At 39.5% G+C, this 242,308-nt stretch overlaps 4 protein-coding genes across 5 annotated transcripts in view; 1 reads left to right on the top strand and 3 right to left on the bottom strand.

The window, feature by feature from the left end:
• Positions 1-1,938, bottom strand: part of TUBB1 (tubulin beta 1 class VI) — a 5,834-nt gene extending 3,896 nt beyond the window's left edge. The window contains exon 1 of the mRNA XM_062589608.1: positions 1,810-1,938. Coding sequence (XP_062445592.1) covers positions 1,810-1,866 — 57 coding nt within the window. The 5' untranslated portion in view covers positions 1,867-1,938. The remainder of the gene's footprint in view (positions 1-1,809) is intronic.
• Positions 1,939-7,294: 5,356 nt separating this feature from the next.
• CTSZ (cathepsin Z) lies at positions 7,295-12,348 on the top strand. Its single transcript, XM_062589118.1, has 6 exons — positions 7,295-7,488; positions 7,818-7,981; positions 9,530-9,709; positions 10,313-10,463; positions 10,736-10,898; positions 11,394-12,348. Exons 1-6 carry the CDS (start codon positions 7,331-7,333, stop codon positions 11,505-11,507), a joined length of 930 nt encoding a protein of 309 aa, XP_062445102.1. The 5' UTR covers positions 7,295-7,330; the 3' UTR covers positions 11,508-12,348.
• On the bottom strand, positions 12,056-23,668 carry NELFCD (negative elongation factor complex member C/D). The gene is made up of 15 exons (XM_062589117.1): positions 23,598-23,668; positions 23,138-23,253; positions 22,906-23,015; positions 21,658-21,767; positions 21,236-21,343; positions 19,938-20,090; positions 19,099-19,229; positions 18,479-18,644; positions 17,744-17,878; positions 17,087-17,226; positions 16,312-16,426; positions 15,872-15,967; positions 15,490-15,630; positions 15,011-15,140; positions 12,056-14,615 (listed from the first exon to the last, which is right to left on the bottom strand). The coding sequence occupies exons 1-15, from the start codon at positions 23,661-23,663 to the stop codon at positions 14,581-14,583; spliced, it is 1,752 nt and encodes a 583-aa protein (XP_062445101.1). The 5' UTR covers positions 23,664-23,668; the 3' UTR covers positions 12,056-14,580.
• A 9,247-nt stretch (positions 23,669-32,915) lies between these two features.
• On the bottom strand, positions 32,916-199,669 carry GNAS (GNAS complex locus). 2 transcript variants are annotated; one of them, XM_062589525.1, is made up of 12 exons: positions 199,423-199,669; positions 130,193-130,265; positions 92,990-93,044; positions 92,789-92,908; positions 73,121-73,218; positions 44,227-44,281; positions 41,525-41,598; positions 41,146-41,204; positions 39,153-39,273; positions 38,508-38,638; positions 37,650-37,717; positions 32,916-36,792 (listed from the first exon to the last, which is right to left on the bottom strand). In XM_062589525.1, the coding sequence occupies exons 1-12, from the start codon at positions 199,652-199,654 to the stop codon at positions 36,646-36,648; spliced, it is 1,233 nt and encodes a 410-aa protein (XP_062445509.1). In that variant the 5' UTR covers positions 199,655-199,669; the 3' UTR covers positions 32,916-36,645. The 2 variants fall into 2 exon arrangements, with proteins under 2 accessions (XP_062445509.1, XP_062445510.1); XM_062589526.1 differs by lacking the exon at positions 199,423-199,669 and adding an exon at positions 133,910-135,074.
• Positions 199,670-242,308: the final 42,639 nt, after the last annotated feature.

Raw genomic sequence — 242,308 nt, 5'->3', positions numbered from 1 at the left:
GACTACACACAGAGGGTATTGTGCCTGAAGTTGAGAGGGGTTGCTTTGCTACTTACACTTTAGTCTGTAAAGGACAGAAGAACAATTTGAGTAAAAATAGCTGCATGAAATGTAATCATCATGCTAGTCAGTGCAACCCCCCCCCCCGACCCTTCTCTATGTTCCAGAGAAGAGCTCAGTCAGCCTTTTATGTCAGCAGGCAAGTGCCTGTGCACTAATAGGTCCCTTTACAGTAAAGGAAAATTGGTTTTAGTTTAAATAACACAGGTACTAGTTAGCATAGACTTAAATAGTATGGGTCAAGCAGCCTTTTTTGTTTTGGGAGGAGGAGTGGTTTGTTTGGAGGGAGGACATTTGTTTTGAGGCCTATCATGCACAAGTGGGACTGCTATATCAAATCTGGTTCAGCCAATTTATGTGAATAAAGTTTTTCCACAAAGATACTGGTCCTTTTAATTGCATTTGCATTTACATTCTTATTTTTTAGATCTATTCCTCATCATCAACCCGTCTAATTTTTGGTGACCAAGAGTTAATAGTGTAATTCTGAACATCTGAGAAACTCTATACCTACTGTTTTGCTTTTGACCTCTTATTTTATTGGTTTTTATATATCTGTATGTAATTAAAACATATAGATATTATAACAAAATAATAAAACATAGAGATTTTTTTATGTATTATATACACACAGGACTTTCTTGGCAGAGGCAAAATCCGGAGGCAACACACTCAGCTTGTCTTGTACTTGAGTGAGTACTCTGCCAGGGGAAGGGAAGAAAACCCAAATGTCCTATCTTGACGTTCATATGGTTGTCTTGTTCTGGGACTCTCTTATCTGGACAGCTACCACAGCAGCATTAATGCATACACACCCACTCGCTATAATGTCCAGGCTATTTTAAATTCTAAAGGTCTTTTGGTTTTAGCATCCAGGCTCATTTTAACTTCACAAACACAACATTGTCAACAATGCCCCCCCCCCTTTTACTATCCTGTCCTCAAAGAACTTCCCAACTCCAACCAACAGACACACATGTCTTCAAATTAATCCAATACTTTTTTTTTTTTTTTTTTTTTGGGGGGGGGGGTGGACAATGTCCTACCAATGAACAATAACAAATTTTATGGCCATCACACAGCAGAACAATATATATTTTTTTCTCCATAGCATATGCACACTGTCAGCAATGACTGACTTCCCTCTAAGCAACAGCATGCAGTTGTTCAAACTGAACAAAAATACCGTAAATGACATGGCTATCTGTCACAAGAGGCCAATTAGGCAGGAATCCTTAACTGCACTTTGTGCTGGTCTTAAAAAACATTAATTGCTCAGTGTCAGTACAGGTCAGCCTGTTGGCTAATAAAACTATCTAAATGGTTCCCATGTGGGGGAGTTAGTGATGTAGAACTGAACTAACACACTAGTATGCTAACTCTGCAACCCTGGAATCGCTGACTTCTTCTTCATTCGTCCCAATATTTTATAACCCAGACTAATGCCCCTTGGAATATGAGGCCCAGCAGGAATCCTCTGGAGCATGTATAATCACAATGCCATAGAGCCACTGCAAAGAAGTTTCCTTTTTGCCAGTCTTAACATCAACTTTTGCATGAGGAGCAAGCTCATCCTACCACTCTGACATCAAAACACCCCTATTCACTGCTAACACACCATACATCCTCTCATTAAGATTGCAAAGTATGCATCCCGCCACCCGCAAAGCTCCAGCCTGTTAACAATATTTGACCTGTTGGTTTTGATAGCATTTACTACTAATGACCAATATTGAAAAGAAGCCTCACCTTAGCTCCAATTTGGTTTCCGCACTGACCAATCTGAAGATGCACAATTTCACGCATTTTTGTATAGCTTGGATTTGTTAGTAGCTACAGTCTAACACAGGCTTTCTAGTTGCAGTCCCTAAAACAAGCCCTCTTTCTGCTGCAGTATCATCAGCCACATCCAGCAGAGCCTGGCCCCAAGGGGCCTTTTTATACTGGTGGGGCTGTCACTCACCCACAAGGGGAGTAGCCAGCTCCTCACAAGGTGTTCATCAAAATTGTTCACAAGGAGTCAAAGTGCCTCTTCACTGCCTACATACAAAAGTGTAATAGCACACTGCAGAGAGAGTGTGGGAAAAAATGGCTCCCCCTCCCCAGTTAATTCCAATTTTCTGTGCAGCAAATACTGTCATTCATGAATATCTGTGCACGTATTGTATTTATTTCATTATTTTATACATATACACACACACACAGAGCTATCGTATAGAGCTATTTCTCACCAAAAATGAGCAATGTTAATTTATTAAGCACATGCATTTCTGCCGCATAATTTAAATTTTATGCATCACAAAAAGTAATACAAGACAACATCTATGATCAAACCAATAACAGCTTTTGAGCATTAGCTTTCTATGATCACAACATTCAGCGCACTGCCTGACAGACCTGCAATTTGCTAACAAGCATCAGTCTCAGTGTCTAACTGCATGAAGTGGCTGGGGCAGTGTGTGTGTGTGTGTGGGGGGGGGATTAAAACCCATCTGTATGTGTGGTTACAGAATACTTATCCAGCATACTTAGGTTACAGAGGTAAATCCCTCTCTCTCTCTCTTTCCCCCCCTGCCATCTTCCCTCCTCCTCCTCAGTTATAGCTAGTAAGTTGCATCAAATGCTGCAAGGCAGAAACAACTGATTTATGATTAAAAAAATGGCTAACTGACTTAGGTGAGATGCAGAAAACATCAGGCTGAAACCTATTCACTAATCTACCAAAGCAAGAAGCTGGCACCTACAAAATGATTGTCTTTACAGCTAAGAACGTGGCTAAAAGGAAACCACACCTATTTTCTGATCAGACCTCAAATTCTCATCCTAGTTGTCTTCAGTGCAAAATAAATAAATAAATAAATAAAAAGCACTGAAAAATACAGTTCTGAGAGCATATAAGAGGTCAGGGTCCTAGCCTGAAAAGTCGACTGAGGTGTATGTGTGAGCTAAGACTTAAGCAGAGCAGTGTGTGCTTATTCGCTAGTCGAGTGGCTGAAACAGATGCCTTGAGGACTTATCAGTGATAATTTAGGTGCTGGGAACACATAGATAATAGCTGCGGTAGATGGGTGGGGTTAAGGGCTGTTTGGAGCCTAAGCAATTGCACTACCTTAAATGCCAGTTAGCTATTTATCTTCTACCTACCTAGGCTGCTTAGGTATTTTTAGAAATTCTGCTACATGCACAGCTATACAATCAAGGTACTAAAACAGCTACCGGGGGTGGGGGGGGGAGAGAAATCTCTGATCCATATTTCCTCAATGCCCAATGTTACCTCCATTTATTCTCACAATAATTCAAAAAACATCTTCTTTCTACTGTGCTTTTCATTCATTCCTGTCTCCTCTTTGCAGCCTGAGAGGGTATCATCTTCTTAACTCTGATATTCACACTATGGTACATATTAGGTAACAACCGGAAGCAGTAATTGTGGCCTTTTATTGATTATTAATTCATTATAAATTATATTACACTGCTAGAGTGTATTTAACATATGGTCAAATTTATTGTTATAGCCATCATACAACACAGTTAGACTGTATTTAGTATATAGTATTTACTACAGTAATAGTTTACATAGTATTTCAGAATTTTATAGAAAAATTCTAGAGGTGAATCCCAGTTGCACTCAAGTTAACTGTAGTGTGCATTGTGTGAAATGCTTCACTACGTTACAGGAAACGATGTAAGCCCAAGCAAAACATGACCCAGTCATGTTGCCTGTTGATAAACAGGACTAGTATCACTGAACAACAGAAACCCAGAATGGTGTCTCATCTGGAAGTTTATGGTGGCTTTATTATATGTCAGATGATTATGAGTGCTTTTAAAATGCTTCTTCTAGGGACAGGAGAAGGAATGAGAAACTAGCATTTTAAAATAGTTTGAATACAAAGATGACAGTGAGACAGAGACTTAACTCATTAAACTACTTGTACCACTTCATGGGTTACTAGAGACAAGAAATCTATAAGCTTCCATACTGTTCCGAAAGAAAAATCAGCTTATTCCAGACTTCCGTACCACAAGCAACTTCCATCTTTTCCATCACCTAATAAAAAGATAGATAACTGCTCCTAAGACAAAACTTAGCAGCACAACAGCATCTCAAAAAGTAGCTAGCAAACTTATTGTCATCCTCAGACAAGTCATTAACCATCCTCAACAGTGAAAAATAAAAGCAAGCTTTAGAATTCAGGTATATTCATTTTGTTTCACTAAAACACAATAGTTTTATCATTTTCTAAAAAAATAAAGATTCTCTAAACAGCTTAGTTTCGTTAACAAGACAATGGAACAGTTATTATGTTTAATTGCTGCATTGTAGGTATTCTCTAAGATAAGTTTCTGGAAAGGTTATTTGGAGATTTTTCCTTTGACTTTTTGAAGGAAAATTTCATTCTATTTATGTACAATTTTTATTTGTTTTCTGCAACTATGCTAAAAGAAACAACTAATTTTGAATTGTATATGCAATTGCTGCATTCTGAATGGGAACTGTACAATGTGTCCAACAGCTACTGAGAATAAATGAATGCTACTTTTTAAAATATGAAATATATTAATCTAAAGTAGCCAAAACTTTTGAACAAAAGTCCAGTAACCAAAAAAAGTCAGCAAACACATTCACTGAGAACAGTTCACAAGCAAGCAAGCAAACAAACAAAAAAAAAAAAAAAAAAAAGGAAGTGAGAAAAAGATGCCATCACTTAACATTTGTTTTTCTCTTGCTAAAAATATTTTCCTGGAATCATATGGCTCCTATATAGCATTTGTAATAGAGTCACAAAGTACCTGAGTGTTTTCTGAAGGGGAGGTAGTTTTGTGCCTCCTTTCCTTCTCCTCCTCTAAGCACATTTCTGTGAATTGCCATGTCCTTTTTTTATCCCAGACTTGGTATATTAAAAGCATGTTTCTTTGTAGATTTTGTTTGTTTGCAGGCCTGTTCTTCAGCTCTTAAAAACCTCAAGCCTGTTAAGAGCATTAACGCGCTTCCCAGGCACAGCCATTGAACATGTGCTATTGTAGATTAGCAGTATACATGTCACATGAAAAAGTGAGGTGATCGTGGTGGAAGGGTTGGCTTTGAGTGACTTTTGGCACAGTGACGATTAGGAACAGCCTGGCACTGGACAGAGCTATTAACAGCTTGTCCCATGGTTTCTATCAGCCTGCCCACTGCTTCCACCACCTGCAGAGCGTGTGCTAGATACTCAAGCCCTGGGGATGAGTGAAAGCCAAAACCACAGACAACCCCCCTTAAAAAAAAAATAAATAAAACACCACAACAAACATATGCATGTGGGTGGCATTCTAAGATAGTTCTTCTTTTTTTTTTCTTTTTTTTTTCTTCTTTTTTTGCTTGAAAGGAACCAGCTTTCACAATAGCAGAGAATACATTTTGCTTTATAGCCACAAGCCACACACACCGCTTTCAGTGCTGTTACGGTCTCATCCTTGGCACCACTTCCTGGGGCAGGGGAGGCAAGAGCCTTTTCCTAATGCTCCTTGAGACCTTGCTCTTGTTTCCTGAGACTGCTGAGAGAAAAACCACTCGCTATTCAGTTTGAGCTGAACTGACTACAGGCCATCAAATAATTTCACAGAGGTCTGTGAATGACTACTAGACCAGCTGGTGCTAATCACAGCTAAACCAGGCCATAGCATCCACAGCATCCTTAGGATCCTCAGGAACCTACCAAAAGAAAGTTGCATTCAGCAGGCACTGAAGATTACCTGCTTCACATTTTCATTTCAGTTAGTAACAAATACTGTTTAAAGACTGGTTCCCTCCGAAGGAGGGAAAGCAGTCTCTTTCTGCTCCTGTAATAACTTACAGCCCACTGTAAGATTATTAACAGGTTAATGAGTCTGTATTTTTTAAACTAATAGCTTTTGTTATAATCAAAGTGGACAACTGAGCTGTTACTTCCCCTACACTGCAGGACTGTGACTGGTCAAACCCCTGTGTCTTACAGCAGAGTGAATTTACTTGCTGCGTAGTGCAGCTTCTTGGGCCCTACTAGCACAACGTATATTGTTGAGCTTGAATCGTTTAATGAATTGCTGAAAAAGGCCACCGCACATTAGTCAGCCTCAGTTCCTGGCTCTGTTGTTGGTTTTGGGACTTTCCTTCTCACTGTTTCAGTTTCTCCATGAGTAAAGTGGAGTTGATAAACCTCATGCTCTTTATAAAAAGTGATGAAGCTAATGAAGAAAAGCTATGCGGTGAGGACTAGCTATGGTCAACTAAACATGTTTACAAAGCATGAAAGCTGTAGGTAGGGAAAAGACAGCTTGGGAGTCCTCCCACGGAGGTACTTTAAAACTTCAACAGGAAAATTAAACTATTTTTACCATTGAATACATCTTGTAGCAAGTTCTGAGAATGCAGAATCTTCAGATGACCTGAATGCTAAAGAATAGTTCAAAAAATGACATAATTCTGCATTTCTCTGTAAGCTGTAGAACAGGAGGACTTCAGAAATGAAAAGCTTGAGTAGCAAAATAAATAAACTGCTCTGTTCAGCGTGATCACAGGCCGCGGGCTCGGAAGGCCGCCGCGCTAGGCCGCAGGAAACCCGTATCCTTTGTAGGGTGGCACGTACAAGCGCCCCAGGAGCGGGTCTTTAGCCTGGGCCATGTGCTGGATAGCCCGCGCGGAGCGGGAGGGCGACGCTGCGGCGCCCGCAGCCCCACACAGCTCCCCGCGTCCCCCGGGCCCGTCGTGCGCCCGGCGCTCAGGGCAGCGCAGCAGCGTGTCGGCGGCTCATTTCGTCCCGAACAGCTGGGTGTTTCGAAAGCGCGACGCTGTGGCTTTGCCAGACGGCGCCAAGGGGAAGCGCATGCTGGCTCCAGGCCGCCGCAGCTGGCTGCGGGTTACCGCCACAGCTGCGGTGACGCTGAGCGGGGAGGGCCCTGCCTGCGGTGGGGGAGAGGGTGCGTGTGTCGAAGGCTTTATTTTTTTGTTTATCTGCTGTTCCAAATTAGCCCGAAACGACGCGCTAACTTAGCGACTTGCACGTTGTACTTGGCACTCCTCAGCCCAGCTTCTAGTAGACAGCTGCTGCTAAAAAAGTAATGGAAAGGTACAAAGATGCTCCGGCCGCTCTGAGGGAGCCCAAGGCGGGAGCGGCGCGGGCGCCCTCGCGCGGCACCAGGCGCCGCGGCCGGGGCGGGGGGCGGGCGCGAACCCGCGGTGCCGCCCCCGCCGCCCTTAAATGCCGGCGCCGCGCGGCGCAGGGGGGTGCTGCTGCCGGCTCGCCGCAGCATGGCCGGGCTGCCCCGCCGCCGCCTGTCCCCCGCGCTGCTGCTGCTGCTCTGCGGCTGCCTCGGCCCCTGCCCCTGCCCGCCCGCCGAGGCCGGCCTCCACTTCAGGGAAGGGCAGCACTGCTATAAGCCGGCGCGGCGGCAGGCTGCCGGGCTGAGGTGAGGTCTCCTCCCGCCGGCGGCAGGGCGAGGAGCCGGCCTGGCTCCTGGGCGCGGGGGTGGCGGGAGCCCCGGGGCCGCGGCCGGGGGAAGGGGACGTGCGGCCCCGCGGCGGCGCAGCTCAGCGGCGGCGCTCGCCAGGCCGCGCTCAGCCGCTCGCCGTCATGTGAGCCGCGCTGCCGCGGGGCCCTCGCACGCCTTACTGCGAAACTCGGGGGGGTGGGAGGGGTGTTATTTCCCCCCCCTTTTTTAAAAACTGTACTTATTTGCCCCAAAACGCAGGAATCGGCAGAGAGGGAATTAGTTTGTCCCTTTTTGTCCCAATACAGAACCTACCCCCGTCCTCACGAGTACCTGGATATCTCCAAGCTGCCCGAAAGCTGGGACTGGAGAAATGTTAATGGAGTCAATTATGTGAGCACCACCCGGAACCAGCACATCCCCCAGTACTGCGGCTCCTGCTGGGCCCACGGCAGCACCAGCGCTTTAGCAGGTACGCTGTGCGAGCAGTGCTCTGCTAGCTTCTTACCACAGCAGCTGTTGCCCCCAGTGATTTAAACCTTTTCGGTGAGCAAAGGGAGTGTGTTTTCAGCTTACCAAGATATGAAGAGGTGCAAAGGGCAAACTGCAATGACTTAACAAAAGATTGAGGCTACAGGAATGATGGTAATTCCCAATCTGGCAGCTCAAGGCAAGGAGCTTTGGTTTCAGTAGCAGAAGCAAGCAGAGTAAGGCTATCTCCACCCTCTCCAAACTATGTAGGAGGTGTGTGTGGGGGGGTATTCTAGAGCAGTTAACCTGTTTTAGAAGGAATGCATTTATTACCCCTGCCAAACTGCTAATAAGGGCCAAGAGTAAAAACTCTCGAGGCGGAGGTTTCTGCCCCTCTTCTTGGAGGTGTTGTGATGGTAAGGGCAGAGATAAAGATGCTTGGCATGTTTCCTTCGTTTTTTTTGGTACCTCACTCTGCTGCACAGCATCTAAAGCAGCAAGGGACTCCTGCTCTGCAACATGAGTGATACTTAGAATATGGGAAAATGAAAGGAGCTGCTTCTTGTGAGAAGGCCTGTGGACCATTAGCTTGCAGAGCCCTGATATTCAAAAGAACTATCACAGTACACAGGCAAATTTTAGCAGGTGGCTTTCTGTTTTTCTTTTTTTCTTTTTTTTTTGGGGGGGGGCAGAGGAAGGTAGAGATTTGTTTCAATTGGAAAGGTATTTTTTTTCTAGAGAAAATACAGTGATTTGCACATAACTGCTTTCGCTCAGTAACATCCTGCGGATTCCCTGTTTGATTAGTGAAGTGGTTAAAAGGATTAAATGTGAAGGAGGAATGGAGGAAACAGTGAAGGGGACAAGACCTTAAAGGTGTGTGTGTGTGTGAGGAGATGGCAGGATTCATGAAGGATCCATTCTTAAGCATACAACAGTACAGACATGTATGAAGCCTGCCATGATGTAATGAGTATGAGACAGATACATACTTAACCTGCTAAGTTTTATCTAGCTTTAGTTAAAATGTAAATGGTTGTATGTGTATGTATATACTTTTTAAAATATAGGTTGATTTAAAAATGCAGGTGGTTTTATCTGCAAGGAATAGCTAGAGCATCCATTCTTGCTGAAAGATTAGACCAGGATAATGCACAGTTAATTCATATGGAGCATTTTCCCAGTTCTCTGTCAAGTACAGTTGAATATTCTTAGTACTAACAGGATTAAAAGTTATCAAAAGTCATTGCTTGAATGAAGAGTACTGGGGCACTTGAAGGGTTTAAATGGATCTCACTCAGCTGCATAATTTTGCTGAGGTTTTTAGTGGAAAAAATCTTCTAATGGAAATGCACAACACAGTCAGCTTGCGCATTTGAGTAAAGTCATGGTGTGTGCCTCACTATCTATATTAGAGGCTTCTACAACCACAAATACTGTCACCTGCAAACAGTTACAGAAGTAATCAAGTGGACAGTTTTAACACTAGTTGCTATGAATAATAGCACAAATACTTCAACTAACAAGCCCCAATTGCTTATTGTTACAGATCGAATCAACATAAAGAGGAAAGGTGCATGGCCTTCTGCCTACCTCTCTGTCCAGAATGTTATTGATTGTGCTAATGCAGGGTCTTGTGAAGGTGGAGACCATACGGGTGTTTGGATGTATGCCCATGACCATGGCATTCCAGATGAGACCTGCAACAACTACCAAGCAAAGGATCAAAGTATGATAACCTACTTGCTTTGCTGTAGGGCTTCAGACCAAGTTTGCCAGATCATAATGTAGAGAAGTAGTAATTCCTTGGGTTTTGAGTTTATTGGTTCCTGCCTTTCAGCATAGTAGCTGTTGTTTGACTGACAGAACAGGTTTGCTTACAGGCCTGTCTTTTTTTAAACTCTAGCCAGACAGCATAACATTAAATCATGTCCAAACAGGCTTGCACCTGCAAAGTTGCTTAAATTTAATCTCTTATGTCTCTGATATATAATCTCTGATGTTTTAAAATATTCAAAAGCATCACCTCAAGCTTAAAAAAAAGCAGAAACATAACCTTTGTATGTTCATGTGCAACTGGAATAGTTTATGGAGAAGCAAACTTGAGAATTATTTCTTCATCAAGGCACTTGTGCCTATGAAGTAAGGAACAATAATTTGTGATTCTATTGACCTCCAATGTGATTTTGAAAGAGAGATTCAGTTCGCTAGAGAAAATATGTATTAGTAATTCTTAAGTTAATATCTGCCTCAAATGAATTTTAAGAAAAATCATGCAATACTACTCAAAGAAAAGCCTTCTCTTGTGGTGATAATCTCACTTGCTTTATAGAATGTAAGAAGTTTAACCAGTGTGGAACTTGTGTGACCTTTGGAGAATGCCATGTGATACGGAACTATACTCTCTGGAAAGTTGCTGACTATGGCTCTGTCAGTGGAAGGGAAAAAATGATGGCAGAAATCTACACTAACGGACCAATTAGGTAAAAGGAAAAACTTAAATGGCTGTAAAAAAAAGAAAAAAAGTATCTACTGCTAGTATTTGAATTGAAACACTTGAATATTTGAAACTCAGTCTTTAACTGAGGTGTATTTCTCCAGTCTGGCAGATGCTTGATGCTGTGGGCTAATATGTGGATTTTGGCTTGTTTGCAGTTATAATAACTCAAGTTAAAATGCAAGAAAAATGTTGTTTTAGCTATGCTCTCCCTTGACTCCCCTGTATAAAGATGCTTGCTCTTTTTTTTTATTACAGCTGTGGTATAATGGCTACTGAAAAGTTAGATGCTTACACTGGAGGACTTTATACTGAGTACAACCCCTCACCCACAGTGAATCACATAGTATCTGTGGCTGGCTGGGGTGTGGAAAATGGAACAGAATACTGGATTGTTCGCAACTCATGGGGTGAACCCTGGGTAAGGAAAGAATGGAAGAAACATGCTTGCAAAATGACTTTAAAGAAAATGTGTAGGTTTCCTATGCAGCAAACAGGAGGCTGCAAAGGTGGCCTGTGGATAGGAAAAGGGTTTTCCTTGAAAGACTTATCAATTAGGAAATGAAACCTAACTAAGCCAAAGTCACTTGGCTAATGCCAACTCAATCCCAAATGCTGGCCTTCCATGAACATACAGCTGCTGCTACAGGCAGCTGTAAATTGCTGTTAGATATAGGCAAAAATAAAGTCATCTAACTGGAATAGAGGGAGGGGATGTAAATTCATCACAGCAAACTGCCCTTCAAACAAGGTTGCAGTGTGTACTCAGTATTGCACTTTTCAGTGAATTCTTAGATTGTTACGTCTGCCAGATATGGATGATTAGAAATCAGATGCAATAGCACACTTAACTATAGTTACCTTATAAATGGATACTGAATTAGAAAACATATTAAAGCAAATTATTCCTTTACAGGGTGAAAGGGGGTGGCTGAGAATTGTGACAAGTACATACAAAGGTGGAAGAGGAGCAGAATACAATCTTGCTATTGAAGAGGACTGTGCATATGGAGATGCTGTACTTCCTTGATTCTACATTGAACATCATTCTGTTTAGGAACTACTTGGTTTGAAAGCATTCCAACACAATCTTTTTAAATAGCCTAAAACTCTTTCACAGGTCAGCATAACCAAGTGATAATGCAACATTAGCCTTGATAGCAACACAATGTCTTGGAGGTAAAACAAATCTAGAGCCAAGACCACCTGCCAGCTGCCTTTGGTAACTTAAAAAATGTTCAAGCAATTATCCATCAAAAAAGTTTGTCTGCTTTGAAGCACAATATTTAAACTATGTCACCTTACTCAAACAGTACAGATTAAATTATATTTTAAATACATATATACAGATTTCATAGGTGTACTAGGTAGGAAAAATGAACTCCTTATTACTTTTGTCTAAAGCTTATACTAAACTGTAAAATTATGATAATACCAAGGAAGTATTTCACAATGATGAGATATATTCAAAAACTAAATTCCATGTTTCCTTGGCTTCCTGGTGAAACACAGTATTGTTGCTAGTCTTGTATAATGCAGTCACTTTTACCCAACCAGAAATGATGCAACAGGAACAACTTTGATCAAAAATTTTTTTTAAAGGAACACTTACTGTAGTTACTCACCAATCTTTGTTTTAATTCTTGAATGGCTATGCTATCTTTTTCTTACAAAGTATAAATTATGTCTGCCCTCAGAGCTCTTCCCATACTAGTTAACATGAAGAAAGGTAGCAAGTTCTCTTGCTTATATCTGAGCCCACAATCAGTGCCATAACAAGTGTCATTAACTAGCATAGTTACATTAATAAAATGACATTTTAATTCTACATGATTGTAATTATGTGGATTATAAACTCTTACAAACAGGTACTTTCAGTTGTCTTTTACTGTTGCTGGTACCAAACATGCTGCCTCATGTGGAACAGTTGCCATCTAAAGCTTACCTGGAATTATACTCCTTTTACTTGACTTTGTTGTCTACCAGCCCTTTCACAAGATAGTCTATCCAGCAGTTATTGTGTGTCTCAAATACAATAATTCAAATGATATTACGTTACTTCTACCTACACTGAAGACTGAAATGCAAAAGATAAAATTTTAAACTCTAAATATTGAGTTAACAAAAGGAAAAAAGATGTTTGGATATTGTAAAACACTACTTTTCAGTGTTGATCTCCAGTACCTACTGTAATAAATTGAACCAACCTATGAGTTACACCTCATTAAAAAGTAAGTAAGTTAAAGCTCTTTGGGGTGCAGAAAAGGGAAAAAATAGACCTTGCCCAAGACTGATTCTTCCTTGCTACCCTCTACTCTTTACAATTTATCATGCTTTTATCTCTGAAAGGGGAGAAATTGGCTTTTACCCTCAGAAAGGTAAGTGGTGAAGATCCACAAAAGAATAACACTTCCAGTGTCCAGGATGAGGCTGAGGTGGCTGTGCTACATGTTCCATGTGTCTGTTCCTGCTTTCAACTATTTGGGTATCAGACAGAACAGTTTTCTTGTTTACAAAGAGAATGTGTTTTATACTGGACTTAGGCCATGCTCTGGTAGGCTGGGAGACTTTGGATCTTGTGTCTTTTGTAGTTGACTTGGACCTAATGCTCTGACTTCCTACAAGAATTATGCTCAAATTGTTACATGTTCTCTGTCTCATCTACCATTCACCCCTCCAGCCTGAAAGAGCAAGATAAAGTAGATATTTGTGTAGGTAGGTAAGAGGTAGGATTTCAATGGAGAATCTTGAATGTTATTTAGTTCCATCTTTCTCCTTGAAAAGGAGAAAGGAGTCCAAAGTACCAATGATTAATTCTTCCAAGTTGCAGTGGCTGCTGAACTTAAGTCCCATTCAGAATGACTATGAACAGGGAAGCATAAGGATCTTAAAATACCAGTAATATTAACTAGCTATAATGACTCACAAGAAAGAGCACTGAGGAACTCAAATGTTTAAAGTAAACCATACCACGCTTGAACATACAGGAAAGCAGAAGTGGTTTGTTTCAACAGGAAGCTCAATCACAGTGGAGTATGTGAGAGACTGATGGAAAGGAAAATATACTCCTTTTTAAAAGGAGTGAAAAGCTGTCTTATACTGCTGTCTCAATAGCTGGCACAGTAGCTTGAAGAGTTCACATTCACAATCAGCTTACATTGAATCAGACTTGACAATATCATTCCTTATTTATAAGTACATTTTTTCTTCCTTTAGAAAGGAGGTTTTTAGAAAAATGGATATGCTTAGAAAAAAAAAATAATGGGTTTCTCTATACTCCTTTTATAGAGACAGTATTTAAATATACAAAAGAGAAATCTCACCTAATACACAACAAAAAGTGGTCTTTGAAACTTCAAAAGCAAGCTCTGGAAAAAAGAAAAAGCCTTTAAAGTTATGATCTAGGGCATATTCCCTACTGTTTAGCATCAATCATGATAAAGCAGAAAAATATGAAGACAAAACACATCAAGAAATTATTTTTTTTGCATACATTCACATTTTTGGACAATAATATGCTTGACATGGTAATGAAACTTACCAGTAATGTTTCATGCAACAATTTAACAACAAAAATAAAAAGAGATTGAAAGGTATCACACTCACACAGTAAGAGTGAAAAAGAGGCATTCTAGATTTTCCATATCACAGAGCCAATCAAACTCCCTTATGCAACTCTCAAGATCAAAGCCTAGAGCATTCAAGATTTAAGTCTTCAGTGAACTATCTGCAAAATGGGTTTAGTAAGAACTACTTTCCATTCTTCAGGTTGTATATTACACAAAGAATCAGTGGAAAAAAGTCTATCTGTAACCAAAAATAACAATCTTTCTTTGAAACAAATCTAATTCTCTTCTGCTACCCACTTCAGAATATTTAGATTTATACTGAGTTGTATAACAGAAGATCCTGAACTATTACTCCATTTTCCCAAAGTATGAGTCCTCTGACGTAAAGCTCAAGGTTCCTGTGCAAATGAATTAAATGCCCTTCAATCCTTTCTTCCTCGTTTTTTCTTTTCGCTGTTGTGTTGCCCACAGAACCTTACCAGTGGAGTGACACAAAGTAGCAATCGTGCTCTGCATTCTTGATTTTTCCACTGCTTAGTTCATCATAATAAAGTTAGATTTGCAGTGAGCTTAAAAGAAAAAAAGGACAGAAAGTGTTCAGTATTTCACCCCAATTTACCTGTTTGCATCTGAATTTCTGCATTATATAACTTACTAGGAATTTAGGCATTAGGTATGTCTATTTGTTCTCAGATAGGAATGTATTATGAAACTTGCTTTCTTTACTTTCCTTACTACAGCGCAAGTTCTCCAAAAGCAGTACTTCTCTCAAAGTTCCTCACTACTACCCAGCCATTCTTGATTAAATAAGAATTGCTAAAAACAGATCCCTAAAAGGAAGAAGGGAAATAATCCAAGAAGAGATCTGCCAGGCATCCCTATTTTTTACAATCCTCCTAAACATTATTTGAAAATTGTAACAAATGCATAAGGAAGTGGTATGCAACAGATAATCATGACTTACCTATAAACTCAGTGACAGGATCATGTTCACCTTCTGTTTTAATTGTACCTGCAATACTTTCATTCTCCAAGATTGGAAGAAAAAGCTGTACGAAGTCTGAGGTGTATGGAGGAGCAATCACATCCAGCACCTGAAACAGCATGCAAAGCTGGATTAACCTTCCAGTTGGATAGGTGGCAGAGGCAATATCTAATTCATAATATCCTTTTTGAAGGCATGCAAGTAGTTGCACTTTTCTTTTAAGAGTTCCTGTTCTCCCAGTAATCAGTTTTGTATCCTTGTGTTGCTCTACCCAATATCTTAATACTCTCAGAATCCAGTAGGATCAAGTCATGTCCTTATGAATACCAGTATTATATACATTGCTCAAAACTTGACCAGGTATCTTGAAATACATTTTAATCTGAGATAAGCTGACTTAATATCCAAACAGATATAACTGATATTAAAGCTTAGTCAACAAAAATTTGGCTGCTAACCTCTGTGACAAAGTATCTGATGAGAGAAATATCTGTATCTAGCTTCTCCAGGCATTTCCGGATATAGCTGACAACAGGCAGGACATATCCTCGACTGAGTAAGTGCACCATTCTATCCAAGAGAGTTTTCTTCAATTCCAGCTAAAAAAAATGGGGGGAGGGGAGAAATGGAAGGAAGAAAAAAAAAAGTCATAAATTAGAACTCTCTTTCAATACTGCTCATCCCTATTGATTCTGCATCTGTCATGTTACTTTTTTTTTTTTTTTAATGACAGCATTTCTAAATTAAACTCTGTAAAACTGCTGTGACAGCAAAAGCAGTTATCTTCCGTGAGAATAACTAGTAGCAAGGAACACAAACACTGAATCCTTTGAGAATCACCTGTTCCATTACATCAAGCTGAGAATGTTCTGTTTCAAAGAGCTTGACAAGAAGCTGCAGAACTTGGGGATGGAGCAGCTGATGGCATGTACTGATCTGCAAACAAGACGGGAAAGCGAGAACATCAAAACTTCAACTTAAAAACCAGCATATCCAATCTTTATTAGACAAGCTGACATTCAGTGCCAGACGTGATTTTTTTTATTATTATTTTTAAAGAAAAGTATTCTACCATTGCCTTCTTTGATGCTTAAGCTTCCCTAGCATAAATGCTGCTGAGCTGGCAACACAAAATAACTAACTACGGACTGAAACAGATTCAGCTCTGGGTGTTTACTGAATTACAGCAAATCACAAGCATTTAGTGAACTGGATGTAATTCAGGTACAAGCACAAAAAACTGTTTTTGCTCTCCAGCAGGATTTTCTATATGGTCTTACCTCATCCAGTAATGCCAGATGCACTGGAGTGTGATCAGTCTGCAGCTGAAAATATCGTGGCTCTGACACTGTCCAGTCCACCCACTTTAATACACCCATTGCCACCACTGGAAACCTACAAAAGAAGAGATAATTTTAGTATCCAGGGAGGGAATAGTACATTTTAAACATCATCTTTCAGTATATAAAACTCTCGGCAACCATCAGGATAATTAATCTAATCTATGTTACACTTGAAAAGCTTGCAGCAAATACCTTCAGAGTAGTCTTCATTAGGAAGGAAAAACAAACAAAAAAAAAGAATACAGGCTGGAAGAATATTCTTTCTACAAGGATACGCCCTCACACAACAGAAAATGCAAAAAGCAGACAATGAGATTCATGAATGCTCCAATGTTCATGCCCAACGTGTTTCTAGCCAGTTTATTCAACATCTGCTATTTCATACTTTTAAGAGGACAAATCTATTCCTAAAAAAGCTTACTGAGAAAGGCAAAGTTCTTTGTCATCTTTTTCCAGCGGCACAAAGCAGCATGTTCTGTGGCACTAGAAGGTAAGCTGCTAGTGAAAGCCAGAGCTGACCTACTCATCAGAGAGACTCCAAGGAGTCAAATGTACAATTTTGAAAGCTATTTTCAGACCACGTTTTTACCCATTCTATAACAAGGATTTTCTCACAGAATTCCCGTCAAAAAGACTTTCCTTTAACAACACTTCCCCTCTTAAATAATACTTTCCTGCCCACAAGCAGCTTCAGACCAGTGTTTCTGCTCACCTTATGCACTGATACAGAGTGCTCAGTTCTGCAACCAACTCTGATGCACCTTTGTTCTCATTACAACATAAGTTGTGAACAGTTTCAATGGCTTTTGAAGTTGATTTAAGTTCATCTTTGTTTATGCTGACTCTCTTATTCTGAAAAAAGAAATGAAAAGTTTGATCACACAAGGAATGAATAAACAGGATATCCTTGGCCACTTAGGGAGAGGAATAGGACTAAAAATCACACCGCATTTCTTAAAATGCAGGCTCATAGGCAAGTTTTAGAACCAAGTATCAATGACTTGAAGTGCATGAACATTTCCCTTACCTAATTCCCTAAGAACTATTTTAACTATTTTAGTTTATAGAATTCAATTCATCTTCCTCTGAAAAGCACGTACAATTTTAATAGCACAGGACAGAAGAATGACAAAAACATCCAGCGCATTCTAACTTCCATAGTATGGTTTGATCTTCAGAGGTATTCAAAAGTAACACTTCCAGCTATTTCAGTTGAAGCTGAAAGCATCTCTCATTAAAATAAATAAATCAAACTGAGCACATTATTTTAAACTAAGAAATTTCAGTGATACGTGTTCTTCAGCACAGTTGGAACACTTTTAAAAGTTTAAGTTAAAAAGAACACACTATTCACAGAACTGAACATTACCTTTTTCCACATTTCTACTACACTGGCTGCATATGCCAGTATGTGAATATATTTATGTTTGTGGTCCTGATTGATCTTAGCACCTGGCTTAAACAATGACTGCATGAAGAGATCTAGAAAGGCAGGTACTCGAATCTGTGAAGAAAAAGAATGGTTTATGAGAGCCTGAGAATTATGAGAAATTATTTAAAATATGATATTTACATCTGATGTACCTTCCATAGAATTAAGACATTAATAACAAATTTTCCCCTTAGGAATACATTATATAGTTTTCCAAAGAGGCTCAAGAACTTTTTGGCACTAAAAAGGAAAGGTAAGAGGTACAACACAGACTACATCACTTACATATTTAAATTCTACCATTTATTACCAGAACTCATGTTGGAGCAAGGCAGTGAAAAAGTCTAAAACACATAACCTATCCCTACTTACAAACTGCAAAATCAAGATAATCTTCTTTTAAAAGAAGTTAGTTAATTAGTTCCTTTCCACCTTTATCTCCTAACAGGAGCTTCTTTAAAGTAAGTAATTATAGGTAAAAAACAAACAAACAAAAAACACCCCCCCCAACTTAGAATAGGGGAAAAAAAAAATCAATTAACCAGCTAATGCAAAAAAAAAAAAAAAAAAAAAAAAAAGAAGTATGTTCACATTTATACATCATTTAAAGCTACATATGGATGAAATTCAGGATGAAATAAGTTTCGGGGCTGATAAAAAGATACTACTAACCAGTTCTACTGGAGGTGGGTCCATGCTTGTAAACATTTTGAATAGGACAGTGATATCTGCTGGATTCAGAGCTCCTTTGGACAACATTGCACCAAGTGCTTGACATGCTCGAGGATAGGAGGCAGCAGTACCCAATGCTAAAGTGATCTGACTAGCATCATGGCCTCTTGATAAAGAGCATAAACATACATAAGAATTTTTCTTAATTCAGACATGTTAGTTTCAGTCTCACTAGGTCAATAAGGCACACTGTCCAGGGTAATGGGTTCTGTCCTTAAGGCGTTACACATCATGCAATTACAGAAATATGCCTGTATTTCTCTTGTTCGTTTCTAAAATATGCAAATAATATATACATTTTTACTAGATAGAAGCTTTCTTCAATTTGTGTTCTTGCTACTTCAGGTCTCCCAGTACAGGATATTGAATCTTTCGGTTGCTTTAAGGATTACAGCCTACAGCAAAAACTGCTCCCTTACAAATGATTTCATTCTACCACAGAATTTACAAAAAGTTAAGAATTCTCCTCCTGATGGTACAGGGTAATCAAGAACGAGCAAAAGACAACAGTTGAAATTACAATGACTTATATTTCACCAATAAATATAGCAAGCACTTACTTTTCATGAGCATATCGCTGAACCTCCTGAGCAATCCGTCTGACAGCTGACCCTCCTTGCTCTTCTTGGGCTAATATGGACATCATAGATTGAGCAAAGAGATATGTGTGTTCTCCATGGCACACCATCTTCTGTGAATGCATGCATCAAAATCTTACTAGTCAACAAGAAATATGCTAGCATTCTTCTATGCTAACTTTGCCTTAATAATAAAGATTACATTGAAATGTACTACTACAAAGTAAAAGCAACAGCCAGTAAGAAAGTAGAGAAAAACACAGTATCACTACACATTGATACCACACAAGAACAAAATATTAAATCTAGGACTTCTGGTTTTTAGATGCCAGAGTTGAGAGGGAGTTCCAGCCTACTTGTTGTTCAGCACTTTCTCTACAACATTTAAGAAATAAGCCAAGTAAAATGCCACCCAAAACTCATTAAACTATTTCACAAAAAAAGAACACACACACTATTGATTCAGATGACACTTTTCACATCACTGACATAGACGAAAACAGAATTATTTTGTCAGAGGACTGACTAGACTGGTCTTTAAATATTGCATTAAATGTGAAAGAAGAGAGTTTTACTTTGTCTTCATACAATCCAATTAATAAATATAAGGAAGTGTCAGTTAAGCAGCCCAAAAAATTCGTGGTGACTGAGTAACCAAGTTGTAAAAATTTCTGGTTTTGAATACAGATATACCTTTTCTTCATGATATTCTGTAAGATTTCATAGGATTTCAAGATTTTCTACAATCATGCAAAGATTTGTATACCCTATCTGGAAAGGAAACCATTTTTTCCCCACAGGAAAAGGAACAAAGTACTTACAGCAAACTCAGGGAGGTTTTTCTCAAGGTTCTCTTCTCCGCCATCTAAAATTGTTGCCAGAGACGTACGCAAGACTCTAGAAAAAACTTCCAGTTGCTGACATGCTGTTGAAACGCTCGTTATTTCCCCTTGATATCCAGCATCAGATATAAGCTACAACAACAAAAATCAGAGAATATATTAAGTTTTTATTTCAGTTACCCCAACAAGTCTGGAAGAACATACAGGACGTAAGACTATCCTCTATATACACAAACATCTTTTAGATAACAGAGAAGAAAACCAATAGAGATATAACCAAAACCAAGTAAATCAGAATCATATAGAAATACTTCAGAACATAGGAAGATATACTAGATATAGAATTAGATAGCCCATTTTCTTTCCCTGTCAGAGAAGCATACACAACTAAACGATGAATTGTTAGAAACGAGAGGTTCACATAAGGAACAAGAACTACTGACATGAATGAAGCTTCTCATTTAAGACTTACCTCCTTACATGAAATTAAACGTGCATTTATTTTATGTGTGCTGACAAAATACACCAGGCAAGTTTAAGAATTAGTCTCTTTTCTATTTATATATATGCAGACACATACATGTGTGTGTGTTTTCACATACACATATGTAATATAGCATATAATATCATACTTCTGTGCACATGTGTGCACACACAAAGCCCAAGAGAATAACATTATTTGGAGGAAAAAAACATAAGAAACATAATGGGTAGACTATTTAATAGCATTTGCAAGATAAATCTGTGCCTGTAGCACAGAAGTAAGGCAATTCAAATAACTCCACAAGTAATTAAGAGAAACATCCAAGTCTTTTTCCATCGTCAATGGTCTTCAGAAACAGAGTAAGAATTACGAGAAGGCAATACAACGAAATCTATAGATACAGACATAGACATCCTCACTATTCTCTTAAATAGCACACCAGTTTTCAGTGACATTGTTTAGAGAACAGAGGCTTACTTGAAAGAAACCTCACAATACAGATACCCTAAACATATTATTTATGATTTAAATAGATAACACAGGTTTTCAAATACAGATTAAAAAGAAAAAAAAAAAGAATCTCCAAAAATAGTATTTCAAAATGGAAAACTACATTTACTTCTCGCAACTTGTAACATAATTTCTCCCACAGATATGTTATTGTATTGTTCTGAATTCTGAAAATGACTGTTAACAAGAACACATAAGAGATGCAGGCAAGACTACAGCTGATATTTGATGCTAGAAGAATTAGGAAGCAGTATTTTCCACTTATTAGACTTGAATATACTACCTTCACAGTAAAATTAAGCATTAAGCAGTCTGGATGTGCTTCTGCCAACTTGTAAAAGAGATCTCTCCACGTAGTATGTGCTATCATTTGCTCAAGCCAGGCTGGAGTCTGAAAAAAAATTAGAGGAAGGGAGAAGTAAGAATACCTAATTGTCAAGATAATTTAAAGTAAGATTTCTAGCTTTCAGGAGTCCTCTAAGTTGCTATATAGAACTTTAATACAAGCTAAATTGTATTCAGAATTTAATTAGTCTCTGAGAACTCTTGAGAAAGAGATATAGCTGATTTTAAGAAACAATTGCTTTCACAACTACTGAATTTTGAAGACAGTTTCCTCTCTCCCACCAGCTACTACTCCATCAGATGGAGGCATCTATACAGAATCCACTCATGTAAAGACTGCAACATGGATTCCATGCATACCTCTCCTTCCTCTGTAAAGATGGAATCTGCTTTTCGAGGATCAAAATGCTTGATAAGTAAGCTCTTTAAATGGTTTTCTACAGTCTCCTGAACTTGCACTGGCTCAACACCTGTACAGAAGGAACAAAAAAAGTCAGTAGATGCAATTCAATCAAGCATGGCAGCAACATCTTAAATTTTCCCACAATGATGTGTTAGGGAAAAAAAAAGTAGAAGCTACTCAGATATTTATCAACATGCAGAAAGCAAAGAGAAAAGCACTCAGTCCCGAAGAAGTACTACTAAGCCATGCTGACCCAGACGTGCACAGATTTAGAGATTCTCTATCTTTTTTTCCATAAATGTAGACCTATGAACTGTGTTTGGGAGCATAGGCAGGTTACAGCAGTCCTTTTCTCCAGCTCTCTTCATCAGTCGTGTAAACAGCAATGCCAGTCATCTGACAAGACATTTACTGGGTGATACTGAAATATGCTTATTACATTACACACAAAGGAATTACCAGGTTCAGAGTATACATCCACCTTACCACAGATCAAAATTCACTGGATATCAAGTCAGGACATATACTTCAAAATGCTGTACAAAGAGCTATTACGTAGTTCTACATTTCTAAGCATTTATGACAATTTGTACATAAAAGTTCATACTAGCTAAGGGATGATATCACAAAATAACACTGAACTTGTCTTGCAAAACACAGTTATAGAACTTATGATCAGATTGGTGATACAGAAATCTTGTCTCAAGAGCACAGTATCCATATGAGAACTATTCATGTAACTACTGCTTCACTGAAAGGAAACGGTAACTAGTAATACTGTAATTATTTTTTCAATATTAATTATACCATGTTATTATAAAACATGAACTATTGCTACATGATCTACAGGCAGCATCCCTATCCTTAAGTATGCAAATAAAAGAAGAAAAAAAAAAATCCCAGAAACTATAGTTGATACAGTTGCTTCTACTATATATACCTTTATAATACAGTTTGCAGACATTTAAAATAATGTTTATCACCAGATTATTAACTTACTCTCTGAACAGAAATGTTGTATTACACAAGAACAAGAAGAAATTGCAATATGTATTCTGAACACCTTTTCACAATGTAAATAATGTAGTCATGTATAGGTGACATCTTTCATACAAGAATACAATCAAAAGTGCCACCAATTCAGGTATTTCTGATGAAAGTATTTCTGATACAGCCACAAGATAATACCATGTCACCTGTCATACCTGTCTGGATGAGCCACTCTGCCAGCAGATTCACAGTCTGTGCCACTGCAGTATAGTTTTCAGAGAGGAGCTGGATCACATTTTCGGGAGAACCTCCTGCTTGGAAATATCTAATGAGCAGATTAGAAAGTAATTATTTGAACAGTGTATTAAACAAGCAAGCAAGCTTTAAGGGGAAAACAATAGCATTATTTATCCTTTTTCCACACACTGCACAGCAGGCTGCGCTCACCTTTTCAGCGTGTTAAATATAGACGGCTCCATGATATAGTCCCGGGTGGAAAACTTCTGCAAGCATTCCTGCTGGACGCCAGCATCGTCCTCTCCCTCTCCATCCTCATCGTCCTGCTGCTTGCGACCACAGCCAAGTCAGCCGCCTCTCTCCCGCTCCGCCCCCGCGCCGCTGCACTTACACCGCGCTTCAGCCAGGCTTGCGCCGTCCTGCCGCCGCTTCCGCGCTTTTAAGCCCCGGCGAAGCGCCGGGGCACCTCCCCGCTCAGCCCGCCCCGGGCACGGCTCCCCGCCGCCCCCCGCGCGGCCGGCAAGGCCAGCAGCTCCCCGCGGGCCCGGCCGCGCCGCAGCGGCCGCCCCTCAGCGCCGGGAGAAACGGCCAGCGCGGAGGGAGCGGAGCTGGGGCGAGCGCCGCTCCTCCACACGGGCCGCCCGCGCCGCCGCCGCCCGCGAGCGCTCACCGCCCCTCCGTCCGCCTCGTCTCCCCACTCCGCCGTGCTGCACGCGAAGTAATCCGCGTCCTCCATGGCTCCTCCCGGCCCGCCCCCGAGGTGTTCCCGGCCCAGGCGGCGCCGGCGGGAAGCAGGCCGCGGCCGCCCCCCCTGGGCGGAGCGGCGCGAAATGGCGGGCGCCCAGGGGGCGGGGCATGCGCCATGGCCGCGGCGGCGGAGAGCTGGGCCGCCTCGGAAGGGGCGAGGGCGACAGAGCAGGCGGCCGCGCCGCGCCGCGGTGCTTCCCCGGGAGGCGCAGGTTTGGCCTGCCCCGCTCTAAACGGTTCATCCCCGTTTAGTCCGCGGTGGCAGACGGTCCGCTACAGCCACAAAAAATAAAAATAGAATAAAATTCCCCACCGTGGACCTTTCCCCGGTCACAGTAACACAGCAGCAACTAGAGGGGGATTGCAAGAGAGGAGAAGAGAGGAAAATGTTGTTCTGACTGGAATCTCACCAGGAGCAGTTTCCTGGCACCTATCAAAGCATGAAGAGAATATGGAAAAAAAAACCGGTAACAAATTAGTAGTAATTATTAACTGTTACAGTAGGATTTAAACAACCTAGCAAGCAGAAAAAGTAGTAGTTCTTGTAAAGACTAGAGAAGGTAAGTTTGGTGGAGCAGTAAGGTTGTCCATGTTTTAGGTCCAGCGCCACGGTAACTCTTATGTCCCCAAACTTCCCAGAGAATAACATTAAAAATAATAAAAAGCATTTCTGGCCTTCCTGGCCCTAATCAAAACTTTAAAACTTTTTTTCATCCTTTTAAGCCTAAAAGAAAGCTCTGAAATCTTTGATCTAAAAAAGCAACCCTCAACAAACCCACCGTAGTGCCTATAAATAGCATTATTGGCTTTGCAGCTGTGAACGGCTTCATCTCCAGGCAGCGGAGAGGAGATGTGTGACATGAGTGCCTGTTCCCCTTTTTCTGAGGTTCTTTCGGCCTCCTGTAACTGCCCAGTCCATCGTGGGGTAGGCAGGAAACCCCATCTGCACCCCAGCCCCTGGAGCTGGATCCCCAGATCTCACCGATCAGCACAGGTTGTCCTAACTTTGCGACTTGGGAGCCCCTTCTTGGGGGCTGCCTACAGAGTTAAGCCCGAAGCTGCAAAAATGAACCAAAATGAAAAGCGATTTTACAATCTGACCTTGGGCAAGGAGATGGGAATGACTGGAATTGAGAGCATGTGAGAGAAACAGAGTCCCTTTGTTTCTGTTTGACTCCCCTTCTTAAATTGCATAAGCGCTTTCAGGTGAGAAAGAGGAGGATGACGGTGTGTTCTGGGATTTGGAGGGCAGCCAAGGTCTTTGCTGATTAATTGTTTAAAAAGATTTTATTCTTGTTCAAATTTTAATTAAAAATAGTAGAAATTACACAATTTTCAAAGCCATCCATCAAATCTTGGGAGGAGCTAAAAAACCCTGTTTATAAATAAATTCTTGTAGGATCTTCAAGAAATGCAGTCCTTGTTTAAGTTTGGCCACTGTACTAGTTAAAGGATTTATCGCACTTGAAATTTCAGTATTACCACCACCTGAATTGTGGCACAGAGTTGTGATGTCACACACTACCCTACAGTGGAGAAGTAATGCTTTCTGAAAAATTTCTTCAAAAACAGTTTTTGCATGCTCAGGATAATATTCCTTTTGCCCTATAAACAGGATGGAAAAGAGACTCAGAGAAAAAAAAAAAAAAGGCAGGGATTGAAGTAAAGAGGCACAGCGGACACATTCTCTACATCTCCTGGAATATTGCTTGATTATCTGCAGTCAGGAGGATAGCAAGGTAATATTTCAATGCTTATGGGAAACACAATTTTTATGAAGAAAGAACTGGAAATAAACAGGCTGAGGTTGGAGGCCAATGGAAATAACCTTGAGAAAAATCTTTGGCTTGTCTTCATTTAGTTAGCAGATAATTTCCGCCTCATAGAAGTGAGAAAATAATAGCATACTCAGACAGTGTGATTAATGAGCCAGAACTTCTACGTTTTTTTGGAGTGGTGCAAGAAGGGAATGGAGGATATTTGGCATCTTAGGTGACATTATCTATTAATTCAACATTAGACCTGTTCTCAAAAGATATACATGGAAGTGAGGCTACCTGTGCTGGTAACTGTAGCAGCATTAGTTTATCTGAGCATACTGTGACAAGTATCTGTGCTGAACACATCTGTCAGGTTGGTTAGAGCATCACAATTAATCTGTACTGTTAAAAAAAAAGACAAAAAGCAAATATTGAAATATTTGTCGTACATGGTGAATTTGAGTATTTGAGCCAAATTTATTTACATCTTTGGTTAGGTACGACTTTCCAGAGTCATAAGAAAATTGGCCCTGACTTTAACTTACCCCAGGCCAAGAAGAAGAAGAAAAAAAAATAAAATAAAAAAGAAACATCCATATACCTCCTTTGCTTCATCAGCTCCTTTTGGTTATGATTCAGAGTGGTGTGCAGTGTTATAAGATATAGGATAAGTTCTCTAAAGGTAATTTCAGGGTAATTGTCATATTACCCTATTTAACAATGTTCAGAAAATTTTAAATTTCCTTAGAGAAAATTCAATGAAACTGTATAGGAAATCCACAAAACTGAGACCAGTTCTTGCAGAGAATAGTGCTGGTGACTGCTTGGAGCTCTGTTCCCTAATCCCTAAGCATATTTTGTGCATTTCTGTAGGTATCGACAGATGCAAAGTTAACATATTATATACTTACATACTCACGTTAGACAAAATGATAGAAAATAACTGTTGGAGCACTTGTTCACTTTCAAAAATAAGTATCTAAGGTACATTTTGTGTTGTTGAATATAAACCGAACAAGTTCAAATAGAACATACCTTGCCACAGAATAGGTTTTCTAGTTTTACCATAGAGTAGCACTAGCAGTGCACAACATTGCACTACATACATAATTACAAACTATTGTAAAAGTCTTGGAAATAAGTGTTAAAAATTCAGTGCAATCTAAAAACATTTATGCAAAAATAGGAGATTGGCAGAGAGAGGGATGGGAAGTGCTCAGATTCTTTCCTCAAAGAAATAAACAGATCTGGAGCAGTAATGGTAAAATGTTCATACTAGGAACAGAATTATGGAAGGTCTCTATCTAAATAGACAAGGAAATGAAAGAACAAATTGAAACTGTGGATCGTGTTCCCAGTTTATGTGTATTTAAAATAGAAGATAGGTTAGTGGAAGTGTTCAGAATAGGAGTTATGCTTTCCTGGAACAGCTGAGTGAAGGCTATCAAAAATTTCTTACCAAGTCTAAAAGGAATAGGGCAGTGAATAGGGACATTAACCAGCTTCTAACTAGTTAAGGAGTTTAAAAAGTTAAAACACCCTCCATCCAGTAAATTTTAAGCCACATGCTGCCCTGTTACTCTTGTGCATCGTTACTATCTACAGGAGGAAAAAGTAGTTGTTGTGTCATAGCAGTATTAATGAATATATTAGTAACGTGCAAACTAGAGCAAAAATGTAACTTCCCTAATTGCTCCCACAGTGCTACATTGGTCTGTCTTACAGATTCAGATCTCGTTGTCATCTATGTAATATTTGAGTGTCACATTATGAGATGTGTTTAACATCTACCAAATGTTTTGTTTCATCTAATTCTCAGAATAGTGTGGGTGATAGAGTGGGGTTCTGGATTCTAACAGCATTACTGTGAATTTCCACTACAATCAGGTTAATGTGAGTAGTATATGTGGAGAAAAAAATATCCTTGGCTCTGAAAGAACAGCACTGAAGTCTGTGCAACAGATATATGACTCCAGTCCCAAAGAGCTTACAGCCTATTTGGTGTGGTAAATGAGTATAAGAAAACAACAAGGACTCGGTTTAGGAAGAGGGTCAGAAGATGCATCAGTCAAGGCTACATCAATGTAATAAACTTCATAAAGGATATTGATGGCTTCTTCTGTGTAAGCATGAATAGTGTACATTGATTATCTACATGTGATCTATAGGCCTAGGAAGAGATCTGCCTTCTTTATAGAAGGCATAAGTAAATATGCCTTCCACAACAGACCTCTTTATGTAAGTAGGAGAGGCTTCTTTCCCAAGATTGAAAGTTCTTATGCATCTCCTACGTGGGATATTTGGATCAGTCAGCCTAGACAATTTTATTATGTCTAGAGCTTACAGCTCAAAATAGTATGTGTTATCTTCAATAAAGCATTTTCAGAGCAGGTAGAAATTTCATCCAGTAGCAAAAGTTGGGACTGTCATCATTTGTGAAACTGCCAATGATAATCATGCTACAGAACTTACTGCCCAGTTGAGCAGAAAAATTAAACAGGCCCCAGCACCAACTGTCACTGAAGGACTTAGTAGTATTAGAAAATAATGCTACTAGTAATTGCAGTGTCTTAATCTCAAAACTAAAAGAAGTTCTTTTTGTCTTTATATATTTGCATCTCTTTATTTGGATTGCAGTAACAGAAAATTAATTTTCAGTTTTTTAAATATATAAAGAATGAACAATATTCAAAGCATTTACTTTCAGCTTTCCTAGAGAAGAAAACTAGGGACTGCACCAGAGCCAGACATTAGCTGGATGGCCCTTTGCAGAAAAAGTGCAATATCCAAGCTTTCCCCATCCCAAGTCAATAAACAAGAGCCAAAGTCAAATAAAAAACAACAGTTTCAAGGTATCATTTAAACTGTGATGAAACACTAAGTGTACCAGAAATTGATTTCGCAAACTAAACTTTTACAACTCTGAATGGAAACAATGTTGGTGTCCTCTTGGGCTTAACTGTTCCCCCATATGCATTAGTGTTTTTTTGAAGTTTTAGCAAATGTTCACCACTGCATATAATAAAAGCACTTATCATTTACCTGAATGTCCCTGAAAGGTTTTATTATCCAGCAAATGAGCACAACAGATTTCTGCCTAAATGCATAATTATTTGATTACATTTTATGTGTAAAATATTCTTGAGTCAGAATTCCCAAATAATGAGATCTTGATGAGGCAGTGAGCACACTACAGATAAAGGTCTGAGCCCAATAAATATTTTATGAAAGCCAGCCCAGATGTCTCTGCAGCACGCTTTGAAGAAGCAGCAGAGGCAACCTGGAAAGTAGATGTGGATGAGGAAGACCAAACTAGAAAATGTGGAACACTGCCATTTTTTTTTTTTTTAACTGAAATGAAGCTTACCTACATAAAGGTTGGCAACAGATCCTGCAGAGGAGTAAAGAATAAACCAAGTATCAAATGCTCATATTTTAATTCCATTCAGCTATTGATATTAGCTTCTTGGTTTTTGAGCAAATTACTTAACATCTCTGCTTAAGATTTCCTACCTAAAGAAGTGATGAATATAGGAGATAGCTGATGAAATCACCAAACTCCATTTGGTTTCTTCCTAGAACAAAAGAGAAATCCCAAACAGAAGAGCTGATTTCCTACAAAAATACTTGCCTTTTATTCATGTTCTTTAAACATATCTACCTTGGAATACTCTGTATGCTAATTGCCTCTTTGCTGCTCACCCCCTACAAATTCTTTTAGCATAAATTTGTATTTCATAATTGTTAGCCCTTTACAAACCAGCCAATACATTCAGCTAGAGATAAGGTAGTAACTTTCAAATTAAGCAGGAGAATACAGCAGCATCAAGTTAGGCTAATGAGCTTTGGCCGAAAAGTTCTTCCTTTTAAAGCAGAACCTCAAGATGAAACATATATACATATATATATACATACATACATACATACACACACACACACACACACACACATATATATATATATATATATATATATAGTACTTTAAGGTTCACAGTTACTGGTAACAGTGTGAATTCTAGATACCAAACATGATAACATTTTGCTAGGTAACTGAGAAGTACTCAGAGACAAAACAAGAATGTTTTTAGGAACGAGGAAAAAATAGCTAGCTACCACATTGCAGAAAAATTCCATTCTAAAGTGTCCTTCAAACATCAGCTTAGATATTGGAACTATATTTATATACTGTGGATTGTTTAAGAGCATAGCCTTACAATGTGCTTCAGATGAGCCTATAATGGAAACATTTTATTGTTTCAAAGCAAGTTCCAGTTGATTGGCATACAGATAACTGGACCCATTAAGCTTGCACTTTGCTTAAATATTCCCGAGTTTCTTCCATAATATAGGTAGTAGGTGTATGTTTCACCATTCCTCAGTTAGGGGTGTCTTGGCCTTTTAGATAAATACAATCGCTGACACTGAAAATTTGTATAAGGATTTCAAACTGGGTCACTTACCTGGGGAATGAAGAGCTTTCCCTATAAGTATTTAGGTTTTAACTTCCAAGGGGAAGAGTTTAACTGTCTGTTTACCTGGCTTTCTTTGGTTCCTTTTAACTTTCGACTTAGTTGTCTCATAACTTTTTTCATAGCTGCTCTATTCTCTTATCAATCATATAAATTGTAAGAGCAATTTTGGGGCCATGGTATTGGACAAAGCAATTAGTTTTAGGCTCCCCAGTTTTCAATCACGAACAGGTTAACAACAACCACTGCTTTTGTAGCACTGGGCTTCCAGATTCTTACACAGATGAAACTTTGTGCCCAGCACAGTTTTGCCCTGTGGGAAACAGAACTCAAGATTAGTACCAAAACTTTCATAAAATTTGTTACTTAGACTTCATTTTGGATATCGTGCCTTCAAGCAAACAGACAACAGATTAAAAATACTGAGATACAGATGAATCATCATACACACTTCAGCAAAGTCACATTGCCTCCTATGGTTGTAGGTGAATAGAAGTTTAAAATACCTTTCAAGAATACTTTGAGGTCTTAAATGGGCATGTATCTGTTTTTATTACCTTACCCCTCCTTATGGCCTTTTTATGGAAGCTTTCCTAATATTGCCAAAACAAAACTGGTAATTTAATGAAAATGAACTGTAATGGAAACCCTTTCCAAAAATATCCTTATATTCACAAGCCTGATGTGGTGATTCATAGTCTTTATATAGCAGCTCCTTTCTCTACCTGAACTCCACCTGCACTCTAGCATTTTACTTGCAAGAATAATACAATTCCAGAGTTGTATCAAATACAGGAAAACTACAAAGAGAAACACTGTATTTCACTATTAATAAATCATATAAAATTCACAGCCTAAAAACAGTACTTAATTTGCATAACAGAACAACAAAACCAAGAGAATTCCCAACATTATCACCTCTGTCCTAAGCCTGCTCTTTCTCCAGACTTGAGTAGTAGCTGTACATTTTAAACAAAAGTATTATTCATCTCATTTAATAAAACAAATGGGTAAATTAAAGTGAGGAGATACATTCACATTTTAATTTTGAATTTGCTTACATCATCTACTGGTATCCCCAGTCTTACAAAGGAAGTTATATTACATAAAAGAAACCTAAGATTGGTAGCTTCTCCCTCAAAGGTTTATCATTCTGTCTGCATTGGGGGTCATGTTTAAAAGCTTTATTTTTCCCTGTTATTAAAATACAGATTTTTTCAGGCAGACTAAACTGAAAAAAAGTAGATTCTATGTTTTTTGAAGTTAAAATTATTTATTACCTATTTGTTCAGTTACCCCTTGTTGCATAGATATCAGTGAGAACTTCTTGTTGTTAACCTGGAGAAGTCTGTATTTTATTCCACAGAATCAGATTGAGTTTAGAACCCAGTAGTTAGAAAAAAATCTTACTATTTTTCTGTTTAATGCAGTGAGAGATTATTAGTGCCTCCTCATCCCTCCTCAGTTGCTTTTCTGAGTAGACCTGTGCTTTAAACTGCACCCATTTTGCTCAGCTCAGTACATTAAAGGCAGACAGGGTAAAAAGCAGTTTTGACTTTTAATAACATGAAAATCTGAATTGAAAACAATTAATTATCAAGCCAGTACTCCATGGCTGAAATTTCAGTAATCTGTGCAATGTGGTAAGGTACTCTAAAACAGTTTGCCTACCTAGTAACTGAAACACACCGCTCAGTATTTTAGCTAACTGGTCATCAACAGGATTAAAATAGGTTCAGTCTGTTAAGCTGTAATGTCTGTCTTGTCAGTCACCAGTGAGGTGATTTTTTCAATATAATGATTTTCAGCAGCACAGGTTCAGAAATCTCCTTTGTAGCTTATTTGATTTACAAAGACACTTCAAAGTTTGTTATAGTAGAGAAAGACTTTTTCCTAGTGGATGAATTTTTAGAAATATCAAGCTGTGGAAGAGGGGAACAGTTTTGTTCTAGGAGTAGAAATGGAAATTTGCTTGTAGATATTTTTACTGTGATAGAAACTCAACCTGTATTTTAGGGATGAGGATCTGCTCCTGTGCTAGATTTCCACTGCTGACATTCCATGGCCCTGATCCTACTTCTTCAGTTAGGAATTTTATCATCAGCTTCAATGGAAGAGGTGTTAGGAGTGCCAGTTTTTTTAGAAACACACATATCATATTAGATAAGACTTGGGGAAAGAAGGGAACTTACTCTCCTCCAGAATAAGTTACATCATTTTATGTCTTATAATTAATTTTTCAGTCTTAGGCATTTGTATAGCACCAATCACCAACAGTATTATCACTAAGGCACTGGACTGGTACTCGGATGACAGGAGATCTATCTCTCTATCTGTGGTTAACTTTGCATGTAATTGTATTTACATCTTTCGTTTTTCTTGGTACACCATTTTCTGCATTTGAAAATAGGTTATAATACAAAACGCCCTACATATATAATGTAAGAATTATTATAAGAATATTGCGCCGCTACTAATTACAAGGTGCTCAGATTCAAAAGTGATGAACACTAGTATTTCTGTGCATAGATTTACTGGTAAAAGAAAGTTATGCTGCAGGTATCAATTATGTGCAACATCCTGGAGCAGAATTAGCTCAAGTTCCTCAAATTAATTCCCCGTCACATACTCTGGGTTAAATCCTATCCTCAATGCCAATGATTCAGGAGAAAATTTAGATAAATGAAGATAAGCCTGTGGGCTCCTACTTATGACAGCTGATCCAGCATGCCTTCATATGCTTTACATCAAAGTCTATTCCTAACCATGTACATAGAACTCCAAGTTTCAGCTTCTCTTTGAAGAGAGCAGTCTTTATGCTTTCAGAAGCAGCTGAACCTTTTTTAGTCTCAAATTAATTTACCTCCCCACACTATTAAAAAAAAAAAACCAACAAAAATTCAGGAGATATCACTAATCTGACTCAGCAGCCAGTGTAATGCATATGTGCACTGACGTACAAATTGCTAGAAGTCCTTGGGTTGAAATAAGTTACTGCAAATGCACAGTAGCTGATTTTGAAACCACAACATCTCTACAATTTATTATTATTTTTACAAAATACCCAAAGTGATCAGACCATATAGGTTACTGGCTTGCCAAAGGTTATGTTTTTAAATCAAAACCATTTCTGAGTTACAGAAGTGCCAAAAACAATCTTGAACCAGTATTTTTTTTTTAACCAACCCCCATCCAACAAAACAGTTGTATAACTTAAACCAGAAACAAGAGTTTATGTTGGAAAGTGTTTAAAAACCAACCCACCAAATCATGCTTGAGCAGAAGCCTTGTATGGCAAAGATTTAGCTTAGGGTAATTTAGTGCCAAGATATAGGCCCTCTATGGGTTTATAATGGAAATACTGACACAACCTCAACTATAGTGATGCAAATGTGCCCTAAAACACTGTATTTGTTTTTATTAATAAAAGTGGTAGTGTTTACATTTGCAAGTATCTTACACTTCAGCATCATGATGAATACTGAATAGAATGAGTAAAGTTTTGGCTGTAAGGTCAGAAGTTTCCAAACAGATGAATGTGAAGACAGACAGAAGTGAAAGTCCTCAATCATGACAAAAAGAAGTTCAAATAAATAAATAAAACAAAACTAGGAAAATATGGGTAAGCATTAGGTTGGAATGGTTCAATTAACTGCAAATTATGGCCACTAAATTAGAGACAGAAGAAAACACAGTTACTTATTAAATAGCAAGCATTAAAGCTTTATGTTTTTGTATTAAAAAAAAAAGAAAGCTGTTAAAAATAAGACTTGCATTTACCAGGCCACCAAACTGCATGGACTAATAAAGAGACTAACAAAGGCAATACTGAGACATTAAGACACACACACATTCCATACTTGTGCAACTCAACCATATTCAATACATTGCCTTTTCCCCTCACTTAAAAAAAATAAAAAAGCATCCCCCAAACATTTCTGTTCATATAAAGCTTTATAGAAAGGTTTCTTAAAATGTTACTGTCTTATATAGTTCATTGTTATTATGTATCCTTCTCATTATTTGAGGAAGAAGCTGAACTTGTTATTTTAGTCTCTTTTTTAATGGAGGTGCTTTGTTTCTCTCAGATGAGAGATTACATTCCTTACACCACTATAGGTTTTCCCCATTAATAAATCTGGTGTTGACACCAACTCCCTCCAGGCTTAAAAAGAGTTGGCACTAAATTAAAGATTTTGGCTCCTGTAACTAAAATTAAGGCTCACAATGCATTTCATTTCCACTATTTATGTCCCATTTTTACCTATGGAAAACACCAGCCCTTAACCCACAGGCACTGGATACATTCTTAAATCGTAGAGGGCTATTTTGGATCATGTTCCCCTATCATTCTATGTGGTTCAGAGGGCAACTTTCCAAACCTGTGAACAGGAAAAATAGCTTTTTAAAACTGAGTAGCAACCGCAGCTATAATTTTTAGATGATTAAATGTCTTCTGAAAAATCACTAGTAATTTTGAATCAAGAGAAACTGGGACATTAACTTCATCAAATCCTTGCTCTTTACATTTGTGAAAATGGACTAGGTGATTAATTTTAATTAAGAAGTTTAGCCACAAAAGCCATGAAAACTTCAAAATTCTGAACAGTTGCAGTTCTTAATATTAAAAAGACATCCGATAACTGAAGCAAATCTAACTGCACAGACATCACTGACCACACCCTAACTTTATTTTAAACTGGACCTCTTCCCAAAAAAGAAACTTAACACAATATCTTGAGTGGAGGGAAGCTAGTGTGAAAGGCAAAGAGGCAAGTATTTTTTGTTTGTTTGTTTTCCTTGTAAAGTCACTGCATTAAGATCCAGATCAGTTTAGGGGTGTAAATGGAGGGGGAAACAGGAGGTTTGAGTAATATAGGCTAACACTGTTCTAGATGTGTTATTATAGCTGTAATTTCTGACTCTGTACAAATTGTACATGTAGGTTTAGACACATGAAAAAGTAACACACTCACAGAGACATAAAACACCTAGGTATAAAATATAAAGCAGTGTAGTAGTTACTAAAATTACATGCTCTCTTATTGCTACAGTGATTTTTGCTCTTTTTCTTTTTACTGTACCACATGTTGTTCTAAGCATATAATTTGCATAAATTATTCAAGTTTAAGAAAAATCCACACATCTTCACTTTAAGCTACTTATATAGTTAATATAAAACAAAAAGGTTCTAAGGTATCTCTTTATTAAAAGAGAAATAAAAATGTCATTTGAAACTGGAATTCAGTGGCCAAATCCAAGGGCAGTGCACACTTTGTCATTCTGGTAGTATTATGCCCACGCAGTATAAGTGGAGGTTGGTGGGGTATTTGGCCCAGTCTGGAGATGGTTACCAGACCTGCATGATGCCCTACGTGTCTGTTACTGTTCTGTTTGTCTTTAGTAAAAGGACTATGAATGACCAAAGACTAACATTTATAATTTGTAGCAAAATTTGGTTTATGTAGAAACAAGCCATGTTTTGCATTTGGATAGAGATTTAAATGAATTAAAGCTAAAAATTAAAAAGCATGATGCTGCAACATCTGGTCACTTGTTGAAGACCTCACTTTTAAAGTGGTTAAGTTTGCACAATTTGTACTTTTTTTTCCTTTTTTCTTTTTTTTTTTACTTTTTTTTTTTTTTTTTTTTTTTTTTTTTACTAAACAGTATTTTTCCTTCTTTTATAAACCAGAAAAACTAAACTACAGATAAATTTTCCCTACCTTGAGCTACTGCTGCAGATAGGGTTGACAAAGCTGTACAGCGCAATCAAACATACTTACATCTTAGCTCATTGTACAGGTACAGCCATAATCAAGGCACAAAGATCTTCTACAAGTTATTTTTTTCAATAAAGTTGTACAAAATAATACATTTTACAGTCTGTACAAGAATAATAATCCAGCAGTAAAATAAAAAATGAGGGGAGGGAAGAAGAAAAAGAAGGGAAAGACTGTGAGGACTACAGTCCAGATAATGATTTTTATAGCAGACGGGATCATCAGTGGACAAACTGAAAACAGTGTGTGGTTAACTCTTTCTGCAATCACAGGCTATACGCAGTTCAATTCGTAAATGTCCATGGTTGTCTTAAGACCACCAAGACTGGATTTAAAAATACCCTTCTGAAAGGTAGCAGTTGGTTTTTGCACTGTCTAGGTCTGTTGTAGAATTGTCAGTATTTCCGTTCAAAGCCACATTACAGTCAGAGAACCAAACTCAAGTGTTTATCTTCAAACTTGGTCTGTGACTTGGCACCTTCTTTTCTCTGATGCAGTGAATGATATAAAGTGGAGATCACGTGTTATATGATTATGCCCACAACAGTGCTAAATTACCTAAAGTTTTCTCTCCCCAATTTTTGTTTATGTTTTAAATTTTTATTCCCAATTCTTTCAGGTGCTCCACATTCAGGGCTTTTAATTAATTAGTTTTTATTTCTTTTTTTCTTTCTTTTTTTTTTTTTGTTTTTTTTTTGTTTTTTTTTTTTTTGTTAATAACAGTGTTAAGGAATCCTCATGGAAACGGCCTTTAAGTGTTAGGGGCCATCTCAAACTGTCCGAGGGGTACAGAAGCAAGCTTAGAAGTGCTGCTATTGTCCAGCAAGGAGAAAAAGTTGAGGGGTGCAAATCAATGGGAGATTCAAACAGTTCTCTTCCACCCTATGTGGGCAAGGGTGTTTTTTTTTCTTTTTTAATATGGAATAAGGAGTCCAAAACACAGAAAAAAGTGCTCTCCATCACAACAACTCGTATTGGCGAAGGTGCATGCGCTGAATAATGTCCCGACAGTCATTGAAAACCCTCCGGATGTTCTCTGTATCCACTGCACATGTGAAGTGAGGATAGCAATAGTGCCTTCCATCTCCACTTGCTGTGCTGATTCTCTGTTAAAAGTAATAGCGAGATAATGTGTTAAAATAAAACTAACTGGAGGAAAAAACAAACAAAAAAAATCTAACATTCTCAAACCTCAGATGAATGACAGTTAACACAATTAAGTGCCAAAAATGCCCATGACTTCTCACAGTCTCTTCCTGAATCATTAAATTTAAAAGGAACAGAATTATGCAGTGAGGTCATGAGTACTAGGGAATTTCAGAGCTGAAAGAGAATCATGGAAGTGCTATTATTTATATGCAAGTTTGGGGAATTTAGCCACACGACTGGTACTCAGTTTAGCCATACAGAAGGTGGAACTTTGCTTCAATTATACAAGCTTTTTAGGCCTGCTTTATGCTTAACACAGTGCCTCCCTCAAAATTTTATTTTGTTCCAATTTAAACCAGTCCCCAATTTGACTGTCATACTATTACAATAAATTGTAATAATATTTTAAACATGTCTATTATAGCTTCAGCTGAGCAGCAATGGGAAAGACAGTATGAACAGAGCATTGCTATTTTGCAGATGACACATCTTTTGATTAATCTTTAAATTATCTTTAGAACTGATGCATAGAATAAAATCTGGCCCCATTAATAACAGCAAGATTTCACTCACTATTTCTTGTTTGAGGTTTATTAATTCTCACCAATTCTTTTGTTATATAACTCATGTACTTTGTCAACAAACAAATACAGAGTAGCTAACAAACAGCTGCAAAGCTTTTAAATCTAACTTAGTGCAGACATTAAAAGTAAGCAAACTAGGAAGTAACAGCAGTTTTGATATATTAGAAGGTGTTTAAGGTTATATTTGAGAAAACTGACACATAAAACACTGAAGGAAATGAAATACTTACAAGAAACTCATCTCTAATAAAATACTTGGCCCTTGTAACTCTGGGATCCTCACCAGGCTCTGGTGTTGCTGATTAATAATAAAATGAATATCTCATTAAAACAGATGCTCCTAAAAATTGTAACTTGTTCTGTGGTCTGCTCACACGCGATAGAAGCATTCTTTGCAACACTGACTATGAGATACAGCAAACATATTATTTAAACCAGCAAGATTTCAGGAGAACAAAAGAATATTACAGTGTCCAAAATATCACACTTTTGGCAGATTACAAAAATGACTGCCAACATGGCTATCTACAGGGGAGACCAGAGGACATCTTTGTGCCTATTGGGTGTCACACTGCAATTACTTGGAAACAATAGTAGTGACGTTAAACTATCATAATAAATAAATAGATATATTTATTTTATTTACTACTGAGCCATTTATAACTGTATGTATGTATTTGCATAGTCCTGTGAGGCAGATGCTTCATTACAGACTTCATATTTAAAAAAAGGATCACTTTGTTGACTTTGCAGCAACATCCTGTGACATACACCAACAGAACCAACCTTGAATCTCATGTCTCAAAGATCACTGCTGCATCTCCACAGTAGTATTGGTATGAGTTGTATGTGGTCTACCAGTATAATAACAGGATCTTGTCATGATGAAATTATTAATATATTCAATGTACAAAAGACAGAATTTTCCCATTATTAATACATATTATCTAACATTACGGTTTTGCTGAAAGGCACTTAAAATTATGCAAGAGATCTCAAATCTTAGCTGAGATGGCCAAAAACATTACAAATATGATTAACAAGGAAACGACAAATTTGCTGATAAAAACAAACCAAAAACACCTTACCATCATCTGGTGTAGTGTAGCGAGCAAATTCTGGAAAGTAGTCTTCAATTTTAGATTTCCCTGCCAAAACTTTCTCTGCTAGCAAATCTTGTTTATTCAGGAAAAGAATTACTGAAATGGTCCGTAGCCACCTATAGAAAATTGAAGCCAAACACTGTGAGAAGACATAGCTAGGATTAAATAGTAAAAAGAAACATAATCTAGTACTGGAAACAGCATATTCAGACGACACACTGTAACAAATTTGAATAGTTCTTTTCCTACTTAAATCCAGTGGCATAATTCAGGGCATACACACCCTGGATCCTATCTGCGTGTTTCTAATTTGAGGAATGAAATTTACTCACTCTCTACTGTTTATCCACATGTATCAAATGTGTGAGCTTACCACTTTTTCATTTACCACTACATCACTGCCTTAATTACCTCATCCTCGATATGGCAATTATTATTTTGTAACTTTCAAGAATTTTCTTCAGTCAAATGAGTTTATTATATGTTAACGTAACAAGTACGCAGTTGTGAATAAACACTATTTTTGACTGTGCTGTGATAAGCAAATAAAATAGGCTACTCTGTAACAAGGCTTTACTATAATTTAGGTTACTAATTTAGATATGAACAATGAAACTTCAATTCACAGACCTGTTGTTCCAGATACTCTTGAAGAGGTTTAGTGCTTCTTGAAGCCGATTGGTCTGATTATCCTCTCTTATGACCATGTTGTAGCTACTGCTGGCCACCACAAATATGATAGCAGTCACATCTACACCAATAAATACCCACCAGTTAGAACCAAATTTCAGAAGAAATATCCAAGAATTCCAGAGTTCAACAAAAAGCTGTCAAACTTTCAGCTTCATTGGGAGAACAGTCTGGAATGCTATTGCTTCTTGCTTTCCATGCACCAAAAATAAGGAGAGTGAAGAAATCATTAAAGATAGAAAAGAAGCAAGCCAGAGAACAGCAGCTGATACAATGAAAGTATCTATAGAAAGGAATAGAAGGCACAGAGAGAAACTGAAGAAAAGAAACAAAAACGTTGAGAAGATTTTAGAAGCATTAAGAAGTTTAGAAATCAAAAAAAGACATAACGGTCTATGCTGGCGGACTCCAGAACAGCAGCAGTTTTCATCCATGTTAATAGTAGTAATAAAAATAGTAAATCACTATGGATTCATGTTAAATTGTCCTAGTCCTCCTAGTGTGCGCTATACTTCTTAGAGGCCCTTATCTTTCCACAGAGATATTCACAGGATCACAGACTCCAGGATGCTGTGATTCTGTGTGGCTCTGCTGCTCCAGACCCCTCATACTGATTTCCAAACTCATCTGCCTCAGACATCAACAGCAGAAGAAATACATCAGATCATGAGGTAACAAGAAGAGGAGGGAGCAGAGTGAAAAATCAAATAAATTTGTTATTAGTAATGTAGCAGAAAATATTGCAGAGTTCCACATATATCTGAAGTGTTCAGAGGATGCTCTACAACAGCAACTGTAGTGAAATAACAGAATTCAAGTTATGTTCTGTCTTTTCTATAGGATTTCATTATAAATTGTCTACAGAAAGGTAGAATTTTTCATAATTTCATAAATATTTTGGACCTCCTCAAAATAAAAAAAAGATAAAAATATGTTAATCAGCTCTAGCTTTATGAGAACTTGTGTGGAGAAAGATTTCATGCACTACTTTGCAGAGTAACAGAGTAAAATTTACAGCTCTAGGAAAAGTACATGCAACATTTCAGGATACAAACAAAACTACCTAATTTAAATCACATAGGGAGTTAAGAATATAATCATATAAACTAAACTTTGACTACAGCATCATTGTTAACATTCCAGATCGTACAAAATGCATTTTGACCTTTCCCTCTTATGCACATTCAGTTTGGTGCTGTGTTAGCATTCTAAGGAAACTAGCTTACATGCAGGTATTTAGTGTATTTGTATCTTTATATATTCAGGAATGACCTTCTCCTTAATGCTGTTTCTCAAGAAATGACATAAATACGCATGATTCTTTAGAAAGGTGCAGATTTATAAACTTTAGTGTAAAATCTTATGATAAGCATTTGGGGGTTACTGTACTATATACTACAGACTAAGCTTTATCTGACAAGATAGATGTTTCCTACTGTCTCGTACAAGAATAGTAAGTTGATGCTGATTTGGAAAGAAGTACCCAAGAGATAGCAATGTGGCTGCAATTACACATAATAATATGACATTCAGATTTTATACTAGTTTTATTGTAATTATATATATTATAAACGCATAAATGCATGTATATCTTCACCTGGAAAAAAGAATGCAACTTGGAAATTAACACTCACATAGTTGGCAAATAATGCACAAACACACACATAAACAAAAAAATAATAATAAAGGGAGGGAAGCTTAGGCAGATGGACAAACTATGTTAATTTATCAGACTTGATTTTGTTTCCACCTGCATTCTCCCTAAGGATGTTGTGTGCAGTTACAGAAGTTTACATGACAAGAAAGATTTCAGCCAGTATGACTGTTCAGAGAATCCCTCAAAGAACCTGCTCTTACATGGTCGGAGAATTAAGAATGGGCATTAAAACTTTGCAAAGAACTATGCAGAAACAAACATAAATTCTAGTCTTACCATTAAAACACTGGATCCATTTTCGGCGTTCATCTCGTTGCCCTCCAACATCAAACATACTAAGAACAAAAATCACAAATCTGAGTCAGAATGCATTTTGGCATTTTGTGCATTTTTTTTTCCCAAATGCAAACAGAACTTATCAGAAGTTTTAGGACTTCTGTGTCCTAGAAGCTAAAAAGATAAAAGAGTAAGACATTCTGGTGCATGCATTGCGTTCTACTAAATATCAGTTTAAGAAATACAAAAGTAGTCTCAAGGATTACTGGGTAGTCTTTCCTCTAGCGTGCAGAATTTATTTCGTTCAGGCATTTTTCTGTGTTATATATATACATACATACATGTGTGTGTATGTGTTTAAGAAAAGGAGGATACTTACTGAAAATTTACTTTGTCCACCTGAAACTTGGTTTCAAAAATTCCTGATGTCAAAACTCTGCATCTGAGAAGATCCTAAGCATAAAAGAAAAGTCACTGATTCAACACAGGTTCTTTGGAATTCTTCAGATATCCACCAACAGAAAGAAAAAGCTTTTACCAAGTGCCACCAGAGTATGCCGTACTAAAAAACAGGCCTTATATCATTATGAAGCTGCATTTAAGACAACCACCAATTCCCAACCCTAGAAGATAGATCTCTCCCCCAGCTGTTCAATTCTTCGCTATTAAAAGAAGTGGCTGGATTGCAGAATTTTTCTTTTTTTTCTTGAAAGAACTGGGAGCTCAAACATTTAAATTTTCTAAGAAACAGGCTTTTCAAAGTTTAATTTTGAAATTTCCTGTAGAAAGAAAAATTATCATCAGATCTTCAGAGCTGCAAACAATTGAAATGGTTACAAATTTGTTACAAAATCCAATCAAAACTCAACTGTATTGGCTTTTATTTACTGTGTGCTGTAAAGCAATGACAGCCATATATAATGCCTACCTCGTACAGGCTTCCCATTCCAAGTATAATCTACTACAAAATACCTCTTTGAATTCAACTAAAAATTTTATAATTTAGGACTTAAAAGTTTCGGTGTTGTTCACAATGGATCCAAATAGCTAAATTGTAATATTTGCAGCACAGAGACAAGACCATGTAAGCGGAGTAGGCTGTAAAAAAAATTTATATGCACAATAAAAGCTCTGTTCTTACTACATAGGTACCAAACTGGTTAGTCAAAGTCAAAACCACACAAAATCCAAAGGTTATACAACACTGTTAAATCATTAAACAAAATGGCTACATTTTAACATTAGTTTTCTGATAGTAAATTATTGTCATCTGGCTATTTTAATCCTCTTATATTGAAATACAGACAAAACATTGTTCTAATGTGATCCACTTGTTTGAAATAGTTTTAAAATTCAAATGCCCAAATAAGCAGAAATAAATCTGGAAAACTGGATTCTCTGGAGCTCTGCATGTCTAGAAATCAATACAAGTATGATGATGAAGAAAAGCGATCACCCACCTCAAGAAAAAAAAATGAAGCAAAAATATTCAATTATTACACTCATCATTTTTTAGGACAAACACATACTCTCCCAGAGGATGGTACGCATGGGCCTCAGTTTTGCAATACGCCTGTGTGGAGCTTGAACGCATTCAAGGGTCCTAAACATGTTCATGAGCAAGTTAAACTCTTGACAGCCCTAGCATCTAATATAAAACTGAGACACTCACTTTACAGTTTCACATTTGCAGCTTAATTCTTCCACATTTCAAATACAATAACCTATATTTAATTTTGTTGCTTCTTGAAAATACAATGATTTCAGTGATAATGACTCATTTCACTCTTAAGAAATTTGGATATTAAAAAGACGAATGTTTAAGTTGTTCTCAAATGACTTCATCAAAAGGATGCTAAATTCTCATCAATATTACCTATGAAAATTTTTTAGAAGTTAATGTTCTTTTGGTTATTTATTTGACAGAAGTATGCTAAAGGCTTATTGCATTATTTATGGGCAGAAAGTTAGGACTACATATGTGATTTTGGATTAGCAATTTGGATTTAAAGAAAGTTCTCAGATCATCTGTAACAAAAAGATTTCCCATTTCCTACTACTATTCTGATAAAAAAATAAAATCTTCTGACAAGGTGATCTTTAAAATATCCCTCTTCTGTTAAACCTTGTGGAGTCATTTAACTGTCAGATGAAATTTGCAGAGTTCCACAAGGGTAAAAATATTCACAATGCTTCTGCAAATGACAGTTAGATAACACTAAGAAAGAATTAAAATTCAGATCACTATAATCTGCATTCAGAAAAGCCTATTTTTATGTATGTTATTTAGTAACTTGAGAAGCTGTTCTCCCCTGAAGGTAAACAGAATCTTGCAAAATGTGCTTGCCCTTTTCACTGTAGATCAAAGATGGACATTTCTATTCCTTGAGCCATAATTCTGGAGTCTGCAATCCACCCGCAAGGCCAGATCTGTGTGTTTTGAACACACAGTATTTAGTTATGGCTAACAGTGAGTATACTGATCCTGACTGGAAAAATGAGTGTCATTTGTAAAGAAAGTTTAAGTTACTCTTAATGACAATTGCCTTTAATTGTCAAGATTCACCATTCTTGAGAAGAATCTATCCTGCAGAAGAAGATGCAGTGACAGACTTGTACCTGGTGAAGTATACTGCTATTTATTTTGCTAGTCCTTTTATTTACCAGAAAGCATACGTGAAAAGGGATGCACAGTTATTTTTGTGAATAATGTGCCTTTGTAGAAATCTGGTTTACAGTGGGAGCCAGTGTGGTTCAGAAAATACCAACCAACTTTGCATTAAAGAAAATGAATGACAATTATTCAGCAAGACAGACAAAACCTTAGAAATTACTAATTCAAATTAATATTTAATTTGTGCTGTTGCAGAAATATGACGTAAGTCTTAAATCTGGACAGATTTTAATTTCACAGTACATTGTCACTTGGGATCATGCTTATACTAGTAAAAGTTAATTTTTACTGGAATATTAAATATGTACAGTACATAATACCTTCATTTGGTGCTACAAATGGCAATTGGAAAACGAAGACAGAAGGTGCAGATAAGTTGTGTAATTTCTTAGTGAAGCTTTACTTACCTGGTCAGATGGTGTATACTCATTTTGTTTGACTATGTCAATCTTGTCTAGAAAACTGGGTAGAGAAAAGAAAAAGCAACTTTTTCATTTTCAAATTAGACAAATTATCTAAACTTTTATTAACTGACAAGTTTAGTTTAGTAACTGACAAATTCCCAGACAGTGGTTGGGAAATTTTAATACACTTAGCTTCAAAAAATGCTAAATACACTAAAGTTATTTAACATACGTACTCTAGTATTTAAAACATGCATTCTTGGTGCTTCCTCACACCATCCAGCAGAGGGCCAGATTCACAGTTTTATCTATCAAGCCTGCTAATCTCATTACAACACCCCCCCCACCCTGATAGCAGACATACAAGTAGTTGGACTTGGATAATATTTTCATATAAATTGTAGAACATAATCTGCTACTGCTAACAGTAAAACAATGACTCAGATTGCCTATATGTAATTTTCATGAAAGATTATGTTTTTTTAAACTTATCTTTGCTACAGTTCTTTTAACAGATGAAATCTCTGCACCAATTTCATTGCAAGTTTAGTTAAGTGAGAAGGGACACAGATTTATCTGTCAATTGAGACCAGTTTTTCAGTTTACTTTATGGAGGAGTAGTAGTAGTGGGCCAAGTAAGTTAAAAAAGATCTATTTTACTCAAATTGATTAGCATAGCTAAAGATGGTACCTTGGGATCTTTGAAAAGATTTTAGAGATTAAAGATAACCTTCCAATTATCTTTAATTTTTAACTTGCAAAACAAAAAAATATGAGGAACCTATTTATTAACTCTGTTCTCTTATGGTGTTACAATGAGATTCAAAGACATGGCAAAACAAGAGTTTCAGAATCCAGATTTTATGCAATGAGCCCCCTCAGTCTTGTATTGTTCCATACCAAGCATGCAGCAGGGTTACACACTACTCAGACCCCTTCCATTTTAGCATTATTAAGAAACCTGGCAATGCTTCTGCAGTCAGTTTTACTGGTAACATTAATGATTAATCACAGTCCTAACACCAATACACTTTAAGTTTCCTTGTAAATTCCTTTGCCTGAATTCTTTTCTTCATAAAGCAGAAATCGATGAAAAGATGAATTTTCCCTTCCCATCCCTACACACGAATAGGTTTGCTTTGAAAGTACATAAGCTATGGACTTGGGCAACAATTTAGAGGGTGTGTTGGGGGTGTGTGTGGGGGGTAAAGGTAGCCAGGATTCAGCCAAGACTTCGCAATTCAAAAACCCAAATCCCATTGAAATCAGCAGGGTCTTGGCCCTTGGTTTTTACTCCTACTTCCCAAATGATTTCCTAAAACCTCTAATGAAAAGCTGGGGAAGAAGAAAAAATATTCATATATTTCTATAATAGCTTGAGAGTCAATTTTCATTAGGAAATAGATAATCATCTTTTTCCACAGACAAATGAGAAGTGTTTTTTTCAGTTTCAGACTTGCAGAATTTCTAACTCATTAAAATGCATCTTAATAAACATGCTATTAAAAACATATAAAAAAGCCTAAAGATCAATTTCCATCATGGAAGCTGACATGGAGACAGATAAACAATGATAGATTTACAAAGACAAATCGATGACAAAGTTTGTACTGCAATTAGCATACTGGATGTTTTTCAACATCTCTTCCAGACTGCTAAGTAATATTTCTTTTCTTTTTTCTTTTTTTTCTTTTTTTTTTTTAATCTGAAGGGAAAAAAAGAAAAGCTTTTTGTTCAGTACACAGGGAATACTAAATGTGTATGATAATCATGAACTGCAACCAGCACAAATTTTTCCACATTGTTACAAAGTATTCTCTCTTAAAATCAGTTTCAGAATCATGTGGCAATAACATACATTTCAGCGCTGAAGGATGCTTTTTCAGAACATAACATGTTCATAAAGATTCAAAGGTGATTACCGTAATGCCCCAGACTTTCTGTACTAAATTTATCTAAGCATAACATTTTATGCAAGGTTCCATAAGAGGTTTTTTTTTTTTTTTTTTTTTTTTTTTTTTGTGTGTGTGTGTGTGTGTGTGTGTGTGTGTGTGTGTGTGTGTGTGTTTAAACACACTGCTAATCAGTTTAATGGATTTTGGAAACTGACAATTAGAAAATAACAACAAGATATTGCTAAAACCTGGAACTGAAAGTACAAACCTCTTACTGTTGTTTATGTAGACTATTTTTAGGCCAATGATTTCCTTGAAAAACATCAGCCACATAGGAGAAGCAGTACTGTATTTGAGATGAATTCCAATAGCAACATTTCATGCCAGGTAAAACAAATTCGAATGGAATAAACATTTCTTCTTCCCCCCCAAAATAAGTCCTAACATTCAGTAACATCTGATACTCCTAATAATACTAGTTCAAAAAGAAAGTCTGTCACTGCATGAGAGTTAAAATCTATGCTGCTTCCAGTTACATTTTAGGGAAAAGGGAGCAAAGCAAAATGTTGAATGAAGATTTCCTCCTGTGTATATCCCTCCTCATAAAATCTGCCCTAACCACTTTAAAAAGGGCTAGAGACATACTAAAAACAGTTTTACTTTTTGCACAAACATACAGAAAGGGCTTCATTCTTTCAACTGATCAACTACAAAATTACTTGTGGTGTTTGAAAGGAAAAATAATTGTAGAAACACCATCTAGTCTGATGCATCTAAAATAAGGTGCAATAGTGGGAAGAATGAGAGTTCAGAGAAGATCAATACAGAATGTTCAGAAACTTCTAAATCAGCATCAGTCAAGACTGAAATCTTTTTAAGTATATGATTTATCAAGTTAATGAAACTAACAATCAAATGAAATCAGAACAAAGGCAAATTGAAAATAAATACAAATTCTTCATCAGTAATTTTTATTTTTAGATATGCTGTACCCAAAACATAAGTTAGGCCATTTAAGTACTACTCTGCCTGCTGAATTCACTGCTGGTTTAGATTGTTCTAAGTCTACTGGAGATATGCCCACCTATGTCAACAATGAATTTCACAGGGAGAAAGAAAAGTCACCTTGCTAAAATAATTCAAATAAAACTGTCAAACCACAAAAACAAATTTTATATTGAGAACAAGTCTTGCACCAAGTTACAAAGTCAGTTAACGTCTTCTGTAAAAATTTCCCAGAGATTATGAGAGAAAGCTATTTTCCAGAAAGCAAACCATTCATTCAGCATCACTGCCAATTCTCACGTAGGGCCAGTTCTGGACATGACTAAATAACAGGAGCAGTTACTGCTCTGCAAAATACTGTCACTTAGTATAAGGCACTTTTGCCTGTGTTATAAAAAAAAAAGGGCACTACTAGGATGCACGTTTGAAAGAAAACGTTTTTAGGTCATTTGTAGTCAGCAAAACTTGAGAAGCAGCAGCCCTAGGACAGTAGCACGTGTGTCCTTTGGATATTAAAATACAAGGTATGAAAAAGAAAATTAAGATCTGAAATAAAATCATACTTTATTTTCAGGGCCTATTCCTCAACTCAGGGAAAGAAGAACATACGGGAAATGTTTTAAACAGATCTTCATGAAAGATCAAGTGTCTTTTAGGGGGTGCATTTAGAAGGCACATTGCATATAGACACATACACAAAAGCTCTCTTTTACTCTTGTGAGGACAAAGGAATTAAGTCATACACATATCCCCCGTCCTTCCCAAATTTTTAAGACGACTATTATGCCAAATCCATGCCCCAATTTTCAGATGAAGACATATGCAAATTACCAATTCTTTCTGGAGTTTAAGAGTTCAGAGCGAATTAAACTCTTATATTGCTAAATTCACATTTGAGGGGAGTTTGGTGAATCAACAGTGATGCTCCAAGATTAAGAACTACATTCTCCACTCATTTTTTTCCCCACTGAAAAGGTATGTAATGCATGACAACCTCCACCTCAGGGAACACAACTTCACAATTTTGAGAAGAACTGGACAAGACCACTACCACCAGCCAAAAAAGCCTGTATTTCCATTATTATTTTCCCTGCTAAAGAAATGAGGTAACTTGCTAGTCTTTTTAACTGTAGTCATTGTGATCTGAGGAAATGGTTGACAGGCATGAAAAATTTTTGCCATCTCTTAAGAGCAACTTGTATTTCAAATTTGGGATAACACTGGAAAGGTTTCTTCAAACAGACAACACATCTATACTTGAAGAGTTCTACTTCCATCATTTTTTTCCCCTGTCAAGTCATAACTTGAATTTGTATGCAAAATGTCTTTCATATGACATATTAAGACCTCATCTTTAGTATCAGTAAGATGCTGCACATCAAGCAATTAACATTTTCAGTCCCAATTCTAAATAAAATATTTATTAAGGTTTCCCTCACCAGTAGTGTTTGAACTCTGTATTGGTGAAGTTTTTTTCCCTCTGAAAGCCTCAAGGTATTTTACAGACAGTAAATCATGCTCACAGCTCCTGCCTCCCTTCATTCATGCTGCATTTCCTGTCTCTACCATCACGTCCTAAAATATACACCTCACTTTAACCCTATTTTAAAGGTAGGAAAATCAAGGCACACAAGGAGTAAATTAATTGCCCAATGTCCCTTGAGTCAGTGGAAATGGAATTTTCATTTCCTCTGAGTCATGTGCTTTATCAAGATATTACTAAGAATTCACCATGGCTGTATTTACCCTGATCACCTTTAAAGTAGTCCTCACAATTCATGTTATTATGTCTGAAAATAAATTCATTATTTGTTTACTGATCTTCCTAGAGAACAAACTGTGCAAATGTCCAGCAGATTTATTTATTTATTTATTTATTTATACACGATCAGAGACTACAAAACTGGGCTCAAAGCTCCCTAAAGTAGTTTTAAGCTGAAATTTAAGTCAGCATTAATGCTGTTTATAAACAAGAGTGCAATTCTTTTATTTCTCAGAACAAATCATGCTTTCCTTCTACTTTATTCCCTTTTTAGTCTGTGCCAGAATCTTTAGTGTTATTCAGAAACAGCTCTCTAAAAAACAGAAGAGTTAACCATTTGCTACAGTCACAGGTAGAGTGCAGAAATATAATAGTCTCTTTAAAAGAGTATTCAAGCTGAGAAATACATGATGCATGCACTGTAACTTTAATGCAATTAAAAAAAAAAAAGTAATACAGAAGAGTTTTCCAAATCCTGAAAAGTCAGGTCTGTTATGTAGTGTCCAAACCATGGCTTCCCATGCAGGTCAATATGCTGACAACAAATCCAGGGCACCGGGTTTATTTTCACAGTTGCGAGCATGCACGTACATGTCCACCGTCACTCAATTCTGCCTGTTTCTGCTATTCTTGGGAGCAAGCAGAAGACTGAGGAGAGACAGAATCCTTCTCTTTAAACTGCTGATAAAGATTTCTTTTGTATTTCAACTAGTTTATTTTGTAAGGGAAGCAGAAAAGCAGGCAAAGTTACAGGAACGATGCAGACAAAATAAGCAAACATTCGATCTACTAGTATTTATGGCATGCTGCAAACAAAGCAGTATATGAATCCAAACTTGTCATGTATTTTCTCAAAATGCAGTAAAACAAGAAAAGGATGTGAGTTTTTGATTTAAAAGATATGCTTATATTTTCTATCATTTGCAAAGCTGGGATTTTTACTGTTAAGATAGATAATATGCTACAAATGTTACCGGATAATTTAAAAATATTCAGAACACAGCTCTTTTTTTTCCCTAAACAAAGCTAAAAAAGGAAAGGAAGAAAAAAGTCAAAAATTTTGCAATTACTTTAATTATTTCACAAAGAAGTTATGATAGAAAATACCTTTAGAGAAAGGCACGTACAGACAGTATGTAACAAATATTCTTGGTATAAGTATGAGCACTGTATTGCACATAAAAACATCTCACATATGTTGTTCCTGTAATGGAATCCTGCATGTCAGTTCTCAGACATATAAGAACACCATTCAAAAACAGAGTTATGTTGGAAATGAACTTTAATAAGTAGTATAAGACTCAAACAGAAATAACCCAAAAGACAACTATTCAGAAAACCTCCCCAAGAAGTTGGAAATATTTCTTAATTTCCAGTTTCGAGTCAACTGGCTATTACGATTTCCTTCTATAGGGAAAGTCACACAAAAAGAGAGTTTTAAAAACCTAAAGCTCGTAATTTAATTATATATAATATCAATGGGTACCTATCACATAAAGTGATTTTGAGAGCGGCCTCAGCTTTAATTACAGGAGAACCTCGGAGCATTCCAGCCACTTGGAGGCGGAGGGGCACCATTGGTCTAATTTTGAAGCAAATAATGAGAAAGCTGAAAAGTATGACTCCATATATTTGGAATCATCTTGTGGTAATCAAGGTTACAGTTCCTTATATGGTGTGGAGCACATGAAGCACACACACAAAAAATTACAATATTAAAACTACCGGGTATAAAGAACTGCAGCTCTTGCAAAAACCCCTAAACGTAATCAACCAACTGCCCAGAAAAGCCCCTTCCTTTCTGTGTTGCCGTGAAATACAAACCTTGCTCTAAAAACAGGGCTGGTTATGCACATTGCTGCCTAAACTGCATAATTAAAAAGTGCAATCCTACAGGAGGCCATGAGACCTGAACAAATTTTAAGCAAAGACAAAACACCGTAACACAGCCTTTCACAAAACTGCCAGCAATCAAAAAGAGCAAAGGGGGAAAATGTAGGAGAAAAGGGAAAAAAAAAAATCTATTTAAAGGAATCATAGTTGTCTCTTTTTTTCTCTCTGCCTGTCTAAAGTTAGTCTGGCTTAGAGGATGCACTAACTTTCCCAATCAGTTTTACATTACAGCACAAGTCCAGAAATAGCTCCCAGCCGCCTTGGCCTCTAGCACGGTTGCCATGACAATGGAACCACAGTTCTATAAATAGCTCATCAGCACCAAATCTTGTGAGACACATCTGGAATGGGGCCAGCCCAGCCCCAGCTTGACAAATAAAAATAGGCACAGGCCGTTTCAAAGGCTGGAAAGGTACAATGCATCTCCGCTCCGCCGCAGAAACGAGCAGCAGGCAGAGAAACGAGCCCGGCTGCTCGTTAGTACGAGATTTATTTGATAGGGGGTGCAGAAAAGCAGAAAAGTTACTTTACTGTGTACTAAACGTTCAGTCCTTCTCTACTGCCTATTTTTTTATTCTCTTCCCCTCATCCGCGGCAAAACTGTACCACTTTGGAAACTGTAACAACACAGTTTCTTGCCCATGAGACCATTAAAACAAGGAAAAAGAAAAGAAAAACAATCTTCAAAATTCCCCCCAACTATTTCTGTAGATTTTTGGCTTCAACACATTAAAGTGTTTATGCGAGCCTGCGCGACGCCCTGGGTCGGATCCTGAAAGCCCTGGAGCACTTTGCTCCAGTTAGAAATCATTCCCGGACTACCCGGTGCCTTCGAGGGTTGGGTGCCGCGCGAGGCTCGGCGCCCGCCTCTGCCCCGGCCCTCGCGGCTGAGCCCCCCCGCTCCCGGCGCCGCTCCACGGACCCCCGCGCGGGACGGAAACGGGGCTGCGGACGACGCAAGTTACAATTACAAATGGGCCGCAGCTGCAGCTCGCTGCAAACCTGAACCGAGCCTTCGGAGGCGAAAGGCAAAATCAGTAAGTCACCGCGTAACCCAGCCCACTTCTCAACGGCTCTGCCTGACAAAACCGCCTTGTAAGCGAGCGTTTTCTTGCACTTAGTGGGTGAGAAAATGTTGTATTTTTAGCACAGGCTCTTGATCAACCCATTCAATTACATCCAAATTATCTGTGTGGGAACAGTATGTTATGTCAAAAATGTTATTCAGTATATTTGTCAATATTACCCAACAGTAGGCATTTGTATAACCAGGATGTTCAGTGTTTTCAACAGCACATGAAAGCAACAGTTTAGGAATACGGCTGAAGTTGTAAGACTTAGCTATTTCACAGACACTGGAAATACTAGTCAATGTGATTATAACACAACTGACAACTCTCTGAACAAAAAATCTTAGGAACTATCAAAAACCAATATAGAGACTACAGACGGTAATCAAAACACTGCAACTATAATAAGCATTTAAGCCACAGAAAAATATCTTCCGTATGCCATACAGACACTAGTACATGTATTCAACCCAAACTGCACCATCAGCCCACAGGATTCCTTTAGGTCCCTACATGGATATTTTCATTTCTAAAGATTGTAGAGTAAGTTCCATCCAGGCTTAAACCTATACGTAAACTTCCCTGCCCTTCCCCATCCCTTTTACCACATACAGTTTTGCTCACTGGCCCTTGGAACAATGTATATTTTAGAAAACAGCAATTTTCATAGAAATCTTTTGGAAACTGTACTTTATAAACATGTAATGTAATGTAACTCAGATTTGGTTTTGTAAAAATACTCCAAGTTAGTTTAAGAGCCCATAACCAACTGCAAGCTTTAATTAGGTTATATTAAAAAAAAGAAATACTTATTTCCTTCTAAAAGAGAAATTAATAAGAGGCATTTCTCACTTATACAATGTACAAATTTTCTGGCTTTGTACAGGAGAAATGCGAGTGGGAGGGGGCTATAAACGTGAGAAAACAGGAGCGGGCAGCCCAGGCGTAGCTGCTGCTCGGCCCCGACGTGAGCCCTCCGACGGCGCCGCGGGATCTTTCCTACTCGAGTGGCTCTGGAAGGACGCCTCCCCGAGCAGGGCGTTCGCTGCTCCCTTCTGCTTTCCGCTAACCTGGGGCACGCTTTATCCCAGGCATTGTAGCCAGCTGTCTATGACTGCCCTTGATCACTAGTTTTCAAATTAAACCCGTTCCACATGGCTTTCCCCCCTGCCCATAAACTAAACAAGCCCCCAACACTTAAGGCTTTTCCAGCTGCCTCCACTCATACCTTTCAAACTTGTAAAAAAGGTATTTTCACACTCTCACAGCAACCAAAACAGAGTGATTAAAAACACCTTACTACTGCATGCCTCCAAGGCTCACTCCACCATACAAGCCTGTATATGTCAAATAACTCCAAACAGCCCCTCACTCCACCCCAGAAAATTACTTCACTCTGCCAGTAGGAAACTTAAGCTGATCCAAGGCCAAGGCTGGGTAGAGAAATGAGAGGTAACGGTATGAATGAGATCACTATGTCGTGATTCGACTCCAGGGCAAGCCTGGGGCGGGAATGCTGCGCTAGTGAGCGGGCAGGAACATGGCGCAATCCCTATTTCACTTTTTACTTATTTCATTTTTTTTTAAACAGGCAGCAAAAGAAGAAGAAAAAGTGAAAAAAGAGATGCAATTAATCGTTTATGTAACAGATTTTTTCATTTCACTCTTCTTTCTGCTCCTTTTCTCCAGCTTTTCTATCTGAATCTTGGAAGGCCAAATGAATGAGAGCCTCAGATCTAACTCATGATCCTGTTTCTTGCAAACCACTATCAAGTATATTCCATTAAACACAGACACGCCATCTCTTCTCCTCCACAAATTAAATTTGTTTGCTTGTCTTCATATTTTCTTATCCCTCTTTGTTTAAAATACAACAAGAGCTGAATTAATCAGAAGCCAAAATATTGCCCATCTTTAAGCAACTTGTTTATTATCGGCAGCAAAATGAGGGTGGAACGGTACATCGAGGCTGCAGAAGTCCTAAGGAAATCTAACCCCAGATGATGAGGGTGGCAGCAGGGGGGAGTCAAGAACGGTGAAATGTGACAGTCGGTGTGTTCGTCTCTGCATACCCAGGCTGCCAACACCGCAAAGCTTTTCCACAACTTACCTAAAGCAGTTTCTGCCTTTCCTGCTGTTTAGTATGGTTTTATCCTTCTCTGTCTCTCATAGGCTGTGATCTGGAAGAATCCAGCTCCTGTGTATCGCATCAAGGTCTGCATCTTGTACAGTTATCTCACTGAGAACACTGAAGACTATGATTTGTGATTTTACACAAAGAATGAAAAGCTGAAGGTTAATATTTAATTTTAAGAAAATAACAAATTCTGTTTCCATGGTCTTTATTACCTGCAAAGCCATCAAAGCAGGATAACAAGAAATCAAGTACGGCTGATCACACACAGCTCTGTAAGATGATGCAGTGAATTCCCCCGTCCCACAGCTCCGACCCCCTTCCAGTGTCCATATTTTGGGTGTATTTTTTGTCATGCCTATTTTCTGGAAGGTAGAAAAAGGTCTGCATCTACAATCAAGGTCAATGATTTCCTGTTGTATGCTGTTATTAATTGCAGGCTAAAGCCACAGCCAACAGCAGTCACAGACTGCATCACTCCCAGGCTCCCTGGGGGCTGCACAGAGAGGGTAACTTTAAATTTTAATCATTTTTTAAAACCTATTTAACTGAAGTTAGTACAGCGTCCAATGGATTTTCTTACATGGGTTCAAAAATGGTTTATGCTACTCTACCCTAAGGAGACAGTTCAGGCAAAATCACTTAGGCAAGAATCAATATGAGTAATTTTAAACAGAATTAAAGAGTGCCTCTACAGAATATAAATTTGTTTGAAAAAAACCCACATCTTTGAGTTCAGCACTAAGTGCTTGCTTCAATTTGAGATTTCATTTTTAATGAAATCAGCACCAGCCTATGTGCTTTTCCAAAATCCACGCCTCTACTTCAGGCTGCTCTAAGCAACTAGAACAGGTGAACCTAATGGGATATCCTTTCATTATCTTTCAACAAAGTATTTATATGAACCTGTCCTCATGGTCTTTAGCTCCCTCCAGTGCCATCAAATCTGCAGAATTGCATTCAGTTGATAAAGACCACCTTATATCTGTAATTTTAAATTTGCATTAATCTGACAGAATTAGTGACATCAAGGTTGAGAAAAAAAAAATCTAAACAAAAATTTTAGGATTTTCTTGGGACAAACCTATCCCCCACAAAACATGCTGATTTAATCTTTTGTATTTTTCACATAGATAACTGAAAATTCAAAATAACGGAATAGCCATTACTTTACAGAATGAGATACAGGCAAAAACACTCAAAGACGGGGTAAAAAAGTTGACCTCTAATGAAGCACTAAAACTAGTTAGAACAGGCAAATGCAAAAAGAAGGTAAAGTGAAGTGAGAGAAGTGGAGAAAGTGGACAAGAGATAGAGGTGGCTGAAACAAGAATGTTTAAAGTGACATTTCATTGAAGCCCCATAACTTTCCAGTCGATGGGATGGTGTTAGTAAAAGCATTTTCTTCCCTTGACTGCGACCAGAAAGGACAGCCAGACAGTAAGACGTACAACAAAACAAGAGCTCAGAAGTACAAATAATACCATACCATCTAAAGTCAGCAAAATGCTCAACAAATATTAATAATTGCTATTTGCATCTGCTATTTGCAGGTGATAAAGAATTAATATACAAATTCCTCACATTGGTCTCCCTATTTGAAGAAAAAGAGATATACAAAAATGAACAAATCAAAGGTTCAAACTGTCCTTAAATTTTTCAACTGCTATGTGTCTTGTGTAAAATCTAATCTCTAAATACTGCAAAGACAGTATCTAAAAAACAGGTAACATCATTTTTAACAGAAATTTTAGAAAGGGAGCTAGAGATGATATAATCTTATTTGATAGGAAGATATTTTGATCTGAGGACTGAGTTTCTTTAGGAACTAGAGAAGCAGGCAGAATTCAGAGAATGGACATAGGCCCCAGATTAATCCAGAACAACGGGGGGGCTTATGACTGCCACCTTTCGAACATGGTGATAGAGAGGATTTAACTGCCTTATTTACATACACTTGTACAAAGGTCTTTAGAGAAACAGTTCAGATGTATTTAATATGTAAGACTGTAAATCCAACAGTGGCATTTTGGCTACTTAAGCACTATCACAATGGAGATGCTTTTATTCTATATTTTAGAATGTTAAACTTTCTTTCTTTCTTTCTTTTTTTTTTTTTCTTTTTTTTTTACAAAAATGCAGTAATTTTGACCGTTATCCTGCTCATAGGAAGCTCAACTCTCTCATAACTCCTGTGCCAGTGTTACACATGATCCTTGCTCCGGGCGTTTCTGCCTGGAATGGCAGTCAGCTTCTCCGCAGAACCTGCCTGTCAATACCTGTTCTGGAGCTGACAGTTTAAGCAATCCGCAGCAGCTCACATTTCAGTTTTTGCTTTTCTCAGAGGCTTTTATTTTTCTTTAATGTTCTTCTTTTCCAAACTTGGGAAAAACAACTCCAGCCCTCTTTAAGAGGAGGCACACAAACCTGCATATAGTATTACGGCACCCGTAAAGAGTGCTTTGGTTCTGAAGTGAATTAGAATATAAAGTTACTTTTCTTTCTTCTTTGAAACGTGTGCTCAATCGTGAAATTTAATACCAGGCGTACTTAAAAAAATTCATTTTAAAACAAACAAGTAATAAGGAGCTACAGTAGCAAATTTACACTGATAATTCTGAGGACTGCGGAGACATTAATTTTCAGTTACTGTGAGGGCATTGCCTGCAAAGACCTGTTTCAGTGTTCTTTTGCCATGCAATACAATAAAGAAGTCAAATTTAAGTGAAATGTTTCTCTCTCCCTCGTACAATTACATTCAGGCAGATAAAAGGAGCAAGAAATCAAGCTTGAAGACAAATTCAAAGGCAAACAATAAAGACGAATATACTACTACTGTGGGAAAGCTGTTCACAGGGAGTGACCACATTTCTGGAAAAGTAGCATAGCCATCTGTTTCTCAAAAAAGGCATTAAAATCTTTAATCATTAAAAGGTCTGTAAGCCAGAGAGTAGGAAACACCTTTTTCTTCTATAAAATGTATTTGAGAAGCTCGCCACTATGATATGGACTTTTCTAAGCTGTGTGCTAACAGAACTGAACTAACACAGAATTGAGACTGAAGCGTGTACAGGAAAAGTAAACTCCCTGACAAGGCACAACCATAGCCCGTTTCCTCCCTCAGCCGAGTAGCACGTCTCTTGGTTTCGGCACGGGGAGGTTTGCTATTGCAACGCAGCGACTCGCACCCGAGAAGCGAGACGCCGCCGAAACGGAGCAGACAGTCCTGGAGTGAGTGTGCAGCAGTGCGTGTGGGTGACGCCTCCGCGTGTGCAGGGCGAGCTCACGGGGAAAAGGAGGTGAGGGGAAATTTGGGAGGACTTTTACAGTATCTTATTCTCTAGCTAGCTAAGAACACGTTGTAATGAGGAAGTGATAATACAGTTGTTTCAGGTAAAATATGTTCTTTTAAATTAGCTTTAGTGAAGCTAGTTATTACAATTATATAAATGTTGTAATTACCTAAACAATTACTAAATATGTTATTCATATAACATAACTGTTTAAGAACTACAACTTAAAAAGCCATTAATACCAAAATTGATAGCTCTGTCTGGAAATGGAACCTCACATGGTTGAGAATATCTGGATTCAGAAGGAACTAAAGATGATAGTTCAGTGGCATATATGAGCTGTCTTGGCAGTCTCAGTTAAGATCCGAAATGGCATCCTCACTGGCAGACTCTATGCAGAGGCCAAGGACAGAAGGGCACTGGATTTACCCCACAGTCTCATCCTTCTCTTCTGAAATGGTTCCCTGCACTCCCAGTCAGCGCAAGAGCCTTGAGGAACACCAAACCTTGCACTGAGGTCCGAGAGAACTGCTGCGCTGTGCTATACTACACGTAACTTTGCCAATTTGCTTCCTAGTTCTCTGGAAACCTTAATTTTAACCCCTCTTCTTCAGGGAGTGGGGGGAGGAAAAAAAGAAAAAAGGTCCTGGCCATGATGGCTGTGAAGCAAGTGCATCACGGTGCTGCGAGCTCTAGTACGCAGGCAGCATGAACCAAACAACGAGCAGTGGAAAATAATTTCATCTTGGCAGACATTAACTCTAGCGCTCCAGTGATGCTGGTTTCTGTTGACATCATTAACTATTTTATTACACTGAAAAGTAGCAGTATCACAAAGCTGCAAGTAACAACTCATTCTAGCACCACAAGTGAGCGGGATTGATGCAATCCCCTATTTTTTCTTCTACTCCATCACAGATGGGCAGCAGGGAATCTGAGAGAAATCAAAGCCTAACTGAGAAGCCCAGGGTGCAGAATCAAGTTCCAGCAAATTTCCAAATCCAAATTCCAAGATGACGAAAAGCCCTATGATTCCAGTAGGGTACGCACTCACCCCTTGACCGGCTCTCTGTCTGCAGCAGGCACTGTCTCATGTTTGCATTTCAAATGAAATCCTAAACCTGAATTATTTATTAAACAGAATAAAATTTTCATCTTCTACATAAAAAGGAACATTTAAACAGTCTCATGGGAAGGACTGAGCAAAAACAGGTACTCAAAATCATGGGTAGTATTGCTACAGTGGGAAAGATGGAAGGGGACTAAGCAGGTATTTACTCTTCCCCAAACATTGTGTATTTTCCCACATCAACATACATTAACTGCCATGAACCCAGCTGGGACCTTGGATACCCCCAAAAAGCTGTGGTTAATAACCAGGTTCATTATTTTGCATAAATACATTCAAACAGGAATCCTCTTAGATCTTGCTGCAAGGAAGCACTTTGTGCAGCACCTTTTGCGCAGTGCTGGTTCACACACGGGCCTGAGGCGCAGCGAGTATCCCACAGTCCTGGCCGTAAACACGCCGCTCAAACGCAGGCTAGGAAAGCACGGCACGCCGCAGCTCCGGGGGAGCGATTAAGACCTCGCAAGCCCATGCTGGCTCACCGATCGCTGTGATACCTGTAACTAAAAACTGTGTGATTTAGACTGCAAAAGACAATTCCAGGATTTCCATTTGTTCTGCATTACTATAATTAGAGCTTCCGGATTATGGTTTACACTAAAAAGAACAGCCAAGACTCCAAGGTAGAAGAGACGAGAACAGACAGGTCAGATAAGGAGAAATCTTGCAGAGAAAACTAAATGCTTCTGGAGAGGAGTAAGTGAGCTCTAGCATTACCTCCACTCTATCAGGTGCTTATACACACACGCGCTATAAACATTAAGACCACACATGAAATATCATCATGCTGCAGTGTTTTGACTCCACTTCCTCTACTCAGCAGCAAATGATTAGATTCACCACACAAAAAAAAGTGTGCCTAAACACAGCAACTGATAAATTACACCATAGTTAATAACGTGCAGCTACTAACTTAGTTTTCTGTTCTCTAAATTTTTCAGCCTAGGACATTTTTGCAGTGCCCTGATCACACTTGCTGTCCTGTACTGCCTGTGACACTGAGGACTTGTGATAGCTGCAGAGCCCTCAATACTGCACACCTTTCCCTTGCCCCATCCCACCCACATTTGGATTCTACAGCTTGTAAAACTATGCTTCTCTTCTTTGTAAAAATGCACAAGCACCGGAAGTCCAAGACTGCCAACAAGCAAAAGAGAAAATTAAAAAAGATTTGGGATGCTAATCAATCATGTCCAAATTATACATTGCATCTAAATACAGGTTTGAAAGGAGCATCACTGGAATATTTTTGCAGATAAGTGTATCCCACATTTTAATTAAAAAAAGAAAAATTCCCTCCTTTGAACAAACCAACTTCCATTTGAGAGACCTACTTTTCAATAGCACATCTTACAATTTTCTGTTTCCTTGTTTAAAGACAATAGAAAGAAAAAAACATGGCTGATATAATTTACATTCGGGTCACTGCCTTTCTTGATTGTGACTCCAAATACCAGGCCTGTTAACACACACACCACCACCACCACCACCCAAACCCAAACCACACGCTCTGCATTAGAGCTTCCTCCTGTTACCTACATTTATTTTCATTGGTGTAAGATGCATACGTCTGCTGGAATTATAGCCAAAAAGTATTCCAACAAAGAAAAAAAAAACCCAACAACTATCACAACGATAGAAAAGTACAACTTCCATAATGTACTACTGATTTCTAGGAAGCAGGCATGCTTGCTCCTCTACAGTTATACAGGCAGACAGATGTCTAACTCCTAAAAATTTGATTCTGTGTGTCCTGTGCTAATCCAGGACGATGCCTCGCAGCACAGATGCTAGGGGAAAAAGGTGGCACAGTTCAGAAATTAAAAGATACAGTAATTAAACAAGGGCGCTACAACCTGGTTCACCCTGTAGTCCCTGTATGTTTAAAAGCAGGGGGTGCCCATATCCATCCTCGTCATCACAGCACGTCCCACAGTCTGCATGGCGATTTAAACCCTGGAGAAGATGGGGGCTGCTCAGGAGAATGGAACTGTAGGGATAAATCCCACCCTGCAGAATAGGAGTACCAAATGTTATGTTTTTCTCTTCTTTTAAAAAAGCAGGTATTTGTTGAATTATTGCAAGCACTTCTTACAGACTGAGGAGCACTACTGAAAAGCGCACTGGGTGCGGCGCTAATCTTTCATTTGTGAGATCTGTCTTGAGGGAAATCAGTTTCATGTTCTTTATAGACACGTGACTTTATCAGAAAACCACAGCACACAATTTTGGCATAATTAGCAGGACCTTCTTAAATATAACCCAGAAGAAAGCTCCGAGGGAAACAAACACATTACACATCATTAGGGAAAATCAGAGCTGAAATGGAGGTACAGTACCAGTCACTGCACAGCAGAAATCCTACCTATTTTTAGCTCACATTTCCAATAAGAAAGCAGCTGGGAGTCTAATGAAAACACCTTGGTGACAAATTTAATGGACTGAATACTAAAGTTACTATTTTTAAATAAAGTTCCTAATTACCTTTCAAAACAAGAAGCAATTAAGCAGCAGTGGAGCTACTGCTTCACAAGAGCCTGGAAAGGCTTGGCTCCAATCAGATTGAAACTGGGAAATGGCTCAGCACCTTGCTGATCCTAAACATTGGTAGGAGGCCAGATTTTTTTTTTTTCCCTCCCATTTAGTGAAAGCGGCTCTGCTTTGACCTGTCCAGTCCTGCCTTGCCCGGCTCTTCCCTGCCCGTCCCCCCTTGGCGGCTGCCTCCTCTCGGCTGCGCGTTAGCAATCCACCCGTGCTGAGAGCAAAACTGAAATGCAGCCCCAGACAGCTGAAGAGAGCTTGGGAAAACGATAAACACTCTCTGATAGCAAAATGTATGAATCTTATGAGTAGCTCAGCCCCGTGGAGCAGAGCGGAACAGTGAAGTACACTAGAAGAGACAGGGAAGGGGCCAGGATCTCGCTTCCAAATGTGCTCCGGAAAGCGCAAAGCAATGCATGACACAGAGTAGCTGCAAATTTACTGAACGGTCCACATAAATCACAACAAAATGAGTTATAAACTGACACGTTTTTCTCCCAAACAAGCTCTAAATAGCTCTTTAAAGTGAGACATTTTAATTACTGGTTCCCATGATGAAATAGTGTGATAATAATGAATATATTATACTTGTAAACTCACGTAGGAATATTCCACATTTCATACACACCATGCACGTAACTTTTGGAACAAGTTTTCCACTTTTAACAGCAGTAGTGGAGAATCAGAGTTAGCATTAGTGTATATAGAGATAATATACTAATACAGAGATTTTAGTATTGGGATATATACGATCTTAAAGTCTGAAATGTCCACTTGGAATATATCACCTATGCTGATAAAACAGGAAAGAGGCAAGTCTCTAAATCCATCTCTCGCCCCTTCTGCAGAAGCACTTCATTTTGTCAAGACTTTTGATGATACCGTAGTACTTTTTGGCATCAATTCTGTGAAAGATTGCACAATAACATCCTTCACTTATCTGACTTCATTCAATACCTCACACCATCCAAAATCATCCAAGGGGTTTTGCAGCTATGGGCTTCTATATCCTTCCTAAAGAAGGAAAGTACAATACGAATCTACAAATGGAGAAACGAAGTCGCATTCAAATCTGGTGTAGAGCCACGAAAAGACCAGAGACTTCATGCCTTAACTCTGTTCTTCATGGCAGACACGCTGCTCCACAGAGCTACGGAAAACACCCAATAAAATAACCGCAGACTCAATACGATGCAGACTGGTTCACTGTTGAGACTCAATTTGATGAAAGCATATCCAAGGAAGTACACTTGCACTTTTTTTATAAGCTACCTTAGCTAAAACATTGTCCTGCCAGACATGAAGCTTGAAGATGCCCAACTTCTCCAAACTATCCCTGATTTTATAACTCAAATGAACAACTCAATTCAACCGATATGCCTCAAGAGCAAATGGTAGACAGTGCATTTTCCAGACACGGTCCTCAGCAACTTCGTAAGTATTATCAACACTGTCAATACATGAACAAAAATGGTAAATTAATGCCATTTGCAGGGATTTAAAGTGTGCATCATTATTTTCATTTATTTAGAAAAAAAATCACCTAGCTCAGGCGGGTTTTGGTTGTTTTTGTTGTAAAAGCACAAATCTCTCTAAACCAAGCATACAGTACTACCCAGCAGTCTGGGCTGGATATAGCTCCCCATGGGGATACTCTCCTTAGCTATACACCCTCCTATGTGGCCCAGGGCTCCTACCCTCCCCCAGCTGCACAGTCCTGCTAAAAATAGCTCTTTACTAGCTTTTACTCAGGCTGTAGTTTACATAAGCACTTTGGGGGAAGGGGAACCTTGCAGAGTATCCAAGGTACTTAACAGCCTTAACAGAAAATTTACAGGGCAGCCAACACATTTCAAGTGTAAATTAGAGGCTCTATAGGTAAAACCCTTCCTTGCATAATGTATACACTGCAATTTAGCCTTATCTGTATATATCCCCCTTGATGAATTAGTGTATCATAATGCAAATATAATTATCACAGACTTAGGCTTAAATATATCAACTGATTTTAACACTTCAGATACAAAAAAAAAATAAATAAATCAATGTATAAAACAGAGTAATCAATTCAGAAATGGTGTTTCAAATCACAAAACCTGTTGATGAGATCTTGCCTACCAAATGATAAAACAAATTGCACAAATCACATTTAAAATTAGCTACTTATTTATTAGTTCATTAAGGAATAATCCAGTCATATATTACAAAGAATATTTCATGTAATTTATAGAAGATCTGATGCACATGCTTTATTTGCAAGACAGGGAGTGCTATATAGAGCATTACAGTAAATAATATTCTATGACACTTCAAGTTGATAAATTTGTTCATCTACTATGAGTTTAATGTATGTATTTTATTTTCAGCCTGCTTCCCTACCAAAAAACGGATTTTATGACCACGCTCCCTGCGTGCACACATGTTCTCAATAAAACGCTAGTGAGCTTCAACCTAACCAAGAGGAGACCTCTTCATCAGGGGTCCCAGAAACAGAATGAATTCTGCAACACCTAAGAACACAGGCAACCACCTGGATGAAAGAAATTTAAATTTAAATCCCCAGAGTGAAGGGAAGGCTTCAGTGTACTCTAAACCACGAGGGAGCTCATGGCAGAAGGAAATGGGCAGAATGTGACACGACGGCTCCCTCCTGTTGGGGCAGACGGTGATATATTTGCAGTGCTCCAGCCCCAGGAAGAGCAGGGAGTCAAACTTAGTACTTTCACACTGTCCCAGTAAATGTACTGGCCTGATTTCACCCTTGTCTCAGAAATTGCCTACGGTCTCCTATCTCCCGAACATGGTTGCTTTCAATGCCTTTTTTAAGCAAGTCTTTAATGAGGTTTTACAATATCGTTTTAGGTCTTAGCTTGATAAAAGCATTCTCCTAATTGTCTGCTGCTAATCTCCAAGTGTTCCTTCTCTGCAGCAGTAGAGCAGGAGTGATAAACTCCCCGTGCTCCCCAAGCCGCAGCGCTTGCTGACGGCCAGCCCCGGGAACGGCAGATCCCAAGGTCAGGCCAAAACTTCCAGCAGCTATCCAGAAACAGCAGTGAGAAAACAGCAAAATCCCAAAACTCCCGGTCACACCTGCTCCAGCCACGTATCCCGCACGTCGCAGGAGCGATCTCCTGCCGCAGCAGTGCTGGGGCGGCTCTCCCAGCAGCGGCCAGGCCGGGGACCCTCCCTGGAAGGCGGCCGGTAGGAAACGCTGCCGGCCACGGCTAATGGAGCGCCGCAGCCACACGCCGGCGCTGCCCGGCCTCTCGCCGAATCCGCCCGGAGAGCGGCTCCGGCTGCCGCGAAAGGAAGGCAAAAAAAATGATGCAATCGATGCCACGCTCGTTCTCGTTTCCTCGAGCTCGTATTTATAGCTGGCACCGTGTTTTGCGCCTGCAGATCTTCCTTCGGCAGGATTCCTCGCAGCGGCTGCGTGCGCCCCTGGGGAAGTCCTCTCTTCCGGTGCTCCTGCGCTGCATCGAGTTGTCCGGCTGCTCAAATCACAGCTCGGCACTAACCTCACGCCGGGCTTTTTCTGTTTGCATAAAGGGAGGCAGCAAAAGTGGGGGAGGAAAGGGCGAGTGAAAACTAATTCTCAGGAACTAACACAGAGAGCTACAACAGTCATTTTGATCGATACTGAAGAGCTATGCTTTTTACACTATTACAGTAACCCAAGATGACAATATCATTCTTAGAAGAAAGACTGTTGCTAATACTTCAGAATACTGTTTGCTCTGTCTGTTATCTTTTTAAATAGCAACTGGAATTTTACAGTGAAACAAAGCTTTTTTTTTTAAAGTTAATGGTTAAAACTTCAGGAGATACAAATAGACCATAAGTGCATGAAAACCTGAAAGTTTATAGAAATACAGCTGCTCCCCTTTTATTATAACTTCTCATTCTAAATAATGAATTTTAACACACAGACTGACTACTATCTGTCTTCACAAAAGCCAGAAAATTGAAAGATTACTGTGTATAAAATAAGAATAATTTACCTTACTTGTTCAAAGTTACCTAAAGTACATACACATTTTGGAGAACACAGATTACAGCAGAAGTTTCACCTGCAGCAGTTAGGGTTATTTTTAGGGTGGAATTTGATACATACAAAATGTTCCTTTTATAGTTTTTCTACCATAGTAAATATATTCTGTGCCGAGTGAAAATAAATTTGACAATGAAGAAGGGAGGAAAAGAGAAAAAAAAAAAAAAAAAAAGGCAGTGCCACCTGCAAGCCCTCTGCAAGCCAAACAATCCCAAACCTTGTCAAACACCAGGTCTAGCTTGCAGTAAATACACTAATAATGTGTTTGCCATCAGCTTTAAACTAGCAGTGTAATACGGTGTTTGCTACAGTACCGAGAGCACCTCACTCCACAAATGGATGGCATTTTTTAAAGGATTTTAGACAGCACAGCAATGAGTCCCACACAATCAACAGAGTTTTGAAAACCTGTTGTTAATGGATGACACAAAACTCAACTCGCACTGTGTGAAATTCCATTGACCTTAAGAGATCAATCCAGGCTATTAAATCTCTCTTAAGCTTTCCAGTCATAAAAGAAAAACAAAACTGTGTAGTAATGCAATTTTAGTAACCATATGTTATGATCTCGCATAAAGGTGCAACATACTAATTTCACAAAAAAATTATTTTGTGTCAAGTCTATAACAACACCGACTGACTGTTCACAATGGATTAAATATTTCGTTAGGACTTGGAATGCATACAAAAATCTTGTTTATTAATAGATTATTCATTTGAAAATTCATTTTAATTTAACTGAAAATGACTTACCAAGTCTCTAAACTTGACAAGCAATCACCAACCTTACACATCCCACTAAAGCACCTTTCCTAGCCCCATCCTCAAAACATGTCTCTGAATTAAAGAGTGTATGAAAGTGATGTTAAAATAAGTGCATCTTGAACAAAAGTTAGAAATACCACTTTTCAAGGTGGAAAGGGACATCTTAACTGCTTTCCATAATTAATCCCAGACAAATTTAGCCTCCTCCGCATTCACACAAATCACGCAGTTACCTATATAACAACAAGCCCCTTGCTGGCATATTCACTGGTTCTTATTCTATTACCAAGCTGGTACCTACCAACACAGCGGGAGACCAATTGAATTTCACATCTCTTCCAAAAGCCCTAACAGGCAACAGATACATAGTTTCACATGTTTCTATCTTATTCTCTCATCATCACTAACTAAGGTCTCATCAAATAAACTCTGAGAATGGGAGAAGGGAAGAGTAGGAAGGAATGGGGAGCCTATGGCCATTAAAATGCAGAAATTGGTACAAGTTAAATTAACACAACTTTTGGCATACATTCCAGTTTCTGCTGTATCACCTTTCAACTCCCCCCCTTCACCCACAAAAAACTCCATTGCATCTGAATAGGCATATTTGTGCAGAGCAGTACCACTAAGTACTAAGTCGTTTTCTGTACTGACTTGTCCTGACCTTTACATTTCTGTAACACCTGGCTATTACTTTTAACCTTGGTGTTAATTTTACAGTATGTGAAAATATATCAAGAAATTTGACTACAGAGCAATTTCTTTTGTCTGCAGAATTCTAAATTTTAGCCAAGTACTTGTAGTAGAGAATATTTCATAAAGCTGCATCATTTCCTTATTTCTATGGTAGTAGCTACTCATGTATTCACATTGCTTGATAACATCACTTTTAGTTTTAAAGCAAACTATTAAAGTAAAATATTAGCTACAGGATATAACCTGAGCAAGCTACGAACTAAACTTAAAACGATGTTCCTCACCGGCTAAAATGTCTGTGTGCTTGTTATTTAGTCCTATCTTCATCAAACTATTTTTATGCACTACTCAAAACTAAAGTTATCTTTACTGAACCTGGAGTTCTATTTGTGCTTATAGAGAAAGTTTTCTGGTATTTTGATAAATTTTATTCAAATAAAATAGTTAAACTCATACTAAAGTTTTAAACAACATACCAGCAGATGTGTGCCTAACCTGAGCATATTTTGTGCAAAATAATTGGGCATCTGAACACCACACCTCGGCTTATCCTTCCTCTTAAAGGCACTAGGGAGCAATACACTTAACGCAAAGGTGAGGGTGACTGCTTGGATGAAGGCCTGGTGGAGAAATAAGGGAAGAAGCTCCAAGGCAGCCTTTTCACATCCATCTCAAATGGGGACAGCCTTGCCTTTGGCTGAAGGCTCATCCCTAAAGTTCAGGCATGGAAAGGAAGTTGCACCAGCAACTAAAGAGCAAAAAGGAACGGCGTATTAATGGATGGGCAGAACAATGGAGAAACCGAGGTGGTGAATGCCGGCTGCCATAGGCAATGGGTGGCAGAACGAGAGAAAATAGAGAGAGAAACCAAGTTCCTGGAACTAACAGTTAAACCAATTTAGAATAATGTGCTGCGTATCACAGGCAGCTCAATAGTCCATGGCATAACTTCTTAAATTATTCACATTTTAGACTTGTAAGAATCTCTTTGCCATAATGGTTCATCACCTCTAACATTTTCCTTTAGCATGCTCCTAATTCTGAGGACTCAAACACATAAGTCATTTTAGGACACCTTTTGTTTTATCTTGCTTCAGGATGCAATTTACTTTACAGAGAGAGAAGCATATCTGGGGTTGAGGGTAGGTTGAAATTATGAATTTATGATTAGCTGTGACAACAGTAGGCACATGTGTTGGATTCATAATCCATTTATTGGCTAAATTTAGGTAATCTGGTTTTCACAGCACTTGCCAGAAGGCACATCCCTGCTATCCATGGTCAGCAAAACACGGCACATGCTTGAAGCAGTCAAGTGCAATTCAACTACATATATTTAGAGTCACTTCACAAACATATATTTAGAGTCACTTCACAATTTTGTTGGGTTGTGGAGAAAATATAACTTTTTTTTTTAGTTGAAACATAACCTTATTTAGGACATGAACCTCTATTTCCTCCCTATAAAGAGGAGTACGGACAAGGACTTAATTCAGCTATTTCTAGGTGCTCTGGAGCAAAGGTGAGCGAGCTTTTTGCTTGAGTCAATGGGTTAGAAATGGGCCGATCCAGGTCTGTTCCTTGGTTTGCCAAAGAATTCATGCAGCAGTCAGCAAGCTGCACTTCTCCTATTTCAGTGTTAGATCAGCAAGACGGGATAAGAGTGTTGATTTTCCTCACAGGAATGTTTAACAACATAATAGCTCAGGTCCATAAGAAGCTCACGTATGCCAGGAATATGGACCAGAGAAATTCCTGTGCTGCTGAATGCGACTATGCAGACATCGCCCACTGAGATGGAAGAGGCAAGGGGAAATCACTCAGCCAAAATCGTATCGAGCAGGAAGAAATTAAAAAGTAAAAATTAATAAATACTATGGACAATAAACCGTACAAACAGTGCTCCTGATAAATCAGTCACTGTTTAGAAAGGACAGACTTGCAGCAAACACGCCTTACTACAGGCTCCATGAAGGGGACTTTGTCACAAAGCAAAATCGATATGGAAGAAAATCATTAAGTACTCAAATTGGAGCTCTTAATTGCTCTCTACAAGTCAGCAAAACCAGAAACAAAACACACCATAAATCTTAAAATACAAAGAATTTACACCGCACAACAAATAAGAAACTAAAAAAGAGCAGTACGCCCACATCTGCTGACCCTTCTGCAGTTCTGCGCAGCAGTCAGTTAATAGCTGCGCTCTCTCCCTTTCTTTGATAAGTATTTTAAAAACAAACTTCTTAAAAAAAAGATTTCTCCTAAAACTCTTGTGGAGCAGCCTGGCACGCTTTCAAGCTATCAGCGCGGCTCGGCGGGTGCTGAAGTTGGAGAAATACGACCTGCCGCACCTACGGCGGCAGCCTCGCCGCGCTCTCGCCTTCCCCGAAATGGCAGCAGCGGGAGAGGCGAGCGAGGCTTTCGAGACGGAAATAGCGTGAGAATAGGCTCCCTCATGCTGCTTCCAGCCCTTCCTGAGAGCCGAGGGTGTGAAATGGGTTGTAAACACTGTCTCTCGCATTATTTCCTTTTCCACCCTGGCCAAAACCAGGAAGTGTCAGCTAGAAGATATCCACAGAAAGCACAGCATAAAATGAAGCAAAAAAATTAATTAATTAATAAATAAACTTAAAAAAAATCACCACAGAACCTTATTTAGCCAAGAATAACTAAAGCAAAGATCCACATATTTGTGGGCACAGCCTAATAATCACTCGTGTAGAAAAAGCATTAGGAGGCTCATGTACCTGAGCTTTGCGCGTGCCTTGCTACAGGGCTAACCCAAAGACTACGGGAATCAAAGCAACTATCTTCAGGGGCATCCACAGGCTTCGGCCGAGGTCGCCCAGGACTGCAAGGAAGTCTCGTGCCACCTCAGCGCATTTGTACAAGAGAGATCCTACTTATGCCGACCACCCGGCTGGGTATTTGTGAGGCTTGAAGCACGAAGATCCTCAAACAAAGATCATTTATCATCATCTGGCGTTTTCTGTATTCTAGCCAATTCTGCATCCTATTTATTAGTAGCCCAAAGCAGCCTCACACGGCAGCTTCAGTAAAAACATCCACCATCTCCAACATACATGGAAAGGGCAAGAGCAATGAAACTCGGTCTCTTAACATCTTGCTCCCTCCTCACAGCTAAAATACTCGCTCTTGGAGTGAAACCAATGCCAGCCTCCCAGACCCTGCTCTTCCGAAAACAGAACTGAAACCAATTACTTGGTAGGTTTGATGAAGAAAAGGGAAACGGCCTCCTTTCCTTTCCTTTCCTTTCCTTTCCTTTCTGTAAAACACGCAGAGGTAAGAAGTGCAGCAAAGCTCACGATGAGCAGAGCCAGCTACTCCTGAAACCGAACGGGGCCCCTCCGAAGGGATGTCTCCCGGCGGTGGGAGGCTGAGCGTGAAGGACAGGCTACCAGGAGGGCTCTCCAGCAGCTGAAGCTACTGGCCGGGCCTCCCACTTCACATCTCCAAAGCTCACTGCTGCAGTGCAGTGGAAAGCCACCAAACCTGTGGCTTTTGGTAAAGCCGTCTTTTGTGAGCCAGCTCAGTCAGGAACTTGGGAGAGGAACAATGGGAGCATCAAGCCTCGCTGTATTTAAGCTGCTGTTCAGGAACAGGTGAAAAACACCCTTGCTGGATTCTCTTAATACTCACATCCTAGTTATGCCGATATGTCATGCTAGGTTCAGAATTAACATTCTTTCCCACTTCCCTGGGAAAGGTCAAACAGCAAGAAAAACTGACCTTTTGGGGGTCTGTATTCATCCAGGAGAGCTCTTGACTAGTCAAGAACACTTTCTGTCCCAGCATGAGCTTCACAAGACTGCAAGTCTCCGTTTCTCCAGTGACTTTATTCTCAAGATGCTTCAATGTGCTGAAGCTATGCCACACTTTAAAACCAACTTTAAAAGAACCTTCTTTTGGACTCTTAAAGATCCCTACAGAAGTCCCATATGCATCTTAATCAAGTTGGGCAGAAGCTGAAATGCTTTCATTTTGCTATTGACATTTCTGAAAGCCAAACAAACCCCTCGAACATAAACATTCTTGACTATGCCCTAGTGAAAAGTGGACAAAATTGATCTGAAACATCTGGCACAACTTACTTGTGCCATACTTTTCAAAAGTTCCTATACAGAAAACTTAAGAGTGAAAAATGCTTTTTTTTTTTTAATATGGACCGTTAAACTGAAAACAAATTTTGCACTAAGCAATTCACCCTTCAAAGAGGGTGGCAGTTAAAAAGAAAGTTTACAAATAGCAATAAAAAGTGATGTTTGATTTTTATAAATAAGAATTATTTTTGAGAATTTTAAAGAAACTCACAAAGCACAGAATCCATTAATATTTAAAAATCTAGTTTCAAGAGGAAGAAAGGATTTTTGGAAGCTGGATTTAATTTGAAATAGAAAATTAACATTTTTGCTTTCCCTTTTAAGTATGCTTTTCTTGTTTTACACAGGAACTTTCAAAAGGGGGGAATGTTTAGGAACTAAGACTCTTCTCTGAAAGAAACATCAAATCCAAAACTGCCCTTGGCTCAACTTTCTCTTTAATTCCTATTAACTCTATGACATCAGCCTGCACTCTTCATTTGATTAATCTCAGCTACGTTTTATACCTTGCCTTTGGTACTTTTTTTTTTTTTTTTTTAAAAAAAAACGTGGTCACTGGGTTAATTTCATAGCATCAATCATGTCAGATTTTACTAGAAGTAACTTTTGTCAGATCACTTGCAAATTTAGTATGATAAGGAGAAGCACAAAATTTCAAAGTGATATTAATTTCCAAGTAAACATTTTACCATTAAAATACCCTCTCCCTTTGTATAGTCTGATCTTAAAGACAACACCGAAGCACCATAACAAACACCAGAAGGGACAGGAACCAACAATCTGAAAGCTCCTTCCATAAGCAACCAATACGATATCCAATTGGATATGGTGTCCAATCTGACATCCAATTTACATCCAATTTGAAGAAATATTAAAATTACAAAGCATTTTTTATTAAGGAGACAAAAATGATACATTAGAAGAATTTCTGTGATTTGTCAGCAACGTACAAGTTTTATTTTTGGTCCCATAGGCCATGATGTAAAATTCAGCGTTCCACTAGATGGAGTAGAATGGTAAAACCACCTGAAGGCCATTCCCCTGCTGACCCACGAAAAAAAGTCAACGTCCAGCAGTCAGGGATGATAGTAATTTTTAGCTCTCTTCTGTACACTCAGAGCAAAACAATTTTTTTTCTTCTTCCAAAAAAAGCAATACAAAAGAAAAAAGTCTGTCGCATTACATATTTCTTCAGCAAAAACAGATGACTATTAACAAGCACTAACCAGACAATCAAGAACCATCAGAAACAAAACTATTTTTTTTCTGCATCCTATTAATTGTTTCCTCATCCTCATAGCTTTGCAATATACAGACAGAATTTACTGGATAGTCGGCACAAAACAGAAAACTAGAATTTTTGATTAGTTTTCACTTTGTAGCAGCTGAACTTGTAGAAAAATCTACACCAAACAATCAAACATTAGTCACCTAATGGAAGAGACATCGCTACAAATAAAACAAAAGAACACTAGAAACAACAGCTTCGCTTCAAAGAGCCTTCTAGAGACCTGAAGCTGTGTAAGTCATAGAAAAATTATCTCACTGGTCTCTTTTCAAGTAGAGCTAATTGCTCTTCCTTCAAGTCTACCTAAACCAAAAAAAGAACCTTAAGAATTATATTTCATCTCATATGCTTTCATTTTTTAGGACACTAAGTAGCAGACACACAAATTCCTGCCCTCAATCATCATGTGAAAGGAGAAGTCTGCTTTTCCTTGACTATTAAAACTTATTTCAGCTTCTCCAGAAGAAGTAGAGTATAAATTAATAAAGGGCTGGTTTCACCATTAATTTTTCACATTTAAATCCTGCAATTCTTGAATATATATAATGAAAACACCAGGAATCATCAGCGAGAATCAACACAATTATCATAAACATATCACAATAATAAAATTCCAAACTATATTGTATTACTTCACATGATAAGTAACTGCAAACATGTAGTAGTCTCTCTCATGACAATACTAATTATCACAGTAGTATAAAGAGCAGACAGGAATGAATCACACCCCGATATGTGCATGAAGGCACACAAGCAGAAGTCCTGTTGACTGATCACAGGTTTCTGGTTGCTGCCATCTCTTTGTTTTCAGATAAACAAACAGTGCTAAGAGCAAACGCTACAAACAGGGACCTGTTTCACGCTAACGTACTTTCCCATCTATTAACACTTGCTGCAGTATCTGAAATTTACTGTCATTTGGAAAGGAACTGGTCTAAGTGGAAGAAGTAGGAAATCTGGACTTTGGAACACTTGAACTGTCCACTGCATTAAAGTCTCAGGCTGCGTTAAGACCACTTTAAAGCATTCGCAAGATTTTCAATATAAATATTACTAGGTGTCTAATTGAAAGCCAGTTTTTGCTAGTTCTCTGAATGGCTAATTAACAGAAATTCACAGCATAGCATACATTCCTCCTCTTCAAAGGTACAAAAGAAGTCAGCACCAGGACCATCCAAAGCACTCTGTTACCAGCATTCAGTACAACGTGTGTGCAGAGCAATCAATATAAAGCAGAACAGAAACCATACTTACTACTGCGCACAGTCAATCAACTGATATTCGTTAGACCTCTCGTAGCAGGCTTTCACACCTTCGTCTTGCCAAAGTGTTTTTGTATGTTCATAAAACTCCTGGAAGAGTAAAAATACGATCAGCAAGAAAAGCTTATGCATGAAGAAAATCAGCACAGAGTAACACAGTGTTACTGCCAGAACAGATGATAAATGGTAGCGTATTTCAGCAAATTTGGATCATCTTTTAGAAACTCACCGCAAGTTCAGTTGGGTTTCTTACTTGTCTTACCTTTACAACACTTTATAATGTAGTGAATTGCTTTGCAATCACTTTGCTCAAGTCTAACTATATTTTGACTCTTGGGAGAAGTGTTAACTTCTAGGGTTAGTGGACAATTCTGTTGGTATTTTCATACACAATACTGTCTGGTAATCTTTCCTCTTTAATTCATGATTCTACTGGACATTCATTTACCTGTCAAATTCTCTCCCCTCCTCCCAATAAAACATTACTTTTCAGTAATTCTTACATAAAGGTAGCAAATACGAGAAACTGTTCGTTTTATTCATAAGAAACAGAGGCTCAGTATCTAGCTACATTTAATTTAGAACTGTAAAGTGTTAAAAGAACAAAGAGTGTTCATGGGAGATCATTCCCTCTGCAACCTCTAATACTATAGAAAACTAACCGTTCAGGTCAAGATTTTCAAAAGCTTTCCAAGAGAACCTACATCTGGAAAATTTTTTCAATAAACTCCCAAGAATCAAAACTCTTTTTTAAAAAGAATGGAGTGGCGGTTCCTAAGCAATTAATATGCTCTGGAAAATACTACCTTTATATAAAGTCATTAAATATAATAACAATTACAGGCAATTTTTCATTTTTTTTTAAATCCGTTGTTCACGTATGTACAAATTAGGGTTCAAGGATGCCTCTCCAGAAAACCCCTTTAAAAGTTTCCTAAAATACAACAACACTTTGCAGTGGTAATTTAATGAACTGTATACACAAGTGGAGGGTGGGAACCAAGCAAAAGATGCCACGAGGACGTAACAAACACCTCTCTTTAGATGTTTTGTTCTTCTCAGTATGCCAGAGATACATGGCAGAGATTCAGAAACGTGTGACAAGGACATCACAAGCAAAGATGACTGCCTAGACTTGATTATTGTCTTGATTAAAATGAACACTTCCCTCACCTGAAAAAATATAATGTATTCATGATTGGCATGTTAATTTTCACAGAAAGATACTCGCTATTATTCCAAAGTTGTGTTTTACTTCATCTGCCAAAAGCTAATTTTTCAAAAATTAAAAACATATTCTGGATGCATTCAATCTGGGCTGCAGCAAAACCTAGCCTGTTCTGAAGTCTGCAAAATCAGCCTACGATAAAAACGTTCGTTCTTTTTCTAAACTGAATATGATATATTGCTCCAATTTACAGCCCTAGAAATGTCAGAAATCCAGTCACAGATTAAAAAGTCTAGTCCTTAAATTTAAAATACAGTTTATTTGTGGAGAATTTGTAGGGAGTTGATGAGTAGGTTTCACTTGTTCTGCCTTTTCCAAATTAATGGGAATCTCTAGAGACAATAGGGTAATAGGACCATATTAATTTCAGACATCTGTATCTTACTACATAACCTCAAAAGATGTACAGAATTTTTTCCTTTGCAATGTAACAACATACTAACTTCAGGGGAAATGCATCGATACGAAGCTAGATGGTGTTTTGATTAAGCCAGTCTTAAATATTATGAACCAAGATAGGAAAGCAGATAATAAAAAATGCAATGCTTCGTTTTTATTGAACCTGTAAGACAAGTATAAAAATACACCCAGAAGACCTAGATTATTTTCTGCACAAAAAAGATACACTTTGGCTCCACCATGCCATACACTTATTTCTGGCTATCAATCTAAAAACTTTTGAAAAAAACTAGCAAGAAGAACAGGAGCTTAGTAACTTAAATACACAGACCACTGTGTGCACTATTTTTATCAGTGACCATGGACTTTTCCTGGCTATATCTCCATGCTTTTCAAGTGTTTTGGGCTAAATACTCTTATTCTGATTTTTAACTGGCTCAAGTACCATATTCCAAACCAACCTTTCTGCATCCAGGAGAGTATATGGCCTTTAAAGCAGCTGTAATATGTATATATATATGTATATATTCTTTATTGGGAGAAATATTTTACAGAAAAAATGCATTATTTTAAATAGCCATTTTACTGCTTCAAGGTCCCTTCAGCGACGTAGCTTAGGAATCCTTCTCTCTCTCAGGATATCAGTGTCTTGCATTCTTTTACTATCAGTGTGGTAAAAAGAAAGAGGTCACATCCAAATGGGACTTCCAAAGTTTCACTCAAGAATTCTTTTTAAGAAAATTATCTTTCCTACCAGAATATTAACTAACACCTGAACTGCACCTGAACAGCAGAAGCTTTAAATGGCATCTTAAACATGCCTAACTGTATCTTAAAATAAATTTAATGGATTTTCAAACCTCCACCTTTCTTTACAGATATAAGATGCATATGGGATTGAGTGAACAATTGTGAGTATCAAAGATAGAAACAGCCTAATAAATGCAAATTTAATCTGACCTTTATTGCTGTTGTATACTCACTAGCTGTGCATACACACAAGTGCACACAACTTGTTTAAAAACACTCTCTACTGTGGAATTTCCCATCTCCCTCCCAAAGGAAAGTTGATATATAGTATTAGCTATATCTTTTCAGTTTGTCCCCCTCCTTTTATGATTTGTTCATGAACAAAAAAACCAGCTTAATTTCTTTCATAAATAGGTAAGAATGTTTATGCAATTTTAAGTATCAAGAGCTTATATGGCCGTTTGCTGTTAAAGGAAATGAAAGATAAATTGAAATCTTATTTCTAATATTGGGTTTTCTATTTGCCACTGCTGGAGTTATGCTCATTTGATGCTTTTCTTTCTAAGTCCTCCTATTTTTCCTCTGCACCTAGAGGGCCAATCAACTACTTTCAGTCTTCAACTACAACACATAATAGTGAGAAAAACGCCTTTCCCTAAGCAAAAAGCAGTAGAAAGAAAAAGTAAGGAAGAGAGAGAAAGTTTTCTGGAATCTCACCGTATTTTGAACCAAACCCATTTTTGAGTGGATTTATTTACTTATTCAAAAAAGTAGCAGGAGTCTACTAATATAGAACATCTTATGAGTCACTTAACTTACTACTACAAAGGTAGGAAGTTGTCTTAGTTGAAAAAAGAAACAGAACTGGCAATTGTACAAGAAGCCTCTGTTGAAACAGCAACAAAATTGGATGGACATAAACCATCCAAATTTCCCATCCAAAGATGACAAGTTGCACCAGACTTCAGAGAATTATTTCAACAATTTGTCTAAAACAGACATCTACCTCAAACTGGAGTCAGCATCTGCCAAGCCAATTATCTTTAAATATACCCCCCAAACGACCCTCCTCTTCTTTTATATCGGTAAGTAAGCAAATAACTAAATAATAACTAAACAAAACTAAGCTTATAGACGATGCAGTAATGCCTACAAATTCTTCATCAGCTACAAACGTATATTTCAAGTGAAAAGAAACTGTGCCTTAATGAAAAATGCCACAGTATAGTAAAACTCTGTTGGCTCTACCTAATGAATATAAAGTCTCAACAAGTATTTATGGATTCCCTTTCCTACATGGTCTCTCTCCTCTTGTATTTTTGTCCACCTCTCCTTAACAACTCCTCTTGTCCCTGAAATTGGTTACCCTAAAGTGTGTATGAAAAAAACAAACAAATAGGCAGAACTGTCATTAATTTCCTGGGTTATTTACATTTTTCTAAATATGTAATTGATGATTTTCCTGGCTTACTCTGTATATGATATTTTAAGATGCCAGAGTAACTTAGCTTTCTCCTTATTTAGAGGTTGCTCACTAAAAAGTTTATTCTAGAGCTTAGATGCCTTTTTATTCATTTGCAGACAAACTGCTCTCCTGTGCCCGCATTCAGAGCAATCTCTACTCCAACATCAGTCTTATGTTTCCTTTACTAGCGGCCATGGGTAGCTTGTCCTTGTATGTTAAATTTAGATTTTCTCACCTTATACTCCTTTCTTTCTTTCTTCTTCTTCTTTTTTTTATATTACTGTATCTGACTGGGCTCACATCCATAAAAAGACATGGACACAACACAGAAATGCTCAAATTTCATACCCAAGAGGCTGAAATGTCTTGACAATCAAGCAGTCTTTCTTCATGGCCCATCCATCTACAGAAGATGAACCTCCTAACAGCACCACAAATCAGACACAACACTCCCTCACTACTACTACCTACTACAACTATCATATTCCAGGAGAGAAGTGAAATAACACAATTGTTTCAAACAACTTATCAACTCCATCATACCTTGTGGAAAAAACATTGTAATTAGCTCCTGCAGTGAGGCTCTTAAATAGAAAGAAAAGTAAACGCAGCTCCTGGTCCTAGCAGACACACTGATAATAAACAGCCTGGGACCTAGTTAGACAGGACAGCTGCAAACCCTTCAGGAGTGCCCTCCCCACGTTTCAGCACAGTCCTGAAAATCCAAGGTAACATCTGCATTATAATAGTGGAATAATGATCAGTGTTTCTGCCTTGTTAGGCCAAATCAGCAATAAAATATTTAATATTGGAAATCAGACTTGTGTTTCTGTCTGCCCTGCTAATCTGAATGGTAACTGGCAATATTTATGCAACCTTTTCAATATGGTTATTAACTGTTCATGCGGGTTGGAAAAAAAATCAAGTTCACATTCTTTGAATTTGTCCTTGGCATTTCAAAATTCAGGACCTCCAGTAAGCAATGAGTAATAGATTACTATATTAAAAAGCAGTAGTTTTGTTTGTTTGTTTGTTTTTTGTTGTTTTTTAAGCCTCAACGACCTGACTTGTGACAGCCAAACACAAACATCCTCTCCTACAATGAAAATATCTTCACGCCTTTAGAGGCTGATTCTGACCCAGCTTACGCAACTGTAAACCAGGCTGAACCTGATTTCTGGTCTGTTCACCACTGAAAAGTTGCTGAAATGTAAACCAGGCCTACAGAGCTCCACACCAGCTTTATTAGAAACAAACGATTGATTTTGGAATGAAAACATACTAGCTAATTGCTAAAAACAGATTTTGATCTTTCTCACACACATACAGTAGTACACTTAAGACTGTGAAATTCATATTTAAGAGAAACAATGACAACAAAGGCCTAAAAATTCTCAGCATCTCCCTTGAGACATGGAGCACAGCCCCAGGTACTCCCAGGGAAGGCAAGGAAAAACAAGCTTCGTTATGCACTTACGTGAAAAAAGGGCTTCAGAGGCCATCAGAAACATCAAGTCAGTCAGAGCCTTTTTTGAATTAAGTAGTTCTAATTTGTGTAAGATCTTTAAAAACGATGAGTTAGGCAACACACTAATCAGAAGTAGCAAGCAAGTTTCCTGGAAAGAAATAGCCAGAAAACTAGTCCTTACATGCCTGTTTCTTGTTTCCATAACACTGATTCATTTGTTGGCACGTTCTCATGTAATACACTCTACAGCAGCATCACAGGTTTTCCTTCTGCTATATAATGCAACTCTTAATAAAGCAGCTGAAACAAACAAAAAAAAAAAAAAATACAAAATAATGATTTGGTCTGAGAGGATATTCTATGATAAACAGGATTTAAATTTGAGTTTCCAAACAATCCATACTATTTGCCAACCATGGTCATGTTATCCATTCTTGCCCTATTCTTGCCCAGGACTTAAAACTGAAAAAATATTCAACTTAAGTCATTAAAAAAAACCAAAACCAAACCAAAACAAAAACCAACAGTTGCAGCTACACAACACACACCCAAGATAATGTTTAAACTATAGCCATATATATGGGTAAAGCAACAAAAGTCAACATAACTGATGACAGCATGGCATCACCAAGTAAGGTGAGAATTGAGTTGCTAAGAATTATGTTAAGACTATAGCATTTATTTACCACCAGACAAGACTTTACACTCCTTATGATGCTAGAAGAACTCTAAAGAGGCAAAAAAATATGCTTAGAACACTAAAATTACAGTAATGTAACACAAATCCAAACAGAATCAGCAGGACCTGACTTCAAATGTGTTCACACTGGGCAGGGACATAGTTTGAATTCTGGGCATAATCCCTAACTAACAGCCTATATACTTCTGTGAATCTATAAAATCTATAAAAACTATGAGAAAATCCACAGTCTGGGAAAACCTCCTTAGGTCTTATTTAGAGAAGTGAAGTAGCAAGGACCATGACTTGCTGATGGCTAGAAAGAATCGTCTCTCATCATACCATAATACTGCAATACTTAGAAAGTCATACTTATGTGAAAAGACATGTATTGAAGTATTTGTTTTATTTATTTTTTTGCTCCAACTGCTGAATGTTTCCCAATATAATGAATCAAAATGCAACATCTCTAAAGTGCTTGTATTCACTTACAGGAATTTAAGTAGACCTCTAGAGGAAAAAAAAAAACAAACAAAAAAAACACACAACATCAGCTAAAATCATCGTGTACAAGAGATGAACAGAAAACTGTACTGCATTCCAGAAAGATCTTACTTGCAGAATTCTGCATTAGAGAAAGGGTAACGCAGAGTCTAGTCAAGTTAAAAACGTACTTTTATTAGAAAACTTAGACAAGCTGAGTAAAGGACAGCCAGGTAAACAGCGACTTTATTAAAAGTTAAACCACAGAAGTTGTTAAAGAACTTGGAGGTTGAGTAAGCTTTTTGGTTGTTAAAAAAGAAAAGAAAAAAAAGAAAAAGAAAAAATATTCTCAAGAGACAAACTCCAGGCATGGGAAAAAATAAGGAACCAAGACCAGCTTTGGAGAGGCATTCTAAAAGGATAAAATAGTTGAAAATGAAAGAGAAAAACTGGACATAATGTCTACAAGGCTTTGTTCCCTCCAAATATATAAATACTCAAGGGACTTTTTAAAGAATGTTTATGAAGCAATGTTTTATAGGCATTAGGATGTTGGCAGGAAAAAATGTTGGCACAGTAATTGCAACTGTGACACCATGTTCACAGCAGCCTTAGCATGGACATGCAACATTACCTTTTCTTTGTAACATACAATGTAGGGTGGATCTGTCATTAGAATAGCTTATTTACTAATTCCAGCAAAAGTGAATGCCACTGGAAAAAAAAAAAAAAAACAAAAAAACAAACTACCCACTAAAAGGTGTGTACAACCATTACACAATGTTGTGGTTAAACCTAGGATTCAATTCCTGGGCAAAGTTCAGTGTCCCATGGAACTGCGCATTTCATAATAAGAGTTTTAAATAGGTCATTCCCTTACCAAACTCGAGGTCTAACCGAAAAACTGCATCTCGGGGACATTTGCTTCCCAAGGTGTTCAGCATCTAAAAATAACCCTGACTATTGGTTTCAAACTCCTCTACGTATTCTAAAAAGCGATGGCACGTGAAGTCTACCTGCACGACAGCCAGCAGCAATGCTGCATTTCACTAAACGCACCCAATGACACCTTGCCAGGCTCCCTGTGCTCGGGCAGGGAGGCTAAAAAGTGCTAGATTTGTCAAAGCAGACAGTATAAGCCACTTACTTGGATAGGGAAACATCTGCATTCTTAATGGTGTGAACAAGTGTTAATTATTGCTTGCTATTTTAGGGAAAACACGCCGATGATATCGCAAAGGAAACACGTACCTACAAAGAGCCGAGGAGAGTCTCCGGCTCCTGGCACGTGGCCAGCGCTGAACACAAAACTCTTTGGGACAGGACCGAGCACTTCCCATAACCGAGCCAGAAATACTTTCAGCAACACTGCAGTCAATAGTTTTTCATGTTTAGAAGTAAGAATGACGCTGAAATATTTTGGGTTTCTGCTTACATTTATCTTTACATTTCTAGGAGCACAACTTAAACTAGATGTGGCTGCAAGGAGAGGAACAGATGATGGGAAAGGAATTATGCTTAGAAACTCCTGTTAAGTTTGAGTTTCATTTTTTCCCTCTTTTTTTTTTTTTTTTTTTAAGAGTTTCAGAACACTTCAGTATCTGAAAAAAAGGGGCCACCGGACAAGCCCATACCACTTATTGACAGAGTGCCTTTGGCCGAAAGGCTTCACTCGCACATTACCACAGTATCTCCCTTTTATTTCTGCTTTCAGAAGACACCATAGAAGATTAATTTGGTGAGATCTGAGCAGTGCTCAGCTTTAATTTTTCCACACAACTTGTATTTAAAATACATCACTCTAATTACAGAGAAAGAACACGCTTTTGCTTGAGGCATTACGAGGGAAGTTGGCAGATGTGGACTCTGCTCCCCATTTTGTCAAAATTCCCCTGTAATTTTAAACCAAGGAATCAATATTTCTCTGCTTCTTCAGAATATACTCATACTTAGAAAGAAGGCAATTCATTAATGAATTAAACATACTCATAGCACAAAAGGCTTGCAGAAAGCCTCCTATACCATTTCGGCTCTCTCCTGGGGCAGGAGAGAGGTAATGGAGACATTGCAACAGACAGCTATTTTCACAGACCTCTGACTAAGAAGGAAGGTTTAATAAAACCTCTGAGAAATTTCCTTTGAGCCTTAAATTAGGATTGGGAAAATGTCTTTGATATTACGTTATTTAGTTGCTGTCTGTGTAATGCATACATAACAAATTCAAACAAATCAAGTGACTTCACTACGTTATGCAACTGCAGAGAATGGATGGCACTGCAAGGAAGGCACTGGGCACGGCACGGCACGGCACCGGGCCCCTGCTGCGGCCTCCGTGCCCCCCTTTGGGACCGGGAGCAAAACTTTTTCCCAGAAATTTCCATCCGCTCTAGGATAGTTTAGCTACGTGCTTACAAAGAAGGATTGCTATTTCTGATCAGAAAGCTACTTTAAAATCTAATATATACTTTAAGTACATCAAAATCCAGTTTCACTTAGTTGTTCTTTCTGAACCCAAGCAAACCACCTACAACGATATACACAACATAATTAAATAAAGAAAAAGATAACATTATTCTCCTTTGGAGATGCTTTTACTAACGCCATCAAAAGCTATCAAAAAGTCTGGAAGGTTTCTAACAATCTCGATCCTCCAATGGTGAGTTGAAAACCCTGCCAACTGGCTTGTTTTCAGCAAAGCGGGACGCTACTCGAAAAGATATGGGGAAAACACACGTGGATTGAGGCGACACGGTACCCAGAGCTCAACAGTGACAGGCGTGTAAGGGATAGGCCAACGGCTCGCACAGAGCACCTTGCGTGGTCCAAGCCTCGGGGACGCACACGGGCGCCCACCACGTCTGCACACTCACCTTCCCTGAAGTCGCTTTTTGGGAAATCACAGGTGACTGTACGCAAAATGTTTATTTTACACAACTTTGCAATGCTACTGTATATTGTATATTATAAAATACTGTATATTTTGTACTAAAACAATGAAAAATGACTTTAAATTTAGCACAGAGGGACGTGTGGGAAAATATTTTTGATGTGTGAATGAAAATGCTTAGTCAGCATTTAAATTCCTCTTCAAAACAATCAGCCTTTTAATCTAAGAGCATTAGCAATACTTAACAGTTTAAAAAGCAAAAGCGTTTTGTTGAGATATAAATATCCCATGCAGAGTTTGGAACCCAAAACATGGCAGTGTAAGAACATTTCAAAGAATCAAAATGTAAAATTGACCACAGTAGTTTTCATTTTTTCCTTGTAACTACTTTCATGCTACTCTGATCTCATATTTTAGTCATCTAAGATAATTAAATTAAATTTAAATTCCATGTTCAGGAATTTTTACAGGTATATTTACCAACACATTTCCTAGTCTTTGTAACTTACAAAAACTTTGCCCAGAAGGCTTTTTTTTTAATTGCCTAAAAGATATGTCCATGGGACAATTTGCAGTTGTCTGTGTTCCCTCTTCCAACAGCTGCAATGCCACGCAGGCTCAGAGATGAAATTTTATTTAATCTACGCATATAGCAGTATTTTGTGATAGTCTCTTACTGTGATCAAAATCAGAAAAAGCTTAAGAATTTCTATATTAAATTTATGCCTATTTACTGTTTAATCCAGTTGACAGTGCTTTCAGTTCAACACTGCAAGGAAAGCAAAAGAAGGTGCATCAATAGGAATTAAGTCATAATTTCTTCAAATAAATTTCTAAATGTGAACTTAAGAACCTATAAATACTGTCTGATGAGAATTTACTGAATAAAAATACAAATGTAGAACAAAGCGTTAGCAATTACTTTGGATATTAATTAAAGAAATATTAAAGCAAAATAAAGGCTTTGTTATGTTTGTATTATAAAAATGACTATACTATGGAAAAGATGTGCAAATAATGTCATCAACTAAAAGTTCTGGATTTACAGAAGTACTTCATGGCATTTCAGTTGAACTACATGAACAGCTCAGTGAAAACACTGTAGAATTCAAAGGGCACATTCCTACAATTTTCTAGACAATAATATCTTCACTTCATGTGCAAAGTATGTTTTATATAATGCATGCAGCAAACTGCAGCATATGAATAATAGCACCTCCATTTTTACTGCAGTTAGAAATTGCTATTACATGCAATAAAATCTGGATTATTGCAAGGTGGGGTTAGAGCTGCTCCTACAGATGCAGTCCCGTTTAAGGTGCAGCAGGACATACTGCAGCCAGCAGCCAAGAGACTCATTGCTATACAGAAAAGCGATGCTTGCTAGGAAAGCTGCTTACATCTTATCTTTCATTCCTGTTCATCAATGTCAGAGGGAGACCAGTTTTTTTGGTTTTTCATTTTTGAGTATATATTACTCATAATTTAGTCTATAAGCGAAAAGTATTACATTCTCACTGTTCTTCTGAGAGACTGGCCTAAAAACATAAACTGTTTTACCAAATGCAAGCTTAACAATGATTTAGGAAATACTTGCTTTAAAGATAGTGCTAGCTTATATCTTTCCCTTTTTTTTTTTTTTTTTTTTTAAGAAAGTATACAGGACAGAAAAGTGACTTGCCCAGAACAGTAAAAGCCCCCGACTTCATTGCTGCGATAGCTGCCTGACCCACCATGGGATTACGCAGGCAGCCGGGCACACCGGCTGCTCCCCGGCTTCCCGTGGGCATATCCAGCACAGAAAGCTTTTTTCCCTACTTCTACACCCCAAATCTATGACATCTGAGACAGTCTCATGGAAAACTCTGTTAAAGTTTGTCATTACATTATAAAGCTAGTGATGCTGTCAAACTTGAAATGCATTTTTCCTCTTCCATGCTGCATTTAGACAGGAATAATAATATATCTGATTATGTGCACACAATGGGGTGCACAAATACACAGAGAGGGCAGGAATTTTGTGCTGTTGCCTCCACAACTAAGGGAGGCTTTGGGGCGCAAAGAGAGCCCAGTTCACACCTTTTCTTACTGAGGCTGTATTTTCTTGAGGATTTCAGTCCAAAACCATTTTGAGGAATCCCCACCCCACCTCGACCCCGCTGCTCACTACCACTCGGCACCACAACCTGCACCACCTGGGTTGCACCAAACCATCATCAACCGAGTGCCAAAGCTGATAAAAATACCCACCCCCCCCCTCAAAAAAAAAAAAAAAAAAAAAAAAAAAAAAAAAAAAAGTAGAAGAGAGACAGAGGAAGAGTTCCTCAGGTTATTTTAAATACAGATCGGTTCAATGGACTGATTTACCCAACGGAAGGTTTGGGGGCAAGGGAGAGTGCCCCGGGACGGCGCGAGGGGAGAGGGACCGATGGCTGCGGCCGACCACGAAGTCGAGCGGCCTCTGAGACTGCAGCCGGTGCTGGGGAAACCAGCCTCAAAGCCACCATGTAGAAACTATAGTAAAACTACTCAGCAGCACTGGCAGCGGGAGAGTCAAAATAACTACAATGAAGCAGTGTAATAAAAATAAATTGGGACCAAAAGACCTACAGACAACGTCACACCAGCAGCACACCCTGAAGATCTACTTCTCTAAATATGCACTTTCCTTGCTCTAGAGAGCCAAATGCTGGAGTAATTCCACAATTATTTCTTCCTCCAAAAGCTAATATTCTGGTTTTACTACCTTCTGAATGCAACCTTTCCAAAGTTGTTATGGCATTTTCAGGAGATACTTCTGACTCATCCGAGTTCAGATCAATTAAAAATAGGCAGTGGTAAATACTGTTCTGTTCCTTTGAATATTTTATTAAAACCAGAGAATTATAACAGGACTATGACCCCAAAATAAATAGGCTTTATTTGGCAGCTTGGTTCAAACTGGTTGCTCGTGAAAAGAAAAATGCTCACACAACGAGAGCATTTCCTTTCCTCTTCCCAAAAGTAAGAGCAAAGAGAAAAGGATGAGAAAGAGGCCACTATTACAGTTGGTAGTACGGATGGAGAAAATATTCTAACCACTGTCTGGTATGCAGAACAGGAATAAAAATACCATACCAAGCCCAGCTAATCCAACCTCCCCCTATATTTGAAACAGATATAGGGCTAGTCAGAATTATCGAAAATCCGCAGGAATTTTGGCTGAAGTTAATTTTTGACATCCAAAATATACAGGTACAATTGTGTTTTACCTGCATCACCAGACAATAGTGATGAAAAACCCATCTGAAACCCTCAGCTATGAGCAACATTTGCTTTTGGTTTGCATTTTCCCTCACGACAAAGCAGTAACAATAGCCTCAAATTTTGATTTGCAAGGCCTTTGTTGTTAAACACCACACTGTCCCTGTAAAGCACATGTTAATCTGGTTACACAGAAAATCAACAAGTAAAACTTAACCCTAGGGGATTTAGCTAGTGCAAGATGCCCCAAAAAGCACTTATAGCACAAACTCAAGTAAGATCTCAAATTGCTCAAGCAAACCAACTTTTCTACTTGTTTCATTAGTCTCACAGATAAGCACAGTTCCTTTCTTCATTTATACACTATCTACAAATTTCTTTGACTTAGTATTATTTATAATTGTAAAACACAAGCCCAACAGCAGTAACTCCAGTGTGCCTTCAGAGTTGAACCAATAAATCCACAGACTACCACCTCATTTCTGAGGCTTTGACTAAGGCACATTTACAATCAGTTTGATTATTATAATTAAATTCTTCAGCTACCTCAGCTAAGTTCAGTTTGATCAACTCAGTATTTTTTTTCCTTCAACTTCATTTTTTCGTGCTTAAATTCATCATACTGAGCAGCTGCAATTTAATAACATGATAAAAACTCAACTTGAATAAAAAGCAATGATAATGGTCCTCCTTAAAAAAGATAATCTTCCATAAAGAACTGGCACTGAGATGTTTTAGAAAAAAACAGAGTTGTAGTCGCAGTACTTCTCTGGGGAAGGCATGATCTCTCCCTTATTCTCAGTGCTCATTCTAACTGTCAGGGGTAGACTTCTTTGGCAAGACTTAATCACTGAATGTCCTATCGTTCTAGCCAGAAGACATTCCCAATGCTGCAAACAGAATAATAACCACAACATTTACCAGTGCTATCCATATGAACATTAGATTCTGCATAGCCAGTTAGAGTTCTCTCATTTCCATTCCACCTTCCTCTAAGAAAAAGAAGACTATGCAATAAACGTAATAATAAGGATAAATTGTACAAATTGTATAATTTGTAAAGAGGTAAAGTATTTGGCAAAATTCAATCAGAAGAATATTGTATTACCCCTGAAGATACTATGTTCTCATGTTATTTTAGAAACCCACAGTGAACTAAGGCAGAAAATCCTTCACATAAAAACAAGAGCTTAGGATTCAGTTATTTTGCCTGGAACATTACCGATAGCACTCTACACAGGTTTTCAACATACCTGTGTCCTCACCCTTAAAAATAATAAAACGATAGGTGATTTACATTCCCATGTTCAAAAGCAAATGTTTCACCAGGTATCTATGCCTGCAAAATCCTTTTATATGACTTATATTGGTCCACAGATATTTTACCACCATCATCAGTAGTATTTCTCCAGAAAACATAAACAATGCTAGCGAAACATCCTATTTGCAGTTTGAAGTTGTGCTTACTGTTAATTTTTCCAGCAGAAGAAGCGCCAGATAAGGACTGCTTATTTATTTTCATGCAATCTGAACCAATGCAGCAATGTCAGAAGATGCATATAGTGCAGACAGTGTGTAACCTGTGACACCTGCCCTTTAAATAATTTCTGACACAGCCATTTTTAACCTCAAAGGAGCCTCTACTTTGTATTCTTTACTCTAGAAAATTCTTTTTTTCACAAGATAGGTTACACCTTTACATCCTCTAACACACCGATTTTATGATATTCAACAACTATTTCCAGTTGGTTGTACTTTCATATTTCAGGTTACTCTATGGAAACTGTCAAACTCTTTGAAGCTTTTGGCACATTTTCATTCAGTAAGTAACAGCAAGTTTCCCAGAACTGACTGAAAAATAGAAAGTAATATTCATTATTAACAGTTACGACCAGGAGACAGATACTAAAGCAATTATATATAGTGTTACTATGTTATTAACTTTTTAGTCTTTTATATATAGTGCATTATATGTACACACACACTATATATATATACGTATGTGTGTGTGTGTGTGTGTGTGTGTATCTCCATCCTTCAGCTGCACTTTATATATATTATATTTTTATATATACATATTTATAAATATAATAATATTAATATATATATAAATATATAAAGTGCGGCTGAAGGATGGATAATAGTTCTTTGGGGGGGGGGGGAAATTAAAAGTGGGAAATGATCATTGCACAAATCTGAAAGACGCATTCCCATCCAAGAACACGTGTTAGGATTTGTGGGTTTTGGTTCTCATCTAAAGGACTGAACATTATTCTTGCATCAGTGCAACTTTATTCATACTCTTACTTAAATCTAATCAATCTTTTCAAATGCTTCTGAACAACTAACTGGATTTTATCATACTGTATAATTATTTAGATTTTATGTGTTCAGATCTTCTACTTTCTCACGGTTACACAGGACATGTATGTGATGACAGAGAACCAAGATTTGCAGATGGACTGAAAGCATCTCATTTTGCATGGGCATCTTCCATGGCTATTGCACAGAACTCTTGTGATTTCTCAGGTTGGATCTGGGTAACTTTACAAAAGTAAAAAGCTTCTCCAGTCTTTACCAACCTCTTCAGTCACACAGGTTGAGTTTTCTTTTTTTAATTTACATTTAAATTTTAGAAACTGCCTATTGAAAACATACAGAAGACAAGACAAACTGGATCATCAGTTGTTGAAAATACTAATTTATTTTGCAAGAATGAAATAAAAAAATTAGTCTAAAAATCTGTTAAACATTGCAAGACTTTAAATCATCAGCATGATGATGCAGACAGAGCTCCTTTCAGTAAGCACTGCTATCATCCTTCCTCCATATGCTACTACTTGTATTCAAAAAATTTAATTGGTTAATACCAAGTGTACTGAATTAGAAGTCTCCAACATGTTATTTTTTCAGTTTTAAAGAGAACATTTAATCTAGGACTACACTGTATCGACATTATTTTAAACTCACGTTTTTTTTAAAAAAATGTAATACTGTATACTTAAAAAAAATGGCAAACATTTCCTAGAAGTCAAAAACTGAAAAACAAGTAGATGGAGTCACAGAAGAAGAAAGTAACTCCAATGTCAGGATACAGCAGTTGCTATCTGAATCCCAAAGAGATGTAGAGCCAAATCCTACACTACTATCACAGTATTGTAAAGCTACCACCTTTATGCTTCCTTTAGTCTTTCTTCTGCCTTTAATATCCCACTGGGCATCATGATGATAAAACATTAATTCTAACCCTGCATGTACAACAGATAATTTTTGAAGTCTTTGGAGAGTATTTTAAATTTCTTCACTTAAACTACTCCTTCTGTATGTGAGAAGAATGAGGCCTCTTATATTCTAAAGAAAAATGTCTGCAGTTGGAGAAGAGATTAGGTAGCCTGAGTACAATTTAAAACAACTGAAGAAAATCCAAATAAAACACAATACCAGTACTAAATTTCTGCTTGATTTTGAATCGGTGCTTAGAACCATTGCTTTCTGGACAGCTTGCTTAGAAAAATATGAATAGGAATTTAAGGCAAGTAAAAAGGCCTTGTAGCCCTCAAAGAACATCTCCTCTATACGCGACCATCCTGTCTCCCTTCTTCATCGTCATGTTCTCACTTAGCAGAGAAGAGCAGCACCAGACCACGTGCTGAGGGACATACGGCCTCATAACAGCCAAAATACGATTCCTCACCCAGAAAACGAGAGAGAGAGAAATCAAGTCCTAGAACTCAAAACAGACAGTATACATACTGCTAAATATCACTAAAAAAACCTCTCCTTTCTTTTGCCTTAATAATCCATACAGGGAGTAGTTCAGTTGCTGGTTTATGAAACTCTCCCATTGGAGTACTGCCGGAGACGGCAGGGACTCTGCTGTTTCAGTATTTCACGGTTTTTCTCCCCGAGAGCATGCTGACTAGCCATTTCCAGGAAATTCTGCCACTGCTGCGTTAGGCACGTTCGCTGCTGGCTCGAGGCGCAGAATGGCAAAAAGGGAACTGTTAGCTTCATGGCCCCACTTCCCCAGCTCTGAAAATCTTGCTGATGCTTCTGCTTAAAATCATGCCCTACAGAAAAAGCACAGCTAACTGGTTCCTACCTGCTATAAACTAGCATAGTCAGACACAAGCAAAAAATGTAATTAAGTAATTAATTTCAGCATCTCTTTTATTCTCTTCTGACTGTTGAATATTTAACTCTTATTTCAAATTTGCTGAGTTCTGAGTACATATATTACAGTATATACTAAGTGCAGCACGTACAGAACAGTGACCTGGGAACATGCGCAACCAAATAAATGAATTAGACATTGTTTTGTTAAATGACATTGAACATACAGTGAAGAGTTACTTTGACGTATAAGTAGCATACGGTTATTCCTTCCACTTACAGGAAATTATTTTTTGATTAAAGTGCTTTTAATTAATCTACAACAAAGTCAACATGGATCTTGTATTTCACGTACTATGCACTGAGAGTTGGCATCCAGGGACATTTTGGACCTTACCTTGATTTAATACACATAATTCAGGTTCAGCTTTTCAGGTGCCAAAGAACTATAACTGGCATGCAGATAAGCTCAGAAATCAGATACATTTTAGGCTGTATCATCACTGAGGACAGACACAGCCAATAATACTCCTTCAAAACTGGTGACTAATGGATATCCAGTTCAAAACCTCAATCCTACAAACATTTACATATGAAATACTTAAACTTAACCATGTCCACGAAACTTGCCATTAGCCAAAGTTAAGCACATGGCTAAACCTCTATAGACTCGGGGCTTAAAATTTTAATACTATACTTTTACTCCAGGAAAGAACTACTACTTTGATTGACTACTACCCATTACAACTCTCATTCCTGAAGTTGTGTGCATTTGACATGTCATTTTCAAAGATTCCTGTCTGGACTTGAAATCATTTACAGAACTGATATCTCTTCTCTTTAGACACCACTAACACAGCACATAAAATAGCACAGGTTACCCAGCGATGGTCATCTGCATTGGGAAGCTCTCTCCGCTTTGCACCCGCAGTTGCGCTGGCCCCAGGGTCCCCAAACGGGTCATGCACATCACGGGACAGGCAAGTCCAACACTGCTGCAGGCAGCTCGCTGCAGCCCTTAGCCTGAGATTCTCAAGATGAAATCTGCTATTACTGATCACTGTGAAACAGTCCTTTCCTCTAAATAGATATGGCTAAAAGCCTGGTTGCTGGCTTTGACACTCCCCTACTAACAAATGCTACCTACAAGAAGGCCTCCACTTTGGTTAGGAAGGGTTTGCTCTATAATTCCTACTGAATATTCATTCTTAAACCAAAAACATGCAACGTGTTTTTGCCACCTGTGAAAAGCCCCTACCAACAGAAAGCTGAAAGAGCATCCAAGAAAAAATTGCTTCAGATGGAAACAGAATGGCAAAGCAGGTCAGATCGCTTGATTATTCTTCAGTGCATGTTTGTATGACTTAATTTAACAAACATGTATACATGCTGGGCTTAGTCCTTCCCACCACACTACTACCAATGCTTCCAGGAGCAAAATATACACACACACAAAACCATTGCAGTCCTATTGAATGTATCTCTGCAAGACACAAGAGATTAGAGAAAATCAAGTATGTCAGTAAGAGGTAGGTCACAGAAATTGGTGAGGACATGGTTACAGATCCCAACCTGAACTATCACAAAACAATGGGCAGAGCGAGAGCTGCAGGCACCCAGCCAACTCAAGAGCACACAGGGTGGAGTAAGGAGTTGCTGTCTTTTCTCTGGAATATTCTTCTAAAACTATTTTCAAAACATGAAATTCTTTGCTCCCACTCCCACTCTCCCCAAAAGGGGAGATCAAATATTCTCCGAGCCTAACTGTAATAGATGTGCCAAAACTGAAGAGCTGTGAAGTTAAAATCTCAAAATGGACTAATTTATTTAAAATTCTTTAGGCTGAAATGATTAATATCATACCTTGTGGGCTACAGAATAGTAACACTTCCCCTTCTCTGTCAACCTTTCAGAGTTTCTTGAACTTTGAAAATACTGGACCTGAAGATCACACTCCCAGTGTATCTACCTAAGTGCTACTAACATGCAACTTTTGTCTTATACACAAATGTTTTTTGTTTGGTTGCTTTTTTTTTTTAAAGGCTGACAGAAGCAGAGGAATTCTCAGAAGTGGAAATAGCAAAGCGTAACTGCCAGGTTAGCTTGTCTGATAACGGTTATAAATCAGAGTTACCACAACCTTGATGCTGTGCAAACCATCCCGCATCGGATTATTATTTGCACTTGCTCTTTTGCACTTTCCATTCAAGCATCTGGTGCTGACTACTCCTTGAAACCAAACTGCAGCGTAAATGGATGGTGATTTTGACACACCACAACAATTCCTGTCCTCAGCCCTCTAGAGCATCGCAGAGGGGAGGTGAGAGAGAAAGAGAGGGAATACAACCTTGGAATCACACTACTGTACTACTACAAGTACTTTACAGTAATTACTAGAAGTATCTTGCCTGGATGAGATACACTGAAACTAGTAACACTGAAGGGACACGAAGTTGTATTGTCAAACAAATACTTTTACTTTCTGCATTTACTCTGGGGCTGCCGGGATTTGGAATCATTAACTAGCACTGGGAGGGTCACGGGCAAGGACACGCCATGTGGAGGCTTCAGAGAAATTCTGGCTGACAGAGCTGTCACAGAGCACTTATGAATCAGCAAAAAATCTCTACCATTCTTCTAAAAGAGAGAAATACAGTATCTCTAAATGCCAGCCAGTCACCACTGACTGCTGTGCCTATCTTCACCCCTTTTGGACAGGGCAATTCCATTGGCACTTATTTCAAGGGTCTTTGTGTTCACGAAGGATCAATGTGAATATTCGAGCTATGTTGCTACAGATTTTGTTTGATTATCACTCACTGAAGTCACCTACCGCAGCAATTCCCAAAGAGTGGCACACTGTTTTTTATACTTACTACAGCAGAGTGAAAAATAATCATTTGGTTAAAAAAAAGGCACGATTGCAGCCGGAGTTATTTACTTACCGGTGGGAAGTCAAAGTCTATCTGGTTAGCTAAATTTAAGATGTAGTCGATTCGAAACTGGTTCTCTGGATTGGCTAGTTCAACTGGAGGTGCCAAATTGCCCATTGCTGTCACTATTGTCTACAGAGAGAAAAATATTGTTGCAGAGTGTGTTTGAGCAGTTAGCTTTGAATAGTAAAGAACAGTGGCTTGTAAGCTTACCTCTATAGCTTCTTTAATATTGTTTTTAATATCCTGAATTTTCATTTTCTTCTCCCTGCAATTAAAAAATATACAATTGAATTTATAAGCTTTAAAAGCACAAAATCTTTCTGAAGCAGAACACAAATACCAAAGTATTCTATCAAAACTGTATTGTTAACATTGACTAAACCACTCCCAGTTTTGAATACTTTTGTAGATAGTCCCAATTAAATATCTCACAACTTGTCTACTTAATAGCATCTATTTGTATTCAAAAGTCAATATCTAATTATGCTTAAATACAAACTTACTACAGGCTTGGACAGAGGGAACTAAGACATTCTGCAAAATCAAGCAGATTTTGATTCACTTGAATATAAAATACTAGAAATACTTGGAAGTTATTTAGAAAAGCACAAACTGGAAATAAATAGAAAAAAAGAGTGCAACTTACCAAAAGTAGAAACAAATGAAAAGAGACCAAAGCACCGCAAGGTACACAGAAATTAAAGTATGAAAACAAAGTCAGAGCAGAAAAAGCTAGAGCAAAGAATTCAACCCGACACAGATGTTCAACCAGCAGTTTGGATACAAAACCTAAAATAAATAGTAACAGGCTAATTCAAGTACATAAAATTATCTTTTAACTACAAGCAGAGTAGGCTAGAAAAGCACTCTGAATACTGTAGGTGAGCACTTCCATTTGGGATTAACGCAACCAAATTAAAAGCTGTAACAGGCTCAAGACAGAGTGCGAGCTACTGCCTCTATTATTTTACATTATTCTTTATGCATGCTGTTTGCAAATTTGACGGGAGTTATTTTCAATGCTAATACTGCAATCAAATGAAATGCATAGTCAAACATTTTGTATAACCAAGAATTAGCATCCTAAAGGTACTACTAGTTTAGGGTTGTAAACTGTAACATAACTGCACTATGACAAATTCTTTTACATTACTAATTTTTTGCTATATAAAATTATTACTTTGAGGTAAACCAAGTTAGCCATGTAATTACTGGGGGGAGGGGAACACCCTAAATTGTGTCAATGACCTTTTAATCTTCATTAATTTGTGTTTTGCAAAACACTTTCATTATCTGAATATGTATACTAATTATTTTTAATATTATTCATTTTGAAAACTCCTGGCATTTTCCAGTACAGAATCCTGAACAGAGAATTAAAGCTACTAACAGTAAGTTTGCCTTTTTATCCCTTAGAAGGCAGTGCTTACAATTTCCAGTATACAGACCACAGCTTGAAAACTTGATTTTACTACGTACTTCTATTGCAAATGCTTATTACTTCTGCCTTTCTACAACTACTTACAATCACCAAAACAAAGTGAAACTGAAAGCATGTCCACCAATCAAGAATGCAGAAAAGCAGAAAAAACTATTTAAACAACAGGGCAGATGCAGATGTCCACAAGAGGTGGGAATTTTAGTTATCAAACGCAGGATTAATACAACTTTTGGAAAAGATACGGTCAACAAGGACGGCACCACACTCGTTGCTCTCTACATGACATTTTAGTCTTGGAGGATCCTGCTACACATTCTACAGCTGCTCAAACACGACAGCAACGCGAGGTCTGCTCTCGCGGATGGAAAGCAAACAGCACCATCAAATCATCTCACTCGGGATGGCTTTGCTGCTGGAGCGAACACCCCTGAATCAGCAGCCACACGCCGCCAAACACAGAAACGTGAGTCTCCGTGAGCATCAGCTCCTCACCACCGATCACCACGCACCTTCTCAGGCCTTCCAGGCAGTGTAGCTTGATGTCGAAAGAAAGGCATATAATCAATAATCACACGACGTAAATTCTTGGCCTCAGTAGGATTCTGAGTCTACCTACAGACCACCTTGTTCACCACTGGCCGCATCTGAAGACTACCAGCTTTTTGCTTCAGGGATTTGGCACTGCTGATGGGAACAAGGCAGTGAGCCAGGAGAGGCCAGAAGCACTGAACTAAGGAAAACAAATACAACAGGAAAAAGGGGGAGAAACTGAGACCTTTTCACTCTTCTCCTTCCCATTTTCAATCTTTTCTACTGCCCTAAGACTTCAGAAACTCTCTATGCCACAAAACAAGACTTAATGTAAGTATAAAAATACTGCATTTTTCAGTTAGGCACATACAGATGCAAAAACATCAGTCAGGAACTTTTAAAAAAGTTCCTGTATTAAAAAAAAAAAAAAAAGTAAATAATGCTATAAAGCAGGAAAGGTTTATCACTGACAGTGTAAGCAATTTCTCTGGCTTGATTCTGACTCCGAAGTTCAGCTAGATCTTGAACATAATGAACTTGTCAGGTATTCACATTCTGCCTTACCGAAGGCAAAGGGACTACTGATGTGCTTAAAAGTTAGGCAAGCCACTGATATTTTTAAAGGACTAAGTTAAAAAATAATATTCAGTTACATTAAATGACTTTGCTTTAGTTTGGAACATCATTAAAAAGATTGAGGTTTAGAAAGTCTTCTGATTTTTTGAAGCTAACTACATTTACATTCTCTCCCCCAAAACACTTGTGGACGATTTTCTCTAAACGTTACCTACGTGCACATTTACTTGATTCGTATATTGTAAAATAAAAAATAGTTCCAAATGGGCACAACTTTATGGTAAGGTTTAGTCAAACTGCCACATTTGCACCTCTTTACGGATCCTCCTCCAGCAGCACCGTAAGGTGGTAACAGACACCAAGCAATGCAAAACTCCAGCCGTTAACAAAGTGCTCGATAACCATCCTCATCCTTAGGACAGGCACACTCAGCGTTCCTATTTCTGTTTGTGTTGCCATGGCCCTATAGCATGCCCAGTAAACAAGGAATCTTGTTACACGGCAGGGCAGTGAACGTATCATGTCGTTTTGTGTTTTGTAATGTTTACTAAGTGTAAATTTTCCATGACAATGAGCTACTTTATTCTTCTGGAATGTGACATGTTCATCAATCGTTCATCCAACAGCCTGCACACCCATCTAACCATCTTTTTTAAAAAAAGAAAAAAAAGAAAGAAGCTTTGCAACTGATTTTACTCCAGGACTGAGGAAATGCAGAAACTGTTCTTATAACGCAACCCCTGCTATCTATTTGCATTGCCAGAATTATTTTTGAGGACCACAGCATGTTCCACTCCAAATTTCAGAAAAGGAATTGAACTTTATTTCCTGCACTCATGATGGCTGATTGCTTTCTGGCTCTACAATGTTCATCTTACAAACAGATTTGTTCTTTTCCATTTCTTATTCCTAAGTGCTAGCACAACGGCCAGAACTGCAAGAGAAAAAAAGAAAGTTGGTCTCCTAAAATGTTTTTTTTTTCTAAGGCACAGACTGACTAGATGAGAAATGCCATCATGCTATCACAGCTAGCAAATGACTGATGTCTCTGCAAGCCTGCTATGTATCTTTAGATGCCATGGGTTAATAAGGCCATATTTTTAATCTTGTTTAAAACTTTTGTTTAAACTGTGTACAGTAGGCCACACAAAGTATTAAACTCTATTAGTTGGAGATTATAAGAAAAATCTCAAATCCTGCTGTTTTCAGTATTTAAATGGGCCAAAGGAAAGCTGCACATAGCTTTCAGGAAAACTAATAAAGTCTATATTAGGTACTATAAGAAAAAGATGATATTCTGATTTCAAATAACATGAAATTAGAATGACATAAAAGGTTAGGAAAATCAAATATTCCTGGAAAACAAACCTAATCAGTATTTAGTAAAGAACTTTTCCACCTGTACCTGTGCTTTATTATAAAAATGGCAACACTTTTAGTTGGACTTTATCAAATCTTATGCAATGAACATATAGCCAGGAAGACTACCAGAAAGCAAACTAATTTAATTTTAATGTTCATTTCTGATTTACCTTCAAGATAACCTGAATAACCATTACTGGGAACTTAGAAAAAAATATTTAAAGTTTGGAAAAGAACATTCTAGGATACAAGCTATTCAGCTTACCCAACATAAACCTCTTGGGGATAAGAGAAGAAAAAAGAAATAGGTGTCTGAATGAAGAGCAAAACAAAACATTTTAAAACAATTAGGAAAAATGTAAGAAAATATGTGACCTCATTATACCATCTATCTAAATTTCTGAAAGAAAAAACGTTTGAACTTGTTGGTTGATCAAATATTCACTATTTACAGGTTAAGAAGCCATATACTCCAATGCAAAATTCTACGGAATAGGCAGAGTTCTGATAAGATTAAGAATAAAAATACAAAGAAATAGTTGATTTTAAATCAGAATATTTTACTTCATTTTCTCTAGTAAAAATTAGATATATTTTATGAACAGTAGTGAGACGTTTTCAAATCCTACAAATCTGTGATAAAAGAACTACAAAAAAACCCCAAGCCTGCAGAACAAGAAGCAACACCACCAAAAAGTACTATTTTTCCTTTAGAAGGGAAGACAGCCGTAATGACGAGTGACTATCATTTTAAGATGCATGAATTATCTAAGTCAGGAGAAAGCCTAACTTAGTAAGGGGGAATCTTGCCCGCATTCCCCCCAAATCCAGGATGATAAAACAAGTGCCATGGTGTCAGCATAAGAGTATTTTAGGAACCGCATATTGGACAGGTCAAAAGAGCACCGAAGAGGTGAATTTAATGCTGGGGGATGCATCATTTGAGTGAAAGTAAAAAGACTTTGATCAGCTGATATGTAACAGAAGAAGGCTCTTAACAAGGCTAAATTACGATCACCAACAATTCCAGTGTGAAGATGGCCTCAAGCAGGAACACACCCTGGAACATGAATACTTAAGGCTTTCATAATGTGAATGCAAAACATTTACACATTCTTAGCACATTGCTGATATAAATTCTATCATTAATTTGGGAAAAATACTTGTTTTCTCTTTCTCAGTTTGCCTTTTAATGTGGGATTTCACAAGTGTACCCGTAGCATCACAGATGATGCTGAGTAATGGTTTGCTATTTAATACCATGTATACATTATTTCACCACAAGTGAGCATGCCTGGTATCCTGAAGAGTGTATACCAACTTGGACACAGTATATCATGCGACACATGGACTTCTACTTAAAATAACTGGCCCTTCATTATGTAACAATCCCCAAGCACCATGTCAAAATGCTCTTTAATAATTATGCTGCCAACTTATTGTAGAGTTTTAAGGAGTCATAGTATTTATTAACTGCTGCAAATAACAGAAAACATGAAAGTTTCTCTTTAAACCTGTATCACAAATGTATACATCTAGAAAGATATACAGACTATTTTAATATAGTGTATTAAAATGTAATAATGTAATGTTAATACAGCACATTAGCCTTTGTCCTCTTTACATGACTGTTAACAACCTGGCTTCTGCCACTCTCAGTGATCAGCATAACTCATAAATAGCTTTATTTTTGAAGCACTATCAAAATTCACTCACTCTTGAACTTGCTGACGCAGTAATTCCACGTAGTGAAAAGCTCCCCCTGCCCATGCAAAGCACTGCCAATTAAGTGAATCCATTTGTGAGTATATTGCAAGAGCCAAATGAAAAATCTTACAAAACCAATTCATTCGGTTCTGGTTTCTTCTCAGAAAAAACATTGTCCTATTTCAACACAGGTGCATCACAATTCACTTTCACATAGTACAAACAAATGTACAAGCAGTGGGAAGCAGCCATGGGATGTCCCCTTTCTGCTTGCCTTCAAAAGCACATGGCAATTACATACTGAAAGCAGTGTCTGGGGCTGAAAAGTTAATATGCCAATTTTGTTTTGAAACAACATTAATTCGGTAGCTAGACAGACAGTCATGCACTTTACAGGCAAATACGCTTTGAATATTGCTGCTCATCTAAATGTGGCGTCTTTGACACAGTGTTAACATGCTCATGGATTTAATAACCATCCCATCTAACATTCATTAATATTTATTTACTACACCTTATGGAAGTTAATGAAAATAGTGCTATGTGTCGAGCTGCCTCACAAATACAGAGCAATGCTGTCAAAGACATCGGACACAGGCCTACAAGCAAGGAAGCTCAATTAAGATTTTGCTATCAATCCACACTACAAGAATTCTGTGGCTATTTTATGATTCAACAATAAGATAAGCTTGAAATAGCAGTTTAGATTATTTTTAACAGAAGAGCATGGAAATTATCTCAAAATGTAGCGGCCAGAACAGCACCAAGGCAGAGGCCAAGTCAGATGCACCTGCCAACAGGGGGAATAGGTGCCTAGAGGGTTGGGCATGAAGTGGACAAAATCCACATCAAACCTATGGCAAAGCACCAGTCTTGTAGACAAAAATGTTAAAATGCAATAGCAAAACCACAGGATATCATTTGCAAATCTAACTCTTCATTTATATAACACCACAAAGATACCTCCGTAATTCTGGCAACTTTAAAGAGTTTTTCTATTTCATAGAGTTCAAGAACAAAAAAGGACTGTTACATAAAAGTCCCTGTGCATCAGCTGGATGACAGTAACTTCATACATTCTTAGGCAAAAATATTTAGCAGGATCCTAATTTGCAGCAAAATTGAAAGAGATTTTCTAACCACACTAATATTTTGCTCTTGATAACCCTGTCACCTTGTGAGATGAAACAGAGTTACCCGAAGATGTGGCTAGTTGACAAAATGTAACCCAAAGCACTCCAGACAGCTGACGCCGTGCTAGCACACAGATTGGGCATCCCGCCGAATGCAACGCATCCTTGCTGCCACTGCTGGACCCAAAGTGCAGCCTCCCCCTCTATTATTGCCCTCCTTCTCTTGCAGCCCCTTCCTCTCACTTTGAAGATTTTTGGTTTTATTTCTCTAAGATTCTGGGTAAAACCAAATTACACCATCAGGTTACCAATGATTATTTATTATTATAAGAAAAAAAAACCCAAACAATGACAATGGATATTATGATAGACTGTTCACTTTCTCTGTAAATAATGTATGTTGGAAAAAAAAAATCCAACCCAACCGCTTGAATAATTTGGTCAATATATACTTTGAGTTAATACATGGCTAAAAATTAATCATGCTGCATGGATCTAGTTGCAACTGTTTCTAAATGATTTGCCAGAACTCGGTTCAGTTCTCCCCTGAGGAATAACCACTTTCACACAGATACACAATAATACCTACAACAGATGAGACATACCAAGCCTCCAGAAATTCTCTTTCAAGTGTTGGAAAAAGCACCATAAACTGCTTTATTATTGCTTGTTTTACTAAGGTACAGAACGTACCTACATGAGGTACGTCTACACCTTAATACGTTGCCGTAAATAGCTGAACATAGCATAGGAACATGCAAGTGCAAACAGACACCTCTTTATGGGATGACGGAAGCATTCTGTCCAAGCTAAAAAGCAAGAAAAGCAAATTGCTGAAGCATTGATAAAACAATGGAAGTTGCTATCAAAAAACAATATACTGTTGAAAAGCAGATGCATGAAAGCAGAGATTTTGCTGGAGCGTTGGGGGCTAACGGTATCGTTTGCACGAACAGTCAAAAAAAAAGGCATCCCTGAACACATACCTATTCACCCCAAATTTAGGTTCGTCCTACCTGTGCTCAGCGCAGTATTGCGGGTGGGAAGGTCCTCAGGTAAGTGACCCTGGCCACCAGGTAGGCTCCCGCCGCAGGAGGGGAGGCGGGTGGCCAAGCAGCACGGTGCCCTGCGACAGCCGCGGGTTTTACAGTCCCTTTATACCTCTAAGTGGCATAAAGAGGCTATCACAGACCCACTATTAAGAAGCGTAATTCTACTTAAGCGGCTCCATTTATCTCAACTAATTATCTAGCAATAGTTTATGTAGGGAATGGAAATAAAAGTGTTCACAAACAGCTCTGTAATACATGAGGTTGACAGAGACCCTTTAATTGATACCATGCTGTTAAACCCCCTTTGGAAATTACAAACTTGTTTTCTAGTCTACAAGGCTGTATTCAATGGATATTATTTTAGATTACTTTTCTTGCTCTACATACAGATAATAAAGCATATTAAAATAAAATATGTCCTCAAAAAGCTCAGTATTGTGTCTTAAGATACTAGATAAAATCATTAACAGCGCTAGAGTTTTGCAACCCCACTGCTGTGACCCTTTTCTTTGCTGGCATGGACGGACACCTATTGAAGCCAGCAGGAACGTGAGCATTTGAGTCAAACTTGCTGAATCATTCCCTTGCGTTGTATAATTCACTTTATTTTGCGAGAACTCTTTCAAACCACTGCCAGCAAGCGTAGAAGACGTACTTTCCTTCAGCACTGTGAACATGGTCATCACCAGCACAGAAAAGGAAGACACACACGCAGGCAGGCACCTTTCAGAAACACGTGTGTCCCACTGTGCAATAGCACCGAAGCAATCCCGTGCAGTCTGTGCTTCAAGCCGTCTGCTTGCACGGCCACCCTTCACTGATCGGCTGCCACAGTGTCCGTAGATCAACAGCACTTTCTATTTAAACGGGCATTTTTGCTATACTGAACGCCCATTTATCCTTGGGATGGTAAAGGCTTTGCTTTAAAACGCAGCATTACTGGGCATCTTGTTCTGGCCTCAGTTTTCAGGCACTATCAGACAGCTTTTGTTTTAACTTTGAAAGACTAGTTTCATTTGCTCTGACATGGTTTTGCAAGTGTCGGTATTCTGGTACCTTCTCTAATGCAGATGGGATATGAAGTTTTGCAAAGACAGCAATCAAGTCCCAGAGCTCTTTAGGGGTTCATGAGCAAGGATGAGAGGAATAGTTCCTATAATGGGTACATGACCTCACTGCTACTTTAAACTAAAAAAAGTACACAGCTGGTTAAGGGCCAATATTAAATGGAAAGAAGCCCTAAAATAAAAATGGCCAGAGCACTGGATGCCAAGCGAGTATCCCGCCAGGCCAGCCCCAGCATGATGCAATATATAGAAGACGATCACTAGGCTTAGGGTAGACAAAGAGGAGTATATATTCCTAGCAAAACTTAGAGTGAACAATTCAGCATAGACTATAGTTATTTCTCTTACACAGGGAATATTATTTATTCCAATCTGATGCCACATATTTTATCTTATTAAAAGACAGAAAAAAGGCTGTGTGTGCATGCAAAGAGATAAAAGATGAATAAAATTAAAACTTGCAATGCAATCTCCAGACAGACAAACACTAAATCCTGCAATTTTAATTCTATTAGTGTAACCACTATTTTAAGCTGAAGATGGTCAGTCCAAAAGACTTTTGAATTTTTTAGTGATTACTATCTCCATTATCATCCGAAACAGTTCGGACACATAACATTGTAGACAGGAGATTTGCAAGGTACTAGCCTCTTAAACTTAAGACGGACCAAAAAAAAGATTTTTAATCAAAAAAAGATGCAAGTTAGCAAGTAACATATGGATTTAAGAAGCACAACAGCACATTAACCTAGAAATAGAAAAGAGGAAGGCCCAAATATATACAATATAGTGTTGTATCAAAAACAGGGTGAATTCCACAGAAGATTTTTCTACATGCATTTACTGGAATTTTTATATAAATCTGCTACTTTTATTTTCATTCCTCTTTTTCAATCTGTTCATTTAATACTATGAAGGATGCTAAAGTATGTGCAGAGCTTTAAATACAGTAACAGAGCTTTTTTTTCCCCTCCAAGACCAGAATGGAAATTGTTACTTTTTGGCTCATCAAGACATAGATTTTATTTTGTAAAAAAAGTTTGTGCAATCAAGCTTTACTAACACAATACTTGAGGCAAATTACTCCAATATTGAAATGCAGGGGTAAAGATTCAAATTTAAGTGTAAAATGATCACAGAAACTCTTATACATCTGATCAAGGCAAACACAAAATGCCATCTGACTTACCAGATAAGTACCGGTTAGCAACGGGTACCTGCAAAGGGCTATTTGCTCTCAATCTATAGTTAAAAAAAGTATGCGAGTTGGGATGAAAAATTCAAAACGCATGTTCCATCACAGAATAGTCACTCAACTGCAACTATCAATTTCAATTTGAAATTCGGTTCCCAATATTAATCAAGGAGTGATAGAAGGAAGGCTTCCCATTTTTTCTGGAGTAAGCTGCAACTTCACTGCATTATACTGGAAATTTTGCTTTTGTTTCACTCAAATCAATAATAAAAAGGACAATTCAAAAATCCCCCCCCTTTTTTTAATTCAATTAAATTCTTAGTGACTCAAAGCCTTGCATTTTCTAAATGCTTCAGGATTTAGTATTGACAGTTCATAAGTGAAGAAAGACAGGCTGAAGGGGAAAGCAGTTAAGGCAGGGAATGTGGACCTTTCACACCTGAAAAACATGGGAGACAGACAGATTTGGAAAGGAATACATTAACTGTATATTAAAAAAATCTGCTGTCACTGGAAGTTGACCTAGATTTCAGAGAGATACAAATGCGAAACATTTTGTTCGCCACGTGTATCTTATGGCAGTGTTAGACAGCTTTCACTGAATCAGCTATTTTCTTTACAGCAGTAAATTTGGAATTTTTGTCACTGACAAAATTCTGAATCAAGGCAGATTTCCACAGTTATCTCCAGGGATGAAGAGCTCTCAGGTATGCATAATTTTATAAAATTTAGAGTTGCATAAATGCTTACAATCTCAGTATTATCACAAGAAATTAGAACAGGCCTTAATAACTTTCAGCTATGAAGTAGTTTTGGTACATAGCCATTTTTACCAGTGTGTTATGCAGCTCTTCCTTTTTCAGTTATTTAAGTTATACATAAATGATAATTTTATCAGACTTTTTATTAAAAATCTAGATTTCAATAAAAAGCTAAATTCCCAGAAAATATTTCAGATGAGTTTCATGTTTCCATTTTAAAAAAACTCACTGACAAAAAATTCCTACTTGATCATCAGAAAAAAATTTGGTGAAGTTTGTCAAGTATAGTCAAGAGTTTAAGAACTTTATTTGTGCACTTATACCCCTAGACAGCATATGAATTTTCTATGACTGTGCACATAAACTACATTTTTAGAACACATAGTAAATAAATATCAGCCTGAGTAAATCTGAAAGTCTGTCCCTTAGAGTCGCAGCCTCGCTCACCCAGAGGCAGGTGTAACCCAGTCCGTAACAAAGCAAGGTGCTGACAAATTTGGCTCTAATCCATCAAAGCACTTAAGCACGAGTTTAATTTTAAGCACATGAGTAATTCTATCAACTTTAATAGGGCTACTCATGGTTTAAGTACTATGATGGATAGGGGCCAGCGTGCTCAGGACCTTTAAGAATGCTGCACGGCCTATGTTCTATGGGGAAAAAATGGCATTCTTCCACAGAATTATTAAGTTATAAATGCTTTGGAAGCAAAATTTACTGTAAGTTGAGCACAGCTTTCCTTATGTAAACACAGAGATGCGAGTTATTCTGCAGTCTTTGAAGATAAGACATGATGCCAGCTCTCGTGTGCAAGAGGTGCACAGATCTTTACCTCACCCTTCGCCTTTGACCACTGCGTGCTAGGGCCGCACGCCACCTGCGCCCATCGCACCGGGCTGCAAAATGGGGAATCACAGTTCGGGAGTCTGACACAGTAAAGCCGGCTAAAATAGCTACTAGTTACACTCATCTTCTTAAATAAGATAGCACTAGATACAGTTGGAAAACATTAATACTACACCCTTTCAGACGTAAGCTTGCATGCACAGACATGGGCGCCACATGGTTTCAGCTGCCAGTGGTTTAATAATTCAGCAACTCCAGTCAAAGCCCTCTGTGTACTCTCATACAAATATAATGTGCAGCAAATTCAGATGCCTTTAGGTAAAAATTATGTTTCTTTAAACTTCATGGATATACAGTCAAGATTAAGGACATCAAAAACTCACGTGCACTACATATTTTAGCTAGGGCAGTTTCCTCTCTAACAGGGTTGACTTAGCTGATGACCAGTCACCAGAAAACTTGAGAAATTGTGTCTCAACTACTTGGATGTGTCTCCAAAAATTGTTATCACATTATAGAGACAAGTTTTCTAAAGAAGGAAAAGAATATAAAAATCTGAAATATATTCTCCAACCATTCTCCAGGTCAAATCAGTCTTGCTCACAAAATAAAGCACAAGAGTTCTCTCCCTACACTCATAACTTAAGTCAGAAAAGCTCCACCAAATTTTCAGGAATAAAGCCATATTGTCCCAAATGTACACTGAATTTTAACAGCTTCTAACATAGTATCAAATTGTATCTGCTCCGAAACAAACAATAGAGGGAAAGTCAATTATATGATCCCTGCACACTGGGATCAACTCTTTCTGCCTCAAAAAGGTGAAGTTACAATTTCTGTATGCTTACTATCAAGGCCCAAGCAAATAAACGCTGAAGGGAAACATACGGCTAACTGGGAAACGAAGCTCTTTTGGCAAACATTTTGAGGTTTCCAAACTTATTCTCTTTTTAGAGTGGAATAAAATTGAAGCTGATTATTTGCCTTTCCTTCTCCCATCGCATCATATAAATATACTTTATGGTATAAAAATAAAGCAGCTACACATACTACTATTTTTCTTACAGTGTAAGTTAGTGTGGCTCAAAACTCCTTTTCAGGAGCAGGAAAAATGAAGACTACTGCTTGTGGGGCTGCCTTGATTTCAATACTTTCTCATATCTCTAAATTATGATTTATTCCCTTCCTGATTGCTACCTCTCAAAATTCAGTACAGTATATATTCTTTGGTCTATTTCCAATGAAATACAAAGTTAACATGCCTATTTCTTTCCTTGATTTGTCACCAAGAATGATTGAAAGCAACTATGTGTTCAGATTTGTTTTGTTTTGTTTTGTTTTTCACTTGCTGGTGAACATGCAGGAAAGAGAACACAAAAATAAACAGCTTTTGCATGATTTTATTTTCTGAGTTATCTTTAGCAAGGGAGTGTAATACTACTACTCATTAGATAGAATTTAGAGAAAACAAAACAATATCAGGGACTTAAATAAACTAAAAAATAGAGAATGCTTTAATCTAAGTAACTCTAATGCCTCTATTTTTTGCCAGAACTCTCAGCTTATTGTCTTCAACACATTTTATGTTGTTACTACTGTAATGCTTTTAATAATTACTCTAACAGCTCCTAACTTAAAAAGCTTTCTAAGTTATCACAATAGAGCTGTCTAATGATTATTTTCGTAAAATAAAGGAGTTTAACAGTATCTAGTACTAATTTCAATTGTAGGCCCACAGTATAAACATCACAGCAGTCCTGCCTGATAGTGCAATACTTACTATCGCTGCAGAGAGAGAGTAGAGGCAAAGACGCTATGTCTCCAAAAGGCAATTCAGAAGAACTATGATCAAAGTTGACTTTTCTCCAAAAAAACATTGAGGAGGTCAAAGGATCACAGTAGGCTCCTCTACGTCAGATGCCACCACCACCCTCTTACCTCCCCTAAAAAGGAAAGGAAAAACCGGACAGCACTGCTCTCCTCTGAATTAATTCCTCAGCCTCACTCAGACCATGAACTACGGTCGTCTTTATTTCAGGTTAATATTTCCAGTGCTGTTAAGGCATCCTCCCTTCTTTAAAATGAGGAATAATACTTGATCCTGCAAAAAACACTTTTCCTGTTCTCCCAGCTTCCAGTGACACACTGATTAACCGGGGTGCTCTTACTACTCTAGATTCAAACACAGACACGATTTCATTCTACTCCAAACCGGAGTTTGCAGCCATTTCTTCTTTATTCAAGACGCTTTAAAATAATTCTTGCAAAACTCCAATTATTGAAAAAGTAACTCTCACTGGCCTCTCCCCCAGGTGGTAAGTGTAACACAGCCAGCTTACTAACCTTTGCTAGGAGCGACGCACTGAGCCCCTTCTCTCTGCCACAACCTGCCTTATTCTTACAGCCCAGTCGTATGTTTATAAAGATGTGATGGGTAATGCCATATTGAGGCAAATTCTTCTTCATTTCTATATAGTATGGAGCAACTATATTGTGACATGATGAGATAGCACTTAAAGAAACGTAGCACAAAAATCACAATTCTCGCACACAGAGCTCCAGGTCACCGAACCGCACTGTCTTTATACAGCACTTCCCCCGTCCCTGGGGCTACGACTACATTTTTCCAGAGAGGAGCCGATGCCGAGCCTGGAAGGCTGCCGCCCTCACGGCCCCTGTGCTCGGGCACGCTGCCGCGGGGCCTCGGGGCTGAACGAGCCTCGCGATGGGAGACCTCGCGGGCAGCTGGGAAAACCTCACGCAGATCTGCTCACGCTCTAAAAGAAATTCCAACAACAAAACGTTAGACGTTCTAACCCAACACTTGATTTTTCTTGCCTTAAAAGAGGTCCCTTCGCTAAGCGAAATTCAGCCTTCTGCAGGTAGCAAGGGTAATGCCTAAGCTGTCCTGCGCCTCTGCTAGCCCTCACCTGCGGGACGCTTTCGCCGTGTGTAAGAGAGAACTTTACCCTCCGCACTAGCATGTTTCAGCCCCGACATGCTGAGTACAACCAGGTCGGCTCAGTTATAGCTAGGGGAGGTTAACACAGCTAAGGCTGCCCTCAACGCAAGAGCAAAAGGTACAGTTCAGATCTGCTAAGTGAACAACCAAAGTATTCATGTCTCTGACACAGCTCACTGGAAACTTTGCAATTATTAGTCTTAAACGAAGAATTCAAGCTGGCATGTTCTCTCCTCATGGAAAAGGCAGTAAGCTTTAATATCTGATTCCTGGCATTTTAAAATCTCCTGTTGTTACAAATGACATCTAAGTCTACAAAAACTGCAAAATTACAGGAGGAAAAGTTTCCATTTCAACTTAGTTGTGCATTTGGCAGCATTTCTGGACAGTCTGTTTCGCCTTTCCCTGAAGAAGTTTTCCTTATTTGCATTATTCCCTCACAAAGTAATAGGAGTGAAAAATCAGTTCAAATAGGAAATTATGATCTTAAGAAAGACAGCATGTAAGCACATCCCAATTCAGGTTAAACTCATTTAAAACTACATTAAAACTGTTGCTGTTAGCACGCTCTCTCTTGATGCTCAATAAAGCTTCAATGTGCTTAAACAAAGATAGCCTGACATAGTTGCACTAGCTAAGGCATCTTTCTTAACAGCTCAATATCTAAAATAGAAATTGTTTAATTACAATTAAGTTTCCATATAGAAGAGATCAAACATGCTGAATTTCAAAGCCAGCAGTGGAGAAAATAAGTCAGAAATGCAAAGAATTAGATTTGTGCATAAAGAAATACCCCCAAAGCAACTGCCTACCAAAATAGAGTTTGTCTCAAAGACTACAATGTATTAATAAAAAGGCCATACTGTGTTCATTGGTCTGGTCTGGGGGTGTGTTGTGTTTTTCTTTCTTATCTTTTTTTTTTCTTTTTTTCAATTTCTGCAGAGATTATGTAAGTGCCTTTACAAAGTACTTCCCATGTTCATGCTTTAAGAAAAAAAAATATTTTTGCAATACCTATTTGTATATGTAATTCTAGCCAAAACTAAAGGACAGTAAAGCCAAATGGAAGCGACACTTTGCCAACTTCAGTTAAGCAGAAGAGGCCCAAGGAAAAAAAATCAATATAACATACTACTCAGTATTAATACCGTAACTACCTCATTTTGCATTCACTAGCATAAACAGTGTACTTAAATGGGTTAAAGCAATACTTAAACTGTTTTTAATTGTTGCTGCTCACTCCTCCCACCAGCCCACCAAGGAGGAGACAGGGGAGAACTGCCACAGGCTGCCGCCCTGTGAAGACCCTCATCGTCGCATCTGAGCATCTCTGGGCTAGAGATAAATTATTTTGCTAATAGATTATTTACAGAAAAGATGCAAGAGAAAAGTAGAAGCAGACAAAATTTATAGATTGTAACCTACTCTCAGTGCATTGCACATCTGTCTTGTAGCAGTCCTTTACTTTTACTTTAATAAATAATCTATATAAATTGTCCATTTGCAATTCAAAGCAAGCAGCCAGTTGAGCTGAGCTTGGCTACGCTATGCTGAACAGAATCCAGTGGAATCCCCTTAAATGCTATTACTCTTTTACTGCAACTCAGTCCGATCATGGATTTTTAACGAGCAGATATACTAAGAGATATGGCTCTGAGTCCAACCTGTATCGTGCTGTAACAGCCCTTAAAGTATCAGACTGATTTCTATGGTTATATTTAGACATGATAAGAAAATGCATTTTCCACTTATTTATTATAGTTATAGTTTTGCACTACCAGAAGTGAAGATGCTGTAAGGCAAATATTTAGAAATAAACATCAAATATTGCCAGGTAACAACAGGAATACCCTTGCTTCCTTCCAAGCACAGATAGAGTCAGCGTGTAAAATCCATGCATGAAATTCCTCAGCCAGGGTCAGGGAGCTTTGTTTCAGGTAACAGACTCCACTGGCTTGTCTTTCCTGCTTGACTTTAGAAGACCCTGTCAACTAAGAGATACCAAAATACATATTTTACTTCTAGCAATCTAGAGCTTTACAGAATGGTTTGCAACGATTTGTTTAGAAAATGTGCAAGCTTCTATATGGCTACTTCTCAAACAAATTTGCTCTAGATTAAGTCAACTCATAGTATAATTTGAAGTAGATTAATTGATGAATATTTTAAGTAAACAAATCCCATACATTTAATAAAACAGGACAATCTTCCCTCATTACAGGCAGGTTGTACAAATGAATCTGAAAACATGATGCACATTTCTCTTACCTAAATACTGCATTTCCCCTTATGCCCATTCATTTGAAGAGTGTAGTAAGAGAACAATACTTCCACAACTCAATTTTACAGTTCCTTAACTGTGTCACAGCAAACTATTTTTAGTTACAAAAGCTTAAGTGAGCTTAAGGTTGCAGCAGACACAGAGTATGCAAGTATGTTTTTTAGGCATGCAGTTAGGAGCAACTTCTGAACTCCTAAGTTAGGCCTAAACAGATGGATATAAACTGAAAAAAAAAAATCTCTCTTCTCAAATTAAACCCTTTCTTTATAAGCCTTACAAAATCTATGTCTGTGTCAGACATTTGAATCTTATAAAATAGCACCTCTTAAGTAATTTTAAGTTAGCAAACCATACTTTTCCCAAACAAATTTCCCCACATGCAGATTACTTCCCAGTAACCATCAAGTTGAGTCTTCACTTCTTGTAGAGTCATTTATATTCCAGCTGAGTGCAAAATAGATACAGAACATCATTAACCTGGTTCATTAGCTTCTTACTCCCCTTTTGTGAGAATTTAAGCCTGAATGTAGCAGGTATAAAACTAGAGAAGACTTGAAAAATTGCTCAAGTTAGCAAGTAGGTTACTGAAAGCCAAGACCACCAAAATGCAGGGTTTCCCCATTTAAAATACTGTTATCAAAAGAAAAGCAGTCCTAGGGCAAGTCAAAGTCTCCGCGAGGAGCTGAGCAGCAGCTCCAGTGAGCTCTGGAGCTCCTTGTCTGGAAAGGGGGAACCTGGAAGAGCCAGCAGCAAGCTGCCAAGCCTGAAACCCTCTTATGCCAAGCAACCTACTAAGATCCTGGTCTTCTATGGAACACTACAATCAGTTTCATGAAGGTTCATCTAACTCAACAACATGTTTTGGACAGATATTCTGGATCCAAATTGGCCCTCTCTCATCAAATACGATTTAACTGAAAATTTCCAAACAGCTCTAGCTGAGAAGCCTGGAAGTCACAATAGATGCAGTGAAGAAGCTTTCACTTTATTGCACTCAACATCTACATAAATTTGGGCACGTCTAGTAAGAGGAGTGACCTTTTACCAAGTTTAAAGCTGGAAATCAATTATAAGTCCAATAAGCACATTTATTACCATTTCCCTGATAAAAGGGAAGTTATACTGCTGTAATATAAGTCAAACTATGACAATGGCACAATTACCATGTCTTGGCCCTGACCTGACATTTCTGAACAGTAACAGAGAAATAAAAGTTATAGTTCATACTGACAGTATATAATAAATTAGAACAACTAGGACAACACTGAAATGTGAGAAATAGTTTGCTGACACTTAGCACATCAGTTAGTATATATAGCACTCCACTCCAATTGTCCAATTAGTTTCAAAACATATGGCCCTGTAAATATTAATAATACTGTTTAAATAAGAAATTTATACACAGCTGGAGAAAATCTCAAGTGAGTGTGTATACTCCTAGAAATTATTACACTGCAAATTATTTAAACAGTATTGCTTGGACACAATTATTGATCCAACTAGCTGCTGCTTTGGCTGTAACAATGTATCAAAAGCACGGAGAACCTGGAGATAACGTGGCCCTATCTGAACGCGACTGACCTCAGCGGCATTCCAGCTAATGCTAAGGCATCAACCAGGCAGGGCACCTGATCTGCAAGATTTGCAATCTATCCGTGGACAATGAAATAAAGAATTAGAAAAGGAAAAAGAAGAAATTTAAAGTAAAAAGAAAACTTTTTAGAGTATTCAAGTATCAGTATTTTTTTTAATTTACATTAAAGGGGAAAAGAAATGGGAAAACATACTGAATGTGATTTGACTGTTATGAATCTGCTTCCTAGAGTTCCTGAAGTGCCAGAAACTAGCAACAGAACTGAGCAGGAATCACTGGGAGCCTGTCCTTTTTCTTATACTTTTTTCCCTAATCCTTTACAAGGAGCCACTTTGGAGACCTGAAACCAGGCTACAGCAGCCATGGTTTAACTCGGCACGGCAGGCATTCTTAGAAATTCACTTCCTAGAAATATCGCTAGACTGGGATGTTTATGCCAGTCTGTTACAGAAAACCTCTGCTTGGTACCACGAATTGAAGCTCACTAAAATAATTAAAAATAAATTGGGGCAATCATTATATATAAGTTCTAAAATATATTATTGATAGCTCAATAAAAGACTATTTCCTTTATTTAAACAGGAGAATCTGCTTCTCAGCATTAAAACACAAAATAAGGTGAAAAGAGAGAGAAAGAGAGTGAGGACAAATAAAATAAAACGTGTCCCTTTGGAAGGACCTGCTTCAGTTAAGAGCGAAAGTGTTTTCCTTTGGCTCGTACTCTCGTATGCACGGCGATGGTCCACGAGCAGCTCGCCGCGCATCGCCAGCCTTCGGGAGGGCCCTGACACCCACACGCGGCAGAGCCGGGCGGCCAGAAAATAGCGGTTCTGGCCCTGCCACGCGCTCCCGATTTGCAAGCGAGCTGGAAAGCCGGGTCCGCGGGAGGCTGCGCAGCGCGGGGAGCTGGCGCTGCCCGCAGCCGCTCAGACACCGTGCTCCCGTCCGCCGGGATGACGGCGCGGACAACGTACCCCGCTACAGGAGGCGCAAACAAGCAAGCTGCATAGGACTTCCCTCTGAAACCTTCAATTTATACGCAGTTCAAACCTCTATCTCTCCAGAAAAATATTTAAAGGCAGGAGAGGCCAAGCTTATTCCCAAAACATACAAATGCACGTTTTCAACACATGCAAACAACATGCAGAAATGCATAATATAATAAGCATAACTGACTATTACAGTAATCAAAGAATCTTCTTTTGAGACCGTTAAAAACCCAGTAGTGAAAGTACTACCTGAAAATCAGGTAACAAGATAGATCTGCCTAAAGCATGAGGATATTCACTGGCATCTCCGTGCCAGTGAGTACTTGCACACCGACACCTAGCACAACTTTTCAGGAGCTCAGATCTTGCACAGAGCACAACAACTGCATCCCCTTTATGTGATAAATATGTTGGTGAAATGCTTAAATTATGTACTTCAGAAGGTACTGTACAGTTGGTGTTAAAGGAAAAAAAGACACATTTCTCTAAAAATGGAAATCCTGTAAACCTAGTCATAACCATTTCTATGACTAGATAGTTTAAAGCACTGTACTGACAGTGGCTAGTCAATCCTCAACCCTTCCTAAGGGGTAGATTAAATATTAAAGTACTTCCAAGGTGTGCCCTTGTACCCGCTTACCCATCAGTGGCAGTTACACTTTCATGATTAGGACAAATTCTCCCATCAACTTCATTGCACCTAGCAGCCTGTGCCAATACTGAATTTTACCAAGCGACTCCGAGGGAAAAATCCAAAGGACAACTTTTAATTTAAGCTGTGTAACTACACATCAGGTCACTAAGGGGAGAAAATTAAAATAGCCATTTTTATCCCACACAACGATAATTATGCGGTATGTACAGCACTCAGGTAGCGAAAGCACTCTAACGCTGTGGCTCAGAGACTACGCCAAGTATTTACCCACCCTAACTGCGCAGTTATTATTATTCCATTAATGCTTGAGAAAAGGAGGTGGGGGGCATAAGTCACCTGGGTAATAATCTCACCTCAGGCAATTAACATTCATATATATCCAGCATTAATATTCAGGAAGTGTCCCAGCTCTCAGTCATTAATGGATTAAGCATCACCACACCCTGGAGTATTTTACTACATATCTGTGCTGACATCATGAGATTCAAACTTCAAACATAATTGCTCGCTGTTTAAAAGATGATCTCAGAGTTGAAGGATACTGGTTAAAACAGTGCATATTATATATACATAAAATATATAAAAATTCACCTTTATGCCAAGGTAACCGACAACTAAAATCAAAAAGCTGTCGTCTTGCCAATTCCTTGATAGTTTGAAGACACAGTAGGATGTTTTTTTTTTAATATAAACATGCATCTTCTGGAAGATTAAGGAAGAAATATATTTCTGAAGTTAAAGAATTTAAACCTCAGACTAAGAGGGACTCCTTGGATTTAATGAACAATCCTTTATTATGTTATCTCACGTTAGTATCTCACGCCCGCTGAGCAGCTTTCCAAAGCGTTAAAGCAGCACTCCTGGGCTGTCTCGACGCAGCCGTTCGCGCTCTCGCCGCACGCAACCCGCACGCACGTCGCCTTAGCAATCAACCGGTTCACCAAGGTGCTGATCAAAACCAGCGACGTTCAGCACCTTGCAAGAATCCTGTGTCAAAACTCAGTGGCAGCTGGGCCCACAGACGCTTTTCCTTACAGAATAAGTCTTTCTAAATGTGATTTAGGGCAGGTCCAACAGGCAGCCTGCTGGCTGGCACCACGAGGCCCTTCGCCGCTGCCGCCGTGCTGTGCTGGCCCCGAGGCGGCACCTCCGTGCGAGACGGCCCTGGCAGCACGGCCCCGTCCGAGCGCTGCGATACGTGAGCCACTGCCCAGTCCCGCTCCAGCCTGGGGAGTGCCCTAAGCCAGGCGTTTTCCGAAGGGGGATTCAATCAGCTCTCCCAGCAGCGACAGAAACGCCCGTGAGCAGATGGTGCAGCGCACCGAACGACGACGCTCATACGCTCTCACTGCGGCGAAACCCAGGAGGGGCCTCCTAAGAAACCTGAATTCATCAGATTTCTTCAACAGAGCAGACGGACAGTTCACAAGTCCTGGGACAGTCAGGTAAGATCCCATTATAGACATTTTATGGTATTTTCAAATGAAACTAAGTACGCTTAAAGAAATGAATCAACAAAAGCAGATTTCAATGTTTAAATGCTTCCTAGCTTTTTCAGTATTATTTTTAGGTACTGATGAAAAAGCTGAAATAAGTCATATATTTGCTTCCATTTTGCAAAAAGACATTTATTTTTGTGACAAAGATGCTTTCCGCAAAGTATTCAGAAATCTCTTTTCTGTTGAAACAAGAGCCAGACTCAAAGGGAAAGGAAAAGCAAACTGTGAATGCTATTAAATCAGATGACACACATGCTTGAAACTATAAAATTAGACATTAGTCTTAAATACAACACTGAAGTCATATCTAATGCAGTTCCAGCTACTATACAAAGGGTTAATGTACAATATGTAATGTGGCAGTTAATGGCCACAGATAACAATAGTTAGAGTTCAGTAAGTTGGATGAGGGATTATAGTGCAGTTTTATTACCACCTCCAACACTTTTACTGATGTGCTTATTATTTTTTTATAGCATACTGCTCTTGAGCATCCAGTTTATAATATAACCTTTTAAAACTAGGTATACAGAGAATACATGTATATAAAAAAGGGCAACTAAATTTACATGGCCATACCGTGCAGCAGTTAACACATCACATATGTATGGTAATTACACTCATCTTATATGGACAGACCTACTTATAGGCCTTAATTCAAAAGACAGCTGCCAAAATCCAAGTGGTTTATGCATAAAATAAAGCATAAACTAGGCCCCGTCATCTTCTAGAGTATTAGGCCAAAATACTACCACCACAAACAGTCTATGTATACGCATACACACATATGCTCCCTTTCTCTCTCTAAACTACCTTTACTAGCTGTAGTATATCAGAAGAAATTTTAGTCCAGCACAAACAAATCTTAGATACTGAATATGATAATAAATTGCTATGTCTTCTTTGTTATGTTCTAAACATTTCCAAGTATTGTTCTTGTGTGTACTGTCATTAATTTAACTTGTCCTTAAACCTAAAATTATCTAATGTTGTTTTTAATTCACATGTTAACAGCAAAAGTGTCCCCATCATCATTTGACTCAAATGCACTGCAACTACAGTTGGTGGGACAATGCAACCCTCCTATACAGCAAAAAGCAACTCTTCTCAGGCATGCATGTTCACTTGGATCTGCAATACAAATGATTAACATACTGATCCTAATTCAAAATATATGCGTTCTCTTAATTACAGTTTAAAGCATCATAGTACCTTTAAAACATCTTATGCTCCTACGGAAGCAGGATAGCAGGAAGTTGCATTGCAACGATAAGCTGTGAATTTGTACACTGAGTGTCTATTTTTTGGGGTTTATCTGTATCACACAGAGAAGACTACTCCTATATTGTACTTTTTCTTCTTGTCCATTTTATCCAGAACAACAGCAAAATGGGAGCCTCTTGACAAAAACTCCTAAGCGCCCATGCAGTGTGCAAACACAGACAAAACATCCTGCACACAAAAGCCTCCCTACAGAGGAAGCTTGTCAGATGCTTGTATTTGTCTGCCATGGCTATGACATGTACAGTGCAGGATACGTTCTACTTTCTGTATAAATAGAGCCAGGGACTTGATATCTCCCTATTTCTCATTCATTTGCAGTATGTGCCTTCTTCGTACTCCCACCCAGAAAGCATTTCCAAGACCACCACATTCGGGTGGGGGGGGGAGTGGTAAGCAAGGCATTAAATTGTGTGACTGGGACCAACAGTTCCCCAAACCAAAACTTGTGGGATACCTTAATCCACTCAAGTGTATATCTAGTGGTAATGGCATACAGCTCAGCAATTTCAGACCAACTGTGACCAAAGAAAAGTGAGTATTCACAATTTCAGAACCTGTTTTTTTTTTTTAAAAAAATGCATTAAAATTACTGCTTTTTCATTGAAGAATTTTAAAATGACTTTTACATATGGACACTTACCAGCAATGGTGTTCTAAATCAGAACACACACAAATTTAGGCAATCTTAATCCTGGTGCTAACTTGTTTATATCCCTAACAATGTTCTTTTAGTCTGTGTGTAGTATAGAACTTTCTTTCCAAGTTGAAACAAACATATCATATAAATACCTACAAATGGAAAATCATCATTTTTCTAAACCAGACTTCATTTTCATTAAGATATCCTTTCCTAGGATGCTCAGATCACATCTCATACAACAGACAGAATATAAAAATAAGCTCTATTTATTGCTTCATAAGCATTACAGAATACAGAAGCAATAAAGGGCCTAAACACGACCTATTACAGCTCTAGTCTGGAAGGCCTTCTAAATGATAAATATTTTAATGAAACTTACTACACTGGGCGCTGCAAACAAAAATCTTTCAAAATCTTCCCATTAAACTGAAGTCCAACTAGAAACACAGGAAGTTAATACAGGTCAGAGAAAGAAATAACTAACTTCTGCCCTCTTGGGACTAAATCCTGCCCTCTACTCTATGAAGCATAAACATAATTGTGCTTCCCTCACCAAAAGGAAAAATAGTCTTTATTAAATAATCTTATGATTGCTTGATTAGCGCTCTGAAAATAAAAAGCACTACTTAAGTATATTATCAGCTTTTTCAAAACATCAGGTCCAAACTCTCCACTCCCTATTTCTTTTTCTCTTAACTCTCTTCATTCATGTCATCAGAAGGCATCTTATTTTCAGCAACAACTACTCACTTCATTTTTTTTCAGTGCTGCTGGATGTGCAGAACTACTGTTGAGGTTGCTTGGCAACTGGGGAGATGCATCAGAAACCGAGATAAGATCCAGAATGAATGGAATTGAAGAGAACTATATTTGGTTTCATTAAGAGATACTAAAGCACTCAAGCCATACCCATTTGAATTATGCACAATAAGGTGAAACTCTGCAATTTCTTTCAAAATACACAAAGATCCATAATCATACAGAATCCCACTAAATCCATTAAGCTAGTTCCTCAGGCACATGTAAGTTTTGTCCATATGGAAGAGATCTCAGATTCAGGGCTTTTTACCTGGTTAGCAGTTGGGTACAGAAAGAAATAATCATGTAATGCTGGTAATTAGTAAATATTTTGAAGAATTGCAGGTCAGAGGAGATAGCTGAATACTTTTGTCTGCCTTTCAGCACGCCACAGGCCACTGATACTAAAGTACATGCAGAAGCACAAGTTGAAATTTAAATGCAGTAATTTTGTTCTGAAGATCACAATGTGTTGTGTGCTATGTGCAAGGAACAAAAAAAGAAATGAGATGACAGGAGAGTCCAAGTCTCCTGCAGTACTAGAGAACTATTTGACAAAAAAAGGTCCAAATGCTTCAAGCACCAGAAAAAGCCTTATGCAGCAGAAGATACCACAAGCATATTCAGGATAATAAAAAACAGAGTTGATTTCCCCATAGCTGCAAAAGGGGGGATAAGAAAGGGGATACATTGCAGCGCCCGAGAGAGGCTTCATAGATCCCAAGACCAAAATTGCCTGCTATGACCATGCACACTTGCATCGTGAAAGCCTCATCTGCAGAAGACAGATTAAAACACCTTTTAAAAAATAAACATGTCCTTTTATAAAAAACCTCAAATGAAGCTTCTCCATCCCCAACAGATTTTTTAAATTAAATCTCTCTACTACTAAGAGGTAAAATGTCATTCCATGTCTCCATTTTTAGATGTCTTTCTCACATACCACTACCTCTACATGGAAATCAAATCATGTCCAAACGCCCTACTAATAAATCAATTAGTTCTTGTATGATTCCTGTGGCCTGGCTTTAAATCCTTGCCTGGAACAGTAATTCCACATCTTTCATGAAGTGAAAACAATAGCATGGGATATACTCTTTTAATAACACTTTTATCAGTGTTGGAAGTCCACTTGATTACTTACGTATCATTTCCTTTTTTTAATATATCCAAGCTTGCTTTTTTTTTAAGCCACAATAAAGTACACTAAAGTAATTAACTAATTGACTTTCAATTCCTTTTCCAAATCTATAGATACAATCTACATTCCGACTCCCAGGCGACTGTCTCGTATTCTGCTGTATTAAAACATAATTTTATGAAGTATGACTTTTAAGCATGTTATTAAGATCACCCTATAAAGGGTAACCAGACCTTCCCATTATTAACTACATAGCCAGTTTGCAAAGTAGGATTTTGGATCATTCTTTAGATTGCTGGCCTGATTCGGTTGTATATATTTAACCACTAATTCCCTGGAGACCATGAAATGGTCCCACTCACTTGGCTCTGGTAACCACTATACAGATAGATCCATCCGTGAGCTGGTTTTTAAACTCCCCTAATATATGCACAGCTAGTTTCACACAACACAACTTTTAGTGTAAAATCAAACTATCATGTGATATTAAACAGCAAAAGAAAGTCACCTGCATCAAAACAGCATATATCAAAACAGTTGGTTTTACAAATCAGATCTATAATCTTCTGAAGAAGGCATGGGTTCATTCAAGGAGATCTTATTATATATAAAACCATGTTAATGATGTTCTTCCTATACACCCTTGTTGCCAGAAACCCTCACTATAAAAATAAATAATAATAAAATTGCCCATATTTGATGCCAAACAATCTGATTAGCAGATCTCTGGACAATTTCTTACTTTAAGCAATGAAATTGTTTCCCCTTTTCTAGAATAAAAGAAAAAAATAGTGATTCCCATAGTTTCTCGCATAGTTCTTTTATTTATGTATTTATTGTTCTGAAAATATCTATATTCTAATGGAGGCTCCTAATAACTGCCTTTCTTACAGATGGTAAACCTCCTTTTCCATTCAAGGTATCATATAGGACAGATAAACCCTCCTCTTCTTCGTTTTAAGGGAAACAAAACTAGTATCTATAAAATATCCATAAATCTACTAATATTTATAAAATAAGCTTTTTCTACATAATTACATATCCTTTTACCTTCTGCACTCAGTAATGCACCTACACTTGAACAAGATTCTTACAAATAAAACAAAGTAAAATAAAAATTCATGCTGTCTTACAGGGTTTAAGTTTTCCCAAATGATCACAAGGCAATCTGTGAAATTTAATTAGTGAAATGGAGTTCTCAGCTGATTCTAGCTGGCTCCAGAAAGAGTTAAATTTTTTAATTTAAGAAAAAAAAACTATATTCTGGGACAGAATTGGGATAACATTCCATTCTTGTAATATGCACACATTACAAATACAGAGGCCTACAAAGACATATTAGGTACAAACATCAGCTAAGACTATTATTTGTGCCTATTTCTCCTTCTCCCTCCCTCTCCTTTTTGGACAACTCTTTTTATGTTTCTAAAGCATGAATAAAGCTGTAGAGGGGGGAAAAAAAGAAAAGAAAAAAGGCAAAATGTGGCCTGCATTATTTTAAATGTTTTTTCTATGAGGTCCTAAGGCTGTGCAAAATAATCAAAAATAACAAATCAAAAATGCTTTAGCAAATTCAGTCTTTTTGACTTTGTTGTAGCATCTTACTTTCAATGCTGGCAAAAAGATACTGAGGTAACAGAACACTATGGAGTTCTTCAGTGATAAACATAAGAAAAGTAAACATACGATTGCATAAGATGCAATTACACAAAATGAAGACTGTCCAATTAGGTGAAGGCAGAACACAGAAGCAACATGGGGCATCCTGGATTCCCAAAGGTTCAGGGAAATTAGAGTCCCGTGATACAGTTCCCTTCCATTTTTGATTCAAAAAAATGAACGGGCAAAACGGTTACATTGATTTCATAAATCGGACACTTAAAAATTGCAAATGTATCTCCCATTATAAAACATTTTCATCAGCAATGTTCAACATAAGCAGAATGTGTTCCTTCAAGTAACAATTTCAAAACAATTTTAACTTAGTTCTACATACCAGAAGTAAAAGGTTGTATCTAATTTACAGGCATCTATTTCAGTATGCTGCAAACCCACCACTAAAAATTTAATAAATTCCTATTCCACAGAAATTTACCCCAAACTACTACAAAAAAAGAATAAATAAAGAAAAAATAGAGCAGATCTTCCAGAAAGATCTGCATAACATACTTGCTGTAGAACACATTGAGACAAGATATTAGAAACATTCAGCCTAAAATTCTTACCGATACTGCCCTCTGCAAATGTTTTCCCAGAAGATCTGAAAGCACAGAAAGTCTAGGGCAAGACGGTGGAATGGGAGCTGCTCTACCTGACCTGCATGCGGACTTGAGCTGTGGATCAAGTCAGAATGGCTTTTGCTTTCCTGAGTACTTAATTGAGCTGTTCTTCTTTCAGTTTTCTTATTTGTCTAATCAGAAAAACATTTCCTCAGCTTTGCATGTTGCTTAAAGTATTTTCATGAAAAATGCAGTACTATTATTATATTCTCAGTTCAGAGAAACAAAAAAATGAAATAAAAAATATTTAACAAAATGTTTTCAGCAAATGGCTATGTCCTTGTGATTATGATCTTTTACTTATTTAAAAATATTATAACTAACTATAAGCTTTGTCTTTATCTCAAATGGTCTTAAACTGTTTAAGTAACAAAATATCTGAAGTCATGCCAATTACTGTTATGCAATTAAATTAAAATTCATGAAATGAATTAGCTTAATTTTTCCATAGTAATGACATGCTAAATCAAACTTAGCCAATATTTATCTTTAAGTTATTTATATATTCAGGGTTAAAAACAAGTATTACACATAATTTGCTGAACTTAATGTATGAAGCATCCCATTACACCATTTTAACTATTAAAAAACAAAGAACAACAAAAAACCCATCAAGATGCTTTCTAATTACAAACTTGAGGAAGAAATGTACTTCACTGATATCAGTTTCCTTTTAACATTTTCCAGTGAATATGAACACTTAAATTATGAAAAATAATTGTATTATCAAAACAGAATAAAAATGTCCTAACAATCTGAGTGGGAAAAAAAAAATCTATCTACGCATGCGGACGTGCATACAGGAACAGAGTTTCCATAATGATTAAGACAGCAATAGCAAATCCCTCAGCTAGCTGTTAAGGTGCCATCAGAGGCTAAATGCAACGTCTACTGGGTCCCCACCAAGCCTGAGGAGGAAATACTGCACACCTCCGCCTGCTCCATTAGCGCAGCACTCGGGGGAGGCGCAGAGGTGCACCTGGGAGAGATGATTATTTTCTGGTGCCCTAAGAAGGCAAGTGAACACAATGACTTATTAAATAGCCCTTTGGAGAATACAGCGAGCAACAGGTAGCTAATCCATCAGGTCACGGTCCTTTTCATGGTTTCTAACAGCAAAAATAGCATCTTAAATCAGAACATCTCGTCAAGACGTTCCACTACTACTGCCCTCAAAAAGCAGATAATTTTGTCCCTTAGCTCTGAAAAATATACCTCAATGTACTCTTGCTTTTAAATAAGTAAGCTCAGCTATAAACAACTAATTTAATTACCTGTATGCTTACATTAGAGCACAACAGCTAAATGAGCCTGTAAAAGCTGACGCAGCTACACTTGCAGTGCATCCCAAATACTCTTCTACGAGTACTAGGAACTCAAGACTCAATTGTCAAAGTAAAATACAGGACGTTATTTTTGGCATATACGGATTAAAGTTACGTAAAAAAAAAATCCCTCATCAGTGGAAATTCCTTCATTTCAACTCGAGAGCTTTGAATGACCAAGATTAGGCTGAACAATTTATGTATCTCAGCTCTTCATCAGCAATGCGACTTGGGCAACCCTAATATATAAACACATGACATATCTAAAAATAAAGATAGAGATAAACTTGCCTTCTCAATTATACTTCAAAGCATTAACTATGCCTGCCTTGATCTAAGAGACTCTTTGGAAAGATAGTTGCAAAACATCCAATACTCCTGTTCCAGTTTGTGTCCTCTCATCACAGGAAAAAAAAAAGGGGGGGGGAAGGAAAAAGGAAAAACCCCACAAACCTGCTCTCCCCCACCACAAAAGAAGAGAAATTACAGGACATATCTTCATTCTTACTGAACCCATCCCATAGAGACAAGAACAGTGCAGGAAACCAAGCAACCTAAGAAAACAGGAACAAGAAATACCACTCATGTCTAGTTTGCTAGAAGGAGCTGAGCAAGACACTGCTTTTATTAATAAATTACGTCTTATGGGACAAACACCTTAGGATTTAACATAATGTAAAACAATCAAAAAAAATCCCCAGCTAGAATGACTGAGGACACAGAAAATACAGCTATGTAAGGAAATAAGGAGAATCTTAAGAGATCACAGTAATCTGAAGGTATGGTTTTAATAGCAAAAAAGGTAACCTTCCACGAGTTTAAGATAATGAAAAGCACTCTGCTCATATATTTTTTAAAAAATAAATCTCCATCTGGATTAATTAATAAAACTAGTTTTTACTGGGAACACCAGAATACTGCCCAATCTGTCCATTTAAAACACATGGAACACTAAGAAATCCATGAGATAATACAGGAGAAAATTCTTCTCCGTGTGGGTCAAATTCTTGAGAAGAGTTGGGGAAAGCCTGATGCACTGATTTTTTTCCAGAAAGGACACTGAAGTGTTGACTATACATATGTATTTAATATCCTTTATGCAAGGCTGCATTTACAAAGTTACATTAAGTTTGGGGGGCTATTTATTAATATAATTTGCAATTTATTTCACAGCAAGTTAATATAATGTGATCTATTCCTCTTCTAATATAAGATATTTGCATAAGATCAGAAAAGGGAGAAAAATAAACCACTTTCACTTTAACTCATGAATGCATAGAGTAAAAACATGTCAAAAAATATCCAGGGTAAATAGAGGAAGAACAAGATTTTTTAGCTATTTTCTCCCACTGTCCCTCTGAGACACTGTTGCCCAGTTTCAACCAAATTTGACACAGGGTAGCTGACGCTGAGACTGAATTCCAGAAGTGAAAATCCAAGGCTGAGCAGAGGAGAGACAGAATTAGTGATACCATCGAAGAAAAGCACAAAGCATGCATATAGCTCTAAACTGACATCGCACACCCAGGTACTCGGAAAAGCAGAAAAAAAGACAGATAAAGGTCAGGATGACACAGGAGTATTTAAGGGTCAGTGCTGAACAGAGCGTCAGAGCCATTGCCAAGTACAAGGAAGAAACCAGCAATATTTAGAAAGCTACAGGTAAGAGCTGTGGGGTACTGGGACTACTGTAGGAAAGATTTGGGAGATGGAGTGCATACGTTACAGGACCAACGGAACAATTTTTCCTTACCAAAAGAGAAATTTGCAAATTTTGTAGAACAGATGATAATAGAGAGATTATTGTTGCTTTTGCTCAAACTAATGGGTAAAATCCCAAAGCTATCATCAAAAGTCAGAACCATCTCAGATCCATTCACAGTTTGTTTTTCACATAGTTAGGTCTTGAGCATTGCTCTGTCTCTCATTTTGCTTCTCAGACTGTATCACTTATGCTCATTCCACTACTCATTGCCATTGCTCTCCAAGCTTGCTAGAGCTCTAACTTAAAGCTTTCTACAAGATTGATAGCTGCCCATGCATACTTAAAAAGCTTTTGTGAAATTTAAGCCTCAAAATAAATAAATCTACTGCCATATTTTTGGCCAGTCCTTTTACATGCCAAATCATGTCTGCAACATATGCAAATCTAGTTTAAAGGAAGAGTTCACCACTGCTTTTATCAGAAAACTGAAATATCTGACTACAAGCAAAAATGTCAAGTTACATGGCCAGGAACAGTAATTCAGGAGATGGAGAGCTGCTCTACTTGCAACAACAGAGAACTGGCAGTTTAAATATTGCTTTACTAGGACAATTCTACATTTCTCATCATCCAGTAAATACAGATAACATGCCTGCTCTGCCACAAGCATCACTTGGTTTTCCATCCATTATAAAAATCAAGAAATATTAACATTCAGCTTTCACTGTCCTTCTTGGATCTGAGTAAGATGGGCTCTTGAAAAAGCACACACTCGAAACTGTCCATTAAAAATAAAGCATTAGGTAAAAACAAAAGTCTACACTTTCTTTCAATACTCTATTTTCATGTTTCCACTTAGGCTAGCCTCAGCCTATGATGAGCATCTAAAACTAAATAGATCTATTCAGTTTTTTAAACTTTTAGATTCCTCAATGTATTACTTTTTGCCAATACTTTGAAGAATTTGAATAATAATTTTGCAAAAAAAAATCACTGGTACATTGAAATATTTTAATGATTTGCTTTCAGAATGCCTCTGAGCAAGGTACGGGAGCTTCTCCACTGACCATTGGAATCAGAGGGTACTGTTCACCAAATAAGGCACTGTGCAGATATTATAAACTATCAGAATAATTATTTGTATTGTTTTATTGTTCAGGTTTTAATGTCAACAGATACTATCTTCCATTTCTTTCAAACTGATGGAGGACAGTTATATTTAACTTCTACAGACAGCTGATGTAACTGTTACAAAATACATGCAGTATTAAGTTCTTAATCACAGTATTTATACACTGCTGGTTTATTATTGTCTTTTGACAAAACTCAACTACACAACTGCGTCAGTTCGTAAGTTAAGACTTAAAATAAGCCAAAATACATATCCGCCTCCCCTCTCCACTCACCCCTTATGTCCTACAGTACAAACTCCTATCAAAATCCATAAACACTTGTTAGCTGGAACAGAACTGTCGATAGTCCTGAAGACACAAATGTGCACCATTTTCCCAGCACAATAAAAATCTCTTCCATGAGAAGACGACTGAAACAGTAGCTGAGAAAAGTATCCTCTGATTTAAGCCCACAGAAGCCTCCTGATATACCCAGGGGCTCAACTCCCCCAACCAAACTGAACTAAACCAGCCAAAAACCACCCAGCAATTCGCAGTGTTACTCTGACACCAGAAAAAAAAAATATTTTTGTTGCCAGTAGGGTACAGTCTGATCAAGGCAGTTTGTTTCTTGGCAAGGAACCGATGTGACCATTCTAAAAACATGATATTGGTACACAGATCTAAATGAACTGTAATAACAGAGCAATTATGTTTATATAAACAAACTAATATTAGTAATTAGAAGGGAATTCATTATTTTAAAAGATTTAGTTATAAATAATGTAGTTTTTCCTCAATCATAACATTAACTTCCCTTCTTTAAAATCACACACACACACAAAAAGACTAAGGTTAGAAAACAAAATACAGCATCAGACAGCAGAAGAGTAAAGACACTGAGACAGGAATTACTTAAGCCACAAAAGAGACTAATACCAACCAGTCATTTTTATTAACTGTCATCTACTAATGCATGTGAAATAATGTGCAGTACTGCACTTTAATTTTTAGTGGGCCAGTTTATAAAGAAAAGATTAAAATACATCAGTGACTACAAATCTGCTGAATCGGGGGGAGAAAATAGAACAAAAAAGTTCCAAAACTTTGAAGGCTTCACTTGATTTACTTCCCTGATAAGAGAAAATAATTTTAAAAAGATGACAAGAAACACAAATATAGTTCCATTCCGAGTCTTGAAAACACAGGTATTAAGTTCAGCTCCTGCCATCATCATTAACAGATCTAATAAATATATGAACTCCTATTCAACACTTCAAAAATACCAGTTTATGAAGTAAGGTCATCCTTACACCTCATCGTTTGGGAAACTGAGGCTGCAAAGAGCTATCTGAAGCATCCCGTAACCTCGAGACATCCTGAATCATGAACAGTACCCAAACTTACTAATTACAAAGTCATACTCCCCTTATTTGTCAATTTTTGTAGTGGATTTCATAAGCCGCATTTCAACAATTTATTTCTATCTAAATATTTCTGCTTGTCCCAGTTTTTCCCATGACACTTCAAAATTGTCCCTTCCCCTTGCCAATCTCCCGTTTTCCAAAGTCAGGCGCCACAACGACGCTCGGCGGAGAGCCCTTGGCCAAACCCACCCTCTGCGCTGGCACAGGAGAACGATGACTTAAAAAAAAAAAAAAAAAAGAAGAAGAAAAAGTCAGCGAAAGGCCATCGTCTTCCTCGAAGCAGAGGACCCCACCTCCAAGGTAACGCAGAAAAGAGATCTTTTTTTTCCCTCTTCAATCCAAACTATACTCTTAGATTAATTTCTCTGACTACCTCTCTTAACCCTCCTTCTCCCATGTATAATCCTTTCTGGTTCACAGCGATTGGCACAGGCAAGAAGAGAAGAACATTTCAGCTCCCCTTTATTAGTGGGTGCTAAGAAAAGCACAATACATCCAGCGGCCGACGAGAGCCGCTCCTCTGAAACGGCCTCATGAAAAGACAGCTGAAGTGTTGAGGAGGGAGGGAAGGAAAGGAAGGGAAGTCACAGGCTTCCTGCTATTACAAGCCAAATTTAAACCCTTTCTACATCACAAGGGGCCCTGTTGTTGGCAGTAGCGCAAAGAGCAGGAAAATTTGGTTGATACGGAGTCTTCATTATACTTAAAAGACAGCTCTTCCATGTTAAGATGAGGCACCCTGGAAAAATGCCATGGGGAAGGCACGTTCCTGTTATTTATGATATTACTATAGGAATATGCCAGTTGATAGCTCGACCAACGCAAGCCTTTCTGCGAGTGCTGGGAGCTACCTATGCACTTCCAAAAACCCCATCCAGAAAAACTGGAGCCGCTTCTCCAACATGCCTCTGTGCTTACCAATGCCACAGTGCTGCTGCTTCCCACACACCACCTTCACTACAGGAACAAAAAAGTATTTCTGTCTCCAACTTGACTACAGATTATAAAAGATTTTTTTTTTATAACAGTCTTTACTGTAGTTAACTTGGCTAAAACTTTAACCACCTTCAAATTCACCTTAATGCATTAATTAACTGGAACACTTGATTCCATATAGTTCCTCAAATAACTAATTAGCTAAAACAATCAAAGATTGGAATCCCAGAGGAAATTCTTCTGGTTTGTACAACTCCATAGATTTTACTGTGTTAATTGCTACATTCCCGACCCAAGGCAAATTTAGCTAAATGCACATGACAACTGTCCCTTCATCTATTTAGAGGTAGACTCTTAAAAACAAACAAATAAAAAATCCCCACACTCACTGAAGGAAGTTAATGCATTTAGCACTGGATATCCTGTTTAGTCACCAGAAATTAAAAAGAGTATTTGAGTAACACTAAGGAAAAACTTTTAATTCTCTCATTTTTAGCACACTGAACATCTTTTGCAAGAGATATTTCTCCTTCTGCTTCAAACATCAATTATCACAGGGCAACCAAATTAAAAACAACTACGTTTTAGATGGGATTAAAAACTGCCTTTCTGTCAAACCATATGACTATGCTGCATCAATGGAAATAATTTAAAACTACATTTATGTACATGGACACTAATGTTAAAGAATGCCTCTTCATCTCCAGTATACTACAGAGTTCACAACGGCTCTGCTGTTGTTCATCACATCAAGGTTGGTGCTATGTGCAAACATGGTTATGTTTGACTAGTTGCAGAAGGACTCATAAGAACATTAAGAGACGTAATGTCTTACTTTTCTTATCCTTCCAAAAAAACTCTCCATACCCTTGTTAGCTGAATCCCACATCATCCTTCTACAAAGTAAGGAAGGCAGAAAGGGAATGAACTGGGCAAAAAAGGACATCATGGAAAGCAAGATTACTTATGGAGCAATTAGTTACTTCGGAAGAAAAATGCAAGTCATTTAAGGACTAGTTAGTAACTTGCAAGATCTTCAAAATACTGAGAAACCACCTTTCCCTTCTCCCTCCGTGTAAAATGTATGTTATGATCTGCTGATTACTTCTAGCAATGAAAAAAAATAAAACTAGATGCCTTACAACACATTTCTTGTACATTTTATATATGTTGCTTTTGGATCTGTCCTGATTTTGATGTACCAACACATGCCACAAATGAAAGCAGAAGGACAAGCAGAAAGGACTGCAAGGCAATACGTCGCGGGGCAGACAAGCGTGGACCCCAAGCCGTGTGCAGGTCCCTAGCAGTGGGCACGTTCTGTGATTGGCAGCAGGGCTGCGCTGGCACTGGGGCTGCTGGGGAATCCAGATCCCTCGCGATGAGAAGGGAGGAGCTGGCAGAGGCTGCCGAGGCCTGATTTGCCCTGCTACCATCTGCACGCGCCGCTCAGCCCCAACCCAGTGCAGGGCAGCGAGAGTCTCAGGGAACCCGCTGCTGTGGCCGACCTCATCCCCACTCCCAGATCGGTCCCTGGCCCTCCCGCTTTGCCCAGGGGATCTTTGGGCTCTCGGTTTTGCACTGATTTCAGTGTGCAGCTTGCATGGTCGGGAAGGTTATACACCCATGTAATATAGCATTCGTTACTGACCAACATCATCTCTTTAACAGCATCTGTATGATTAGAAAGCGTGAAAGAACCATGTTAGTAATATGGATTAATTTTTGAAAGTTGCCAGGAGTCCCCAACTTCTGCTTCTATCAATGAATGTTTCACTTAGTACCTAATGTTGAGAGGTGACATGGCAAAGTCGAATCCTGCAAAATTTTAAGGGTTTTTTTTTTTTTTTTTTTTTTTTTTTTTAAGGTCTTTACTAACATGAACAGTCAAGATAAGGGAAGACAATTTGTATGAGTAAAGGGATGCAGGATTGGGCACTTAGGAAAAAAGGAGTTGTCTAGGATAAAGAAAATATTCCCTACAGAGAGGAGCTAAAAACATGTAGCACAGAACGTAACTTGTTATGAATCAGCCTGAACTTTCTTCCAAAAGACTGTGTACCTTATCCTGAACTAGCGTTTGGGGATTAGGAGGAAGTATTGTCCAGGCTCCTTGGCTAAACATTTAGCTCAGGCATTCTTACTAAAGAATTAACTACTGAAAGACTAGTGAAAGCTTAACTAATCTTCCCAAAACTCAGGATTTACAAAATAAATGATACTGACTAGAAGCTAAAATATAGTAAAATTATTATATTTGAAAAAAATGAAAACAGTAATATCTGAAAATGTTAAACACAAGTGCAGAATAAGCTTTGAAATATCAACACCTAGAAATTCAATCAGAATTAATTTAGCAGGTTTTAGTATATTCATATACAAGGACAGCTTGCAAAAATAAACTAACATCCAGAAGAATCTCTTCCCACTCCCTAGCAGGGTTAGATGAAAAGTTAACAAACAAATCTTCCGCAGACAAAAAATAGATTTCAATTTTCTCTAACTTAACGCATTCCCTCCTCACGACTATCAAATAATTGAGCAAATTTTAAGTGTAAACAAGAAAAGCTCTTAGGGACATAATGTAACACAATCATCTGGACAAGCAAACACAAGAAAGAAGAAAATCTGACCTATTACCCCAAAAGTTCCTTTTATAGTCTCATTTTGTGAAGATGCAAAAACAAAAGCCTTATTTGCTCTAAATAAAGAAAATTGCATTCATTTTGTACACTAACAGGAGGCATGTTTACAGCAGTATGAATCAAAGTGCTACAGCAGAGGTAAATCAGTGTCAGCCATGTTGTGAAAGAAACTGCAGTAAAAAAAAAAAAAAAAAAAAAAAGGAAAAAACTTAAGCCTTAATCAAGTTGGATATACAGAACCTTGATGTAAACCATTTTATACCATTAGTTCTTATTTATTATTGGCGCATGACTTCTTCAAGTTAATGTCTATTAATCTCATCTAAAAATACACATCTAAATTCTAGAGATCGTGAAACAGTAGCAAGAAGAAAACATGCCAAGATATAAAACAAAACCAATGGCTACTGTGTGGCACACACATGTAAGGTAGGTTGTAAAGTTAAAAAAAAAAGAAAAAAAGCACTTACTCAGCATTAAATCCATTCACATGCAAGATCCTCATCTGTTTGACTATTGTGCTTTTACCGGATTCACCAGCACCTAGAAAATGAAAGTAAATGAATTTCAGAAGGAAGCATGACTGATGAAGGGACATGCTAGAATCTTTTCTTCAGGGTAAAATCCAGAAAGCTGATTTCCTCAGCACAACAGTGAAAAGTGAAAGAAAAAGAAATAATTGTCACTGGAAACTTCAGTTGGAGCTAAAAATAAATGCTCAGCTCAAGTCATGTGTCAGATCTGAATCTTGGATCATTTCACTGTCCATTTTTCCAGTGTCAACGTTAAAAGCAGTTTTCAAGGCTTGGAAGCAAAAAGAACAACTTAAACATTTTATAGAGGACAAGACAGGGAATAACAAAATCTGCTTATGTTGTCACCACTTTTTGGTGCAGAGAAAGACTAAAGGGAGTTCGTATTAAATAGAATCTGTGTGATTCTGTGTAAAGGGAGTCCATACTAAGCAGAAGCATTTTTGTTAGATCCTTAAAACATTTGAAGTTTGCCTGCAGCTATCACAACCCATTCAAAAGACTACAACTTAAAATCACACAAAGTAAAATATATGGATACTCACATCTGAAAAAGGCAGGCAACTCCTTTAAGCCTCCCCCCATAAAGCTCCCGATGCCTGTTTCTCTAATTTGTGCCTGTATGCAACCTCCCATCCTCTCCACATGGTCCAAACCAATTGTGCACCCAATGAGATGCAAAGACCATCTCTCGCAGCTGCATGCTCCAAACTGCCCCCTGCCTCCCATCCCCTCCTGTACCAGGAGTACAAAACGAACAAGCAAACAAAAAATCCTCCACTTTACTCAAGTTTCCATAATGCGTCTGCATTCCATTTCTGCATGGTGTACTGCATGGACCCAGCAGACAGGGCCACCCATCTGCCTGTAGTATCCATTTTTCTAGGCATGCTAAGAAGACTTGAATAACAGCATTTAATTGAGCTGCTCCACAATGCCAGACCAGGAGCTTTCTATATAAAGCAAACTTTTTTATTTTTATTTTTTTGCAAGAGCAGTATCTTAGCCTGAGAAAACATACAAAGATTCTCTTTAGCATATCCCAGCCACTTACTTATTCCTCTCATTAGCCTATGTTTCAGTGAAGAAAAACGTACGTATGTGGCAGAAGGGGCAGCGAGGTATGGTTTGTATTTATAGGATGCCAGGCCTCTCCTAGCACACACTGACAGCACCAGCCTCCATTTTGAGCCTCATGTGCAAAACTGTATTTTAGCAGTTTTATTTCAAAGTTCGCTTTCTGACAGCCACGCTCTCCTTCGCTTTCCCCCTTCCCCTCCTTTTCCTTCACAAATTCCTCACAGTCCTGTTTTTCTCTCCATAAAACCTGTTTGCATGTTTTGCTGCCTTGGTACCAGGCCTTTTTTCTCTCCTTTTTGTTGACAGATGTTTGCAAGCTCAGAAAGAGCAGTTTTTATCTACAGCGCTGTATGCAAGCACCACTTCCCTCCTAACCTGCTATGCTATAACGTACATACCGAGTCTCTTCCCCTCCCCTTCAGGCACACTGCACCATGCAAGAGACAGGCAGCAAAGCCAATCGAGAGCACGAATCTCTCCAGCTAAGCCAGAGACGAGGTCCTCTGACAACCCAGAATTATTTAGCAACAGCAGTATACGCTAAACTATGATACTTCCATTCAGAATAACAATGACATTTCAGCTGCAATGCTAAATTATATCTTATAAATAAGATCACTGGAAGCCGGAATCTTTACTTAGTCTAAAACGAGGGAGAGATTGTTGTTGCTTTTACTACAAACGTATACTGTTTGGCATTGACATACCCGGGTTCTCTGGATCTGAAACAACATCGGTGAACCAAAATCAAGTACTATATACAAATTTCAGAACAAGCCTATTTCTGTATTTGGCCACCCATTAAGGCCCTGTTCTTACAGACAATTGTGCATACGTTTAACTTCACCACCAAGGATAGTTCCATTAATTTCGGTGAGACTACTCACAGCAGAAAAGGGAAGCAGGTATATGATTATAAGAGGAGGGCCTACAAACAATATTGTAAATCTGTCAGAAAATTATTTAGATGCTCTTGTTATTTGAATATGCTGTGGAGATATTAACAGTAATAATTCAAATCACTTGTTTTTTATTTCATGATTTTTATGAAGTAAACATAATAATACAAACATGAGCTTGTTCACTTTTTACCATTAAATTTATGTTCTAGATTTTTTACAGAGCATGACAGCTACTATTAGAAACCACAACTCTAGAACCAGAAAACATGCACAGAGAGATGGCCTTACAGTCACCCTTAAATACTCATAAATAAAAACTGTGGGCATCTGAACTATTTTGCAGTTAGCAAAATTAAAAAGAAAAAAAAAAAGAAAGTCTTCTTAAAACCATCAGGTTTGTTTTTGAAATTCCATTTCATAATTAAATAAGCAATCTGACAGTATTTAATTTCCACATATACACATAGTGTTTAGCCTGAAATCTGGTAGGCCAGTCTCCCCAAGACCTGAAATCTAAGTTATTCTTTCAAAACATCTCTCTGCTGGAACAGTGGCAGACTTCTCACTGCTTCAAGTATTTCTACAGTCCTAGTTATTTCTTCATTTATGTTAAGCCTCTTTCTTAAATTAGCACTTAGAAGATTTTACCAGGAAGAGCACATTTCTAAATCCACTTTTTTAAAAAAATTATTTTTAAAAAATTAGTGTTGTTTCACACCAGAACCGGATCCATTCACTGAGGCCTAAACTCTCCTCCACAATAAGAATCCTGCAGAGCACTCACAAGCAGCCCCTCGGGGTGACCAAAGCAGCCAAGAGCTCATAAAGGCACCTTATTTCAACATGTTTTTTAAATACTTTAAAATAACCAGTCCGAGAAACGTTTTCTTGCTCGCTCTTTGATAATAATTTCGGGACCCTCCCTTTCAACCATAATCTGTATTTCTAAACGTATCTAGTGGTCGACACGACACGTGCAGCTCACCCCCATCACCCGCGGAAGCCGCACACGGGACCTTCCCCTCCCTCCAAACGCCGGGGACGTTAGGTGCTGCTGCCGCTCGGACGAGCGCACCGACGGCGCCCGCGGGACGCGGAGGAGCCCGGGGCCAGGCCAGCGGCCCGGGTCCCCGGCGCACGGCCGCGGCTCCCTCCCCGCAGGACCAGCATCCCGCCTCGTTTCCCCCAAACGCTTCCCCCACGGGATCCCACCCGCGGCCGGGCCCGGCGCTGCGCCCCGCTCGCCGCAGACCGCGGCCCCCGGCCCTGCCCTGTTTGGGCGCCGCTTCCCGGCGGGGCCCGGCCCTCCCGCGCCCCCGGCAGCGCCGAGCATCCCCCCGGCCCGAGCCTGCCCGCGCCTCGCCTCGCCCCGCTGTCCTCCCCGGGCCGGGCCGGGCCGGGCAGGGGAGGGGGCCGCGGCCACGGGCCCGCTTCCCGTGCGCGCAGCCCCGCGGCGGGCGGCAGCGCGGGGCTCGACGGCTCGGCGCCCGCCGCCTCCCGCGCCGGGCCCGGCGGATCCGCTTCCCCGGGCCCCATCTCCGCCGCGGGCCTCCCCGCGCCCGCGCAGGGGCCGGTGCGCGGCCCCGCCGCCTCCCCCCCTCCCTCGGTCCCGCAGCGGGGAGGAGAGCGGCGGCCCGCGCCCCGGCGCCGCGCCGCCCGCGGCCCCCCTTACCCAGCAAGAGGAGCCGGTGCGTGGCCCTATAGACCTGCTTGTCCTTCTGCAGCTGCTTCTCGATTTTCTTGTTGGCCTCTCGCTGCGCCTTCTCCTCGTTGCGCTGATCCTCCGTCTTGCTGTTGCCTAAACAGCCCATCTTGGGCAGGGGGAGGCAGGGGACGCGGGGCGCGGGGACGGCGGGCGGCCGCGGCTGCCGGGAGGAGGGAGGCACTCTCCCGGGCTCCCTTCTTCTTCCTCCTCCTCCTCCCCCCTTACTCGCTGCTGTGGCTGCCGCTGCCCAGAGCCAGAGACATGGAGAGAGCCGAGCCCGGAGCCAGCCAAGGGGGGGCCGATGGCGATGACTTTGCTGCTGCTGCTGCTGCTCCGCCGGCCGGGCCTCCTCCTCCTCCTCCCCGGCAGCTGCAGCTGCTCCCCGCCCCCCCCGCCCAGGCCGCGCCGATCCCCTCCGTGCACCTTCCCCGGGGGGCTCGGCTGGGCGCCGCCGGAGCCGCGCGCGGGGCTCTCCGCGCCCCCGGCCGCGCCGCCGGCTCCTCTAGGCGGAAAAGGAATCCCCCCCCCCGCGCCGCGCGCCCAGGAGCAAATCCAGCTTCAGTGCCACCCCCGAAAAAAAAAATAATCCTCTTTAGATCCAAGGCGCGGGCTCCAGGCACGGAAACCTCCCCAATTCTCGGCAGCGAGGATCTGGAAATGCCTCTTCCTCGCCTCTCCCCCCGCTCCGGAGGGCTGGAGCACCCGAGGGGGTCGAGCCAACCCCGGCTCGCCGCTGGATAACGAGTCCCTTTTCCTCTCCGGCTGCGGGGCTTTCCTCTCCTTCGCTTGTTCTTCTGCCGCCGCTGGCTCTTCCTCCCTAATGTTGGGGTTTTTTTTCCAGTCCGACCCCCCCTCCTTTTTTTTTTTTTCCTCGCTGCTGCTTTTTCACATTAGGTTTCCAGGCTGCTGAATCCTCTTGGCTTCTCCAGCAAACAGTGGGGGCGGGGGGGAAGAAGAAGGAAAAAAAAAAAGGCAAAAAAGCCCGGTTGGTTTCTCCCCCCCGAGCAAAAACTGTCCCCTCACTGGAGGATTTTTTTCTGTCTTATTTTTCCTGCGCTCTCCTGCATTTCTCCTGTTTTTTTTCTCCTTCCCCCTATTGAGCTCTATAGAGGAGGCAGAGCGGCGGGGTGGGGCAAGCAGGCCCACACTGAACCCTGGGAGCGGAACCGCTCACATGACGGCGCGCGTCAGCCCGCGCCGCCGCCGGCGCCCTCTTCGAACCGGCCCCGCGCCGCGCCGCGCCGCGCCGCGCCGCCGGCCGGCCGGGACCCAGCGCCGCCCGGCCCGCGGCCGCCGCGCTGCGCTCACCCCCACCCGCCGGCCCGGCCCGGCCCGGCCCGGCCCGCCGCCGCCGCCCGGCCCGCTCGGCAGTGCGCGGCTCCTCTCGCACTCTTTCCTTGCCGTCGCAGTACGGCGCGTTAGGCCCGGGCCGTTTAAACCGCTAGGGCTAGAGGCCTTTTGGAGGGACTTTCCATCATCAAAGCACTCCAGAAAACAGCGATATTACTGTACTAAGTACTTTTATTTACATGTGTATGCATGCATTTCCTCAGTGGATGAACTTTGCGTCTGCGCATAGTTAGCTATAGAGTAAGCCCGCAGGTCCTGCTGCACATGGACGAATCATACCAGCGGGCAGAAGCCGAGGCAAACGCGCTTCCCTCCCGCCCAGCTCGACCCGCCGCGGTGCTGGGCACGGTCAGAGCCACGCAGCGCCCTGCCGGGCGGGGGTCGGGCACAGGTGCAGGGCAGCCTCGCGCAAGCCGAAACCTACTAACTCAGGCTAGGTAAGCCGAGGGAGTACGCCCTGAGGCACGCAGTTGCTCCTGCCTATGCTTTCACTAACTACCTAGTTCCATTTCATTCTCTAAAATATTTTTGAAAACCTCATTATATAACATATACAATATTATATATAATATTATACAATACACATACTGATTTTCAGGCACAAACCTATCCGTTACGCTTGGAAAAGAAATAGTGCTTTACTCCTTCCTTTTGTAAAATGTGGATCTCTAAAACATACAGGTATTTTTTCCTCCAGTCCCCTAAACAAAACTTATAAACTGTGGCTTCACTGGGACTCCACAGAGGGAGAGCGCTCTGCTTACGGTCTGAAACTCCAGAAGTCTGTCCCAAAGCCAGCTTTGGAGGCTTGTTATCTTTTATTCAATAAAAACTGCCCTGATACTATATGCTCCTTTGATTAATTCACACACAAAACTTCTGTGTCTGAACAGGAATATTTAAATACTTAAAGGATCAAGCTCCATTTTAACAGTCCTTATAGCACTCTCTCCTTGCATCAGCAAAAATCTACACACAGAATTAAACTAACAAAATCTTAAACAGAAGGAAATACTTTTACATATAGAAGCCTTATATTGGCATGAAAAAATTGAGGCGTTACCAAATCATAGTAATGTCCACACTAACATCAGTCCCAAACTGAAACCAGAAAATCAGCAAATATCAATGATCATCCTACACAAAAGAACTAGGCTGGTAATGAAAAATATTTTTGCTTCCAAAAAGTACTTAATTAGTGAGGATTGCTTACTTGTTAAAATATCATTTTTGTAAGCATTCATACAACTTTTTACATTTGCTATTACTATTTCCTAAGATTACTGAAAATGTGTCCCTTTTACTTTTTACAAACAATTTATCCTCATTTGCAAAATTCAATTACCCACATTATTTCAGTGCACTTACCTTCTTAAGTCACCCAGTTCCTGTATTTACAACTACCTACAGTAAAATAATTATGTGAATAGAGCAAGCAACTAGAAAGTCAGGTAGTGTCACTGGATACCACTATTTATTTGCCCTTGCTTAAAGAGGGGTGGACCTCAAAGGAGACAGGAACACTGCCACCAAACCTTGGGACTTTCAGTATATTTTTAGGTGCCACAACTTTGAGGTACACAGAGCTGGAGACTCCTACTGACTTCACCAAGAGTTGGTTTAGGCCAAGGAAGTCTTAAAGGTCTAAAAGAGACTTGGCTTACCAATGTCCAGGTTCATCTGAAGCAAAGATTACGTACGTTCCCCTGCATCTTTTATTTATTTGTAGCGTTTACATGTAATTTGTATTACTGAAATATATTTTAACTGTGGTATTTACAAGGTATAAAATGCATCAATACAGCAGAATTCAGACAGAAAATTATAAAGCTTCATTGCTTTTTATGGTAAGAGTTATGACGAGAATGCAGAAATGCCAGTACCTGCCACCTGATGCAGCAGCGGAAAGCTGTCCGGAGCCTCCAGACTCTGCTTTCTGTCTTTGGGCTCTCTCAGATGCAGGGGAAGGGAGAATATTTCAGGCTTCAAACCGTTCACCACTGAATACACAAGATAAAAATTGTTGCTGGAGGTATACAAAAGGCTAAAATCTTCATGAATTGTGAGCAGAGTTGACTTAGCAAAAGGGGGCAGTCAAACATATGCCAAAGTATACTGTGACAACTGAGTTATTGTCATGTAAATTCTATTGTCCATCAGCCTACTCATGGCCATACCAAGCATAAATATGTCTGTGTCCCTAAGTTTAAACTGTTACAGCAGTTACATGACAGCAGCTGCTCTAAGGCACAGGGTTGCTACAGTTCTGCTACACTGTATCCCTGTATCTTTCCAACAAAGCCTGGGTATGGTAATTGAAAAGAAAATACACCCAGCTAATGGCAGCCAAGACTCCCATTTACTTATGACAGAACTAAGATTTAACTCATTGTATGAAAAGTTATTAAACTGTTGAAGTGTTAAAAGCTACAAAACAAGAAGAAACCCCCCTAAAGACTCCTGAACCTTTCAACAGACTCTTTTTGTCTTTCTGAAATACGGTATGACCCAAGAAAAGGATACTCCAACCCTATCGCACAAACCTACCAAACTGGCATGATTTTTTTCCGATGCAGTACAGATTAGGAGAGCATCCTTTGAAGAGCAAGTGTAGTAAAACATTATCTGCTCTCATTCTTTTTTTATTTAAATAAACATAATGCTGCAGGTGTGTCTTCCAGGTGGACTGTTTCTTCTTGGAACTAGTTGTGTTAGCTTCCATCTTGTAAAAATCTGTGAACTTTGGCTTCAGTCGACTACTGCCATTGGAAGGATAAGCACATGCAAAATCTGACTCCTAAGCTGTTTGTGAACATTTTGATGGGGGCAGTTTGAAAGGGAGACATTGTCATCTTTTTGTAGTGAAGTTCAAGCTCATTTTTGAGGAACTTGCAGTCTCAGGAACAAATAAATGCAAAGATGAAATAACTGTATGCATGGCCATAGTGCCTATAAAGTGACCAAAATGTAACTACCGGAAGATTCAACATATTCAAAAGAAGATGATAAAGGACCCTGCTGCATGTGAAGTAGAGAAGTCTTCCAAAAATGCAAGAGAATATGAAATGGCTGAAGGTGACATAAGATGATGTATTGGCTCAATCCTGCACTATTTAAATTAATGGGATTAAATTGTGAGTGTTTTACACTTGCAGATGAAATCCAAATTCACTTATACTCCTTTTATGTCTAAATATAACAGCCAACAACCTCAAGTCCTATTGCAATTTTTTTTTCAGTCTGAAGCATGTGCAAAGATGCTGACACAGCAACACACGTCTAGTTTAAGCATTTTACAAAAAGAACAAGGAGTTTACTTCGGTAGTAAGAAACAATTCTGTTGTTTTACTTCTTAAATCAGAAAAGATCTCATAGGAAGAGACAGCAGGATTATTTGAAGTGAATAACATTTTAACTGAATATTTCTAAGGAATATATGTATTGTGAAATTGCACACATTCGTAACCCTTTTAATTCCATTTGACAACTTTACTTAATAGCTTTTTAGTCCTATTGGTCCAACATGCTAATGAAAATGGTCAGATCGCTTAGTTTTCCTTTTTTCTTTTTTCGGAAAGAGGATTTCCATTGTAATCAATTCCTCCATTCTCCCTCCACAGTTTGGCCTCAAAACCAATTGTCTGGTATCTGAGACTGAGGAAAGGTTTGTAACAATAATGCAATCCTGTAAATAAACACTCTATTCAGCTGAGTAGTCCCACTAAGTACATAATTTATTTGGACTTTACTCTTCCTAGCTAGGATAACCATATTAGCTTTATTTGTAAATTTATTTGTAAATGGTTAGAAAAATTCAGATATAAAATAGAACCAGAATATCAATGACAGTAAAAGCAAGTTGAAGAAAGAACTGGTTGAAAAGCACACAGTTCCTTCAGCTTCCTCCCCCACTGCACACACAAACTTCTGACCTTTGAAGACTTGCATATAATACCTATAGGTACAATCACAAAAGGACCTCAAAAAAACCCATCTTTTTCCTGTTTTAGTACATTTGCTTTATATTTGACAGACCATTGCATATAATCATTTTAATGTGTTTTCCTTGTGCAGGGTTAGTTTCTCTTATTGTGCTGGTATAGGTAGGAGACAAGCAAATACTACTGTAGAACTCTCAAACATAGGCTGGAAAATGTAGATGCAACAATTGTTCTTTGATTCATTTATTAGGTTCTTAACTGACTAGATTTTGATACCTTTGACAAAACACTTTTCAGACACATACTTGGGGATACATCTTTCCATTTGTTTTTCTTTTTTTTTCATAGCTAAAAGGGGGAAGTCTCTCTGCCTACAATTCCAGTGTTGCATCAGTTAAACTCTCAAATGATCACCGTTTCAGAGTTAAGTTCTGCGTTCATTAGAGTTACTCTCTGTTTATATGGGTGACTGTGAGATCAAGATCAGGATGTCCATCTTGCAACACAGACACCTTCCAAATCCTAGAGGTTTACAAGTACCCTTATTTCCTACTGTCAGATTTGAGAAATTGACAATACCAAGTATTTTAGACATCCCAGCCTACAGAAAAAAGAAACAGTTATTTATGAGTTTTTGCATGGGACAGTTGTACAGTTACGGGATTGTGCTGTCCACAGTTACGTGACCTCATCAACTTTTGGCTGTGAAAGTGGGGGTGGAGTTGTGACAAAACCAATGTGCTCATTTGGAAGGGAAGATACAGACTACATCACGCTTGAACATCCCTTAGCAACCAGATTTAAATGGCATTGCAGCTTTGGAGGAGGCTGTCAGCCCTCCCTGCTACGGACATAGCCTGTATTTCAGTTCCTGCTACAGCTGAGGAGGAACAGTAGAGAAGACAAAACATGTAGCTCACAAAGTAAAAGCATTAAGTGTGATCCTTTGTTTCTGTTTAAAGGACGGAAATAGCTTATTTTCAGCAAATCTTTTTTAATGAAATGATACAGGGCTCAATCTAGGAAATATATGAAACATGGTTCTTATAGCAACACTTTTATCTCAGATTTACTTTAGGCCCTTTTAACTTGAAAACCTAAATTGTAAACTTTGTAATATTGCTTTCGGTGATCTCAGGATGATTCTATAAGGAGGTAGCTTTCTGTGTGTGAAAAAAATGAAAAATTCTCTCTGATTTAAAGCTATCAAGTCATAGGGATCAGTATATAACAAACTATACAGCACTTCACTGCATACCTGAAAATGTAGTTACAACCGTATGTCTGAGTTATTTCTTCTGCCTAGTAGAGAATCCTGTGAGACTTCCACCCATACGAGTTTTGGTCAGAACTGCTAACCATGTCAAGATGAAGTCTCAAAGGGAAGATTGTTTAATCTTTTTTCACTGAACATCTGCAATCCTGTAATACCCTGCAGCTGAACACACTGTCTTGCAGGATAAGGCTTATACCTTGCTTTGTTTTTGTTGTTGTTGTTGTTTTAAGCTATGCACTCTTCTCCACTCTGTGATTCATTTGAAATGTATTATCTTTTTAAGAAATTAAGGCTTTAGATCTTTTTTCTTCCTGCTAAGGTTTTGAAGAGATTTAAAAAATAAATGATGAACAAAATTATATTAGAGAAGTGCAGAAGAAGTTCCACCTATGTATACTGCCTTTGAGGATTTAAATTTTATACAGAAATAAGAAATAATTGTAATTTTTTTAAAGAGGCCTACATTACTGAGTGCATTGTTTTGTTGCCTTACAAACTCACAGTGCTACGGTTGAGCAGTTCTAAATAGACTTCTTTTAAAATCAAGGACTATTTCGGAGATGGATTGACTCTTTCAGTTAAAGGGCATTTTTTAATACTGTACACTGTATATTTTTATGTATCAATATTTTTTCTACTTTTAAGTTCCTTAGAACTTTTAGCAAATCAAGAGCTGTGAGACTTCATTCTGTGCCACAGAAGTGACTGGTAGTTGCGTATCAGACCTATTAATCTCAATGTATTTAATCCCCAGTAAACCTAGTCTTTCAGTTAGTCATACATGAGGATTAGTTAAGGCTCTGATTTAGACTTAGATCCATTTTTTTTCGTTTGCTTTAAACACTAAAACAGCTCCTGGAGCCTGTTGCAATGAATCAGATCTGCTGCTTACGCTTTCCTTAGATGGAGACATCCTCCACAAGCTATCGTTGTGCAAAATCCTTTGGACTCTTAAACTTGGTGATAAAAAGGGAGACAGTTTCAAAGTCTCCAAATTACCCTTTGATCTGCTGAACAAGGAACCCTTGAGTAATTTCAAACCCGTTTAAAGGAGAAACAAACAAATTAAAGCTGAACAATAATCTAAAAAGGAAAAACAAAGCAAACAGACTGGAATTGGAGCAAGAATTCAGTGGGTTTTTTTTTTTTCAGTTGTCTCCTTTGCAGTTGCCAAAACAAAACTTGCTTTAAAAAGTATTAAAAGGTAAACAAGGTTGGAATTAAACCATTATCAATCAAACCCAGGGAGGGCAATCCAGGACCATTAAGCCAAATGACAGGTTTGTCTCATGGAAAAGAGCTAGCCTATCTGAACGTAGTAAACTGAGCATTGTCAGGGAGAAATTAATGCACTGCTAATATATTCAATAAAGAACAAATAGAAAACACTTAAGTACAGATACTCCAAAACAAACAGAATGAAAAGGAGATACTTCCCTCCCTGGCAGAGAAGAAGAATTTTTCCATACAGAAATTCTAAACTTGAGAGGGATTTTTGTTTTGTTTTTAAATAAAAACAAGCCTGAAGTCTACTAATAGAATTAACCAAGACCTTCTTTTAAACCAAAGGAAAAAAAAAAAAAAAACAAAACAAATCAAAAAAAACTTATCTTTCTCCCTTTTAAGCTTTTTCTCAGAAACATTAAAAGAGACTGTAAGGAATTCACAGGATTCTGGAGATAAAGTAATGAAGAGTAGCTTTTCACCTACTAGCTTTTCTTATGTTCTTACATTTTTTTATTATATTTTTCTCACTATTCACACATTCTGTGGTGTACTTTATTAAAAAAAAAAAGAACTCTTATGTAACGAAAGCCCAAGCACATCCTTGCACTCCGCATAACACATATGGAATGCTGATTACAAAAAAAACTGGAGAAACTCCTTTCTCAGGCGTAGTTTCAATGTTTGTCAATATTCGCCCCATACCTACCCCCCACTGCAAGTTTTTTTAGTAAGAATTATTCCGTTTTAATTGTTCTGCTTATGTCACAAATCCCACAGAGGCACCACTGAAGGGGGTTATGGGCTATGGTCAGTGCCTGCGAAGAAGCGCGAAATTCCCAAGCCTGCCTTCCCGTGACGGGGAGGTGAGGAGAGACGGGGCCGACTCCTGCTTTCCCGGCGGCAGCGCAGCGGCCGGCGTGAGCAGCCGGTGCCAAGCGCGGCCCTGGCCTGGGCGGCGTTTCCCACCCGAGCGGGGGGAGCCGCGAGGCAGCCTGCACACCAGGCCCGCGCCGGGTCCCAGCCTGCTCCCGCGGCAGCACGCGACCGCATCCCTCTGCGCTAACGTTATTGCTTACTGACACGGCATTCTCATTTTATGGAGCATAACAGGAAGGGGAATAAGAGGATTTTTAAAATAGTTCTTGCTAAGTTGTCACACAGGTTTTAATGTGCTGTAAACATTCCTCTCCTTCTTTTACATACTTCAAAATAGAACTATATTCAGGCTTTCACACTCAAAATAACTACATTTCAGTGTTAGCAAACCACAATACTCCCAATACCAGGAGCCATTATTAAAGATGATCTGCAAGGAAAACAGAAATGTGATTTTGCTCTTCCTTCTTTGCACTGCTGAAAGCCTGAGTGTGTTCTCTTTCAAAAAGGGTATTTTCTCCCATCTTCCTCTTCACACTGAAAAATGCTAAGCCCAGAACCTAAAATTACATACAGACACAATTACAGAATAGGGGTCTTTTGTACCCTATTTTTCCTGGAAGACTCTAGCTGTCTGGCAAACTAACAGCATCATTACTTCCTAAGCGCCTTGATGTTAAATTAGAGTGCCCCACGTACCCTAGGGCAGTTGCAGAATTTAGACCCTTTCCTAGTGTTCCAAATAAGCCTTTTGGGGTGCCTTTTTTTTTTTTGTCTTAAATTTTAAAAATGTGCATAAATCAGTTGATTGTCTCAAACCCTTTAGGTGCAGAATGAAAGCTTTCCCTTGTTGCTCCATCTCACACAAGAGCCAGGAAACCCACCCATTGCCAGGGCACGGGCATAAAGCAGGAGCCAGGGCCTGCGCCTAACCGCAGCCCCAGGCTGCGTCTGAACCTGGGGCCCAGCACAAGGATTTTGTCTCTGTCACATTAAAACCAGCAGAGGTGAAGGATGATCCCCTTTGATGGATCCAGCCCAGGGGGATGCCTTCAGCATCCCTTTCCCTCTGTTGAAAGGTGGTGTCTACCTTAAATCAGTTCATGTGCTCACAGAAGTCAACAAAAATGCCAACGGAAAAGAAGTGAGCTCTGGCATTAAACAGTGGAATAGGAGTCAGGAGACCTGATCTAACATAGATCATTCGATCCAGCACAGCCACTGATCTGTGCATGACCTTGGACAAGTCATTTCCCCCTTTTGTGCCTCTTTTTTCCAACTATGTTTTATCTGTCTTTCTCATATAGGTTGTAAGTTGTTTACTTCCTATGTGTCTGCACAGTTTCGAGAACCAAGGGGCCCTGATCTCATTTGTGGCCTTTTAAGCCCTGCCGTAACACATTTCATAATAAAATAATTATTTTAAAGGGAAGTGATTTTAATAGACTGTCTTCTTTTTATTAACACTTATTTAACGCAGACATTCTCAAGAACATTAAATTTTAAACAGAACTCATTTTTTCATTTAACACTGTTTTTCTTAAGTGAAAATGTTGGGAAAGATGCTAATATTCTTTCGAATTCTTCTCCCACAGGCCTTCTAGCAAAATCAGGGAAAGCTCAAATCAGCATGCTTGCTACATGCAAAGCACTAGACTAAGATACTTTTTATTTTGAAATAAATAATAAAAAAAAGCCTACATACTTTTCAACCTTTCTCTGTACACCATAAAGTACAAAATAGGGCAGAAACCCAGTGGTGTGTTCTTTTGCAGGTCACCTCCAGGTTTGCTTTATGCTCTTCGGTATTACAATAACGAATTTGTTTTTCCATTGCTCGGTGCATGCTCGTTTGTCTGACTAGGAATGACCTATTCGCTTCTGAAGCAATCAGCTTTTTACAGCTTAGTCTACACTATGTAAACAGAGAGCAAGTTTTGCAGCTGAGCCCCTGGTGCTCAGCAGCGAGGAGCACATTCCACCCCTGAGGAGCACATTCCACCCCCGCGGATTTGAATGAACTGGGAGGGTGCTGGAGAGTGCTACACGCTTGCTAGGTGTCAGCCCTGAGTTACCAAGCTTGCTGCAAGTCCCGTGCGAAAGAACAGCGCAATGTTGCACATGGACATCACCCAGGCTTGCTGCCTGGGATCACAGTTGGGGGAGAAGAAAGCTTTGATGGAAATTCACCCTGCTCTCATAAAGGCCTGGGAACCAGGATCTGTGTCAGGAATGTGGTGAGGGCAGGGAATCCAATGGCATTTACCCTGCTGTCACCACCACTACTGCCTCCAAGTTGCAGTGCTCTGGCAAAGCCACCCTGCAGCTCCTCTGCCAGCCCAGAAACAAGTCTAGTGACTAGCCATCAGTCGCTGGCCCTCGTGCCAGTGCTGGGGAGTAACAGAGAGCAGGCGTGCAGGGGGCACAGAGCTTCTCTCCCTCCTGCCCTCTCCACTGCAGCCTGTTTGCAACAAGGCTGAGTTCCTTCCAGCACAGGAAAGTTGCAGACGGAAGGCAGGGCCCTCTTGCATGGCTGAATGTATATATAATACATACACACATAAAATATACATCCATATTTATTCTGAAAATTTCTTTCTATGAATTAGTGTTACTATGGGATATAGTGACTCCATACACAGGAGTTAAGGAAGATTTTGTCCAAGGAACTACTTTCGGAGGAAGTGCTAGGCAGCCACATTATTTGTTTTGTTTAATATGATTTCAGTCTCGATAATGCCTCTTTATCAAAACTACACATGTGCAGAGCGTGCACAGTGCTGCAAGTTATGAGGCATTTGGAGAGGCGTGGATTTAATTTCTTTATTATGAATACTGTGGTGTTGTAAGGAGAATCCTGGCTGACAGGGTGAAATAAAGCCAAACTTTCAGAGGATACTTTGGGGCCTGAAGTTCCTGTGTTGTCTTTTAGAATTCAATGTTAAATTCTGTATTCCTAATCTGCTGGTCTGTCTGGACCATCTCACGAATGGACATGTATTATTATAGAGCTGAGCAAGTATCTCATAATGTTTTCCATTAATATTCATTTGAAAGAAAAATGGAGTTTAAGCTTCCTGCTTTTGCTTTCCTTGAGTGAGGAAGCTGCTGAGTGAGTTTATAAATTCACGATTCTGACAGGCAAAAAGGATAAAGGCAGTTGTGACACACTGAGAATATATCTCCATCAAAATGATAATACCATTTTATTTTGTGAAAATCATCTTGACTATAAGCTATACATTATATTCTCCATGGGGATTAAAACATTCATTTTGCTGAAGGGACTTAGTATCCAATTGAAGGACCATGGCCACAAAGCAGAACAGCCATGAGCTACTAACTCTTACGGTCTCCCAACTTCCAGCTCAGAAATAAGAATTAATTCTTTTCCACCCTAAAAGCTGGCTTGTAGGAAGGAAAAAAAACCAAAAAAAACAAAAACAAAACAAAACAAAAAAAAAACAGAGCTAGAAAAAAAAAGTCTCCAGATCCTGAAAGAGCCTGGTGCCAGCACACAGAGGACAAATTAAGAGGAAATTAAAAAAACAGGAAGAGCTGATGAACTGAGCGCTACTGACTTAATCGAAGACACAGGAACTAAAGATCAACCTGTGCAGTGAAAGACATACAAGAATGTTACTTTTCAGAGATCTGTATATGCTTGGTACTGGTTAAGGGTAGTGACAAAGGCTAAGAAATTCCTTGTCTAAGCCCTGCTTGCCTGGGATTAATAAAGTAATTCCCATTGCTGTAGAAAGCTGAAACTGAGGCATTATTATAGTATGAAATGAAGAATGTGAAGCGCTGCAGCACTGCTTTCAGTATTTAAGAAAATGGACTACAAGATCCCACTGCCCAAAAGAGTGTAATACGTGAGGTCTCTTTACAGAAACATAAATGAGAAACCTGTAAGTAGAATTAAGTGACTAGTAACACAGGTAAAAGGTAGCAGAAGCATACACGTTCGCTGGTTGGAACCAAATATAGCAAATTGTATTGTACATATATAAACAGAGAGGAAGATGGGATAAGATGTGATAGTAATAATCTACCACGACTTGAGACCTCCTGCCCTAGTAACAATTGTTATGGTCTCTTAAAACCTGAGAAATCTTTTTATTGCATCAAGATCTCATGTCTGGACAGAGACATATTGTGACTGAATCAGTAGTGACTAGCTTTGAAGACCTGAGCTGAAGAGCACTCTATGGTGTAAGCCACATATCGGGACACATCAACAGTTATGGTACAATTTTCTGGAGACAGTTCTTTATGTACATTACCCTAGGGTATACTGGCTGTGAGAAACTGGTTTTCCGCAGCATCCCTAAAGGACTATGAAAGAAAGCAGTAGAGGCCTAGCAGAGGAACTTCTTAATCATAAAGACCTTTGTCTTACAAGACAACAACAACAAAAACAAAATCAAATGAAAGCCAACAAACCAAAAACTCATAAGCAAGTCACAAATAGATGGAAAACAGCAAATAGGCTTAAATTCATCTCCTGGCCTGATGTTACCATTACTAGGAGTCATAAGTCTGTCTTTGCTCTCTCCAGGAAGTCCTGTGTCTTTGTGAGGGAGCATCCCTTCCCTAAATAATTTGAACCCTACTTCTGCCCCTTTGCTTTGGTGTCTAAGGTTCTCCGTTTTGTTCTTGTTCCGAACTGTTAACCAGCTTCTCTGCAAACTGGTCATTGTCTTAAGAAATTCTCTTGCTCTGTTATGGTCAGTGATTCCCAACCTTCTAACCTGCCCTCTTCGAGGTTCTCTCCTTGGCAAGGTGTAGGGCATTTTGAAGACAGGCCTACGTTTAATTCAGCAGAGGTTACACACAGGATGAAGGTTTCAGTGAAGGTTAAGGTGTTCTCAAAAATTGTGTTCTCAAAACCACAATTGGACTCACATATGCCCCCAAACAATCATACATTAGCAATTATAATGATCTTTAATTAAAAAAAAAGAAATACGTTGCTGTTCTTACAGATAAGGATCTGTAGAAATACTTGTATAGGTGCCATGAAAGTCTATTTTTTCAAACTACATTTCAGTGAGGGAATATTTAACTACCTTTCCTACATTACTCGACCGTTCCTCTAAAGTGTACCTCTTTGAAGTTTTCTTATTAAAAAAGCTTTAAAAATTAAGCAGTTTGAATTATTTTTCTGTGAACCATATAATCTTCTTAAGTAGTAAAAAGTTAACTTTAGCTCAAGTCATTCCGCTTGGAAAAAAATGTATTAAAAAAGCAGTAGTTTCATGTGTCTTGCCCTACATTTTCTCTAGATGTAACATCTAGCCTTTGATTGTTGTAATTTTTCATGGTAAAGCTTTCTGAATGTTTATAGCCAACAGAATCTGGCTTTTATACTGGAAAGTCTGTTATATAAATGTCATTCTCAGTTATATCCTCAGTTATAACAAAGTCATTAATGCAGCTGATTCCTAAGAAACCTTATATTTTAGCAACTAGTCCAAGTCCTGATACAGCATAATGGAAATATATTAACACATAGCGTAAGAAAATTATGCCTTGGAGATGCTACATTTTTTTAACCAAAGATAAGCAACAGGCTAAATTCACACAGTATTCTTCACACAAATATCAGTTGTTTAAGTGTTGTGTTTTATTTTCAGAGAACCATGATCATCTAACTACATTTCATAGTTGTGTCTAAGTTATTTCATAGAGCGCAGTTAACAAATGTTTGGTAAGATGAATGAAAGAAATGATGTTGGGTTGGGGCTTGGATCCTTAGGTCAAACAAAACTAGAACTTAGGTTTGGATTCCATAGCTCCAAAATTGCACATTAGAGATTCCATTTTTGTCCAAACCAGAACTAGAAAAAAATCCCTTTCTGGTTTTTAATCCTACTCAAACTCAAACACTCAAAGCAGGTTAAGATCTATGAACAAACAGATCTGGCCCCTTGCCATGTGCCATATTAAGATGCCATATTTAGCCCTTCATCTCCTAATACTCAGGCATTTAACCTGTTTCCTTCAGCCTTCTCATGGACTGCTAACCAACACGGCTTTGTCCTTTTTATTTCTTTCTTCTATTTCTGCTAGCTGTTTTATAGACAACTAATGTTGCTATTCCGTGGTGCTGGGAATAGTGACCGTTAGTTAACTTGCACTCCCTCTACTGTCTGATTTGCCTTGCAGCAACACAGCAATATTGTGAAGAAACTTTGCACTTTTTTCTTGGCAGAAAGGTCTATTATTTACTATAATGTGAAAAGTTACTCTGTTACATTTCTGAAAATGCATGCTTAGAAAAGTAGACAAAATTAAGATCCTAAATATAGAGACCTTCAATTAGCATTACACTTACCCAGAACTCCATATATTATAGACATATTGTCTTCATCTCTTGGGGCTGTCCAATGTGAAACGAGGCAGCCAAATGAAATAACTATGGTTGCTACGATAAAATATTTTGGCAATGTCAAACAGCCACCACTCCCATCAAAATCAGTGTAAGCAGTAAATATATAGTTCCATTCCCTCCTCCCCAAAAGGTCATGTCCTTTAAATTTTGATTATTAGACCAGACGAATCCTCAGAAAGAGAACAGGATATCGAGTTCTACGTTCTGAAAGGCAGATTTGTGCTATGCTTAGACCCATGACTTCTGTTTGACACAGCTCCTCCTTCCTATTTGTCATGGGAAAAGTACCTTTGCATTTTACATTGGCAGTATCTATACAGCAGGGAGAGGAAAAGGAACGCAGAAGACTTGGTGACCCTTCTGTAATTCCTTTTCAGGGATAACATGTAAGTTATCCATTGTTTTTTGCAAAAAATACATATAGGTGGTGAAGACAACTTCCAACTGCAATTACAAGTTCCATACAAAGGAAGGACTCTGAAGTCTGAAAGACAGAATGAGCTTTGGGGTCAGCGCTGCCTCTAGATCAGACTGTGAAGTCCCACAGCAACTGGACTGCTGGCCTTCATCTGTGCTGTGATGGGCTCACACTGTTGGTGTCTAGCAAGCAGTATCCTTTCAGTACAGCAAGGAGTTTCAATTGAAAGAACTACCATACACTTGTGTTTTTTTCAGATCTGATCTGATCACCCACCAGGTCATTATGGATATGCAGAGCAACCATGTGCACAAACACCATCAGTCTGTTTTTCCAGCCTTCCAGATGAGGCAGCTACCTATGCAAAATGCATGTATTTCATTGAATGTAGCCTGAAGGTATCATCTGATTCATTGTGCATATGGTACAAAGACTGCCTTCGTATTTCCATGTGATGCCACAACAAGGTGACATCGATAAAGAACACTGGCAGCGTGAAAAATACAAAAGATGGTGCTTTCTGTAAGTCATCAGTCGGCACTGTTGTAAAAGTTAGCTACTTTCCAGGGGCAGGGAAGATAGCAATTGGAAACCATGCAGGCTAAATGCTAAGAGCTACAAAACAGCACTGAGCCTAAGGACACATAACAACTAACAAATGCCACCATCCTGAACCTGAAGCAATCATGTATTCTGCCCTCAGAACTAGAGGAAGAAAAAAATGCTAAGCATGGAAACCTCAGCATTCCTAAAAGACTACTTGGGTGGCCTGTGTGCAAAGCAAGGAGGTAATGGACTAACATGAGAGTCCCTGAAGGGTATACCAAAGGCTGCTGGGAGGGAATAAAGAACACAAATGGATGTAACAGCTGAGCAACTTCATCCAGTTGTGATTTCTAGCCATTTCTCATGGACAGTGGGCAAGCCAATGCTGAAGATCAGTTGTGATTTGCCCATTGTGCAGCTCCTGATACTTCTGTTGAATTTGCTGTCTCTGAGAAGAAGTCTGTTGCAGAACTCTCTCTGTAAGAAGGTTACCTGCCAGCTGCTTTTCCAGCTGATGGCAGAGGTTGAAGATTGTGGTTCTTCACTTTTGTTGAAAAGGGTATTTCAGGGACTGTGAAGAAGCTTTGTAGCCAGCTAATTACTTAAACAATTCTTTGAACCCTTAAGGGTATGGTATACTTCATCCTACCTGCTGGAGTGTTGCACACTCACAGTCTGGGTGCTAAACCTTTTCTTCCCCTAGATGATTCAGCAGCATAGAGTATTTAGTATTATTTAATAATGGAGTGGTCTATAGACTTGACTAGTACACAATTATGACTAGGTAGCAAGGCCATTTTGAGAAATGCCTCTGTTAAAAAAAAAAAAAAAAAAAAAGAAAGAAAGAAAAAAAGAAAGAAATATCTTTTCGTCTTTGTACCATATGCACAAAATGGATGAAGTGGAAGATAGTTCATGCTATCTGTAGAAGCAACAATTTAGGTCAATTACTTTCAGAAATAACATTATTCCTGTAAACAATTAAGAAGGGCACTAAAGATAAACTGAAAGGTTCACATTGGGTTCTGTATGAAATGCACATTAAAATAAATTCTAATAAAAAATAAGTCTTTAAGTCATTCTTTATGTTGGCAAGTAACCTGGCTGAGTATAAAGGCCAATGGTATGACTGACTACCTTACCTATTTTACAACTGTTACACTCAGTAAGTATTTCAGAATTTATTTCCTTACAGAAGATTTCATAAATATACTTTCTTATAGGGCTGAAAACAAACATACCTTAGGATACCTGTTTTGCTACTGTACTTAACGATACTTCAAGAATGACATTTACTTTTCCTTGAACAAAGCTCCAAAAGTTGACCTTTAAGAATACAGATCTTCTATGATCTTCATAGAAATCCATCTTGCTGTTTTTAATGCATGGCAAATGTTTAAATAATACTCTGAAATCTTTATAAAAATCAAAACAGTGAGCACTTATTCACTGAGCTATATACACACCATTATATTTACCCTTAGACATGCCTCCATACCGCCCTCCACTTCTACAAGTAAAACTCAAATAAAAATTAAATCTCATTTCATCGATTGTGCTTGTGCTTGCTGCTTTCTTCTGTCTGCTTTTAGATACGAGAAGGATGATATTAATATCCTTTGTTCTTCCATCTCCTTTAGCATTGTGTGTCGTGGGTCAAATTTGAAGTGCAAACTCATGCAAAAGTATGCAAACTGATTTTTGTAGTATTTAATATCAAAGACCAACTTTCAGTGTTGATCAGCAGCCTTCACAATAACTATAGTTAGAATAGAATTAGAATGACAAGCGTCTATCAAATCTAGCGCTGTGAAGAGACTGAAATTAAAATGAGACTATTCTAAAAGAAACCGTCATGCATTATCTAAGGTTTCCAAAGTTTCTAGACAAGTAAATTAACCTTCCTACCACAGCTCAAAACCATACCATTTTATCTTCAACATCCTTTGCCAGTTCATTTCATATGCCAGCTACATACCTTCTTAATCATATGTTTTTCTTTTATGTAGGCTTTGCAACAACCTTACTTATAACTTCCCTATTATTACTTAATGAGAATATTGATGTTATTTCTCCTTCTCTCTGTTAGCTTCAAGCAAGTTAAAGTTTTCATCTACAGATGGAGAATACAGCCTGCTTCTACTGCAAGGTACCTTTGTATCTAAAGATGCAAGTAGATTTCTAAAAGGCTTCCAGGTGGATCTATACGGTAGCTACTATAGTAATTGCACAAAAAAAATCCTGTAAGGAACTTAGCTGTGTTTTTAGGCAACTAAACACCTCGGAATACCTCATGTTATGTGACTTGGAATCTTTTTTTTTTTTTTTTTTTTTTTTTTTTTTTTTACTGGTGTGAGTCTGGAACATAAGGCTATAGGCACACAGGTTGTTGCAAGAATATTTGTTTTCACATTCTCCGCTGCAATGGAAAGCAGTTGAATGTGGCTGCCTAAGTCACTGGCATGCTTTTCAGAGTTGTACTTCAGGCTCTCGAGTTATCTGCCTAGATTCAAAGAACGGGGGTTGTGTTTGTTACTGTTTCTCCCCCTGCTTATGTTTTTCAAGTAAGCACCTACAAATAGGTGCTTGGGAAGATATTTAATTTGGAAGCTTACATGCTATACCTACATAATATTAATGCATAGTAAATGCTTATGCTGCATTTAAACAGAAAAGCACTTGCCAGAAAGCATAGTAATTTTGTTATTTCAAAGTACTATTACTTAACATTCACTGATTGTAGTTGGTATTCTGTTGTTTATTCAGCTTTTCACTTCTTTTTTGTATCTAGAACTAACATTTTAACTAGAATCCCTCTGAACAGTAAGCTCTGCTTTCCTTCAACTGATCCTTAAAGAATCATTTCAAATCTTTTAACTAATGTAGCATTGAATGCATTTTGAGATGCATGTATATTTTTGCATTTGTCAAGGTATGATTCTACTGCAAATTATATACATATGATTACATTTGAGCTTGAAATAAAGATTCATCCACAACTTCAAGCACACAGAGTCTACCCAGAAGGGATTCAGTGTTCCCTCAACCATCCAAGGAGCAGATATCAATGTTCACACCCAGGTTAAACATGTGTACCTAATTCTACAGAAATCTGCTTTATCCACAGGCACTCTTCTTTTGTAGGTATAATCTCCTTCAGAAAGCTGTGAAAATGTTCTTTCTGTGGACCTCATCATACTCAGAATAAAGAATCCATAATTAGTTACAGGACCTGTAAGTGTTCACTGCAAATCAACAAATACCATGTATAAAATTAGGTCTTACAATATCCAGCCAAAATCCTACAAACTCCGTAGAACCTTTTCCTTGCTAGTTGACTATCTTTTGCAAAGCTGCTATCTTCTGCTTTCCTGCAAATTCATGGTTTTTCAGGGGGTTCTTGTTTCTGCTGCCTTCTCAGATTACAATTTCTTTTGTGTTAATTAAGCTGAAAAATTGAAAGAATGTCGCTGACTCTACAAAGAACACAAAACAGGCTTGCTTGAAAAGCTAAAAATAGATTGTTCTGTTCAGAAGACAGACTACTCAGTCTTCAAACTATTTGTACAATGTGAATTAATTGCAGATGGCCAATTCATTTATTTAGACCTCTGTGACAGAAATGAAAGTGCTATTGCAAAAGATCATGTGCATGATGCTCTTTGCAGGTAGCTGGGTCTAGTCAAATAAGGAGGCAACATATTTTTATTTTCTGGAAGTCAACTTGTCACAAAGTTTTTTGATTTAATTCTCTGTCTCTCTCTTCTCCAGTCTCTCGGTCTCTCTCTCAACAGTTAGGATGCAACATGAGACTGATGTGCACAAACTAAAAGCTACAATGGCCTGCTCACATATATATCTAGCATCCACAGTATATGCCATAAGTAAGTTAAAACTCTTGTGAGTAAAAATAAATTTTATAATAATATAGTATTGCAACCAAATTCACTCAGATTATTTAACTTGTTTGTAATTAATTCTATTTTTATGCCTCAGTATTTGCTTTAAATAATATTACAGCCTCTCCTTTCTGTTCTCCTTAAAAGCAAAAGAAAAGTTAATTTCAAAAAGATAATGTTACTGATTTAATGAGAGAAAATTCAGGAAGCTCTAAATGGAAACTGATATTCTTTTTTTTTTTTTTTTGTTAGATAAATGCAAGGTTTCCAAAAACACTGTTTATTCAAATATGATCTATGAACTGTAAGTGCGCATTAAGAATAACACTGAACTAGATAAACTGTTTGGGATTGAAAATGATAAAGAATGTATGAGGCCTCTTTTCTGCTAGAAAACTAGAAACATTGTCATTTGGGATTCTGAATAATGCCATGAAAAAGAAATTAAATATCAAAGTCCCTTTTCTCCAATTCCAGTGTCTCCCCTTTGCAATTTTACTACTTTACAATCTCTAGATCATTTTTTGCAGTCCTGCTTTCTTGGAGTTGATCCACCCACGGTCTGGGTAAACAGGATTGTAAGAAAATCTCCCAGGAAGTTTCAGGTAGTATGATATCCAGCTGGTAATATCACAGATATTACATTCTTCTACTTTTTTAATAACAATATTGTTGTCTGTATATCAAAGTATTTATACTACATCTTAAAGTCTTCAAATCAAAACTGGTGTTTTTCAAAGGCATAAGTCAAAAATATAGCAGATGCAGAAATTAATTAAATTGTGCCTAAACAAATGACTACAAGCTAGTAAAATATCAACCTTTTCCCCTGTTTAAGTTCCTTCTGAAATACTTCTGAGGAAGTAATGTATGTTTATTGGTTATCACAGATTTAAAAGGGGGTGAATGTCAGCCTGTACCCAGTATTTCAGGCTATACTCCTTTGCTGCAACTTCATTTAAACTCTCAGAGTCACAGGAAATGATTTGTCTTCAAGCAATACAAAACAGGCTATGCAGTTATGCGACAGTGTAAATGTATCTTCCTTCTATTTTTATGGAATAGAAAAAATTTCAATAGAGCTACAAGCTTCCTAACAAGGAAGAAATGCTCTCCCAAGAAATAAAACATTGTAGGATGCCTTTTAAAGATGAACTCTGTCCTGCATGTTACAAACTGTTTTCATATATTTCCTGGAAAAGCAGGTGATCACCTGAGGTGCAGCGAAGGACAATAAAGCTGCCAAATAACAAAGGTCACCTGCCTTCAACTATATGTATAAAAAATGTTGAGATACCCAGTTGTTTCAATGCTGGCATGGATTTACTGAAGTTAACGGGATGCGGGGGCACAGGAGAGGAGGCGCTCAGTAATGTTAACATGGCACCTTCTGGCTCAAATAATGAAGTTTTATACGTGCTCCCAGTCCTCACACTATTTACAGTCCAGTTGATTCACCCTGATAGGCTCCATAAAGTACTCAAATGGATGTTTTTGTTTTCAATCCCAACAACTTACAACAAAGCCATGATTCTTTAGTACAGCAATGCAGGGAGTGCAGACAGCAGATACTTGAAGCTTCCCCAGACAAAATAGCAGCTCTCTGGAGTTAGCTGTAAGGTTTACTTCTGTAAACGAACTTGCTTAGACAGAAAATCTAATTTTGGTTAAAAATTGAAATTCTCTGGCTATGCATGTAGAAGAGAAATCTGATGCTGTCTTTTAAGCCACGTGGTAAGGAAAAGGGTATTGGGGAAACACCATGGGACAGCAGCTGGCATTTAACAACTAACCATATTCTACTAACAACCTTATTCTCTCCTGTGAAATCAACCAGCATCACGAATAACTGGTTCTTTTAAAACAAATGGAAATTCCTAAACCACTCATTCACGGAGACTGGCACAATCGCTTTAACTAAGTTTTAAAAAGCCAAGGAGTATAGATTGAAAAATAACAAATAAAAATACAGCAGTCTTGCTGAGAGCCCAGTGCCAGTCCAGCAGCGAGCTCCTCGGAGCACAGAGAGTGCAGGCTGAGCACTAAGCGCATTGCTGACGCCGGGCAGCGGTGCCGGACCAGGCTCTGCCTTTGTTCTCCTCGTGTCCACGCTCAAAACAGGCTTTCCGTTTTCCTTTCCAAGGTTAGGGTACTGGTGGGTGACAAGCATGACCGGTCACTGCTGCCTTGCCACCAGGCCCCACTCCAGTGACTGAGCTCAGAGGAGCAAACAGGGACGTTAATTTCCACCCAGCTCCGCTCCAGAAAGAAACTTTAGCTCAGGGAGATTTCCTTGCTGTTATTTATGGTAAGTTTAAAATCTGTAGAGGGAAATCTGTAGTCTAAGAGGAGAGCAGAAAAAAAAGGGAGCCTGTATGAGCACTTGAAAAGGAAAAGGAACAAAATCCTTGATTTTTATTTTTCACCGTGGAATTTCTTTTTATTTATAGACTGTGGTGTAGCAGATTCCATAGGGATCATGCCCTTACACAAGCACATGCTACCTTTTTTCAAAAGAGAGACATCTTTGTTTTCTTCAACTATTTTTGTTAGACCTAGTTTTTGCTAGTTCTAAAACGTTTTGCTTTGCTTATGAAGTAACACCAAAATCTTTGACAGAAGCACCACCATTGAGTGCCCACAGAGTACCTTGGTAGTCCTCACAAAGGTGAAAAATACATATATATGCCTGCTACTCGGTGATGTGAATCATGTCAGCCAAGACTTTACAAATTAAATGTTTTCAAAGCATTATCTATTAAAGATTTTTAAAACAACACCATCTCTTAGGGAATTCACATAGAATATTTACTTTTTCTAAGTGTGTGAAAAAGAAATGCATACTGAACTAAGATGAGCATATGACGCTTTGAAAGCTTACTAGCCAAGGTAGACATCCGTATCATCTGTTATTCTCCATCAAGTCTGCAGAAGCTTCCCGACAGGAAAGAACTGGTCAGGTGAGTGCGGGGACAGGAGTGCACATTTGTAGAGCTGCTCTCACTGACGGCCCTTTGACCACCACTGCACTGCCCCAAGTCCATGCTCAATGGCAGCAGGTACGGAACACTGGACCCTCTCCAAAAAGTAATCTATCAGACTTGCCCTCTCTGGACTTAGTGAGCCAGGAGGAGAGCACAAATATCTAAGGCACAACTCTAGTCTGTACTTCTGTGACTCCAGTTGGCACCACTTCCCCCTCCCACCCCCGTCCCAAGACCCTGAATAATCTTTTCATGTCAGTTTAAACGTCCTTATTTGACACGGACAGACATCTCATACCTCATATTTCTCCCTCCCATGGAAACTTGAGCGTCTAACCTAGGAGCTTGTCCAGCTCCCTCAGAGCTCCTTGCTAGCTGTCTTGTGGCTGCTCAAACTTAATGCGCTCTACAGGCCATTTTTCTTTTGGAAGGAATACTGACATTTGCTTTTTATTTTACCTTCCAATTGTCTTTGGAGAGAAGCTTTGTGCTGAGAAATCAGAGCTCCTTTAAAAGTGGAAAGCCAGGTAGACAAATGACAGCGATCCAGTTCATTAGCCAGTGCAACAAGTATGCCAAATAAAACCTCAATTTCCCAGATAGCTCCTGTTTTGCAAATAGCTTTGTAATGATGGTGGGGCATCTCCACCCCTCAGTTTTCACTACATTTCATGAGTTCAGGCCTTGTATTCCAAAAGGGAATAATCTGCTCCAAACAAGGCTTACACTACACACGAAAATGCTGTAAGGAGTCCTACTGGCACCACAAGAGGAATAGCAGAAATGGGAAATTTTTGCAATAGAACCAGAGCAGGCACTGGGACTGCGATATAAACCAGGATGCATATAAATTGTCAGGGACTGCAAACCCAAGTAGCACAGTCTGACTGCCGCAGCTGCGCATCAGCACGGGGCCCCCCGCCCAGTGCTTTCTAGGCCTGATATGATTTGCAGTACCTCAAACATAACAGAAATGGAGTAGCCCACACAGAGCTGGAGGACTGACAGAGCCTGGTATAACACGAGCGCTGGTCTGTAGGGCGATTTCACTTCAGGTGCGGGTGCTTTCTTAAAGAGCAGACTCAGGGGGCTGAAATTTCAAGATGCACAAAACGCAGGAATACGAATAAGAAATACCATTCATCTACATATAAATTGTACCTTCTCCCTAGCATCTTGACTAGATGCTTCATAGCTCATTCTTAAAACCTTTTTAAACCAGGAGCAGCACTTAGTATCTCTCCAGTCAAAAACAGCACAAAGAAGAGGAAAAGTGACAGCCTAGCGGTCCTTCTCGGAGCAGATTTGTCTCTTCTCCAGTGCCCCACATTGGCTTACTGAAGCATCTCTGCAACTACTGAGGCAGAATGATGTCAGAGTTTACACTAGTTCTTACACATGTAAGTGCCTCCATCCCAACAAAAACTAGTCCCTCTGGATATAAGCAGAGTTCAAGGAATAGCCAATCTCAAACCAAGATGATAAAAATCATGAGAAAAATCTTAAAAGTAGGCTGAAAGATTTCTTAAGTACACAAAACCCAGATATTCCACTGTTATTCAGGAGGGCTGAGGACTTGCAGCATTCATGCCTTCATAGGTCACTGTTTTGTTTTTATTTCACCATCAGCTTATATCAAAGAAGCGCTTTCATTTAGCTGAAAATCCAAACCATCAAATAAATATCAACATAGTTAAACTAAAATAAATCCATCATCATGTAAATTTTTAAATAAATCCATATATTGCTATGTTTTGAAATAGTGTGAGACACATTTCTCCCCCTCTATAATTCAGAAACAGCCTCAACCAATTACTTCAAACTTTTTCCCAGACGAGACACTTTGGCTGAACACTTCACATGAGAATTTTCAAGCCAAGAGGAGTTTGTTCCACAAAATTGGAAATGAGAGATTAAAATCAGCCTAATGATAGGTACTTGGTTATGCTTTTAACTATGGATCCATGCCCACATCTCTATAATTGTGGCAATATTTTTCCAAGTAGAGTATCGTGTTGTATGTAACATTGAAACTTCCTGGTCTCTACTGCTTCTCCTCTGCTGCATGGTTACCATCTTATTTTTATAAGCATTCCATTCTGGGGCTGGCCCTTTAAGTTTGGCAGAGCCAAGCAGCTTCTGCTTTAAAGCGGCTATTTTGCAACTAGCTGCTGCTTGCTGCATCTTTCTTTTCCAGCCAGCAAGTACCTGTAATGTTTTCCTCTCCAGCTCCTGAGAAAATAGCACATTCTCACAGGTGCTGTGCCTAAAACAGTGCACATGATGGAAATAATGAGTAGTGACCTGGACGATGCACAGAGAGGAGCAAGGAATTGTCTGACTGGATTTCTTTTCTGTTTTCTTTTTTGGAAGGGCTGCAAAATGGCTAGTTTTAAACATGTTCATAATAAAACCTGGATTCACATTGTGCTCACGCTGGCACTTCTGTTGCTGGACCAATCACGCTTGCATCAAAGGAAAGTTTTCATTGCCACCCCAAATCAACAGAAACATCAGGGTAGCCACTAACAGCACCACCAGGCAATTTTGAACACTTGTTGGCTCAGAAATAGTGGTCAGTAGGGTAATGACAGTAAACCAAATAGATTAAATATTTTAGGCAAAGTAACTACTGTATGATTTAATTTTACTTGGGCTGTGCTGTAGTGAGAATATAGCCCTTTACAAATAATTAACGTTCTATTTTTTCCTTTAAAACTAACAAAAAAACCCCTACCATATGAGTGAATTTAGAGCATCCAAAACTCTAAGCAGCACCTGGCAGGGGAAGTCTGTCTGTTCTGGGCTGCTAGGCAGGGAGACTTTTTCATATAACTATTTGCCCACAGGACAAAGCAGCTACCTTGTCCTAGGAGAAGCCATGGCTATTTCCTTCCCATTTTTCCACATTCTTTTAATTGCTGTAGCTAAGTGTAACCCACTCTGAAGTGCACACAGGTGAACACTAACCAAGAGAGAAATTCAAGCATGGCCACAGCCCCAAAGGCATCTCAGCCTCCTGATACTCTGAGAAGACCTCAGTACATTTTTAGCTGATTTTTACTCCAGATTAGACATCTGCATCAAGGCATCTGCATCTGCATCATGATTTTTTAGCAGAAGTTACTAGGCAGCTCTGGCAGGCAGTAATTAGATTACACGAATTATAGAAACGATGGGCTGGTTGCCTACTCACTGCATGGTGAGCCTGGAAAAGCTAGGATAAGCGTAAACTCTTCAGATTAGTATGGGGATGAGCTCAGTATAAATCCAAATAACATCAAAGTAATATGTATTAACAAATAATGCCTCTGAGCCAGCATATTTACCAATGCAATGCTTATCCTCTGATGGCTGTTTAACCAAACTACCAAAGGGTTAGGGATGGGCCTACAGTTTTACACTGGAAACAAAGAGTTGCCACAGATCACTTATGCTAATCCTTGACCAGGTACAGTATTTAGAAGTGCCTTTTTCCCATTGTAAGATTTCCCATACTGTAAGATATATTATGTATGAGACGCTCTGGTTATTTGCTTTTCTAGGATATCTCAGCATCACACCCTTACGCTATGCTGTTACCTCGGTTCACAGTTTTTGTTAGAAAATGCTAAATAGGTAGAAAAATCCTGAGACCACTGACAGAACAATACTGCAGAGTTAACGAACAGGAGAGGGGGTATTATTATTTATTTGTTTTTTAAGAGACATGTATGTACCCCTGAATCTCAGGGCCTGGCACTGGTTGGACACAGGGCCAAATCTCACACTCCTTACTCAGGCAAAGTTCCCAGCAAAATACCTAGGAATTCTGCAAGCCTCTGTAAGAGCTGTAAGTGTACCTTGTGGAGTGACCAGAACTAGCCTTCCAGAGACTGGCATGCAAACAAACAAACAAAAAATCCAACTTTGAATAGAAAATTCCCCTATTCAGCAACACATAGCTTTAAATACTAGAGCAAGGTTTTCCCATATATGGGAAAGCTGACCTGCTGCCGTTGTACCATCATCATATAGCTCCTCAGGCAAAGTACTATTGCAGAATAGCAATCAGAGCCTTACAAATTCTGCCTGGCTCTTCTTCTATGTTCAGTAGAAAATATGGGTGCTCCCCATTTAATTGTTTGTGGTTACACAATTTTGTAAGAAGCCTGTAGCTACTTTATTTCTGTGTTGGATTCACTTGACAGCATGACTGAATCCACTACAACAAAACCAGCAAAATTTTCAAATCTCTTTGTCTAAAGCTGCATTTCTACTTTCATAATTTGTACGTAAAGAACAGCTGACACGTAAGTCTGAGCATCTGCATCTTTCACTAGGCTTGTGTTTTACATTTGTGCAAGCAGAGCCTGCCAGTACAGAACTGCAGACTTCGGATGCTAGGCTATCTCTAGTCAAGCAGGCTTGCAAGTTCCGGTCGAGATGGCTTGAGAGCGTTGGCCAAATTTCAGCTAACACATATGTTTACATATGATGTATGAAACCCTAAAAGTAGTTGTTTATAAGATGAGCACTAACAGACTTCTCCCTTGGGCTGCATGAAAGCGTTTGAGCAATAATGTGAATGTAGATCTCATGGCTGGAGTGCCCCTCAAGGAAGGATAATGAACTGTGCCTGCTTTTCCAGCTGATGGGCTGAACAGCTTGTGCGAGAGCGAGGAGTCCTGTTCTCCCACTAGCAATATCCTGCGGCCAGCCAGACCACTTGTGCTTTGCCCGCGACTCTGTGCTTAGTTGCTCTGTCCGAACCACTGGCACTAGCTGATGTCAGTGTTTTTGGAGAATATTCCATTATTTTTAACGAATAGGAAGCTTGGAAAAATCAATACTATTTAATGAGAACAAGGAAGTCAGGCATTTTGAAGGCAGCTAGGGGCTTTGCACTAGGATTTCACAAAGCTTTGTGTCTAGGAACAGTTTCTTTCATAGATTTGGTAAAACACATTGCATTTACTATTTTTGACTAAATCAAAAACCCTGTCTGCTTACAAAATTAAAACTACCTGTAGCTGTGTGAGCAGAAGTGCATATTCACAAACTGCTTTTTTTTTAAAAAAGCAGGATGAGTAGGATTGGGACTACACAGCTGCAGTTCTGGTTATGCCAAACAGCTGTAAATAATACTGGGACAAACTTCATTTCTTTGCAGGGGATGCCCTTTGACACTCTACAGGAGCCTGGTTTTGGCAGCTATATGCTGCCTAAGGAAGAGATCTATGAAAGGTGTGTTTAAGATACCAGTGGTATGCACTAGATACCTGGCTCTGCATTTCTGACTGCAAGGGATTTGCAGAGCAAAAAAAAAAAAAAGGTTTTCTGGATAAGCACTATTAATCACTATATAGTCATGAATACATATTTTACTTTTCACAGCTGTTAAAATCAAGCGAAGCAATCACATATGACTTTCAAGCTTCCAGACACACATTTTGTATTCTGCAGGTTTCAAAACTCTGAAGCAAACATTGTACAACATGATAGCTGGGGTTTTGGGGCCTGCCCTTTGCAAACCCACAGGCATCTCTCCACTAACTAAATGATCTTTGTGTTGGGGCTTAGAGCTACAGCATCTAGTGAAAGTGAGAGAAAGTTTCCTCAAGGCTCTGAAGAAATAAGCTCAGGCTTTTTGTACTGATACAGATGAAGAAAAAAAAATACAACAATTAAGACTAGCATATCAACATGGGCAATTAAATAAGGACAGAATCAGCACAACCTGATGGAAGAAATTAAAATAGTAGGTTAGTAATCTCTCTCAGTTCTGTTATTAAGATAGAAACAAACTGTTTAGGTAACTCTTACATTTGAAAGCCTTATATAACTCTAGGAAATGTTAATTTCATCAGTGGTTTTATTGTAATAAGTTTCTTTTTCCTTTCAAATTTTCTCAAGCCTTAAGAATATTTCCCAAATATGCAAGTAGCAAGTCAACTTTTTTCCAAGCTTCCTTTTCCCTACATCTCTCACTCAAGAAGATATGGTTAAAAATACATTCAAATAAATAGAAAGGGACTAGAATTCTGCAGCTTTAGTACTGCCAAGATTATGGCTCAACTAGTCAAATTTCTTTGTCCAGTGCGACTTCCTAATGACAATGTAGTAATTTAAATGTCTGCTTCTGCTATAGCACACAGCAAAGTACAGTGCAGAAGCTGAGAAAGGATCAAGTCTCCAGTGAGCTTCTAACAAAGATAGTTGCAACCAGCTATGAGTCTTCTAATTTGAGACAGGTTTGGTAGTTTTTATTATTTGAATCATGCCAAGAATTAGCTGGGTTTGGGTTCTTTTACCAAAACCCCCACTATTTTCCTTGTTTTAATTAATTAATCTTTCATTGGGGAAAAAATACTTGTGATCAATGACAAATATCATAATCAGCTTCTCACTAATTATATTCTTTATTTTACATAGAAATGCTGTATTACAATTTCTCAGAATATTATTTTTCATGTGTTCATTTTTTAGCATTTAGAAAAATACTAAAAAATTATTTTCATCAAGGGTTAGGAAGTCTGGTTTAATTTTTAGAGTTCCAAGATAACTGATTAGATATCACATTTTCCCATCACTAAAGGTTCTTAAATTTATATTTGTGGTAGCTGCTATCAAATTCTCTACTTTTACTTTAAATATAGATATTACAATTGCATGTTTAGTGCTATGGTTAGGGCTAATGAGCTAGTATATACGGTACAAAACAATCTTCCAATATATGCAAACCAATTTCATACATCTCCATGCCAGCTCCATGTAATCCTCAGACAACACTGACAAAATAAAGTACTAATTTGATAATCACATAATACCATTTACATGAAAATTTTGACCAATATAAATTTAAAAACTTAAAATAGGAAATAATTCTACATCAAAATGATGAGAAACATTAATTATACACAACCTGTTCTTAAGATTTAAAAACTTAGCTTTTATATGACTATAATTATGTAATTGTACTATATAAGAAGGAAATACACTGTCCAATGATTTAAACAAACGTATTTAATATGTCCCATCTTGAAGCCATTACATTAAATATGACACAGGAAAAGAGAAGTATAATTCTAAATAAAAGTAAGTTCCAAAAAGGTTGATTCAACCTCCCCTCCCCGCCCCCTGATTTTATATCCGTACTTTGATAGCATGTTGTAGGAAAAATTTACCGGGAAAAATATTATTTAACTCCATTTTAGAAATCTTTGGCTCTGCATTTACTTCCTTTTTTTTTTGGTTATTTTTTGCTAACAACATGTAATTTTTCTCTTAAGTTTCTAGAGAACAGTACTGAATGACTTACATGCATCCAAATATTCTATTTCTGTAAAAAAATCTTTCTGAAGATATAACAAATTCAAGACATGATCTGTGATAGTCCAGAGATATTCTATCTTTATGTCAACAAGAAATAATTTACACATACTCAAAACTCTCTCAATATATTGTCTACATACAACAGTGACAGCTTATCTGATATTTTAATAATATAAATTATCTCTTTCAAACAGTATGTTAAATTAATGATGACTCTCTAGATTCTTACATTTATCTATTTTAATATATATTATATATAAAAATATATTTTAAATATATTTTTATTATTTTAGAGAGTAGCAAAAATACCCTTGAATGTTTAAGGATTTACTGTGTACTCTAGTACAATATGCTCACCATCCTGCCATTGGCAGGAGGGGTTTTAAAATTTATTACTTAGAAATAGCACAGTCACAGGGTTAATTTTTTTAAAGCTCCAGCAAACGAAAAAAAATACAATTGTGGAATTTTGTTATCTAAAACAGTATTATCGCAGGAGTTAATCTTAGCTAGCTATTATCAATTACCAACAAGAAGAGACATGTCACCTCTGTTCTCAGAGTTGGAAAACAATACATTAAAGTAGTTGTAAGCAACAGAATAACTCAAAAGACAATGTTAATAATTTAGCAGAGCTATATGTGAAAATAGAGAAATTTCATATAGCACAGGTAGACACACTTATACTACAATAGTAAGACAAGTGTATCAATTTTTATTCTAATTTAACATTAAAATTCAATTCCGTAGCATCAATGCAATTTGGAATTAAATATATACAAATTGACAGCCAGTTAACACTGTAAAGACTGATAAATGACTAGCCAATGATTTTACCATTTCTGATCATCAAAATCTTTTTACCTATACAGTAGAGAGTAAAACAATGTACTTTTCAAATAACTGTCTTGTATATGCCCATAGAAACTCCTTCGTATGATTCATAATCTCAGTTTAATTTCTTTGCAGACTCCCAAGGGGCTAATTTCAGACACATTTGACCTGTTTTCTCCCAGTTCTGGCTTGCTAGATAAGAGAGGGCACAAAAAATAAATATGTAAAAAGGTAACAATTTTTTTAAAATGACAATTCCTGGAAAAAATACTCTTTAAATGCTAAATTCTCTAAAGAACAGAAATGGGCAAGACGTGTGTCAGACATCTGACTATTAGTCAACTATTGTTAAAGTGATCCAATTATTAAAAAGGCAAGAATTATTTATTTTACTTATATAAACTATCCCTCTTTGCTGGATCTGGAATAAATTAACACATCCACATGTTTCTTTGCTTACTCTGCCAAGAAGAATGACTAATATTTTTCTATAATAATATTTTGATAAGAAAATGAATGCTCAGTTTGAATTCAGAATAGAGTTTCTACATAGTTTGTATGTGCTGAATGAAATATGAAATGATCAAACTAAAAAGAATTTGAACAACCTAATTTAAAAATGTAACAGTTTTGCTCAAATACAATAAGTATTATTTTCTAACCACCTTCTCAAATGTAAATGTATTTGTTCTTTCAAAAATAAAGGATTCAGACAGGCTTCATATGAAGTATATTTAAACATCAAAACTAATTTAATATGAGCTAGAGAAACAGGCTGTGGAATGTCCAATCCTTACCAAAAATGCTCAGGGCTTAGTTTACTAAATACAATTAAGGACATTCGCCCCCTTTCTCACTTTGCCAGATAAAATACCCTCCCCCATGGTCACCTCCAGCCCCAAGGAGAAGCGTTTTAACAAACACTTTTGAGGATAACATCGGACCTAAAAAGGAGGGCAGACATTAACCTGCATTTTAAAACCAATGATTTCCAGATGCACTGGTAATATTTCAATATAGCAACTTGACTAATCTCACTTCTCGCATTTATTTTCCACACTTATTAGCCTAGCACAATACAAACAAGCAAGTTACATGGGAAGCTGTTCTGCGTAGCTCTGCCGTGCGCAGGGACACAGCAGCAAGGAGGGAGGCTGGAGGCAGCGTGAGGGGCTCGGTGCTGGGTCCTGCCTGCAAGCCCCGGGAAGGACATTTCCTCTGTCGAATGCCGTTAAACATGACTGGGAGAGAAGAAGTTACAAAATGCACCTTGAAAAAGCCAGTGGCTTCAGCCTAGATGACAAAGAACCAGGTGGAAAGTTTTGGCTGCTTAATTTAAAAATTCTGAATAAAATTATAATTACCTCTGAGCTAAACAACCCTTTTTTTCCCCCTCCTTATCCTGTCGGCTGGAGCAGCTTCAGGAAACAGGTCTGCCTGTCTGTCACAATAATTGTTTCTGCCTCAGTTATCTAGTCCAGTCAAAACAAGCCAAGTTTATAGCCAGAGCTGCAAAAGATTTCTAAAAAGATTTCTGCCAATCCTCCACCCCTGCACAGCGCCAAGCGTCTCCCTAGCACTCCTGCCCGTCTTCTCCCAAACTGCCTCTGCTCCTCCCCGAGCCACTTCTGGGACCACTTTCATGCCCTCATTCTTTAATATCTTCAGCCCCATTGAGAAAAGGGACCGGTCAACCCTTTGCGCCAAAGACAAAGCTGCTCAAGGTCTCTCTGTCCTTTTCTATCACACAGTTCACCGGTTTCTCCCTTTGCCATCGCACAGTCCCCTAGAGAAAAGCCTGCACCTTTGCATCTGCGCGCAGCGGCACGGCCCCCGCCCTGGTCCCCGCTGCCGCCTGGGGCTGGGGGCCCCGGGCTGGCTGCTGCCCTTGAGCCACAGCTCCGCAAAGCTGCGCAAGATTTATAATCCATCTGCCTGCTTGTTTGCTGCTGTCAGAGCTGAGGGGCTGGAACAGGACGACAGCACTGAAGTCTGGACTCCCAGAAGCGACAGTCTTAAAAACCAAACCAAGAACAACATCAACAAATGAAACAAACAAACAAAAACCCTCCAAAAAAGTGAAAAACAGAAGAAAAAAAGAAAAAGAAACAGATCCCCAAAATCTTCTAACTTGTCTTTCCCAAGACTATGCGAGAGTCTCAGCAAAAAGAATTTGTCCTCATCTCTGGCACAAAGTTTCAGCACAAACAAACAAAAAACAAATCCACAGAAACATCAAAAAGTAACCAAAGCTCATCCTCTGCAGTGCACAGGGTGCTTCTTTAATAATTTCATTCTGCAGAGGGATTTGCTTTGGGATTTCTTGCAGGACAAGGAGTAGGGAGCTGGGCAGGACTGGATCAGAAGGGGAATGTTCCCAAGAGGATTTCAGAAGTTACTGCACATTTATTTCACCAGAGGCTATTTTTAAACCAGCTGTTGCTATTTTTATGAATGTCAGTGTTTTCCATTTGTTGAACTCTGTCCTCGTGCAGGCAACGCTCCATTCCTCCCCGCAGGACTCTTCACCCATCACCCGCAATCGCTGCCATCAAATTACCCTTCCCACCCACAGCGCCAGCCGCCTCCTCTCCTGCACCCCTCGGCGCGCCCCGGCCTCCCGCCAGCTCCCTCGCGCTCCCCCACCACGGCCCCTACTCTCACGTCTTCCTTGCCCACACAGCCCTCTCGCTCCCCCCCCACCCGGTTTCTCCCTCTAGCGCTTGCATTTCGTTTTGTACAGCGGTTTCAGAGTTCCTTAGGCAGTATCAGAAAAGCCTGTATTCCCCTCCTGCCTTCCCCTCCTTCGTACATATATATCAAAAAAAGTTGTATGCGGTGCAAAGTCCAAGCACGATCACCCAGCAAATCTCCTGCTTTAACTTCATTCTTCTCTAAACACAATCCTGCCAATGGGGAGGGAAAAAAAGCAAAAAGAAAAAAAAAGAAAAAGCAAACAAACGCCACTGTTGCTAAGTTTTGCACTTTATACCCTTTTATATTTACAATCCTCTCTTGGCTAAAAATAGCAACACATGATCCATTTATAACTGGCCGGACATGCCCCGAAGCCGCTGGCGGGGCCCTGGCTGATGAAAGGAGCTCTTTGCGTTCCTTTTACCTGAGCTCATCTCGCACTTAAAGGGCTCAGACAACTCTATTTCCACAAAACACACATTCAAACGACTGCTGCTTCCAGGGGAGGCAGGACAAAATGACTGCAAAGCAGAGGCACCACTGAAAGCAGAGGTGATCCAAGACCAGACTGCAGCTTTAACACAGAGCAGGAACATGCCAGTGGCATACAGCAATGAACGGAGTCTACAGGCAGCTCTAGTGCTGGCTCTATAAATGATCAAAAATATGTATTCCAGAGTTCACTCCAGAGGCAGGTCTGGGAGCGACTCTAGAATTGCCCTTAGGAGCAATCATGGAAGTTATTCTAGAAACGACCTCAGAATAGCTTCAGGTGCATACTGCTGGAAGCAATTTTAGAATTGATTTTAGAGATACCTCTAGAAGCCTTTCCAGAAATGTCTCCTGCATTGGCTCAAGACACGTTTCTGAAGCCATTGCTGGGTTCAGAGATGAGGGGGACCCAGAGCTCACACTACAAATTATTCTAGAATTAACTCTAGAAATCATTCTAGAAGCAGTGCCAGGACTGGCAAAGAAACAAATTCAGCTTTTGAAAATATGTTCTCAATAATTATTTACACAGGAAATTTTAAAGGTGTGGGATTTATCCCTTCACTGTTGCTAATGTCTTGTGTATCTCATGGTAAAAGTTTCCATTAGTACCTGTGAGGGAATCGTCAACTGTATGTGCAGTGTAAGCAGCTCCAGGGCTAAATGAGAGGGCACACAGGCTAGGCACAACTCCCTTCCAAGTGGAAGCCACCTTCCCTGTTTGAGAAAATGGGTGTTAAACTAATTAAACTTCCAATGTAGTATCAGTGCTCTTCAGAGCTTAGACTTCCCCTTCTCTGAAGCACAGGTTTCCTCATATTTCTCTCATTTTACAGACTCAAGAGAATTCCAGTTCAAAGGCAGTATGATACGAGTTATGCATCACTGAGCAGTGGTAACAAACAATTATAGCATACTAAAACATTAGAAAACACGACAGTATTTTTGAGTAAGATATGCTAGTCCTAGCTGCTGAAAAACAAGGGGTCAAACCCTCCCCAAATTATGACACTTTAAGGAAAATTTGCCTTCTGGTAAATTTGCATTCTTTTACCTTTTGGGTACACTTTAAACGTTTTTCTCAGTAGTCATAAGAGCCAGAAAATCTGGTTTGTTTGGAATCATAGCAGTTCTCAGTGCTTGCTCAGTATTGCACGAATTGTAGCTTTGAGAAAAAGTGATAATTGTGGTGGGACCTGAAGAAAACTTGATTGTAACAGTTAGCAACATTACTACCTAAATTTATACTTCTTCATAGCCCAGTTTCAGTTGTTTTTCTGCTATTCTTCTTTATTTAGGTTGCTCAGTTGATAAATCACAGCATCTTATGTCCTGTATGCACAAGAGTTTTCAGGCTGTATTTCCCCTCCATGATTATACCACTGCTACACTCGCATTGCTTTGTTTACATAGGAACAAAGTATTTCTTATGTGTATCGATCCTTTTCAAAATTCTTCGTGTTGCTAAAATAGATGTGCAGCAATCTTGTCAGATTTTGCTTGTAGCTGTGTTCAGCACGTCTGTTGCAGGCATTATGGATTTTTCGTGTAATATACAGATTTCCACTCATTTCCCATACTTTTCAGGTGTCTCATACAGGCAGAGCTGTGGTCTTCACAGTAATCACTTCCTGTGATTCCTCTCATAGGAATGCATCACTGATCAGATGTTAGCAATCAATGCTGTTTTTTAGATGCTGTGAAAAAGGCTAGAAGCTAAAGTGCCAAAACCCATGATTATGGAAAGTTATTAATATGAAGAAAATGCTGTGATAGTGCTGGAAATATATTTCTTGGAGAAGCTGCTTTACACAAGAAAGTGAAAACTTCATTGCCACATTGCTATCAGTGTTGTGCTTGTTCCTGTGATTGCAGGAAATCCAGATTATCCTCTCTGTCTTATTAAACTGTGATTGTGTATTTGGGCAAAAAAAAGGAACCGCTTAGCTCTACATTGAGTAGCTGCAGAACGACAGTCAAATACGCACTCAGAAGACAGAGAAAAATGTAAGTATTTCAAAGCTGCTACTGAGCAACCTGTCCTGTAGTGCTTGCTGTGCTTTGCAAAATATCTGCCAAAACAAGAGGGAGTTTGTCCCAAGGCCTGGGAGATTTGGAGACCTTTCTAAAAAGGCAGGGAGTGGAAATCTCTGCAAGAGGCCTAAATTGGTCAAGGAAGCACTACACTTTGAGTTGCAAAGGCAGAAGAAAACCGAGACAAAAAAGTGCAACTTCACTGGAGAAATGAATAAATGCTTGTGCACTAATGTTATGAAAATTTATATTAGCATTAGGAGAGTTACACCTCAAAGAACTCTTTTTTTTTTCCCCTCCTCCCAGTTGAGCCGCAAATAATTACCCTTTGCAGATGTACAACACAGCTGGAGCCAGAGGACAGTCCTTTTTGCTTCCCAGTTCCCTCCTCAGACTCAGCCTCAAGCAAGTTTTCTTCCATTTTCATCTGTTTCCTAACACTTGGATGAACTGTTTGTCAGCCATATATGCTTGTAAATCCCATCACAATCTTTTCCTCTGCTAGTTCACTTCTTTTGCCCCTCCTCTTTCTCCCTCTCTTCCGCTCTCAAACTGAACCCCCCCTAGTTCTTGGCAGCTTTAGCCCCCCTGATTCTTCTAGCAGAAAACTCCTTGGTCCTGTTTCTCTGGGAGGTTTGCCAAGTATTCAATAATAAAAAAAAAAAAAGACACTTTTTTTTGGAGACCCATGGCAGAGCAGGTGCAAGAACGAAGAAACAATACAAGCAGTCACTGTAAAACAAAGCGTGGTGTTTGCTAGTGTATGTCCTCTGCACCAGAACTGCAATGGCTCCCTCACACAGGTGTCATGACCATCTCTGTAATCAAGAGCTTGGAGTTAGGTACATTAAAGAGTTGTGTTGTAGAGATAACCTCAGTGTCTTGCAAATATCGAACTCGAATGGGGCAGACGAAGGGAAGTGGAGAAGAAAAGGGAGCGTACACATCTCCTATGTATATACTGCAGCTCCTAATAATATGCATCCACACTGGAAGCTGTTCTTGGAGACTGTTTCTGCCCTGCAGCACTTTCATAGTTCTGCCAAAGCTCCTTACTGATGCGTGACGTTAAGCCATGTTCTGGGAGAGCCCCTTTAAATTTGCTATTGTTACTCCCCAAAGTCATACTCTAGTGTCTCCTGTTAAGATGGGGCTGCACATTAATATTCAAAAAAAGAATAGAAATCTAGCATCTCCAGCTGTGCTAATGTATGATTACAGGGCAGAATTAAGAACTCAAAGTATATGAAGCTGCTACCCCAGTGGTGCATTTAACTGCACACCAGAATTCGAATAGCAGGATGACATCCAGTTCAAACAATCCCAGAGCTTGCAGGCTACAAAGATGAACCAACTGGTCCCCATGAAGCAAACAGGATGTGATAGCAGCAAAAGGCCTTCTTTATAGGAGGCCATATTTATTCTGAGATAATTCATTCTGGAATGGAATTATGTTGCTTCTTAAATGGATGAAAGTGGAATAAGATAAAAACAGAAAAAAAAAAGCTGTACATGTAGATAGAACTATTCTATACTGAAAAATAAGCTATGCTGTGGGAAAAAAAATACAATTAAAGACTAGGAATTCAAAACTTAGTATCTTATATGCCTACTTACAGGCATGTAACACCCACTCTTTCAAACATTACCCTTGTTTTTTGGTCCGAAAACCTAAGGAATAATGTCTCACAATGTACCCAGGAAACCTAGATATTCTTCCCTTGAGATACATGTTTCAATTACTAAATAATGTCACACACAAGGCAAAATAAAGAAGTAGCCCTTCTGCTCAAAAATGGTGCAAGAACTTTGCTATTGGAGGAGACGGTCAAATCCATATGAAAATTCATAAACTGTCCCAGGGCAGGGGCAGAGGGAGAGGTAGGAGAGGAGGAAAAAAGTAAAAATCAACCTGTAGTAATTAGAAGCGTTTTCCTATAGCCTGTACGAGGGAACACCTAAGCAGCCAAAATAGGAACTGTATTTAGTAACCAAATCCTTCATAGCAGTGCTCCAGTGTGGTAACATTTCCAGTGAAAGGAAAGCAGTCGTTTCTCTTTGCACAAATCAAAACCAGCCTGAGGTCACCTAGCAATGCAGTTAAGGAAAACTGCACCTGTAGTGGAGAGCAGAACTTGGGCTAAAGGGTTCTAAAACTTCCTTGTTTAAATGGCCAAAAAAAGCTCTGAGTGGTCCCAGGCTATTGGATCTCTGCACAGCCACTGACCTTTTAGTATTTTTTTTTTTAAATATGTGATCACTATTTTATTTTTCTCATAACTCAAACAGTTGAATGATTTCTCAATTCTTTTCCCTCTGACCTCTTATTTTCTTCCTCTTTTATTCTAGAAATACTCATTCAAAACTCAAATATTAAGAGTGGGTATGGCCCAAATGTTGCAATTCTTCATTCCACAGATTGCTATCACTATCGCAATTGCTAATCCCTTTAGACCTGGAGAGACAAAATACACATTTGAATAGTATATGCAAGGATACTTTGAAGTATCTTTACAAAACTCACACTTAATTAGGAGGAAAGGGCATATTTTTACAATGGGAATGTTACAAAAATGATGTCTTCTGCTCTCAGCAATGTCTCAAATATTCATTGTGTGGATCCAGGTAATTATTAGGTGCTGTGATCGCATTACCTCTGTAGAGTTGCACTCTGGAGCTAAATTCACTTCTAAAGACACACTGGTATCACTCAGTAATTCTGCCTTTGCTTTTGAACAAAAAGACTTGACCTGCTTTGATCATAGGTGCTTGGAGACAAGAGGTAGAGAGTTTAACAAAAAGGGATTCTAGAGAATGAAGGAAATCACACAGCCAGCATTATCAGACAGCTAAAATAGATGCTGCAATTTTGGAAATGACTGTGGCTTTGTTACTCAGAAGTTCAAGAGGGAGCTTGTAACCAGGGCTCCCTACTGCAGCCATGTAACTTCTAATGACAAGGAGAAAAGGAATTCTACTAGCAAAACCACAGCCCAGGGAAAAGGCTTGGGGCTCCCTGTACAGCTGTAATAATGCCGGTATTGGCAAGATAATGTAACACCTTAACAGAATACAGTTACATGCAGTAGTGCTTCATACTGCCCTATTTATGTCCACACAATTTATACCGTCAGCTATTTATACCAAAGCCGGTTAAAAGGCAACACCCCACCACACATGCCTATGCCAGTGCAAAGTGAGAGCCTATAACATGCCTAAGTCCAGACAAATTCTTTTTTTAAGGCAATTAGTCACACCAAGGATGATTCTGTTCTGTTTTGCCCACAGCCTAGATAAAGACAGGGCTATGAGTGCTTGCCTCACACCCTTGGTTGTGCTGGCACTGAGCATCCCAAGCTACAAACCAGCATCCCACTGAATCTGGCCCAGCACTGACCTGTTTGAAGAAAGCTCTCATATTTGGGACTCCTATTACCATTACTTCCAAAAAAAATTGATAAAAGCATCCTTTCCACAGAATAATTTAAAAAGAAACCCCAAACCGACCACATTTCCCTTCATGCTGTTATTAATTTAAGTAATTTCACAGATTTCTGTGAACACTCAAGCATTACTCTAAAATAAATAACTTATATGCTCTTACTGGCCTAAACATGTGGAAGAATCAAGTACCAGCAAATAAATCCAAAGTGAAGTGTAGGAGAGACACTATGAGATCTTTAAATTGTACTAGCACTTGAGGGCGCTGCTGTAATAACTTTAGCTACCCTTAAAACCTCCAGTCAGCTTTATTATGAATTATAGTCTCCTGTTAAAATATCAGTGACTTATGTTGACACTTAATTATACTCTCACTGTTACACAGTGGCCCTACTATTTTGGTAAACAGTGAACAGAAGTTTGGCCTAACACTAAACATTCAAGGTTAGTACCCAGTTATCCTTTAAAATACTTGTACAATGTGATAAAATGGGGGGAGGATGAGCAAACAGTGTTTTTAACACCGAATTAATTTTTTTCAAGCATAATTTATTTGTTCTGGAGGAAACACAGAAAGCAAGAGAGCCTATCTATTCAAGGAACTGAAAGGTAGTTTGGGGTGAAGAAGTAACCACCACTTTCTCTTACGGAAGATGCACCAGTTGCTATAGTCCTTGGGCATTCTGTCTTTATGAGTTGTACTTCACCAAAGCAGTGATATACAGCCTTTTGCTCCTTTTGCCATGGTCCTTCATAGCATCCTCCCTGCAAAGACTTCCTTGGCCCTCACAAAGAAACCCACACCCCCTCCCTCACCTTCTACCTGTTACATTTCCCACCACATTCCTCCCTACTTCCCTTCTTGCTGGGTGATAAAGCCAGATCCAAAATCCTTCCGCATCAGTGAATGTCGTCTTCAGATTATAATCCAAGTGTGTTTCTACCTCTAATGCTATGCCATGGACATATAAGATCTCCGTGGGTTACTGTAACAAGTCAGCTTTTTCTGAAGTCATGAAACAAGTCCCCAGATTTCTTTTTCTGTTCCAATCTTGAAGCAAAGCTTCAGAGGCTGGAGGGAAAATAGTTTTCTGATCAAAGGAAGTTACATTTTGCCAGGCTGACAAAATGTCTGTTCAGAAGATCTGCCAATGCAATCATGCATTTGATAAAGTTCCTTCTTTTATTACAGTACTCATATTTTGTTCAATTTCTCAATTTTGGCTAATATGTTCAGTATTTTCACTGTAGCACTTTTAAGTATTAGATGGTTTTCTCAAAACAATGTATTTTGAGGGGGAAGGGAGAAAGAAAATCCAAATTTACATTTGAATTTATAATTAATGCATACTATTTAACAGAGAAAGAGCAAATTTATGAAGAACTTCTTCACATTTTTTTTAATTCTAGCATTACTGTATTCCTCCTTCATTTGTTCAAGTTATGTGTGTCATTAAGACTGAAATATTTTTAAAAGTCATTGCTGATATTTTAGAAAAAATGCATGTCTGGCCCTACTTATAAAAAAGCAGGAACATTTGACATGTACTAAGGTATACATACAGGTCTGCCAAAACTTAGAGACAATCATAGTATCAGTCCCGTAAAAATACATTCACGTTAGGACTAGGGCTTTTATGTCAGAAATCATCTGGAATTATAAAAGAGCAGAAACAAGTTAATAAAGGGAAGGCAATCAAAGAAAACTGTCTTAAAATCCTCTTTTGTCAAGAAAAGATACACAAAAAGAATAGCAAGTACAAACTGAGAAGAGTACTTCATCTGCAAAGATAATCTTTGCTTCTGTATTTTCTGTAATTAGTTAAGAGTGTGTGTTAAATTTTAGAAACAGGTAATAACAAAAATTGAAAGTCTAATTTTTATACAATATTGCTCTCATGGCTTATATCTGGAAACAAAAGGAACACTTTTTACATTCAAGTTTTGGGTTGTTCTACCTTAACTCAGTGCGAATTGCCACCACACTACGTTCCTGAGACTGCAGGCAGATTGTAACAGCACAGCTCCTCTCTCTTGAGAACAGCTATGTACCAAGAGATCTCTGTTTGGCAGGAGTGGAAATCTTTCAATCTTGTATCTTTGCCTGCAGAACCAGCACAGCTAGAATTTTCAGTAAATGGCCAGCATAGTAATTTGCTGAGCTTCAGACTTAGCATTTTTACCAAGACATATGCAAAACTCACACATCTGCTAAGTTCAAACTTTCTAGGAAGAATTCCAATAAGATGCTTCATGTTTCCTGCTCCATACCAAAAAAAAAAAAAAAAAAAAAAAAAAAAAAAAAATCTCATCTATAATTGACCTTGACAGATATTGAGAACATTTGGCACCTATTAAAAACCCTTTAAGATTACACCCTGGGAGCTATAAAAAGAAATGCAAATGTGAACTTTATATCACATCTAGTTCACTGGAACACTACCATAGTAAGTTCAGTCAGTTATTTTCCATTGAAAAATTATCTTAAAATATGTTCAGAACTAACTTTTTAAAACAGTACATCCAGAAGGTAGAATCCTTGTGTTTCATCCTCTGCATCCACTCCTTTTTGCGGACAAACCACTAAAAGTAGTATCTAATGGAGATCTTGCATAGCATTATTGAGGCACTGTTGTCGATCTGCCTGATCCACAGATATGCACAGAGGACAACTGGAGACATACAAGAATTTGCTTAAGAATTTTCTTTCGTTTGAGAATTATTCCTGCTTATAACTTACAGGATCAATTACAACTTCTACTTCAACTAGATCAGATGATATCTAGAAAATAGAGACAAAGCCAGGAACTATCAAAAGTGAGAAGCTCTATCTCAGGCTACTGTTACTAGAGCCACAACCTGCTGAAGTGTCAAAAAACAGATCCTTACTGGAAGAGCAGAAGAACAGAAATGTATTGGAAGTTTTAGAGGTACAAGAATGTCACTTCCACTTGAGAAGTAGAAAGGCCCAGCTGGAAAACAGGGGCAGGATTTGGACCTCCTTCACTAAAACCCAAGGAGTTTGGCTGATACTCGCGCTGACGTAACTTGACATAAGCATACCCAGGAAATGTCAGTGCCTGAATTGACAGAGCTGGATTTTCTTTATGCACGGTGGGATGTAGATGGAACGTAAAGTTAAGAAATAAAAATCTCATCTAATAATGCAATAGACAAAATCTTAATGACCAATACATGTGCTGTTCTTGCAGCATCTTCACAGGAAAGCTCTACTGAAATGAACTGCCCCCACAGGTGTAAGTTTTTTCACGTACTCTCAAGTTTCCTCCCACTGGCAGTTGGCAGGAATCTGTCCCATCTCAAAACCACAGCTTTAGCACTTCAGCCGTGGAAGAATCCCACTTCTCTCATGAAACTCTGTGGCTCCTATAGCATCATGCAGGCCTCCAGCATGAAAGAATAAGACACTACTCATTTCTGTACTCCAACATGTGTTAGACTCCAAGCACACAAAGAGCTATTCTTGCTCAGAATCAGTTCTTGCCCAGTGCCTTGTTCAGGACTTTGGCTGTAATCATTTTCTAGCTGGGCATACTACCCTGGACAAGGCTATTCATTGGAATGTAGCGTGTGAATCATGAATTGGACACTAGAAAACATTAACATTGTGATGCTGCAGGCAAGGCTTGAAATTGGTTCAGGGCCTTTCACTTGAAACTGTAAAAATTGGAACAGTCTTCCTGTTTCTGGCATAAAAAAAAAAAAAAAAAAAGTCCTGCCTATTAGAAGGAATGCCTGAATGAAATGACATCTTAGAGTAGATGCGCCAGGAAGTGCAAAGAGCAATGAGAAGAATATGGGATCAAACTACGAACTCCAAATCTGAAAAACAGCAGACATCCCACAACTACAAAAGACTTTGAAACAATGCAGGTTTAAGTTTAATAGTTAGCTGTTGAACAAGTCAATCATATTATATGAGTAACCATTCAAAATCTCAGAATTCTTCTGGAATAAATTAACTATTTACTAATATTAAATAATATTAAAAAATTATTCTCAGTCTGAAGACTAAACAAGAGCTTTCTAATATTCAGGATAAAATTTCATCATCATGGATCACCACACAGCAATTCTATAAAACAAAAGATTCGTATATATTCTTCTATAAGAATTCTATATTCCATATTCTGTAAGAATTCCATATATAATGTTGTAAATAATAAAGCTAACAATGATCAGAAGCCTAGAAGGAAAGGCAAAAAAGATGCAGCTAGGTATTTTACTGACAAACATTTGCACAATACCAATTCTCACTTCTTAAGCACGTTCTTTCAACACACCAGTCTGATATTACCATTCTTGTCACTCACTCAGGCAAAACCACCTGTTCTGAGAACTGTACCCTTATTCTAAGTGCTTGGCTCCTATACACTCCAGGCTCTTCAAGAGGCAACCTTCCTTGGTCTTGAGCATGAATTCAAAACCACATGTATACATCTGTCAGGTTATTCAATGCTTTCCATTCTGAACAAAGTTCAATGGGTGTCCTCCAACATCTTCCAGTACCATATAGATAAAATCCTAATTCTCTAATGAAAGACAATTGCAGAGTTAGACCTGTTCCAAATATTAATGAATTTAGGGTTTAGGATTACAGAGAACTATATAACCTGTCTGTTGGTCACAGGGTTTGTCTTTAAGAGCACAGACTTTCCTATTCTCAGCTTTTCCATTTGGGCCTCTCATTTTATCTACCAGCTTCCATGCTGTTGCACGGGGTCTAAATCAGTTCCCTTGATTACTTCTCCAGCCATTCTAAGGTACTCTGGTATTTTTGAGGCTTGTCTTTTTGTCCTAAGGGCTTTAAATTTGCAAGAAGGCACCTGTGATGCTAAGGCTTGTAGTATACCCTAATAGATTCTCCTTTATTTCCTCACATTTTTCTGTGGCAAAGGAGGACTTAAGTAAATGGCCCTCACATCATCTTACACCTCCAACCACGAAGGAGTTCAGTGACACCTGCAAGTCTGCAGAAGTTAAATACGAATCCTCTTCATTTCTCCAAGAAAGTTTCAAGCGAATACATGATTCTGTTGGATTGGAGACATGTTGTCCAACTTAAAGCTTTACTCTCTCTCAATGATTATTTTAAAATGACAAAAGCTAACAAATCTGAGGTGAAGACTGATAAAACAGATTATATACTGTAGTGAGCAGAGTGGCAGAGAACTGGGCATTCTTGTCTCGATGTAATGAAATGTTTTAATTGTTTTATGACATGTTCGCCAGTTTAAGCCTTACATTGATACAAATGTCTGGATGAAAATTATATTTAGTGAGAAAAAAATACAGTAGAGAATATTAGTCTTTTCAACTGGTTTCTAAAGATGCACCTTCAAAACGTAAATACAGCATGCAGGCAAACTTATTTGTCTATGCAAATAAAAATCTTCTAGAAGCCCAGTGAAGCTTAGACTTGAAATCTCTCAGTGGGATTACATTTTAGTTCAAGCAATAATACATAGTTTGGAAACCACAGAAAATGTCAATTAAGACATTTGCTCATTTAGAAAGAATATGACCCACCTGGAACAGTGTTTGCAGTGTGCCACAAGAAAAACATCACCATATTGGAACTGTCAAGATCTGGACAGCCTTGGACACGTGTAGGAAAAAACACAGAGTTACCAAGAAAACTTCAGTGGTAGCAAGTCAGGTACCATTGAATTTAGAAATCAATGGTAAGGAAATAGCAGCGTGGAGATATTGAGGATTTGTAGTCTAAAAGCAGAAAGAAAATTAAGCACTTATTCCCTTTTACTGAGCTAGCTCTCAGATAAGATAATAGAAAGAACAGAAAAACCCAACATTGACAAAAAGCTAACTAGGTCCCAATTTTCTACTGAAGAAATCCAGGATGGATGGGAGTAGGCTCTAAACAAAGCTGTGACCCTGGAATAAAGAAATTGCAGAAAAAGAGGTTCTAAGAGAGTATTTGTTAAAATAAAAAGGAGATGACTTGTTAAGAAGCTTCTCCTTGGCAGTAAGGGTTCTTAATTGTACATTATCTTATTCTTTAAAAAAAAAGCTGATGTACTGCAGCTGTGGAAAGTGCACTACAGAACAGAGCAGCAGACAAACACCCAGAGACAAGATAGGGTAGACAACAGGGGGACTAACTAATCATTGACAACACCCACCAAGATCTGCAGTGGTTCAGGGGAGATGGCAGTTCTTGCATGGACTACCAAGAACTGGGACAAGCATAAGACCACTATAAACTCAACATCCTTGTTTCAAGTGACATGCTGAGTACTGTCCGTATGGAAGAGCAGGCTAGTGATTATCCCACCAGCCAGTCCCACAGAAGAGAGCCTGGGGAAAGTGAAAGGCATCAATGGTGGGAAGAAAGGACAGTAGCTTCATTTGCCTTTGGATGTATAGCATCTTCCCCTCCTCTGTTTTCTTCTGTACAATACTCTGTTCGCTTCATTCGTCCAGCCTGAAGCTTGTGATTGGAGAAATAGAAATCAGTGTCCAAAACTGATTGGGAGGGGGGGGAAGCTCAAGTGAACAATGCTTAAAGTTTTTAATAAAGACGAACTAAATATCCTTTAACAGAGGCATAGTAAACTGACAGAGAAGATTATTGGGTTAAAATAAACCAAAAATACACTAACAGCTACCAGAAGATGTCTCAGCATTTTCTGTTTCAGAGAATATTTCTAGGCACTGTCTGTAATTTCTGCAGCACACTTGTACTGAATTACTTCCTGCCCTCTGGTGGACACTAGCACTTCGGTGTTACTCCATTCAACAGCGCCATAAAGCTATGACACAGCAAGACAAAACCTACAATCTGGTCAAGTAACTGTTCCTGCTGAAACCACTATGTTGAGTTTTCTAACCTTGTGCATGTAGAAATCTTAACTATAGTTTGGTATGAATGTAGGCATAAGGATAAAGTATTCCATTTATGTATACATGGCTCCTATCTCCTACATTCCTTCATAGCCAAAGCCACATTATGACAATATGTTGTTGCATATGCATTTGTATACACTAGGCATCGGCTAAAAGGTAAATATGCACCTTTAAAGATATACTGCATATCTGCCTCCAAAGCCAGGCCTTTCACACTTAAATCCATGAGCAAATTTCTCCTCAGCTGCAGTATGATTAGCTGCGGAGCAGGAGTTACTTTCTCATTGCTGTGCAATAAAGAGAAAGATCACAAGAGAGAAGTTCTTATTACTCCTGAGCAGGTCTGATACTCCTCAGTCTTTCCTCATGATTTAGATTCTTCTGACCTGGTGTCATTTATGTTTAAAAAAACTCCACCTCCTGCAATGCAAGACAATCTTCTTGCAATGCAGTGAGCGTTTTTATTGTATTTTTTTTTCTGCTCCTAAATTAGCAACCATTCCATGGCTTCAGCACTACATTTTGGAAGATACAGAGATAACCACAGAAGCTGCTTGGCTGGTTATGTCACACAAAAAGAACAGCCACGGGACATACTCCTGTATGAGGAACGTAGCACCTACAAGGGCATGGGCGTATGTGCCATTCAGACATTGAATGCCCCAAAGTCTGGCCTACTGAAGTGGCAATAAACTGTCAAAATAGAAATAAGGACCACAGAGCAAACAGCTCCAATGAAAAATAACAGATATAAAAACACATTCAAGTGTGATTTAATTGGCTGACCAATTCTGATATCATGCAAAAATCTGCTCAAAGAGTGACATGTTAACATTAAAGACATACAGTACTAGTGTGCTGTGAAACAATGGCCAAAGGTGGATTTTAGACTAAATTTTAGGTGGATTTTGTACTAAATTCTGGCTGATAGCATTTGATTGCAAATAATGTAGTCCGTACACTAAAATGTGCTTGCAGTGAGCTGATATAACTAATGGAGAAACATTGATCTGTTCAGAGAAAATAAAGCCTGGTGGCTCTATGTAAGGAGCAGGAAGTTTAAAGGAAGAAAGTTTAGACCTTAGGATTTTTAATTCAAAAATTAACAGAACAATTGAGGCAAATCTTAGGGATAAGGTATAGCTAGGCTAAGTTTATTGCTCCCTATGGAGCGAGGCAGGATATCCACACAATGAGAGGGATGGTATCAACAATCCATATACTGGCATTTTACTAGTCATCCTTAAAATATTTCATTTATCCCACACAAGGAACTGTTTGCACATTTAGTTATTTACTATGTTTACTGCCATTCCTAAAGAAGACATATCTTGTCTTAAGAACCTAAGCTACAAAGCATTTTACCCCAATCAAAAGCAGCACTGAACAAAATCCTCAGGTAAAGGATAGCCTGCAAGGACAAGAGAAAAGAGTACAATGGGAATCAGGCTGAGAAAAAGACATCTCTCCTTGTAATGTCAGAGAGCAGACTGAAACAGATATTTGAACTTCAAAGTCCTGATGCAGAGGGCAACTGTGCATTGTTCTTCTCATAAGCCAGAGGGTCTTCAAGAAATTTATTAATAAACCAATAAAGAAACGACTGTAACATACTGTCTATTATCAAGCAATGGTGGCAGAACAGTCTTATGGTCCAAATGGATACATACTGGATTGCCTGCAAAAACTTCTGCCAACTCTTCAGGCTGCCTCCCTGTCTCTTAGCTAGGGGTGTCTGCAGTCCCCGTGCTTATTCGGATTTCCTGAATTCTCAATTCCTTTTTCACATGAAATTACTCCAACAGTATTCCTAAGAAAGAAATGGTCTGTAGTGGGTGAGATCAGTGGAAAATGAAGATACCACAATAATGCCGCACTGAGTCTGTAGTGAAGTAATCTAGATCACAGCTGAATTAAATGGAACACAGTTATCCAGGGACACTACAGATATCTGTTTTCAAGAGGTGTCCACATCATTAGCAGCTAATCCCACATCTCTGTTACACTCCCTACCATATGTTGGGGGATAATCTCAGCAAGCAACAGGGATTTTCATCTCAAATGCTAACAAATCTGCTCCATCGGGCTTATGTCACTCATTAGGTAATTCCTCTCAGCTCTTTCCACACCTTACAGCTATCGTTTAATAGTACCAAAAGTCATTGCTCCTGCAACCTACTTGGTAATGACTAACACAATTTCTTCCAATCACCCTTGAAAAGATTCCCTCTCCTACCAAGCGTAAACGCGCACTTTACCCCTTGGATATGCTCACACTGCGTCTGGTGTGCATTCTGCAGCAAGAAGTCTAAGGTAGATCATTCACACAGCCTGGGCAAAGCTCTGAAATTTTCTGCCCATCATGGGAGGGGGTTGCCTTCTGTCCTCTCATTTGAACTCCTGATCAGGACTGTGTGTTTATGCATGTAACAAACAGTATCTATACAAAGAACAATGGGAGAAGATGTGGTTCTATAGACAACTTCATTAATTGTGAAAATCAGGGATTTTTTTGCAGTTGAAAACTTTTGTTGCAAGTTTGGCAAAATGAGCATCCCCACACTGGAAGATGCAATGACACTCCCATGGCAATAATGAATGCAAAGATACAAAAAGAAGCTGACCTTTGGCATTAAGTAATAACAACAAAATTGGATGTGACTGATGCTGGCTGAAGACAAGAGACCAACAGCTCTGGAGTGTGAATTGACTCATTTCTCTAGGACATAAGCCGTCAAATCACAAATCTGTCACATTGCCTCAACTTGGTGGCATTCCACCTCTGCACAAGGGGATACAGCATCTCACTCAAACGTCCTTTTTCATCACTAACATAGCACCTAACAACGTGTTATCTGTGTTGAGTTTTCTGACATATCTGCCAGTTATTTTAACCCAAGAAGCAATTCATGAGTGACAGTGAGGATGGGGGAATAGCTGTCAGCAAGAGTTGCTGGTGTTTTCACCCCATGCTTCCAGACCTCCAGATGGAAGAGACCAGTGAACTTAAACATCTTGAATAAACTGCAGCAGACCAAACTGAGCATGAGGGAAGCTGCAGGGAATTCAGTGATCCTGTCTCCCATCAGTCCTCATACAAGCAAGCAAACTATTTGGGAAGTTCCTGCAATCTCACAGCATTCACTAAAGATACAGAGTTGTTCTACTGCTGGCGTGGGAGAATGGGTACATGGGATATTTTATCTACTCTTCATTCCCATCCCTGTCAGTTCAAAACAAATTTCAACTAGTCAGGTGGAAAAGATAGTTCACGATGAAAAGAGGATTCACCAGCTCGACTCGCATATCACTGCCGGATAATGTGGATACATGTCACTTTGGTGGCATAGTTGCATCATTCCTGGATTCCCAACTTCCAGTAACCTTTCAGACTAAAATAGAAGCCATTTTGCTTGATTTTTAGCAGCTGAAGAGCAGCAGTAAACCACGTAAGTATTATGTAAAATGATATTTTTCTAAGTATGTTTATTGTGCTCAGAAGAAGTAGATTTAATTACAAACAACTGGAAGTTTTTAAAAGTCCAGATTGCCCCCTACTCCCTTTCTAAAACTAAGGTTTGGCAGCAGCTTTCTGGTTCCAATGCAAGTCTTCTAAGTATTTCCTTGGAAAGACTTTACACTTGGTCCCAGGCAAGAAGTCAAAATCAACATTTAAAAAGCATGCCCTGCATAATTTCCAGGATTCAGCAGCATTAAGGTATACTTATGGAGGCCAGGAGAGAACTGCTTTTTGTGCTGTTTGACTTAGTGCATAAAGCTTGTCTTCAGACAAGGAAGTTTATATTCCAAATAATATTTTTAACTACATGCGGTCAAGTGCATAACTTATTAGGCCTTTCCTCATACCCCTCCCAAAATAAGCCTAAATCAGAAATATCTCTTTGCAATATTTAGTTTTTGCTTAAACCTCTACTAGAAGCAACAGACTCTCAAATCTTCCAAACCAGAATTATTAGACAGCAGGAAAAGTTTGAAGCAATATTTTATTAAACTCTCCTATACAGTAAAACTACAATTTGGGCCAGGTCAGTGCTACTTAGGCTAAACTGGCTGATTTGCTACTGAGGTGGATTAAGAATGATTTCATACTCTATCGCTATGCCTTGGCAGGCGATGAAGTGCCACCACCCCTGTCTGAGGGATGGCAATGCACAGATGAGAGCCCTTACTCAAACTGTTCCAGCTAGCTCAGAAAAGGGGTGGCTGACTGTGCCCTTACTTACATGAGTAATACCATTAAAATCACTGGAACTGCTTTTCAGATTGCAAGACTGAAACTCTTACTTTGAGTCAAAAGCTGAAGAAAAATTCCACTGATTCCACCTACCTACTAACGAAACAGGCCTTTGCAAATTGCTTCTTACTCTCCAATAGTGGCACACAGTATTGCAGATTTTGTTTTAAGGAAACAGACTAGAAAGTGTCTCCTTGTGAACATTTGTTTTTAAGAACAAATAAATACTCTTCTGAAATATCTACAAATCAAATCCTGCAGCATTCACTATCTAAAAACATGCAACAGATAAATGACCCAAACTTTACAGAAGCTGAAAGAAATGAGAGAAATGAGGTGTATGAGTAGCATTAAGGAATCAGATTTGAAAAAGAAAAGACCTTTCAGCATTTAGAGTCTGAAATATATTTGCTTTATGTTTTCCAGTCACCAGGGAAAAATCAGGTCTACCAAATCACGAATTGCCTGCATGGAGAAAAGGCAAGGAAAAGCATTAAGAGAGTATTTTATGCAGTATTTTTTTTTTTCCATACAGAGAGTTTAAACTGGTATTTATTTATAAAAATAAAAAACCAAAATCTGAACGTAGATTTTCAGATCACAATTGCATACCCTTCTTCCTTGGTGGCTTTGTTTCCTTCTCTTGCAAAGTCCAAGTCCCACAAATCCCCCAGCACTCCAAGGAACATCCCAACTAACCCAGGATCCTGAGAACTGATATCTGTAACATAAGCAACCAAGAAAAATGCAAACGCAAACAAATACAGCCCACAAACTAAAAATTTTTTTTGGTGGGGTTGGGGGTGGGGAGGGGAAGAGGTTGTGGTGTGATGTAGGAGGAGAGTCTCACTGAGAAAGAGGACAAACTCTTTAATGTGCTTTTTGTCATTTCTACAGCAGGCTTTTTCCTAGCCTGCGCTGTTGAACAGGCACAGCAAGACTCCGCTGTTCTAGTCACCCTCAGGGGACAGTGCAGCTTCAAGGGAGCTGCCATAGGGCAGTCATGTTCCGTAATACCTTGGGGACAAACAGGTAAGACAGCTGCTGGCTTCCAGTACAGGCTCTTTGTGCTACATGCCACATGGACTTGGAACGGTTTGTCATCTCCACCAAGGCGACAGCAGAGTTCATAAACTCAAAGAAAGTAAACAATGGGAATGCACAGTTGTTAGCGTCCCTGTCAAATTAAGCAAAATAAGCAAAATGAGAGAGTCAAGAAAGGACTGAAAAAGTGTTTGTCTTGCTTTGATGCGTGTGACTTGTCTCCCACAGTGCAAAGCAATATTAAAAGCTCAGCATAGTGACAACCTCCTGTTTATCTTTCTGCTCCATGTTTTCCTCAGAGAAGAAAACTGTACTTACTGAATGGATACCAAGCAGGCAGATTTAGTACAAGCAACTAGGTTACAAACCAATGCAGCTGAAGCCTTTCCACTGAAATTAAAGCTATAGCTACTCCTCACTTCCTCAGCTAACACCCGCCAGTCTAGTTGTTGCCCTGCCTCACAACCCCTTTCGCCACACAAAGCATCTGTAAATGAGGGGGTAGTCCTCTGAGCAGCACCCTGCCAGTTCATCCTAAACAGAGGATGTCAACAGGGAGGATCCTGGAAGACAGCCTGATCCCTGAGATACTCTGCTATTTTTGTCTTGACAAAAATAGAGAGGATACTTACAGTAACAGTAAAGAAGTAGTTCTGAAGTTATTTTAATTTGCAATGATGAGAAAGCAGAGCAGGGCTCACCACAAACACATGCCTACTACTCTGTGATGTGAAGCTTTACAACTTTCTTAGAAACAGCAGAGCTGGAGCCTAGACTTACAATGTAGGACTGACCCGAAGGAGCTGCATCAAGTCAGCTACCACCTCTGGAAAGCAGAGCACTTAACTCTTCATCTCAGTTTTAGCAAAATTCCCCTGAAAGAATAATTGTGCTACATTGAACAGAATGCACACACATCTCTAATGCTGTCATTTCTTAAACTAATTCAGAAGAATTAAGAATTCTGTGAAGAAAAAAAGATCTTTAAATTCTGTTCTCACTGTTAAAACTTCTGCTAAACGGTCCACGGCAGCAAATGAGAAAAGCAGTAAGGATCATTTGATCATTTGCAACGAGAATGTTACAACGTATGTATAGTGCATGTACATACAGTGTGTATATACACACATATACACAACATATGCATATAATGAAATATCACACACTTTTAATCACTAGCTACGGCCAAAATGTCTCAAAATTGGAATAGAAAGTGTTAAGAGTAAACTGATCAAATGATATACACAGACTTCCTTTAAAAAAAAAATGTTTCATTTCACAGATGAAGTAAACAACGTAAGAAGATAGAAGAGTAAACATAATATGAGATAGGATATAGATTCACTTTCCATTTCTTTAAAACGTAAGAACAAGGAAATGTTTCATTAAGAACAGCAATGACATAAACACCGATAAGGCAAGATTTTTACATATATATTTACATGCAGTTACCTGCAAAGCTCACTGCCATATTTCAGATTTCAGAAGCAGCACACACATGTGCTCATGTGGTAGTATCTTTCTGATACCTGTATTCAAGTGTTTTTAATTTTTATTCTTCCTCCTTTCTGCTGTATAAAGAACTTTCCATAGCCTTACGTTTCTGCACTTTGGCATATCAAAAGTATATCATCAGTAGCAAGACCATGATCAGAGTTGTCCCAGTATATTAGGGAAATTTAAAACACCTGAAAAAAAAATAAGTATTTTCCTCTCTAGCTGTTTGCATGCAGAAAATTTAAAGATGGAAAAAATTACTCTGACCCCAGGTAACAGTACAGGCACCCTGGAAGGATCTGTGCCATCTGTTGGGTAGTGTGTAGACAGAGCTCAGGGGGACTACCTATCTGTGACCATTAGTCTCCGGCTGCTGCTAACTGCTGCACGCTGCCAGGACACACAGCCTAAGCCCAATGACAGTGCAGCTACAGCAAAAAAGAGCGACAACACACGCACACATTGTGATCCTGCTGCAGGCCTGCCAGGAGTTATCTGCTATTGGGTCTTCCTCAGTTCAAACGTTAACACAACAGCCATGCCCCCTCCAGGATTTGGAAACCCATCATGTATTAGTCAAAACTTCTCTCTCCCTCTAAGAGCTTGGAGGCTGGCATGGAAACCACTTTCTGCAACATGACAGGAACAATTTACAGCTTAGGCTCATCTTCCTGGCTGCACTGACTACTCTGTAACAAGTGCTGAATGGTCAAAGGGAACAACACAAGAACACTGAATCTTTCAAGCTCCTTCGCTAATGCAACCTATTTTTCAGTGGTCAACAGTAGCACTTGAACAAGATAGTGATTTTCAAGATCAAATGAATGCTCCCAGAACACAAGCATTTGATTTTTAAAAGCAATACATTTTTGATTAGTGTTTCCATAACTTCATGCTGAGGAAAACTGTTGTAGGCACAGATCTGAGAACTGTTCCTAGTGTAGTAGATGTAGTAGAGTTGGGAACAGATTTCCATGAAGGCCAGCTCATGGTAAGAGGGAATGAATATAAGAGAGCCCATAAAGCTCTATGGTCAGGGCTCTAGTCACATCTGAAATCGTGCTTTAAAACGAAAGTATCTTCCACGAAAATTCACACAAAAATATTTTTCCAGTCATGCTGGCAGAGTTCCACTTTACAAATAAATCACCTTCAGTTCACTGGGGAACTGTTGCAGTTGGTATTTTTTATAATTCCCACAGTTCCTTCCCACCAGAATTGTGATAAATACCATCCCTGAGCAGGTCATTCACACGTGGGCCGAGTGAAGGGTTGGGTTCTCTATTCATTTGTTTTTCCATTGAACCCGATATACTTCCTTGCGGTCAAAGTCATTAAGTTGAGACAGCATTGCTATACAAACAAACTTGTATGAAGCCGTGCTTGGGTGGAAGCTTGCAGACTTGGTTCCTGAAAATAGTGCTGAACAGACTGAGCACCTAGTGCTAAGCTCAGCCTTGGGGTACATACCAGCCGAATGGAGGCACCAGGTTTAATTGTTTGGCTGGCATTTGTTGTGTTTTCTATGATTCTTACATGCCAACCCTTCATCATGAGTATGTTTAATTGACCTTTCAATGGAGGAGAGGGGAAGGAATAGTCCATCAGTGGGAGGAAAACCTTCCAAACTCTTCCTCCAACTTGAAATAAAAAATTTAATTGGATTCTCTCAGGAAATTCAGCATTTTCCCCCTCTTCCAACAAACTGCAGCAGAGATAGGAGAAGCAACTAAACAGAATAAGGCTGTGCACTGCTCTTTATTAGGAATCTGTCCCTCCTCTTCAGCATCCACTTCCTCCACTTAGCAAAATAAATGGTAGCAATTTTCTATGTTTAACATCCTCTGCTCCCCCACCCACCCTACTGTTCCTCAATGCAGGGAATACTCATCAGCATTTTCTTTAGTGAACATGCACATCTTATAAAATGCTGCTCAGACAAAGATACTGTGGATTTTCCTGTAATATGTTCCCTCTGCAAAGAAGTGAAAAACTTAATTTGTGCTAGTTATAAAGCATACACTGGCTCATTTCTTGCATTTCACTGACCAGGGGAACAATGAGAATAAGTCAGAGTTCAAATTCTCTTCTTGAGACATGTCCTTCAGGCCTAAATATCTAAAATAAATAAATAAAAATATGGATTTATATGCCTGCTATAACTGAATTTTCTGCTAACAAGAATCTGAAATTGTCCTCACATCAGAGAATTGACAAGCCTCTTATTCTAGTCTTTTTTTCTTATGTTAGAGCAATTAGAAGAAAGTTCAATTAAATCATGCATATTTGCGATCAATTACAAACTGAAATTGAAGGGAGGCAAGGAAGAACTGTACATAAATAGAAGCATCTTTGCACTTCATGATTTTTCTTCAATGAATGTCAATGCACCTTGTAGAGATGTGTGAGTATCAATAGTGTGCCTTAAAGGGACACAAAGAAACTATTCGTATTTCTGTTGAGATGACTCTCAACTCGTTCCTTCTGACACTCTATAGATCAAGCTAGGATCATTGGCTAGCAGCCTGTGTAAAAGTGAAGGGTAGAAGCTAAAGTATCGTCAGAGACACTGATAATTTTAGCTCATGCAAATACCATGAAGCCCACCATTTAGTTTCAAATGTGGCAGTCAGGACGGATATGCCAGTACCTAACTAACCCGATCTAAGGTCTGACCCTGCAGAACAATATGTTAAGCAAATGATTACTTATTTATAAGGTCCACTCAAAGGGCTTAATCCCTTTTCCCTCAAAGGGAAAAAATATCTAATGATTTCTTCAGAAGTCTCTGAAGGTGGCAGGAAATGCCATAAAAGGAGAACACAAAATCACTTATATGAATTGGCAGTTTGTTTAGTAGTAACCCTTCAAGTGCAAATGTTAAAAATGAAAACACATACTTTTAGGGAGTATTGTACAAAGACAGATGTGTAATGTTTTAAAGTAGGAGAGACTACTATTAGGAAGTAGGAACTCACACAGAGATTGGTCGGTGGGTGGGTGACCTATATAGAAGACACATACAGATCAAAATATGTTTTAAGGAAGTAGCTGAATGCAAATTTCAAGAGCCTGCCTAAACAGACTCCCATCAGTTTCATCAGTAGTTACTGAAGCCTAGCATCCGTAAAAGTCAGTCCCTCAGCAATTTTATCTGGGGAGGGAAAGGGGGTGGGAGGAGTTGAATTGTGTTCCTAAATGTGCTTTCTGACCACTGATATTGCATGGAGTCACCAGGGAATGCAGCATGTGCACAGAAATGTGCCAATAAACTACTATGATACAGTCTAGAAAAAAAAGCCAAATCAAACAGCGCTGTAGGCAGAATTACAGACAATGTTGTAATTCACAGGCTAAATCCTGGTTAAGCTGAAATCAACACGCCATGAAAAAGTCATTGTCCAAACTCAAGATTAAATATTGAAAACTCACATCTATGAGTGGCATTAGTTTGCATCTTCAGTGCTCAAGAAGACTTACAATAACCAAATAATGCACCAGTTGGCCTCTATAGATCTTGGCAGCCCGACTCCCAGATCAAACATGTCCAGAAAATACATTAGAATTCTTAAATGTATCTTTCAGAGAACATCTTTAGCCACAACACTAACCATTCCCACCTTCCGAAGTGTTACTGGCAGACTAATAGGCTAAAACACACAAGCCTCCTAGTTTTTTTATTTGGACAGCTAGTCAGACACCAGGATGCTGCAGAAAGCCCGGCTCTGACTGAAATCAAACCTGCATGAACACTGTGCAGTTTCAGAACAGCCAAAGGGAGAGGTATGTAGCTCACATAAATCAAATCTTAACTTCTTTACATCTTTTTCTTAACAGTTGCTAGGATCAAGCAGGTCTCAGTCACCCAGAAAATCCCTGCCCAATAAATATGATTTTGTCTATTTTATGTCATCTCACATGACCCACTGAGGAGCGGTTCCAAGGAATAAGAAGGTCACCTGAAAAACTTGTGGTGTTGGTAAGATCCTACTCTGGAGCAAGTTGAGAGTAAGGGTGGAAAATTGTGCAGGAACAATAAGCATGACCATGTGGTTGTACTATCTATTTGGATTCAATGTGGAAACTTCACATTTCCCTTTTAAGTCTTTCTAATCCCACCTTCTCAAGGAAGCTGTATCAAGAATAAGGGTCTTAATATTAAAAGAAACTGGGTAGAAGTTAGCCATGAAAACCAGAGTTGTCACTGCTGAAGGCTACTCCTTAACTCCAACTGCAGTGCTTTTGCCCATTGTAAGGATAGAAAAGAAATTATTCCTCCAGATATTTTACACCTTCAGGCACCTGCCAGATCAGCCTGAACTGCCTAAGATAACTCCGTTGTGCAGCGTACAAAAACACAAGCACAGCTCTAATACATATGTTAAATATAAATTCTGAGAAACTGTGGAAAGTTAGAATGACATTTTTGTAGTGAGTTCCAAAGATTTCACAAGTACCTCATGAATCAGACAAAAGAAACCTGCTTGTACTTTATTATAGTGTAAAGTTTGAATTATAAATAATACTAAGGTGCTTGGTCTCCTTTCTGTCCTTTTCCTGCTCCTCTTTGTTTTATTTCCAGAGTACTAGATTTTTCTCTTTTAGGAGGCAACAGTCCAGGTTCAGTCCTCCTCTCTAATTTTTTTTTCCCCTGGTGCTTTTCATTAGATATTCCATATTCCTAACCATGACACTGCCTGGTCTAGAGAAACCCTGGCACAAAAAATGGTTCACAATTTAGGATGTTTTACTGCAGAGAAGAGGTACTAGTTGCACAGGATCAATTAAGAATATTTGTCTGCTGTGAAAACAGATGGTGCCAACCAAGCACATGGATTATAAACTCATGCCAGGCCTGTTGCACCTAAACTAACTAGACTTAGAGCCCACCATACCAATCAATAGTTAAAAATATGACAGCATAACCAAGGCCTTAAGCGTCACCATTTAACCAATACTGTAGTCTGCAGATAACTTCACTATAACTGGAGGCTATAAATAGGGATTTCCACAGGTTTGTTTGGGGGGAGGGGTTGTTCGTTTGTTTGTTTTTTGGTTTTTTAAACTGAGTCAGCCTTCCTTTCAAGTCAGGCTACCCATTCACACCAGAGAATTCTCTTCCTTTCTCCTCTTCCCCATCCCAAAAGGAAAACTTTACAGGACTCCACTGCCCTATAACACATTTCTGATTCCAGTCAATTTGTCTGCTGGGTAAGCCTTAACTTCTTTCAGGCAAAAACATACCAAAGCAAGCAAAAAGAATGTGCTGAGCATTTGCTCAGATATAACCAACTCTTCTGCTCTGGGAAAACTCTTTGTGATGCCAGTAGGTGCAACAGAATTATTTTGCAATCTGGACCGCTATACAGAAAGCATCATCCTAGCATCAATATAATGTGTGATCTGTTAGCAGCCCTTCATCACAAGACTTTTACAGCAGTGTTACAGTCGGTTTCCTGACACTTTCCACTGCCAGATCCTGTTTAAAGTAACTCTAGCTTTGCCAAATTTTAAACATGCTGGCTGAAGTTTTCCATGTCACGTGTCCCCCTGACACTACTGATTTTTTGGGTATGCAAAGCTGGTACAAGAAAGAAGTCAATGTCAGCAGTTCTCATGAAAAAGACAAGGAATGTTAGTATACCTTGCTTGTCCCCTTTCCATTTCTCCTGTCCCATTATAAAGCTCATAGAAACCATTTCACTAAGTGATCTAAAGCCCTGAGGCGCAAGTGCTCAAGGCACTATTTTCTCAGGTTCAGTGAGCATTCACCACTATGCAGTTGTATCAAAAGTCTTGGAGCTAGCATTACTTGCATATATTGGATAAAGCCTTGTTAAAAGCTGGCAGTTTGCAAAGCTTTCCAGGTATTTTTGTTGAGAGTGAACATGCTCCAGATCCAGAAGACATCTGTTCACTGAACAGGCAAAACTTCATGTCATAGAGCTCATTCTGTATTCCCACAGTGGTGGGAACCAAGTAGAACTTGTCTTGCAGAGGCCCTTCATGGTAAAGATAGACCCATAATTAACATCCCACCTCTTGCTATCCATGGGAGGATCATCATGTCTACGGTGGAAAGTACTGGGCAGACAGAGACCACAAAGATTCCCATGTGCCAGTATTCTTGTAGTATCTAGTAATTACTAGGAAACCTATTGGAAAAAGTTGCAACTCCTTCACCACTAATGACAGTCCATCTGGGTAACAACCGCTGTACTGCTGCTCTGTGAGCCACTAGCTCAGTATGCAGGAGGCCAGGTTGTTCAGCACAGCAGCCTGCTACAAGATACAAGCCAGTCACAAGATGCTAGCATCACAAGCATGCCATAGGATAAAATACAAGATTTCTCTCTCCCTACCCCCAATTCGGCTTTTATTAAAGGGAAATTAAACACAAACATGGTATAAGATGTTAAGTTTTAAAAATCCTGTTCTCAGGAATTACAAGAGGCCAGAATAAAGGTTCCCTCTACAGCTTTAATCCATTCTTTTGTGCATCTGTCTTTTACACAATCTTCCAATACAGATCATATGCTTCTTGCTAGGGCTTATGTCTCCTTTAGCATACAATACATTGAGAACAAGAAACAAATCAGAGCTGTTAAGCGAATGAAACTATTGTCCAGAGGGACAAAGGCTCTCTCCTATGAGATGGAATTTCTTCAATCTCTTAAGCACATGCTTATCTTTTTAACTAGGTGTCTTCCTCACAGCTTCCTTGCCCCCCACCCTTGCACCCCTACCCCTCCCAGCCCATGAGAGAAGCAGGGTAGTCACAGAAAAACTGCTTTAGTGCAAGTACATAGCAAACAAGGTAGGGAATTGCAATAGAAAGGGTGATTTGGGGTTTACACCTGAATTCTACCTTATATAACAAGATCACCTTCCTTCTGTTGCAGAGCTACTCTGGCAGACTAGACAAAGCTGAATTTCCATAGTTGCACTAATCTGTCTTCTTGCTTCCTGGATTGTGCTTAGGGCATCTAAAACTCAACTTACAAAAGTGCTGAGTGTTCAGAAACATGGCTGCAGACCATGCTTTAAGCACATGAGGTGCTATAAAAAGGCTGAGTACTGGGGGGGGGGGGGGGGGGGGGAAAGGAGGGGAAGGGGCGGAAGAGGGGGAAGGAAAATCAGCATTAAGCAAAAATCAGGTACTTTAGAGTAGTGATCACTTTGGACAATTCTAGTCTTAGTCTTTCTGTGGTAGTGTTTCCCTCTGCAGCATCTGTAAAAGAGGGAGAACCTCACCTCACAGCAGTGCTGTTAAGATATATTCACTGATATTCAGGAACATTCAGCAACTACAGTGATCAGCACTACAGAAAAGCCCATGAGGAGTTTAACAGTTCTTTATTCAGTACAGCACACAGATAGCGTGTCCTAAATAGGGCATGGGGTGATGCATTGTATGATGAGGATAAGAATATTGAATAGTCACTCATTCACTGGACAACATCCATCTTGTGCACTGAATGAAATAGAAGCCCCGTGGAAAAAAATACAATGTAAACCACACAAGATGGTCTTTAATTATATAGTATCTTGAGGCTTACCATCCAGAACACACATAGAAAGAGTGACTGTAGTTAAACAGTCTTCATGCTGATATTGCCTAGTTTTTTTAGGGAATGTTTTCACAAATATAAATGTTTCCATTAGATGCACTTAAAAAAAAAAAACTTTAATTAATGGCCATTCTGAATATTAATCAGCATCAATTTATTTATATAATGTGTATATTTTTTCTGTAAATACATATATTAAGTACTTGGGATGACAACTGTATGTATCTACACTGGTATCCAAGTTCCATTTTCTGTATGAGAATAAGCTACAAGTACTTTTTATAGGGGTTCAGCCTCAGAGAGTAGATCTGAGCAACTTTAAAATATGCAGGGATTGGTAAAGGTGCCTAAAGAAGACCTACATCAGGTTCATTCTCTTACAGTAGATCAGGTTATAGAAAGTAAGCCATGGTAAACCAACACGTACATCAAAAGAGCTTGACAACAGTTTGATAGAATGCTTTTGTTCAAAAATACTAACTCACAAAATGGAAGCTTTTAGTGGAATTGTATTAAACTGACTTTTGAAGAAATGCCTTGAAACTCCTTAAATAGGACTGAAATTCTTTTTTCTTATTATAAATGTCATATGGGAACAAATACACTTTAATTTGAATGATACCTCAAAGTCTAAAAAGAAAAGATAGCAAAAGACCCCATATTATGTTTATTATGTGAGAAAGCATATACAACATGGAATTGTTCTATGTCAATGTTTAAAACCTCTCTCTGCCTTAAGCACACACTTTCAGTACTAGCACCAGGATTGCTCTCAAGACAGAGAGCTAAAGAAATAAATAATAATAGTTTTAAAAAGAATCACCCTGCAGTACACAGCAATAATAGTAGCAGTAACCCTTTGGTACTAATATAATAATGATTGTAATCTGGAAGTTGTGACTCAGTAGTTTCATAAGCAGTGTATTAATTAAAATCCAACGTGATTACATTCAATTGTGCATTTTCCTTTTGTGAAAGGAAAAAAAAAACTATTATGGCAAGTACAAAGTCAGATTATGGCTTCAAAATAGAGTAAGCGTAGACTCTTTGCCCATTTGAAATAAAGAACAAATTTCACAAGTCAGGAATTTACAGGTTGCCCAGAGAGGTTGTGGAGTCTCCTTCTCTGGAGATCTTCAAGGCCCGCCTGGATGCAACCCTGTCTAACATGCTCTAGGTGACCCTGCTTGAGCAGAGCAGTTGGACTAGATGATCTCCAAAGCTCCCTTCCAACCTTACTGATTCTACGATTCTAATTTACTTTGTACACCTGTGATGAAAGAGCAGCAGGGTGTTAAACCCTAAATCAAACAAGAGGGCATACAGACACCTACTGTGTAACTACATGTTAACTGTACATAACAGAACTCTAAAAAGCAAGCAATCTTTCCTTCTAACTTAAAATTGCAGGCATGTGGAACAGCACTATAGTCTTTGGAGGAACAGACTGCTGCTTACAGCCCTAGGTTATATTATACACACTACAAACCCAAGCTGCACGCACACACACACATACACACTCTACTTTTGTGCTTGGTTGTACAGAACATAATGAAAGCCCAGAGAGGAGTAAAAGTCCAAATTTGCTGCACAGCTTCTCAGCTTTAAGTATATTTGTAGTGGCCTAACACAAGCATATTTTAAAGCTAATATAGCTTTTGAGTTTCTTTTCCATGCACACTGCTATGAAGAGGCACATTGTGTCAATCCTCACTGTCTGTGATAGATTTTCAGCGAATTTACCCTATCGTTACAGAGGCTGAAGGCCTGTGGACACAGCCTGCCACAGAAATTACAACATGGGAGGGATGCAAGAGGATGGGGCCAGACTTTTCAGTGGTGCAAAGCAACAAGACAAGAGGCAATGGGCACAAACACAGGAAGTTCCACCTGAATATGGTGGTGAAAAACTTCTTTACTGTGAGAGTAACAGAGCACAGAGAGGAACAGGTTGCCCAGAGAGGTTGTGGAGTCTCCTTCTCTGGAGATAGCCAAAACTCACCCGGACACGATCCTGAGCGACATGCTCTAGGTGACTCTGCTTGAGCACAGGAGTTGGACTAGATAATCTCCAGAGGTCCCTTCCAACCTCAACCACTCTGTGATTCTATGGGGACAGACCAGACCCAAACTGCCAAGATTCTTTTCATTAAAATCCCAAGACTCTGAAAGAGCTGGCACTTAGCATCCTTTGCTGCTCTAAGTCACTGATTTGTACCTGCAAGAACAGATCAGCCTAGAAATAAAAGTTGAAAGCACAAGCAAATAAACCATGAGCACACCTCTTGAAGCTTTTGCCCATAGCTTCAGGCAAAGGCAGAATCCATACCTCTGTACTTCTTTAGTGCTTTTTCCATCCTAAATTCATTCTTTGAAAGACGACTCAGTTGCCGCTTTAAATCCAAGAGGGATGCTTCTGGCCCTTCATTCACTTGTAGGACAGTTTTACTGTCTTGAACAATTTGCTTGTCATGTCTAAGTATTTAAGCTACATCTCTGTACAGGGCCACTCAGCTATAGTAGTAATACCTGCAAATGTATAAATACAATCAAACACACCTAAGTTTCTTGTTCCAGTTTAGAGACGGAAATTCACACAGTAACAGTAAAAGTGGGATACAGGAAAGAAGCAACAAGCAGAGGAAGCTAACTGGAAAACTGTCTGTCCATATAAGAAGTAGGGAAATGGGTCTCCTAGGTATCCCAAGATTTACAGGAGGGCCAAAGAGCGACTTCCTGCTATTCAAGTCCAGGCTGAAATATAATAAACCACTGCCAGCATAACACTGACTCATATCCATCAGATTTATAAATCAGTACTTTGATAGAGAATACTCTCCGTTGGCTTCACCACAGATAATTTTTAACTACTAAGACATACTGTTTAACTCACTCAATGTTAAATGTCATTTATGCAAAAAAACCTCCTCTGTGGTACATTTGTTAAAAACAATATTAAAAAAAAACCAGACAACTGAAATGTTTCATATTGCAAATATGGAAAGTTACCAAGTAGCCCTTAGGAAATAACTAAGGGCTTGCAGATTAAGATCAAAATTAGGCCCCTCCTCCTTTTTTGAAAGTTGTTTAATCTACGAAGAAAAAAAAATAATAAATTCTCACAGCTCATTATTCAGGCACTTATTTACTACAGAATGGGTACAAAATACATTAAAAAGTTAAAATGTAAAATACTTAAAATGTAAAAATACTTAAAACTTAGCCTGTGCTTGAAAGGAAAGCCATGCTGGTTAGAGGTGTGATTTGTTATCAATGTAACTACAGCAACATAAACTTCACCCCTCTTCCTAAGAAGAACAAAGCACAGCTTCATGAATGCTCTTATACCAGCATAGCTACCTCCACATCAAAAGAGAATCTGCTTCTAGAATAAAGACTTCTTACTTTAGCCCTTGAAGACTTAGGTATTTTAGGTATCTTTTTTTTCCTCCTAAAGCTCCTTAAGATTTCAACTCCTTAATTACAGACTACAAGAATGTTTACCAAAAAGGTTAAGTCCAAATCTTGCCATTTATCATGTGTGGTGCCATGGATGTTTCAACTGGTAAGAGGCTCCAAAGTCATTCATAAATACTTGAAGATATTCCCCATCATTCCATGAGACTTAAGAGCGCATCAGCCCAGGTGTGTGCAGGAATCTTTACTCCATCTGATAAAGAAGCATGCTGGAGGGAGGGTGTGGAAGTGTTTCCAAACCCCATGACTTACCTGAAGGCCAGTCTATGACTTTCTATGACCACATGTGTTGGAGGTCACATAACACACACAGGCATCCCATACCCTATAATGCATAAGCAGATGCACAGAAGCTGCCTTTCTGCAGGGCTTCCCACCTCCTTCAGCCCCACGAGGAAGCCTAGCATCCCAGTGCAGAGCAACATCACGCTCAGGGACCCTCCGCAGCCTGGGGCGAGAGACAAGCTGCGATACAGCAAGCAGGTGCTCACGCATGGGCGTGCAAAGCAACAGTAAGTTCAACAAGGCCAAGCATCTGAAGCTAAAACTTCTCAGATCTTTGAGGGGTAAAGAAGACTATAGCGCAAAAAAACAAAAACCAAACAAACAAGCAAAAAAAAGCTTTCCATGTAAAGAAAACTTGCACCACCTTAACCAAACTTCTTCCTATAAGCGCCATGGGTGGTTTTACGTTAACAGCCAGCAGCGGGGGTGCAAGGCACCTGTGCGGGGACCAGGCAAGCAGGCGCCGGGGTGGTTACTCCGCTCTGGACAGCTCAAAGCCCGCGCCCAGCAGCACCGACGAACGCCGGGTCCCACAGCCCGCGGCTACGCGCCAACCTGCTCCGACCCGCGGCCGCAGGGACGAGCCGCAGGGGGCGCGCGCCGCCGCTCCCAACGGCTCCCCAACGGCTCCCAACGGCCGCGCCGCCTCGCCTCGCCTCAGCGCGGCAGGCGTCGAGGCGCTGAGGCGCCGCGCGCGCCCGCCCCGCCGCCGCCGCCCGCCCCGCTCGCTCGCTCACCGAGCAGGAGCAGCCTGTGCGTCTGCTTGTACTCCCGCTTCTCCGCCTTCAGCGTCTTGTCGATGCTCTTGCTCCGCTTCTTGTCCGCCCGCTCCTTGGCCAGCAGGTCCTGCCGCAGCCGGTGCCGCACCTGCGGGTCGCCGTGCTCCGCGTCCGCCTCGCCGCGGCCGCCGTAGGGCACGGCGGGGCGCGCGGCGGCCAGCCGGGAGCGCAGGCTGTAGCACAGCCCCATGGCGCGGCGCGGGGCGCTGCCGCACGCGGGAGCTGCCGGCCCGCCCTCCCTAGGGCGCCGCGGACATGCTCTCCCGCGGGCCGCGCCGGGCAGGGCGAGGCGGCGGCGCCGCCCGGCCGCCTCTTAAAGCGGCCCCGCTTCGCCGGGGCTGCGGAGCACGTTGTCCCCGCCCCGCTCCCCCGCCCGCTCCGCACCGCGCCGGCCGGCGGCGGCGGCGGCGGCGGCGGGACGGCCACACGTGACGCGGACATGTTTACCGTATTCTTTGGAAAGCGGAGGCGCTTCCCCGCGGCGAGGCCGCCGCCGCCGGCGGAGCCCCGCGCCGAGCCGCGCCGAGCCGCGCCGAGCCGCGCCGAGCCGCGCCGCCTCCTGCTCCCGGCGCCGCACCTTGCTCGCTTCCGGCCGGGAGCGCTCCGACTCGCGAGCGGCTTCTTGGATGCTCTCCGCGCGCTGGCATGCGGCAGAGAGGGTGATGACCAAGCTCGCTCGCCAGCTCTCCCCTCTGCTTTGTGACCTCCGCCTCTGCTTTCTTACAATAAACCTCAGATCTACCCCCCGCTGCTGTCGGGTTACCTGGCTCGGGCGGTAACGCTGCCTGTGGTGCTGCTGTTCCCTCCTCCGGCAGCACGGTCGTGCGCTCCTCTCCGGACAGCTCTGGGTGCCCAGCAGTCCCGGGGGCCCAGCCGCGCATCCCGCGGCCCGGCCGCAGGGCCTCCAGCCACCTACCCGCGCTTTGGCGTGTCTCCTGCAAACAGCCGGTATGGTTATTATTAAAGTCTCGGTTTCTCCTTCCAGTGCTTTCTCATGAGTTGCGTGTTATCCATAAACTCCACTTTCAAAATCTTCCTGGGAGTCCGTGCTAGCCGAAGGCTGGAGCTAAGAGAGCTGCAGTGACCCTTTCTTCCCTCTTTATAAACACCACCCAGGAGGCTGAGCAGGTCATACCCTATAGCCCAGGTCTGGACCGTAGTCATACCGTTTCTGTTGATGAAATCAGCAGGACAGCTCTGAAGGGGTGAGAGCTACCCTGTAGGAACTACAGAACTGTCCACAGAGATCACTTAATCAGATGAGTTAACCAGCTTACATACCTTTTTTTATTATTATCTTTTGCTACTGCGTGACTCAAGAGTTAGACTTTTCAGGATGACCTAAACTAACCTGTTTGGGTCTTGCCTCTACTGGAAGGCAACACCAAACAGCTCCTTGGCAGCCGGCTGCTGGCGTGTCTGCAAGGCTCACCATCACGCTGCGCATGGGGAGGCGTCTCTGGGAACTGGCTCTCTGGCATCCTCCCCCCAGATTGTTTCCAGGCACAATCAACGAAGGCAAGTGGGGATGCCAGGAAAAAGTTCAGGAAATGTATTAAAATGATCTGTGAGTTTGGGCTCAAACACAGACAAAAGCAAATGTTTCACAGTGGGAACATACCCAGAGTTTTGCATCTATTCCATAAGTAGACACTGTGTGTTTATGTCCCTCGTAAGAAGGATGTCAGCTCTTTCAAGGACAAGCTTATTCCTGTTTGACTCATTTTCGGTAAGGCTCGGTAACAGGACCATATTCTTACCTCTTCACTGCCATAAGTTATCCTGGAAAGTCAGCAAGCTTGTTCCTGGAGAAGGACAGCACCTGAGAACCTCGGCCTCTTCACATTTGTGTCGCCTATGCAACACTAAGGGCACCTAGTCAGTAGCCTACTGCCTGGCTGTTACAGTAATTAGTAGGCATACGAATTAAATCATTACACTGCAGATGAGTTCACTTTACACAAATCACAAGTTTCACAACACTAAGCTTCAGAGACAGTTGTGTACTGCAGAAATTAATCAATCTCACAACATGTTTTAGATGCCCACATGACTCACTTCATCTCTGTTGCTGTAATGCCTTTTCCTCCACGACTGAGAGTCTGTCCATCTGATGAACATACCCCTGAGAATGTAATACACCAAGCAAATGGAAAGGTCAGGCTAGAGGATTACTAATAACAGCTTTCTTCTTGCATTTTTTTGGAAGGCAGTGGAACAGGGGTAGGGTTACCCTTAGAAATGGGACAGTTCTGAGAAGCTTGTTATGTTGTGGAGATCTGCATACTGTCTGCAAAAGGAACACCTTTTGTGCAAAAGGAACACGCTTTTCTTCACAAGCACTCAGGGAACACCTGAGTGCTTGTGAAGAAAAAAAAATCCAAACAAAAACAAAATGTAAAACGAGAAGTAAGAAAGCAGCACTCAGTCCATGAAATTGTTCCCCTGGCTCTGCAAGAAGATAAACATTTTTCCTATTTGTGCAGTTCACAGTAAGACAAATTCAGGATTTGTCTCTCTTGTTTTCATTGCTTTGAAAATCTTTCCAGTTCAGTGACAATTTTAAAGGTTATATCAAAGCTCCAGATTTTTCTACATAGCACATCAAACTTTGTTGTGAAGTCCTTTTCTCTCCCAGATATGATCTGAAGTAGAAATCTGAAAATGAAATAGAACTTGAAAGTGGAAGTCAGGCTTTCTCTCATTCTATTTCATCTCTAATTCCCAACCATAATACATAAAACTTATGAATTCCCTGTTTCAAAAAATCAGAAATTGCACATTCTGGTATATTCCTGGTTACAGCCCTGGGTATAGTTACTGTGTAACTGCATAGTAGTTCCTCAACATCCCCGTGTTAAAAGTGTCAGGCACTGTTTATCAGCTTCCCAGCTTGTTCCAGTTAAAGTCCGTGGCAAAATTTCTGGTGGACTTCAGTCACAGCAAGTCATATATTTCAACTGCATAAAGAGTGCATGACACACAGACAGATACAGATTGACAACTTCTTGAAATCACATTCAATTTGAAAGACAACAGAGGAAATTATCTCCAAGATCAAACCATCTTTTACCATTTATGTATATTATTCATCCACATACATGGAGAATTTATACTGTGGGCCAGATTCAGTTTTAAAGAGCACAGATTAAGTGGGTTTCACAAAAGAGTGTGTTTCCAACAGGGACAGGCCGTGCCCACAACCACACAACGTGTATTTACACTACTTCATCTATGCATGATAAACTGCATGGCATATTACTGCATGTAATACATTCAGCTTCTTTCAAACTCCCTAAGCAAAAAAATGTAACATACCACATTTACAAGAAGCAAGCAGCCATGCATAGTAAAGTGGGAGCTGAGATAAAAGTTTCTCAATTGTTAGATTCTTGCTATGAAAATTTACTTAGTAATTTTTATAGGAAAAACCCAAGAGAGTGCAAAATTGAATGAGCCAAATGCCTGAGGAGACTTGCCCCTCGTAAAGCTCAGCCACCTGTTGGGACAACGCGTGGCTGTACCAGCCCAGAGAGTGTTCTCCGCTCCAAGTGTATCGGAAGGCTCTCTGAGGCACTGAGTCTGCAGAAATATCGTGGCTGTGCAGTCTGCTGCTTTCCCATGCATCTTTACTCGCATCCCTCTGGTGGACTAGCAGAGTGGGGGTGACTTGAGACCCTGCCTCTTCCTGACTCCCCATCAGGGTAGGAAGGGAATAGAGAATTGGTCTCTCTGAGCGCAGGGTTCCAGATTTCTCTAGATCATTATTCTGCTGCCTCTACCATCTGCAACAGAAAAAAAAATGTAGAGGTGAAAAAGCAGAGCAGGCCATCTGGGAATGCAAAAGTTTCATGGAAAAGAGAAAGAGAGGCAGTAACTGAGACTACAGAATTAAAGAAGAGACAGGGACACACAAGTGAAAGAACTTGGACCACCACCAAGAAATACGTCAGCAAGAAAAATGTAAATGAGAAAAATTTGCATTTATTTGTGCCTTGGGAGAGAAAATAATTGATTAAACTCAAGACATCCTAGGAAAACTCCCAACCCTGTTACCGTAAGTGATCTATACATGCAATGTTCATTTCTTGTTGCAAAACATTAATGTGTCAGAGTCATTCATGAGCTTTCTGGTACTCCCCTCCCACAGGCAGTCCTCTCTCCAGTGCACTGATTTACACTCAACTTTTCCAATGTAGGTGGCTGTAGCCTGGCACTCAGTTAAAGGGACCTTCAGTAAAGGAGTTAGCTTTTCAAAGAGGCCCTGTAACTGCAGTTCCTAGCAAGCCTAGAGCAACAAGGGGTGCTGAGTACCCTTGAAAAATAAATCTTGCCACCCAAATGCAAAATGAGGCTTTCAGGGCATGAAGAAAGGCCTCTGCATTTGTAAAGTCAGAGTCTACATGATTCAACACTCACAGCCACTGAGTGTTTTCCATTAATTTTACCAGAAGCATGTTCTGTCCGATCTCTACATTTGGCCCTTTGCTTTAGGTCAATACGTAGTTGCTGTCCTCTATTTCCTATATTATTGTCTAGATCTAAAAAGGTAATTAAGTGCCTAATTTCAATCTTGGATTCCTAAATCCTTGTTCATGTATACATTTAAACTGTTAACTTTTTTCTTCTTTCAGATTTGAGAGCCAAGAGTTCCTAATACCTATAACCACAAAGCCACTGTCAGTGGCCTTGTCTCTTCTTTTAACTCATAGCCACTTCATCTGTAAAATGAACATCTAAATTTTCAGACAAGAGATGACTGTTACAATTTTACGTTTGTTACAAATGTTACATTTGAACTGTGTTTCAGATATAAAATGACAAAAGTGCCAAATGACAAAATGACTGGAAAGTCACATGAATGTGTTCCCAAAATACTATCAATAAATGCTATATTACTGTTACTGCACAGCAGATTTTCAGCTTCCCACCCTGGGCTCACAAGGACATAGGCTGAGCAAAACTACTCTTCACCTAGGAAGAGATTCAAAACCATTCCACGTATAAAGAGAGCAAAGCCTTTATGTGGGGAGACTGGAATATATGGCTGTGGGGGGACAGCATCCTGGTCTAAATGTCGGTTCTGACACCCTTGCAGTCCATCTTAGGTTTCCTGAACCTGCAGGGCCAAGTCCTGGACTCCAGAAGCAAAGCTGTGCACTTCAGTGCATGTGAAGCATAGCTGAAGTGATAGCCATCCAAGTCATTAATATCCCGATTGACTTTATGTAGATGTTAGTTATGCCAAAGCAATTCCCATGAGATCCTTCATCATCTCATCTAACTCTTATGTGCTCGCTGGTCCTAACAATGCAGAGAGCAATAACTGACTGGTTGTGGTAAGAAAAATAACATGCAAAGATGGTATGGGACTTGAATGTTTGTAGCTGTGAGTAGTGCGTTATGAGTTCAAACTGACACTGTATGTATAAATTAAAATGTGAGTGTTTGCTCCTGGGCCTATTCCTCTTGCCAAACTTCTGAAAGCACTCACTGAAGCATCTTTTGGTAGTAACAGCAGCCTAATTACTCTGACAAGTAGGGATCACTGGGCACAGAACCAGCCAGTATCAACATTCAAATTCCAATGTCCAAACTTTCCCCCTGTTGCATACAGTGAAACTGGCTATGTTCCCCCTTAACTATCTTTACAGACTCTTGGTTTATTCTTAGCATCATGTTTCAGCTTTATTTCAAGAATAACAAAATATTTACCCTTTTTCACCAATTGAAGATTGTCTGTGAGGTTCCCTACAGTGGCTCCTGCTGGCCTTAAGCTGTCATCTCGAGGAACAGGGTTTCAAGTGGGGGAAAAAAAGAGCATGTTTTAAAACTCCTTTCTGTACAGAAATCACTTAACCAGATGACCTACCTATTTCCCCTGGTTGCACTGGGGTTTATACATATACCTAGCAACAACCGACCACATAACAGGTATCCAGTGTTGGGCTAGAAAACCTCTGGGATTGTGCTTGTGAAAACAGAATAGCAATATTTTGATAAAACAGCTTATTTCCATTTCTTAACTGGTTTTCCTACAGACTGCAGATACTTCCTGTTTCCCCTCTGTCCCTTTCTGAAAGATAAAGCAACACGGTTGTTGTTGAGATCATTGTGGCCCCTCTAGTGAGCCAGGGTTGTCATGGGACTCCCTGCACAAACACAGCGACTTTTCAAGGATAATACACAACACAAACGAGCAGTCTTGTTCTGTCAACACAAGTCTATGTGTTTGTAAGGACCCTTGAATGTGTTTTCAGAATTACTTGGGCGGGTATTTTTAGCTGCGAGAGCCTCTCCAGCCTCCGCTAACACGCTGGGACTGTTCTCGGCGGCCCTCTCCCCCTCTCCCAGGCGCGTTACGGCCGCCCCAGGCGCGACTCCCACTCCCACGGAGGGATGCTCCTGCAGAGCCCGCTCCCTCCGCGCCAGCGCGGCCTCTTGTTGTCCAGGCTATACTGACATCTGTTGGCTCTTATCAACAAAGGTAGTGCAAAACAAAACCAGTTGGTTCCACGCGCTGAGATAGCGCTCGCGGGCAGAAACAAATAACCGGGCGAGTAATCTTGCAATAACACTGGCTTGCGTCCAGGAGTGATAAGTAATTCATGCAGTACTGTGCAGCGGGTAGGGTCAAATAAGTTTAGAAACTAAGGGCCTCCTATACAGTCGGCGATGTATCATGCTCCTTATGCAACCCATCACTCCCAGCTGTTGTCTGTCCTGTTTTGTGGCTCTCACTACATTTTATCCTGAGAAAATGCAACAGTTGCCTTTCTGAAGTTGCTGTTCTGAAGAAGGCTAAAGCCTGCTGCATGAAGCTGTGTCTTTCATTTTAAGCATGTTAAGTCCATTTGACTAATTAAACCAGTGGTGGGGCACAAACACTCTTTTCTGAATCAGTGTTTGAAAAGATCACATAGCCTGTTGGAAAAGACAAGTAAGAACTGAGCAAATTTCAGCTGAATGACCAAAGTCTTACTCAGATGCGCAACTTTCATAACAGAACTTCATATTGAGGGTAATAAGCAAAGAACAACTGGATGTACTGGAATTTAGCCAGCATCCTGCAAATACTGTCCTCACACGCCAGTACTCTAATCAACGCAAGTAACACGAGACCTAACTGAAGTAGAGCACAGTGCTACCCACCTCTGTCAGGCTCCGTGATGAAGCAATTATAGGCCACTTTTTTAAGGACTTACTAACTTTTTTTTTTTTTTTTTTTTTTTTAAAAAAAAGGAGCCACTGCCTAAGGTTTGGCAAGTCCTACGTATGACTGTGCAGCCCAAGGGGTTTTCTTGGAAACTCACTGCAAATACAGCACGCAGCTGATCTGGGTGCCCATTTGGCTGCAGTCTTTGTGAGGGAAAGAAACAGCAAACAAGTACGAAAGAGGTAGTGTGAGCCTGGGAGGAAATTACGCAGAAGGAACCTTCTAGGACAGCACTGCCTGGAAAAGGAGACTTGGGTTGACGAACAAGGAAATTGCCAGCTGCTGCTCGTTCCTGTCGTGTGGAGGGGAACAGGATGCCACGTGCAGCCTCTGTACCTGCCCTGGACTGCCCCAAAGAAATGGAGGCTGCTATCAATTTCCCCTTTGTGGAGAAACAATCCCAGAAATCCGTTTTCCTGCTATTCCCCACAAATATTTGTTAAAGGTTTGGGTCACCAGCACTGAGTTTGGGCCTTACAAAGCACAGTCTTTTTAAGAAGACTCAGATCTGCCCTTTAGTTTTAAAGGGTTCATGCTGTTTAGTTTTTGAAAGTATTTAGTAGAGAATTAGCTTATTTTACAGCTTTACAAATCTCTCCTGGTTGACTCCAGCATAACTGTTAAAATTCTACCAGTAAAGGTTTTGCCTGTCTCTGAGCACTGGCAGTTTAGTATTTCATGTGGAAGCACTGGGCCAGGCTGACTTTGCCTGTTAGACTTGGTTGTTCTCAGGCAGCTTTAAAGGGGAAAATGGCAGGGAAACTATGGACCCACATTCCCGGGAAAAGGCACCGAACCTGAAGGCGTTTCTGGCCACACAAGACCGGGGAAGTGAGGAAGGCTGGTGGCTCCCCGCTGTCGAGCAGCTCTGCCACTGCGCGATCCTGGGCCAGGGAGCTCGAGAGCTGAGGAGAAGAGCTGGAGCTGCCAGAACAAGGAGGCTGAGTGAGCCCAGGGCTCTCGCTAAGGTACTTCAGGGGCATGTCTCAAGGAAATGGGAAGCAGCCTTGCAGCAGAGTTTAACTCCCACATGCACCTTCTTTTTATATACCCACATTGCCTAAACCCCTGCATCTTGCCTCTCGTTCGGATTGCAGAAAACAGAGGCATCAAGTCATTGCAGTTGCAGTTGCAATTCTGACCATTTGTGCGCTGCTTCCAGGGCAAGATACTGTCAGTGATCGGAAGGAGGGCAATGGAAATATTTCCCTACGACACCAGGGCTGCATCTGGTCTGCATTACACTTGACCCTGACTCTGGGAACAAAGTCAAGGTGTCCCCAGATATAAGCACTCCGATCAGTCAGCTGATCACAACACTAAAGTAACGGATTTTGATTTCTCACTCTTTGCTTGAAGTAGTAGAGCTGTTAGTTGATGACAAATTAAACTACAGCGAGAGTACAGAACTATGAAAGCACAGTGTTTTCTCAGGGGACAGCAATATATGCACACAGAGACCTTTTAAGATTTTTTCCTCTGCTACATCACTATGAAGTTGGTTTGGCTAGCAGCGTACAATGGCCCGGGTTGGAAAGCACATCCTTTCAGCTGGCTGCACCGAGCCGTCGATAAGGCAGAGAGCGCTAATCCTCTAGATGTCACCACTGCCAAAGGCTTGCAAACGTTTGGTCCTGCAGTAAGGCAGCCCCTGAAGTCTGTCCTCTAAGAACAAAGAGCGAGCTACTGGAGATGGCCAGCTTTAAAGATATTTTTTTAAATTGCTAATGAGACATCACTGTAATAACACAAGACTCATTAAAAGTTAACAACCAAAACAAAACCCCTTTCATTTCTTTTTTATTATTTAAGCTGTTACTTCACTTGATTTGCTTTTCCATGGCTGGTCTCTAATCAGATCAGATATCTGCACTTCTGGTTGGACGACCCAAACAAAAGGCTTTTGTTTATTAGGACACGCAGCTACCCTTTACTCAAGAGGATCCTTCTGTGCTGTCTGGACAACTTGCAGTAACAACTGGACCAAATGGAAGAGCTCCAGGAGAGAGAGATGCAGCTGCAGTGAGGAAAAAAGCCTCCAGCCCTCTTGGAAGTGTAAAGCATTCCTAACTCTCGCTACTGAAAAAAAAAAAAAAAGCCAGAGGATGGAAGGCAATGAAGTCTTTTCACATTAAGAAACTGTTTCATCTGGCAAACAGCACACCAAATACTGTACAGCATCAGCAATGGCTACAAAGGCCTGCAAGAGAAACAAGGCAAAATAGGTATCATCTTATGAACCTAAAAGGAAGCCAAGGGATTCTTTCTTCACCAAACTTGTGTCTATATTGGGAACTGAGCCAACTTTAGTAGAACTAGTCAGAAAGCGCAAAAATAAGAATTTTAAACATGCCATTCTTTATAGAGGTAGCCTTTGTCAGAAATAAAACAAGACTATATATTTTTTGAAAGTGTAGTTATTTTCTTCTACTCATTAACCAGGTAGTTCCAAATGTTACTGAAACATGTCAGCTAAAATATGCACAAAGATGACATCTTGCTGAGAATTTATGCAATTTCTAAGTTCACAGAGCTTGTACCTTCCTTACTCTCCCCTATTTTCCACTTCCATATAACGATAAAGTCAACCCATAAATGGCAGTAGCTTATTTTCCTCTTTTTCTTCAAACTACTTGAGAATCTTAGGCGGTCTCTCCACAGATTAAAACAAACGAACAAACAGAGTGTTATTGCATCGGGAGACCTCAGCGTAATGTCTGACTGAAAGCAAGGCATGGATAGCGTTCCTTCACCCAGTTATTTTGAGATAGCTGTGGCAGAACACTGATTATTTTTTAAAAATTTTCCCTTACATATGTAAGCATCCCTCATGCTTTAGCTTGCTTTGGCTTTTGGATAAAATAAAAGCTCCAAATACTTGCAAGTGCACCTTATGACTTATTGACCAGAGCCCCCAGCTAAGGCCACGTAATTCTGAAATTCTGGCCATTGCAACTGTACTGTAATTTCTCCTCAGAGACTGAGGGATAAATTTTGCTCACTGGTTCGATGGTGCCTCAACTTCCAGCTTGGAAGCCAAAGTGCAGCCTAAGTCAGTGATGTGGCACAGATAAAAGCAAGGCGGAACAGGACATTAATTTCTGCCAGTTTCCAGAAACTGCTGGAATATAGGGAAGAGTAAACATCTGTATTTTGGATTGTACCACCGTCACTTTAATCATCCCTTTGTGCATGTAACACAAGAGACTTTCTTTTCTGTTGCATTTTAAAAAGTGCTTCCCCTTACTAAGATGTCAATCATATCTTAAGTGATATTTTTCACTGGACAGCAAAGGAGGATTTGATGAGCTTTGTTATTTTGCTGGTGATGTTTACCAGCACTCCTTTATGAAATAATTTTGTATACAGCCAGTGCCTGAGTAGATATCTGTTGTATTTCCAACAAGATTTTAGATACAGGATGCAACATTAGTTATCATTCAGTCTTCACATACCACAGAGAGGTTTGTAGGACTGAATTAAATTCTACTGAGAGTAGAACAATCTTGGAAATGAAATATATAAACGGATGAGTACATTTAGTCTGAAAAGTGTAGTTCTTTAATTGACTCACTCATTCTAAGAACTTTGAAAACACGTGTTCCTCTCCAGGACTGATACTCCACAGACACATTGACAAAATCCCTTCGGACAGGCTGTGTAGTTAAGGCACTGGCCCCTGAACTAATTCCCATTAAAGTGTGGGAGTAGCATGCAGCTGCCCGATGCTAAAGGAAACTCTGGGAATTGTTGTGACTCAGGGTACAGTCCAGCCACCTGCATTATTTCAACTGAACATATGCATGCGAACATGTTAACAGCATTTTGGCTCGTCTCTACGATAGAAGCTCTGGTTCACCCTATGATTAATTTCATTTAAAGCTAAGAATAATGTAAAAGGAGATTGTACACAAGTACCGGCCTCAAAATAGCTTGTAATTGCTTTTTTGGCAAATTATTTTAAAAAGCTCCATACTTTCAGAGCTGCAAAGTTTATTTATGGACACATTTGCCAACAAAATCACAGTCCCACCATATACTCTCTGTTAGATTATCTGTTACAAAATCATTTTTGTGGCAAAGATCTTGGCAAAGATTAAAAAGAAAACTCACAGAAATATTTCAGCTTTCACAGTTTAAGAAGTAAATGGCTTCAGCAAATAATTAACATGACACACAGAAGACTTGAGTGAGTTGGTAGTCCCAGTGTTACTGCATCAACATAACTGTGCTCTGCCTTGGCTAGTTAATGCTGACCTTTGTGAGAATAACAACTCAGCCAAAGTACTATGCTGATGCACCTCTACTATTTCTAGTCTCTGCACTAGTTTGCGCAGGGCTGGGCTGGGTATCTTTCTGCAACACTCGGCTGGGTGAACTTGGAGTTCATACTTGGAACGATAGCTGATAAAAAATATTTTTGCTCCACTGGAGCAAACACAACAATGCATACGTTGTGACTGGGAACACTTAACATCATTGCTCCTAGTGGTCAAAGCATTCGTGTTAATTTTGGGACGTTCCACAACATATGCAAGAAAACACATTGGACAGTTAATCTAGCACTCTCTTGACTGAATGGCAATCTGGAAAAGATCAGAACGCAGCTACAGCAGAGAATTATCACGGTGTTTCACCTGTGTTTGGATTTTTTAGATATACTCATCAGAGTAAATGTTATCCCATAATGGCTGAATGCAAAACACACATTAGCCCTGCCGCAATGACTTCTTGAAATAAGTAGTAATAATGATTCACTTACATTGTTGTTTATTCCTCAACATTAAGGGAAGAGAGAGAAACTATCATCAAAGATGAGTTGATGCTGTGTACAGTCCTGGTGCCCTGCATCTCCAAAGATGTTTAGTAGAATGAAACAGTCCAGAGAAGGATGGCAAAGACCAGAAAGAAGAATAACTATGGGAGGAATGAGAATAGGCTAGCTCTTTCAGCCTGGCAAGGAAATGGCAGATGGCACATGCTGGTGGTTTAGAAAATTATGTGGGGAATTGAAGCATAAGGAATTCCTGCTGATTATTTCCCCCAACATAAGGATGAAGAAGGTTAAATGCAACTGGTGGGAGACGGTTCTTCATAAAACTTGATATTAAGCTCTGGAATTCCTTGCTACTAGAAATTGTGGATGTTAAACATTTACCTAGGTTCAAAACGAGACCAGGCAAATACATGGAAGAAAAGAATATCATAGGCTATTAATTCAAAGACCCTGCCTCTGCCTCAGAAGTCATGAGCTGCAGCCACTGGAGCCTGGAAGAGTGCTCCGAGGAAGCAATGCTACGTGCTTGCCTGCCCTTCCCAGCGCACCTGCTTGTGGTCACTGTGAGACACAAGACGGTGCGCTAGATGGACTTCTAGCATCTGACCCTGGGTCTGAGAGAGCCTCTAGCATTCTTCTGTCCAGCCTGCAGCATAATCTTTGTATAACCAGAGCACGCTGGCATTAGGATTTCCTCTCGGGGAAGGGAGAGGTGAGGGAAGTGGAGAAGGATTTTGAACTGAGCATTTGCACATTGAATGTTCCCGAACAGATAAAACATGATAAATCATATCCACAGAGTTTTCCATCTCACTCCAAACACTTGTGGCCATGCTGCAGTGCCTTTCTTTAGAATAAACTTTCTGGCGGATAATGAAGGCTGCTGCATGTGGCCTCTACGGTGCTTGGGCTGCTGCTTAGAATTTTCTTTAAAGTCTCTCCACTTGACTTATTAAGTATTTAAGGATATGTTGTATACAAACTGTCTGCATTTGCCATAAACTCAAGAATTAGACTTTTGAACATTAATTAAAAAAAGAAAAATCAGAATCTTATTTGCAATTTGAAAAGAAGGTTCAGCTCCGAATATTTGTTTGCATCTGGGAAGAAATCAAGGAAAGAAACTTTAGAAAGAATGATCTGCTGGCCACATTCAAGAATACTAGTTCAGCAATAGGCTGGATTAAAGTGAAACATAAGGGATCAATAGTCTCCATTTCAGAGAACCGGACAGAAACCAAATCCAAGCATTTTGATTGATGATTAGAAATGTTTACACTGATCGATTGCTTTATTGATCATACTTTTAACACAGTTCAGGCTTGTCATTTAAGAAAAATGAAGAAAGGGAAAGAAATTAGAAACAGGTCACTCTAAGGTTGCTCCTCTTTTCCTTTGAGCCGCGTGAACAATTGCTGCTCACTCGGGTTTTGTGGAAGCCTTGCAGTTCGCTACACCAACCACAGAAGTGACAAGATGACCATGCAGAAAAACTTAGCTTCTGGGTTGACTTTCAGAATAGTTTTGTCATTTGCCTTGAGAGCAGGTAAGATAATTTTTTCATGAGTAGCATAATGCAGCAAGATAAGGGGCCGAGTAGGTAAAACTTACTCCTAACGCAATCACACGAAGTGCCACGAAGCCGCAGCAGGACTGATACTGAACAAGGTGTGTAAAAGGCAACCAAACCAACCGAAACAAAAAAAAAGGTAGCGGTTCAGAAAGATGATCTTTAGGAGCTACAACTTTTAAAGACAATTCCAGTAGCGTTGCACTGGGTGGAATGATAATGCGGGGTCTGGACAGAAGAGCTGGGCACGTGTGGAATGAGAGAAACTAGATGCAAGACTAGATGCTCAGTAATTCTCTGATGTGTTTATTTGCCTTGGAAGAAGTTGCTTTTCTCTTCAAAAGAATTCTCTTACAGGTGAAAACTTTAGAAACAAAGAGAAAAAGATGATGCTTGCTAAGGAAGGATTGCTATCAAAATTTCATGCTGTTGGCATAAGGACACTTATATGTGATTACATCTTTCCTTCATCAGCTGTTAGATCTCTTTTTGCATAAAGGATTGCTTCCCTTGAAAACACTCTCACTCATAAAATGCACATAGTTAGAAAACTAGTGTATCGTATATAACTTCATTTATCTACTGAAACTTCATTTTTTATACCTTTCTTGTATCTGAGTGGAACTTGGCATGTAAAGGTGTCCCTGAAGAAAAGGATAACTTTTTTCGTTGCTGTATTATAATAATTTTCAGAAAATTATTTTGAAGTGTAATATCTTAGCTTTTAATGATCTGATAGGAACTTGATTTCTTATATGTATTATTAATGGAAATTTGTTTTGAAGAATATTCTGTATAATACACTTCTGAGAGGAAGAGAGATTTCAGTTTAATTATTCAAAAGGATTATGAAAAAATGAAGCTGTAGTTTTTTAAAGTGCTGCTTCCTGCTCTGCAGACTCAGCAAGGTCAATGGTGGGAATATCTTCCACCTACTGATTCCTGATGTTGGAATGTTTCTTACTAGCATCACAATTACAAGAATTTGTAAAAAACTGATGAAACCTCCTGTTCCCAAAAGAACCAGTCTTATTCCAAAGGCCAGGAACAAGGGGGGGAGGAGGAGGAAGAGAAGAACAATGAAGAGGTACATGCAGTACTCTATTATCTGAATTATAATGCCGACAAATATTAAAAAGCCAAGCAGCTGGGGTAAAATTTGTTGGCAGCATATACAGGAGCTAAATAAATTGTCTACAGAGAAGTTTTGCTTTCTCTGGCTCACTGTACAGCCTAAGTGATCTCCCAGAAAAGCTTCTCACACTCCAGCTGTGAATATACAACACAATGTTTAGAGACTTAGATGTACCTTGAATTGCTTTTCATAAGATTTTTGTGTCCTGTTCTGCACATTACTGTGTCCAGACTGAAACACATTTCCCCTAATGAAAAAGCACATTAAAGATGGTTTGAGTGCTGATGAACCATTGGTTGGTTTTCATTTTACCTTTCACACTGATATTTTGCTCCCACTTTTCACAGGACTCTGATGTGGAAGGAGGAGATAGTGATGGAATACAGTCTGGCTGCTCAGCTGAAGATTTGAGAAGAGAAAGAAGGGCGAGAAAACCACATTTCATGCATAAAATCACTGTCTTCCTGGCAGGGTTGAAAATCCTATTTGACGCTATTTGGATCAGTGCTGCAAAAGTAGTTTTAGGCTTAGCAAGTAAAGCTTTAAAGAAGAGGTCTCAAAGTCCCAGGCCTCAGTCCATTAAAAAAAAAAAGAAAAATGAAAGAAAAAAGGACCAACCAGATCTTAACTGCCCTGTTACTTTTGCTTTCTTGCTTACTATTTGCTATGAACCTGTTATTGTTGTCATCGTGTCAAATATTGTTGTAAACTTGTAGTACTTCCCAGGCAGAATTTCTTTCTCAACTCACAGATAGCTCTTGAAACAGCTGTTCTAGTCACCCAGGCTGTATGATGGGGCGTTCAGATAGTACAGTTGCTGTGCAATTGAAAAAGCATTTCTTTAGTGCAGACCTGTTGTCCAGAGATCTATGAGGATTTCAAAAATTTCCTTTCATTTTTGCTGATTATCTAGAGGGCAGAAGTTAATATCTGCTTATGTTCTTGTTACCTTGAGTCAATATCTATCAATGAGATGCTATTCTGCCGAGTGTGTGACCTGTACAAGTTGCTTGCCATGGAACACAGTCTATTTCATTGACTACTTTTCCCCATGTGTAATCACACCTTCTGCAACATCTGCTATCTATTTTCTTACCTTCTTGGGCTTGTGTTCCTGGTGGGTTTGTCATCGTAGCATTACTTTGGTCAGCTCCAGCAGCCCATCAGATGGCTGTGTTTGGTGCAGGGCACCTTTCTGCCCTTCCCTGTACTTGACACCGTTTTCCAGTGCATCAGCATCCTCCTGATGACATTTATGCAAGGTAAAGACATCATCTGCTGTGCAGGGAAATAGTTAAAGTAAACTGCTTTCAGAATGGATTGAAACTCATATGTTATCTTATCACCAAGGCAACATAAATACAAGTGAAATGTCAATATTTTAAAGAAATATTTGAAGAAAGCTCTCTATGGGACAATCTGCTTTCTAAGGTGTAGCACATATGTTCTTTGGCACCCTCCTTGCAATTTTTAGTGGAGAATTCCAGAGCACTTGACAAACTTTATTCAAACCTCAACCCCTCTCCTATTTATTCTTCCCGATTTACATACTCCAAGGCTGAAGTTTAACAGCTTTTCCAAGGCAACGTGGAACACTGCTAGAACAGCTCCAGAGGAACCTGGGCTTGCCAAAGTCAGTGGCTGTTTCACTGCAGATTTCAAAGGACCTAAACTTCACTGCAGGAGGCCCAGTTCCCATCTCTGCTTATCAGGAGTGAGGACCCTAATGCTATTCTGGCAGCTCGCACCAATTCTGTTTCACAATAATTACTAAGTGGGTGACTGTGCAGAGTAGCCGGTGGATGATGATTTCCATGGGTTGAGCTCTTAGCATTTCTTTGCTACCACTTCAGAAAACAAGATTTTTAGCATCTTTGCTGTTTCTCTTCCACTTCTCCTGGCTCTTTGGGATGATGGTACTCATCAAGACAAACATCACAGAGTCATGGAAAGTGCAAGTTCATCCTGGATTAACCTGGCCAGCGTTTTTAAATCTTGTCATACTGCTTGTACTATATTATGCATTGGTCACATTGCTAGAGCAGAGGATGTGCTCTACAAACACAAACAGGCGCAAGGCAGAGCAAGTGGTGCAGTAAACACAAACCTATAAAAGAGATGATCAGAAAGAAGCGAGTTTCTTTTTTTTTCTACAGGATTGCTCCACAAGAGGAGTCAGTAGCAGGAAATTCTGTATAGATTCATCTCTCCTGTGCTAGGTCATGTTCAAAAACATGTTTCCACTTTCCTGGTTTATAAATGGACTCTGTTACTGAGAAAAAGTTTTAGAAGTTTTGCTGATACTCTGTGATTACTCTCAGCTAGTAACATCAACACTGGCTGGTGTGTAGTTGTGCTCTGGGTGTATGATATCCTGGAGTGACATTTAATGTGGGAGAGTAGGGCAAAAATCCCACTGCTGCCAGCAGGGAGCAGAAGTCTGCAGGAGGATAACATGCTATGGATGACCAAGAATGAAAAGAATAAGGTAGATTGTTTCTTTCTCTTATCAACACAAATGTATGCAGAGAAATTGAGAGCTATTGTTTCTCCTGTCCTGCTTTCCTCTCTCCCCATTTAAGTTTCTTATTAAAAAATCCAACATTCAGAAAGCTAACATCTCAATAGCCATGTCAACATGCTGGAACTATGAATCATTAGAAAGTAGTTCCAGCTTCCTATGCTGCTGCACTAGACAACCTCTGCGGGAAGATGAGGCTACACCTACAATATTTTATTTTTAGTCAGCTTATTTCTCAAGTGGAAGCTGTCAGGACATGCCCCTTTCACAGCGTGAACATAGCATTTCCTGCAAAGTTCCTGCCAGTATCTGTGAAGGATGTAGTCCTTTATCAGGCAAAATACTGCTAGGGTGATCATTACGTGATTAAGTGCAATGCAGAGCAAAGCACTGTTGCCACTTAATGCGATGAAAGGATGTAGTACCAAAAAGAACATGAAAACTAAAAATCAGTCTTTTCAGAATACTTTTTCTAGGGGGAAAAAAAAGGGGGGAACTGTAAAGAAAAGCCAGGTTCATCTTGCAGCTATGGCAGTGGGAGGGCCAGGCTGCTGGGTAAATAAAATCACTTCGAAGGAGCTGCCAAATCCAGCATTCAGTGGAAGAGCAGCATCAAGCCATGTCAAGGAGCAGGGTTTGATGCATAGTATTTCTCACTGCAGAAGAGCACAAGCCTCTTCAAATGAAGAGGCTTATTTGCTTTTGTAAAGCAAGACTTTCACTACAGGCCTTCGACACCAATTGCACTGACGAGGGGATATTCTCTGTGCAGTATTTGGGGAGGTTCGGACACCTTATACAAAAAGGAAGGTGGTTGTGTAAATTCACAGCCTCAGGACACACAGGGGTGTGAAGACAGGTTGCCTGGGTTAACAGTACTGACTCTCTGGCTGCACACGGGCAGTTCGTTGTGAATCAGAGCTGTGTCAGTGGCCTGATTGCCATGCTGGTAGGACACAGATCTGCGGCAACTGTATATATTTATATTGCTTTCCAGGTTTCATTAACCGCTTGGCACAGAGCTGGGCCTCTCCGTTGTTTGGAGTGGAAAAGGAAGGAAAATAGATTTCCTAAGCTGTAGAACTCTTGTAAAGAAATAGGATTCTTCTTCTGTTGCAGCAAAGCTTCCTGTTCTGTACTCCCCAGCTGACCATTGCATATGTAGCACTGAAATTTCGAAAGGACCAGTACATTTGTGGAACAGTCCTGATCAGCCATATGCATACTATAAAAGGCACTTACTTCCCTTAGTATTACCAATATGAGCAAACACTAATTATTCTTTCTTTGCCTTTTTTTCCCCTTGGGCAGGAAAGGAAGTATACATGTGGTTTAATGGCAGGTGCCATATGCTTTCATTTTTTCACTACTGCTAGGCAATGAATGATTGAAAGAAGCTCCAGTGTCAGAACAAGCTCTAAAAATAAAACTCCTCTCTGCTGTCAATGTGCAAAAAAACTTCATGATGAAGCACATACAAATAAAACATGTTCAGTTAGGTCAGTTAAATCTATCTAATCTGATTTTTTTAAACACTCTGGCTTTGTAGAATTTGTGCTAAGTTTGCAGGTAACCTTAAGGGACATTCCAGCATCACATCTGCCTCCTACTGAAATGAATGAGTAATGGTATTTAGGACAGAAAATGAAAGGCACGGGGACTGAGTATGCTAGCTCTGTAAGTGCCCAGAAGACCATGGCCAGAGGGACTGAGAAACTGAGGCCTGAAAAGGTGCTGGCTGCCACTTGCCTAAGAGACTATTCTGCTTCCTTCCCTTCCGAGGCGCCACATCACACTTCTGCATGCCCAGCTGTATATACAGATGTACAACTTTTCCACTTTGGAGCCAAATAAACCCTAATTTTGCTTCTCACAGGGAATCAAAGCAGATATCATAGTGCATAACTTTTCTGATATGTCTGATTTTGAGTGCTACCAAAACGTAAACAGCAACATTTCCTCCCCTGGGTGTTTGTGCTGTCTTGCAGGTTTGGAGCATCACCCATAACAGCTATTTGACTTTTGCACAGCTGATTTGGTCCTGAATCATTTGAACGGCTCGTGACTAGAGACATTATGCCTCGCATAGTTCTCTGTTCCTTACTGTTTATGGGAACACCCTGCTTGTCCTCCGTTTCCTTGTAGGGCTGAACATCTCCCTAGGGGTCACAGAACACACAGAGCTCTTCCCTGCACAGTCGGTTCTCGTCGACTTTGACTTAAAACCATATTCCTTGCCAGGCACGCATCTTGGTGTGAAGGTAATAATTCTTCATATTCTCACTCCCTTTTTAGGTAACCTAGAGTGTAGGCCTTCAGAGAATAAAAAGTGTGTTTTTATTCTTGTTACTGTGTCATACTCTCCCTCAGACTGCAGTAAGCACCTCCGTGTTAGGAATGATAAGAGGGACAAAAAGAAATTAGCTGGCTAAGGCATTCATGAAAAACATATGCAGTATGGCTTGGCCTGCAAAGTCCAGTTCGCAGGGTTAGAGCCCAGGGGTTTGTTCCAGGCCTGCCAGGTTACTGCAGTACAAGAACTTGGCTTTATAGGAGAGCCCAGAGCGGCGAATGGCTAGTCCTGGAACTTGAACAAGAGAACTGCGGTGTTTGAAATACTTACTGCTTGATTTGTCAAAGACATTTCAATGCTGGACACGGGGAGTTTAGGGGAGATGGTGTTATACAGCCAACTTAAACTTTCTTCCTATGCTAAATTAATTAGCTGTCAGAAATAAAAGAAAGTAGTTGTTATTACTGAAGAGAAGCACAACAACTAGACTTCTCACCTTGTTTTCTGACAACGCACAGATCTCACAACGTTCTGTGCCGCACAGACACAAAGTGACTCTTGCCCCTAATGTCTTTGCAACCTGAACTCTCTAATTTGCATGTATATAAGATATCGCTGCTGTGACAAAGCTCTTCGTTAAAGCTTGCTACTTTTTGACTTATTTAGGTGGTTTGTGAGGATCTAGATCTCTAGTAAAAGGGAAAGGGCATTGCTGGTATTCCTTTATGAGTTCTGCAGAAAAAATAAGGTGTAAATGTGGTTTAATTGCAGATCCTGTATGCATCCACATTCTGGTTGTTGCTAAGGCAGCATGTGATTGAGAGGCACATGAAGGATAAATAAGAACCATCCCAAGAAGTGATAGTGACTGAGAATGGTAAGGAAACAACACAAATCGAGCCTGCTGTGGTTTTCCGACTTTCTCTTTAGCAATACAGCCAAGCATTTGGTTTTGCTAAACTAAATCTGGAATCTCATAGCAAAATACTCTAAGGATAGTTTTGCTAAATATCAATTGTGCAGACATGAGCAACTAATTTGTGTAGACAGCTACCTGGCTTTTCCATGCATTTGTACGTAGGCTTTTGCAAAAACTTAGCCATGTTTTTTTTATTATTTTTATTGGCGTTAGAACAGACTTCTCAAATTTCCCGTGCTTCCTGCCATAAAGCACAGGGAAGAAATGGGTGATATATTGACGCTCACAGTAAAGACTTCCCAGCCATTCTGTGAGCAACACGGAATATTGCGAGGCTCATATACAGCGCCTAAAGCAGAAGCTGCTGATGCTAAGAACATATCTTTGTTTCTACAAATTGTTCTGCTCACTCAGGTTACTGCTTTAGGTAAATGGCTTTGGGACAAACAAGCGGAGCCTTGCCGTGTGTGGTGGGAGAGCCTGCTATCTGTGCTCGGGAGCAGTGACCATTTTATAGGACCGCCAGTATCTTCTGCATTTTCAGCCTCTGTTGCTAGGTGACTATGTCTAAATATAAGATAAGTCACCTAGTAAGAGAGGAGTTTGCAACCATAGCTGTGTGTAATTATCAAAAAGTTGTCGGAATGGTGCAGTGATAGCATCATGCCCAACAGATTTGTATTCTTTCTTTTTATAACAGAAGGGAATAAAAGACAAAATCTTCCTCTGAAAGTCCTTGGCTCTCTGCTTAGGGGAGTACTGGTTAAATACTGGATCTATTTTTGTGCTGCCATATTTTTTGCTGTCAGTTTTGGTGGCAAAGTAGCTGTGTACAAAATACTCTATATCGTGTTCTTTCTGTTATGCATGGCTCTGTATCAAATGAGCAAAATCAAATTAATAACATCTTTTACGGCAGCTCCTTGGCTGGAGTAAACTGTCACATTTCTATTGAATCAGGTGGAGTAAAGTCTGCCTCTTATTTTTTTTTAGCTTTGACTTAAAGCAGAATGTACAACTACTGGTCTGTATTATACCCCTAGATAGCATCCTGGAGTTTAAAATTGAATTTAATTACTCAAGTAAAATGGAAAAAAACATCTCTTCTAACTCCTCATTTTGTCATTGCTGGAAACACTGAAAACTCAGGCTTGGAAAAACAGCAAGATTTTATCAAGAGCTAAGCAGCCTTCACTACATTGTCAGATTTCTCAAGGAAGATGCATCAAGTTTGGGTCTTGGGAGAGGAAATTTGATGCTTGTTTAAGAAAAAGACTGTATTGACAGCTTTTTAAAAAAAAAAAAAAAAAAAAAAAGAAAAAGAAGTAGAGGCTCCTCCAACTTACAGTGTATTTGTTTTCAGGTGCACTGTAACTAGTCGAGAAAAATCCTGAAGTATGTTTGGCTCACAGTTGTACCCAGGATAGCCAGTGGCCATCTTTCTCCTCCACCAGTTTTAGAGAGGCTAGATTTTTTTTTCCCTAGAACTCTTAAAACTCTTATTGAAAAGAAATTACTTGTACAGCAAAAGCACACAACTCAACTGAGTTTAGCTCAATTTAGCTGCAAGCAACTACAAATGGTCTTCAAGTATCCTAATTTCTGAATATACCCAGCTTTGCCCCATCAAACAAAATGTAACAATGCTTCTTCCCCCTCCCACCCCTGCTCCATCTTTTCCTGCATAGTATTAGTCAGGCATCCTTGGATTAAACAGAAGATACAACAATGGATGAAGCCATGGGAATGACTAAGCAGGAAAAATCAGGTGAAAGAACTGAAAGTTCTTTGAGTGTCAACTGAATGACCCTAAGCAGCATGAAAGAACTTGTGTGACCTCTGCTAAGAATTATGGAAAGAGGTTGAGAGGATTGTAAAGAAATCAATGATTTTATCAGTGTTCACTGCAAATTGGGTGGGTATTGGTCCAGTTTAAAGCACTATCAAGACTTCATACCTCCAGCTGTCCCTGGTTCTGAACACACAGCTCATGGGAGTAGAAGTGTTTCGGCAAATATATTTATAGATCACACCACAGTACAGTGATGTTTGCAGTTTGGTGTTACACGATGTCAATATCCGGCATGGTGCAGTGCCTCCTGGTCTCAGCTGGACACAGGTGAATTCTCTAGTCTCCCCAAAGACAAAAATCTAAAGAAAGCTGGAAAGCAAAGTTAGAATATAATTTATTTGGATTAACACTAGAAACCTCCAGTCTCAAATTCCAGCAATACAGGGCAAAAGGCCTTCATCAGGAGACATGCAGGATGAATCAAGTGAGATAGATACTGGGAATTATTTCATAAGTTTTGCTCCAACTATTCATACTTTACGCCTACTGCTTACTGTATGGCAGTATCATAAAGCCAGATCAAGAATGTGTAGCTTGTCCCTAGTTTCTCTAATTCAACAAACCATTTTCCATCACACTACTTCTTAAGCTATGCTGACATACTAGGAAGTTAGGATAAATCAGGAACTCATAACTCACCAAGGGGAAAGGGGAACTTGAGAAACTTGAGGTGAAGGCTGTGTGAAAGCACTAAAGCAGCACTTCTTTTTCATAGCGGAAGAGTCTAGCAGTTGGATGCTAGCTATCAACAAGTTGGCTGTTCTTCACCTGAAACTTTTGGAACTTGTTTATGAGACTGAGATATTAGCATGCAGACTCTTAGAACTGCACTCCCTTAAAGTTGTCTCTACTTGAGTTATCTGGATCACTCTTCAAGAGGTCAGTAATGATTTTTTCTTATAAGCTTCTTTTCTGGCACAATGGCAGAACAAAATCATGCCTAGATTAGTAACTATAACAAGTTATATTCAGGTTGGGACCACCACCTGGTCTTCCAAAGCAGAAAGAAAGCATATTAGAAAGAAGCAGAGGCTCCATCATTCTCTATCTTCCCCCAGATCTTAAGCTTATAGGCCTTTTTTTTTTAACTGATTGCTTGGGAGAGAGTGTGCCTTCCTACTCCCTGAAATGATTCCTTCCTCTGCTCCAAAGCATTACCGTGTTTCACAGCTTTCTTCCCAGACTGGCTCCACTTATTTCTTGATCCTCATCTGCTCCTAAAATCTTTAAAGTATGTCATCATGGAACAGGGCTTAGGTTGGACCGCTAAGCCCTCAAGTCATAAAGTGGCAGCCAGCCTGTCGTAGTGACAGACACAGGACAGACATTTGGTTATAACCAGAGCTTCAAAGTCAGACAGCTGGTGCCATGAATAAATAAAACGGTTGAGGTGATGAATCACAGTAAACTCAGTTAAGCAGAAGTGAAATTCTCTGTTGCTATAAGCATACACAGCAACACCAACATACATTTGTCTTCTCTTCAGTTGCTCTCTTCCTAGTACTAGAGATACTAGAGATATAAGCTCTGAGTATGGGTTGTGGTGTTTGCATTTCTTCCATTCCCCTTTTCCTCCCACAAGACATGTCAGAGGAGGTTTGAGATGTCAGGGTTTCTGACTAGTTATCAGGGTTATCACCCACTTGTACAGAAAAAACAGAGTTTTAATGCCTCACTCCCAAAAGACCAGCATTGTTTTATGACTCCTATAAACACAGGCCTCACTAATACAGCAAAATTTTATCTGTATAGTTACATCACTGTACTTTTACAAGCAAACCTCTAGTATAGGAGTTTACTTCCAGAAGAAATGGTTTGTTTTTTTAAGTGTTGCTCAAAACTTTTCTTCAGCTACAGTCAGGAGACTGCAGTGCAAGGCAGGATAATTTTATAAATGACAGTAGATTGCTATCTACAAAGCCATGCCTTCTTTCTGACTTGGATTTCTATGTTATTTCAGATGTGTCTCATTGCTGCCATTAATGTTATACAGCACCACATGGATTTCTATGCATTGCTCCATGTATGTTTTCTATGCATTGTTCCATGTATGTTGGATAATCTGTCTGCCGTGGCATCAGAGAAGAAAGGCAGTGGCTGAAGTCTGGCCAAGATACTGCTGTTTCCTTGCCACCATGATGACCTTCCAGTATTTGGTATGTCTTAGACTCCCCCGTGTTTTCTGCAAAGGTTTGTGCAGTGTAATTTCTAGGTCTGGAAAACGGAGAACACAGAAAAGACTGATAGAATAACTGGCCAAGGCATGGCAGTGGGAGGCTGGAGGGTTACTCCCCTTCCAGCTTCGCCAGAGAGGACCACCTGCCCAGCAACACAAGAGTGGGAGGTGGGATTCCAGTCAATAGTCTCACTTACTGTTCTTCGCATCATTACACTCTCACTGGATGCTCTTTCAAGAGCAGCACCAGGCTAGTGAGGGCCATTTCACCCACAAGTGGGTGCAAACAGTTCTCCAAGCCTCAGGTCACTAGGGCTATTTCCTCAAGGCTTGTTTATTGTCTGCCCAACAATCAGAAAAGCAGCGATCAACTTCAATCTGCACAATAATCATCAAAACTTAGTCATGTTCTGGAAGACATGCTCTTTCTCTGTGTTCCATTTCAAATAGCCTCCCATCTCTTACTCTTCTGCATCCTAAGCACCTATGTCTAAAGAGGTATTAACTCCATAGAAAATAGCTATGCAAATCAAAAGTTCCTTAATTTTTGCTCAGAAAGACCCAACTGTTAACATGTGAGGCTGAAACCCATGTAAAAAAGTGAATCTATGACACAAAGTATTCATGCTCCTGACAACTTTATGCCCACAATTAAAAAGTCTCATTGCACCCTCATTTTGCCGGAGGCAAATATACACAGTGCATTTTGGGAACTTCTAGCCCAAAGTGTAATAAAACAGTGATCGTTGCTGTAAATCATTCTCCTGTTTGCTTTTTGTTTTCCCCCAAATTGGTTTATCCCTCAATTCCTTTCTAAAGGGTGCAACAAAATGAAGATAGCAGAAGCGAGTTCCTCCTCTGGCATAGGTGACTTCCCATGTCCTCTCCCAGCCCATGAGTGATCCAGAAGCCAGGTTCTAACACCATCTTGCAGATCCTAGGGAGTGGAAGAAGAAGGCAGCCACTGCAATGAAACATCTAAAACAAAGGGGGAAGAAAAATGAGGAGGGAAGTATTTCAGAGTTCAGTTAGCAAGGAGCAGGGTTCTGCTAATGCTGACTAATGACAAGATCAGAAATCACCTTGGAATAGACTCTGATGAGCTTCTTCTTTTGTATCCCCAAAGCATCAGTTGCTAAGCAGGGAAGCAGCGCGTACAATCTATGCAGCTGTAAACATCCATCTCCCCTTAGAAAGCCTCCTGTTGACTTTTCTCAGGGCTGAAGTCAGCTCACACAGCCATTCCCATCCCTTGCCACGGAGGTCAATGCACAGAGAAGGTGCATTTTTTTATGGGCAGCAACAACATCACCTCTGCATTCTCTCTAGACACGTCATTCTCCTCTGGAGAAATGTCTGTATTTCTACAGCACAAGCATAGAAAATAGCTTGAAGCATTATATGTGATGAATATAACTCCTCTGTTAACAGATTACCTGTGGAAGACCCCTCACTGGTCAGTCATTCCAATCTGATTAAATGGCTCTGTCTGCCGGATGCTAGACCTGATGCTAGCTTTTTCCTAAGTATGAAGTTAAAGCTACATTATGACTGCTGCAATTTTTCTGGCTTTTCTGCCTTTCCAGATGACTTCCTAATTCTGCTTTCTGCCTCCCTCCAGTGGCAAGTGTTCGAGGACAGGAATAAAGCTTGTTTGAGAACGCAGGCAGGAGACGTGAAACATCTAAATCAGTCATAATTTAGACCTAGCTGTCCTCAGCCAGTACAGTCCCGTGCCAAACTTTATACACTGCAGGTGAGAGCCAGGAAGCTGTAACAGGTGGAAATGCTGAATCTTTTGATCTTGGCTCAGGAGATTACAGAAGAGAAAGGCATTTGCAAATGCTACCACCTCAGCCAAGACTAACTGAGATTACTGTTCTGCACTGCAGATGTTAGTACTGACTTTTCTTTCTTCCATTAATCCCTGAAAATATATTCCTTAGACTAATTTTGCATATGTTTTATGAGTTTGTATGTTTTTCATTGATCCTGGGTATCCCATTTTCCATTATTTTCTGGCAAAATCAAGAACTGACTGCTATTTACATGAGTCATTAGCTTGTGTTTGACTAAATTATATCTTCAACATCTAGTTCCATCTGAAGAAATCAGGAGACGCTCCCATTTCTCCTAACAGTTTGCTCTACCATCTAATAAGTTTTCTCCCTTTAAAAAATAAACTAATGCATGGTTGCTGCTCCTCTTACAGAAAAGTCCAAGTATTAACAATCCAATACAGTGCCTGTGTCTGACACAATTAGAAATAGCTTTTAAAACATCATTTAATTATGTGAAGCCATGATATCGGAAAATAGGTTGCTGCAGAATCCTCAATGTTACATCAAAAAAATTATCCAAATTTCAATCTTAATCTATAGCTCATAGAACAACAGACAGAGTCCCTTGTAATGCTCTGAGGGTTCATTTTCTGCAATGGTTTCTCACCTGCAGGTCCTATCTGGATATGGTTAATGTGGTTCAACTGTCACTTCTGGTTCATGCTCTGCCTGATTTTTATCACTGGGACAACTCTAATCAACATCTTTTGTCTGGGCTCTCTGATAGCTTTTTGGAAACAGCCTTCTACTCAAGCCAGTCAAGAATATTCTTAGGCTGTGGGTTTATTTGATTACACACACTATCTTAGTAATAGTGATGAAGACTCTCCTGGCTGTATGTATTTTCTCTTTGCACTTTACAAAAATAGGGGAAAATCTACACTTTATTGTTATTGTATTAATGCCAAGAAGCACTACCTAAGATACAGGAATAATGTGCTGATGTTCACATGTTGTTTCCCAACAAGTACTATCCTAAATATCTCCTAGTCAAATGCTATGTTCCTATGATAGTCTCCACACTGATAGGTACTAAATTCAGGCACTGCATAAGGCACTAAAACTGAATTACTTGTCTTCTCAAGGATGTATGAAGCAGTCAAGAGTTATGGTCTGCTCTGGATCTGTTTTGCAGATAAACACAAATGTCCTTGGCATGAGAGCTAAATTCAATTATAAAACAAAAGATTTTTCAAAAAAGAGCCTCTTGATCATGAAAAATCCATCAAGTCTTCCAAAATAAGTGGGGAATTTGACTCCATTCCTGTGCCTGGGTGGTCTGCCAACAGCAAGTGGTGAGCACAGCATTTTTTTATACACCCCTGCCTGCTTTCCACCACTGCGTTCTTGGAGAATCCTTTCTTCCAGAAATCACATGCAGCAAAGGCAAACGCTCATTCGACTGGCCTATCGTATCAGGTTGGATCAGAAAGTAGAGATGCACTGGAGCATGGGTGAGCTGATACACCGGCACCAAACCATGCTGTCTTCCTTCCCAACAGATCAGAGCATATGTCTATCTTGACAAACTCCTGAGAAATCACTGCTGGCTAAGATGGACCTTTGGCATGTTCTACACCACACCAGGTATGACTTTGGTAAGTAAACGTGAACACTGGGAAGGAGAGAAGAGGCTTTAAGGGCATCGTTGTTGGCAGGTGTATTGCTTCAGAGGAATAAACATCAGAATTTTTCTTGTAGAGAGCAAGGGGAACACAGTGAACCATTAGCAGTACGGGCAAAGCGCAGAACCACAGGAATGTGTAAGATCTTTAGTGCAGATCATATATTGTGTTCTGCAGCTGGGTGAACTGACTGGAATCAGGTACTAGATTCTCCAAAGGAATGACTGGAGTCACTTATGTCTGTAACTTGTCCAATGTATTACTTGACAGCATGTGAGGCAGGAGATAGAGACCGCAGAACAAGAGGAAGCCAGTGAGTGCTTCTGGATCAGACCCTTAAGAATGAAGCAAGGAGTAGTGCACAAAATTTCCAAATCCACTGCAGTTTTGTTTTTTGATGTTTTACAGCACCTAACTGTTTTTAAGGCCCGCACAAATCACCAGGTGCTAGCCACATGTTTGTGTCGTTTTCTGCATGAAAACTGGACAATGCTTGTACTAACGTCTTCATGTAAAATAGAACATTTGAATAGTTATCATGATATTTTCTCCCATCCAGCAGTTCCTGCGGACAGGAAATGTGAACTACCTGAAAATGACGCAGGAATAGTCTGGGATGCAATATAATTCATTTTCCTGCTAGTATGGTGAAGGATCTTCACAAGTTACTCTTACCTCTGTGTGGTGGCAGATCTGAAGGTCACCAAGATCTTAGCTTCCAGATACACTTGCAGGATGCAAGACTTCTTAGAAGGTTTAAGCCAGTTCTTAGCAAGGCAGAGAGCAGCTAGATCCCTCATTCTACCTATAACCAAATGATATTGGCTAGGGATGCAGATTTCTAGGGACAATGAAGAAGAATCTCCCCAGGGTTTATATTGTTCCTCCTTATTCCTGCCTACATACACACACGCACACACACACACACAATCTGAAAACTACTATTTTGCTGGGAACTCAGTACTACAATAAAAGATGAATAGGAAATTCAGGAATAGCTGCTAAAACCCTAGGTCAAGAACTGGTTTATTAGGTAGGGAGGGAAGTTAATATAATTGTATACCTATCACTCTGTGAGTACTGAGAGATGCAACCCATGTTCCTGGTCATATGACAAGGAGAAAATATGAAGTGACGCAGAAGCCCTTCTACATCAAAGCCACAGTTAGCCCCAGTGCTGATGCACTTACATAGCCACACAGCAAAAATCTTGCTAGTACCACTGCCGAGGAGTTTGAGGAGTAGAGTTTGGCATAAGGAATTTAGTATTTTAAATGCTGAAAAATCCACCATGAGAACAAGAAAAACATTAAACCTGGCTTTAGAAAATAATTTACATGGCTACTTTATTTACCCAGAGAAGAAACAAAGAAAAGGAAAGAAACTGGGGCTTATTTTGAAACTGTGAAATGCTGCTGTAATTCTGAAAAGAGGAAGGGTTTGACAAGCACATTGGCACAATCAGAAGTGCTTACATTCGCTCAGAAAGCAGCAGGGATTAGAAAAGAAAAAAAAACCTGCATGCTCTATAGGGACTGTTAGGAAGCATCCTCAGCCCTTCTACTCCTGCTCCAAGTCTCTCTCAGACAGTTTCTGTCCTGTCCATTGATCTATATTTCTGTAAAGCTTCCTGTTGCTAAGAGATGTCTTTCTGCAAATGTAATGTCTGTAATGCTATCTCTTCTCAACTCTGATGAAGAGTGATTTACTGTTAGTTGAGTAACTCCCTGTAAGACTGGATCTTCCCTCTCTTCTTCTTCTACTGCTCCATTCTAGTGGCAAAAGCAAATCCCTTAGGCCAGACTTTTGCTACCAGACTATCAGTGATAGTGGTGATGTAATTGTGAATCCTCCCAACCCACTTTGATATCAGCCCCTGAATCTACCAAATTCATAACCATAGTCAACTCGTTTGTTTTAGCATGGCCTGTTTCTGTGTGGTATTGCAGGGGGCTGCACGGTGCCCAGAGGAATGTTTCATCGAAAGACCTACAGAGGAGCTGAGCTGTTGCAGCAAAGCTGAAGAAAGTTGTGCTGTATAAATTGGAGGAAGAGAAGAAATTCCTACAGGCTCTGAAAAGACCGTAAGTTTACTGCCCATTTAAAACTGCATTTTAAAATATACAGTGTATCCAGTTGGTGAGTACAGTGAGAGGTTTTATATTTTTACTTCTCCCTTTCTATACTCAGATGAATGATCTTTCATTCTTTTTTATTTTTTTTCTTCTCCTCCTGTCCTTCACAGTAGCATTGATCTTAAATCTTTTACCATTAGGAGGAATGGGGGTTAACATTATAATAATATTAACTAAGATCAAAATACAAGGCTCTGATGTAAGAGTCAGAGATTCAGCTGGAAAGGCTCAGATTATGGACCATGTGCCCAAAATACAGCAACAGCTCTTTACTCCATAGCTGCGTTCTTCAGTGGGATCCACACTCAAGGGGACAGGACGTGAGCCATGTATCTATATCAACTGGTTTCCCACCATTTTGGCTCCTAGGGTGTAGCTGGCTTATCCCTGGCCCTCTCTGAATCTAGGCAGTGCTCACTCACGTTCGTCCATCTGACCTGTCTCTAAACCACCGTCTGTTGGCTCAGCATTGTGGCTGCTACCTCAGATGACCTGTTTCTGCTCACCAAGGCAGTGTTTTTCTGCTAGGAGACACTTTCTGCTTCACCCTACAGGATTCTGGCTTCTTCACTGTTTTACAGCAAAGCATAAACCATTGCGGCAAACGATTCAGTGGCAGGAGCTGGGCATAATGACACCGAGGCCATCTGCACACTAAGACTTTTGTTGATACCATAATTGCACTGGTGCGAACAACTAGTGTAAACACATTGCGCTGGAGTAAACACAGAGTAACCCCTGCACCTTCTCCTATAAGCTCTCCAAAAAAGCCTGACATTAAGACAATATGTTAGGCAGACATATCAGTGTGAAAGCCTTGCAGTTTATTAAGATTCCCCCGCTGAAGATGCAGACAAAGAAAAGATATAAAGTTGTGGAATGTCCTTGGAAGATGGAAGGGAAGTGTGTTAGATATAGATTTGCCTTGTGACTGTGATCTGTGGTCCAGCAGGGACAACACAGGATTGTCCTCGCCCATTTTAACTGCCTGGGCACTATGTCACCACTGCTTGGCAGAGCCCCATTTGAAGCTACCAGTACCTGCCCTTTCCATATTGGAATTTTGAGACTCATTTTCACTTTGCTGTTGGGACTGAATGAAGCCTTCTCTATGCCTTTCTAGATGAACAAAGATTGACCAAACATTTTGTGTTATCCATGGCAGAATCTCACAGATGTTTCCTTGCAGAAATCTTAAGCAGAATACCAAATGTTTCAATAGCACATACAAAGCTGGTCCAGAGCCAAACATTTACAATGTTGTTTTGTGTTTGCCTATAGTATTGCATGTGCCTGTCAAAGCTGCTTCCTGTTTTGGATATTATATTTTGGGATGGAGAGCTTCCAAATACTAGCCAAGTCCAAAGTAAGCTGTGCTCAATAAAAATAAAAACAATAATCTCAACAAAAGTATAACTACTCTCATGAATAATTATCTCTTTATTATTTCCTGGCTTGCAAACTTACATTCGTTCATGGGAGAGGGACAATTTTGAAAGACATATGCTAAATCTCAGGTGGCCAAAGATATGAAAGATTTTGTTATTCTCATAACCTTTATATTTTACATGTCAAAGCAATATCCAACAAAATACATATTTAAGATCCATCCTTATCCCTTTTCATATTCATACAATGGACACTGAATCAGGCTTGTGGACTTGTCCATTACTAAGTATATTAAAGACAAAGGGATACTATTTCAGTACCACTGGCAATATTTCAGACAGATACAAGAAGTGGCTAACATTGTGAAATTGCTTGTGGAATAGGATTCACAAAGAAGTGTGGTGGTGGGATACTCAGTCTTGTGAGAAAGAGTGTGACAGTCAGATGAAGGAGGAAGAAAATCATGTGTGTGAGTCAGGTGATGCCCAGAGCAAACAAGTGACAGTATTTTTTACCACCAGACCTAGCCACCAGACCTAGAGCCACTGTCTCCTTGGTTTTAGTCTTAGCCTTATATCTTTTGGGAAAACACTTCCAGATTTGTAATCCGGACTTATTCACTAAGAAAGGTTTGATAGGAAATCAGAAATGGAATATGATTATTGGTGGATATAGTCAACAATAGCTTTTAGTAAGACTTGGTGAACAGGCTGTTAAAACTCCACACCTGTAGATCTGAAGAGGTTCCACTGTGCCACCTCTTTCGAGGCAAAGGTCAAAAATTCTGGTTAGCAACCTCACACCCTTTTTCCTAGGAAACATAATTGATTCCTTTGCATATTTTTTTGTTCTGTCATTCAAGATGTTTCATGACAGTAAACTGGAAGAGTCAGACAAATTTTTATCAAAGTCTGTCTCCTCCTTTAAATCCTTTAAAGCTGGGCTTTGCTTTGTGTAATGCCGCAGTGTCCGAATCAGAAGTGTTTTGCTATTTTGTGATCATTCCGAACTACAATGTTTCTGCTTCAACCCTCACTGTGGTTCTGTCTGTTCTTATTTTCCTCTGGGTCATGTTATCTGTTACAAGGCCTACAAAATTCTTCTAGATGACAGCAACTATTTATACACAGGTATGTTTTTCTGGATGATGGCCACTACTTATACACAGATATGTTTTTCTCACTACTGCTGAAGTTTTTCTAATTACTGAATTGAGTGGCTTTTTTCTTAAGAACATAGTAAATTTCTCTTAGGACAAATATTTAAGTGGATTAGCAAGAGGATAAGACTTAAAAAATGGTGCATGAACTGTAAGAAGTATATTGACTGAAAACAAGAAGTTGAGTAAAAAGATAAAATATCTATCCACCAAAAAATTTTACTGGCTTTCAGAGAAAGGCTTGCTCCCCAGAATTTCATACCATTAAGAATGTCTGTTGGTTGTTCCCAATGGTTCTTGGAGCCAGTCCCCTTTCTTAAAAGATCTGCAAATCCTTCTGAAAATACTTATTCTCCACAAGTTTTGTATCTTCCAGCTCATTCGGTTTCTATTTTTTTTTCTCTCTAGATAACAGTAGTTGTCAAATATATTTTGCAGTTTGGATTCTTTCCATGGACAACCAAATTGTATTGTGCTATCAGTGCAGAAGAACCATTCGTTCTGCCAAATATGGTTGGGACTGAGAAGAAGCCTGGCGATGCACACTTTGATCTCATCCAGCTACTTGCTGTGTTCTTTCACAGGTCAGTCCTGAAGGTAAGTGGTCCTATATCAGAAAAGGAAATCATTCTTTCTTCTAAATTCTGATGTATATTTGCAGTTAAATCAAATGCTGATGAATGTGCTTTGTCTTAACTTTTGTTATGAATCCAAAACTGACTTTTATGTTTTAAGGAGTATAGCCTCAGCATCCAACTATTGATTTGAAAGTAAACTTAAGATCTGTTTCTCAGCTTTGTAAAAGGCTAAACCACAGACCTAAACACCACTGGCCCTAATTCTTTGGCTACATGATTCAAAAAAAATGCTACATATTTAATAGAAGCTGTATATATACTGAAGTAGTTGGAGCCTTGGGAGGAAAAATTATGGTCCCTTTGAAGCACAGCAAATTGTGCCAAAAATTTAAAGGAATGTGAAATGTTGACCTACATCTGTGAGGCTGGGTTTATTATTTACTCACTATAAAAGCCTTTCTTAAATCTCAAGTGCAGGCTCTCTTTATGGCTGTTCCCATTTTTGTCCTTTTCCTTATCTGATGGGTGATATGCAATTTTCATAACTCATAACATTGTATTATGTTTTCTTAAAATAGTCCTTCTAGTGCCATGGACTGTGGGATTTTGGATGTACCAATATTCTTGATTCCAAGAAGAAAAGACCAATTAGATGGCAAAAGAAAAAGCAGTGCAGAGAGCTTAGTGGAAGAGGAACCTGGGTCAATGGGATGGCATCTTTTCAGATGACATAATCCTTCAGCAAGTGTTTTCATAGGAAGTCTAACAACTCCAGTGAATGGAGGCCTTTGGATTCTCAAAGCTATTTTTGTACACTTAAAGAGAAGCATGTTCCATTTTAAATTAAGGTAGGAAGAGTACAACAAAAGTACAACTGTGTTGACTGAATGAGTGCATTTTTGCCATAGTTAAAACAAAACCAGTCATCTTCCCAAGGAAATTGGGAAACATACTATGATAAAAAAAATTCCTTTTCTTAAAGCAAATGTTATTTGTCTTTCCTTTGGTGGATAAGCTTTGTAAGAAGGAAGCAAGGAAGAGATGGGGTCTTTTTGGAAAGAATCTCAGTAGTAAGAAGAAACTTCTTAAGCATAAGAAGAAACAACTGATACTCAAGACAGATGATGAGGGTTAAAACATAACTTGAATATTACTTCTTGCCTCCCTTAAAAAGACGCACTTCACCCAGCAGTTATATTAATTCCAGTCTTCATAGGATCTTCATAGGCTGGAAATGCATAGGCTTCAAATGCATTAAGGACATGAATTTATGCATTTTAATGACTCTCTAGCAGAAATTTCCACTAAAAAATTCTATTTTTATTCCCTAGTGCCCTTCCAGTCTAGGTCCCTAGGCTCATCAGGCAGCTTTTCTATATCATTCATCTGGAATACAGACCTGTGTGTGATGTCTATGCTCTGATGTTTTTGGTTGATGTGATCAATTTTATTATCATTACCTTTTCATTATCATTATCGCTGGGGTTTTAGGGTAAGCACAAGAGTGAATTTGGTTCTATAGCCTGTGGAGCAAGATCATTTAATTCTCGACTTAGGGACCATAACATAAATTCAAATGTAGAGAGAGAAACTTTATTCTTAAAGCTGGGGTTGAGGAGAACCTTTTGACAGACTGTTCAAATGACGAGAACTGGAAGTCTGTCTTCATAAGCCTATATACACTCTGTATTCACTTTAGCTGATTGCTTTGCTCTGCCACTATGAACACGATGGGAATTTCCTCTGATCTACAGCCACTCTTTTTCTGTTTGTTTGATTTCTGATTCAGCCTCAAACTCCAGTGAAACACAACAGCTCAGATGAATATCAGAGTGACTAACCATGAAAATGCAAAAAGGGGAGGCACAAGAAAAGATCATGAAAATGGAATGCAGATGTGGCAAAAAGTCACTGTTTCCCAAGAAAAGTGAACCATGTGCTGTGAGGTTTTCTCAAAGCATTTTTCTTTCCTAGGTGATACTGAAGGGCTCCTGTGCAGGATGGGAGCAGATCTCAGTGCAGAGATAAGACATGAAAACTAATCAGAAATAAATCAGAGGGCCTAGGATGACTCCCTGAGGAAATGAACAGACCTGAATTCCATCAAGATCAGACTTACATAGGGCACTGCTGTAACAAGAGAAACGCTTTTTCAGGTTCAGATTTCCAGAGCCAGAGTGAGAAGGCCAGCTTCACTTCCAAACTACTCTCAGTGCCAACTGGGAACAATAAATTTCTAGAAAAAATGCTCAGCTCAGTCTTTGAAATGTTGTTAGCTTGGCTGTTTGCATACTGCAATGCACTTTTCTAGACCAAGCTTTGCAATGAGATGCAAAAGGGAGCTTACACCATAAATGCATACTAAGGATCTTAGCTCTGCATCTCTTACCACAGTTGACTGTTGCTTCAATAAAAGAGAAGTGGATACCAATGTGAGAAGAGAGGTAACAATAATGATTGGTGCATCTTAAGAGAGAAAAAACTTTCCAAATAGTTCTAGCAATTAAAAGAAAAAAGAAAAAGGACAGAGAAATCAAAAGCTGGATCTGGATCTGAATCCCCCTCCCCCTTTTTTCTCCCCTCTTCCCTCCAGGAAAAAAAAAAGAAAAAAAGAAAGCCTCTGAAACCTAGGGATAAGAAATCTAGAGCAGAGCAGTATGAAAGCATTTGGTTTCAGGAGCTTCAAGAAACAAACATGTCAGGCTTGAATGTAGGACTGGCGCCCATTCGTACATAAAACATACTAACAAAGAAAACTATTAAAATACTATATTTGAACCCTTTCTTATGCATCCATGTTGCTGTTTATCTGTGTCTTTCCTGAAGATGCATTCAGTGGCACTACTTACCTAAACAGCAACAACACATGTGAACATGGATCCAAATTTTCAGTTATTCTACTGGATATATCAAATCACCAGAACTCTGAGTCACGTGTGTTGGTATACAGATTTTCCTCTTCTTTCTATTACAAACCCTAGTTTCTACAATTCATTTTAGAAACATCCAGTTGCTACTGACATCACTGAATTGCTTTCAGAAGACCTGGTCCCAGCAGCCTTTTTAGTGATGCTCCTGTTTCAGTTTTGCTCAACGACTGTGGACTGGGCTGTATACTTAAGGAGGATCATGCCTGGGAAGCATGTATTCTGGGTGACCCTTGTCTTTGGCATTCACTTTTGGATGTTTTTCATCTTGCCAGGCAATACTAAAAGGTATTAGCCTGCCCAGTTTCATATAAAACACTTCTTACGCCCTAAGGCTCATCCACCGCTTTCAACGGAGAAGCGAGAAAATATGCTTTTGGTTGGTAAGCTACGATGAGGATATTTGAAAAGGGTAGGTAGACAGACACTGTGAACTTCAGGTTTTCCAATAATCCACAACTGAGAAACACAGCATGTTCTGGGCAATGATTATGCAAAAAACATAGGATTAACTGTAGTTTAGTTTGCCTCTGCAGACAATCATGTCTGTGGTTTACATGCCTGCTCAGATGTGGTAAAAAATACTTGATCCGATAAGGCAGCCTAAGCTCTACCAGGAAAGAGAGCCATTTGCTCATTGCTTGTATGAAATATAGCAAAGGAAAAAAATCTCTGCAGAAATATTTGCCCAGTCTTAGCTATAGCCTGTCAAAAGCTCTTCTCTATAAGTAGACCCCAGTCTTCTTGGACTTCTTATTGTTGAAGCTACAGAGAAAAGAACAGTGTTTAACAGGGCTGCCAGCTCTGGCATATGGCCTCCTCATTGAATCTTGGGTTTTGCTGGGTTCAGATTTGGTCCAGATTTTAACAAAGAGGTCAAAGCAGTTATTTTGAAATAGTCACATTTATGTTCTTAAAAACCACTTTAATGGGAAGTGTTTGAGTGAAACTCAAACAAATCCTGTAATCTGCTGATTCCCAAGAGCTTTGACAGAAACCATGTGTTGGTTTGCTAGCCTATCAGATCAAATCCAGGTCGCATCCTAGGCGACCTTCTGACAAAGAGCTGCAATTGCATCAACCTCTTTTATTTCAGGGGTAAGTACAACAGTGACATTCAGCTTTTGCAGCAAAGTATGCAAACTGCAGGCCTGGTTCTACTCGCCTAAGAGGCGACAGGCACATTCTTTCCATGGTTGAGTTTAGAATAATTGCAATTTATGGCAAGTGCACCAAAAATTCTTTGCAGAACATGAGCTGTATCTGAATGCTGTTGTTTGACCCCTGAATATAGACAGTCTTTCTTGCTGCTGTGGTCAGCCTTACCCCTTTCCCTGATAGGAGACTGTTCCAATTCTAAATAATTACTCCACGAGTATTTGAGAAACCCGGTCTCATTTCTGGCAGCCACCCCTACGCTAAATTCTCTCTGGTGCCTGGAACAGCTGCTTATTCCTCCATCTTGGGCCTTTGAGATGTAAATAGTGTAATCCAGCTTCAAGAGGCAAGGAAATATTAGCAGAATTTAATGTAAATATTGTATAAATCATCCCAAAATAGCATGGCCTTGGGATGAGCCAAAGACACTAACAGAAAGTTAAACACACTAAGTAAATACAGACTAAATATATTTCCCTCCTGGAGCTGCCATTGGAATGGATCCAGATAGGAAATAGGTAGTCTTGTGGCAGTGATATTAAAAAGCCATTGGCCCATATGGTGACATTTAAAATGAATTTTATGTACTCAATGTATTTTTAATACATGCTGAGTTAAATATTATCAAATCTATAAAAAGATTATGGAAAGAATGTCTGTTTTCATATGGGTGGACACTGCCTGGAACTCTCTCTGCGGATTTTGTGTAAGTGTTTGAAAGAAAACACGAAAGAAAAAAAACATCCCTACTGTAAGCTATGTGCCTAGATTTCAAGCAGCACATGCACAAATCATTGCACTGCTGTTTTTGAACCCATTTTTTACCCGTTCAGAGGCTAGAAGTCATTATATATTATTATATACTAAGGCAACAGATTTTGCAGCAGAAAACACAATGAGAACCAAAGAATAAGTCACAATAATTCTATCCCTTTTATGTGCAAATGGAAGAAATCAGTCCAATTATCTAGTGTGGGTTTGTACGGAGCCTGAGTCAGTACAGCAAATGGACCCTATTCTTCTGGGATCCCTTTCTAGCTGGTGCTTAGCCCCTACTGTAGAAAACAACAGTTCTCTGGTAACAAGATGTCCCAATTCACCTAGAACAGTCCTGGAATACGGACGCCTGTCTTAATGTCCCAAAGCCCTTTCTCCAGAAAGCTGCTTTGTCCAGAATTTTACAAACAGGACGGGTGTTCTATGTTTCCCTTTCTCGTACGGCACCCAAAGAAGATTGTACCTTTCTGTGGCTCCTGAACCCCCTGGACACTTGGCAGCTGTCCAACAGACTTAAAATTAGGAGCTTCAGAAAAAGTCTAATACACCCAACAGGGACCACGTCAAGAAAACATGCCAGTGAAGACCTGCAGCTACGACTCCAACTTCTTGGGCTTACCTAATACAACAGTCTAAAAGGTATAAGTTGTTTTTTGGTTCAATCTATAGGTTTCTCCTGGTGCCTTTCCTCACAGAGCTCTGGACTCTCATGGACTGGACTGAAACAACTCTCATCCTTGCTAGTTGGATCTTTGTCAAGGATTTATATGCAAACATTTTCATTCTGAAATGCTGAAGAGAATCTGAGAAGATGAGAGACTCTGGCTGTGCAATCCCTCCTGATTAAAAACTCTGGAGTATTTTCTCCTTAATGTAAGTGGAAGGCTGTTCAGTGCCGCTTACAAAGCGGCAGGAGGTGAACGACAGAAAAAAGGTAAGGGATGGTAAGAAATGTGGAAGCAGTGAGATCCATTTAGTTTCTTTCTGCCTCTCAACATTACAGATTTCGCTAGCGTTAGTAAAACCTGTTCTGGATGCAGAAGGAGGTATTTGCAAACACCCAGCAACCCAGACTCTCTGCAGTCGATGAGAGCAGTTTTCCCCTCGTGTGGCAGGCAGACCACAGGGTCCTCCAGAATAGCTTTTCTCTCCATATTAACAGAATAAGAGACTAAGCTAATCCGTCTCCCTAGGCTATACGTCACCTTTATGCTATGGGCTACAGGTTGCACTTAGACTGTCTCAGACTCTCCTTCTCTTCCTTTCCTAGTCACTATTCACCATGAGCATTCAGCAGAAGAACTTGGTGCCCTGTACACAAGCAGCAGTGACCCAACAAATCATTACGCCCCTCACCTGCTAAGTGTCACCCAAGAACGTATGAACTGTGATAGATACCATAAAGACAGGCGAACATGCTCAATCTGGGAAAGTCCTTGAAACACCCATTCCCCCTGGGTTTTAAAAAGCAATCTGATCACTTCTAAGCACATCTCCTGGTTGCAAGATAGACCTTTTGCTCACTGAAACTCAGCAGCACAACTTTGGTAGTTCGAACTTGCCTCCAGGTTAAGCTGCTCTTGTAAGAGACCTGGGCAGAAGGGCAGTTCTGCTCCTGGGAGAGCTCACGGCTCCTCAGAGCAGCGCCCTGCGCTCCCCCAGCGGCAGCTCAAACAGCCCGAAAAAGCAGCAGGTGACCTCTGCCGTGGCCAGTCCTGCCCCTGTGCTCTGGGTGCTCCTGGGCGGCCAGGGCTGCCGGTCCTGCCAGAAGGCAGCAGTCTCCACTGGAGCTTTTTTTGTTTGTTTGTTTGTTTTGTTTTGTTTTTTTGGAGGAGGAGGAGAAGGAGAAAGAGGAGAGGATAAAATTGAAGCAACCTCTGTCAATCTTACCCCAAGTATGCCTCCCCGGCAGAGAACGTGGAAGTGTCTGGCAAACACACGGTGGGGCACCAGGAGAAGGAAATACAAGACCAAATCATTCAAACGCTGAACAGGACCAGGATGGAGCCAACGTCAGTATTTTTCCTTCTCTTCAGGGAGGTGTTACAAAATGTGCACTGGCAAAGACTTAGTGTTACAGAAATAAGCGTACTTTGCTAGGACCATTTCCTAGCCAGGAGGGTGGAGAAGATGAAGTTTCCACCTCCAAGACACCTGTCATCAGCCTCTTCTGAAAAGCGCTGGGCCTGCAATGGCTCTACAGCTGTAACCATTTAGGCTGTAATGACAATCTAATTATTTAATAATTTAAGCTGGAATGACTTAATGGAGGGGCCTGTAAAGTTAAGTGCACTAGTCACTGTAAAGTGTTCAGTCAGGCTCGTGATAGGGGCAATAAGAACTTCAGGGAGCTTCTGCCATAGGCTCGCCTCAAGCCACCCAGGGCTCTCAGCAGGAGAGGCAGCTGCGGCCACTGAATTCCAGTTGGGCTGCTCAGTACAGGCTTCTTTCTGTTTGGTAACTACCCCACAAATTCATTTCTAACACTGAATATTTGCTACTTCCAAGGCAGTTTTGGCATTTCCCCTTTTCTAGGTTGCTTCCAGGCCTCACACCAAGATACTTGAGGGCAAGCACTGCAGCAGAAGCTAAAACAGCATAGAATCATAGAACCAGTAAGGTTGGAAGGGACCTCTGGAGATCATCTAGTCCAACCCCCCTGCTCAGCACGGTCACCTAGAACATGGTAGACAGGGTTGCATCCAGATGGGCCTTGAAGATCTCCAGAGAAGGAGACTCCACAACCTCTCTGGGCAACCTGGTCCAAGGCCCCGTCACTCTCACAGGGAAGAAATTCCCCCTCACGGTCAGGCGGAACTGCCTGTCCTTCAATTTCTGCCCATTACCTCTTGTCCTGTCACATGGGACAACTGAAAAGAGTTTGTCCCTGTCCCCTTGACACCCTCCCTTCAGGTACTTATACACATTGATAAGATCCCCCCCCCTCATATCATCTGAAAGTGGGTAAGAAAATAAAGGAGGTAGTGGAGTGGTAGTAAAGAAACAGTGTGGGCTTACAAGAATGATCCCAGCACCTCTGTGATACATAAAAGGAAGAGCATCACTTATTTGGGTACACAGCTCATGAATCACTTCCTTGTACGAGTAAGAAAATTCTTCCCTAGAAAGTACTTCCCCCTCTAAAAGGGAGGAAAGAATAACATGGATGGGGCACAGCAAGAGATGTTATTAAGAAAATTTAAAGACTCAATTTTTGTATCTGTGAAACAGCTCTTTCTCAAAAAGCACAAGATCTAGACAAAATCACCTCCTTCCAAAATATAACCCTAAAACTACAGCAGCTGCCCCCCAACTCATCCTCAAGCCAAGTTACTGAGTGACGAATTGTTGAAGAGCAGAGTACAAGACGCTCTAGGAAGGTTTGCAACAACACGGAGCCGATCATCCTCAAGGACAAAGTCAGCCCTTCTGGCCTGGGACTTTTGGCAGAATGTGGGTAAGAAGGCAAACAATGTACTACCAACATCACACCCTTTTGCTCTTTTTGTTTTATCTTGCTTAAGCAAACTTAAGCAGTTGCTCAGGTTTTGATTTCCTTGGTATTTATCCTGTTTAGTCTTCCTATTGCTACTCAAGTATTTCATATTAGACTTCTTACCTGCACTGGTCAGCTGGCTTAAGTTCCTTTCAACTCCAGCAGCATGACATGCTTTGAGAACCAGCAAAATAAGAATGTTAGTGAGCCATTTCTGTTTTACCTGGACGTCCTGCATTCAGTGAAATTGCAATGGTGAATAATACTAGAATTTAACCCAGGCTCACAAAACTGCAGGCTAGTCTTCATGTAGAAATCTGCCTAATTTTGGTAAAGCACTAAATTTCAAAATCAGAACTGATTAATCTAAAGAGGTTTCTACCAGATGATTTAAAACTCAATTTCACAGCAACGAAATTAGAACATTTTGCAATTAATTTCAGTAGTGAGACTGAATCACTAATGAAAATAACTGCTTTAAGTTTTTCCCCCACAGTAGGTTTGGGCAGCAGATACTGCGTGCCCAGAGCGACAGGGAGATGAGAATTTACTAGTTTCACAAAGCTGAAGTTGTTTTTTTTTTTTTTTTTTTGAGGAAAAAGAGGGGGGGAAAAAATCAAATACTGTCCTTGTTTTCTTCCTTTCTTCAGCATTGCCGGACTCTGTTTGTCACGGTAAGTTAGAGAGCTCTTCAATAGTATTTCCTGCTCTATAATGTTTGAAGAGCTTCCCAAAATGGATTGCATCCCGGAACTCCATGCAGGTATCTTCTTAGTGAGGAAGACTCGGGAGCTGGAGGAACAACTCTTTTCTAAACTCATCTTTTACATAGATCTCTGGAAACTATGATCAAGTAGACCAGGGAATTGAAACCAGCATAGCGGAGTAAATATAACAATGAAATTCTGTTTTTAAAAAAGTTACATTTAGTTGCAAAATCAAAATAAAAAAATGTTTTTTCTTCTCTGTTCTGTGTTAAGCTTTCCACAAGGTCTTTAATCAAAAAGACTGATGTCTAAACCAGACATGTACCTCATTGTTCGAGCCTCAGCTAAATCCTAGCACCAGTTTTCTCCAGAGATCACCTTGCACACGAGGAATAGCGTAATTTATTACAGTTCAGTTTGACTTAATCTGCAAAGCAGCCAAAAAGTGTGTTGTGGGTGGGATTTTTCAGTGTCAACACTCTGGCTGAGCCAAGAAATGTTTCCAAAGGCTGATGCTTGAATCCACGGCACAGGGACCAGCTCTGATTAAAACTTGGTCACCCCATTCCTAATTCTGCTGCTGACATTACATA

Source organism: Rhea pennata, chromosome 16 (assembly GCF_028389875.1).
Source record: "Rhea pennata isolate bPtePen1 chromosome 16, bPtePen1.pri, whole genome shotgun sequence".
Taxonomy (NCBI): Eukaryota; Metazoa; Chordata; class Aves; order Rheiformes; family Rheidae; genus Rhea; species Rhea pennata.
Note: the sequence above shows the minus strand (reverse complement) of the source record. Positions and strands in the feature narration are given on the sequence as shown.

Excerpts from the sequence above, each read along its gene's own strand:
- CTSZ (XM_062589118.1), top strand. The coding sequence starts at position 7,331 with ATGGCCGGGCTGCCCCGCCGCCGCCTGTCCCCCGCGCTGCTGCTGCTG. Across the intron at positions 7,489-7,817 it reads CGGCAGGCTGCCGGGCTGAG|AACCTACCCCCGTCCTCACG; the intron begins GTGAGGTCTCCT and ends GTCCCAATACAG. Across the intron at positions 9,710-10,312 it reads CTACCAAGCAAAGGATCAAA|AATGTAAGAAGTTTAACCAG; the intron begins GTATGATAACCT and ends CTTGCTTTATAG.
- NELFCD (XM_062589117.1), bottom strand. The coding sequence starts at position 23,663 with ATGGAGGACGCGGATTACTTCGCGTGCAGCACGGCGGAGTGGGGAGAC. Across the intron at positions 21,768-22,905 it reads AGAGTGGCTCATCCAGACAG|GTGTTGAGCCAGTGCAAGTT; the intron begins GTATGACAGGTG and ends CCTTCTGTACAG. Across the intron at positions 17,879-18,478 it reads ACCCACCTCCAGTAGAACTG|ATTCGAGTACCTGCCTTTCT; the intron begins GTTAGTAGTATC and ends TTTTCTTCACAG.
- GNAS (XM_062589525.1), bottom strand. The coding sequence starts at position 199,654 with ATGGGGCTGTGCTACAGCCTGCGCTCCCGGCTGGCCGCCGCGCGCCCC. Across the intron at positions 44,282-73,120 it reads TTGATTGACTGTGCGCAGTA|TTTTCTAGACAAGATTGACA; the intron begins GTAAGTATGGTT and ends TTCTCTACCCAG. Across the intron at positions 38,639-39,152 it reads AAGAGTATCTGGAACAACAG|GTGGCTACGGACCATTTCAG; the intron begins GTCTGTGAATTG and ends AATTTTCTATAG.